The sequence below is a fragment of the Takifugu flavidus genome, chromosome 15 (assembly GCF_003711565.1).
Source record: "Takifugu flavidus isolate HTHZ2018 chromosome 15, ASM371156v2, whole genome shotgun sequence".
NCBI lineage: Eukaryota > Metazoa > Chordata > Actinopteri > Tetraodontiformes > Tetraodontidae > Takifugu > Takifugu flavidus.
Genome location: NC_079534.1, coordinates 822,461 through 1,032,901, shown reverse-complemented (window position 1 = coordinate 1,032,901; position 210,441 = coordinate 822,461). Strand labels below are relative to the sequence as shown.

The window sequence follows — 210,441 nt, the reverse complement described above, 5'->3', positions numbered from 1 at the left end:
TGCAGGCTTTTACAGATATTAATGAGACGACAGAGCTGATCTAAAATACGTCGCCATCAGCCATTCTGAAGAAAGAAGCTAATTGTAGCGTTAAGTCGTGGTGTAGTAGCGGTGAAATTGCAACGTCTAAACATGGATCCTGTTGATCCAGAGTGTGAATAATCAGAATGAGGTCAACTGGAAATGAGGGGAGGATGCAAGCGCACCGTGCATGGTTCTAAGTTAATCAGTTTTAAATCAATTACCCAATTACACTTGTGAAACGCTGACCTGCGTCCAGAGAATTAAAGACAAGTGGGAGATGAATGGGAGGAAAACGTGCAGCTTTCATTAGCATGAGTCCATTAGTCTGTTATTGAACATGTGAAAATACCTAATAGCCAATAATTAGCTGTTTGTATAATCTCACCCACAGGGAACTGCAATAAATGAGCAGCCAGCATGGCTTCAGGAACCAGAGGCTGGGCTTTTTTCTTTATTTTTTCTGAAAATGTTTGGCTAATTGTGTCCCACATGTTACAAAAACCATTTTATTATATGCAAATGCATAACAATTTGTGGATGTGTAAGTTTTGATATTATGAAATGGGAGTGAAGAATTTATTATCTACGATTTATTAGGTCGTATAATCGTAGTACCATAACTGACCATCAGGGGTCGGTAGCGTCAATCATCATTGTAAAGTATCAGTATCAGTGGACACAAAGTTGGATAGTTGGGGACAAACAAAGAGAGCCACGTACATTCTAAAACAGTTTTTATTGGTCGATATACAGAAAGTAGAGGGACAACCACTAGGGAGAGAGGAATCCCAACCTTTATTTACAAAAAGGAAAAAAAAGGAACATATAAAATAACCATCTTGAACATTTTTATAGAGTTTGCATTTATTTGTAAAAGAATATCTGATATATCAGATGAATAGTGTGATGATGATGGGGGGGGGGGGGGATCACAATCACAGGAGCTTCAAGGCTGAAGAAATGTTACTGATGTTCTCCTGTTCTCGGAGCACACACGGTGACATAAAACACGTTTGGAGTTCATCTGACATCACCTTAATGTGGTTAAAGTACAGCAGGTAACTATGACAACGGGAAGAATGAACAAGGTCGAGTTGTGCTGACTTGATTTATCTTACAAGGTATGTTTTTAATCTGATTTGTATTTTGCCCTCAGATAACAGCAAAGCTTCGGTTGGTGGCTTGTCCAGGCGACGGCATGTGTGCAATAGGGGAAAATAAGTCCACAAATGTTTGATTTTTGCTCAATTTCCCACTGACTCTAGATCAGGAAATAAAACCCCCAACCCAGATTCTAATATGAGAGAAAATAAAGACTTAATTCCTTAAATCACCAGTACAAAACACATTTCAAAATTTGGAAACACACAGATGAGCTCCATGGGAGAAATGCAGTGTGGGAAACAGAGGAGACACAGTTTTGAGCATTAAATCCATTCTAGGCACAGAAGTCAGGAGATGGTGGACTGTAATGATTCATGCAGAACTACTGGGTTAATCCTGTTCCTGGTCCTTGGCCCTGGGGCCACCGTTGCATAGAGCACTCTAAATCTTTTATTGAACATTGCACGAATTTGTCAGGAAATGGAAGGTTTTGAAAACAGTAAAACAGGCTTAAACTCTACCATATAAATGTAGCTGACATAATATGAGGTTTCTCTACACTGTCCAGGCCACAGGAGCACAGCGGTGCGAATTATTCTGAGAAACACAGGACTACACAGGCAGGCTTTAGATGGAAAACAGAGAACAGACACATTTGCATTGTATATGTATGAGCACGTCTCCCTGCTAAGACCTACGGGGGGTTCATAATATTGCAGAAAAACTGTCAGAGAAATTAATCTGTGAGCGTGTGTGACCGCACATGGGAAATCATGCGGTTAAAGCAAACCAACAAACCAAAAAAACACATTACTTTTGAGTCAGAAACTACTGTAGTTATTAGTTGATTCAAAAGAAAATCTTGAAAAAAGTGACAGTTGATTGTGCACATACAGTAAGAGGACTGTGCTTGCATGATTTTAACTCCATTTATTATTAGTCTCAATTGAATGTGAATGTTTTTACACGGTTTCCATCTTTCTTGAATGGCAGCAGAATTTGTAGTTCCACACTTGTCCAATAGAGGGAAGTGTTTTACAAAAAATGAAAATGAGTATTTTTCTGTTGACTTTTCAGTAGTTTCGCCATTTGTGTGTGTGTGTGTGTGTGTGTGTGTGTGTGTGTGTGTGTGTGTGTGTGGTGTGTGTGTGTGTGTGTGTTGTGTGTGTGTGTGTTTGGGTGGGTGGGTGGGTGGGTGTGTGTGGGAGGGTGTGTGTGTATATGAGAGAGAGAGAGAGAGCGAGAGAGAGAGACAGAGAGAGAGAGAAGAATTACAGGGAGACATTGTACAATATCTGCAGGTTACCCATCAGTATTTCATGGAAGAACTGTCCCACTCTAGTTTTCCCTCACGATTTCTCTCTTTCACCTCCATCCGATCCTCTTCTTCCACCTCATCATCGCTGTAATCTGACTCAGCACTTGACATTCCTCCCACCTGTTCCTCGTCTTCTTCTTCCTCCTCCTCTGTGCGTCCTTCTTCTTTTACCACCTTACTAAGAGCCTGAAGTCCTTTCAAATTCTACAAAATAACAACATTGCAGGTCATTTCACATCACTGAGCCAGGTCACATAGGCAATCAAACCTTCTACCCTCCGCTCTGATCTTTCGGTATCTCCATAATAAAACACAAACCTCCATGGGATTGACGGTGATGCTGAGTGCAGAGTTGTCCCAGTCTTCCTCTGGTTCTTTGGCCTCATCATCGTCATCTCTGGTCTCCTCTTGATGTGTGGCGTGGATCCTGTAAACTCCAATCACCACTATAACCACCAGGGCGGCGATGCAAACCACAATGACAACAGTGGCAGCTGGTGGAGCTGCTTCTGGAGGACACAGAAAATAGATGATGTCACTCAATTTATAATCATGTGGTACTTGTCATGTAAATTACAGGAACTGGAGACAGTCTCGTGGCATTTGGATGCATTTGACGTACCTGACATGTGTGAATTGAAGGTGTGTATCATGAGTGGGTGATGGACGGGCCTCATGTACTGAGGGTTTGCAGCCATGTGATTGACGTGTTCGACGGGCGCCGATTGGTGAAGAAGGCTGACCTGCAGAACCAAAAAAGACAGATGAAGTAAAAAAAAAAAACAAGCTAAGATCGGGAGCCAGCAAGGCTAGCCTAACCTCCATGTTGAACTCGTTGCTGGTGTAGCGTCCATTGAGCTCGGAGCAGGTGAGTCGGAACCTTCTCTCGCTCAGGCTCGCAGGTCGCCAGTTCCTGTAACGCACCTGCCTCAGAGCCTGCTCATAGTGGGAAATGGAGTCCACGCCTGGAGGAAACACGTCTCACAGTCTGACATGTAACATAAATTAAATAATTGAGATTTAGAATGTGACCTCCCCCACCGTATATCGATATTCCAGAGGTGGAGTTGGTGGCGTCCAGGTGTTTTCCCAGCAAAGCGCTGTGACGAAGCTCCAGGCTCTCTTTCCTAGGGTTCAGCTCTTCCCCAATGACCAGCACGTCGCAGTAATCCAGGTTGTGCATCGTCTCCATGATGCCCGCTCTTTGATCTGGCGACGGGCAACACATGACAAAACAAGTGAGTGGCCTGTGGCTCAGCAGGAGTTGATTAACACCTTTAGCAGCTTATTTACGGGGTTACTGTGGCAGGAAAGCACTCACGTCCGCTGAAGCTGTCCCCCTTCATTATTGTGCTGGTGATGTGAAGCTCTTTGAAGGGCGCCACCCCCAGCGGAGCCCGCAGGTCCCCAGCTGGCCTGACCAGTCGGTTCGAGCCCGTGATGGTGATTCTGGGTTCGCTGGGTTGCAGCACCATCACCACCGCTTTCATGTCTGGGATGGAGAGGCACGAGTCCTCGCCAAAGCACCTGGCGCACACAAAAGGGCCAACGTTAACGCACCAGTGCTGATTTGTCTGGACTTTCCCACCCGGGTGTCCTGGTGCTCATGAAATAATAAACACAGAAGACACCAAAACAACCTCTCATTACATCATCGATGCCCAACAAAGAGACAATGATGATAAAACACTAGCTTCTAATTTACCTTTAAAAAACTGCAAAACCTGCATTCTTAATTCTATTCTGATATTAACACATATTAAAACAGCTTGCGGGGGGGGGGGGGGGGGGGGGGCTTGTTTTAACTAAATGGGGGGGGGGGGGGGAGCTTGTTTTAACTAAATAAATAAATTAAACTGAAAATAACTAGTACCAAAGAGGCCAGAGTGTTTTACATTCTTCTTCTATGGATTCTGTAAGTGCTAAAGAGCCAGACATCAGTAAACAATGTGTGATCAATATGCATCGGTCATGCAAAGGTGGAGCTCTGGAGACAGAGGGAGGCCCGCTCGTTCATCCCGCTGGACCAACGTGCCCGTACTGGTCAGGTGTGGAGACGGCGGAGACGCAAGGACGGGCGCATCGTTGCACAGATGCTGCCTGCAGCTAAACACACATTCATGCTCACGGTCGCAGGAGGAGGAGTATCAATATTTTATAAGTGAAAGAGATTCAATAAATGTCACATTCAGGGTGATGCGGGTCGCAACAACATCTGGAGGGGGAACAAGGAAGGATTAAAAATGTAACAGGGTTATAAAATGTACTTATTTCAGGACAAACAGAGTTGCTATCATACTGCAGCAGCAAACCAAAAAATCTATCTTGTAATTAGATTTATACGAATAATCACTATTTGTGCAGCTATTTTTGCAAAGTAAGGGTGACTCAAACCCATTTACACCTGGAGGTCGAAGCACTTCAGACATCTGCTGGCCTGTTTAATGGCTCAGACTAACAGGTTTTTACGCCGTTGATTCAATCTGCGCTTGAAAAACAAACACACATGTCTAACAAAATTACCTTTATCTGTCCTAATCTCCCCCCTCTGGTTGTGTAACTTTAGTTTAGCCTCACATGCAGACACTAGCAAAGAATGCTTTGATGTGATGAAAGAACAAAGGGAATTTCCTCAGATGTGAGAGATGTGCTCTGTGACGGCTTGTAGTGAACCTACTGTACTGATGTGGTGATGCGTAGCCGGCGCAGGCCCGGTGTTGGAAACTGGCGAGAGTTGATGTAGGAGACCTTGGTCATAGCCGTGTTGACGCTGTCCACATCTTCTCCTTCCACCACCAGAACAGACTGGGCTGGATTAAAATGGAACTGGAGGCGCAGATAAACCCGGTTATTAATGTCAACCATGAAACTGTCTGTTTCTAAAGCGGCCCTACCTTTATGTCCTTCGCCAGGCTTTCCAGGGAGTTAATATCAAGACCTTCTTTGCAGGCTTGCAAGCAGGAGATGACCTTCTGGGTCTCGATTCGGCCGGGACGGATTGTCAGACCGGAGAGGCTGCCGCGGAAATACTGCGTGAACCTCGGGGGCGTGACCTCGCCACCTGATCAGAGAGCAGAATCGCAGGGTGGGTGACGTACGAGAGCGGCGGCAGGAAAAAAATAACAGGCAAACAAACACCAAGAAGAACAGGTCCATTTCCAGCCCGTGATAAGCTGGCGGGTACTTTCAGTCAATGGTGACATTGGTTGTTCTCTTTTCCACCCTAAAACTCCATTAACACTGTGGCGAATGAATAGGGGAATAACAAACACTTCAAAAGGAGAGAGGAAAGCCTGGAATAATTTTACGGAATAAAAAATTTCGTTTTTTGAGGCGACCTGGATCAACTGACAGCCTTCACGGGGCGGTGACAACCCTCAGATGGTGCTCCTGCTCAGACAGGAAGTCCATGTGACATGAACAGAAGTCTGCTGCTGCATGTTTGATAAAAAAAAAACCCTCATCATTATTGCATGGGTTCCTTTTCCCCTAGCAGGATTATTTATGCAACAAACCTGACAGCAAACAGGTGTTACACCCGGCCTACGAATCATTTCTGATTCCTCACAGGTGACGTCTCAAAAGGTCACACCTCCAGGCACTCTCCACATGCTTAATGGAGAACATCACATCTGGAGCCCAGCCAGACCAGACTGTGCTGCCGTGATGTAGAAACACAACGTGCAGAGTTTATTGTTGAGCTTTTACACAATTCTCTACATGAAATGGAGCCGCCGTATTAAGTGGGTTACTAATTGCTGATACTTGATGGTTTTGGCATTACACTGGAATCATAAACACGCTCCTATTGCTAATTAGCACAGCGGTGCATCGTAACGATAAATGTCTTCATCATGGAGACTTTCCACACGGTCTGTGATGTCCTAATAAACTATCAGCCTGCACAATGACGACGCTCCTCTCTTCTTCCAAGCTGAGGACCAGCGACGCCCACTCAGCCCGCTCCCGTGGCGTCCATGCTTTTCCCTTTCTCGCCTTAGCCCGATTAGAGCCATCCGGATCGTGTGTGTCAGGCTGATTACGAGGGTAAAACAACGCGGTCTCTGACCGCCTCCCCTTCCACGCGTCTCATCGCCCTCTTGTTGATTGTGGGTGAAAAAGGGGGTGGGCTGCGGAGATGAGAAGCTGAAGCAATCTTGCTTACTAATGACCTGCAAAGTTATCAGTTGCGGCTTAGTGAAGCTTAAAGCGGCTTCATTGGGATGTAATAGCTGGTGGAGTCGCCCTCCATTCACCAGGCCTAATCCTTCCTTGGGGGCTTTCTCTCAGAGATTCATGGAAAGAGGCAGAGGGGGTGATGACAAAAACATGGCAATGTGCCACGAGATGAAAAGAAATTTAGCTGCCAAATGAAACAGAAATGATGCTTATGAGCATTATGAGAATTAGTCAGATGAAGCACGCGTCTTCCCTGCTGAAAGTGTATCATTTTTCAAGCCATAAACAGATTCGTTCTCATATGATCACAACTCAGTCTGTGGACTTATAAATAATGCAGACGTTCTCGTTTGGTACTGCATAAAACAGTGCTCCTCCATTTCAAAAACAAACTCTCCATTTATCTTACAAATAAGGCTCATTTTTCTCTCTTCGTTCCATATTTTAGAAGGATTTTTTTCTTTTTTAGCCATGCAAGGAGAAGGTGGCACCTCCTTGTTCAGGTTACCACGGTGGAGATCATGCGGTGCCAGTGTCAAAGCCTCAAGCTGCTCCTGCACCCATTAACATATAATTTGTGATGCAAATGCTTCTAAAAGTGTTCAACCGGTTCCTCCTGTGCAGCAGCAATGGCACGTCCATCCCTCCTCGGTCAGGGATGACTGTAGTGTGGCTCTTTTTTCAAGGGAGAGCTGTTTTCGTGGCCACATATTCTCCATTATTGACCTAAAAAAGCCTTGACTTACACATAATATACACACATGAGCAGATCATGTAAAGCATTTTAGCTTTTGTGTTATTGGAAACGCTGGATAATACAGCTCAAAAACAAATCTGATGCATCATATCATGAGCTAACAGCCTATATTTAGACACACACACACACACACACACACACACACACACACCCACACACACACACACCCACACACACACACACACTGACCTTGCCAGCAGGCACCCACAGTGAGCTGCGTATCAATCTTGGAGGTGTGAATTGGCCAGTCGTCCGTCACCAGATAGGGCTCATAGGTCACGCCGTCCACGAAGAGTGTGACTGCAGGAAACTCCACATTGATCACGTAATAGTGCCACTCCTTGTCACAGATCTGCACAGGGGACAGACGATTCCAGGGAGAGTTTTCATGTCATCGCCAGCGCCTCGCACCTCCGCATTAGGAATTCAGCTAAGAAAATATTCAGGGTTTGCACGTACAAGAAAATAGGGCAGCTTGCTAACTCTGGTAACTCCACTTTTTGGAGCCTAATTTAGGTTGGAAGCCTTTTTAAGGCTGAGGTTTTTAGGTGTTTACAGGGATGTTGTTGGGAACATGGTTACGGCTAAAAGGCAGACCCAGAACATTCTGGCCCTCATTGCCCTCTTCAGTTGCTTGTCGCCTTTAGATACCTCCACCAGCAAAGCCGCTTTGGCTGTGTTTACATAAGAACAGTCCTATCTCTCATTCTATAACGTGCACTCGTGCGGGAACCCCACACAGACCGCAGCAGCATATTAACATATTTTGTTGTAACGTTCCAGCTCACTGGGGAGGGGAGGCAACGCTACATAAAATGTAACAGTGAGGCTGAAGTTAATTAAAGAGATCAAGTTGGAGGGAAAATAATCCTCCGATATAATTAACTCCCGACGTTCCCGAGGACGAAGATAAACAAATCGTTTTTGATCTATGTCGTAATAAGTTTAACTAACCCGTGAGATACGGTATTTTCTTGTAATATTCATGCAGATTTTACTTTATGAAATGCTTGGATGTGCAGTATGATGGGCAGTGGTCCCAGCTTGGAGCCCTGAGGTACACAACACATCACCTTCTGCTGTTATTTTGCTTCAAATGCTAAATTGTGTGGCTATGAGCTGACTCTCATCCGTCTCTGAACTAAATGCATTCTTTTCTGTTGACCTTGTTATTTCCTCCTCGGCAAATCGTCGCTTACTTTAAATTTCTTCTCCAACTCTTTCCGGTCGCTGTCAGATTTGAATGCAGACTTGTATTGTTGAAATGCATAATTGATAGTTATACATCGCCTTTAAGGCCTCGACAGTTTGATTCTTCAGCATAACGTGCACAATGGCGCCACGTCTAACAGCCTCTTTTGAAATCATCTGCATCCTTCAGTGTGACAAAACGGCTAAATAATAGTAATCACCAAAACTGTCCCCTCCACATTCGCCGGTGTTTGTATGTCACCATAACAACAACAAAAGTACTAGAAGGAAGTAATAAGTATCGAAAGGAAAATGCAAAACAATGCCTGTGAAGTTCATGCAAACAAAAGAGAAAACCTTAATAAAATATAGCTAACATGTCGCTGTGATTCTGTCTAAGTCAAACAGTTTGTTAAACATAAAAAAACCCAAATCAAGTATTTATTCTGGATCCGTCCGGGTCAGAATCCTTTGGAAAGTTAGAACTGAGTTGCCATGGTTACGGCGCAGCGCTTTCACACGCTAAAACACACACAAAGGTCTGCTCAATAAAACCAAACATGAGCCAGTCAGCACTCTGCATTTCAAACACTTGAACTGCGAGTGCACTTCCTCAGTGCCGCGTTACCTCCGGCGACGTGTTCAAGTTCATCTCCCGCCGCTGTTCCTCATCGTGTCGATGAGAAATCTGCTCTTTTGTAATTAGGCAAGTGACAGACTCGGAGTGCAGCAGCAAGTGATTCATACCCACACGGGGAAAGAACCTTAGCAAAAGGTCGCGGGTACACTCGCTAAAAGAGGAACTGATTATGCTCAAACATCTACATGAACTGTCAGTTTTACCAGTGTTAAAAAACCTTCCTACCGGCCCAAGATGCAGATACTAAAGAGAAAATTGGAACACACATTTCACTTCTACGTCTGGTGTTTTTCCTTCTTTTCTAGCTGTAACAGCTACATAGAAAGCGCGTCAAATGTTACACTCAACCTTGAAGGACATAGAAGAACCCCTTAAATACACTCGTGCAACATTCTGAAGCTGCAAACTGTTGAATAAGATTAAGAAAGATTCCTGGTTCTCTTTTCTGACAAACCTGTATAAATAGTATGAGAAATAACTTGAACACGTCCTGTAAGATGACAAAAAAAGATTGTGAAAAAAGAAATCAGACTTATATTCTGCCAAAGGCCTAAAAAGGCAGCTGACTCGTGATTATTTATTCATGAAAACTGTCGCGATAAGAGAAAAGATTCACCTCTGAGACACTTTCCTCCAGAACTGCTGAGGTTGAAAACAGCAGGCTGTAAATTTCACTTACTGTCAGGAGAACAGTTCAGAAACAGCTCGTCCAAACCTGATTTTGGACGTGTTGTGTTGGTGCAAATAGGTTGTCAGAAAGGTGATGGACACAATTAGCTTCCTTTAAATTGTCTAAGAGGACACAAACCAAACAACTTTAAATCAGCTGACAGAAGATGTGAGGAGGAGAATCTCAACCACTACCCCTTAAACGCGAAGTAAGCCCGCATCATCACCGCCCGGTTGGAAAGATATAGCAACACTGGGATAAAAATGCACGCAGGGAAACACACAGGCTGGAAGGGGGATAGGGGGGCTCCATGATTTCTTGATGGCATTTTCACTCTTTTGGAGCAGATTTTTCCCTGCATGTCTCTCAGTGTTTGCTCTTTCGTGGAGCTGGCACCACGCTGGGTCCTTGAAGTATCATGACTTGCAGAATCAGAGTGATTCAAAGCAGATAACATTCATCTCCATCTCCAACCCTAACGTGAGCTGAACTTTACACTCCCATCTTGATTTTGCAAACTTTCCTACCAGCGAGGTGTAAGAACCTCTGGACCTTTAGAGGCATCAAGAAGGACCCAAAACCATGATATGCAAATAGAGAGACGGCAGGAAATGAATCTGAGACTCCCAGGTGGGGTGGTCCGCTTCTGTGGCAGCCGTGGTCAGGGAGCGTGGCCGTCGGGGTCCCCAGGTCGCAACCAGCTGCAGCTTCCTGTTAAAGCTTCTCTGCAAGAATACAAATTACTGAAGACCTGCGAGTCGCTCGGTCAGTTTCTGCTCAAAGATGAATCTGAATTATTAATCGAGCAAGACTAGACCACTGCTGCCCTCAGCATTCTGTAAAATCTGGATAAGACGGGCGGTTTTTAATCTGAGGAAGGCGGAGAACAAGCAAAAATGATCAATGGGGGGGTGTCGGGGGGGTTTCTGATGCCGCTTCATGCAGCGCCAGTCTGTTCACAACATGCAGCGTCCGGTTTATGCATTTATTTAAGATTAATGAGGCTGTCTGACCCATTATTATCTTTAAACATCTCAGGCTTCAGACGAGAGAAAAATCTGTGTAAAATACTGATAATTGCGTATTTGTCCCAAACCTTACCTTTCTCTGCTAACATTGATTTTTTCCTAATCGGCCGAGCTCTGTTGCGAGGGAGAAAAACCTCTCTGTGAGGTTATAAATCGATACCAAATCACAATCACACACTGCTTCTTTATCTGGCAAAGTTGGTCAAACTTGACCCTGAGGTCCAAAGCTCCTTGTAAAGTGCAGCTAATGGGGAGTTTAATGATTTCTCCAGTCGTAGGTCTGCCGCAGTGCTGGATTTGACTGGTTTTGTGTTCCAGGGTGGAGTAAATAACTATTTTCTTTCTTACTTTCTCACAGTCTGAGAGAAACCCACATGTTCAGCATCAGCAGAGGCATCTGATTTCCATTCACAACCACAGATAATAGACGTCCATCCCAGAATCAGCACAGATTGGAGCACTAACAGCTGACAGAGCGTCTGTATAGATAAAATAATATGACACAAAAGGTTCATGTGGATGGATGGATGGGTGGATGGGTGGATGGATGGATGGATGGATGGATGGATGGATGGATGGAGGGATGGGTGGATGGGTGGATGGGTGGATGGTGGATGGGTGGATGGGTGGGTGGTGGATGGATGGATGGATGGATGGGTGGGTGGTGGATGGATGGATGGTGGATGGATGGGTGGGTGGTGGATGGATGGATGGTGGATGGGTGGGTGGATGGGTGGATGGATGGGTGGTGGATGGATGGATGGTGGATGGGTGGGTGGGTGGGTGGGTGGGTGATGGATGGATGGATGGATGGGTGGGTGGGTGGATGATGGATGGGTGGGTGGAAGAACGGACTGTTTCCTGTTTCCTTGTCTGCCTGAGTTCCTGTTTGCCTGTGTACTAATAAAGGGTCACTACCAACGGTTCCAGCTTTCCAGAGTGCTGCTTTTGGGTCCAAATTCCACCCGTCACAACGGAGGGTCGCTTGTTCCATTAACGAGCACAAGGAAACGTTGGTGGGCAAACCGGCGAGGTTCAAATAAAATGCACATAGAAAGAAGGGTAGTGAGATAATTGGACGGTGAAGGTTCCTGAGACATGGCATTCCTTCAGTGGCTTTGACTAACAATGGAAATTTAAGTGTTCTCTCTCTCACTCTCCCAGCTGCTCCTCTCTGGGGGCAAAGATTGTAAAATCAATAGCACTAAATAGAGTTTCCATGGAAGCTGCTGAGTGTCCTCTCTAAGTGCTGGAGGAACAAGGACAGTACACACGTAGCCGAGACGCCCTGGAGCCGGATCCAGTTGGGCTCGCTCTTAACTCACCCGTCTCTGCTCTCACTGAGACATTAACAGATTCGTATATTAGGCCAAACACGATGGATTTGTAGTGACTGAGAAAGGAAGATAATGGTTCACTGTGTTATTAAAGACTCAGGATACACACACACACACACACACACACACACACACACACACACACACACACACACACACACACACCATGCACTCAATGGGAATGGGATTTTAATGGGATTTTCACTTCAAGATTAAAAAGTACGATAACGACATTATGACGATATCAACAAAACTTCCAATAACAGATGCAATCAATAAAAATCATCTTTAACTTCATGTTGGGTTGTTCTCTTTATTTTGGCAGATAAATTGCACTCAGAATCCCAACAGAAAGTGCGATTGCGCTCAAGAACGTCTCGTTAAACGGTAACCAGATGAACTGATGCTATCGCTACTGTATTAACAGAACTAAAATCAGTGGTGGTTATCAGGACACTGAATTTGTGTGCAACTGAAGAACGACAGCCAATAACTTTGGAATAATCCACTTTCTACTGGCATATTTCTCTTTTTCCATTCTCTGTCTAGAGACGCTGTCACTTCTGCGAGGTTACCAAACAAATTAGGAGAGAAAAGTCAATAAACATCCATGCTATCATAACTTAATCAACTTACCATCCGATTGCAACATTAACCCTCCTTTTTCACAGTTTAATCTCTCTGTTGTAGCAAAAACTGCCACACCAGAAAGTTCACTCTTTTATTGTTAACATACAATGAGTCACCGGCGGCGGTGGCAGTCGATGAAGTCTACATTAACTTCGTCATGCTAATTCCCCAGGAGCGCGCTAGCTAGGTGCCGGTGTAGGCGTATTGTCAGTGTTTGTGAGAAGGAAGGAAGGAAGACGGGGATTGGAGCAGAGCAGCAGAAATCAGGGGTAAATGTAAAACACACAGGGTTTAAGTGGCACAGGATCATCACACAACATTATCATTGCTAACACAATTCTGATGTTTCATTTTGTGACGCCACAATTATCGTCAATCACCGCGAGAGAATTTAAGGAGACATCGTCTGATTAAAAAGGCCTGTCAGGTTTGATGAACCTGCCTCTCAAAAGCCACCAAAAGAATAGAGCAAAGCTGCTTTTCTTCGTTTTAAGTAACCTCTCTTTGACATTAATACGCAGCATTACTTCAGGGCACGCACTACCTTTTCATGTTCTTTGGAGCGAGGGGGGGCGGAACAACAACACAGGCCTCAACTCAGGGAACAAAGAAAAGCCTTCAACTGCAGTCCAATATTTCAAAATCCATCTTTGAAGTTAGAGTACAGTATCACAGCTCCTCTTCAGTGCAGGACAGAGAAGTAAATTACAGGCCTTCATCATTTCTTTTCCATCAGGTTCCATTTATATTTAATGAGACTTTGCAGACGTGTTCTGAACTGGAGAGTAACTCCTCACAAACTGTTTGACAACAGTACACGCTCCCTCCTGACTCTGCCTTCACATCAATCCACAGGAGCAAACGGGCTCCCTGGTGTCAGTGCGTGTGTGTGGGAGTCAGAGCGGAGGGGTAATTAGAGACAGAAGAGAATAAAGAAGCAATTCTAAAATAAAACTCAGGTTCTTTCTAAAGAGAGCCAGCCAGGCTGATGGGTCAGCACACCTACGTGCATCTACAGGCTGCCTTCTGGATAAAAGAACAGAAACAGAACTTTCAAACATTCCTTTAGGCTGGAACAAGAAGCCCCCAGCTGGGGACTCCTGACTGCCAAGACAACACAGAGACACACTCAGAATAAACAAAGAAGAGATTCCTTTAAGAAAAAGGACAGGTATAAAACGGTGGATTATAGACTTTACTGTAAAAGATGGACGAAGCTAACGCAGAAGTCATGTGATGTGCAAAACCACCGAGATCCAAAAAGCCATTTATAATAGTGTCAACAGCTAAATTCCATAAAATATGATCCACTTATTTAACTTATCTCTGTAATTAATTAAAAATGAATCCTTTAAAACCAGGGTTGTTTATTTGATTGACATGTCTGATGTACAATACAGCCTGTGGGTGGGCTGCATAGACTGATGTCAAAGGTTACACCTGCCCCGTACCCCTCCCCTGGCTCCGCCCTCTTCCCCCCATATATGGTTACTTTTGGCTCCAAATACTGAAGATAACGACGCCCCTCAAGCCAAACTGCTTTTCTTAGACAGCCTTTCATGAACCAGCGGGTGACAGCAGGATGGGCTGTAACAGAGGGTTGGCTCATATTACCTCAAAAATACCCTTGAAGCTTGAGCCCTGCTGTGAGCTCGATCACTAACCAGGCTTCATATTTGGGTGTATGTGCAAGTGTACAGGCGTGTGTGTGTATATGTGTGTGTGTGTGTGTGTGTGTGTGTGTGTAGTGAGCTAAAGAAAGTGATGGAGGGCCTTTTATAATTAGAATGGAGAGCCTCTATCTTCTCTATATGAATAATTATAAACCCTCACCTGCTGCAGAGAATTAGCTGGAGTCTGCAATGCGCACACACACACACACACACACAACACACACACACACACACACACCACACACACACACACACACACACACACACACACACACACACACACACACACAGAGCTCACCTGCTCCAGTTTCCAGTGGAACTCGGCAGGTCTGAAAGCGTCGACCTGGATGAAATCTCTCCTAAGCAGGAACACCAGGCGGCAGTTGTGAACGTAGAGCGAGTAATGGTGGCGGTTCATCTCTGGAACAGGAGGACCACATAAAATCATAAGTGAACGTGAACGGGCATTAATGAGCACGCCTTTTCAGAAAGTAATAGTATGCAATCTATGGAAATGTCCAGTTAGCATTCTATTATGATGCGATTGTGACTGAAAGCGCTGCAGTCAGCCACATTATTTTTACTGTCAGTCTTTCTATCTACTTTATGCTATTAAAAATGCGTCATTATATGAAATTAAATATAAGTTAATAGTCTCCAGACCGTCATGGAGTTACAACACGCGTTCTTTGGTTGAACAGGTTGCGTTAGAGTAAACCCAATTAGCTCTAACCCTGAAGACATCTTTTAAATGTATTTGCAAGCTAATGTGACAGAGACTTTAATTATAAATGTAAGTGAAGGGGAAGCAGGAGTGACATAAGAAAAAAAAACAAAAGGTCAAACGCGAGACATTAACATCACTGTGATTTAACTTTAGTCGAAACGGTTTCCGTACCGGTCTTATCAGAGTTACACAGTATGGTTTCCTTCTCGGCCCGCAGGCCCGGACTGGGCCCGTGTTTCATCCACGTCGCCACGGTGAACTGGTCCGTCAGGTTTTGGGGGACCACGTGATCCGGGACGTTGGCCGCCTGACGCCCGGCGAACCTGTAGATGAGGTCGCTGTCTCGGCCGCTGTCGCTGAGGAGCGACGCCGTCCAGTTTGCAGAAGGGCTGGGTGCAGGGAGGAGGTCGGTGCTGCCCGACGCGGCGCCTGCTCCGTTTCAGAGACACAACAGCCGAGACGGAGCCTTAAAATAGCTATTTCCCTTCCTGCGTGACACGTGTTAAGTAACCCTGCTTATCCTCTCATGCCATAGTATGTTCTAAGCATCTTAATGTATATTAGCCTGACAGGATAATTAACAGCTTGACAGCTTCATTTGGGCTCATCTCTCATTAGCAGTCCTGCCCTTTGATCCTTCGTCCTCCTCATCTGACAGAAAGAGCTCAGAATAACATCTTTGAACAAAGCACATCTTTCCTCTGCTTCTGTCTTCCCACGTCGCCTCTTTGTCGTCTCCACTTACCGCAGAGCTTCTGCAGAGACTTCTCCGAGTACGTCTCCCGGTCGCAGCCCTTCCCGATGTGACTGGTCTGCAGCTCCACTAAGACCTTCACGCCCGACAGGGGACCCTCGCATGTTTCCAAGCGCATTTTGGGAAACAGCGGCCTGCTTCCTGTCCCTGGCTCATAGTCCACCCGCTTGTTCCAACCTTTGAGGGCATAAGATCGGGATGGAGTTTATGTTTTTTCTAATGCTGCAACAGAAATTCGGCACATATGAAGCTGCTTGAGAGGCTATGGCACCATTAACGCTATTTTCGGCGCATCCCTGAGAGTTTCACAGGATAATTCGTACGATTCTGACGTCATACTTTGTTGCACTGTATATTTAACGTTCCTTTAGATGTACACTCTGGGATGAAAAAGCTTGTTGGGATCAAAGTGCGCAGGAAATGCTCTGTTTTCCTTAAATGCGTGCATTATCTAAGGCAGGATCTCAAAGTTTGCATGATCGACGTCGACATTATTGAGCCAGATGAAACCATGATGGTCGAAAAACCAAAAGTCCCAAAAGCGTTAGCAGGTAAAAAATAACCACATGGCCGTGCCTGAAGTCACCCCTGATGGATCCATCAGATATTTCTGTGCCAGGCTGTCAACAGTCCAGGATGTTCAGTATGTGGGCGTACGGACACTCCCCATAGGAAATCTGTGTTATTCAGAAATCTTGTTCATTCTAGATACAATAATTGATTTATTTCCCCTCCTCATAGACGGATGGAAAATATCCCAGAGCGGAGAGACTGACAGCAAACCACACAAGGCTGACAACTTAGGGGAACTTAAGTTGCGCAGACAAAAGGAGACTGGAGGATTCCGATTTAGCTGACAAGCTCCGTAGAAAGGTGTTAAAGTTGTTGTAGCTGTCAGTCACGGCGCCAGGTTTCCAGATTTTACATTTTTATTACCCAGGCGCTACATGAATGAGCAGTTCTCGAGAATCTCTCTCTGCGTTACATAGAAGGGTAGCTGAGGTAGAAGTGAGGAGGAGTGAGAAGGGAAGAGGAGCTCTGGGAACGTCAAGGAGGCACCTCAACAAAACAGCCGCAGAAACGCGGTTGACCTCCGCGTGCCAAAACACTTTCAAACACTTTTTTCCTTTTGATTCAAATTTCATCCTCCTCATGCAGTGTGTTTGCACATCACGACCCCCCCCCCCACGAGTAGAATTACGAGGAACGCCGCGACAGCTGTGGAGATGACGGCGGATGTGCCGGCAGATGCTTCTTTTAGTCATTCTGTCATTGTTTTGTCGGCTGACTCCCCTGCATTGTTTCTTTATTTTAGTCATTTAAACAGCCTCAAACTGCCTTTGTTCCTTCAGGCTGACAGTGTTAAACACAACTGGCATTTTGGAGCTGCGGAGTACACACGGGTGACATTCACACAAAGTTCTAAAGCCATTTCTGCCCTCTCCTGACTGTATCTCCCTCTGTGATACGCGCTGACATTTGTCTGATTGAGAGTCCCAAACCCCCAACAGCTGACATTTATGCCACATTCGGCACTTGCTCCCTTTGCAGCCACGCATCTGAAAGTCTGGCTGCCATCTGAATTTAAAGTGACCTCTTTTTTTACAATTAGGTGTCATACTGTGAGATATCCCAGTTTAAACTCACAAAAAATGGGGAAAATGGCTCCCAGAAGCTAAAAATGGGCATTCTAATACAGGCAGAAGGAGTTCTCTGCTCGCGCTTGCTGTGAAATAAAGAGTGTTCCTCATGCTGGAGATTTTAATGACAATATTCCGTCTTTTGTTTTATTCCCTCCTCCTCCGGGCCGTCGCGTCCCCCGTCTCTCCTTCCTCCACCTCCCTCGTTCCTGTGTGATTTTGACTTCTGAGCTGCTGTCAGTGCTGAGAAGTGCAGCGGCGGGGGAGACGGACTGGATCGAATGCCAAGCTGCTCACATGTTAAGGAAAAACACTCCAGTCGACTCTGGAGAGCTTTGGCAGGCCTCCTTGAGAGAACATTGTTCTAAAATCACGATTCCCCCGGGGGCCAGCATATGTTCAAAACCGGTTGGTTTTCGGTTTTAATGATGCCGTTTCTGACTTGTTTTTAAAGGAGGCTTAATCCTCATAAGAATAGCGCCTTTGCTCAACGTAGATGGACGTATCCTGAGGACATTTCTGCTGCTCTGACCTTGCCACCCAGGTTTGCAGACGGGCTTGACGTCAATGTGCACGGCCACGTCCTTCTTTGCTCTCTTCTGACCGCAGTCGAACGCCGTCACCGTGATCTGGTAGCTCTGCTGCTTCTCGAAGCTCAGCCGCTCCGTGTTTCTGATGTTACCTGAGGGAAGGGAAACCCAATTATTCACCCACTTAGAGCGAAACAAACAAAAGTTCCTACAACTTCTACATTCAAGTGTTGGCAACATTTTTTTTAAAGTGATCATTAAAAGCTAAGATCTATCTTTGTGTAAAGGTTTTTTTCTTTTATTGACAACTCAAGGTCTCATGACCATTGTGGTTCACCTGAATGTCTGAATCATTCAATGCAAAGATTGCAAAAGTGAACTGTAACCATGGTAACCAAGAAAGACAGTTGATTTTTTTTTAATGGAGCTCTTTTTCAGCAAATAAAAAAACAGAGGAATATTATTAAATTGTGCTTCATCAACAGATTAAATTACCATAATAAAATGTATTATTTAGATATATATTCACTTATCTGCTTTGTACTATGGTATAATACAATGTTACAAAGTTTTACATTCATGCAGAGGTGAAAAATCTCTTCAGAATGATGTGTAAGAGCTGCAGTGTGTAATAAGACTCATCAGTCAGGTCAGAGCTCTTTATCAGTGTTAACGCTGTTAATAATCCGTCAAGTATTTTAGGTTAATGATAAATGTGAGACTTTCATACACATACTCTCTCAGATGGTGCCACCAACATATTCATTTCCATTTCATCACCCCCCCCCCCCCCCCCCACACACACACCGACTTCATGCCTGAAGGCATGACTTAAGCTGTTTACTTGTGATTTGCATCTGATGGCTTAGCTGCGCGAAAGGTTGTCACTCTGATTGCTGTCAGAGTGGCGGAGAAGAAAAGAGGGGAAAAGAGCGGTAAGACGAGGGGAAGAAGGCGCCGTGGAGGCAGGAGGAACCCCTTCAAGACACAGACGCTCAGAGAAGAGCTGTCAGAGGGTGATAAAGGTTGGGAGGTCAGAGTGGGACTGAAGTCTCCAATCTTTGATCCAAAGCTAGCGTGGGCGGCAAAATGCCAGGCTCTCCAGAGATGTGAGAAAAAGGAGCTCGATACAGGACCAAGCGGATCCAACTGAGACCCAATTTAGCATCTCGGACCCGCTGTGTGATATTAATCAAACTCAAGGTCAAAGCCATTCAGGGTGCGATTAGAGCCAGACCCACCCATCAGATTACCGTCCCTGTCCAGGTACGCACACACAGAAGGAAATCCATTTATTGAACGAGGCACGTCCAGCTCCACTAGGTGGCGATAACACTTAGACTTAATTAGTATCGGACCCTTTCCTTTTGATCGAGTACATTGCTGGCCAGCAATCGATAGACAAGGGCTCCTTCCGTTCTTACACATTTATCTTGGTTTTCTGAAACTCCGCTCACATCAACGCACGTTCCCCAACAGATAACAGCAGATTTCCTGCCTTTTATTCTTTATCAAAGTATATTTTTACTACACTGTAAGTCTTTCAGTGAGTGCATCGCTGCATCTATTTGACATTCCCTGCAGGTTCACACAGAAAGTTTCTGCGGTCCTGAGATCAGCGATGAGAGAGTCTAAAAGAGAGACAGGGCAGTTCTAATTGGTGATTTGATGAGGAGTGAGTTATGGGTCCGGCAGAAATGGCACAGCGAGCCTATTTTAGCCTTTCATTCCGAGCCTGTCGGGAAGTTTTATTTATCCGAAGCTTGTATCGGCGGCTTCGAGTGCAGCACAGCTATGGAAGAACGTACAGCAAAGTGAGGGGTTGGCGCTTCAATTTTACATCAAACAAAACTAAATCACAATTAATCTGCTTTTTAAATTGAATTAAGGTGAATTAAGCCTTGAGGCGTCCTAGGATAATAGGTTTTGGATATCCTTGTTGTACCTTCTTGCAGACAGACTTCACTCTTCATCATGTCTGCAATTATAATGACTACCCCATCTCTGATCCAATCCACACACACGTACATACACACACACACACACACACACACACGCACACACTCACCATTGCGGTCTATGGCAAATGGAGTCCCCGCAGTGACGATTTCATAGTTGCAGATTTGGCTGTACTGAGGCGAGCAGTCCTGGTCCCAGGCCTCCACCTGCAACATTTATGGAGATTCTTATCATATCCAGTCCAAAAGATAATCACGGATGGTTTAAAACAGCAAATACCTGCAGAATGCTGTCGTAAATCTTGCCCTCTGTTAACGATGCTTTGTAGAGGGGCTCCCGAAACACAGGGCTGAACTCGTTGACATCGTTGACCTGGATATGAACCACCGCCCTTTAATGAGGGAATAAAAGACAGGTTGGGGTGTGAAGAAAGAGGTGGGAAGGCAGAGAAGTTAAAACCGCCATTTTCTTTCACTCTTCACTGCATTATTTACTTTTTTGAGCGAACTGTTAGGAACCTTTTTATCTGTATTTTCGTCCATACAATACTGTCCCACTGATAGAGCGTCTCCACGGAAGGGCAGAAGAAGTGGGACACAGATAACGCGATGGAGACTCTTTAGCCATGGACCAACATTATCTCACTTCAGAGTGTTGAATTAGTGAAAAGGCAGCGAGTGAATGACGTTGAACTCAAGTGGCGCATCGATCCGAACCTCTGATCTTCCCTGGATGATCTTCTGCCTTTGTCAGGAGGACTCTGCTCACCGTGCTAAAATGGCCCTTCAACTGCAGAACAGAGCTCAGTGTGCAGAGATCTCCTGACGGAGGCAGAGCTCAATCAATATCTCTCCCTCGCACGTAAAACGCGCAATCTCATCTGAAGGATATCAGCTAGGGCCACTGCCCACTGCTATCAGGAATATAAATGAAGTCGTAATTCAGATTTATTACCGGGTTTTGTCCATCTCTGACCTCGTGTGACAACAACACTTGGTGTATCTGGCAAAGCACATCTGGATAATTAATGACATTAGTTTAATGAGGCCTGTTTGGAGTGGCCTACAGTGATAATGTCTCTCTCTCTACCACACACACACACACACTGTGCAGCAGTGAAATTCTTCACAGAACTCTGAGCTGATAAATTCCTCTCTGTCTTGCTTCACTTCAGCGCAGAGCCTGCAGAATCTTATTTTAGCGTCTCCGCGCCCGAGAGCGAAGGACCAGAGGATTTGATTTGCTGCTGTCCGAGCCAATCCGCCTGCCTGCCAGTCTATTTCACGTACGGCTGCCACACACAAGAAAGGACACACATGATGGATCATTAGGGAGATTTATCCTAAATCTGCCGCTGCAGATGCGAGATAGAAGGACGAAAATGGGGCGGGGAAGAGCTTAGCTGAGACAAATGTCTTAAAGTAAAAATGTCATTTGCATCAGAGGTTATGTGGTCAGAAAAGCAACTGTTTTGTTACAGTGGGGAGATTTGAATTTTTAATATTGGATAGTTCTGACCTTCAGCACTGAGTGAGTCATCTGTGCTGCTAGCATTTGTTCCCTCTGCCCACTTTGCACAAGAGGTGCTTTGACTGCAACCCGTGAATTATTAAAGATAAATAACAATTATCTCTGTGTGACAGCTTTAATATGCATTTTGACAGTTTCCATCTCCATAAGTGCCGCTTGAGGCAACATAAGCCACATGGTGAATATCATTCACCCTTATTTTCTCTTCTCACTGACAAGCCATGAATAGCCGTTGATGGAAACAATCGGGGCTGACCTCTCGAAAGCGCCGCTAAACATCGAAATCGCCGGGTCCACTCACTTGTGGGATTTCTTCCAGTCGGCCCCGCCCGGACCAGCTCCGCAGTCGTAAGCCTGGATTATGAAGGTGTATTCCTTCTGGCTCTCGCAGTCGACAGGGCTGCTGGCTCTCAGGACGCCCTCTCCAGATGTGCGATTCAGCACCACCGCTTCAAACGGGGCGTCCTGGCCGTAGATCTTAAAAGCACAGATCTCCCCTGAAGGAAGCAGAAAGAGAATAACGAATCAATGCAAGAGAACTGCCGCAAAGCACCGAAACTGTGGCCATCAGGCGCTTCAAGTTTCTGCAGAAATGGAAAGTTTGCAATGCCAACAAGAAAGAAAGAAAGAAAGAAAGAAAGAAAGAAAGAAAGAAAGAAAGAAAGAAAGAAAGAAAGAAGAAAGAAAGAAAGAAAGAAAGAAAGAAAGAAAGAAAGAAGAAGAAAGAAAGAAAGAAAGAAAGAAGAAAGAAAGAAAGAAAGAAGAAAGAAGAAAGAAAGAAAGAAAGAAGAAAGAAAGAAAGAAAGAAAGAAACATCCCTCCATCAGGGAGAGACAGAGGCTTGCATGCACTGCTTAAAACAAACAAAATGCTGTCATCAGTTCCACACAAGACAAGATTGTAGGTAAGAGAAGAAAAGGGATGTGAATGGGATGAATGGGGGGGGAAAAGCCGAGATATAATGGACTGTAATTTGTTTACAAAGAGAGGAAGAAAAGCTTTCTCAGCATGGGCTCAAGATGGAAGGACAGATGCTGACAGCTCTCTTTAGCTTTAAAAAGGCAACTAATTCAACTATTAGAGCGCGAAAATGGGTCTGAGATTGCTGTTAATTGAAGAGAGCTATCAAACATGATCAACAACTGCACCAGTCACCAAATGGCTGGCAATATTTACCAAACTATGAATCTGATCCCTCATAAGCTTCTATTTCTGGCCCCGTTGAGGGCAAACACGGCAAGTCCCTGCAGCTACGGCGGGGTATTACCCAGAAAACTCCTTTCTGATCTGTGTCAAAGCACGCCGGCTCCGTTGTGCTCAGGGACCTCATCTGTGCAGCCAAGTGCCTGCCGATCCGCTCATAAGCCTCGGAATATGAGTGGAGTTCATCCCTTGCACAAGTGTTGAGTTCAGGGATTTTGGGAAACCTCACGCGTGCAGCAACAACACAAGGAGAAAACCAGCTGCAGCGCCGTGACCCCTGTGTTGGATGATACCCCAGAAGACATGGAGAGGAGACTACCTCTCAGTAGTTATTCTCGCCTGGGAGCTCGAACCCCACCGTCAGACACAAAGGCAGCGCTCCCTCTCTCTGCTGGCCTCTTTCCACGTCTCTTTTGTCTCTTCGTATCCCGACATCGTGCCCACAGTCTTGATGCCACTCGGTTTCACTCAGTTTCCTCTGAACTTGATCCAGCTATATGAAAAAAACCCTTCTTGTTGAAATAATGATGCTGCCAAGCAAAGAGGGCTTAAAAGTTTGATACTGAACCAATTTTTAAAATACCCCCTTTTTTTGCACCTTTAGATAGGAAGCTTCCGGTAGATTTTAAAGTGTTCTTTTTTCCCATTTTTCATAATCAGGGAGCAAAACATTAATGCCCCCCCCCCACACACACACACACACCTCCCGTTTCCCCTCTTCCTGCCAGTGAGTAAATCTGGATGTATTATCGCAAACTTGAGACAAAACTCTTGAATCAAACCCGGGTTAGAAATCCAGACTTTATGATAAAGTCCTGCGGCATTTAGGCATGAACTGAACCCTGCTTGGATTGGACGTGAACTATTTTATGAGTAGTATAAACCAATTTATCTTATATGGATTTTACAGGGGAAAAAAGGCGAAAAAGGTGGCACCGGTGTGTGTGTATATAGAAATGGTAATCACAGAGATTCAGACAGAATCTCGCTGTGTCAGCAAATAGGAACTTTATGCAGACGCAAACATGTTTAAATTCTTTCCACTTATGCTTTAATTTCACAGAGCTGTGGCATCTGAATCTGCTAAAATATAATGAGTTCAAATGAATGATTCTGTTCTGGGCTGCTGTAAAAACACAGAAACATAACACCCGGAGGGGGTCCCGCTTCAATATTTATACATATATTTTTTGGAAAATTAATGAAAACATGGTGATTAGTGATGTGGCCTTTATTATAAGTGATAAAAATCTCTCATCAATATTCAAAATTTGAGACCGTGATTTGACTTTCTGTCTCTAAGTCAATAATTGAGTCTGCTTAAAAAATGAATAAAAAACCATCTATCGACAGATGATACTGCACCCTGCATATTCTAACGGTAACTTTTGGGGATTGATTAACAAAGACCTGGGAGGCCTGAAGTGAACCGTGTTTCGCAGTCACATCTCAAAGGAGACAGAGAAAATTCAATCATGTTACTTCCTCTTCTTAATCAAATACCGTCGTGACTCCATCTGCGCTTGTCTCTCTCCGCGAAGAGCATTAGACATAAAAGCTTCAGTATCAAGATTTGACGTGTGTGTTTGTGTGCATGTGTGTGTGTGTGTGTGTGTGTTGGTGGGGTCCAGATTGTGATTAAAGTGAGTTTCTGCACTGAGCGTGTGTTTCTGGCAGATTTAAGCCCTGATTCCTTCATTCTACTGTCATCAGTATCGAGCTTGGCACCCTCATTCCCCCGCTTTAATTAATGACATCAATCCACTGTAAATGCACACGCTCAGATGCACACAAACGGCTGCGAACAACAATACGCGCCGGAAAATACACACCCTGGATGTGGAGTTCAGCATTTCCATCAAATCCTGCCTGGTTTTGGTGTTATTTTAGGTTACTTCTGGTGCGCACAACTGAACAAGCATGACAAGTTTTTCAAAATTCTCTTCTGCTCTGCGGCTTCAGTCGCATCCAGCCGTCCCAGATAACTTCTCTGTGTAAACTCTCGCCACCTCAAGTCCATTTGGGGCTTGAATAAGTGTAATTCCAATACCCATAAGCCTCAGACTGGGTTCTGGCTGCTGGTGCTGCATGTGCACGTTGCCAGGGAGGAAGAAATATGGTTAATTCCTTTTGTTTGGAGCTGCTGAACATGCTGACAGATGCGGTGATGATGACAATAACCCTCGTTAGATCAGCGGTGCAGCTGCTTTAATCCTTGCTTCTTGCCGTTTGGCATCAGACAGTAGATTTTGGATGCATGGGCACAAACAGAGGCAACGGGACTGTGGCTTGAATGTGCAACAGCTGACACTTTTATGGATTTGTCCACTTCATTTGCGCTCGGTGCTTCGTGTTCTAGAAGCCGTTCTGGTATGTCCCGATTCATTTCGCTGCACAAAAGAGGCATCGGCTTCCAGAATGGAATGTTCTCCACATTCAGCTGTGTCTCTTTAAAAGCACCTTGAAAAAAATGAAACATTTTAAAGGCCTTTTCTCTTTGAAAATGTGAAGCTGCAGAGCAAATGCATAGAAAACCATCAGTTTCAGCTGTTGCTGGAACATCGACGCTGCAGCTGCAGGCCGTTCTCTTCCCTTTGTCCATCCTTCATCCGGCCCAAAAGGGGATTTTGTGTGAATCCTGACTGCCAGCATGTCATTTTAGCATGAAATTTCTTCTTGGCCACATCCAGGCTCCTCAGTTTGGTTCCTGTCACAGAGGGTGCAGATGGGATGGACCATCTGTCAGGATATGTTAGTCACAGAGGTTTTGGTGATATTTAGTTTTAGTTTTATTTAGTTTGGTCCTCATCATGCCTTCATTAAAGGTTTAGGAAAACTGGTTTGAATATGTCTGTTTGGGTTCTGTTCCTGACTCCGCCGTTGTTTCTGCTTTGTTCTTTGGCACCAAAGGAAATATTCTCCCATCAGTAACAGCAAAATATCCCCTTTTGCTGAAGCTTGGCAGATGGTCCTTGACCAGAACCACCATTTTTAGAAAGTGGAAAATTTTTAGAAAGTACAAAATTTAAAAAAAGGCTTTAGAGATCTTGGCTGCCTTATACTTTTAATATTGTCCCAATGAAAAAGGTTGAATATAGATTCTTAAACAGGAATGTCAATTTTGTATGAAAACTAGCAAGAACGTGTTGGTCTTGGCACCAAACTACACACATTCACTACAGCACAAAACTGGCTTAAGAGTATATAAAACATTGAAGGTCTGAACATTAAATATAAATGATAAACCATAAATGTAACCATAAACATAAAAACAACAGCATTTTCGCCCCTCCCAGTTTACTTGGGAGGGGCGGGGGGCAGTAGGAAAAGATGGGGTTTAAGAGCAGATTTGAATGTGATGACATATTTAATATATCTGACGGGGGGTGGACAGAGCTCCGGAGGTCTGGTGCAGAGCCGCCAGAGGAGCGGAGGCCCCAAGAGGACGGGGGGGTGGAGGGTGGTAAAGGGGAGCTGGAGCATTTTGAAGGTGAGGTGACGGCTGATGGGAGGAGGGTGTGAGGAAGGGGTGGAGGCGGTTGATGCGGTTGATGCGACGGCGCGGAAGTCTCGTACCTCCTGACCAACGTTGCTGGGTGCTCTGATTCTGATTGACCTCTTCCAGTGGTCCGATTGAAGACTATTTCCTACTGCCAATCAGGCAGCAACAATCAAAGGCTGGAACCTTCACGACCCCCATCTGGAGCACAGCACCACACCCACTTTGTGTTCCTGTTTTGTCCAGGAATTAAAACGGCTCCTTTAACTGTAACTGACTGCAAATGTGAGGACTTAAAGCAACATTAATCCCCCGTTGTTCCTGAGAAGAGGGTGACCTCTTAGGCTCTTGTATTCATCTTCTTTTTCCTGAAATCCTTTGATGCCTCAAGGTCAAAGGTCATTAGGTCTGTCTGGGTTTGTGCCACACAAACTAAATTCCATTACATTGTATTACATGGATGATTTAATTGTATTTTCTGAAAGAATTGCACATAATCTTGGGTAAAACAGGTATTTTAGAGAACAGAACATTTTCTAAAGCTCTACTAAATCTTTGATGTAGCATTTAAATAAAATACATAATGATATAAGAGGTGAAACAACTGAGGAAACAAAAGCAGGTTGGTGGCCTTCTGTTAAGCCTTCTTATTGTCGGCTTCAAACCGATTTAGTCTGTGCGACGCACGTGAGCATTGAACATTGCAAAGTTCTTTCATCATGTCTGCACATGAATAATCAAAAAAAAAATTGTTGGGCCACAAAAATGCCTCCGACTATTTGGAACTGAATGTTCCTGCAACAAACGTGGGCTGAGGTCATTCAGGCAGGAGGACTTTGACCTGCTAAGCTGTGCAAACTGCATGTCTGAGTCTGGAGAAGAACTCTATCCATGCAATTTGGAAACCTCAGTGTTCCTTAAAATCTGGAATTAGCACTCAAAATGCCCTGATAGTGTCCGTGATGGGTGGGAGCGAAGGACAAGGAGAGAGACACAAAGGGAGTTTTAGAGACGAGGCCTAGGAGATGGGATAAGATGAGATAAGTAGGGGCTCCAAGATAACAATTGCAGGTATAAACAGTGTAATCAACCTCTCGAGGAGCTCCGTCCTCCTCCTACTCTTCACCTTCTCCACCCCGGACCACTTCTTCCGCCCTTGGCAACAAATTTCGCAGCGCTAAACGGTTGTTTCGCTCTTCACTCCGGTGCCGACTGCACCCGACGCACCTCACCCGCATTTGCTTCCACCTTGTCTCTCATCCTCTTCCCCTCTTTAGCTCCCCAGTCGTCTGTCGCTGAAAGTTCAGTGCTGTCGGGAAAGGGGTGGGGGTGGGGGGGGGGGGGGTCACGATTGACATTTGGACGCCTTCTTAAATGGATGGAGGTTTGCGACTCGGGGCCGCATCTGTATGCAAAATGCGCAAACACGCGAAGATAAATGGTGACATACAGGCTACCGGCCATAGTGACATTGCTTTGAAACACTGCATAAAGGAGACGAGGAGCTCCCACTGTTTAAGATGAATCGCTCTTTGGAAGTATGTTTTCAATCAGGCTGCCGCGCCCCAGCCTCTTTGGAGATAAACTGGGGACACTGGTGCTTTGGGCTACATGCTTAAACACCTGACTTACAACTGACTTTCACAGAAGCGATCACAATTCATCCTGAGGGGGACATAAATGTCGGAAGCACATTTTCCCCTCGCAAATTTAATTCAGGCGGCGTCGGGACGTCGCGGAAAGTGTGTCAACACCACAGAGCTGGATTATGATAAATGTCAATAAGTTTGAAAGCCTACGCAGAAGTTTCAAAGTGATACATCCCGACTTGACAGCAGCCATCGACTTATTCATCTATTCATCCATCTTCTTTTGAGCCTTGACTTAATTCTCAGCTTAAACGCCGGATTGTCTCACCGTCCTGTGAAGCAGCTCTGTGGTAGCAGTGCTTCTCGTCTCCTCTCGTCTCGTCTGTTTGCTCTGCTTTTGTCTCATCTCTATAGAAATGTGAAGAACTGCAGGTTATGTGCAAGAGCTCATGTGTGATTCACCCCAATTCACACAATTCCACGGCCGACAGCTCCCTGCAGGGGTATGTGGAGGGGTGGGGGGGGGGGCGCGATAATCTTTGCTTTAAAACACAACACAGAAAAATAACCTGGTGTTTGATTTTTGCATGCTTTTCTTGAATCCCTCCATTAATGTTTTGCTCCCTGATTATGAAAAATGGGACAAAAGAACACTTTAAAATCTACCGGAAGCTTCCTCCGGCCAGGTTATCATGTTGAAGACAGTAGAACAAGACACACGGATGCGTGCTCCCACTGTATATCTGTGTCGGCAATAAGAAAATATCTAAAGGTGCAAAGGTTCCTTATGACATCTTTGCTAATTAGCAGTAAGAATTTGTGAAGTATTTCCTGTGTGTTTTTCCAAAATGAAGTGTTTGTGCCAGGAAGCAGTGATACGAAGACGAAGCAAACTTAACGATAAAACAGATTTTGATAAATAATTCATCCAGGGTCTGTGACTAGAACACAGACAAAGATGTGCACACCATCTTCTGGAAATCAGATGAGCAACTGCACCGAGCGAAATCACCATTTTAATGGACTGCATTAAAATGCAACAGCACATTAGTTCATCGGGGCGACGGAGTTTTGGTGCTTGCTGAGACGTAAATTTTGATGGGAGCACCTGGCTGATAGAGTCAGGAGCGAGAACATTTGTTCCTGTGGAGTTTGTTTGCAGCTGTTTTTCCTGCACTTTGTCACTTCAGGCCTGAGTTTGCACATTCTCAACATTGCATGTTGGGGTGTAACATTAGTTACAACAAATGTGGCATTTTGGAACCACACGAGACCCTCCGGATGCTAATGCACGCTTATTAAAATGGTGGAACTAAACCATCAGTCAGTCAGGGCAGCGGGGGTGAAGACTGGCTGGCAGCCAGCAGGAATCAGCAGAAAGGTGAATTCAGAGAAAAAACGTAATGAGCGGCGTCTTGAGTTGTTCTGTGTGGAAACTGTCTTCTCTCTCGAGCTGCATGCTAGCTGCTGTTGTCATAAGGTGCCGCCGGAGACGCCTCAGAAACGTGAGGCTGTCATGTTTGATCATCTGCCAGCTTTTAAACGCGCTCGAGTGCATTGTTTGGTTTTTCAGACAGCCGAGCTTGTTTCATCAATGCATGTTTATTACTGCGAGCAACACTGCGGAACTCATTTCCCTGTTGGTTTCATTTCATTTCAATTAATTCTGCACAAAAACAGAAATGTTAAATCTGAATGAACTAAATGCTGTTAAAGGTTTTGTCCTTTTGCTTTTATGGGATTTAAGATTTCGCTGTCATAACCCCACACAGTGAAGCCGAACTTTCAAGTTCATTTAAAGAAATGGAGGCGTGACCTCTGACCTAATTATGTGTAATGATTCCCTGTTCAGACATTCATGTGCAGTCATAAAGCCCCCTCTTGAAGTGTTAATGTCAAAGAAAGAAAGCCTGTGTGTGTATGTGTGTGTGTGTGTGGGTGGGTGTATGTTGGTCCCAGAGAGGGATAAAGAGAGATATACGTAATGGAAGGCCTCAAAATACATTAAATAAACATTAAGTTAAAGTAATTAAACATCAGTAACACAACTGCATCAATACAGTTTAATAATAATGTTTTACAGTTGTGGAGACACTAATCAGAAGACAATCGATGTTTAATACCTCCAAAACTAAAAAAATTAAAAGAGAAGAAGAATCCCCAGACTGTCACTACTCGTCACGCCATTTAAATCTGAAAGCAGGAACAATAGATTTCTGAAACAAGAGCCAGAAGGGAGCGGAACAGAAATCACAATCTGAAAAAAGGGACCTTTACGATAAGAAGAGAAGCAGTTTTACTCTGAGACAGCGGGATACGATATCGAGGTGGAAGGTTTCTGACAAGCCTGAGAACTGACGGATCCTCAACCTCTGAGCAACAAGCCCGCTAGTGAGAGCGCTAAATGACCAAAAGGTCACCAAAAGGTCACCGAAAGGTCATAGAAGGGCAGGAAAGAACTGATATTTAACTTCAGATCTCGGATTTTTTGGGGGAGATGAAGAAATGCTCCTCTCACAGAAGAAATCTACCCTGTCGCTGCTGTCGACGTCTTACTTATCAAATAAACCAAATTCTAAACAATTTTATTTCTTATCCCAAACTGCCCTTGGTGTTATTTAGCCTCCCGCCCCTCCTCACGCTGCTCTCTGGCTTTACCTTATCAGCTCTTTCCTCCAGCTCTTTACCTTTAACCTAAAGGACAACTGACCTAATTGATAAGATGCATTGATCACCTTGCTGCTACTTTTTCAACATGTCCCTTACTTGTTTCATGCTCTGAGGAATAATCAGTAGCTTCGCCACAGTGGGGTTTTAATGCCGTTTTCATGCTGTTTCGCACTAATACAATGTGGAGACACACAATCAAGCATTAAAGATTAAATGCACATAAGCAATTTTTCTCCAATTCGCTTTGATTGTCCTGTTTGAAAGGATTTGTACCGAATGACACAATAAAAAAAAAACTGATAATGGGACAAAGGAAACGCACTCAGAGGAGGCGGGATTTAAGATTTGATCTCAATACTCATTTAGAACGCGTGTGAAAACTCCAAAACAAGAATCCAAATAAACGAGGGAAAGATTCAACATTCAACACACACAAATGTCAAAATTAGAAGACCAAAGTCACACTGAAAGACTGCAGCTCGATCTTATTTAGGCGTTTTAAGCGAGATCACATCCTGGCTTAACCTCATAGCTCCCTGCAGAATTTAAAACTGTATAGAAAATATTCCACCACAAAGCCGGTGCTCATTATTCCACAGCTCCCTACGAGAACATTTCATTCTCAGAATGCCAATTTTGAGCTCTTGGGTGTCTTTCCTGGGGAACCTGCAGCCAGTTTGGGAAATGTGAGCAGTTGTCTGGCATGAATCAGGACTGGGAGCACTCGTTTGCAACCCTCTGGCTGCGGTAATAAGTCACATTTGATCCCAGCTGATTATATTAGGACGGCGGATTTGAAAACATCAGTGATATGAAGCGTTTGTTTCATGTGAGAACACATTTTTACTCCTCTTTGACCTATTTGCTATAATTAGAATGTCTGTACTTGTTATCTGGACTAAAGAAATATTTAGATGGAAGCAGAAGTGCAGCCATGAACAGATTGCTGCCATATTTATCTGTGGTTACATAGAGTTTCTGAGTATATGTTGGCTGGAACTCTGACTTAGTTCTGCTCAGGGCTTGACTGATGGCCCTCAGCGCTCCCATCTATTACTCTGTCACTTTGGAATTGCCTTTCACACATTTCAGCACTTCTAAGCGTGCACTACTAATTTTTGTCTGCTGATAGCTGAAAGAAGACGTGTTAGCGGGCGGAGACGCGCGGAATCTTTACTTGCGTCACTCAAGCCGGATCCTGCGGGACCATGTTGAGGGGTTGTGTCCCCACGCTGACGGTCAAATGGAAGCCTCCTGATCCCAAACAGACGTTGGTAAAAATGGAAGAACGGTAAATTGCAGGGCCGTTTGCGGATCGAGATTCAACCCGTTTTTCTGTCTCTCTGTCTCCACGACAGCGCAAATCACCCAGATGATGGAAACTTAAATGGCAAAATGAAGTAAAGAAAAGTCTGAAAGCACGTTCCACACCAGGTGGTGGCAGGAATGCACACACCTGTAGACCAACATGTATGACCGTCTGCATGCTTACGAAGCTTAATTTAGGACTGTGAGGACGTGGGAGTGGTTCGTGGATGCCCTGCGCCGCCCTCTGATCAGTCACCACTTCTCCGATAGTTTATTGCCCATTGCGAGAGACATAAAAGATGGAATAGGCTGGTGATTAGGCTATTACCATCATTACACTGTAATAATTGACCCAAGAGGCCCATGTCTAGCAGCTCAGGCGCTACAGCGAGGCTACGCCCGTGTTTCCGCGGTTTGGCGCTTAATTAGGACTAGATTGGACCGCAAGGATGGAATCTAATTTATTAAACAGCATCAATTGGAGGACTGACCAGGAGAGCAGGGAGCGATAACTGACCTGAGGAAAGCACCGGTAGAAAAATGAACAGTAAGGAGGTGGAATGGCGCTAGATGCACGGGCTATTTTGAGATTGGCCAAACCTAACCGCTGGTCGATAAGCTATGGGATGGATGACACTCCAGAAGCTTCTGTCCAGCACGGCAGCCTCAAAGCTGCGCATCCAGGTGAGACAGAAGCAGTCAGACGAAAAACATGCTGACAACCAGCTGTTGTGATAAACAGTGAGACACGAGGTATAATGATGGTAGGCAGGGATGGGGTTGGGGTGGGGGGAGGCAGAAGTAGCATCATCTGAGCCAGAAACAATACTCCAACAAATGTGAAAACTGGTGGTGATAGCGGCATCATTAGAGAAGATGACGGTAATGAGGACAGAGCTGGCAGAAACGAGGTGGAGGGATGAGACTGTGCGCAGCAGTGAGTCGAAACCCATATCGGAAATACTGTAGGTGGGAGGGCTCGTGGATAATGGGAACAAGGTTAGCCTGTATGATTCATGGCTGATGTCACGTCCAGGTCCCAAAGCCAGATTATCCTATTTTCTGCTCACGTGAACAAGGTAAATGGACTGAGGGAGATATGCAAATTGCTGTCTAATTGGCCTGTCAGAACAGTGAAACCCTGTCAAACCAGAGAGAACAGGACTGGAGGACCATATATAATCAATGAATTAGTGCACGGCTGTATTCACTGCACATTTCATGTATTTCGGCGTATATCACAGTCATGGGTTGATGCACAAACGCATTAACACCACCTGGCCGCTGTAGCGGAAATACACATGTTCAGGTAATTCGTGCCGGTTCCCCACATCTGCACAGCAGACGGGAATTAGAATTTATGGGGTGTTGCAAGAAACTGTTCTGGTGATATAAAACAAAACAGCTATGCATTACACACAAAGAAACAGAGAACTCAAGTGGAAATCAATGCCATCTGTCAGGAAGTGACGGACCGATGAAGAACGAAAGGGGGAAAAGGCTTTTAAGCCCTCCCCCCGTGCTTGCTCAACATATATATTTAGCATTTCTAACAGAGCTGGCAATTTTGTTAGGATAGAGGACTGAAAAAGGAGGAGGGGGGGGTGAAAGGTGAACAAAAACAAGGATTATTAAGACTGAAGGAGAGGGAGAGAGTGGAACGTGTCTGCCCTGCAGGGAGCAAACACGGAGAGAGAGAAGGGGTAAGGAGGCAGAGCACTGAACTTCATGTCCTAAGGCAAGGTGGGGTGAAATCAGTGTCCGTGAAAGACACTCTCCTGTTCTGAATAGAAAACAAGAATTACAGTTGCGAGTCTATCGTCTCGTGTGTGAAGTGAAGGGGAGGGCTTCTGCGTTTGGTTTTAGGCCGCCCCAGCTGAGATATATATAGAGAAAAAGAACGCAAAGCAGAGCTGCTATTTACAAAGGATTAACGTTAATAGTTCTGAGAGAAACTAAACACGATCATGAGTTTATTGAAAATCTGAAAGGATTTATTAAAATCTGAGGGGGAGGGAGAGAGAGAGAAACAGGGAGGGAGAGAGAGAGGCCAGGCTTGCAGGTGGGTGTGAGTCCTCTGGCCATAGACAATCTTTGATGTTTTGCACATGATTCATGTTGCAGAAATACCTCACTGTTACCTCACAACAATACACCTTTACACACCTTTACACACACACCTTTACACACACACCTTTACACACACACACACACACACACACACACAAAAAGAAAAAGGGAGAGAAAGCCGGAAAGTGAGTCAGACAGGCAGCTGCACGGTTTGATCACTCATGTCTTTTCATTCTTTGATCTGTAATATCATCTACCTTCCTCACCTCTTCACTCACCCACTTGCTCGCTCACTGCACATCCTTCTTCTCTTTGCTTGGTCCTTTCTCTCTCTCCCCTATTTTCCTCTCTTCTTACAACCTTTCAAGTGTTCCAGAGTGCTAGTTTCCCTGCATTATTGGATCCTGCAGTTTTAATTAGCCTTTCTGCTTTTCTCACCTTCATGTGGTCTCACTTTCAAACAGTTGCTGCCAGTGAATTGAAGTTTATTCGATGATTTCTATTCTTTTTGTGCGGGGCTCTTTGTAATCGCTTCATTAAAATCCTTTAAAGTTGTCCTCTTGTCATCTTCAACATGGTGCATTTTCAGCAGACAGAAATAGCAAAAGAGAAGCTAATATTTTATACAAAGCTGTACAACGAGAAGGAACAATACCTCCGTAATGGTTGTTTTCTGATTATTTCGCCGGTTACATCGATATTGCACAGGCTGGCTGTAGGCCTCGGTGCTCTCGACTGTGCGGCAGCCGTATTCAAGGGCGGTCTTTCATTTTGGTTACATGACTAACTTTTATAAACACGTTCCTCGTCTCATTCCAATTCATCGCTTGCATTTGTCCTCTGAGACTGTGCGAGTGCAGCAGACCAAACAACACGCTGCCGCGCATTATTCAGGTAGCGTGATTAATGGGGAAAATCTGTTTCTGCTGACTGTTGGCTCCAGATAAAGAATAAGCAAATGAAACCGTCGTCCTCTGATCCACTGTCATCATTGCTCATGCTAAGTTGATTGAGCGCAAGCCGCACCTCTGCGCAAGTTAGGCCGACTGTAGCTAATTTACACAATGGAAAGAGAATGGGAGGACATTTCTATTTGAAATAGATGAAGTTCCTTCATAAAAAAGTGAAGATGAGCTGAATGGAAGGGAGAAGGTGCAAAAAATGGAAAAGCAGAGAGCTCAGAAAGCCTGTTTTCGTACTCGTTCTCCAGCTAATGTGGAGAAAGACGATGAAACAAAGCCAGGGCGGTGTCATCGCCTGGACAGGGGCTCAGGGTGGGGAGAGGTGAAAAAGGACAGTCGGGCAGTTAAAGAAATACCGAGTCACCGCGCTGACAAAAAGACACAAAGGGAGGAATAAATTAGAATAAAGATTTTCAGAGGAAGCAACAAAGGGACGGAGCTGTAGCAGCAGACCATTGCAAAAGAAGATAAATGGGGACAGAGCTGCTCTTTTGATGGCCATTTTTCAGCATCTCCTTGGTAGCAATTCTATGGGTCTCATTCATTAGAGTGCGTATCCTGAAAAACAAGGAGAGTCGGCAGCCAAACGATAGCTCTGCACTTTTACCCGCCAGCAATATTTCACCCTGCTTGACCTTCACGAGGCAGCCGAGCAAAGTGTTAATCACACAGAAAACAAAGAAGGAAAGAAGAAAAAACAAACATCTGATTTAAAGTTCTTCTCTTGCTTGTGCAGGCATCATTCTACCTTCTCTGCTTCACAGTTGCTGTTTTATATACTACTATCGCTTAATTAATGTATTATTATCATCAAAATATTTCACCTACAGTTAGCGAGGCTCAGTTAATCCGTCCTTTTAAAGGACATGCTTCTAACCTTGAAATCGAGCATATTTAAATACTGAGGGGGATGTGCCTCCCTATTATAAATTATAATTACTGCCTTGAAACAAATAATTCACAAAAAAGGGGGGTTCAGACAGGAGAAAAATAGCTGAGTATCCGTTTTACATGGTTGTCAGCGCTTGGATTAATAGCAGCCATTTTGCTTTAATGAGCTATTAAGTGTTAGCTGCCAAAAAGCCTCTTGGTCTCCGAACTCTTTTTTCCAATTATAGCAGCTTCCCGTCTCGGTGTCAGCACAGCTGTACCTGTGTGATGGCTGTTTTATTCCGGCTGTTGTTGGGGGAAAAACAATCAGCGTCTGAAACGTTGGCGGGCCGCTGTACGATAAGACTGTGCCTTCGTGGTTATGTAAAAGGAGCCCGTCAAAACCATTTCAGTTAAAGCTCCCAGCTCGGCGCAGACAGAATGGAATAAGACCAGACACTCTCATGAAAGGAGGATTTTGTCTGGCCTGAAAGGTTGTGAAGCGAGCGCATCAATTGTCAGTTAATAGAGGTTATATACAGCAAATTTAATTTCAGGGTCAAACAATTTGTGTTCTCGTTTCTGTGTTGTATGTGAATGTGCTGGCACGTGTCGGCATGCACTCGTTTTTCCTACCAGCGTAGGGGACCGGAGCGTCCTTATCCAGAGCGACCAGCGGCGGGTCCAGCAGGACCGTGTCCATGTTCTCTGTGATCACGCCATGGTAAGATGTCTCGATCCACGGCTTGTGCTTGTTGACTGCGGAAAGAGGAGGGACAGGAGAGGAAACGCCATTTACATCATTTGTCTTCATGCAGTAACCCAAAGGTTGCGACCGTTGCCTCTGAGCTGAGACTCTGCGAGCGTGTGGACGACGGAACGAAAAGAGGAAACTCTTCAGCTGCGTCGATGTCGTGCCTTTGTTTGTGATGAATGTGCTGGCTTTTTTTTATCCCTTCTTCAGCTGGCAGGACAGCTAATGGAAGTCTTGGGGTGACAGAAAAATGACTTTCATTTAACCTCACAAGGCTTGTTTGCCGTTGAAAAGTTTCTTTGCAAAACATCCCCGAGAGCAACGGATGACAAAACTCCTTCAAAAGGGGAAATCTTGAACATTTCTAATCCCATTTGTTGCCTCTCAACCCCCAGTGCATTTACAGATATTACTAAGACAAACATGTGCCTCATTTCTTGAAGAAAGCTGCAAATGGATGGGGAGGAAAGGGGGAGGGGCGCCGCGGCAACGCTGACGTATCTTCTGCACTTAACAACATGGAGGGCTTGAAGGAATGAATTCAGAAACCCACAAATTCTAGATTAAACTTCCTAAGTAAACTTTTGGGCTGCATACACCCACGTTCAGGCCACAAGATTAAGGTAAAATTAAGTTTACTCAATTAATTGGAGAACCTTTTTTATTTCGTGATCTTCTGTTAGCATTAAAATCCGGATACATGCAAAAGATCATACAGTTTCTGTGACATACAACTGTGAATATGCAAAAGAACTGAAACCTGCCTTTCCTTATTTTCATTCCAATCTACTTTTCTGCTCAATATCTGTGACAGAGACTGATGACTACCGAACACGGGACTCTACTGAGAGTCGAGTAGACTAGATCACAGAGAGCCAGAGAACCACGAGGGAAGACATTATTCATACTTGGAGTCTCATATCACGCTAACATAAGAGACATAAAGTACCGCAGTGAACAGCAGGATTCAGCTGGGCTGGACGAGGAGAACGAAAAGTGGAGATTTGGTAAATTTATACCTGAAATGTTTCTCATTTTAAGATGCGGGAATCCTGGAAGGACAGAAAAAGCAGAGAGGGGGGGTAAAATTATGGCAAATGAGAATGGAAATAAAAGTAAATGGCCTTTAATAGAGTCACTTACACATTAGGACATGGTAGAATCCAAATTAGAGGAAGTTTATTGCAAACTGGACATTATTCAGGTCGGTGCCCGCTTGTATTTGGCCAGTGGTTCTGTTATATCTAATAGAAGCTAGCTGCTTGTTTACTCGTGGATGGCAGATTCAATTTCTTGCTCAAGGTCCTGCGTTTATCCAAAACAAATAAGGCAGCAGTGGAGGACATCTGTGAGCCTCCAAACGGAGTTAAGCATAAGAGACGGTGGAGGGAATAAAGGTACATCCGACTACAGAAATATTCTGTTTCCAGAACAAATGCATGGAAGGAAAATTGTCTGTGGACAAGAGTGGACAGACAAACCTGATAAGACTGAGAACAACTGTTCTTTCTCCACTGATATGATTAAAGGTTTCGCTGACCCAAAGATACACGCTATAGGTCAGTCTGTGCATCATGGGAGACTAATTGAGTTGGAGAAACCAGAGCAGGCAGCAGATTACATCTGATCTGACAGCAGTAGGGAATCAGAAACCCCTGAAACGAGACAGTGCTTCCTTGTTGATGGCATTATCGCGGGAGATCTCTCCATCCAGTTCTCAGATCCAAACATCTTGACTTTATCATCCTGGAACTGACGCACTGGGAAATAGATTATTTGTGGGGACACATACTCCATTTAGTCTCCATAGTGGCTGTCTTTACTTTTTCAAATTCCTTTTCTATCCTTTTATTAAATTGTTCATTCAAATGCATCAGCAGAGCACCTATTACAACCAAAGGGAAAATCAGGACGAGGCTAATAACAGTGGTAGCCTGGTAGCCAAGGATGACAATAAAAGCATTAATGACGAAACAACAACACTTGTAAGAGCTGACAGATGAGTTTTAATTTCCTCTTAAGGAGAAAAACACACTGAAATTTATTTAAAAAATCCTAAATGTCTGTCTTGTTTGCGCTCCGGGCGGCGCAACAGCTCCGGAGAAACAGATGTAGTCTAATTTCTCAGCGACGGGAAACTCTTCCCTCTTCATTTCCGCTGACATTCCGAGGCGACAAACAGAGCCGAACGCCTGCCGCTTCGCACCTTCTTGCGAAATTGCGATTTTATAAATACAGAGGGTGTCCAAGTAAGGACGCGGGGTAGGAATGTGATGGCCTGTGGTGGTACTAAAGCTCCCTGGGAGAGTTAGATGAAACCCAGCAAGCTTCAAATTTCCAGTGTATTAGATAGAGAACGAGCAGCTTGTCGAAGCCTGGTGTGGTGACAGAATACAGCCGGGGAAAAAAACAGGGTCTGATCCAAAAAACTTGCGTAATTAGCGTTAAACACATGGTATGGGAGGCAAATACATGGTCAAACATCATATGTAGCCCACATCCACCCAGAGTTAGATAAATCTCTGGTTGTCGTCTGGCCTTGACGACAGTCCATAGTTATTCATCTGGCAGCGTCTGTAGACTCTTTGGTATTTGAATTTCTATATGTGGCAATTCAGAACATGCTGAAAAACACAATAGCTTTATAGTTTGTGTGTTCGTTACAAAGTGTGCACAGAACAAATACCGACTGTTGTTGAGGTTCTAGTGCAGCGCTTCTGGTCCCCGGAGGATGGAACTGTGGATATTCAGGAGGGTTTTTTTATTCTTTCTGTCACTGCTGAAAACAAACCAGCTTCTCTGTATTACTGGAGGTGATTAATCTGCTGCTGTGTGTGTTTTCTTGTACTTCCTATATATTGAGTACCGAAATATTCATCATTGTTTTGGAAAGTGAGGCCATTTTGGCTGGTCCTCACAGCATCAAAAGGCTATTTTACCGTTTTTGGTTGGTATTCAATATGCAATTTTAGCAATTAGAAGGCTATTGTGGGACAATCGAGGTGCCGTGGATCTCCTCAGCTTTGGTATACGATCAAGTTGGATGTGTACCGGCTGTACGATAACCGCTTTATGAATCGCAGGCTCGGACATAGGTCAATATGCGACGTCAACAGCGTGCATGAACCTTCTACACCGCAAAAGCTAAAAAAAATGAGAGATCGGGCTGGAACTCTCGTTATAGTGGCTTTCATTTGGGAATAATATCTGCAGAAGAAGAGAAGAAAGTGGCTTGGGAAAAGAGGAACAACTTGGCATATCAGTTTTGTTGGACATCAGTATTTATTATTTTATTATTCATTTATTTATTTATACTAGCGTTTAGCATTTAATGCTCCTACTGCTGCATTTCTATTGGTTGGTCTGAAGAGGTCGCGCTGCCAGATCGTCATCCTGAATGTCTTCGAACCTGTCCTGCGCTGCGGTGATTTAGACCCACCACTAAAGACACCTTTATGGTTCTCAATAGACTGTCCATAAAACGTGGTTGAAGGTTAGGGTAGAAATGGGTTAAGGTCAGGGTCAGGGTTCAGGCAAGGAGCTCATGTCTATTAAAGGCATCACAATGACAGAAGTACAAGTGTGTGTGGATGTGTATTTAAGACCTGAAGACAAAGTGAAAGCCAACCAGGTGAGTCAGAAAATGTGAACAATGGCTTTGTGACTGCGGAGAAAAACAGTGAACAGTGACAGCGGAGAAAGAGGCACAAAGAACATTGGGTAAGGACCCACCGTTGATTAGTTTCACCCAGAGGGCCGATGAGGATGCAGAACAGAGGAGTTTGAGAGGAAGGACATGAAAGTGGAGTGGAGAAAAAAGGACAGCGGGGAGAAATTTATGGAAGAGGGACTTTGAGATGTGAGATCTCCATCAAAAAAAGGGAGGAAGAAGAGCAGAGTGAAGCTGATGACACACTGCACTGAACAAAAGTGCTTTCATGTCTCTGTGCTGGGCAAAATGTGATGCAGCTGTGACCAAATTAGAACCCACTGGACTGAACAGTGGTCAGGAAGAAGTGGAACAGGAAGATGACAAGTGTTAAATGGGTTTTGGGGCATTTATTTAGCGTCAGGTAAATATGCAGAGAGAGGCCTTTGACGGCCCTTACAGGGAATATTCTAACCGAGCTGGGGCAGGTTTGTTCGCTAATTTTTTAGCACCACAAGTGTCCAACAGCAGCAGCCAGCCTGGACCATCCAGCTTTCATATCAGCTTTTTCTATCAGCTCCTTGGATGGAAATTAACAGCGCCTGAATTTTATTTTGTATCCACTTTATTGATTTTATTTCCCAGCCTAGTGGAGCAAGTGTCAAGACTAATAAGTCTGCAGCTCGCAGATGAGAGCTGATCCGTCAGTGTCGTCTCTGCCTGCTTATAAATTGCAAACATGTACAGTCAGATGGTCTGTGGTTTATATCACTGTCTATTAAAGGAGAAACACAATCGGATTGCAAGGCTGTCCTGTTACTAATGCACATATTGTAAATTCTAACTCAAAATCAATGCCTGATTGTCTATTTTCAAGGCATTTTAAGTGTAATTCAAGCTTGGCAGTGTTGCTAAGGAGGCTCCAGGGCCTTATATTAAGGGACTTTCTGCAGGACATCTTTGGAGCTCATTTGTTTTGCAGAAATTGAGAGAAAACACATCGTTTTTAGAGTTATTTTGGAAAAAGTACTGGTATTTATAGAAATCCTGGGAGGTGGCAAAGAACCTGGGGTGTTTTCAGCAGCGCCTGAGAGGAGAAATCTGGAAATAGACGTAGATGTGGGATGACGCTCCTGACACTTTTTGGGTGTGGTAAACCAACCGCTTTTGGGTTTGATGTGATGAATTTGTGCTTAAAGTGGCAACTCACCATTAGCTGAACAGCGGTTTTGTGAGAGCGATCTATTAAAGGAGTGTTCTGAGCAAAGGTCTGTGCAGAACCACAGATGTTCATTATGTTCCATGATGCTGTTTCCTCCACTGATTATTGGGAAAGAACAAAAGCCGGTTATGTAAGTATTTCATTGTTTTTCCAACTGTCAGTTTAATCCATTGGAAATAAACACAGAAAAAGTGCGCTATGCTCTTCTCTTCATTATTTTGGGGGGTATTGCAGTGACTGCCTTTATCTCTGTCCTGAGCTTCTCTCTTTTATACCTGCCGACTCTGCGCTTCCGGAATAACAAACGTGCACACACGCTCACACACCTCACCTTTGGCAATATCCTAAGCGCCATGGTAGAGAGAACCACGGGTGATTGACTATTGACTGGTGGTTTTCAAGCAGTCTCTGTAACTCGCGGTGGTTAGTCAATCATTTCAGCGGGGGCTTTGGGCAATCTGCTACTATTCACTGGCAGCAGAATCCTCACAAACAGGCCAGAGAGGAGTCTGACGGAGGTAAATGAAGAGAAAGTTGTGTTTGCGGCCAACTTTACCGAACTGGAACTGAGGAGATTTGTATTTGCTGTGGAAAATAAGGATGTCTAGCTCGGTCGATGAGAAGATTGGAATCATCACTCAAAAAAAGAAACTTGTCATGATGCTGATAGGGGAGAGAATTAACCCGCCATTAGAGCTGCATGTGCTGTGAATCTGACAGCGGGGAGACCTGGTGTCAGACTCATCACCTTATGTGATTCCAACAGCGGTTGAGTATTTTTAGACCACTCTATCAGCAAGAGTGTAGCGATTATGCGACCTGGAAAACTTGTTGGATTTCTTTATAAAACTGCTATGAAGGTCGCGGTTAAGGCAGCGCTCGGTTCGGGTGCAGAGGTCGAGCGCGCTGCTTTTTCTCTTCAACAAAAGTCAGCCTTCCCTAGACTGTGGATGCTTGTAGCTCCAGCAACTTTCCCAATAAAACTCTTTACACCAACTTCACTGTTTGCTGCATTTAAACTGCAGGAATCAATTCGGGGGAAATTATTTAGTTTGGAGTCTAAACTCACAGCACAGAATCCACCAACAGGTTTCACTGTCGACTGCCACCTTCAGACACAATAGAAGCTTGCCAGACAAAAATAAAATGGTCTTACAGGGAAAATAATCACTAGAGTTGCAGAAATTATTGACAGAAATCATTTGCCGAAAATGTGAAGCTCTTATGTCTACCTAAAAATGTTTACTAAAAGACTAAAATAAATGGCTACAGCCTCAGCAGCTTTGAGACTCGCTGTCTGAATGCCACTTTGGTACATTATTGAGCGATTGACTAAAGTAAAATGTGATTTACAGCTAGTTCAGGGCACATATCGATGAAATCTCTCTCCCTCTCTCGTTCCCTCTTGTTTCCTGTCTGTGCAGTCTGCAGGTAAGTCCGCCTTGGAGTCCAAACCCTGTAGCCAGGGGCCACGCTGAGTTTAATCTCATAACAATGTTCAGGAGACAAACAGATCCCTTTAATCAATAGTGCGACGCTGCTCCTTTGCCATATCTCGCTCTTAAGACTACAGATAGAAACAGGGATCGTGTAATCTGCGTCATGTGGCGGTGAGCCGTTTTTATCTCTCCTTTCACACTTCTGCAGGTTGTAGGTTCAGTTATTCTCTGATAAGATCCTTTGCCAGCACAGTCTTAAAGGGCTCATCTGGCTCCTCTAATAGTCACGACATGAATTCCACATTTAAAGCAGGAGACAGAAGAATAAAACTACTGTTACCTATTATTAGTCGGCAAGTTCTCACCCTCTTGGTGTAAAATTCTATGTGGGATGATACTAATAGATATCAGCTGCTTTCTTCATCTTTTAACATCAATCTCAAGCTGGAAATTTTAAGGTTTTCTGATGGAAACGTCCTGTGCACAGTAAAGTGGAACCGCTGGAGCTGCATTTGGAAGCCACTTTATTAAATATCAACATTTTAAATGTATTAAATTACCTTTGCCAGTCTGGTTTGTGCACGTCTTACAGACAAACGAAGGGCATGGGCTCGAAACGAGCCAATGGAGATCTACGAGCTGTCAGTGACAGTAATCAGGGTTTCTCCGGCAGCATCCATCTCGGGAGCAGCCTCGCTGGGCAATACCAGTAGTCGGCCAGGCCTGGCCAGCTAACCAGAGGCTGCCATGGCTACAGCGCCGCTTCAAACTGCCCACGGATAACAATGCAGACAGCAGGAACGGCTTATCAATTTTAACAGCTTTGGTCTCAGTGATGAGTTCCTCCTTCGGAAGACTGTCTGCAAATTTTGTATTTGCAGACACGTCTGGATAACTGAGATTTCAGCAGCACGATAAATAAAGACGGAGACGGGATGGGATAGACCGGCGTCGAATGTGACAAATACGGGCAGTATGATAGAGAAATTTCCTCTGAAAATACCCCCGATAACCTTGACATCGAAACGCTGTACCAACATTTGAAAACCGAACTGCTTTTGTGTTGGCGGACGTCTATTCACTCTGTCAACACTTCAAATTTCTGCACAGTTGAGTAAACATTGCACTATACCAGACGATTACAGTGTTTGCCGAAGTGATTCAAGCAGCTGTATAGGACTTATTTTCTTCCTTTTCCAATTCACATTATCCAGCTCCGACAAACCCCCCGTTGACCGCGTGTCAAATTTCATCACAAAGCAAAGATAGTGTAATCATTTCCCCGACTTCATGTTTTTATCTGGCAAAAATAATCTCGCCTCGATCCATATTTGTTGGGCTTTCAAAAACAACATTTTCGCCACAGTCAAAATTGTTTCCTGTCCCCGCTGTCTCACACAAAGGGAGGCGCGCAGCCACGATATAATGAGGTGATAGAAGAGAGCCGTTGCCTCTGTGGGGCAATGCTGATTCTTGGCTTGGGAGTAGCCGCCTTTACCTTCCCAGCAGATGGGAAACAGTCCGGAATTTGCCTTTTCTTTATATAAGGCCGCTATAAAATGTTAGCTCTCTGACTCATTTCAAACCTCCCTCTCTGCAGCTGACATCTGTTTATCCTGTGTTTTAAACGACTTCATCTAAAAACCACCCGAACAGCCTCTGACACCATCTGCACCAGTCTTATTTCTAAAGAATCCGCCACAAAGCGGCTCGTCAGGCCGATTTTCAGTTTTGAACTCCGCGCAGGTGCGTTTGAAAGAATATGTCATTGGCATACGGTTTAAAGTCAAGTGGAAGGAGGTGTGGGGGCTGAAGTAATCAAGGGAGCTGAGAAGCATGAAAGTGCAATTTCTCAAAAAGCCACATTCATGTTGGAAAGATGAATGACTCCACTCCAATCCCATAATACTGTTCCCATTTTATCAAAAAAAGAAGCCTTAATCCAAAAACTGCATTTCATGTACAATAGTGGTGGTGCATCCATCCATGCTGAGGGCAAAGGTGCCTCGTGTTATCGCCTTTGGTCGGCGCCAGTGACAAAGGACCGAACCATTCTCTCCCGAGAGGCTCAGCCGGACAATGTGGAGGTCTGCTCCATTTCGCCAGCTACGGCAGCGCTTTGAGCACAAATGCGCAGTTTTCAAGTCTTCAGCTCTCATGAGGACGCCGCACCGAGAACCAAAGCTGGCTGGGGGGGGGCGTGCAGCACTGGGTCGAAATGCCAAGTCCACTGATAATGGGCACACATATCCTAGTCTGATTATAACCCCCCCTTCAGAAGTTACTAAGCTGCTCAGAGAGCTGTGGGAGCTCTGGGTGGAGGTAACAGCTGCCAACAGCAACAAAAAGAGACACAAAGGGAGGGAAAGGGGCGTAAATGTCAAGACGAAAACAGTATAAGACACACCGGACTGAATGGATGTGAGCGTCAAGTGGAAACATGCAGGTATAGTTTCATCATTTTTCCCTCTGGTGGGGCATTGTTCAGTTTGAAACCTTTATTTAGACCGAAAAATGCCATAACCTCCGTAACAATGCTAAATAAAGGGAGCTGGCAAAAAGCTGTGGACGTTCCCAGAAAAAAATTCCAGAACGTAAAGGGTTCTTGGGTGCATCCAAATGAAACCTCAAGGAGCCATTTGGCATCACAAGTGGTTTGAGTTATTATATTTAAATGATTGAAGGCATGAATCTCTCCAGGGACACGACTGCTGATGCTGTTTTCCTTTACAGTTGAAGACGCCATTATTTCTAGACTACATGAAAAACATCCATTCAATGTTGAGTTGCTTGGAATGAAGACGTGGAAAAAATCTTAGCGTCAGCTCCTTTAAAAATGGCTCAATTATTGATTCGACAAAATAAAACGTCAGAAATTCTGAGAACCCAAGCCGGATGGCGAGTTCGAGGTGTCGGCATTAGAGCATATAGAGGCTACGGCACAGACTGAAGGGCAGCCGTAATCCAATAAGGGGCAGATAAGGCGAAGCTGCACAAAGGTGCTGCTCGTCGTTAGAGACAGCTTTATCCGACTTCCGAATGCGCCAGAGTGTGAAGTCACTTCTGTGAAGTCACTGTCATTCTGAACAGCGTTCATAATGTGGCATCAGCAAACCACTGCTTTTCTCTCCCATCTGGTCCCAAATCGTATTTGCCTCTGCAGATAGACGACCAGGCTGAATCTGATCCTCCCGCCGCTTTAACATTACTGCCTGTAACTCGTGTTTACCCACAATATTTCTCAATATTGAGCAGATCCCAACTCTGACAGCTGGGTGGGGGCATCTGCTAGATGTCTCTTTGGGTGGGGAGAGAAAAAAGGGAGGTGGAGGGAAGAGAAGGATGCGAGGAGAGGAGGAAAAGAAGCGAAATGGGAAAGCAGACACATAAAGAGACCGAGTTCTCAAGGTCAGGAGGAAGTAATAATCATAGTGAAGTCTGTGTTGGCAATTTATATATTCAACATATAGAATCATCAAAACAAATTTAGTCTGATTGACCAGTTAGCTTTAGCAGATTAGTGATATAATGAGTAGAGTGATGCTTCACAGGTAGTAATTATTACTACCATTATAACAGGAAGCAGTAGATAGTAAATAGTTACAAATAATGGCACAGAATAGTACAGTCGTAAGCATCAGCGCGTAATAATTTCTCGCAGTTCACGAGCACATCCAGCACGTAAACGGCACATTTCTGCCTTTAATTGTCTCTTCTGGGTGTGTATTTATCAGGTTGGTGCTCTGTTTTTGAGCGCACGCAGGGGCTGAGATCTGTGCTTTCTAGCTGTTAAAGCTCAGCGAGCGTAAGATAGAAGACCTGTTGCTAGCAACCATTTAGCGCTGTGACTGTGATAATGTCTTGACACTACTCACTTCTTTAGCTACGCCTCCACATGTGCTGATAATCCATTTGCTGCGTCAGTAAATCCATAAACACATTAACCAGATAATGGAATCAGACGCTGTGCCCTGGTTTCAGGTGCACTTTGGACCGTCGATGGTGTTAATGGGTGAACATTAGCTCCTGAGTACGATCTGTTTTAAGGACCAGCGTCAAATCAATGTAAATATCGTACACGTTTATTAATAGATCAGGGGTACGCACACAGCTGTTTCAAAGCTCCTGTATATTTTCCCTACAGTCAATAAGATAATTTACTTATCAAATTTATTCAAATCTGACATCTGTTTGTGCTTTAGTCTTGCTTCACGCGGGGCGTTAAACCTTCTCTGTCTGGCTTTGTTTTTCACAAAATGGCACGCTGTTCATGTAAGGAGAGGAAGATTAGTCCAACTTCTCAAACATTTAGTCTGGCTTTCCTGGCTTTGTCTGTCCACGAGCCCCCCCCCGGCCAGACTTTGATTCAGCTCGTTGCAAGGGTCAAAGGTCATCTACCGCTGCGTGCTTGCCGTTAATTGTTTGAAGGTGCTTTGGGTAATTCTTCATCAAGGCCGGAATGCGGAGGTGTTGGAGCCTTTCTGAGTTTTTAAACGAGGGACCTTCGTTCATTCAGAAGTAAAATTGAACCATCTGGAGACTTTGAGCTGCTGGGTGAACGTCTTGTACGCTCAACCCACATAGCAGAAGAGATTCACTCATGGCAACTGTTGATGTGATGTATTTAAATCATTTCCCGGCTAAATGTTTTTTAAAAAAAAAATAAATAAGACTCTTCAAAAACACAGAGCACCAACCTAGTGAAAGATTACGTTAGCAACGTTAGCAATGCGGGTCACCAGAATTGTCTTTGTTCCTGATAAAATATTAGTTTTCCTGTTATCTCTTAAAGCCTTATTGTGGATCAGGATTTCTGGGGGAACTGGAGTGTCTCCCGGTGGAGCTCCACCCGGCACGACAAATACGGTAATCTCTCGCTGTGAGGTGACGGTGTTAACCACTGCACAACAATGCCACCGCAATCCAATTCAAGGCTGAAACGAAATCCTCCCCCCCGCTCGACTCCGGCTGTACATGATTCCTTATTTTCAGCACAGCCGCTGTGACTTTCTTACGCTTTTAGGCGTAATAATCCCTGAAACACCCTCGAAAACCAGGTCCACGGGCCTACTTCTTGAGTGCGTTAAGGGTTCGGTGGATGTTTTCACGCTGGGCTGGATGAAGACAGTTTTCAAAAAGACAAATCTCTTCACTAGCATCAAATATCCGTGGAAACGCCGTCTGCATAAAAAAGGGACGTCTGCCTTTTGATTAAGAGTGAAATAGATATTTGTTTTTGAGTGCCTGGTGACAGAAGAGGACTTTAAACGGTTCTCTGACTGCAGAGATTACCAGCTATTCAGCCTCACTCAGATGCGAGCGTGGATCTTTCCAGAGATTTCTGCGTCTCTCGTGCTGCGAAACACAAAACAAACCCACGATCGAATCGTCGCTCGCAAACAGCAGAATGTTTTATCAGACTCAAATCATCTTGGATTTTTCTACCCTGAGCCGCCAGGTTGGGCCGAGTCCGTCCTCTCCGTCCGCCCGTACCTTTTTGTCTCGCACCTTTGGACATTCGTGATTTTCACACGGGCGGCGTCTGACGCAACCCCTGCTTTCGTATACTCATCTGCAGGTAATTTCCCTCGATGGAAACCCTAAACCCGCTGATTTCCCCCGAGGCGGAGGTCTAAAAAGGCTCCCTGCTCCTGAGGTTGTTGTTTTACCGCCGTCTCCTCGTCGCCACCCGACGCACCTGCTACAGCAGCACTGTTGATGGAAATCGAGCCGGATATTTGCATGGTTTATTAAAATCTAATTCCAAAATGACAGCTATAAATCCCCCCTTCATCCTGTCCTGTATCATTCTGTTAAACATCAATAGGCCTTGACATTAATTACATTTCAACCAATCAATCAGCTCAGGAAAAGATCACAAAGGTCAATGTTGCTACTATTATGCACGTTTCTGTACGCAATGTGTGTGTGTGTGTGTGTGTGTGTGTGTGTGTGTGTGTGTGTGTGTGTGTGTGTTGGGGGGGTTAGGGTTAGGGTTAGACCTTACATGTGGAGAACTGTGCTGTTCAGTTTGGTTTTGTTAAATTTGGGTGTGTTTTATTTTTTGCTTGATGTTATTATTGAGCATCCTAAATTTTTTTGACGCTCAACTTTAGCACTTCTCCCCCGGTCATTACCGCTCAACATGTGTGACTCCCACCCTCTGATTTCACACTGCTGGCGGAAGGCGAGAGCTAAAGATGGAGAGGCAGCAGAGGCGGGACAAAGTGTTGACAAAGAAGGGTCGGCAGATAGCATCAAGCTGTTCACCGCTGATGAAGATGCAAGTGTGTTTGTTTGTCTTGTTGACACATATTGAGCAAAGAATGGGCATTTTGGCTGGTCCTTACAACAAGGACTATTTGGGGGTTAAGGCTGAGGTTAGAATTGGGTGTAGCTCAGGGTTAGGGTTAGTGTTACAGTCGGAAGGTAAGCTGGGATGGTTCGGACAAGGAGCTGGCGAAGGTATTGTGCCCATGAGTCCTCACAAAGATAGCACGAGGATGTGTGTGTTTGATTTAGTTGATGTTTCAGAAAGTAGAGATGATTTTCTAGAAAGAGAAGGGATGTCAGAGAAGATGATTAGCACACTATTATCACACTGAGTTCACCCACACACACCTAAAGTTGACCAAATGTAATTATAATTCTGCACATTCTACAAGCAAATAAAAGCACGTTTGCTAACAGCCAAGTGCTGCTGCACGATTGTTGCACGTCGGTGCGCCTCTGATGCGATGCCGCTCATTAGCATTTCCAGCGAGGCATAATTCTTCTGGAACATCTGCTGTGCCCGTGTCCTGACATTCTTTTCATTTACCTTCCGTGTTTTTGTCCTCTACCCCCCTTCGGTACATTTAATGATCTATTTTCACCCTCTTGCTCATTAGCACATTTATATACTAACAGCATGGGTGGCAACCCTGCCATCTGTCCCCTTCACCTCCCCACTCTGCTGCAGGTTAACGGTGGAAATGGAGACGCAGAGCGAGTTTAAGAGCGCCTGTACTAGACGGTTTAAGGGTTACTCTAAACAGGGATGTGCAAATTTGGCATCAGTAATGCAGCAAAGGAAGGGGCCCTGTCAAAGGTCGTTAGGGTTAGAAAAATACAACTTCCATCTTATTTAAAATGAGAAACGCTGAGTTTATTATCACTTATTAAGTCTGGTTATGATAATGAATCATACATGCATACAGATGGTGTAGTTTCATATCACAAATTAATTTCTTTCCCCAGAATTCGAGCCAGGATGCAGATCGTCTGAACCGCAGACTCGGGCTGCTGGTGGAGCGACTGATTTCTAACAATAGAAGTAATCAGACGTGGTGTCTGGTCTAATGGCTGAGTTATTGTCCCCGGCTTGGCTGTGTTCTGATAACGCCTGGGTCGTCTTCCCGACCGAACTGGGAGTAATGCAACAGAGAAGGAGAGGAAATGTTATATTACCAACGCTGAGGAATGGATTCTTAAACCCGAACAGAAACGGGGAAAAGCATATTGTGAAAAGAAAAAAGACATTGCTCATCCTTTGATCTTTAAGACGCAGAAAAGAAGAGAAGAATGTGACTGTGAGACAATCTTCCCCTGCGTTGGGAGCTTTTGTCTCACCCGTATAAAGGCTTCTGCATTCCTCTTTGATAATGCCTCCGCGGTGAACACATGAGCACCTTCCTTTCTTTTTTAAAGACACATCTTCCTCATTTATATTAAGACCAAGTTTCCTCTTTGTGTCTGACAGGCTTTTTACGGTTGGGGAGGATAAACACGTTATTAGAGCCTTTTCCTTCTTCCGTATTAAAAAATTCTACATCTTGATGTTTTCAATTTCAAGTTCCCATCACAGTTGTTGAATAATATATACAGAATACTGTGTGGGAATAAGCATTTTATTCATGCAGCAGCTGCAGTCACTAATGAACAGAATATTTGTTCATAATAGGATTACGCCTGCTTATTAAGGGCTAATTGGGCCAGATAATGGCCGGATTTTCCAGCTCTGGACCTGGATTTGATGGAGAAGATGTGCGGCGTGACAGACAGCTTCCGTGCACGCTGCCGAGAGATTCTTGCTAATGCCGACAGATGGAGTAATAACTGACCTTCTGCAGTAATAGCCATGATTATCGTTCGGCTGCACCGCGGAGCCACAGTTGCTACACAGCATCCACCACGGAGGCTCAACTCAGCCTTCCATTCTGTCCAAATGCGTCTTCTCACCATCCTACTGGGGGTTTAACCTGCGAGTCTTTCCAGCAGGGTGTGAAGATAGACTCCCCACCCCTTGTGAGTGGCTATGCTAGCATTAGAAACTGGGTTTTCCCCAGTAGTGCGGGTCAACCACAGCATGACCAACAGTGGCTGATCACGCCTTTCGTGATCCCACCAGGGAATCCACACCAGATCTCATTGATAGTCCTGACAGCTCTGCGGGATGATTGATCTGGATCACGTGTGCACTGTTGACGCTCTCCAAGCAGGGAGCCGACACAGCGACATCAGTTTAGACATATTAGAATGAGTAATTGGCATCTGGGTTACTTGCTGCATCGACTGAAAGTAGAGAGTAAGCTGATTTATTCTGTTTTTACCGGATTGGCTGCTCAGCCGCATCCCTCACAGGCCTAAGAGAAGGTAGGTATTACTGCATCCATATATTAGCTCACTCCAGCAAACTGTTAATTTTATTCAATTTTTTCAAGCCATCTCAAGCCTCTCTGGGGATTTTTTTACAGTGCATTTTTCTTTCCTTCCAGGCAGTGTCTTTTTTAAATGTGTGCATGTGCGTGCGTAAACAGCTCTGCAATTTGGGCAATCTGAAAATTTGCGCCTCTTATCACCGAGCCACACGACTCTCCCAGGCTGCCGCCACTGTTCAACGTTCAAAGATGTGGGATCTGCAGAACTCTTTCATCCACACATTTATTTTAGCTGGTCTGAGTCACCGGAGGAAAGAAAGTCTCAGCATTTAAATTCATTCAACTCTTCTCATCTCGCCGGCATTTAAATGAGCAGGTCTGATGTAGATGAGACGTGCACGCTGGCTTTTACGACATCCAGCTTACTCTCCAGGCCACGTTAAACGAACGCATCTGTGTTTTTAGAAAGATGAAATGTCTTCATTGGAGCGGAGTATCTTGTTTCAACATTAAATGCCATCAAAGATTGTTGTCGAAAGGTTATTTCGCTGATGATTTTTAGCTTCTCTTCAGCCCCTTAAAGTCACTTTAAAGTCTGGTTCCTGATGATGGATCACACTTCAGTGGAGTTCAGACACGTATTGATGTGCGAAGGCTGCCAGTGTCCCCCACTGACTCCGACAGCTGAGGGGAGAAAGGAGTCAAAAAGACTGAAAGAGGACAAACCGCCCTCATCTTTTTTTAATTTCCAGAAGAATACGCAGCTTATCAGCTGCATTCCTCCACAGATGATCACACAAATGGAAATGTGCTGCTGCTGCTGCTGCTGTTGATCGCTTTCTATTTCTGGATGCCAGCGGTCTGCATTAATTAACCTGAGTGAAATATCAGTTTCAAACAGAAATCTTCGGCGATGCGACTGCGATCAAACGCAGATACACGTTCATGCAGCAATTTTCTGGCCCCCGATTGGCTCAGCAGCAGCAGCGGCTTGATGTGGGGTGTCTGATTAGCGGGCGCTCCTTCAGGCTCCTACTGGAAGAAAATTTCAGCTATTTAAGTGTCCTGAAATGGCGATTTGAAGAAACGTCCAAGACTTCCCCTGCCTTTGCCCAGATCACGGAGCAGCAGATCTCTGTGGTGCCTCCTTCAGGTGATGGGCCCTCAGGAGGCAGGACCCACGTCCCTGGTTTTGGCTGCTTAGAGCAGCTAAGAATAGAGCCGCTGCTCCTAACGTCCAGATGCTTCCTGGATGTCTCCTTGGAGACAAGTCTCAGTGAGTCTAGCAGTGAGAAGACCTGGAGGCAGATCCAGGACATGGAGGAGACCAGAAATGCACCTCCTGTTATAATTCTGGAGAATCTTTTCAGGGGAAAATTCGAATCCCTCGAACACGATGAGGTGGACGCACAGATCGGCGATTTATAGATTAGCTCGCTATTACACATAGCCGAGCACTGGGAAGATTTATGGTGGCTGAGGGTTTAATCAATAACCCAGCGCAGGTGATGTAATGTATAAATGTGGATTTTTTTTTCTTCACTTAAAGTAAAGTACTTGTTTTGTTTTAAGGAATTTTCAGCACTGTGGTGTTTTCATTCGTAATAACTGCTGTTGTTGGTCAACTGATGCCCTAACCCAAACTTTAGTCTGTCTCCTGGGCCGCCACAGCACAACACTGCATGTTTCCCCTCTGAAAAACAAAATGGAGCCGCTGGTGGGTCATTACTACCCATATAGGATACTTGCCACCGGGCTAAACAACAGTTTGGAGGAAAACTCCTGCTGCGATGACGTGAGGAGAAAGCTGGTTCCTAAAAGATGTCGAAACATTCAGCTCCCTTATAACGAATGGAGGAACACGACAGTAAATAAGTGGAAGTTTAATTTTATTCTGCAGAGCAGGGGTCTGGGGGAACATCGGAAGGGCTGCAGCAGCACGGTGCCGTGGAGCGGGATGGTTTTAATCCTGTGTCTTCCTCTCTACCAGATGCAGCGATGTTCCTTACTGCATAAAGGCTAATGTTCCAAGACATTATCTTAAAAGCTGACATATCAAATTCAAGTCTACAGCTGCCTGAGGGCCTGTGGGCCTGTGCGTGTGTGTGTGTGTGTGTGTGTGTGTGAGAGAGAGAGAGAGAGAGAGAGAGAGAGAGATTGGTATTAATTGGTGTTGATAAGCTTTATTGTTCCTGCAGGTGTCACCTATTTGGCGTTCCGAGGAAGGTGCACCTGCTGCAGAGCTCTCTTTGACAGAACACAACCCCCAATGCATTTTTTGCTCAGCAGGAGAAATAATCACGTTTTTGATGGCAGCACTCGTGATGAATTAATTTGTATCCCACGAGACACAAAGGTTGTTATACTAGATTTAAGGCTTAAAGCTTAAGCTTATTTTAAAGATGACTCAGAACAATAGGGTGTTTCCAGTTTAAACAGCAATAACTGCCCCTCCTCTTCATTCTGTGCAGAAATTAATCAATTAAACCTCACAGCTTATCTTATGCGCACACGCTCACACCTACGGGCAAGTTCAGAAGAACCAATTAGGATAAGGTGCACATCTTTGGACTGTGGGAGGAAGCTGGAATACATGGAGGGAGCACTGAAGAAACAGGCAGACCTCACAGTGAGAGGCTCTGGCCCGGAACAGAACCCTGCACCTGCTAGCTGTGGTTAACCCGCATAACCACCTCCATCATTAAAAGCTATCTAATGCGGTAATGGTTCAGTACGATGGGGGGGTTGAGTGTACATTGGGTAAACATCCCGCTGGCGATGAAGCTCCAGCCCCCAGCAGTGGTCTAGCCGAGGATGGGAACATGTTCTGCACCTGAAGGCTGAGGCACGTATGCTTCTGGCGGCTTTGGAAAAGATTCCTTTATTGAGGGCACGGCTTGTAACCCGCGTGACCCACATAGCTTATCTGTCAAACTGCAACAACAAACTGTTCCGGCAGCAGGCGAGGAAACCATTCCTCCCAGAGCTGCTCCCTGCATCGGCCAGGCGGCTGCAGGATTCTGACCCGGATTCCTCTCGCACCGTTCTCCCTGGAATTTCACTTTAGTTAAAAGCTCCCGTGAGCAGAACCTCACGGATGCAGCCTCTCGCTCATCCCGTTCATTCATTTCATTGTTTCCGTGTGCCACGACACTGACTGTGACACTGTTGCAGGCCAGATTCACTGTCCCACATAACGAAGGTGTGTGCAGCCCAAGATGCATAGCTCAGTAAAAGCTAAAGTGGAGCACTGGTTTCTGGGGGGGAATAAATTTTAATGAAGACAGAAACTTAACACTCTAATGAGCAATGGTTGCAAAACATGCCTTCCCCCCCTCCACCCATGGTAAAATGGTGAGTGATGACACCGGTTCCCAACACGAGAGGGGAGGTTGAAAGGGCCCGTTTCGCACACTGTGTTTGATTTCGAGCCTCGCATTGTTATTTTTATTCTGAAGAAAGAGCTTCCTCTGCCCTCGCATCAGTAATTATCTGCACTTTCTAAAAAGGGATTGAAGAATCACAACTGCGCGAGCGTTACAAAGTATTTAAAGATCAGCGTTTAAAGCGTCTCGTTTTGGAGGAGAAACTCTGTTTTCTGCTGGATCTGAGCATCATTTGCTTTAGTTATTTCACCAGTGTGAGAAGCAAATGTGAAAGGACGAAACAAACTGTGAAAATGATCTCTCAACTCAAGCCGTTACATTTCAGTGAAAATATGTTGGAGACGCAACTGTCCTGGTGCTCCCACTCACGTGTGGTCGTGATCAGCACAGAACCGGATCTCTCCTGCTTCTCGTCGCCAGGCGGCTGTAAAAACAGTCGAAATACCGCTTTTGCTGCTTGCAGCCTTTTGAATTTCTCGTTCTCTGTTTATTCTGCAGCCTATGGATCTGGCTGGCTTAGCCCGTCCCTCCGGAGGTATGGACATGTTTTGAGGATTCAGAACGTTCATTAATGTTGGAGATAATGAGGGAATTTACATATTTGGCCAAACTCGTCCTTTAAACACCTCAAGTGCCAGATATGTATACCGGTAGTCATTACAGTGCAGTAGTCATAACAGCAGCAGCATTTCACCCGATCAAAATAACTTTGGTGATCAAAAAAAAAGAGTTTCTTCTCCACACTACATTGGTGCAGCGAGTGAGCAGCTGTATTCAGTGTTCTGGATCAGAATCTTTGCTCGTAGAGTAGCCTGGCCGACAGCTGCGCAGCGATGGAGATAAAATAAACCCAGTTGTACGGCTTTCTGCTGCATGAATAATGCGTGCCCTGTGATGATGGATTGGCCCAAATGTATGACACGTGTACATACAGTAATGTACAGTATGGTCTCCATTAGTAATGAAACGAGGGGGGGTTGGGGGGTTGTCTGGGTGGTGCAGCAAGCTACTGCAGTTGTTAGCTCTCCAAGGCATCAGCAATCCTGCTTAAATCATACAAAATAGATGCTTATATGCTAACATGGGCCATTTATATGATTGTGGTGTGCGGAGTAAATAGAACTGGAGGGAATTTTCTTTTTTTGGGAGCATTTAATGAAATGCTACCTTGAACCCCAGACTGATGAAATGAATTTCATAAACGGCCCAGTGTGAAGGATTTCAGGCTGTCGCAATAACCACCTAAATGAGTTACAGTTCTATAACGAGCCAAATGCAGCGGATGCAAGGCCGGTGTCAACGCCACAAATGACATCAAGTCAGCCATGATTTAAACAGGAAACGCCTCGGCTGTCCCCCGGACCAAATATAAATACAGAAACCCAGAAACTTAAAAAGGAGATCCAGCGGGAGCCCCCATGGAGAAGGCTTTGGCAGGATCAGTTCTAATTTGCTGTTATGCCACTCAATGGCCCCATTTGAATAATTAACTATTTGAAGACGAACTGTGGTTGGTAAATTCGACAGGAATATGACAAGAAGAGCCCGCAGAGATCCATCGTTGAGGTGAATATATAGCTGACATCATGAGTTTTGAGACATATGTGCGGTCGTGAAACTAACACCTGAGCAGCTGTTACTGCATATAAATGATTGAAGAAAACCATTTTCATTATATTACTGACAAAAGAATGTTCTGCTTTATGCCAAAATGGTGCAGGACGGCACCCTAAATACCCTGTCTCCATCCTGAATACTCCACAAACAAACCCGACCATGGTCCTAAAAGAACAGTGATATTTACCCAACTCATTAAAATACAAATTGAATCCATTTCAAGTGGAATTGGGAAGCTGCTGAGAGCCAGGGGTCGCACGCTGTGTTCTCCACCCGTCTCATGTTGTCCAGATTGTTGTCCATGTGGGTGAAGCTTTGTTCTGTTCTGTGATGCCCCCCCCCCCCCCCCTTCACCTTTCCTGCTGGTTCTCTGCAGCAACGTGAAACACGATGGGAAAATGTAACCGTCAAGTTGAATAACAGTTACAGAAACCATCATTTTAATTAGTGTTTTGTTGTAGATATTTGGAAATATATATTTTTTAGAAACACGCAAGGTAAAAGAAATTAAATGACATATTTTCATCAAAGAATGCACGATCCTCCATCTGACTCATTATTTAATCAACTGGTGGACAGATTCCCAGAAATGTACATAAGAGCGAGTAATTATTTCTTTATCCACTGATTCCAGATAGAAGCTCCGGCTAATCTCCCATGTCACAGGGTTTATTTTATAGATTAGCTGCTGATTTACCACATTAAGCGCATTATTATCCAGATAAAATGGCTCAGTACAGGATAAAAAGAAGTTTAAACACATCTAGACTACATCTGTTCTCCCTCCAAGTCAGGGGTGTCCAGACCCGGTCCATAAGAGCTGTATCCGGCCGGGTTGTCTGACCTACCAGGTGGGTACAAGGCTTTCACCTGGAATCCTGACGTTTCTCCTTGGTAGACGGAAAACCCGGCTGGATTCAGGAACGTGAGGACCGGGTCTGGTCACCCCTGGTCTAAGTCGACTGAAAAGAGAACAGGTTGGCAGCCAACAAGGAGAAGCAACAAAGAGATGTCAAAGAGAAAACAGAAAGAGTTTGAGGATAAAAGTCAGCGCGGACAGAGACAGAGTGAGCGCTCCTTTTTTCATCCCGCCCGCTCTGCCAGGAAGCAAGAATCACATCAGAAATCATCCGCTTGTCTGGTAATGTGTTTTGCTCCCATTTGTGTCAGAAAAGAAAAAGAGCAGTTATCAGAACAGGCCCAACAGGCGTTGGAAATCATTCAGGAGCGCTCAGGCCGAGACATCCCATCATATTTGAATTTAGAGGATGAGTCATACTGACCAAATATGTACCTGTAATACTCTGTGACACTTTTGAGAGCGTGAAACCTTTAACACATCTAATGTCCACAAAAGTAGCTCTTTTTTTGACCTGGTCGGATCACCATGGCAACCATATTGGTGGGGGTGGGTGGAGGAGCGGGTTGCTGCATCTTGAATTCTGGATCGAAATCAGGCTTAGCATCAAATTTACGGGCTTTTTTCAGCCAGCTCGTGCTATAAAATCTGGCCAGATTGTTTCCTTGTAACAGATTCGCTTTAATTACCACTTTTATCAGCTCTTCTGTCATCCCGTTAATCATTTTTCTCCCACCAGTGATCAGCCCATATTTCCTCTTGGATCTGTTATTGTACTGGTCTGCCTGGTGTACTGTACACTGTCCCTGCTGTGTTGTTTTCTCCTTTCTTCAGTGAGGTAATAGCGCTTGTTTGTGAATGGTTGATGGAGCGTTTTGGAAAATTACCACTCAGAATGTGCTACAGCCGCACTTACCGAAATTCCTTTGCCTCCGATCTGCATCGGTGAAATACAGCTCGGCGTTTCAAGCTTAAACAGGGCCGAGGCACAATGAATACTTAATCAGTTTGCACGTACTTAAGGCGGGAGCGCCTCGTATATTAAAAACTGTGATAAGCTCAGGCCTTCAGAGCTCGGAGAGAAGGCCCTGGCTGACTTCCAGATGCTCTGAAGTGGTGAAATGAACTGGAAGTGTGTGGTGTCTGTGTGCGTGGGGAGGGGGTTCCCACAGGGGCAGAAATTAATATAAACGCTATTTGTTCTGCCACGTTGTTACAGCACATCATGTCAGGATGATTTATTTGTGTTTATTACGAGGCTTAACACTGCTGTTATTTAAGAAACTTCCCCGACTTCCATTCTCTTCTTCCGCTGTAGCGATTTATGTTTGTTGTCGGTATATGAGTGGAACTGATTTCACTTATGACTTGACAAAGATTTTAAATTGTTATTTTATTCAATTTAGAGTGCAAATGAACATTAAAGGACCCTGTGGTGGGTGTAAAAATAACTCTAATTTCCACCAAGCAGATTTGATTTGGATAATGTGTCTGCACAGACTTGGCTCAACACAGGCTGCAGTATTTAAAGAAGTTTCCCGTTGCCATCATTTGAATTAGCCATTTGTATACCTATTTTTTACGCACATATATTTTTCTTCTTGACTGGATCTACTCAAGTTGGCGACAAGACAAAAAAAAACCTGGCATCTCTCGTCGAGGTTAGATGTAAATTCACCATTATTGGACTCGGAAGTGGGAGCCTGTCAACCCGTTATACAAACTTAATTCAGAAATTCTTCGAGAGTGGGACTTCTTTTGGCGAAACGCCCTGCACCTCATCCGCTGTGGCACTTTTTTTAAAAATCAGCCAATGCTCATCTAAAGGAGGCTGCTTTTAATCATCATCGCTGTAATCTGGTGCCGCAGGAGGTCTCACACAAGGTCCCCCCAAACTTCCTCAGCTGAGGAGATGTGAGAGGAAAGGCTTTTCTGCTACGTCATAAACCAAAACCCACTCAATTAAACCCATTTGTGGGATAAAAATAATCACAAAATCATGTTTGTATCTAGTTTATCTATTTTAACTGACTGCCAGAACCGTTTAGCTATTCTGAGATAATCCGGGGCTACAGACATTTGCTGACAACGTAACTCCTCTGATGGGGGTGTTGACCTCAGCATGAATACCAGGGAGTTGGCAGCCATGCCGGAGTTCTGCCCCCGCCACAGTGGACAGGACTCCGATAACGTAATAACTGTCTCAATGCTACAGTAACGTCATTTATTCACAGGTTTGTGATGTAGGCTGTTTTTAATCGGCCATTTTGCTATTTTAATCATACATTTGCCACCTTAATTGGACATTTCGCCTCTTCAGCCGCACATTTTTCCTTTTTAACTGTGCGTTTGTCATTAAAGCAGCACATTATGTGACTTTAACTATAGATTTTGCCACTTCTGTGGCACGTTCTTCTGTTTCAACTGTACATTTTGACATTTTATGTTCATACGACAACTTGTAAACACCCCAGGATCAATGAATTTTAGTTCAGTCTAACAAATATTTCTGTAGTTTGGTCGTGATGTCACAGAGGGGGGGGTGGGGGGGGCACATTTAAGAGGATTTCAATTGGTCCAAAAACTGCAATGCAACATAATATACCTGATTCAGCTCATGGCCACCAAGAAAGCTGGAGATTTGATGGTGATAAAGGGGGAAGGGATGGATTAAGAAATGACTGAGGGGAGAGGCAGGAACCTGGACTTGTGCTTGAAGAAGTCCAAAACTTATCCAAATTTCATGGAGAGACAGCAAAGAGAAGGAATGACACCAGTTTTAGCAGCAGCCCTGGCAGAAGCACCACCAAGGCCACCATTAATCATTTAAACTCCCCTGCTGCCACACCGTGCATTAGCGATTTTGGTGTACAGGAAGTGCACGTGGCAGTACACTGCTCGTGGATGCAGGTGCGTGCGTGCGGTGATATTTAAAAGCACCCACCCACAGCGGAGGTGCGCGTGAAACGTTGCTCCACACATCAGGTTAATGTAGTGAACAGGTGAAAAACAGCAACAAACACGCAAATGATGCCGAAATGACGCGTAAAGGTTGCAGAAGCAGATTATACTGCGGGAAAAAAGCCCCTAAAAATCGACGTGATTGACAGCAGAGGCACATTCGGTGTCACCAATATTTATACAACTGTAAAATTGAAAATGAGTCGACTTGATTCTGATGGAACATCAGCAACAGATTCACATAGAATGAACAAAAGGTTAAAAAGAATTGAAAACACTGAATACTGATGAAGGAAATGCTAAAAGGCACCTTAGCGGGAAGCTGAAATATAATGTAAAGACTATATCATCTTTCTGGAGGATCAGGGCAGCTTTAAAACAAAAACGTCTCATCCGAGAGAGAAGAAAAGGTGTCACCAACCTCAGAAATGACTCAGCTCTGCCTACTGTGACACCGCCTCCTTTCCACTCCATGATTATGATGAATCCTGCTTCCTGTTTCCTGTTATTTTCTTGATTTTGCTATTTATCACCTCTTGGCCCTGGTATCATCGGAGCTTTTTCTCCCCAAGTTTCACGTCTCACGGCTCTGAAGGTTTCGGTACAAAGCAAAATGAACACCCTCACCCGCTGTGTTGCCGTGGAAATGAATAAATAAGTGAACATGCTCAAACTTCTGCACCTTAATGCGCACTTTTGTGCAGTTTTCCTCCTTATGTTTAAAAGCATCTTGTACTATTCAGGATTCAATCTTACATTTCTGAAGGCCAGAACACGGAGAGGAGCGTTATCGAAACACAATTCGCTTCACCTCTCAGCCTCCCGCCCACTTCAGCACCAATATGGAGCAAAGTAGATTACGACAGAATTTTAATTTTTGATTAAATATCCTCCTAATATCCAGGAAGCACTAAGTGTGGCCCGCTCTGCTGCTGAGAGAAATCATTTCTGACGAAGCTTCTTTCAGCTAATAGGCACTGCACCACACAGAAAAATGAACTCTGGAGCCGTGAAGTTATTGAAAAATCAGTCAAGTGGTCATTTATGTCACTCTACGGCAATTTAAAGAGCGTCTGGATCGCATTGTGCTTGCAAAAGCCCAGCTTGACGGTTGGGCAATAACAGCAGACGGGCTGAGCGACGCTGTGTGAGAGGATAATAGAAGCTTAAGAAGCTTTTTCAGAAGTGTGAACAGTTTCTTTTTTTGTAATCTGCAAGTTCATAATAGAAAATCATAGTTTGTCATCGCTATTCTTCTGGAATCAATATCTTTACGACAACGTGGCTTAAAAACGCATTCTGCAACAACAAAGAGGCTTTTGGTTCAAAACTGAATCACAGTTACAAAACCTTCATGATGCAAAGCCTCTAGAATACAGCAGAATGATGACGCAGGACAGGGAACCTGGGCATTTTCGAGATGGCTGAGACGTCTCACACGGCTACTAAAGCAAATATCACGGTGTTCCCTTTGCGGCGCTTCTCCTGGCTACAGTCCAGATGAGGAATTTATTCTCAAGAGGCAAATAGCACCTTGGAAGGCATGTGCACTGTATCTCATTAATAGTGTTCCACACCTACACTCAGCCCTGTTGCTGTGCCAGTTCATCAGTCCATCCAAACAACAAGGGGGGAAACGAGGGAAGAGACGAGCAGCAGGTTCAACAGTCCGGCATCCCTCGCTAATTTGGTTCATCTAAAAGAATTTGAGTCTTTGTGGAGCTGCCATCCGCAGTTCCCATACACTCGCTGCTGTTCCTCATTAATGCAGAGAGCAGCAACCTTCTTATTGAGGCTGCGTGTACGAGTCTGTGTGTGTGTGTGTGAGGAAATGAATTAGGATATAAGCAAAAGGGTCCGGCATGGGGAAAGTGTAGGAGGGGAAGGCGAGAGGAGAGCAGGCGAAGAAACAAGAGCTATAAGCTTGGAGGCTGCTGAAAGGAACTCCCCTCGTACTGATGACAACTTGGAGCCATTTTCTGGCCAATTACTTTAAATAAAGGGTGATGCTCTAGTGGCCACACAGGAGGAGGAAAAAGGGGAAGAAGGGTTTAAGGTAATATGTCCCAGACCAATACATAAGGGGTCCAGCCTCTTTCACCTTTACACCCCCCCCCCCCCCCACCCCCCACCCTTGTGGGGCTCATCTGGTGTGACGAGGAATAAAGTATAATCAAGGGTTCACAACGAGAGCCGGACCAGGAAGATGACCGATAAAACACCACCCAACCCGTTTATAAATGACACATTCATCAGCGCGGTGCGCTTGGCTTCGATCTCCTGCTCTCTAAATGTCCAATATATTTTAGTTACATGTGTTGCCAGGAGTGCATAGTCAAATTAAAGCTGTAAAACTTTTATTGCTTGCGGCGCTGAATTTACTTATCCAGTCTGTGCATCCCAGGAGAAAAGGCTGTGATGCGGTGAAAGATTTTAGTACGACAGAGCATATGTGTAGTTACAGGGCGGAGGGAGCGCGTGCTAGTGCTTTAGTTAACCTTATAACCCTGTGGAGGACTAATCAGAATAGATGGTGTCATTACAGTTCAACGCAGGCTAAATACCACAGAAACGAAGCTAATATGAAGAAATAGCTGCACAACAGAGCAAAATCCCACCTCACTTTCAATAAAAAGATTAACTATCACTGCAAATCTTCTCATACCCTGTCCTCTTGGCACCGTATCGGTGTAGTAATGTACGCCGCTGGGGGATTTTGCACATGGAAATGGCCAAATGACCCGCCAGGCTGACGCTAATATCAAACAGGATGTTTCAGTTTGCAACTGTGATAATGAATGCTAATCGATTAACGATGGCCAGCCCAGAAAACCCCGCGTAAGCGTTATTATCAGCCTGTGCTGCCACCGCAGGACTGGAAACAGTGCCGGTTGGGGGCCCGTAACAGCGGAGGAAAGCAGAGGAGGTTGTTACCAGAGTTTAAAAAAAAAAGACAACTCATCTGTTCCGACACGGGCTCCGTGGGAAATGCTGCCACGCTGACACTAAAGTTGTGAGTGGGAAACGCCGAGCAAATGACTCAGAAAGAAGCAACAAATCAGACCAAAGCGCTGCCTATGGAGGGAACAAAGGTAAAGAAAGGGCGTAAATTACAAAATGGAAACGGCGCCGCTGGTCCAATAGGTGCCTCAGAGTCGCGGCGCTTCTTTCATGGAAAAAACAGCCCCCCAAACACAGATTACAGTTTGATAAAGTGGGTTTCCTGGAGCTGTATATAAAAAAGAGGGGAGACTTTAATTCCCAGCGGAACATTGTTGTGGAAACCCGAAACCAGAGAGCAGAGAACATTTCATCTCCAAAGAGGACCCATAAAGAATGACATTGTGGTGAAGTATGTTGAGGCTGTTCTCAGAGCCGCCTCTCTTGTTCCTACCTGACTTTGTGCACCGCTTTTCATTCAACCTCAAATAATTACAGAGGACATTTTCAAAATAGCGCATTTGCGTTTGATCATTTCGCTATTCAAAAACACCCTGAGATTAATTAAGACTCCAGCGAGGAAGACACGAGGTCAGAGCAGCTCGGATTTTAATTTCGCAGGTGAAGCGCCGACTCTGCGCACGTATCTGGACGACAAACGCATGAGAGAAAGGAAAGTGGGGCTGGTGGCAGAGGGGAGGCCAGTCAGAAAAGAAAATGTTGGAGTTTTGCTAGAATAGAAAGGCCGTGGGAAAAGGCAGCGTGGTTGTAAAATCTACAAAGATGTCTTGGGATTGAAAAGCGCGGCTCCTTCACGCTTACAACTGGCGAGAAGCTAAAGCGCAGATATCAAATATAAAGCCATTTCAAAGCCCAGAGTGAGGCCCACACAAGACAACATGAAAGAGAAATGGAGATGACTCAATCAATATGTGAGTGGGAGCGCTTTTGTGCATCCGAGCATCTGTGTTTCGCATTCGAACGCGCCGTGTTGCAAACATTTTACAAATGCAGAGCCCAATAACTTCATATTGGAATCATATTCAAAGCGGCGCGCAGCGGCTCATGTCTTCATAACGGATTTAGATCAGACTGTGGAGGTCTGCGGTTTAATGGGGGGGCGCTTAGACGCAGGCAAAATCCACAGGCTCCAGCATAACGTCACAGCTTTGTTGTTGTTTTCTACAACCCAAAATAAACAGCTAAAAGGATGAGGCCTTCAGACAAATGTGTCCTTCACCACAAAAATCCCAGAGCCTGTCGTTATTTATCCGCCCTGGGACCTACTTTCATTTAAGTTTCTTTTAATAATTCATTTAGCCTGACCACGAGGGTACAGTATCTATTCTTTTAACCGAATTAAAGTAAACCGATCGGTCTTCCTGCGACCAGCTGAGCCTCAATTGTGTTCTCAGAAACAAACACTCCTTTACCCAAACCTTTGATTCTACATCGTGGGTAGATGCTGGTTTCTCCTACGCCCCCGAAGGCATCACGGCAGATCGGAGCGTCTCTTCCAAACCGCTTTTCCACAATTTTAAATGTGTCATGTCTAAAAACCAGTGAATCTCTCCATGTTATGATTCCCTCTAATCCAGTGTCACGTCATGTCAGAGCCTCCATTGCGCCAGTCTTCTTTGCTGGTTTCTCTTCGCGTCTCATACATTAGGAACATCAAAGGAGCGTAATCTCGTGCACTACTGTATGCAAATTATGAAAGACTTTTCCCATCGTCCCGCTGCGAACGGCTGCACAGCAACCGCGCCGCCAAGATTTGCAAATTAAAATAAATCACCAAAAAAATGTCTTATCGGCGCTGATGAATCGGCCCCGCGGAGGAATAGGTCAGCATTTTAATGTGCTGGTGAATTAACGCGGAGGATTTGCATCCACGCGTTAGTGAGAGGAGGAATCTGCGCGTGTGCGTGTGAGAAATGCGTGCGGAGTTTATCCACCTTATATTCAGCAGCGCTGACCGAAGAGTCCCAGAGGGGCCAATTGGCGATAATACTCTAGCGCACGCACGCACACACACACACACACGCACACACGCACGCACACAGAAAACAAACAAACTTAATAACTCATCATTGCACATGCATCTTCTTTTCCACTCCTCACCCTCAAGCCTCATCAGAGTTATTATAATTGCCAGTACAGAGTCATTAACATCCAAATTAGGGCATCTATTTGCATATTTGCGCTCATTTGCATATCACAACGCAGACCTCCCCGACCACAACGTGCGCGGTTTCTTTTTACGCGTATTGGCTGGCCCGTGCACGCGCATCGGAGGCAAACATGCAGGGATTTTTTCTTTTGTTTTGTTTGGGTTTTTTTTTTTCTTTTTGGATGGGGGCTTTACACACGAGCAGATATGTGGACTGTGAAATAGAGGCTGACATGGAAGCAGAAAAGCCTGAAAACAGGGAAAGAGTGCAAATCCCCGACAGACAGACAGACAGACGGACAGACGGACAGACAGACAGACGGACAGACGGACAGACAGACAGACAGACAGACAGACAGACAGACAGACAGACAGACAGACAGACAGACATGGCTTTGGAAATCAGGATGAATGACTTTGGAGAGAGAAGAGGAGGAATGATAAAAACTCTCCCTCTGTCCCCCACCCTCTCTGTCTCTCTCTCTCCCTCCCACCTCTGTCTCCTTCCTTCTATCTCTGTCCCTCTCTGTCTCTCTCCCTCCCGCCTCTGTCTCCTTCCTTCCATCTCTGTCTCTCTCTGTCCCCCCCCTCGCTCACTCTCTCTGACATTTGCCCTCCAAATGGCATCAGCTCAACAGAGCAGAGCAGCCAAACATGGGCAAGGAGAAGCGAGGGGAGAGAGAGAGAGAGCAGGATGGACAGGGCGAAGAAAGAGTGCAAACTGAAGCGGATGACAGTTAAAAGTAAAAAGAACCACAACCACCCCCCCCCCCCCCCGAACAGATCCCCCTGCTCACTGTCTCACCAGTCCGCTCACAGAAGAGGGAAACCTGAGCGACGCTCCTGCCCTCCGCCTCACTGTCACGATTTATGTTGCAGCGACAATAATGAAGCTCGACGGCTCTGTTGAAAAGACTCCCATAAATCTGATCATGATTTCGATTTTCTTTTTTTTCTTTCCTCCCTCCGTCTTTCTTTCTGTTCCGGCGCCCCACTAATCCTTTCAGTCGGCATCCTTTGGTTTTCATTTGCTGCATTCTATTTCCTGACTCCTTATGTAAAAAGGTATTCAGCCGCGAGCTTTTGTCTCATGTGTACTGTATTCTGCTAAGCTTGTAAAGCTTGTAAGTACAACACACACACACACACACACACACACACACACACACACTGTCCCTCACATATAAACATTCAGCTGCTGTACAGAGAACTGGTCCTTTTTTGTTTGACCTGCACGCCGCCAGGCTGTGGGGATTTACATTAAAGAGCCAATAGGCGCTTTCATGCCCAGTTCTATCAACGTGCAACCCAAAGGGATCCGCAGGGCGCCGTCTTTTCCTCAGGTCTTTGAGATGCCCGTTTGCATTCGCACGGAAACTGTGAAATGACACCGGCCGGATGCACGGCGCCGCATTCAGTGACCTCGGCAGCGGCGAAATGCTGTGCAGAAGTCAGAAAATAGGAGGCACACCGCAGCAGAGGAAGGGGAACGGGGGGAAAATAAAAAATGGAGGAGGTCTGGACGCAGGATTTTGAACTGATTGTTTGTCCTTATCCCACTGGCCACGCGCTCAGTAATCAGGAGACAGAAGCAGAGATAATGAGCTGTGCCAGGAGATGGAATGGGATGAAACAGCATTCAGTGTTTGCTGTAATCTGAATCTGTTTGACAAATGTGGTTCCATTTCCACTGTTTATCAAAGGCGGCTCATCTCCATTTCTATTGATGCAAAGCATTAAAATGTGCATCAAAACCATTTAAGGAGACATCACCGTCTTAACACAAGTTCGTACAGTTGGTTCAGGAGCTAAAATGGTCTCCTGCTAATCAAAACAGCTTCTTTACAGCAGCACTGTTGCTTTTATGGCCTTTTAGATTTTCTACCATCCCATTTTAGCTCCTTCAGCACCTCCTGGATACAACCTACCAGTGCAACCTACCTGACCGGGGACATACGGGGTTGACATCAGCATAAAGTAATACAAACACACTCCGTTGGTCATTTTGACCAATTTGTCTCCATCACCTTGAGGTACCATGAGGTTAATGATAAATACACATGCACCATGATGGGAACACCATCAGACATCATCTGGACAGAACCTTAACACTGGTCTGAGCCCAAACCGGGAGGGAAACATATCGCTCCAGCTAAGTTTAGAGCAGAGTTTTTGAGGTGGAAAAGCAGGGTTCCTCTCAAGGCTCTTGGTGAAAGTTCCCACATTGGGAAAGTAGTTTTGACCACCTCCTCCCTAATGGGCACGGCCATATGTTGGTCCATTATGAACGTGCACACAGACAGCCAGTCAGCCCAGCACTCTCACTCCAGAGACCCAATTAATCCAACTGTAAACCAGCATCGCTCTGCAGGCAACGCAAGCCTGTGTGTGTGTGTGTGTGTGTGTGTGTGTGTGTGTGTGTGTGTGTGTGTGTGTGAGTGTGAAGAGACATCAAAAACAGGCCACCATATTGACAAAGGTGCGTTTTGATTAGTCACAATTGTAAATTCATTTTAAAACGATATCACAGCGTGACGATATTTCTCCATCAACCGTTTCTCAGGTATTCTGATGATATCTCACAATTAATGTGGCTGTATTTGCATACAAGCACAACGTGACAATAATACGTACAATATATTCCTAACAGACAAGTTTACATGTGGATCAGACAGATCATATAAGGAAATTAAAGGATTTTTAAAAACAGGTAAATATATACATATATAGTCCGATGTGAGCTCTAATTGGTCACTGAGGTGGACAAGAGGGAACTGTGTTCAACAAACAACGACTTTATCCATATATAGTATCAGAGTAACATACAGAGATGCATTAAATATGCATCTCTCTATGAGGAATGTTGAGAAATGTTCACCAAAAAAAAAAAAAAGAGGTGGTGCAGAGTTTGAACGTTTATTGTTTTATTGGCTCCCTTAATTTCTCCGCATTAACCCCACTGATGTCAGTTCGTTCTGCAATAATCTCCCACCACCTGTCCTGTCAATGGTTCTGCCTGGCACCGTGTGAAACTCACAACATTTAAAAATAAATAAGAAAATAACAACAGACGACGCAAAATTCAAAAAGTACATTTAAAAATACATAAATAAAGCAAAGTTATTGGCAAAACTCGAGCGGGAAAAGTAACTAAACCGCTTGAAACCAAGTTCGTTTTCTTCTACGTAATTTGATCTCATACATCATCTTAATTTCCTACCTTTTCCTCCGATAGCAGAAGAGTGGGACCAGAAGAGCCAAAACAGCCCGAACGGGAGCCCGAGGAGCTGCATGGTTATCGAGCCGTGCGGGTGATGCTTCTCCGTCCTTTTCCTCCTGTCAAATCCTGAATCACCTCCGGAGGGCGAGGATGTTTAAAACTGGGGAGGCTCATCCGTGGGTAGAGAGACCCTGGGAGAGACAGAGAGAGCGAGCGAGAGCGGAAAAGAGAAAGAGAGAATTGCCATCAGTAAATGCCTCTTGCGTTATATGCTTTAAAAATAAAACATCACAGTGGAGTAGAAAAATGCAAAAAGAGGATCAAAGCCCTGGCGTCATTTCAGTTAAGTAGTATATTCTATATGTTTACATGAACGTTATGATCGTTAGTTTTTCATCAAGTTTGCAGGAGTTTTGAATTGTATATACTTTTATCTTGAAACAAACAAATATCCGTTTCCGGCAAATCCCTGCTTCAACCCACCAACTTTACAAACCATCTAAAAAAAGAGCTAATGTGAGTTGTGGGATGGCGATTATCTACAACAATGTGTTAATTTTTATTCTAATGGCAACGTGAAGTAGTCATGGTAATAAAATTACGAATAGTATTAATAACAACAACAATCCTAATGTGATCGTGATCATGTAAATATTAATAACTTTCAATAATTTACAGATGTTTTTTGATTGTGGTACTAATTTGTTAAGTTAACTAGAGCAGCTTACGTGTGGTTTCCCAGCTGTGTCTTTTCCAGAACACGCAGAACAGCACTGTTACACTCCCCCTCACAGATTTTAGTCTTTAGGATTTTTCTTTTTTTTACCCTGTGGCACAATCGCTCCTTTTCTCAAGCGGCCTTGTGTTCTTCAATAATTCCCCGATGCTTCTATTTCTATTGGATGACGGTGTGTGTTCGAGGATTACATAGAGAGAGACAGACAGAGACCACTGAGTATGTTATAATCAAGATGGTACACACGCAGGCAGACAAGCAAGTATCACATTTTGCTTGCACATAAAGTCACAAAAATTTTATTTTCTATGAACGTGGACGTTTACATGACAAGCGGCGGTGAGTTGCAACACGCCAGTAACACGAGAGTCCGTAAAATTTTGGCTCTGGTCTGAAATTTCAAGCATATATTTCAGTACCATGGACAGCTATGCCATTGTTCCAAAATAAATTCAACCTCTATCCAGTAGGGGTCGTAGTTGAGTTAATTTCATCCACTTCGGTTGGCGGAACCATCGAGCGACAGAGTCTGTAGTAGGGGAGTACAAACAGAGTGACACATCATCTACACCACAACAATGGGGGAAAAGGTAATCAAATGCGGTATATGTATCATGTTTATCTAGGTTTGCTGCACAATTGCGCTATATATAGCATCGATATACCCAGTTTGATGTATTTTTAATATGTCTTTACTCCCCCGGGCTAATGGGCTAATCTTGGTTAATCTTAATTAGCTGCACGTTCAATGTCAACTGTTAAGGCGTCGTTGAGGAGGTGATTGCCCAATATTGTAACATTAAAATTAATGAATATACACAAACACGCTATCATAATGTTTTGTGAATTTATGGGTTAAAAAGTCAAGGTGTGTTTAAGTGTGTGAATACATCATGCATCATGTTTCCAGATATAATACACACTTAATTTAGTTGATGAAAATTTACTCATTTATATCTATGCTGTTTGCACACAGGGGTGGATAAAATATAAGCACTATTTAGTTCTGTCCTGCACATTAGAATGAAGTTGCCGGCACAGCAGCACTGTGGGGAAAATGATACATTCTGGCAAAAAGGCAACCGTTTGCAGCTGTTGTGCATCACATTGTACAGCAAATCTTAACATTTCTGAAGTGTCCTTGTAGATTTTTTGCCTGCCTAATTCCATTTCCTTTCTTCTATTTCCTCATAGATTCTTTGACAGTGACAGTGGGGAGTAAACCTTGATGGCCTCCCACCGCATTCCCCTGGTCTTGCTGGCCTGTGGCTCCTTTAATCCAATCACCAACCAGCACATGAGGCTGTTTGAGTTGGCCAGAGACCACATGCACAGAACAGGTGATGAGCGAAAGTTAGAGGCCCAATATCTTCTGTTTCATATTCCACATAAGTGTCTTTTTTATATATATTTTCAGAAGCAGCAAATGGTGCATAAACAATGGTGGTTTTCATTTCTAAAATACTGCAATATTCTGTGCTATCCTGAACAGTAAACACACCAAAAAGACAAATTAAAAACAGAATTTTAGCTGGTGCAAATTCATTTCAAAACAAGTAAACTATTGCATTGACATGAGTCTTCAGACCCTTTGCATCGCTCAGGTTTCCCTTTAACTCCCGCTCTGAGAGTCATCCAGTTTCACCTTTGAGATGTCTCTACACCTTGATTGGAGTCGACATGCATTAAATTCAAAGTACCTGCAGGACTGTCAGATAGTGCTTAGGCCTCTAAGAAATAAGATTTTCAGACCTGAATGGAGTAAAGTGCTTAATGAAAATCTGATTCGGACCTCACAACCTCCAGCAGGGCTGAAGGTTTGCCTTCCAACATGACGTTGACCCTAATAAGCCAAGACAACACCAGAGTGGCTTAAGGACTACTCTGGTGTCCTGAAGTGGCCCAGCCTGCTGAGACGTGAAAATAGTCATTTGTCTGTTCCTCTCCAGCCTGATGGAGCTTCAGAGAAGATTAGCAGAATATCTTATAGTCCAGCCATCCAAAGCCTGTGGCATTTGATCCAGGAAGGCCAGAGGCTGTGGCACTGCCAAATAGGCTTCAACCAAGTACCAAGTAAAGAGTCTGAACTTACGTCAATGCATACAAAATTTAACGTAGCAAAAAAATACATCAGAAACACACATCAAACCCATTGTGTTGAAGTAAAAACCACGTATACAGCCCAGTAGCCGGCTGGGATCTGCATCATGTGCTGCCACAGAGGCCTCCTCTAACGCTTCTGTCAGCACATTTGGTCTCCTTGAATGAGCCTTGACCATTTATTTCCAGAGCAGCTCTAAATCAGAGCGCTGGCCTGATCACATGGTCCCAATGACGTCATAATAGCTTCAGCGCTGCTCCTCAGCCCACTCTCTCTAAGATGCTTTGTTGATGTAAGCGTAGTACCTTATAAGGAGGTTGGAACTTAAATAATGCTCTTACAGATTCCATTTGATCCCTCACCTACAACATATCAGCTGACCAACTTGATTATTGGCGTAGGTTGTTGTTTAAAGGTGTATGCCTCTTTTGTCAATGCATTTTTTAAAATATATTTTGAATGAAATAAATTAATCTATATTAAAAAATATATATAATTCTAACGGCTAGCTTTTAGCTTTTTATTTCACAAATTGGTACCAAATTTCTAAAGGGCGCTTGTGATGATGTAGGAAGATAGTGTTAATCCTCTCTCCCTTCAGGTCAGTACCAAGTAGTGAGCGGCATCGTGTCCCCTGTGAGCGATAACTATGGGAAGCAAGGCCTGGTACTGGCTAAGCACCGAACTGCCATGGCAAAGCTGGCGCTCCAGAGCTCCAACTGGGTCACAGTTGATGAATGGGAGAGCCAGCAGCCAGACTGGACAGAGACTGCGGTCACCATGAGGTAGAAACCCGCAGCTGCTCCATAACAGGAGAAATACTGCAGCGCATCTCCAGGATTCTACAGCCTGACTTATAGGTTCTGTTCAGTTAAAAGCCCTTTGACTCCCATTTAGGAGGACAAACCAAGACAGAGGATGTCTAAATAAGCCTCTGGGGTTGTGAAGTTCTTTCACACGAATGGCAGAGAGGCACCAAAAACTGATGGCATCATTATTGAAACTGTATCCCACCACCTACTTCATGTCATGCATGACAGGCTGTTTGCGCCTGCGCTGCGCACTGAAATGCATCTTGAATCCTTTCATTTTCCTTCTTCCCTTCTTCAAAATGCAGCACGTAAAACTGAAACTTTAGGTTTAGGTCGACAACCTGCTGTTACAGTTTTTTGAATTTCAGATTCATGGCAATAAAGGCCGACTCCCTCCTTTAATCACGTTGCCTTCAGGGAACATGAGCCATATGGCACATGGAACTCAACGCACACTATCTGTCATTTTGATGAGACTTGCTGCCCCAAATGCCAGAACACATATTTAACACTGAAATATATATATATATTGACATTTGAAAGCTCCACTAAAAGAAAATCCGACCCACACATTGGTGCTCGTAGGTTGACCCAGCTGAGCAGAGGCCATGATGGTGTGCTGCGTTGCCTTCACAGCAGCGCAGGGGCGTTGGGAACGCCATCACCGTCAGTCTGGGTGGTAAACTGCACAATCTGCCTTAACGTGTCCACCAAATATTGGAATTTGTGCCAGTTTTGAAGCATCTGCAACTTTTCTAGTGGTGTGGGTGTTTTTGTGGCCAGATGAAAGATAGCGTGCGTTGACGTGCCATTTAACCTACGTTCCCTGAAGGCAACACGAGGAAGGTGCAGTCTCTGCCTTCTTTGCCCTGCTGTCACTCATCATTCTACACCATTCATCTGTTACCATGCTCCCTAGATCAGGGCCATAAATATGGAAAAGGTATAACCTGAAACCTGGAATATAAGATGCAGAACTGTAAAAAAAAAAAAAAAAAATCGCTTTTGAATCTGCATATTAAAGAAATTCTAACAGGTTGTGTTTAAACCTCAAAACCTAAAATCTCCGTTTCAAATATTAGCTTTTGATTTCAATTTATTTCTTTGAAATGACAAAACCCGTTGGCCCTGACTCAGCTCCATACTTTCCCCACTAATCTCCTCTTGAGCTAAAACCCTCCAACCTTCACCAGCGCCGAGCACTGTTTGCTCAACACGTGTCCTGATCAGGGCATGAACTGGCCTGTTGTCCAGAGCTGCACATGTCGCACATTCTTTTACTCCCGGACGTACACACACATACATTATTACCTTAAAGATTCTGTATTTGGAAAAAGGAACGTTTGTCAGTCATCATTTTTACAAATTTCTCACAAACAGCCCTTTTGTTGCATTGGTTCTCATTAACAAGGCTGTGTTTTTTAGTTCTCTGTCACGTGTTTGGTGTTGGCAGATATCATCATGAGCAAATACTGAAGCGGTATGAGCAGAGCAAGCCAACCTTCACCAGCTCCGATAAGAACATCGCTTCCCTTTCAGGTGAGAACAGAACAATTATCCGGTATTCTGTTTAGGACTGACAGTCAGCTCTGGTTGCCAGCAGTGATGTTGGGTTTGAAATCACATCTTTGCCTTTGAAATCCTTTTGAAATTGGATGAATGACGATGGGTGGTCGGTCAGCACTTTGGTCCAAATATATTTGCTGATCAATTATCACAGTAATCATATTCCTATCCTAATTAGCACGATAGCATGACAGACTCAACACTGATGCTAGCCTCACAGGCCCAATTAGCATAATTGCCAATTAGTATTACATTTGTATATACATTTTAATGAGTGATTTCATGGCTTTCTGTTCACGCCTCCGGCTGACTAACTACCTCGCCCCCCACAGATGTCCCCCCACAGCTGAAGCTCCTGTGCGGTGCAGACTTCCTAGACACATTCAAAATTCCCGGCATGTGGCGAGATGACCACGTGGAGGAGGTGGTCGGCCGCTTCGGCCTCATCTGCGTCAGCCGGGGGGCGCTGCAGCCCGAGAGGGCGGTGCACGAGTCGGACGCGCTCACACGCCACTCCGGGAACATCCACCTGGTGAGGGAGTGGGTGAGGAACGAGACCAGCGCCACCGAGGTGCGCCGGGCTCTGAGACGAGGGATGAGCGTCAAATACCTGATCCCAGACTCGGTGATAGAATACATTCACCAGCACCACCTCTACACGGAAGACAGCGAGAGGAGGAATGCAGATGCGGTCCTGCGACCGCTCGCCAAACAGGCACGGCGCCCTGTGAGGAGCCTCGGCGACTGACTCTCAGACATCAGCACTTCTCATCAGAAGCGGTTCACTTCTACTCATTTGTACCACCTGCACACATCTGAAGTGGAGACCTGCTGGCTCTGGATTTACTTTCCGGACCTCAGTATTTAAGCCAGTACCTTTTCACACACACACACACACACACACACACACACACACACACACACACACACACACCACACACACACACACAGAAAGGCCACAGTGTTATTCATTCATTCAAGGACTTCATTACACTTTGCACCTGGCTGCACATATTGAAATAAAACTATAGATTTTATTAATCACTGCTGTCTGAATTAGTGTATTTTAAAATGCAATATATGAGGATAAAATGACACCACCATGTCGATTATTCTACTATAGACTTTTGTGCTGTGGAGTTTTATTATTTTATAAAGCAGACAAGGTCAGAAGTGTTGAAAAATTCAGCCAAAGGTCTCAAAGTTGTATTTTCCAGTGAACATCCTAATGCAATTTACAATCTTCGTGGTTATTTTATAGCTCTGGCCAAACATTCTCCCATGAAACTGTGAATTTATACATAAGTAATATTTGTTTTGAGGCTATCAAACGTGCCTCCAGGTGACTTTTTTAATTCTGAGCTGTGATCCACTGGTCTGTTGTGTCTGTAGCGGAGTTCTAGGAAGGATTGATTTAGGATCTTTTCACACAGGGTGTCAGCCAATCTGTATTTTTCCCTATCAAAGGATTTGAAGTAATCCTGGCAGAGGCTCAGCCACAGGAGATGTTTACTGGCTGAGGCCAGTGGCTGAAAATACCACTGTGAGTGATGCAGACAGCCATTCTTCCTGTGTCTTTGTGTTCCGCCTGTGCAGGATTGAAGCAGTGGGCTGGTTGCAGTTGGGCCAAAGGGGAGATTAGCAAATTAATTAAGTTATTTAAAAGAGGGCGAGAATAGATGCAGCCTCCATTGTGTTGGATTAAACCGTTCAGTTCGGATAATTTGATGTGGTTCTGCTTCATCCTCTATTTCGTGCGCCGTAATTGTTCATTCGACATTTCTCTTCATTATCTGATGGCTGTTAGCCGGGCAGCGTGATCAGAATCTAAATATCACGTTATTCAACACTAACACGGGAAATCTGCCACACGTGGAATTCCTAAACCCGTGTCCGTTGAAGGGAAGGTGCGTTCTGGGTTTAATCCCACACAGGCGGAGTAAGCGTTCTCCATACAGCGCAACACAGTCCACTTTACATTATGTGTACATGCCTTGTGTTCCCGGGGCCATGGTGGGGATTGAGGGGTTTACGTCGTCGGAAGGGGTGAAGTGGGAGGCGCACCTGAGAAAAATGAAATGCGCGTAATCGGATTAAATCGAGTTTGGTTCAAATTGAGGCGTTTGGGGGGTGAGTTTTCCGTACTCGGTGAGATTCAGCCGACCGCAACAGGCCTCCTGCTTCACTGGACGTCCGCACAGCACCTGAGAAACAGCCAACATGCCAGTCGACCTGAACGGATATTGGAAAATGATTTCCAATGATAATTTCGAGGAGTACATGAAGGCTCTAGGTGAGTAACGGGAGAGCGCGCCAGCATTGCGCACGACAGGGCGCGCAAATTCGAGACACCTATTGACACAAACGTAAATGCACTTTCTTGCATCTGACAGTGCTTCCCTTCTGTTTCTTGTTGCTTTTTCATACTTTTCGGGGGCCGTCACAGATGTGAACGTCGCCATCAGGAAAATCGCCAATTTGCTTAAACCCGACAAGGACATCACTCACGACGGGGATCATATTGTCATCAAAACCCTCAGCACCTTCAAAAACTACAACATGGACTTCTATGTCGGCCAGGAGTTTGAGGAGGATCTGTCGGGGGTGGATGACAGAAAATGCATGGTTGGTTCAAGGAGATGAAAGGTTTTTAGGTGGATTTTAAATTTGTCTGATAGAGGAAATAGACCAGATATTTGTCACTATCTCTCTGTTGAGGACAAAAAGTACATTGTCACCTTTGCTCTTCTCTGCCCAACGTAAAAGAAAGCCTGCCTTGTTGTGGAGGGATTTAACTAGATTAAAATCAGCATATTTGATGAGATTTGGCCACATTATGCAAAACTTTAGTCAAGTTCCTGCAACTGATGAAGCCCGGCAGCTAATCCTGCAGGAAAAACTGATTATTAACGGTACAAAGGGATCAAAGATTATTAAAAACCCCTGTTTTTCCTCATGCTGATTATAGATGACATAAAATCTGTTTAGGGTAATTTACCAGACGGTCACGTGGATTTCTCTGTGCATTATTTCTGAGTAATTGATATAACGTGGTAGAGCCGGAGCCTCACTCCCACCATCTAAACGTTTAATATAGGAATAGCATTTCAACCACGTCGTTAAATGTATGTTCCCGTTTTTCTCCCTGACACATGCAGACGACTATCACCTGGGAGGGAGATAAGCTGGTGTGTGTGCAGAAGGGAGAGATCGAAGGACGCGGTTGGACCCACTGGGTGGAGGGAGATGAGCTTCATCTGGTGAGAAAAACAGCAGCCCCTGCAGTGAATATTAATGACGGAGCAATTTGGATCTTATTGCCAACTCAACATACCTCTCAGCGCTGTGTGTGTGCAGGGGAAATATTTTATGTCTGGCTGTAACATAACATTCGTAGCATAGGATTAGGAGAAAAATATCAAGGGAAGCAAACATCTTATTTTTGAGGGAGTTCTTTTAAAGCTCTGTGGTTAACAAGTCATGGAAGGGCTCATGTCGGTGTGGAAACAGGCCATGAATATCACATAACTATTGCAACAATATAGCTTAGCAATTTATATCATTGAGTCCTCCACAAACAATGATTTAACAAAATTATGTGGTGTCATTGTCGGATGTCGGATGTTGTCAACCAGCAGCGAAAAACTTGGTAAGTAGCGTCTAGAGCTGAAAAGAATTTGGAGCAACCGTGACCTCTAGTGGTCAAAATACAAAGTTCATTAGTCAAGCGGAGAGTCCCTTCTAAAAGCTTATCTATGAGTAATATAACGACACAATAGGTGGCTAATATAGGTTCATACACACTAATACAATTATTAGAAATGTACAGAGATACTTCTGAGGCTGATGTGATTTGAAAACAGTAAATTACCATTTGTCCTCTGCAGGAGTTGAGAGCTGGAGGAGCTGTTTGCCAGCAGGTGTTCAAGAAGACATAAGGTGGCTGTTATTAACATCCGCTGACACAGGCACAGACCCGCCAGACCCAGTTCAGACACGATAGCCTATTCTCTCTTGGATGTGTACCACGCTTTATACAAGCTTTAAAATTTTCTGTTATCAAAACTATTATTGCCAACTGTCACATTTTTCTTTTTGTCTCTACAAGATCATGAATTTAATGGACAGATCGCAGGTTTTAGGACATGCAATGTCTGGTGACTCCAGTTTTAGATTCCGTGGATGGAAAATAGATAGATGTGTGTGATATAGATTTAAATGTCCAGTTATATCAAATAAGACGCTTGTGTATTTATAACTCCCACTTCTGGGAATGCATCTTTAATAGCAACAATCAATCAATAAAGTGAACTGAATTAAAAACTGTCTTTTCCCTCCCATATTTGTCTATTCAAAATACATTTGCAGCTGCTGGAATTGTAGTGGGGAATATTTTCAAGCTTCAGTCATACAGCTGGCGGAATCAGCTCTTTAGTCTTCCTCCTCATAACAAAATGCCTCTTTCTATTAACAAATGTCACCACTTTCCCACTGATGCCACCTCACTTGACAGTGGAATGACTCCTTTCCCTGCACCATTCCCTGACTAACATCAACATCAGGACTGTCACTATTCTGGAAGGCATCAGTGAAAAATAGTTTGTGGAAACCAGTGAGAAGTATGAGGCTTATCTGAAAGCACTCAGTGAGAAACTTTGAGTGGATTCCATTTTGGTCAAAGGTGTCTTTTTTTGTTCAGGCAGTGGCTCATAACAGGGTGACTTGAAAGCGTGGACTAGTTCCATCCGCGACAAAATTGTCCAATTTCATGCTTCCAATGCTCCCCTGATTTGTTCTGTGATGCAGTTTCTGCCTCAGTGTTGGTGTTTTGTTTAGAACAGTCACTGCACAAATGGTTTGAACTTTGAAGTTATTTCAAGTGATTTTTCATTAGTTTTTTAAAATCATGACTTAAAACTGCAGATAACCTTTTGTCTTGGCAATTTTACAAAAATAAATATATAAAGAAATTTCACTCCAGGGAGGTGGGTGAGACAGCAACCAGTTCATAAATATTGCATAATGTATGTGAGCTTCATTTAAATTCTATAATCAAATCACCTATGAAATCAAGTTTTCAATGCAATGACATTGACTCTATAACTGCACAATGCAAACTTGTGATCAATTCCAATAACCACCTAAAAAGAATTTTGCACTAAAGGGATCCATGACATCTGGTGACATGGAAGGGGTAAAAGTTGGAGTTAAGGGAGAAAAGGTCAATTGTTCCTGGATGTTTGTCGGTATGACAGAAAAAAATAATATTGACAAGGTTACTGGTAATACGGTTATAATGATCCATGCAAGATAATGAGAACATAATTTCATCACACTAAAAATAAACGTTTCAAATTAGTTTGAAAAACATTAACTGTAATTTTCATGGTACGATATCTCCTCTTCACTCTGTGCAAGATATTTAAAAAAATCATTAAGTAATTGAGCCAATAATCTGCATGTCTTTTCTGTCTTCGTGGCGTTTCGTCATCTGTCTGATCACACGTCGCCTTATTCTGACGTCATCCTGCCGTACATCAATTCACGCGAGATTTTCTTTCAGGAACTTCCACGTCAGTACCCAGAGCTCCGTTCGCTCAAGTCCGAACATTTGGATCGGAATTGCAGCTGTTCAACATACATTTTTCTGATTTTATTCTGACAGCACGAGGATAAAATATGGTGAGAGACAACGAAATACCCTTAATCCACTATTAGTGCCTTAAATGCGACCGAGTCTTCCTTTCTAACCCTTAAATGTTTCATTATTAGTGCACCTTTGAAATAGCTTAGTTGCTAACTGTGTTCATTAGCTTTTAGCTAACTTCTTGAGCATACATTTTCACAAATGTTTGCAGTTGAGTGTAATGTAATTTCTTGTCTTGTTTTGAGTTTCATAGTACATGTAAATGTAGGACTATCAGGAAGATTTAAATGCTTTAGCCTTCATGTTAGCATGCTAACAATTACGCAGGCTTTACCATCTGACATTATGGGTTTTGCCATTGATTAACAAAGTGCAGTTCTTGTATATAGTATTACATTGCCATGCAAAGCAACTCATATTGAGTTTATATTTCTCAGCCTCTGAGGCTGGACATTAAACGGAGGCTGACAGCCAGGTCTGACCGAGTGAAGAGTGTGGATCTTCACCCAACAGAACCATGGATGCTGGCTAGTCTTTACAACGGCAGCGTCTGTGTGTGGAACCACGAAACACAGGTATGGCCATAAAAAATACATAGAAACACAGATTCGCACACATGCCTTGTGACATTGTAATAAAAGGCTGATTTTACTTTCGTCAAGAGACGGGATCCAGTCACAATTATCACAAAGCAAGTTTTTTTTGTTGTTGCTTCAGACTCTTGTCAAGACATTTGAAGTGTGCGACCTCCCTGTCAGAGCTGCTAAGTTTGTGGCAAGGAAGAACTGGGTCATCACAGGAGCGGTGAGGCTTTCTTGTTGGCATTTGTGTTGGGACATTGACAATGGTTAGCTTTACAATCCACATTTATAAAGATAGAACAAGCTTAAATGTGTTTACCTTTGGAGGTCCATGATGAGCTTTTGGCTGTGTTATAGTTAATGACATCTGTTTCAAGCAGTATTTAAACAAAATATCTTCCTTTTTCCCCTGTGGGCAGGATGATATGCAAATCCGTGTGTTCAACTATAATACCCTGGAACGCGTGCACATGTTTGAGGCCCACTCTGACTACATTCGTTGCATTGCTGTCCATCCAACGCAGCCCTACATCCTTACTAGCAGTGGTATGCTACCAAAAGTACTTTTGATTGCTAATGCACTAGACTTCAACTTTATTATAACAAATGTGCCTTCATAACATCATCTTCAAGTGCATTTGGTTGGACATATACATGAAAGATTATCTTTGTTTCTACACAGATGATATGTTGATCAAATTGTGGGACTGGGAGAAGAAGTGGTCATGTAGCCAGGTGTTTGAGGGTCACACTCACTATGTCATGCAGATAGTAATCAACCCCAAGGACAACAACCAGTTTGCCAGTGCTTCTCTGGACAGAACAATTAAGGTGCACATTTTTATCATCCTGAACATGTTGTATTTTCTTCTTATTGGTTGAGTATTGCACGACATTGCATCAGATTTTATAGATCAGGGTCATTTTTACATAACTCTTATGAAATTTCAGGTTTGGCAGTTGGGCTCTTCATCCCCCAATTTCACTTTGGAGGGACATGAGAAAGGAGTCAATTGTATCGACTATTATAGTGGTGGAGATAAGCCTTACCTCATCTCAGGAGCTGATGACCGCCAAGTCAAGATCTGGGACTACCAGGTTTGAAGTCATTCATCTTTTCATAAAACAACTTATCACGTAATAGAAAATAGGCTAAATTCACTCCGAATATATACTGTATTTTTTAACATTTCTTCTATGGTCAGCAGTTTAGAAACGTCATATACAGTAATGTGCATCTATCTTACTGTCTGTGTTGTAGAATAAGACCTGTGTTCAGACTCTGGAGGGTCATGCCCAGAATGTCTCTTGCGTTAGCTTCCACCCTGAGCTGCCCATCATCATCACTGGATCAGAGGACGGTAAGAACGTAACTCAACCTCTCTGCTATGGACAAATTACTGCATTTCTGCAACACATACCGTCCCTGGCCTTGTTCATCACTGGTTTAAAATTCTCTGCAGGCACGGTGCGCATCTGGCATTCGAGCACATACCGCCTGGAAAGCACTTTGAACTATGGCATGGAGAGAGTTTGGTGTGTGTGCGGTCTCAGAGGTTCCAATAATGTGGCTCTGGGTTACGATGAAGGCAGTATCATCATCAAGGTAAGTAAGAGAGTAAATATTAAATATCTTTGAAGTGCACCAAGAGCCAGTTAACTCACATCTGTTTTTGTCTGTTTGTTTCTCCCTATGTTGTAGGTTGGTCGTGAGGAGCCAGCCATGTCCATGGACACCAATGGGAAGATCATTTGGGCTAAACACAGTGAGGTACAGCAAGCCAATCTGAAAGCTATGGGAGATGCTGAAATCAAGGATGGGGAGAGGTTGCCTTTGGCTGTTAAAGACATGGGCAGCTGTGAAATTTACCCCCAAACCATTCAGCATAACCCCAATGGAAGGTATGTATATTCATATTTTGCCCAAAAAACATGCAGATATCCTAAAAACTAAAGGTCGCTCATTTGTACATTTATGTGCCCAGGTTTGTCGTGGTGTGTGGAGATGGAGAGTATATCATCTACACTGCAATGGCTTTGAGAAATAAGAGTTTTGGATCAGCTCAGGAGTTTGTCTGGGCGCATGATTCCTCTGAGTAAGTCCTGTGTTGAGGAAAAAATAAACTTCTGACTCTCTCCTCTGATCGGAATGTTAATTTCAGCCCTCTTTCATTTTTAACAACAGGTATGCCATTAGAGAGAGCAACAGTCTGGTCAAGCTATTTAAAAATTTCAAGGAAAAGAAATCTTTCAAGCCTGATTTTGGAGCTGAGGGTACTTGATCTCCTTTGTATTATTATTTTTTTGGCTATGGACATGAGTTGTTTTTCCTTTAATTTATCTGTTCTCATTTTTTGTATACAGGCATTTATGGAGGTTTCTTGCTTGGTGTAAGATCTGTGAATGGCCTGGCATTTTATGACTGGGAGAACACTGAATTGATCCGTCGCGTAGAGATCCAGCCTAAACATGTACAATGACCAATCTGACTGTAGTTCAATTCAACCCCCCAAAAATCTACATTCTTTATTGATAATTTTTGTTATGTGTTCAGATCTTCTGGTCAGACTCTGGTGAGCTGGTCTGCATTGCTACAGAGGAGTCCTTCTTCATCCTGCGTTACATGTCAGAGAAAGTAGCTGCCTCACAGGAGAACAATGAAGGAGTCACTGAAGATGGTATTGAAGATGCCTTTGAGGTTGGTTCTTTAATTCAGTTTCTAGTTTTCCATATCAAAGTCTCAAGTCATTGTTAAATTTAGACTAAAGCTATGACAGCTGTATTTAGTCTTCCTACTTCCTTTTGTCTTTCAGGTGCAGGGAGAGATTCAGGAGATTGTGAAGACGGGGCTCTGGGTTGGTGACTGTTTCATCTATACCAGCTCCGTGAACAGGCTCAACTACTACGTAGGAGGAGAGATTGTCACTATTGCTCATCTTGACAGGTAAAACACAGACTCTTTTAGCTTAAAGTCACCTTGTGTTATAATAACCAACTGTGTGTCTCAGAACACTGAAAGCTTTATAAAATGAGAATATTTAACAATTAAACTCCGATCGCTGTGTCTTTTCCACCTTTGTAGAACCATGTATCTTCTGGGTTACATACCCAAAGATGACCGCCTGTACCTGGGTGACAAAGAGCTCAACATAGTTAGTTACTCCCTTCTGGTGTCTGTCCTGGAGTACCAGACTGCTGTAATGAGAAGGGACTTTGGAATGGCTGACAAGGTACTCCCCACAATTCCCAAAGAACAGAGGACCAGGGTGGCACATTTCCTGGAAAAGCAGGTAAGGGAAATAAAGTTTATTCCAATTTATTAAAATGGGGGGGGGGGGGGGGGGGTTCAGTTTAAAATGACAACCTAGTGCTTGAAAATGCTGATGCTTTATTTTTCTTTTTTCCTTTTCAGGGTTTCAAGCAGCAGGCACTGGCTGTGTCCACAGACCCAGAGCATCGGTTTGAGTTGGCACTGCAGCTGGGAGAGTTGAAGATTGCCTACCAGCTCGCTACTGAGGCTGAGGTACGAGAATCCTAGCTAGATTTTAAGGTAGGATCTAAGGTAAGCTGCTGCCTGTGTTTCTTAGATTTCTCTTTCTAATGTCTGCAGTCGGAGCAGAAGTGGAAGCAGCTGGCTGAGCTGGCTATCAGTAAATGCCAGTTTGGCCTGGCCCAGGAGTGCCTTCACCACGCCCAGGATTACGGCGGCCTGCTCCTCCTCGCCACAGCCTCTGGAAACACCACAATGGTGGGCAAATTGGCTGAGGGGGCAGAGAGGGATGGCAAGAACAACGTTGCCTTCATGACCTACTTCTTGCAGGGGAAGTGAGTATCAGATGCGGGGCTGTGTATTAAACACGATTTGCCAACTGGTGTAATTTGTTTTTGGCACGTTTCCTCTTTTCCCACTAGACTTGATCAGTGTCTGGAGCTCCTGATCAAAACAAACCGACTACCTGAAGCTGCCTTTCTGGCTCGAACCTACCTTCCCAGTCAGGTGTCACGTGTGGTAAAATTATGGCGAGAGAATCTGGCTAAGGTCAACCAGAAGGTAAGTTCAGTTTTAAAGATTTTTCCTAGTATATAGATAAGTTTAAACATGCTCGTTTGCGTCAGTTTAGGTGACCATGGTTCTCTTTTATAGGCTGCCGAGTCTTTAGCAGACCCTACAGAGTATGAGAACCTATTTCCAGGCCTAAAGGAGGCATTCGCAGCAGAGTCTTACCTCAAAGAGACCTGCTCGGGCACCAGTAGGCCTGCCAGAGATTACCCTCTCGTCACAGTGAGTTTTAAATAGACACAATTGTGTTGGGTGCACAACAGTTACAGCTGTCTCAGAATTGTCTCTGTTTTGTCTTCACAATGTCCATTCTTTTTTTAGCTCAATGAGGACAGAAATATTCTGGAGGAGGCTCAAGGCTACGAGCCAAAGGGAAGCGTCTTTCCCCCCGTGTCCAAGGTTCGTCTGCAGCGCCCAGTGATCTTTTTTTGTAGACAGTTTGATGTGATCGGTTTTCATCAAGGATTTTTAAAATTGATGATTTTCCTGGCTGACACAGGATGGTGATGAATCAGAGGCAGCGGTTTCCCCCACCTCTCCAGCAGCTGTAATATCTGCACCGCCTGAACCGACTGCTCTTACAACAATGGAGAGAAAAGAGGAAGAGGAGGAAATCCTCATAGATTCAGAAAACAAGAAGGTTAAACCATTTATTTCTGCTAATTTCATTGTATGTGCTAACATGACACAATTGTCAGGGCTATATGTTAATTATTTGATCTGGTCTTGATTTGTTTAGAGTCTGGATGAGCTGGACGTGGATTTGGACAACATGGACCTGGATGACATTGACACCTCTGATGTTAACCTGGATGATGACTTCCTGGATGATTAAAATCTCCCCGGCACACTTCAGAAGCTATTTAAATAAAAAGAGAGACCAAACCCCCCCCATTCCCCTTTTTTGTATTTGTATGAAAAATGTTATATTGTTTGTCTCCTGGAGTGATGGGATGAAAGAAGATGGTAATGATGATATCAGTCATGTTTTATTCTCAAATAAAATAGACAAGTTGGTCTATCAGAGTCCATTTTGTACACCATAACTGATTGCAAAACTTTGTCGAGTGATTGAAGCTGTGTTTCTCTGTACCTGCAAAGCAAAATTCCTTCAGTCTAATAAACTGCAATTGCTGTACATACTCACAGTTGACTTCAGTATTTCATTGTCAAGATATAACAAAATCATTCAAAGTGCTAAAATTAAACCAAACATTTCACCTCTGCAGAAAATGTTACTAACATGCAGAACAACATCCAACATTTGAGGCTTCACTGTTTTAATCACCGTATGTATACTTTTCACGTTCCATTAAGTTAAATGGCCTAATTTATCCTTTTTTTAATTAAGAACTCCCAAGTGTTTAGTAGCAAAACCAAACTCATGGGACCACAATGTTGCCATGCGCTGCCTGTCGCAGCGCCGTCTTCCGTTGCTATTCCCCTCCTCTCCTGTAGGCGTCGCCCCTCAGAGGCTGCCACAGATGGGGTTATTTTTTCAGTTCCGTGAGCGAGTCAGCTCAGAAGAGCAGCGATTGCTCGGCAGCTAAGAGGAAATCGACCTTTCGGAGCTTGGTTACCATTCCTGCGTTTTGACGCTGTTACTGGGATATTCGTCAGCTTCCAGAGTCATATTGCAAGCTTGAAGCAAACGGGAACTATAGCAATTCGATGTTCGGTCGGTGGACAGACGCTTGCGTGAAAATTAAGGTGCGTTTTGAATAGAGGGGGTGATACTGGCGTAGAATAGAAGGAACCGGAATTTTGCTGCGCGTCAGTCACCCAGGGAGAACCGGGAGGACCACGGCACAGCCGCCGCCAGCGCCACGGGGAGTCGGGGCCCGAGAGGGAGCCTGCGAGGCCCTCGGCTTGATGCACCCTGCCTGCCCCGTCGTCATAGCCGCTGTCCGAGATGGGGGAGACCAAAATTATCTACCACCTCGACGACCAGGAGACCCCGTATCTGGTGAAGCTGCCGGTGCCAGCGGACAAAGTCACACTGGCGGACTTCAAAAATGTCCTCAAGAAGCCAAATTGCAAATTCTTCTTCAAATCTATGGACGATGACTTCGGGTAACTGAAATGTGTTTAACATGGCGTCAGCGTAGCACTTTATGGGTTTCCAAATAACACAATGGTGCTAACATGAGCAGTTCTCTTGGCTCAGCTGTCTTGTCATCAGTTTGTCGGTGCCCGGTTCTCGATTATTTGCTAGCCCGTCAGTTGGGCTCCTTTGTTAGCATAGCTGCTAGCCAGGCGACCCGCATCTGGTCTGTTCAGCGTCCCGGTGCCGTTTGTTTACATTGCTTTAGTGGCCAGCTATTTCGCCGTGTCTTCGCGTCGTCTGGCCAAGTTTGGTATTTGTCAGCTTTGCAAACACCTCCGACAGCTTTGGGGGCCATTAAAAACTATAGTGCATTGAGTGGGAAGCGCCGTCATTGACTGCATAGAAGTTAAGCAGCGGTGTTGCGTCGTTCTCGGTAATGTACGGGATATTTATGCAAAAGAAAGTCGGTCTCAGTCAGGGAAAGGGCCAGCTTTAGTAATTCCAACAGGGCCTGTTGTTGTTGTCTATTAGCCCCAGGAATGCAGAGTTGGACACTGGAATGCCCTGTTCATCACTATGGCAGCTTTACGAGTGTTCTTTTGTGCTAAAACATGACTGCGAAAGTCAACGTTTTATATTACTCCAGACAGAACAGTTTAAATTATGTTTTCAAAGTTGGTTTATGATTTATTTTTTTTTAAAACAACTCATGTACAGGTCATGGTCTTGCAGGTTCTTCTAATATGCATTGGGGGGAAAGGATCTACAGCTCTTCATGTAAATAAACAAGATTAACTTTTACCCCCACAGTGTGGTATAGATCTATAGCTGAAGCAACCCGTCAGACAGGAATAGTTGCTGCCTATATTGACAAAGAAGCTCAGTGTCAACAGCCACTCTCCCCTGGGTGAAAGGCACAGTTACTCATGGCTTGATTTGCCTCCAGGGACTGTTTAACAAGGTGTTGTCAAGGTACCAGCTGACATCCCATTCTTGCAACCACACATTGAAGATTCACACATCTGTATTTGTAAAAATAAACAGGAAAGCCTTCTAGACCAGTTTATTTTGGGTGGTTGTTGATATTCTGGGATTTGGCTTGGTAGCAGTAAACTTTGAAGAAGTAAGATCTTTTCAGATGAACCCACGGTGTAATGGGTACATTTTTAAAGCGGCACTAGTCGTCCTAGTTGTCGGGGTTTGCCCTGGTCGGTGTGAACACTTCCTATAAGAATGGCCTCTAAATGCAGCCTCATGTTTTATTGCCTTGAGCGTGCCTTTGTTTTGGTAATGGTTTACTGAACTGGAACATTGTTCTTTTTACAGGGTGGTAAAGGAGGAAATATCTGACGACAATGCAAAGCTGCCCTGTTTTAACGGACGAGTGGTGTCGTGGGTAGGTTCAAAGTGAATCCTAGACGCATTTTTCCGATTTGTAAATGTCATGCTGTTGTCATCGTGTCTGTATGGAGTGGTAGCACACGTACATGTGATTCCCATCCCTTCAATTTCCAGAATCTGTGTGATTGCCTAATATGTCTTAATATATCGCGATAATGACCTGATCTACAAGCAGGCTTTACTCATTTTGTGATTACCGCACTTCTACTGGCTGGTAAATCTTTAAGGATTTTCACATGCTAGCCACCCCATATACACACACACACACACACACACACACGAAGATAGTTTTACATTATGTAGGTTCTGAGAAAAACAGAGCAATACCATACTTGCCACCACCAGCACTTGGCCTCCCCCTGTCCTTTTCTTAGCATCAAAATTGAATTTTGAGCAAATGGAATCACAGGATAGGTGGAAAACACAACAAAGCTTCACTCCACGTCGTCTAACACTGAGCTTGACTTTCCCTGGCAGGTGGGAGGAATAAATTAAGCGCTATGTGTCGTGATGTAAAAGGCAATTGGGTAATTCATTGCAGCGAGGTAACAATTATAGGCCCACTGTAGAGTCGGTGGGGTTTTTTCCCTCATTAGATTTGCATGAGTGTAATTTACTGCGCTCATCCTGGTGCGTCGCTGTTGTGGTCATTTAAATTATAAGCAGTTTAAGGTTCTTTGCGAGCATGTTGTTCTTTGCAGAGGCCATGGAAATATTCCATGCAAATGGAAATGTTATCTGTGTCACACCGTGTCCATTTGTTTGTCTCCACTGAGCAACTGTTGGTTCAGTGACCTGTGACTGTCCTGTTTAAGGGGCTGCTCAACTGTCATCACAACCCAACAGTTCTGTTTAATTGTCGGCTAACAACCTAACCCCTGCCTCACCTCATCGTAGAGTATGTATTTTTGGGGTTTTCCAGTTACATTTTCCTCAGGTTACTAGTGAGGCCTTATTTCTGTCAGTCTTTATCACACACAGACACTTAGACTGCAAATGTTCAGACTCTCTGTAACCACAGGTATTGTACTTTGACTACCACAACCTTGCCGACCGCAGGAAGGTCGAGGGTAGATTCGCTAACCTTTGTGCAGTGGAGCTAAAACAAACAGTTTTTGGAAAGATTTCTGCTCCGGAGTCTCATCTGAGCATTTGTTGGTTTTGTTCTCCAGTAAACAGAATGTTTTTAAGTGTTTTGGAGAGGATTAAGTAAAAAAATGCACAAATACAAAGCTCATTAAATGCACAAAAGTCATTTAAGAATATACAGTGTGTTATTTATTATTTAATGGCCTGAGTAGATGCGTCAATCCTGCTAACATGATGTGATAAAACAGGGGTTTTTCTAAAGCGTTTGTGGAAAATGTGTACAATTATAGCCACAAGTGGCAGGGGTATGGCATAAATAGTTATTAGTTATTTGATTCTTTCCGCCAGTCATTGGCTGTGCACAATGGAGATTATTCGTGCTTATTTCTTGCAAACCTTTCTTCTGTTTACAGAATAACAGAACAGAATAATGAGCCATTCCTCAAAGGTCCTTTCTTTCAGAAATGCATTTCCAGCTTTGGTCCATAAATGCTGGGTTGTTCTCTCCACACATCGTGACGCAGTGCCTTGGCCAAATGTGGCAGCGCTTTTATTCAGTGACATTAAAATGGGACGTTCCATCCAGCCCACAACTGTGGTGTAACGTAAACGCGCTGGTGCTCTGCCGGGGCTGTGCTGCCCACTTGTTAAGCATCTGCAGTATAATCTTCCCCGCTGAATATTTGTCTCATTCCTCTGGCCGACCTTCTGTCTTTTTGTCTCAGTTGGTCTCAGGAGACGGCGTCCACGCCGACGCAGGCTCTGTGGCAGGTAGCCTCGAGGCAGCACCTCCTCTGGAGAGGACCGGGGGCATCGGAGAGTCAAGACCGCCTTCTTATCAGTCAGTACCTACAGGAAATACTTTCTGATTATATTTTTTACAGTGAACTGTGTAGTTTAAATAGTACTTGAAAACGTTAAAAGCTCTGCGAGCCAATTAACTGTAAAACCCCGCAAATCTGATCATTTTGTGTCAATTTTGTAACTGAGTAATTCATGTAGGTAGCTAATTATTAGATCACCTGCTCAGCTGTAAAGTCCTGTCCGGGTCTCTAATCAGAGTGTCCTCCTCTGCAGTGGGAAAGCAGCGAGTGGACGGGACAGTTTGGACAATGACACCGAGACGGGTTCCATGGTGTCTCAGAGGAGAGAGAGGGAGAGGCCGAGACGAAAACACAGCCACGATCACGGTCAGAAGAGAGCAATCACGCAGCATCTTTCATTTTTATCGATTTGTTATCTGCAAAAACGTTCAGTTTCAGTCTGATTTTTTTAATTTTCTTTATTTCTCTTAAATATTTTTTTTCCTGGCTTTACCTGTAAACCTTCTGCTAACGCTACTGTCTCTAGGCGGACGGCAGAATGGGTATTCGGCCTCTCGGGCGCTGGGACGCGGGGCTGCTGACTACGACAGCTGCTCGTCCTTCATGAGCAGCGAGCTGGAATCCACGTCCTGCTTCGATTCAGAGGATGACGATGCAACCAGCAGGTCAGATGTCTTGTTCTCAGTCTGTGTGGTTGGAGGAATGCATCAGAAAAGGGCTCTGGCAGAGATTTTGCAGAATAAAAGTGGTTTTAGTGGTTGCCTCAGATTTTCCAGGAACGTATCACCACTCTGCTGTTGTCAACTCGCTCTTCCTCCTTATTCCTGCGACTTTGATTTCTTTACTCTTCATACAGATAATCTCAACTTTACCTGGATCTCAGTGTCAGAAATCTCATAACACCTTCATAAAGTTTATTATAAAATATGAAATAATGCTATGGAGCTAAAAGGAACGCTTGAATTGGATATTCAGACCGAAGATGTGGAGCTTTTTTTGTTCCGTCCGATGTTTTTCCCTGAACACAGCAAAATAGAAAAATACAGGCAGCGGACAGGGTCTGTAACCAATCGCATAACTCATGGTTTGGATGGTTATATGGTTTGGAGTCACGGGTTCTATTCTTTTCCAGAAACCATTTGGGGTTGCAGATGTTGTATTCTGTCTTGTTTTCCTGTTCGTCTTTTTCAAAAATGAACAATACAGGAGCAACTTAAACAGGCCGCACGTCCACCAGTTCACGGTTTTCTAACAGATCGAGTGATCTTGTCTGAGGCGGCAGGAAAATGAAGTTGGTTTTATGGATTCGGGAGGATTTTTACAGTGATTCTTTTGCTGTTTCTAAGACATGTTGTTCTTTATAGATTCAGCAGCTCTACTGAGCAGAGCTCTACTCGATTAATGAGACGCCATCGGCGTCGCCGACGGAAGCCCAAAGCCTCCAATATGGACAGGGTGAGCAAGCAAACCAGCAGCATAAACTTTCATCTAGTTGTCTAAATGTCTCACATTTCACTACTTTTCTGTCAAACATTATTTCCAGTCGTCATCATTCAGCAGCATTACAGACTCCACCATGTCTCTGAACATCATCACTGTCACCCTCAACATGGGTAAGTAACCCAAACACCTGGCACCTGGTGCTCAAAGCTATTTCACTAGCCGACTGCAGCCTGTTTGACATGCTTGTGCACTGACAGAGAAATACAACTTCCTGGGCATCAGTATTGTGGGTCAGAGCAACGAGAGAGGGGACGGGGGAATCTACATCGGCTCCATCATGAAGGGAGGAGCGGTGGCTGCCGATGGACGCATAGAGCCTGGAGACATGCTGTTGCAGGTGTGTGTTGTGGGATTCACTGGCACAGTTGTGGGAATTTCTAAACCTTGCTACATACAATAGTTATGATTTTTGTTTCCTTAGGTGAACGACATTAACTTTGAGAACATGAGCAACGATGACGCGGTGCGAGTTCTCAGAGACATTGTGCACAAGCCAGGGTGAGCTGCACGTCTAGCAGAAGTATTATTTTCTTCGAACTCGAATAAAATCGCATCTTTCCATCTCTCACCTCAGGCCGATTACACTGACCGTTGCTAAGTGCTGGGATCCGAACCCTCGGAGCTGCTTCGCTCTTCCCAGAAGTGAGTTGAAGCCTGTTTATTTTCACCCCAACTGTAATTCCTGCGTTGACATCTTTACCTACATAACACGTGCTCCTGTACGACCGAGCAGGTGAGCCGATCCGGCCTATCGACCCAGCAGCGTGGGTTTCCCACACGGCAGCCATGACCGGGGTCTACCCCCCATATGGCATGAGCCCGTCTATGAGCACCGTCACCTCCACCAGCTCCTCCATCAGCAGCTCTATCCCTGAGACCGAACGTGAGTGCCATCGCCCCCCCGCCCCCCCGCGTTATTAACACATATCTGTCTATCTTCTGGTCAACTGCTGGGTGAAGCTTTTAAGTGTATCTGACAGTGAACGGCAAACTGTTGACACAAGACGACAAAGCTGGCAGTTTTAGATCCAGACAGGTTTTAGTTGCTGAACATTTATGCTTGGAGTCCTCAGACTCTCTGGAAAGGCAGAAAAAAATCCATTTCCCTCTTTCAAGTGTGGTTCCACCCTCTCCCTGCATTCCATTGAGAACTTTCTGCTCCTGCTTTTACTGCCTTTAAGCTCACAATGTCCATCTGCTCAATAAATCAGGTCAAAACTCGGCCGTAACTCACAACTACCTCTCCTCGGTAATCTATGGCAGAACTTTGAGGTGTTTTTCCCCCTCTTAATATAATTTCATAATCAAAACATAGTGTCGGGTGAATAAGCTTTTTATGCATTTGTGATTGAAAAAGGACATTTTTAAAAGTATACTTTGGCTTCTGGGGAATATTTGCATTCCTGTCCAATTGTTAAATTTATAAAGGAAAAGTAGAATTGCAATAAATGATGCTTTTGAGGAGCAATAAGTCACTCACTTATCATTGACATTATAAGGCACATTTTAGGATCTGAAATTATTATTAGGCATAAAATGAAACAAGTTTTATTTTGCTGGATTATCACAAAGCTTTCTGGGAAATAAAGCAAATCAAGAACGGTGGAAAGTTTTGTCTTTACCAGCACAGTAAACCAAAACAAAGACTACAGGAAGCACTATTTCCCAAGAGAAATAGTGTCTGGTTCGAATCTTCTGGTTACAACAGTGCATTTGATTGCGGCCTAAAGTCACAAAAGCGTGTCTTGATGGTTTTGATTTTTAGGTGAGCCTTGATTTCCTTGTCCTTGGAGCTGGTTCCCTTGCATTTAAAACTGTGGTGGATCTGTTTGGCAGCATTTCTGCACGTCCTCTTATCTCCCTCTCCTCCTCCTCAGGATTTGATGACTTCCACCTCTCCATCCACACTGACATGGCAACAGTTGCTAAGGCTATGGCCTGCCCAGAGTCAGGTCTGGAGGTGCGGGACAGGATGTGGCTGAAGATAACCATCGCTAATGCCTTTATTGGTACATCTGGATTTCTTCATTTTGTACATTATTAATTTTATTAGCTTAATTTATTGACAGTTTCATCTGTCAGAACAAAGGAGGTAAAACGCAAGTACTTGCCTTACAAATTTCCCCTCTACTCTCAGGTTCTGACGTGGTTGACTGGTTGTTCCACCACGTCGAAGGGTTTTCCGATCGCCGAGAAGCCCGTAAATATGCCAGCAACCTGTTGAAGGCCGGCTACATCAGACACACCGTCAACAAGATCACCTTCTCGGAACAGTGCTATTACATCTTTGGAGACCTGTGCGGCAGTAAGTGAACACAAAGATCTCCTTTAGACGTTCCCGCGGGACAAATTGGAGCCTCCTGTCCTGGCTGTGCCATCAGCTGTTCCAGAGCAGAGCAAACGTTGGATTCTAAATCCGGTCTTGCTCTCCCTCAGATATGACCCACCTGTCTCTTCACGACCATGACGGTTCCAGCGGGGGTGCCTCAGATCAGGATACCCTGCCCCCGCTTCCCCATCCCGGGGCAGCTCCTTGGCCCATGGCTCTACCTTACCAGTTCCCCATTCCACATCCCTATGACCTGCCGCAGCCCTTCCACGGTGGACCAGGAGCTGGAAGTGCAGGGAGCCAGCACAGTGGTGAGTAGCCCACCTGAATGTTATTAATATTCATGTTTTAACTTGTACAGTGTGCAGTACGAAGGTTTAGCACATATTTACTCAGATGAAATCACTGAATGTATGTATGCCTGAGCTCCTGTTCTCTTTGAGGACAAAATCACAAGCTGTAAACATTTGTTCAGTCTACAACTTTATTTATGCAGATTGTCTTTAAACTGTACAAAGCAGAAAAAAATTTGCTGTGTTTCACATCTCATTTAATTACTAAAAACCCACAAAATGACATGTCATGTAATAGTGTCAACAGCTACACTTCCCAGCTAAGTCTGGTAAAATATCCCCTCCAGGCTCCCTCCTCCTTTGCATCTCATTTTGTGTGTTTAAAAGGTAGAAATAGAACTGCAGTCCAGTGGTTTTAGGAGTTATTTGCACATCCTGGGGGGATATTTACTGGACTCACTGACTGTACATTACTTCATAGGTTGTTTTTGCTCTTTACCATCATGGTGTAAAGAGTTTGTACATTTAAAAGATGATCTTTCATCTTGATGTCATAAAATGAGCTTCATTTGTCATATAAAAGATCCTGATACTGTGGACTGATTTCATTTGATTTAGAGGGAATTGATATTTTTTTATTATAGAAATGTTATAAATCCTAGATGTCTGTGGCAATAAAAATGAACCCATTTAATGTCTAATACTGCCTACGCTGTCACGTCCTTGTAAGGCAGCGAATGCTCGGTGACCATATCTGCATTAGTCATGCAGCTCTCCCGCAGTCTCCCATAAACTGGGTCACTGCTCTGCTTCACTTGCTTGCTGCTTTTCCGTACCTCTAGTGAAAAATAAAAAATGATTCCAGTGCTGCATCTGAGTGTAATCATCGTTTCATCCTCTGTCTGCAGGAAGCAGCGGATCCAACTGCAGCAAGAACGAGGGCCCCAAGTCTGGCGGCAGCGGCAGTGAAACCGAGATCCGGAGCCACCGAGCTCCAAGCGAGCGCTCAGTGGCCCCCCCTAGTGAGCGAAGCATCCGCAGCTCCGTCAGCCACCGCAGCGCCAACTCCCACTCCTTAGCGTACGGCCCCGGCCTGGTCTACGGTCCCCCTGGGCTGCCACCCCAGCCACCACATCTGTCGACATCTGCACCTGGCGCCCCGCCAGGCAGAGAACTCGCCTCCGTGCCACCGGAGCTAACCGCATCACGCCAATCCCTGCGCCTGGCTGTGGGCAATGCTGGAGAGTTTTTCGTTGATGTGATGTAACACAGTTCATAGGCGAGTACCTAAGTAACGGTTTGTTTCCGGCGTCGGTCTGAGACGAGGAAAGATGGGGGGGCCACTTCATGAGCTGTAAACCAAGACCCAAATTCTGTTCTTCCTCGAGCAAATATGGAAGCAACTCTGTGTGGATAAAATGCTCCTCTTGTGCTTTTGCTTCTTAGTAATAGCGGCTATACTTTCTTCAATGAAGAAACCTACGCTGCTGCTGGAAATGGAACCAAAGCGCCTCTCTGATTTTCCACTCTTGGGCAAGGCCGTGTTTGCATAAGGACAAAGAGCGAAAGAGGAAGGCGGGCAGTGGAAACGGCTGCGGAAGATGACTGTGCGCTTTTCTACATGGATGTCTTTTTTTTATTTGTACTCCTTTATTCTTCTCTGCCTTCCTTATCTGCTGTTTGTCCCCCCCCCCACCCCTGTTCACATATCGGAGCCTCCTCTCTCCCTCTGGTGCTTCAATACTTTTAGACCTCTAACGAAAAAAGAAATGCTGAACAAACACTAACCCTTAACTTTATTGAGACTTTTAAAATGTCTGCACGACCTAAGAAAGAAATGGATAAATGTGTACGTAGTGCAAGAAAAGCTGTCCTTGCTGTAAGAAGACATTTGTTCTATTATGTATGTAGTTGCAAGTTTCATTTTTTTTAATGTTAAACACAAGCATCTAACTCCATGAGTCATTTTTACATTACACGTCTGTAATTTCATCTGTTAACCAGAGTGTGTTCAAACTCTATTGTGATAATGTATAACGGTAAACAAATTTCTTACGTCTTTCACACTACTCTTTTTATTGAGGAAAAAAATGTCTTTTTATTTATAAATATAGTTTTATGACTTATGGCGGCCTTGGGTTTTCATTTGCATGTTTGAATGCTACGGTCGTGGGGTTTATAGAAGGTGAGGTCATTGGAATTTAAAGGCAGGAGATACCAGGCAAGATTAGGAATGTGAAGGCTGTGCAATCTGGTGCACAGATGTCTGCGGGTGTTTGGGGTGGGGGCACAAGGGATCAAGTTTGTGCATATTTCAAACGAATTAGGCGAACTCTCGCATGAATCCTGCACAGAAGTGGTTTCTCATCTTACAATAAATAAATGTCATGCTAAGAATGTGGGGGAAACGGACAATATTAAAGCAATCACTGTACCTAATTTAACGGGAGTTTATTCCGTCGCCTGGTTGGAGCAGTAAAGAACAATGGTGCTGTAAGTGAGGAAGTACTTTTAAAACCTTTTAAAAGGCAACACGTTTACAATGAATCGACTATTAAAGTTATTCGTGAGCGGTAAGCAACACAGCTTATCACAACCAGGCCTGGGTGCGGCTTAGACACGGTTCCAGCCGCGCCTTTTCCTGTCACAGCGGAACTGTCCTACGTAAAGAACGGCGAGTCAGCTGACAGCGGCCGGAGGAAGGAGCGCTATTAGCGGTTGTGAGAGCCGGGAGCCCACTGGATCGGAGGACCGGTGGCGTTCGTTAGAGAACAAGGGTAAGCTCAGCTGATAGTTAGGTGTCTCGTCAAAAATGTATATAGGTTTGAACTAGTCGCCGGTTTGGACTTCTCACCCGAGTGGCTTCAATCGGTGCGATGCTAATGTTAGCGGTGCTAGCTACCGCTCCGTTAGCTGGCGTCAAGGTAGCAATAACCTTCGCGGTGTAACGGGAAGTTAGCTTTTGTTCCTACAAAATAAAAGCATACGCATTTGACGCGTCTATTACAAGTGAGCGACCTCTTGAAAGCTGTGAGCAACGCCTTTATAAACGTTTTGAATGCGAGTGGTACTGTTATAGTTGTAGTTATTATATATAGTCACTGGATAATGACTGGGCACGAATTGGTCTGATTTTCTTCCCTCCCCCGGGGATTTATTTTGAAAAGTGTTCAAGGGTCCACCTCTGCAGAATAGCGCTAGCTAGCCTGTTATCTTAAGCTACATTAGCTAGCTACCTCTCAATCCGTCCATTCTACATCACCTTTCATCTTAGCCGAGAGCCCGACGTCCACCTATATCCAAGTCATTCTGGTATGTCTATAACAGCGCTTTCTTATGCCACCCGTTCCTCAAATGTCACCGAAAAATCGAGAAACTATGAAAAATGTATGAACGAGAGGAAATGGCCCGAGTGAGCAGACATCTTGACTTCGGCCAGTAAAAGGCAGATAAAAACCCGCTAACGTTTGTTGCACGGTGGATTCGGCCACGACTTTGCAACATTTGCTATGGAAATTTTTATTCGATATTGTTTAAAATGATTATATATTTGGACCCCCCCCCCCCCCTTTCGGCACGTTTTTTTTTTCGGTGGCCACAATCGTCGAGGAATTTCAGGCATGTCCTTCATCCCCTGGTTTCCAGAATCTTCATTTTTGAACCGGGGGTTCAATTTTACGATCTATAAGAAACCTTTCCGGCAAATCTTTAAATGTCCCTTTTCATCATCACCGTCTTTCCGTCAGCTAGATTGATCAAATTCTATCCTTTAGCCTGATTGTTTAAAAAAAAAAAAAATCCAGTAAGGATTTTCCCACCCAGTTACTCGGTAACATCCTGCTTTGAAGGAGTGTGATTTAATCTGCTGTTAATCTCACCTGAGGAGTAAACAAGGATTGAGTGGTGGATGGAGAACTAGCAGGATTTTATGCACCATTGTAGGGATGCTTGATGTGTGTATATGAAGGCCTTTGCATGGACAAAATGAGTCACCACATTTGTGCAGCTGCAAGGTACAATCTGTGTGTGTGTGTGTGTGTGTGTGTGTGTGTGTGTGTGTGTGTGGGAGACAAAAAATGGACAAACGTGTCCCTGTATTGGCGGTTCCCTTCTCTATTCGCTGCTTTCACTTCTCTGTCGCTCCCACTTCCTTCCTCCGTTTCCGTCCTGCACCCTCTCACTGGCTTGTGTATCTTCTCAGGCGGGATTTGGTTTCACCATGGCCTGTTGGGTGTGAGAGGCAGCCACAATGATTGGAGGATTGTTCATCTACAACCACAAGGGGGAGGTCCTCATCTCCCGGGTCTACCGCGACGATATTGGGTAGGTGTGATGGGAGCCGATCTTCCTGGTGTTGACATTTGGACCTCTTCTCGAGGGAGCTGAAACACAACCATGAGTGTTGCAGGATCCTTGGCAAAGGTTTTAGGTGTTCTATGTATAAAAAAGAGTCCACTTTAAATGTAGATGCGCCAAACCACTGATTTAAAACCGAAGCATTTTGCATTCATTGGTGGGCCCTCGCCATCATCAGCCATTATCCCACGGCACCTTCCACTTTAAAGACACCGTCCAACGGTTTAAAAAGCTCTGTGGAAGCGATCTTAGTGTTAATACTGGAAACAAGCTGTTAAGTACTAGCATATGGAATTTAGGTGCAGCCAGCCAGAACAGTTGTGCTGGGTGTTGCGTAATAACCTCTTAAAGGGCTATGCCACTTTTTGGACATTTTCTCGCTGCTTTAGAATTACAGAGCTTAGCTTAGCAAATGCTGGTAGTGCTAACCATCTTAGATTGATAGGTCTAAATCCAAGAGGCCATTTTTGATAGTATTTTTGAGGGGGGGGGGTTGGGCTTTTGTCGTTGATTCATCACCTTACAAATCTAGAGGTTTTTTTCCCCAACCATTGTACCAGTTTCTGCAAACCACTGTTTCCCCTTCACATCACATGACCTCATTCAGCGCTTCCTCCAGCACGTTAATCTGAGCACGGTGGGATCAATATTTGTGGTGTCCTAGTGTATGTGCGCACATATTTACAGTAAAAGAGGGTTTAAGACGGACGAGCTAAACGTGCTTTTTCCTGTCGGTAGACTGAGGCAATAAGCAAAAACAACGTAGCTCTCTGCGGTCTGCCCACATTGGAACCATGGCTTGTGGGTTGCTAATTAACAGATTAGTTAAGTACATCTTTATGGGTTTCAACTTTAAATACCTCTATATGTCAGTACGCAGTAGTACTGACAGACACACACTGTGCTGCTTCTCATATACATAAATCATGGTTATTTTTAGCATCAATAGGAAAAGCTTTATCCAACAGACAACATGGTCTGGCTGTTAAATGGAATCTACCGAATCAGCAAGCTGGTTCCTGTTCAAATGAAATTACAGCACTGCAGAATCAGCGCACGTCCTCGGAGATCTTGCAGGATCTCCTGCGTCCCTGCCCTGGCGGGTGGGCCGAAGCCACTGGTGCAGCTGATTTCATGATCGCTCGTCATCGCTCCTCTTTTGTCCAACAGCAGTCCAAATACACCAGAGCATCCTGCCTCTGTCCTCGCACAAAGCAAAGAAAAAACGGCACAGAGTACGAAGCCGTGAGCACCGTACGAACCTGGAAAATCCATCTGCATCATCCGTTCCTTCAGTCTTTATCACATCTTCAAGTGTAGCTGAAACTAAGGTGACTGAGTTGAGCCTCTTGAGAGTCACATGACCCACGTGAAGGAGCACCCTAACATCCCCTTTTGTGTATGGCAATGAGTCCGTGTCACTCACCTTGTGTGTGTACGTGATACACAAAAATGTCTCCATGTTGCCATTTTTCATCTTTTTTTCCCCTCTGTATCACCCTTTCCTCCATCTGTCCACCTCGGCCCCTGTAGGAATAGGTAAGAGATGCTCGAGACTATCAAGCATGACCTCTGCCCTCTCGTGGCCACAGTGCTCTGCCCCCCCCCCCAGACCCTTAAACTGCATGCCCATCAAATCCACATTCAACATCCCGATACCTCCTCCAAGCATGAATCATTAGTTTGTGGTGGCAAAAAGCTGCCAGATACAACAGCTGATCACCAAATTAGCATTTTTCTAGTTTGATCCACTTTTAATTTAATGAATTAATTTATTTTCTAAAATAAGGCTATCTGGACTGGCACGTTGCACCTTTTGCCTTTTGGTCACATTTTGTAGCTTGAAATCATGTCTTGATTTTAGAGAAGGAGCTCTCTGACTATAAAGGGATTGTGTTGAATATCAGTAAGAAGGGGTGTTCTCAGTAGGATTTAGTATTCTTGTAAGGACATGCCGCATCCTGTACACTAAGCCCTGTTATTTATTTCTGCACTCATCGAGCGCTGCATTCCCTCAAATTGCACAAAGGCTCAGGAACTTTAAACAGACGACTTCTGGGTTTTATTTTCACCAGACTGTGTGGTTAATATTTTCCCATGGAGTCCACTAATGGTGCTGCCCCTCCCCCTCCTTCCTGGTAATGATCGATTTACATTAAACACCTTATATCCGTCTAGACCACCAGCCTGAGGCTCCTCCTCACCGCTGGTTAAAACCATGGCTGGATTCTGGATTGAACCACCTTCCTGAGGAGCTAAATGTCCCTCGCCCTTTCTGTTCCAGGCGCAACGCGGTCGACGCCTTCCGCGTAAACGTGATTCACGCCCGGCAGCAGGTGCGATCCCCGGTGACCAACATCGCCCGCACCAGCTTCTTCCATGTCAAACGCTCCAATATCTGGTTGGCGGCCGTCACCAAGCAGAACGTCAACGCCGCCATGGTCTTCGAGTTCCTCTACAAGATGTGCGACGTCATGACCGCCTACTTCGGCAAAATCAGCGAGGAGAACATCAAGAACAACTTTGTGCTCATCTACGAGCTGCTGGACGGTGGGTGCCGACGGCGCGGACGTGTCCAACGCGTCCCAGTTTCTGGCTCATCTTATCTGCTCGTGTTTGTGCAGAGATCCTGGACTTTGGGTACCCACAGAATTCAGAGACCGGCGCTCTGAAGACCTTCATCACCCAGCAGGGCATTAAGGGACAGGTCAGCAGGACAAAGCTCATCTTTAACTCATTACATGTGATGTTCTGCTCTCAGAACATTCATATGGTTCAGCATAAGTTGAATCCATGTATTGATGGCTCCTGAAGTGTATGTTCATGTTCTAAACTTTGTTTTCTGCTGTTGTGCTTCCTTCACCGGGACCTCCTGACACCAGCACCAGGTAATGAACGCCACACCTGAGCCCGAGGAAGCACTTTGTTTTCCTTCCTGCTGGGGGCTCCTCTTCATGTGTGTTTTGGCTCTTTAATCAGCCTCTGTGCGTTGTTCTTGATGAAAACCTTCTCTTCTGACCGTCCCAGACAAAAGAGGAGCAGTCTCAGATCACCAGCCAGGTGACGGGGCAGATCGGCTGGCGCCGCGAGGGCATCAAGTATCGGCGCAACGAGCTTTTCCTGGACGTACTGGAGAGCGTCAACCTACTCATGTCGCCTCAAGGTCTGTTTAGAAGGCCGCTGGTAACTGGGGAGGGGGTTCTGACATGAATGATTCATTGAAATGCTGTCATGGAGAGCGAGCAGGGCCGGCTGATGGCTCCCAGCTCTTCAGACGCGTGGAGAGAAAGCGTTCCTGCCGGGTTTTAGAGTGAAAAATTCCCACTTTTCCCCCCACAGGCCAGGTCCTGAGCGCCCACGTGTCTGGCCGGGTCGTGATGAAGAGCTACCTAAGCGGAATGCCAGAGTGCAAATTCGGCATGAACGACAAGATTGTCATCGACAAGCAGGGCAAGGGAGGAGCGTCGGATGAAGGGAAGAGGTGAGGGAGGCAACAAGGAATGCCGGACGCTACATTTCTAGGACAATTGAAGCCACAGTACGGTCCAGACTGTAGTGTTTTAATCTGCTAAATGTTTTGGATTTCTCTTCTTTTTTTTGCCTGTTGGCCCCGTGTCTATTCAGTGTCGTCCTGCTGCTTTATACAAGACCTTACGTTTTATTTTTCCTTCCTTTGGATGCATCTCTCCTTTCTTTCCCTCTCTTTCTTTTTTCCATATGCTGTACCTCAGTGATTTAGGGGGAGGAAGGTACTGTACTGACAAAGCGTCCTCACCCTTTGCCATTTCCACACTTTCACTCAAGGACACTGACCTGTCTTGTCTAAGCCTTTAATCTCATTAAGAGTCAGTGGCGCCTGCTCACCACGCACTCCAAACAAATCAAACACGCCTCCGTAACTCCTCCATGTATTGCCCCGTGGTTGTTTAGCCTATTTTGTGGAATGGTTGGACCGACTCCTAGCCACCTGCTTTATTTCTAACTCATTAACATGAACCTTGATTTGTTGTGTCGCATTAGTATCATATTTCTGTTTAGCGCTCATTTCCCTGTGTGTATTCCTCCCTTTGCTAAGAGTAGCCGTGGGGGAAGGTCTAGCTGACTAGCTATTGTATTCAAATAAAGCATAACAATAAGGAAGTTAACTCGTCCCCCCCATCCCCTGCGTGTGTCTGATGCTCTTGTTTTCGAGCAGTGGGAAGCAGTCCATCGCCATCGACGACTGCACGTTCCACCAGTGCGTGCGCCTCAGTAAGTTCGACCTGGAGCGAAGCATCAGTTTCATTCCGCCTGATGGAGAGTACGAGCTCATGAGGTCAGTGGGGTCGCTTTGAGAGGCGAACTCGGTTTGATGAGCGTAGGAAGTTGCGGAGGTCCGCAGTAATGTTATTTTGCCTCCTGGCAGGTACCGCACCACTAAAGACATCATCCTGCCTTTCCGCGTCATTCCCCTGGTCAGGGAGGTTGGCCGCACTAAGCTAGAGGTTAAGGTGGTCATCAAGTCCAACTTCAAACCGTCGCTGCTGGCCCAGAAGATCGAGGTGAGCCGCGTTGGGAGAAAGACGCTCCCGACATGCTAGTGGAGCCGCATTGGTTTGTAACACGGCTTCAATTCACGACTCCGCAGGTACGCATCCCAACACCCCTCAACACCAGCGGCGTGCAGGTGATCTGTATGAAGGGAAAGGCCAAGTATAAGGCCAGCGAGAACGCCATTGTCTGGAAGTGAGTCGTGGTTCTTCCATATTGATGCCATTTGCTTGTCTCGGCTAGATTCCGCTCTGCTGTATTTGGCCAGTTTGAGAAACAAAGTAAATATAAAGTTAGCTTTATATTGACTGTGTTGTGTGTCAGGTTAATGATACACAGCTTCCCTGTGGGGCCTATTTATTTAACCTTTGAAACAGTTGTGTTAAATCCTCTTTGATATATATTCTGATTGGTTGTTTTTTTAAACGCCCCCTTCACTGTCATCGGTAGGATCAAACGCATGGCCGGGATGAAGGAATCTCAAATCAGCGCTGAGATCGAGCTGCTGCCGACCAACGATAAGAAGAAATGGGCCAGACCTCCCATCTCCATGAACTTTGAGGTCAGAGCACATTCTCACACACACACACACACACACCCACACACACCCTGTAACCCGTGCGGAGCACCAGGGCATCCTTTAAACCTCCCCATCCTCGTCCCTGCAGGTTCCCTTCGCTCCTTCCGGCCTCAAGGTGCGCTACTTGAAGGTGTTTGAGTCCAAGCTCAACTACAGTGACCACGACGTCATCAAATGGGTGCGGTACATCGGCCGCTCCGGCATCTACGAGACTCGCTGCTAGAGTTCAGCCCTGCCGCGCAGCAAACTGACCACTTTTCCTCCCATCTCTATCTTGTTGATATATTTTCTTTTCTCTCCTCCTGTCAGTCCTTATAGCTCTCTACTACCCCCGCCCTGCCACCTGTAACCCTTCCTAACTAGTTGTTGGAGATAAAAATTTACAACATTTAAGAAAAAAAAGAAGAAAAAAGATGCTCAGATATATGCAAAATGTGAACTGTATCGTATATTTCTGGTAGTGATGAGTAAATCCTGTAAACCAACTGGTGTCTGAAAGAAAGACGAGTGATGCAGACGGGACCCAGGGGGAGAGGGCAGCCCTTTTGGGCTTTATTCCGTGTAAATGTTCCACCCATGTTTCTTTAGAGCTGATCACCAGTGAGATGAATTGTAGCCGTTGTGGTTTTGAGTGGTTCCTGACCCTCGGTGGAGGCTACACCTCACGTGGAACTATTCTGTGCCGTGGACCAAGTTGATGGTTGATCTGTCATTTTGTTCTTAACGGTCATTTGGGTCTTAAGTGTCATTTCAGTATCAGTGTCTCCTACAGGCCAGTTAGGGAATAGAAGGAATTCATAGTAACCAGTCTGTCCTCTGAAAAGTGTATCGTTTCGTTTTCTTATTTTTTTTTTTTTTCCATTTTAACCATCAAATCAATGTGTTGAAATAAATCCAGGACACAGAATTGTTTTTCGGACAGTTTGAGCATTGTCTCGCTAAGCCAGGAGGTGGTTTGGAGCTTCTTTTCCATGTTGTTAAGCACTACTTTTGTGGCACTCTTGATTGAAAGCTGCTTTTTGGGAATCTGGCAGTTGGAAGCGCATCAGCAGCGAAGTGAGGGCTCCCCCTGGTGTTTGCCTCGTCACTGTCTGCTTCTTCATGTTTGTAGCTCTGGTGACCTTGTTCTGTCCAATAAAATCTGACTATGTAACAAACCCTGCCTGTTTTCTGCCCTAATTTTACCTCTACAAGCCTGGAATAAGTCGAAATACAAATATCAGGAAAACTGGAGTCACGCTGGTGATGAGTGCTTTGGCCAACGAGTTTTAATACATCTTTCCGTCTTAATCGTCACATTCAACAAGTAACACCATAGTTGTTGAAACATGTTTCCAGTGGATGAAGCTGTTGCACCCACCCAGGATTACCTTCCAGCTCCCAGAAGTTCCAGGGAGTGATTTCACAAGAACTGATGCAAGCATTTCCAAAGTAGCTTTTCTCTGTTAGACTTATTTTGTAGTGATTCAATACTAAAACCAGGCATAGAAGCACATCATGGTTCCAAACCCTTGGAACTCTTAAATCTGCCCACAGAAGCAGCAGAATTTGAAACATTGTGTTTTCTGGGGGATAATGGACAGCGTGACGTTCAGAGTGGGGCAGCTTCTACAAAAATAAGTGCTTCCACATCCCCGTTTAAAATGCTTCATCTTTGATTTCAAAAACCAGTTCAGACTGAGACCCTCCAGCAGGAGGAACCATTGAAATGGGTCCGTCGGCGGGTGGAGAACACAGACCGAAGACGCTTCGAGTCTACATCAAACCGTCACACGAAAAAGTCACATGCACGTACGCGCTGACGAGCACAGCCCCAAACAGGCAGACATATTAGAAAAAGCTCCTTTCACAGCCAACTCCGTTTTCCCTGCGATTAAAAAAAAAAAAAAAGAAGAGCCGTCATCTGACGTGAGAAGACATCCGACAGTTTCCCTCTGCAAGGCCAGACTACATCTAGCCACGAGACGCCGGCTGTTCTGCTACGATCAGTGTCAAAAACCAAGAGTTAATAATAAAACCTTGCTGCTAGTGGAAACCCCTGCTTATTAATCCTAACGTGAGTAACAAGAACATCATCAAATGACAGGAAAAAGTGGTGAATACTGACGGTTACACACAGAAAATAAAAGAAGTGGAAGGAAACAAAGGATTTGTGTTATCAGGTGACATGGTAGTGCTAGAGGAAACTGCTAAATCAGAACGGATAAGTGGAAGCGGGAGCTCCGAACACCACATTACTGGTCGGCTCGGGACTGAACGCCGAGACTGCTGACGAGGAACTCGGGCCAGGCTCTAGCTTTCATCATCTTCGTCGTCCTCCTCTTCCTCCTCGTCGTCGTCCTCGCTGATGAGATATCCCCGGGCTCCGCTGTGGTGCGGAGGAGAGGGGGGTGGGGAGGTCTTGGTGAAGAAGGGGAGGCGGAAGGTGGGAGAGGGGGAGCGCTCCTCGCGGGTGGGGCTGCTGCTGGGGCTCTGTCTGGGGCTGATGGCCTGCAGCATGCGGCCCTTGCCCTCCTTCAGCATGTGCTTCTGTGGAGGCCAGATGGAAAGGTCAGAAGGTCATGTGACAGGAACACGTGTGCAGATTATAGATCAGATTCATCTCCTCTCCAAACCAACACCCTCACCAGAGCTCCCTCGGGACCAAACATCTGCAAGAAGTTCCCGATGAACTCCCTGGATTTCTCCTCCCATTTCTGGATGAGGTCGATGCTCTTCTCCTCCACCTTCTGCACAAACTCTTTGCTCTTCTCCTCCACATCCCGAACTTTCCTCTTCACCTTGTCCACGCGCTCCTGCAGATGGTACTTCTTCTCCTAGAGTGACGATGAGATTTCTGTCAATGTCACCGTTTCCTTCTGTCTGAACCTCGCCGAGCTGAACGGACCAAAGCCGCGTTTCGTACGTTAATGAAGCTGACGTTGAGTTCCTTCGCCGTGTAGCCCCTCTGCAGGTTCCGCCTGACGTAGACGTCGTAGTCGCGAACGATGCGCGTGATGATGTCAGAGGTGGAGATGCCCTCCGTCCGCTGAGTCGGGGCAAACATGCCTTTTGAAGGGACGACGTTTTAGCGGGTTGTACCAAAATACTTAGCATTAGCATCTAGCGACATGCAATGTTAGCACATGGTCACACTCACCAGCTGCTTTAATGTGCTTGTACACATCATCACTTCCAGCTGAGGAGTATGGGATATCGTCATGGGCCACAAAGTCGATCTACAACATATAGTAGAGTGGAATCAAATATAAAACAAAACATAAACCCAGAACAGACGCACGGCTGGTACCGAGGGTAAAAGTGGGTTTTCTTTTTTGTTCTTTGGACGTAAATTATGGCTCTTCTCATGGAACTCACGCGGTGCTTTGTGAGGAACTCGGGCGTTAGCGTCCAGGGCGCGTCCCTCACAACCTCGTCGACGTAGCGGCAGTGTCTGATGGCGTCGTAGCGCTCGTCCTCGTTCATCACCGTGAAGCCCTTGTATTTGTGGGTCATGTCATCACTGCACACTTGGAACAGAGGAGAACACACAGCGTCACCAATGTGATTCCTCAGAACCGGTCTTATCTTTTTTTCGTGTAATCTCCATCGTCTCCTTTACGCTTACCTCCGACGATCAGGTGTGTATTGGGGAAAAGGCACTTAGCCTGCATCAGCGCTCTGGCGTGGCCCGAGTGGAAAACGTCAAAGATGCCATCTGCATACACCCGCACCGGTCGGTCAGCTGAGAGGAGACATAGCAGACGGTATTAAACGGGAAAAGAGGGGCCCACTTGAGTGAGATAAAAAGTCGTTGTGATCTTTTTCCCCATCCAAAAATGAGAGCAAAACATGAGGAAACCTACTGAGTTGATATTGGCCTCCGCTCCTCCACCGGTCTGTATTATGTAAAGGAAGCCCTGAAAACACCAGACGTGTGCGTGTGGGGACGCAGGAAACTGACCCGTTCGTTATCTTTCCTCACTGTTTGTTCTGCTCTTGTTGTGAAGAAGCCTTAAGGCGCAGACGAGGAGCCTAAATAAGGTCCAGCTGTCTTCAGCTTAAGCTTCTTCCTCCTCTACACTGACTGATGCGTCACTTAAAAGGGAACAGGACTTTTTAATATTTCGTTTCCTAAATTTTGGGATTTCGGCTCTTGTTTGTTGCAATTTCAGTTTTGGTTTTGCCGATTTCTTAACTGTAATCCGTGAAAAGCTGCATAAATCCCGCGCTGTGCAAGTTCACGAGCATGTGCTGGAAGACACGCCAGGGTTTCTCACAAACAACCAGATCCGCCCGCAGCGGAGACGGCGTCTCATGCTATCGGCAGAACTGGCAACAAAGGATAAGAAGCTATCTTTTCCCTCTTGGTCTCTTTAATATGCAGCCAAACAAGTGAAATTGCTTCGATTCTGGTAACTTTAAAAATGCAACCATGGAAACGTAAGAATTATCTTTAAAAAAAAAAACCACACAATCGGTTCAGGAAGGGGGGGGGGGATCAGGGTGAGTCTTGTGCTGGGGGAACTTTTTTGGAAATCCCACTCACGTGACGTCCCCCGCTTTGCTTCGTCCATGCTGACTCGTTTATAGGGTTTATCCGTAGGTTCGAGGTCGTCTGAGAAAGGTGCGGGGTGCCTCAGTCCCTGAAAGACCATCGTCATCATCAACCTTGACCATGGTCAACGCATTAAACAGCATAAACACTTGATGTGGTGAAACAGGTGACGTTTGTTCCTGGCCTTCACGTCGGCCCATCACATTTCCACATATACGTCCGTGTGTGTATTCATAGCCAGAGTGGCTCGGACACATGTGGACTCTAAAGAATCTGCCGCTCCGTGACAGCTGACTCACCACGGTGCATCTGGGGATTTTCCCACTCCTCTCTCCCTCTTCCATCTCGCCATTGGAACCATCTCTCTTTCGTTTTCTGGACAGCAGCAGCTCGCTGGAGCTCTGGGCCTGCATCTGCGTCAGAGGCGAGGGAAAACACAATCAGAGCGCCGCATGCCACAGCGCTCGGACACCCGAGCTGGGAGGGAAACACAGATGCCCCCGATCGGGAGGCGACCTCTGCCCTATATAATTACGGGAAGCGTTACACAGCAGAAACGAGAGAATAAATCCGGAGGGATGAGGTGACAGCGATGACACGTCCGGAGTGAAGGGTTGACCCGGTGACAGAGGGCGGATTGCATAAGTGCGTCTTATCTCAATAAACTTGTGATACACTTGGAGAGATCACATGGAAACTAAACAAGCACCACCTGTTTCAACATTTAGTTCCGTCTAAGCCTTCAAAACTTATCGTGTTCAGTATTTCAATAACACATTTCACACCTTCGAACAGCCAGGCCAGAAAGATGATAAACCCAGGGATATTAATATAAGTCAACATTGTATTTGTGGATCATATTACAAGTATTGCTGTTATGGGTAAGGCTACTCCCCATTTCTCACATTCCATCCCTCAAGCACAGATGGCAGAATCCCTATGTTAAAAAGTCCTGCGTCACCACTTCTTTAACTCCGAATTAGTTCCGATCGAGTCGTCTGGTATGCGGGTTATTAAAGGTGTGACTCAGCCGCAGGCGCACACATTTGTCTGTGCTCCGCTTTCAGCACCGTTGTGGACATTAAAAGTTGATAACTGGCAATAAAATAAACAAATGGCATCATGGGTTTGCAGGCTTGATATTTGGGAAATGCAAATCTTATCAGTTGCATTCCCATGTCTTTCTTTGGGCATTTGCACGAAGGAATCGCCCTTGTTTTGGCGCAGCTGAGGGCAGATCGCTGTTGCCGAGGGCAGATCCCTGTTGCCGAGGGCAGATCCCTGCAGAGCTCCGGTGCGCTGGCATTTACATGAACAGCACATGTTGTTCCAACTGTAAAAGGCTGCTAAAATAAGCAGACAATAAGGGCAGTGCCGCCTTCAGATCTGGTTTGGCCTGGTTTGAAAAAACAAAATTAGAGTTAAATAGTCTTTAAACAGCATAAAGCGTGGATATTAATAAGTAACACGTTAATTCTTTTACAAACATTATTCTTATTAGTTACACTTTAACTGTGAACTTTGTTTCAACTCATTTAGGTCAACAGACAGCCCAAGGCTAAAATCTGTCTGGATTGATTTGAACATGCAAATCTACATAAAAAGTTCCCACATTTCAGAGCATGAATCCAGGGGAACTAATCAATTATCGACGGTCAATCGGTCAGCCAAGGTGAATCGATGGTGCAACGTTAATTAACCTCTCACTGACAAATAATGGAATAAACTGTTTTTCTTCAGCTCAGAGTAACTTTTACTTAAAGCTGGTCATGGAGAATGCTCGGAGAGTCAACAGTTTGAACCTGTAACACAGGATGAATTTAAAAAATCTAAAATGGAAATTTAAATCAAACCTGGTATCCGAACCGCAATCTGACAAGCCTCTTACACAAGCTTGCAAATATATTATTTTCACATGTTTTAAAATGCCATTAGAGAAACCGATAAATATTGTTATATCAGTATATATTCGACAACTAATCCGTTTCAGGATAGATACTGATATTCCAGTTTTAAAACAACTAAAAAGAAAATGCGGCTTAAGTCAACAATAGTTAATCTTAACTTCTCTAACTCGCATTTACAAACGAATTTGCTTTGGTGGCATAAGTCCTCAAGTCACCGTGATTCGCACCGTTATAATGGCTACTTTTAAAAGCTACATTAAATTTTTTACTTACTGTTCCTTCTTTTTAGGGGCTGCTGCTTCAGACAAGTGGGTGGCTTCAACGCTTCGTCTTAGTAGCAAACAGCATAGAGCTAGCTAACGATGCTAACCCTCTGTCCAATGCTAAAGCTGGTTTGGCAGCTAGCTTATAGCTTGCAAATTAGCCGATGCAAACTACAACGGTATATTAAAGGAATCCTGTGGGTCGGATAAAAGAAAGGTGCGACTAACAGACGGACATGCAAATAACCAGCAGTGACAGCTGGTACTACAGTGCTGACAGGTCAATTAAACGGGGACTACAAAACTTCGATAATCTTGGAGGAACTGACATTTCTTTCCGGTGCAGGGGCGCGCCCGGTGATGACGTAGAGCGTTTTGATTGGTCGCAATGATGTACTGCATTCTTATTGGCTAGATGTTTACGGGCTGGGATTAAAATTATTACTGGAATGACTACAGTACTTTTTTTTCTTAGTACGGTGAATGTAAACGAGATTTAAGAGCAGCGTGATAGTGTGGCGAATAATAACGAATCTACAGGCTTTTACATCAACATTTTCTAATAAACATACACAGAAAGTTCCCATTATTTGTAAAATGAAAAATAATTCTATAAAGAATTGTATGTAGCAATACATTTATCATTATATTGTCTGATATTGTTTGATTTAAATGTTGGTTTTATCTAAAAGTCTGAAACAAGTGAAGGACTTTGAAACATATTAAAAAAAACAAAAAAAAACATTAAGGGTAAAGATGTGAAAAGAATTTTTTTTTAAAGCAAAAAAAAGGACTTTTTAATGCTCAGATAAATACACAAATACCCGAGCATCAAAAATTGAATGCCATTTTATTAATCTTGATTTCATGTTTCATCTTTATTAGGTAAACCTGTGTAAATGAGTGTTGTCCATTTCTTTTCTTTTTTTTAATTTCAAATTTAACTGGCTATTCCACCTATAAGTAAATAAACTGCACGAGTCGCTGGCTCATTAGCCATTTCCTCTTCCTGTACTAAGAATAAATTAACAAATAAAAGTTGGGTGAAATTATGTATTTCCTTCTGTTTGTGCTGAGGAAAAGAAAGCACCAGAGCTGGGGTGATAAGATGGGAATATTAGTGCTGAGCTGAACTTGTGTCCTACAGAGAGCTTCAGGACAAGGTCTAATTGCATGTGTGAAGCTGAGGGGCACGTCTACAATAATGGATACCTTGAAGATGGTAGTAAAACTGTACAAGAAACGCAGCTGGACGTGTCAGTATGAAGCATGTTCATGGTCCAGGGTCCCATTCATTAGTGGTTTTACACTCACAAATGAAAGCAATGAATCAGACTACTTGTTTATACTTTTATCTGCAACATTATTATTTCCTCAGGGCATTTTTGATTTATTTAGCTTGTGAGGCAGCTGCTGTTAGTGTAAATGTCATTTTGGCACAGCCCGTTCCCTAACCTCTCTATTGTTTTGGTGTACTCTGAGAAATTACAGTATGATGATCACTATTATCCACCTGGGAGAACCACCCCAGACCTTCTGTCTCCTTTGTACGCTTTGATCACAAACCTACCGGCTGTTTAAAGGATGCCATTTTCCCCAGTGCTGACAAAGAAACTACAGAGGAGACAAAGGCACAAAGAATGTCACGGAGCTAACGTCACTCTCCAAAAACATGCTTGTTGGTAAAGTCGGTACAACTCAGGTGTAAACTTGACTATTGCTTATTGAAATCGGGATCTTTTTTTACATGAATTAGTCATTACATTGTATCGTGGACAAATCTTTTCAAAGTTACTATAGTGCAACAAGGGTGCAACATTTCCCGTGTGGTTTATTCCTAAAAGAGAACAATAAGTTCAGTTTTTTTTATTGCTTGTGGTAAATCAAATTGTAACAATTAGAAATATATTGAATGAAAGTTTATTTGGATTAAAAAAGTGAGGTTGACCAGGATCAAAGGTCGGAATGATCTTAATTAGAGTAATTGAGTCTATATCTTTGGTATCCTAAATGACACTTGTTTGGAAATAAAAGAAGAAGCCCAGCTAGGGGATATTTACATTTACATTTTCAGAGGTTAAAAAAAAACCCAGTAAGCTTCACGTGACATATTGCACTTTTGAAGAAATCTGAAGATTAATCTAATTCCTGCATATGAGTCATTTTGTCAAGACTGTCAATTGAAAATGAAGGAATCTCCATCAACCCTTAGAAAAATCAACAAAAACAGCAACTTCTTTGCAGTCAGGGGCCTCAAAAACATCACCCTCCACTTAAATTTTGGCAGTCAGCATCCAGTGAACTTATTTAATACCTGATCAAAGCGGTGAGGGAGGATAATGCTCCCAAAAATCCTTTGCTTAAGCCTAATTTAACCTTAAGGGGGCTACTAGGAAGCTTTCTGGTTTTCTAATATTTATCCAAAATGCACAGAACCAAAAACCCTGTCTTAGCTTTTATGTCAGAGGACAAAGCAATAATGTCCAAGAATTCACAACTTTTAGCCATTTTGCATTTAAAAACCAGAATTCCCAGGTTGTTACATCAGGTTGGTGTTTAGACAGCCTGGCCCATCACTCCTGCATATTTCTCGGGGACTTAAACAGCAGTTGACACATCTGCTCCTCTATTTTTTGACAACCAGAGATCAAAGCCGAAAGCTGATCCAGCTGTTTTGGGACAAAGGGTTCATTTTTACCTGCCAGGCATGTTTCTTCAAGAATCAGGCCGCAGAAGCACAACAGACAGCTGCTGTCAGGCTGACAGCAGCTTTTTGGATTGGATGGACTCTTGCATTCATGGTTTGTCAGTGCTGAACCTCCTGCACACCCAGTAAACGTCAGGTCCCTGCAGCTCGACAGGAAGTGGCACCTTGTTTGAAGTTTGTCTTTTACTGCTGTGTCATGTGCTCGCTGTTCTAATGAGGTCGTCCAGCAGAAAGAGAAATGGGGCGGAGTCAGGCCTGCTCACTTCCAGGTGTCCAATGGAAAGGCTGCAGCGATGAGAGCAGTATTTATGAACACTTATGTGCAGCCGATTAGACGGGACAGAGGAGATGCCACAGCAGGTGAGGAGCCTCCATTTCACTCAAAAGCCAAATTTAGAGTTTCTGCCCTATAGTTTTTTAATTAATTCTTATCAGCCCACTAGCTGTAATGCAGAATTGTTATCAGATGGCAACTTTTATATATTGAACCCTTTTTTATTTGTTGATTTTGCCATAAATTAAATCAAATCTGTAGGTCAGAACGTGGGAAAAAATTGGTTGATTTTACCTTTCCCAGGTATTCGGGATGGTTTTCCAGGTGTCTTTTCTGAGGGTTGTGTGCCATCTTCTCTTAGCATCAGGTTTGTTTGAATTAAATTTGTCAAAGGATCTACCTGCTTCTGTTGCAACTGTGGGCAGAATGTGTGTCTGACATGTTCCCTGCCTCCTCTCAGCTCTGCTGGAAGCAACTCCTCTGATGGACGCTAAAAATCGTGAAGGTGAGATGTAACCAGAGATAAATCATTTGAAATCCAGCCGTTAGAGCAGCATGCTGTTGATCCAGTGTGCTTTTACGGATGTGAAAATTTGAAAACCCAATCTATGACTATACTCTGGACACATATGCATCTGATAACTGTGTGCCCATCTGTAGAGCGGCACATAAACATCGGCTCTGATCGGGCACATCATTTCCTGACTAATTCCCGACCAAAGAGAAACCCTGACCCAAAATGGTACAGAGCCAATCCTGACTTTCAGTCCTACTACCGCTTCTATAACAGCATTGGACACACTGAAGGAGTAGGTTTGATTTAATTGGATATTACATGTATGCTATTTGAACTAAGATGGCGTGCGCAGTCATGCATTCCTGTGTTTCTCGTGCAGCTCTATGAGATCGATAAGATCAGGATGTTGTATCAGATGATGCGTTCCTACGAGCTGGTGTATGGCCCAGATGCTTCCAGTTACCAAAATGTTCTTGGTGTGCAAACGACCGCGGCACCGTCTCCCACTACCACGCTGCCTCCCACCATCCCTGCTCCCACCCCAGACCCTCTGGAGAAGGCTGAGAAGATATACCTCTGCCACCTCAAAGATCCTCTCTGCAAACCCAAGATCGTCTACCTGCCGACGGGGGCCGTTCCAGTGCTCTGTGACCCACGTCACAACCCTGCGTGTGCGCCCAAATCAGAGGAGGAGCTAAAAACTGCTGCACCACCACCCAACGCCCCAGCAGCTCCCAACGCTCCCAAAAGGTCTGCTGATCCTCCCCCACCTGTTGTGACCATCAAAGGCGTGGAGTATGACTGTGACCCATTCTGGGATCCAGACTGCCTCATCGATCACCCTCCTCGTCCCATCCTGGAAAAACCTGCACCGGTGGGCCCTGCGGAAGAGACGGAAGGGGAGGAGAAAGCAAAGGAGGTGGAGGAAAGCATTCCTGCAGCAGACACCCAGCAAAGCCCCTACCCTCACTTTGACCCCTATGATTTCAAGCGTGACCTTTATGATCCCTTCCTTTATCCCAATCCCGCTCCTGAAGAGTAGTGAGTGTTAGCATTGTGAACGAAATCACAGTTTTGATGGACAGACTTCAATAGTGAAACTTTAATGCAAACAAACTAACAAATAAACAACAAAAAGGCAGGACTTTAAATCACTCCATGGGAGAAAACCTGTCAAACATGTGAAAGTAAACAATTGTAAATCATGCTCACTCACCACCAAGCCTCGTTTTGAGTTCATTGTTTTCATTTGTGTTCATAAGAATTTACAACTTTTTCTATGGAAGTAAAATAACAATTGAAATAAATGCTGAGTCTGTCTGGTTGGTTTCTGCTTTTGCATTAGCACCAGTAGCTGTGTAGCATTAGTAGTGCTGAAAGTACCAGTCTTTTGACCCAACAGCGCAAGGTTGTTGCAGAGTTGACCGCCATCTTTGGGGCATGAAGTTGTTATATGTCCACAGAATTTGCTTTAAGAAATGCAGATAATTTCATAAAAGACCAGCAAGAAGAAAATTGCGACATTTAAAAAAAAATAGTAATGCACATAGCCAAATTTCTGCTAAGGGTGGAATAAATGTTACTTTTATGAATCATTGCTTTGTGTTTGTTTTTTTACACATGAACACATCATTTTGACGTACGAATCCATACATTTGCACTCACATCGGTGTATTTATTTGCGTTTAATTTAATTCATTCATCTAAAAATGGCAGCGCTTTCACAACTGGGAAAGTTTTCCCGATGCAAGCATATACTTCGCCTGCAGGGGGCGGTAATAGGTCGCATCTTAATTGTGAGGACAATAATCGAGGAAGAGCAGCGCCCAGAACAACAGTCCCACTTCCAGCATCATCAGCCGCCTCCGTCACCATCACCGATTCAGCCTACATCCACTCAATCTGGAGATTTTTGGCATCTCTCCGTCCCAACCCAACTACTGATATCAGGTATTTTATACGACCTTTATCACCATGCCATACCTTCAACTGTCGCCGCTGCGGTGTGGAGCAGACGGGATCGGGCGTTGGTTTGGGACGCTCCCGTTAGACGCTTATTGTAGTGGGAGGCCCGCCGGTGTCGCTTCCATGCTAACGTTGCTAGCCTAGCTGCTAATGGAGTCGTTAAGAAGATTATAAAAGTGATCATCGTACCCTTAGCAAAAAAAGCTGCATGGCGTGAAACCTTATTCTTCTCAACGTAATAAAAATTACAACTGGACCTGAATAGCTTTGTGTTATCTTCCTCACCTTATTAGGTAGAGGCGTTGTAGAGCATCTAGGTTGTCCCACTGTTATAGACACACATTTAACCTGCACAAATAACCTAATTTCAATGTTCTAAGCTTTTACTTTTCGGTTTGAGCTTCTAAAAAAATTAGATTTCAGATTATATTTAATGGGCGTTATAATGGTCACTGTCTCATAGAGGCAATGGCAGCATAAATTCATAAATATCAAAGAGACCTAAATATGTATTTTCAATGCAAACGATGAAAGTTCCAAATTGACTCAGATTTAGATCCGAATGTGTTTAATAATGGACTCATCAGTTGATATCAGCCCATGATGCTGAGGAATCAACAAAGAGGGGATTGTTAGGAGCAGTTCATTGGCATCCACATGTTAGCAGGATGACAGGCCCAGGGCGACTGGGAAATGTTGCAAACATCCCAGTCTGCCCTTTAAATAGGTACAACAGAAGATATTTACTGTTTACAACGTTACTTTTTATTATCAGCTGTCTATACATCTAAAATGTATTCTAACAGTGTCACTTTTTATGTTTTGATAGCAATTAATATTCAAGAAAACAGTAATTATTGATTTAAACAGTTCAACACTTTCATTTTTTTCCATATTTTCCCCCAAAACACCCATTTCTGAAGTTAGTTGGTGGGATACACATATTTGTTTCTGACCTTTGACTTCAATTGTTCATTTATACTCTTTTAGCATCACAGTCAATGATTGTGAATATGAATACATCTGAAAACAAATCCCATATTGTCTTTGAAAATGTTCCGTGTTCTGTAGTATGTCTGACAAGAGCGAGCTGAAGGCTGAGCTGGAGAGGAAGAAACAGCGAATCGCTCAGATTCGAGAGGAAAAAAAGAGGAAAGAAGAGGAGAAGAAAAAGAAGGACGTAAGTACAGTTTTTTGTTTTACACTGTAATAAAATCTGTCTTATACACTGTAAATTCCACACTATAGAGCACACCTGACTATAAGCCGCAGGTGGCCACGTTGAAACATGAGATCTTTATGGTACACAGAAAGATCATTTTACATGTTTAATTACTAAACACGGCAGTAACACAGCAGTAAAATGACATTACAGTAACACGCATTAAAGAAATAATGAGCCGACCAGCTGTTGATAGTTAGTCTTTAACCTTAATCATAATCATTTCTTCGTATATTATCCATGACGAGGGTGTGTACATAAAGTGCAAAAAACCTGTTATAAACACAATTAAACTAGCATCTCCCTTGGTGCTGATGGAGCGCCCTCTGGTGGCCTTAAATATCCATTTAAATTCAGAAAACTATTTATCCCGGTGGGGCGACTGAGAAAATCATAAAAATAAATAGATAAGCCGCATCAATCTATAAGCCACAGGGATCAAAACATGGGGGAATAAGCGTCTTATAGTGTGGAATTTAAAATGGTTGTTTTCAGTGATGGCATATTGAAAATCTTACACACTGGTCATTTTAAAGCGCGGCGCAGATACTGGCGGCGCGTCTTCTGCCGGTCATGAAGATTCTGACCTGGAGAGGAAGAGGAGGGAGGCAGAGGCTCTGCTGCAGAGTGTTGGCATCAACCCCGACATCCCCCACGGTAAAGCCACAATACCAGCATGTTTAAGACATCACCCTTTACTGCCCCAACCCTGAATCTACTCTCTGGTGGTATAATGGATTTGTCCTCACCTCTAACGTTCCTGTCTGGCTTGGTTTCCGTCACCGCCATCTCCTCCACCACGCCTCACACACACCACCTGAACATTGTGTAAAACTGTTATGCATGCCACCTAAATCTGCCTGCCATTTATGTCCGTTCTCTCTTCTCTCCCCTGTTCTGCTTTTCCCTTTATTGATGCATGCTCACTCACTCACTCACTCACTCACTCACTCACTCACTCACTCACTCACTCACTCACACTCACTCACTCACTCACTCACTCACTCACTCACACACACTCTCTCCCCTCGACCCGCTTGCTGATTTGCCTGCTCACTCATCCACTGACCCACTGACACACACACATGCACTCACAGCTCAACCCCTCAGGGTAGTAACAGAAGATACGTGTCTGTTTCACTACCTAGTCCCCGCCCCCATGTCCCCTTCCAACAAATCAGTGGGCAGCGATGCAGGAAGTCAAGATTCCGGAGACGGGAACGCTGGACCGAGGTCTGTGAACGCGCCGCGTCTTCCATGTGATGTTGGGTCGTGCCGGCATGTCCGTGTGTGTATTTCGGCTGATTTTTCCAGCCTCATTGAAAGAGAGGGCTGGTTCTCCAATGTGCAAGGAAGGAAACTTTCATGACAACCAAAAGTCGTGCGTACGCGCTAGTAATTCTGCTAAGTTGTCGATTAATCAATAATTGGAGTTCTGCATCAGCAACTTTGAACCAGATTCTTCCGGATCAGCGCCTCTCTGCTGTCTTGTCAATTGGGAATATTCCAAAATGTCTCCTTTGCTTTTTTTTGCGCCAGCATGCCTCTCGATTAACACGCACTCAGTATTGATTCTCCCCTCTCTCTGTCTTCTCCTTCCATCTTTTACATCCGTGGTGTGGCTCACTGTTTGGTTCCATCCTCTCGGTTTCCTCTTCCTCTCTGCCTGTCCCGTCTCTCTCTCACTAACACCGACTGGTGGTTTGGCTGTATCAGGACATTGCACTGGGATCCTGACCCCTCTACTCTGCAACTCCACTCCGACTCTGAGCTCATAGGGTACTGCTTCTCCTCTCTCTGGTTTAGCTTGTTCTCAGTTCTTGTGGTTTCATCTAAGATCTGTGTAATATTATTTATGTATATCATTATTTATGTATCTATGTGTACGGGAAGCCTGCCTTATTTCCACCTGTGAGAGCTGTGCATACACTGCCTGTAAATTTCACACAACGGGTTTGTCTGTGTGTAGACGTGGAGCTGTGAGGCTGGGTATGTCCAAAGTGACCCAGGTGGACTTTGTCCCAAAGGAAATGGTGTCCTACTCCAAGGAAACTCAGACCCCCACGGAGGCTGTTGCTCACACGGACCAAAAAGCAGGTAACTCTCAGTGAGGCACACCTCTTTCACCTCTTTCACCTCTGCTGAATCTCAGTTGAGTCAGACCTGCCGTGTGGACGTTTCAGATGAGGAAGAGGATGAAGAGGTTAGCGCCCCTCTGCCAGTAGAGGGCGCTCAAGAAGAGAAGGAAGAACAGGGGGAACAGCAGGTGGACGGTAAGGACACAAACACGGGAACTACAAAATGGAGAAAATTCTTTTCACACTATTGGACCGATCATCTGTGTATAGATACTCCAAAGGAGCTGACCGAAGAAGAGAAGCTGCAGGTCCTGCACTCAGAAGACTTCCTGACCTTCTTCGAACGGGGCAGCAGGATCGTGGAGAGGGCTCTAGCTGAGCAGGTGGACGTCTGCTTTGACTACAGCGGCAGAGACCTGGAGGATAAGGAAGGGTGAGGCACCATGACCTGTACCGCTGCTATCGCTCATGTGCAAATGGCTGATTTCCATTCTCCCGAATGTCCACAGCGATCTGCAGGCAGGAGCAAAGCTGGTTCTGAACCGCCAGTTTGCAGACGAGCACTGGACTAAGAACAGAGTGGTCACCTGTCTGGACTGGTCACCTCAGGTCTGCGGCAGCTTTGTGTTTGCAGAGTTGGACGGGGTCAAGGGTCAGACCTGAATCTAACGGCTGCCATCTTTCCCCGCAGTATCCTGAGCTGCTGGTGGCCTCCTACAACAACAACGAGGATGCTCCGCATGAACCCGATGGAGTGGCTCTGGTCTGGAACATGAAGTACAAGAAAAACACCCCCGAGTACATCTTCCATTGCCAAGTAAGGAAATAAAACACATGCGCCACAGATACAAAAGGCGATCTCTTAACTTGATCTTCGTCCTCCAGTCAGAGGTGATGTCAGCTGGTTTTGCAAAGTTTCACCCCAACCTGGTGGTGGGTGGGACATACTCCGGGCAGATTGTCCTGTGGGACAATAGAAGCAACAAGCGCACCCCTGTTCAGAGAACCCCCCTGTCGGCAGCTGCACACACGGTAATAAAGCTCATATTACATTTGTTCAGTGAAAAGCTGCTGTTTTAAGGGATTTGAAAATGAACTTGTGCATCTTTTTATCTTCTGTGCTCAGCATCCAGTCTACTGCGTCAGCGTGGTCGGAACGCAAAATGCCAACAACCTGATCAGCATTTCCACTGACGGCAAAATGTGCTCCTGGAGTCTGGACATGCTGTCGCAGCCACAGGTACGTTGGGCTTTGAAAACAAGTTTTGACAGACGTCAGCAGCTTTGTCAGACCATGAGTGTGTGTGTGCGTGTGTGTTTCCACCTGCAGGACAGCCTGGAGTTGGTGTTCAAACAGAGCAAAGCGGTCGCCGTCACCTCCATGGCTTTTCCTCTGGGGGACGTGAACAACTTTGTGGTGGGGAGTGAGGATGGATCTGTGTACACTGCCTGTCGCCATGGGAGGTGGGAGCTCTTGGGGCTCGTTAGATCATTTTCCACAGCGCAGGGTTTTTAAGAGCCAAGTGAGAGACTGAATTTGTCTGTCCTCACGACAAGCTGTCAGTTTAAGGCCAGAAGCAGTCAGAGTCGAGCCAAAAGCTCTGGTGACCTCGAAGGAATGTCTGAGAAGCACTTTGTGGACACGACATCTTCAGTTATTTCCCTGCATGTGTTACAGTAAGGCGGGCATCACCGAGGTCTTCGAGGGTCATCACGGCCCAGTGACCGGGCTCAGCTGCCACAGCGCCGGAGGACCCATCGACTTCTCCCACCTCTTCATCTCCTCCTCTTTTGATTGGACCGTCAAACTCTGGAGCACTAAAGTGAGACTTTTCAGATTAAATCAATTGAGCACGCAGTAACTAACCCCCCCCCCCCCCTTCATTTCTGCAGAGCACCCGTCCATTGTACTCGTTCGAGGACAGTTGTGATTATGTGTATGACGCAATGTGGTCTCCAACACACCCGGCTCTGTTCGCTTGTGTGGACCTGGCAGGACGTCTGGACCTGTGGAACCTCAACAATGATACAGAAGTACACACACTCACACACACATTGTACAGACGTCTAGTGAAAACGTAGGTGCGGAAACCCCATCTTTTTTTCTTTCAGGTCCCGACCGCCAGCGTGTACGTGGAGGGCGGGACGGCGCTCAACCGTGTGAGATGGGCTCACTCTGGGAAAGAGATCGCCACCGGGGACTCTGAGGGACAGGTGCAGGTGTACGACGTGGGAGAGGTAAGACGAGCGCCGAGGCCGTCGTCGTGGTCGCCTTTTGGTTTCTCTTGCCGACCTCACCCATCCTCGTCCCTCCACAGCAAATCTGCGTGCCCAAGGCGGACGAGTGGACGCGCTTCGTCAGGACTCTGGCGGAGATCAACGAGAATCGAGACGAGGCTGAAGAGCTGGCGAACGTTTGATGCGCCAGTCTTAAGTGCAGACCGCCCAACTCTGGCTTTCAGCTTTTCCATCTTCTGTTACCTCAAGTTGGCCTGAGGAGACTTGCAGGGTCGAAAGGGACCAAGATGGGTTTAGTGTTTTTAAGTGTCTTGAAGAGTTTTAACCATTCGTGGAACACTTTGACGTAGCACTAGTGGCACACACGCCATGTTTGACTGACTGGAGATGTGGCTGAACATTGGAAACATCCTCAGGGCTCAAAGAAACTGCTTTTCTCCTGAGGCCGCAGCCCAACTCGCTTCTTTTCTCTTCTATCCGCAGACCTTTGCATTTGCACCTTTTTATTACCATTGGAGTGTTTTAACTTGTAACCTTGGACACACTTGTGCACACAGCTAACAAAGCAGGTGTTGGGAATATGGAAGGAAAAAAGCTGACATCTTTATGAGATACTCTAACTTCAACAGCCTCTATGCTTACTTACACACGCTCACTCAGGCCTGCATAGGAGTGAGTCATTCATGCATTTTAACCACAATATTTAATATTTATTCCAGTGGTTGCACTTATTTAAATATTTTGTCTATTGTAAAAAAAAAAAAAAAATCTTTTGTATGACAGGCTTTAGTCCAGTAGAATTAGCATTACAGTTTTAACAGGCTAAATCTGGTTCTATCTTGTCTTCATTTTGACTTTACTAGTTACAGAATGACATTTTTCTGTACCAAAGGTTATTATTTTGTACTCTGGACCTGTTAATACCATTCCTGACTTATCCTCTGAAAGAGGATCCAAAAGTAGATGTAAATAAATTGTAAAGGCTGAACTGGAAACATTTTTTGAATAGATCACAGGTTATTTCTTTATTCCGTCCAGAAATATCAAAAATCTTCAAATGATTCCTGTAAAATGGCACCGTAGCAGGCAATTTAGTAACATTCTGCATATACTGCTTGTTTCAACTGTTTCCCCCCCCCATTCAAATAAAAAACACATTAAAACATATGGATGATTTATTTCAATAAAATACAATGACGTAATTCAGATATTTAATTTATTAATACCTAATTTTCTGCTCATTCTTGTTTTACCAAGAAAACACTTCATTGAACTGTTTTGTACATCAGTAAGATTTTCAGAACCCTGGATCCAAAGGTTCCGCTGTTGAACGTACGTTGCAGCTACCTAACTTTGGACTGCAACGCTTCCTTTCTCACTTCTGTCAGCGTACTTTATCAATACACTTATACAATATATACAGTACCGTGTGTGAGGTCCACATCAAGGACCCACACCAATCTGTTATCTATGCCTGCCGTTCGATAAGTCCTACTCGCAGTGAGTATCATACAGAATTCAAAATAAAAATCATTTTCAGCTACTGACAGAAAGTTGCAGCTTTGCTTAAACCGAATGTTAACGTAAAGAACGAATAGAGATGCCGAGAGCGTACAGATACTGAAGATACAACATAGCTCTGCTCGGACACGTCCGCGGCTGCAGCCGGAGCTCCGCCTGGGCTGGTGTCGTCTGTCCCCAAGGCCTCGGTTTTAGGAGTGTATTTATCCAAGTGTCTGGCTCTGGTGAAGAAAGAAAGGGATGGCAACGTGATGGGATATGGAGACGCGGCCGTCTACGGGGCCTGCGGCGGCTTGGCGGCCGGCTCGGGGTGATGTATAGAAGTCACGCCAGAGGACTTGAATTTGGGGAGGTGGAGCCCGAACTTGTTTTCCACTCCAGCGAAGGTGGCCGCGGCTAGGCGGTAGCCACCAATGTGGTCCGAGTTGATGGGAGGAAGCTCTGAGATGTGAGACATCGGAGTGGGCTGAGAGCCAGTGGGGCGACTGTGGATGAGAGCGGAAGACCAGCGATTGTTACCCAAACTAGAATAAAGCCATTTTGAAGAGGTTCTGGTTTTCTCCCCAGAGGAATCCTAACTGGGGCTGCCTGATGCATAGAAAAGACTGAATATGCTGTCCACAAGAAATGTAAATAATTCCATAAATCGACATACTGTCCTCCGAAGTCGATGTAGAACCACCGCTGTAAGAGCTCGTAAGTCACCAGAGTGACACCGAACTGAGGAGACGACCGGCACATACGAGCTGGTAAGAGGGAGGAAAAAAATAAAAACGTAATTCAAAACATGAGTGCCAACAACCGTCTACACACAGAAAGTATCAGGGACCAAGACGCACCTCCAGCTCCCTTCCACAGCGCTCTGAAGCCTTCCTCTCTCAGAATCTTTCGGAAACAGTCAATGACTCCTGTGTAAGTGGTCTGTCCGGCCCTGGCTGCGACCTGCAGACGTGTCTTGACAACATCAGCGGGCGTCACCAGGGAGGCTGCAGGGATGCCTGAGGGCAAGAATGTAGACCATGAAGGTTATGACTGCTGTAACTGGTGGAGGCGAGCAGGCTGCCTGCTGCTCTGTAGGTCTGTTTACCTGCTATGGCTCCAGCTGTCAGGAGCTGCAGAGGTCCCACTCTGCCTTGTTCGTCCGCGAAGCTAGACTTGAGGTGGGCATACGCGGGAAAATAGATGGCCGAGAAGGGGATGTCTCTCAGAAAACAGGCTTTGGCACCCTGCATCGCCACGCGGGAAGGAGACAGGCGTGATTCCTCATAGAACCATTACAGGCAGGCTGCCATGGCGACCGTTCTGGACACATTACCTTATACAGCCCGAAGAAACCGAGGTCACGGACCACATTGAGCGCGCTGACTCGCGGCCCTGTGGTGATCTCACCTGCCACCTGCAAGCGGATCTTTACAATCTCCAGAGGGTTGGTAAAGATGACCTGAGAGCCTCCAGCCTGGTTAGGAGGAGGATTTGGATAAAAATCTGATGTTAAAATAACGTTTATTACCCCAAACCAGGTTACAAGATTAAATTCTTTCTACTTACACAGCCGCCAGCCATGATCTCGGCTAATAAAGGGATTGTGTCGTCCTTCGTGGTGAACTTGTCTCTAACAAAGTCATTCACCTGTGAACCAAGAACACAACATTGGTGGCAAACACTTTATCTGTCTACTGGCTGAACTAAGATTATTAAGGTTCCATATTTCTGGTGGGGTGGGCGAAGGCACTTACTGTGAGTTTGATAGCTTTCTCAGGAGCAACACCTATAAGCTGAGGAACCAAACCTGCAGAACACGATTAGCGTTAATATGCAACAACTGGCAGCAAATGCAGAGAAACCAGGCGAAGCAACTTAAAAGAATGCCCGCATCCCTCCCGAGCACGGCCTACCTCTGTAGAATCCAAAGAAGCCCTCGTAGCGAAGCACCTTCTTGGCACAATCAAAGCTGTTCTTATACATCAGCTCTCCAACAAAGGATCCGGTGGACCTCTGATTCTGCATACGGGTCTTCACCAGATCGATGGGGTACACAGCTGTTGCTCCCGTGGCTGCGTAATCACACACATGCAACATGGGAGGTAAGACAAACCCACGCAGAAAATGCAGTTCCCTCCCAGGATGCCTCACCTCCAGCAATAGAGCCCAGGAAGAACCTGTAGGCCGACTCTGCGGCCTGGAGCCACACAGGCCGGGAGGCATCACCGTGGGTCTGGTGGAATAAACTTTGGGTCAATACAGCTTTACTGACAAAAATCATGTTTCAAGAAAGGCAGACTGTCCTTGAACACATGTCGGGAGGAGAAATATCAGCTTATTCCACTGACTGGGCTACCTGCTTTTGGAGTTCAGCCAGATGGTATGGAAGGCAGCCCTCCTCCAGTGGAGCGATCCTCTCTATGTCAGCAAGGTTCAGGCGCCTGCCCACAGACATTTACATCGCTGTCAAACATCAGAATGCCCTCACATCAGACGCTGCCTGAGTAGCAGTGAGTGTTTACCCGGAGGGGGAGTGGAGGCCTGACATCTGGTAGAGGATGTCAACCTCCATGGGAGTGATCTGACCAAACTTGTTGGCAGCATGAACAAATTCCTCTGAAAGCAAAAGATAAAAACCAAAAAAATTTGTAGTAAAAAAAAAAAGGATTGACTCAGAGACAGACAAAACACAAACGCTGTAACGTGCACACCTTTGGTCACCAGTGTGTCCTTCCGTGTGCCGGCCATTGTGCTGTAGATCTTTCGGATCAGCTCCATGTTGTTCAAAAGGGAGTTGAAGGCATTAAAATATGAGAAGCTGACCATGTGAGAGGTGCTGCCCCCTGCAGCCTGGTAGAAGAAAGAACCCAGAATATCAGATCCATGCGTCTTCAACTAGAACTGTGCTGGTCCTTGTCTGGCAGTTAGTTATAAAGGCTGTCAAACGTAACGCGTTTTACACCGTTAACACAATGTTTGATTAACGCTGCTAATTATTTCAATGCGTGTTAATCACAAGTTTTTGCAAGCTGCCTTGTTTCTCAGTCTGAAAACCTCAGAAACAGTATTGCTCATTTTTAAGTGGTTGAGATAAGCGTTTGTATAGGCTGGACCTGTAAACCACGCCTGAGGACCTGCTGGGGAAACGCATAGAAGCAGTTAAATGTGGATTTCCAGCACTTTGTGGGATTGTGTTAAAGGGTGTAGCGGCTTAGACCTACAAAAGAATGTTTGTTTTGTCTGTAAGACGTTCTGAAGCGGCGTTACAGCGATTTATTCGGCAATGTTTTAAAGCATTTTGCCTTGTTAAGAACAAAAGAAAAAAACATTTATTCTGAAATGCGCCTGCCCACCTTTGGATTTTGGTTCAACTATAAATAAAAAGAAAAACACATGGATTTTGCGATTAATCGGCATCAACTCGGAAAATAATTCTGAGATTAAATGTTATGCATTAAACAGCCCCATTGGTTATTAAAGTCATTTTAGATTTTGGTGGTCTCGCAGTCTAACGAGTTTTCTGCCCGATTAATAGATTACAACACATAATATGACCATTCTTCCATTAACTACTCACCATCAGACTGATGAGGGGAGGGGATGTTTGAGTCCTCAAACAGCTTTAGTACTTCAGGACTAAACAGCCTTGCAGCCAAATGCAACATAGCTGAAGTAAACAGAGACCACGTCTTCACACTAAAAAGTAGGATACATCCAAGCTGCTCTTGTATTGAAAAAAATAAACACAACGCAGTGTTCTACTCCGTCTTCAAATTTGCTTCTTTTTCACAAAGTTTCCAGCATACGTGTCCAATCATGGGTTCTATAGGTGAAACGTAACGGAAACGCCCTAGCCTAGAGGTCCTTTTTCTTAACATATGAAGAAGTAGTCATTGTTTACTTCCGCCATAGGGCTGTTTACCCCTGAAACTCTAAAAATGTCTTGAAAAATGACTCCTGCACCCGTGACGGTGTAACAATTAAATAGCAAATTTTGTTGAGCTCCACTTTTAATAACTATTTTTCACCAGGTTGGTTTGTATTACACAAATTTCAAAGTGTGAGTGAAATTCCAGGACTACTATTTACCAGATCCTCCCTGCCTGCGCTGACCTTTTTAATCACAGTCAGAGACATTTCTACTGGAGGTGCCAGGACTAAGAAAAGACTTACAGAGACAAGGTTTTCTTCCACAAAAGGTGTGAGCATGTGGTGCCTGATGGTGGACATGATGTCACTGAAGTCCATGGCAGAAATGACGCCATTCTTCTCTTTATCCTTCTGAGCAAATGCCTGCCGTGCGTGCTCCAGCTGCAGCTCCTGAGCGATAAAACACGACACAGCTGAGCGAAAACACAAGCCGATGAAGGGCAACGCGTGAAACTCCACACCGGCGGAGGCTGCAGCTATATGAAAGCACAGCGTACCTGCAAGAACTGGGTGAACTCGAGGTAGCTGAGGTCTTTCTTATAGTCTTGCCCGAAGTGCAAACGGATGAACTCGCAGTCCCATTTGAAGGGGATGTGGTGATGCACCGTGGTCTGACTGAAGATGTCTCGCACATTTTCTGCCGCACAAATGAAAATAGCAACATTCAAGGACAAAAAGAGGGATTTTCCAGATGAATGTCGTAACGCGGAGCTTTGCGCGACGTAGCAAAGAAGGAAAAGTTATGCAGCAAAGAAGTGCGTGAGGATGATTACGTAATTTATCCACACCTAATGCCGTAGATTAGGAGTAATCTGGTTAGAGTCACATTAGGATATTCCCTGGATGTTGTACAGCAGCGAAGAAAAAGCTCTTTAAAAAATAATCCAAAATGCTGCGACCAAACTACGGGATTTCCACGTCACTGACAAATGCACACTTTACTCAAACTACGTGAACACAACAAAAAAAAGCTGATGTTCCTTACCAAAGGAAATGGTTCCGGTTCCAGTCTTGTCAAAGAGCTGAAAGGCGACGACGAAGAGGCCATCAGGAGCACACAACACTGATTCAAATGCCAGGAACTCTTGGAACGAGATCAGCCTGTCTCCAACAGTGTTTTTAGTAGAAGGGGGAAAGAACACAACCAATAAAACCATGTTAAACATTTACTTTAATACAGTTATTGCTGAATTCATGCCTCTAATTCAAACAAATCAGCCTGAGCTTTCCCCTCACATAGACAGCCACCAATGGCATGTTGAGATCACAGAGATCTGATTTGACCCCACAGAAATTATGCCAAAAAGGTTTTGAAGAGAAAATGAAAACGCAGCCATAGTAACTGCTGCAATTGCAATTAAATCTTCCATTTTTAAAAAGCTTCAATTCAGATCATTACGCATATGTAGTATGCACGTATTACGCAACCCCCACCCTGTGGGGGTGAGTAGAGCCACTGGGAGCATTATCTTATCTACAAGTAGCAACGATCTGTAGTATTGATCAGCTGGAACGCTGTAAACTGTCAAAGAGTCAAGATAAACTGGTTTGTGTTTACACATATGCAGTCAGTACGTACCCATCCTTTGTGGTGTCGGCCACAGCAGCAATGAGCTGCACAGTTTTGGGGTTGTGGTGAATCTGAGTGTGCAGTCCGAGATACTTCTGGACAAAGTCGTTTGGCGTCATGAACTTCTCGCCATCCTTGTCCACCACGCTGGCATACTGGGAAGGAGGCAGACAGCAAAAGCTTTTGCAAATCTCACAATTCCCAGGGGGCGATCAGAGGAGGAAAGGTCTGCGTCACAGCTTAGGTTACACACGACTCCTGCGTCTCATTAATGCAATACGTCCACTTTGTAATTAGCGCCAAAGTGGTGCACCTAAAGAGGATCTTTGGAATGGAGACGTATAACGGGCCAGATTTGAGCAGCATACAACATAAACTCTTCATCCGAATGTTCAAGGCTTCAGTCTGTCGCTGATTGATATGTCAAAAATTGACGTCACACTCTAACAATGCCAGAAATAAAACATGGCTGACAACGACTGTGACCGGAGTCACTCGTGCACATCTCACGGTCTCAAGCAGAGTACCTTGGGTTTAATGTGTGGTTACTGAGCAGTGTGACACCACGCCTGTTGACCAGCATTCCAGGCAAAACAAAGACAGGAAGTACGTACTGAATAAGAACAAATAAATGAACCAAACAAATCACGTGCGACTTTGCAGCGCAGTTCAAAAGCAAAATGGAGAGAGCTGCAGATCTTAGACATCTCCTGCAGTACTAAACCAAAATAACCTCTCTAATAACAACAGCTGTTGTCACTCAACAAAAATAAAGGTCACACTCCAGCCTCAACTTTCTCAGTCAACAATCAGGAAAAATGGCGGATGTTGCGTGTTCAATGACAGTCTTGAAGGAAAGTTGCAGCCCAGTAGCCTGTGCTGGATCTTAAACTGTAGCTAATACTATAATGTAAACCACATGATAATTTACCAGCCCTTTCAGGAAACAGGAGGACGCCCTAATGGAGCTTCGCTCCACTGAAAAGTGTTCGTCCAATACATCTCTCTTATCTCTTAAACAGACAGATAAGTTAAGCACACAAAGGCGTACAAACGTGACATAAACAATGCATGCATAAATAATGGAAATCTTACTCTCTTACCTTCTGGAAAATTGCTTTCAGCTCACTTGGGTCGCCGCGTTTGGTAGATTGGACCTAAGACGCGCAAAGAAACAAGGTTATGGCATCAACTGGCGGTGCTAATAATCTCTTTTACACGAACAATACACAACAGGTTTTGGAGGCAGATCGGTTCACATAACATAAGGAAACACGAACGACTGATGCGTCTCCTTCAAACGTCCCAGCAGCTCTACACGATGGAAAACTGTTCTGAACGCGATGCAAGCAGACAGTTACACTTTAGGCAGCTGCCTGTGCAAGATTAGGAACTAATGCACGATCAAAATAAAGAAGAAACCAAGCAGCCGCAAGCTAGCAGGCACAAACGGCTCGATAGGAAGGACACACAGCCTTGGTAATTTCCCCAAATACGAGACGGTTAAACGCGGGAAGAAACACGTGGAAACACGCCGTAACTACTCGTATCGATGGTTTTATCGCGGCAACATTGGACTCGATAGTAGTTTAGCTTTATCTCGGTAGATAGGAGGTTGTGGACGTCTCATCAAGGCCAGTCGGGCGGCGGCTAGCCCCGGTGATGCTACAGCCTCCGAGCAGCCAAAAGCAGACACCCCCCGCCGAGACAGACTAGTCCTCGCTGAATCCGCAGGAGAAAACGGGCAGAAAACATGAGAACAAGGCAAATTAAAGGTATAATAATCTCATAGAGCGATGCCGAAGTCACCTTGGCCGCCATGCTGGTTTGACGTCACGTACTGTGAGCGAGCAGCTGGGAGGGCAGCGCACGCGACGTGTCGCGGCAGGAACCCCGAGAGAATCTGCGTCTCCAATCAAAAGCGACACAAATAAGACAGAACAAACCAAAAAGTTGCCAAATCATACATTAACATCAATACGTCAAAGTCCTGACATAAGATATTTTGTAGTTTTGACACCGCACATCCCCAACTTTATCCACGCATCTGTTTGATCTATACCGATGGGTGGGATTTAAGGTATTATTTTACGTCCATGAACGTAAAACCAGTACTACTAGCTCTCCAATTACATGGGAGGGAGAGCCAGAGTTAAATACTGCATGTGTAGATGAACAGGTGAGGAACACAGGAGAAGGGGTTGGAGAATTAGGCCAGCCACACCTAGTCTGCACATATGGGGGAAACAAGGCAGAATAGAAAATAAAAAGCGTCACTGGGATTTTAGTTTGTGTGCCTCTGCATGAAATGTGCTGCATAAGGATGGGAGTTCCACAGGTTAAATTTTGTTATTTTATACAATAGACATACTACAACCTTGATTGAACAATTTGAGTAGTCTGCAAGGATATTTGTGGTCTGGACGTATCTTTCTGAATCCATCTAATTGCATTTAGAGTTATTTTCCCTTATAGCCTGTATTTTTGTCAAACATTGCAATATTTTTTGACAAACATCAATTTTGTTTACCTCTCAGTTCAAGCTTCAAGAAAAAATATATTAATAGATTATGATAGAAATACTAATTATTGTAACTATTGTATTGAGATTTTACTTTATTATAGTTAAGATGACATTTGATACCCTCAGGGGCATGCTTTATTGTCAAAAGAACAAGATTTTATATCTATTTGCTCAGAAAAACTAACTGCCAAAGCACACTCCAACAATGTAAAGAGGAGGTAAAGGGCCTACAGGAATGCTAACAGCCTACACACCATTTGACGCCTCATGTCCCTGATTAGAGAAAAGCAGCAGTTAACTGGATGCATGAAACAAAGAAATAAATTACAGTATATTGGGAAAAACTCAATAAGTGTAAAGAAAAAAGTTGTAAAAGCCTAAATATTGTTTTAAAAAGGGATCAGGGTAAGACGTAAGAGGAAAATTTGCAGCTTTAGCTCGCTGTCTTTGCTTGCAAAGGCATAAAATACCGCAATAGGAGCTTGTATTGAATCATGAGTTTTACGACAATTAACTCGGGCGGCAGCAACAGCACCACGTGACCACAATTCAAGATGGCGGCGCACAACTGTGCAGGACTTGTGACAGGTATTTGGTCAGTGAGACTTTAAATCAGAGGTTAGACGCTTAAAGTCTAATTATCAGGACGGTAGTGTGAATACCGCGGCTCATGCGTCGCCAGGATGTACAGGTTAATAGCTTTTTAAAAATACGTGAAAAACGGTACTGTGAATTCTTCAATTCGGGCATTTTTTGTTTTTATCTGTCGGGTTATAACGCAGTACAAATCATACCATTCTATTTGTACATAATGCACGATATTTGATTTAGAGCATGCAATTAAACCAGTACAAAATATAATAGGGCTGCAGAGTCTCGTCCATCCTTATAAACATCTATTGTGTCTGACAAATACAAATATTTCATTATAATCTGTGCTGTGTGCAGTAATTCCTTTGTAAATAAGACGTAAGATTTGTCTTGTGTGAGTACTAGACAAAAATAGGTTCAAGTGTAAACCTTCTTTAACCAGTGCTCGCTAACATTGGAATTCTTGCAAACATCTGCAATGATCAATATAATGTAGACGTTAAAATTAATACACTAATCTTGTTAGTGAATTCGCTTGTTACATTGTTACAATCCCAGCGTCCCTGCCATAGTTGATATAGTTTTCATGAGATTGATGGAACAGAAAACTAAATCATTGGACAACAAAGTAAGGTGAAAGCATTGAAATGCAGTCTAAGACAATGTTGCAATAATGACAGCGATATTCATACATGTAGTGTCTAGTCATGCATTCTGAGCAGTAGAACAATTGTCAAAGTACTTCCTCTTTCTCTGACTTCTTCAGGACTGTCTCGTTTCCTGCGGAGAGTTTGTTTTCTAAAAACCTGTGGTCCACCCACAGCACTACTGTGTCAACAACATCGCCGCTTTTTCTGGAGGAAGTGGAAACATTCTCATAGTGTAGTTCGCCCGGCTACTGTTCGACCTGCCTATGGAGTGCCCAAGGTGAGGGATATCATGTCCCAAAACAGTACCAGGAACTACTGTATGACACAGTTGTTGTATTTCCTGACTAGGCCTAAGTACGAGGCCTAAGTACGAGGCCAAAGTAGTAATAAAATACATGCCAAGTGTCCTTTAGGCTTTAAAATGTGATCAAATATATGTTTTATTATAGAGACTGCTGTCTGGTAATTTTATGTGGAACATTAGCTAAATTAATCACTCATCATAACTCCCTCTCCTGTCTGCCTGTAGCACATTGTGCAGCCCGACTATGTGGGAAGCAGACTGGTGCCAGAATGGCCCGATTACATAGAAATTAAATCGCAAGAGCAGATCGATGACCTTGCGAGAGCATGCCAAGTGGCCAGACATGTGCTTTTACTCGCTGGACAGAGTCTGAAGGTAATATTACACTTGAAAAGTGTGGTGATCAATAAATAAATAAATAAAGACCCAGTTCTGACCTGTGCTTTTCAGGTTGGCATGACAACGGATGAAATTGACTATCTTGTGCACCAGGAGATAATCAAGTACAATGCCTACCCATCCCCCCTCAGATACGGGGGTTTTCCCAAATCAGTGTGCACGTCTGTCAACAATGTTGTGTGTCACGGCATACCTGACAGGTAAAACGTCATTTACATCTTTTCTATCACCATAGGTGAGAATATCCTGGTAGTGGGAACGCGATTTATAGATGAACTTTTTTTTATCACCTGTACTGACACCTATCGGCCGTAATGGAAACTGCACCTGTGTGCCATTGTATTTTTCACTTTTTTTTTTTAGAAATGTGCAACAACTGTGGAGATATCACGCACACAACTCATGTCCTATAAAAGATACTATAAAGATTTAAAATCATAAAATATGAAGTCACCAAACAGTTGGTTTGTGTGTTGCAGTCGGCCACTTCAAAATGGCGACATGATCAACATTGATGTTACTGTAAGTATACATATCTTTAAATGTCATTGAAAGCAGTCAGAACATTCACTAACAACCCTGGATGGTTGCCAATTCTTGTAAGGTCTATTTGGATGGTTACCACGGTGACACCTCTGAAACTTTTTTGGTTGGCGAGGTCGATGAGGTTGGCCAGCGCTTGGTGGAGACTGCCCGGCGCTGCCGCGATGAGGCCATCGCTGCCTGCAAGCCGGGGACAAAACTGTGCGTTATCGGGAACACAATCAGGTACACGCTTATTAAAAAAAACAGCCCAGATTCAACAAATGTAGGAACCATTCCATCATGCCTACTGATATTTCCTTGCGCACCATCAGTGAAATAGCTCACGCTAGTGGTTTCCAAGTGTGTCCTTATTTCATTGGACATGGAATCGGCTCCCACTTTCACTGCCATCCTGAGATCTGGCACCATGGTATGTTAATAGGTGCTAATGCTCTGGTCTAGGTTCCTTCATTTATTACTTATTTATTAAATACTCTTGCCCACTTTGCCGGAAATTTTGTTTTTCAGCTAATGACAATGACATGACCATGGAGGAAGGGATGGCATTTACAATAGGTGAGTTAGCTTTTGAACTGTTTGCTGTAAATTGCTGCTATGTTTCTGTAAGATATTAAACATTTCCTTTGTTTTGAAGAACCCATAGTGATGGAGGGTTCCGTGGAGTATAAAATCCTGAAGGACAAGTGGACGGCTGTGTCTGCGGATGATAAAAGGTAGGTTTGACAGTCAAGCTTTGCAAGGTTGCAGCATGAACCATGAAGATGGAGAAAACTTGGTACACTGCTCTTGTTATTCCTGCAGGTCGGCGCAGTTTGAGCACACCGTGGTCGTCACAGCTGATGGCGTGGATATTCTTACCAAACTCCCAGAGGAGGACACCCTTTGACCTGCTGACTTTCAGAAAATAAAAAGGGATCTACACTAGTATTTCTTTATTATTATTATTATGAAGTGTTGAAGGCTACATACTGTAAAGCCACTCACCACCAGCAGATGGCAGTAGTCAACAGGTTGCAAGCAACTGTCTTGTTTTATTTATTTATTCAAATCTCTGCAGAATTGTTAATAACCCATCACTGTTCTGTATCTCCCTAACTAGTAATTTGTTAAATTAAGTGGCAATAATTACCGAGAGTACTGAGTGATGGAGCTAAATGTTGCTCAGGGTTTTGTTAAATTCCAGGCATAGCAGCATGTTTTTCATTTCTTTTCCCCACTTTCCCTCTGTATCATTCCAATTCCACGTGGATTTGATAAAGGATCAAGTGATCAGGTGTCACTCACATTCGCCTGCCCTTAAGCTTTTTGCAGAAACACTGTTAACAGCATTTCTGATGTCTTTCTTGCTAGGTAATACCGGTGTATTAGTGATTAAAACTGCCTGCAGTCGTGTGGATAGTTCAGTCAACTGTAGGCATGAGCAGTGCACAATCTCGATGCCTTGGACACAAAGGGGAAAAAAATTGGATTCAAGCTGAGTGGGTGTGTTTTCACTTCCTGCCAATGCACTCCACAGTGTGTGTGTGTGTGTGTGTGCCAGTGCCAGTGCCAGGGGTGGAACAGGAAGGATTACACAAATAAAGGTGGGTCAGCTAATCAGCAGTCTGCTCAAATCCAGCCAGGAAGTGATTCACAATTTTTCTTTTTTTTTTTTGAATGCATCACATGTGCTGGCCATGTATAAACCCGTAAAAGTCCTATATTGTTCTTAAAAAGTTCACATTTTTCATTGTTGTAGACATTCTTTGCCGTGCTCTAATTTGGTCACGTGTGTGTAGGGTTTATTGGGGCCTCCCTTCAGTTTGATGAACTGCAATCAAAATATCAGAAAATTCCAACTCGACACGAGTCAGAAAGTGAAGGCAGAGAGCCAGAGGTGTGTAAAAGGCAAAGATTTAGGGAGGAGCAGGGAGTGGTGGGGGTGAGGTCCTGGGTGGTGAATGTTCTGGGCTGCGTCTCATTCTTCTCCTGCGTGTCGGGACTCATTCTGCAGGTCCTCAGACATTACTCAACCTCGCATGCAGGAACATTTTGCTCCTTGAGCTTGAAGCTCATGGTAAAATATTTTTGGGTTGAGGATGTTGGGGGTATAAAGAAGTTGTTTCTATCAAATCTGGTCTTTTCTATTAAAATCCAGCCAATAGCTGCATAGCAAACTTCTCTTTCGGACTTCAATCGGATCTTTTTGCCTGAATTTCAACCCACTTAGTGTTTGTATGTAGTCTGCATGTTCCAGCGAGCAAAATGGTGACGTTTCACCCCTTCACTTGCTGTAGTTGTGCTCTCCTGTTACATTGTTCAGTCAGAATAAGATGAATAATGTGTAATTTCCTTCCCCACACACTCAAATTTCAGGTGAGCGCCCGTGTGTGATATATCGCACTTAGCTGAGATCCTGCTGAGGAGCAGCACCGGATCATCACAGTGAAACTGGAACCAGGAGTGCGAAGCCTCTTTTTTTCTTTGTTTTCTCTTTGACTGAGGGTGGTAAATTAGGTGTTAGGGTTAGGGGGAAACTTTTTCGGTTGCCCTCATGAATCTTTCACTGGAACGCTTTTGTCTCTTCACGATGGAAATCTTTACGGAGAGTGACTCTGCACTGCTATCACCTTACCTAGAGCAGATACGGTTGCTCAGCCCACTGATGAATGTCCCTATTAGAATCTCTGGGGTATTTTTTGTCAATCGTGGTCACACTAACACACAATGGCCTCTTACTGCGAGTCAGGGGAAAACTGGTTGTACAGCATGTGTGTGTGTGTGTATTTAGTTTTTAATGATTGGTTGGGGAACAATTGTCAAGGTACCTTTCCTACATGGAGGAAGCAAACTGGTGCTAAATACATGTTCAGGGGCGTCTTCAGCTTGAATGCAGCAGGAAGCGTCTGGGGTTCTCTGTAAGTCCACCAACATGCACAACAGTCTCTAATCTGCCCCCCCAGGCGTGAGTGTGTGTGTCACTTAAGGGTGAAGGACCGGTGAGCTGTTTGGGAAATACTCCAGTAACCACTGGGAGTTCAACAGAAAGTAGAGAGCTAGACTTGTTAACCTGCGACGCTCCCCCATCGCGTGTTGCCACGCAGCTTTTCTTTTTACATAAAGGTGAAGAACATGTTGCTATAGCGACCGCAGTGTAGCTGTTTTCTACTGAACCACTTCACTGAGGCAATATGTTGACAGCAATATCAGCATGGCATGCTAATGGTTACAGGTGCACGCTGCACATTTCTGTGTGCACATAATCACAGGCTGTGTTTATAACGAGGTGAGAGTGTTCACGTCGGTGTGATTGTGAACTTTTTCCTCACTTTGCACCTCCCTCAGGTTAAATACCTGGTTTTTTTTAAACACACCTGCACCCATAAACACTGGGACTCCTGCTGCAGCATCCACCATCTCAGGTTACACACACACACACATGTGTACGGAGCTCATGATGAGGTAAAGGTGCTTAGTGAGGCTGTCCCGTGGGGTTTACAGCACTGCTGGACAGGAGAAGACATCAATTACTGCTTATTGAGGGTAATCAATACACTGATCAGCAGGAGTAAAGGATATGTTTAAAGCCTCTCTGTGTGTTTATGCTTTCACCGTAAGTGTAAGTTTTATTGAGAAATGGAGTGAAGACACCACAAAGGGGAATGCAACTTAGATGTTACGATGTCATCGGCGCGCTGACTGACAGCTCGGCTTTGGTTCTGTTTTTCCACCTCAGCAACGTCAAGTCAGAGCATTAAGTTGCACCTCAGCCTGGCTGCAAATGTGTCAGCTCCTGAGCAATCGGGGATGTCACATGTGTAAAACAGGGGCAGAGACAGGCAAGAAAAGGTCAAATCAGCCACCTAAACTCTGGCTAATGTGTCCAACCTGCTAAAACTGAGACTGACTGCTTCCCCTGTTTCCTGCTGAGCTTACCTAACTGCGTGTGGGTGTCTGTGCATGCAGGTATTTATCAGTAACCTGCGGCTATGTCTGTCATAATCACACACACACACACACACATATACACACACACACACCCTTCCACTCAGCTCGCTATGACACACCCTCGCATGAGTGTGCCTTACGCAGAGCTGCACCTTTAAGAGCCGTTGTAGGGCCGTGGTCAGGATTGCTGATGAATGAGTGTGCCCTCATGTGTACCCATGTCATGTTGACTTTGGTTTTTTGGCCCCCCGCCATCCTGCAAGCCTTGAGATTAATTACCTGCTTTAATCTTCTGTGATAAACACACCCATTTAGGCCTTTTTTTTGTATTTTGGTCATTATTACTGCCTGTTGAAGGTGCTTCTGCTGCCTGACAACCGTTCTCTTAATGGACTCGGCCCAACTGTTATTGTGCGTACGGAGCCTTGACCTCCATTTCCCCAAAGGACATCGTGGGAATGCAAGGAGGTGATGCTGATGGGCTGTGTGTGGTGTTCTCTGATGTTTGAACCCGAAGTGTAGGAAATGTCTGGTTTATCAGTTGTATTCAGCTTTAGTCACGCATTAAAATAATAAATTCGATGCCAACACATTTTCTGACCTGTTGATTGAACCTCTGGCAGCTGAATGGACATTTCTTGTTGTTGTTCTGGTCTTCACTGGCGTTTATGAGGCACATTCCTCCTCTGCCCTTTTCAAAGTCCAGCCATATTTCTGCCTTTTCTACTGTACGTGGGCAGCGTCTGTCGCCCTCTCTGAGCACCCTGTTTCTCAGTCGTGCACACAAAGCCCGCGTTGTCTGCTGAGCTGCCGGGTTGCGAGGACAGTCTTTGGGGTCAGTCTCATGGAATGCCTTTAAAATGTTGTGAACGAGCGTGCATGTGTGTGTGTGTCCCTCGTCTTCTGGCTCCATCTGACTCATCTAAGAAGTTGGGACGGAGCCCAAATTGCATGGTGATGGTGCACAGGAGATCACCAGCCTGAACTCTGACTCATTTATGGTCCAATTACTGCAAAAAAACGAAAAACAACTATTTATCAGATTCCCTTATAATCTCTGAAGCTAAATTCTGTAAGAAACTAGTGCACGTTATGCTTTATATCAAGCAGTATCCTTAAATGTTCTTTTGAAAACAGAAGATATTGGTAGTTTGGATAAAATTCCTTTCCAAATTGAACTATACAAACGTAGAATGCTTAGAGAATAGATCTTTTTTGTCGAACCACGACTCTAAATGAATGCTTCCAAGCTTAAACCTGAAATTTTCAAAAGCACTCCGCTTAATTTACAAAGACAACAGTAATATCCAGCGCCTCCAGTCATATCTGAGGTGTGGTAGCGTGGTGTGCCAACTGGGAGGCCACTGGGAGGAGCAGCTGCACCAAAGTGGTCCACCGTGCGCCCTCCCGCAGACAGTCCGGGACATTTAGCAGCTCTCAGGGAAGCTCCAGAGTTTTTGTTTCTTTCTTTTGGACTTGATCTGGAGCCACGGAAGTCAGGATGGTCCCCGGACTCCCGCTACTGGCCGTCTTGGTCTCGACGTGTTGCGCCTTTAACCTGGACACCGAGAATGTGGTGCGCAAGACGAGCGGCGATCCCGACAGCCTGTTCGGCTTCTCCATGGCCATGCACCGGCAGCTCCAACCGGAGGACAAAACCATGTGAGAGCCGAGCTTTCTTGTTGTCACATGATACGACAGCGGTCGCCATTTAAATGTGATCAGATGTCGGGAGATTGTGGGAGCGGGGAGCTCAGGTGTGTCGCAGGTATTTGAAATCTGAGCCAAGCGTTATTTCTGCGCCGATGGGGCTGTTAATCTTTCTTTACCACAGGGTTACTCATTTGAGAGCCTGTGTTGGAAGGCAGAACTTTTCCGGGTGTGTTTTTGTGGAAAATAGGAGTTTTGGGGATTAAAAGCGCGACAGTGAATAATCGCTGACGTTTTTATGGCCAATTCTTCAGCTGAGGTTTGTCCTCTGGTAAAAGGGTAGCTGCCATCCAGTGGAGACTGGTTTAAAGCCCCTTGTTATTAACTGACTTAGGGTCAGCGGAGCAGCTATAAATGCAAATTTACCGGTAGGGAAAGAGCGTTTGTAAGCAAAGGGCAGGGAAAACCTCTTCTTACCATTTCTGAGGGATTTATTCCTTCAGATCCAGATTTCTCCTGGGTCCCCGTGTATTGAGTGTCTCATAAATGATCCAGTCAAAATGAGATATGGTTTTATTCTGGTTTTATGATCCTCTCTTTCCCACCAGTAAAATGATCAAAAATGTGTCATAGCACTGATGAGAACTTACGATTCCATTAAACATGGGGTGATGCGCGCTTAAATAAACTGTCCCGTTGCCTTCAAATGACGATAAAGCGCTTTCCCTGCGGGCGGAGGGCAGATTGGAGCAGGACTCCAAACCAGTGGTGTGTTGTTCTGTAGGTAGAACCTGATCCACACCCACAGCAAGATCTTTTACAGTTTTATGGCCCAGTTATCAAACAACTGTTGGTCCGTAACCTTCCGCGCGGAGGTTAAACACTGCTGGTAAAGGTTGTTTACTACTGCGCGCACACCTTTGTAATTTTGTCTTTGTGAGCATTTTCTTAGACCTAATGCATTCCCCAGCTCCTAACCCTCACTAACCCCCGAGTAGAACGAGCACTTTGGTGCTCAATATGTAGCACACACACACACACACACACACACACACACACACACACACACACACACACACACCACACACACACACACACACACACACACACACACACACACATACAGTTTGTGTCCTGCTAGGCTCTGCAGCGCCCGTGGTGCAAGTATGAATGTGTGCGTGTATGTTTGATCAGAGCACCGTGTTTGTTCTGCGAGGGACTGCGCGCACGCAGTCGCTGCAGAGGAGGAATGTCGCTCTCGGTGTTGAGCGCGCACGCTCGCGTGTCTGGTGTGTTTTCAGTGGTGCCGATGCGCGTCGTACGTGCACACTGAGGCACCGCCGGGCTGTCAGTCACCTGGAAGTGGGATACATTCAGAACCCCGAGGCGCAGCCGAGAGTGAATAGATAAAAAGTTATTCATTCGTCGCTTGTGTTGCCTTCTTCTCCTCCCCGATGGGCGTGCACGGTGACTCACTGCCACTTTGCGGGCATGCACTGCCAACCTTTATCCGCTTCAATGTTTTTCAGCACTTTTCGTGCCCTCTGGGGTTAAGAGGTGCATGTACCTACAGGAGAAGGCTGAGCTGATGTGAGCCGGCGTGTGCGTGCCGGCGTGTGCGCAGCATTCCAGGAGTGACCGTGATGGAGGAAGGTGCCTGCCTGCGGATCTGAAGGAGGAAAATTTTGTGTTTATTGCTAAAGAATAAAGTGGGGGTGTAGGAATAGATCACTGAAATACCAATAGAATACGTTAGATAAGGGCGTTAAATGGTGTCTTCTGTGCAGAAAGTATGAAGGAGAGAAGCAGACTGTAGTTTATGGCAGACAGACTCCCCACCTCCATTCCTTTCAGGTGAGCTGAGGTTATCCAACATCAAACAGGAGCAACGGGAACCCCTCCAAAGAAACAGATGAAAGTAAAAGGAACGGGGAGAGGAGCATAAATTGGTGGAACATCTGGGCGCGGAACAGAAACAGTTATATTTAGCGAGCAGATGGAAGGAGAATATCTCTGATAGGACACAAACACACTCCTCCACACACACACGCTCTACCGAGCATGAACTCCTCCTGTCAGCACGTGCCCGTTATCACAGCCTCTGCTTTTTAGTCTCCTCCGTCACTTGTGCTCTTGATGAAGTTCCCTTCTCTGCCCGCACCGGGATTAACCTCAACTCTGCATCCTGAATGTTTGTGTGGATCTGCAGAGGCTTTGTGCTCCAGCTGAAACTAGGTTTGCCTGATCCCGTCTGGTGAACGCGGTGCTTCGTTAACTTTGTAGGTCATCATACGGAGACAAAACTGCTTTGGGAGCACGCAGACAGACAGGAAGCCTGTCACAAATGTCCAACGTGGCAAAACGGCAGGTTCAAGGACGGCAGGGAGTGGCATTCCTGTTTGTCCCTGCAACACAAAGGCTACCTCTGTGTGCATGTGGAAAGAGGAGAGAAAACCACCTCCAGACGACCAGAACAGCAATTTTAAAAGGGTCTTTGAGTGAGTCCAACAATGAGGACATGGAACATCAGTTTTGGGGTGAACGCGCATCTTTGTGGATGAATGCGGCCCCTTTGTTTCGAAGTACAAATGTCAGGCTGGTCCACAGCTGCAGCGTGCACATGCTCATCCTTCGCTTGGGTCTCTGTTGCAGACTGCTGGTCGGTGCCCCGAGAGCCAAGGCTTTGAGGGGACAAAAATCTGCTGTGACCGGAGGGTTGTACCGCTGTGACATGAACAGGAACGACTGCTCCAGGATTGACTTTGACAACTCAGGTGAGGTTCCCGCCAACACCTGTGCATTTTTTCCAGCAGATGTTGGGGTCCTAACTCCTGGATTTTTGTGTAGAGGACCAAACCATTGAAAGCAAAGAAAGGCAGTGGATGGGAGTGTCAGTCAGCAGCCAGGGGCCAGGAGGCAAGGTTATGGTAAGACAGACGTCAGAAATCTGGCTCTCTTTCAAGCTCATTAGCTTCATATCTCATTAATGTTTTATATTTTAAAGACAAATACCATCTTCTCAGTGATATCATAAGGCTGTAATTGTAATACCATGTTGTCCCGTTGCTTTCTGCACCAGACCTGCGCCCATCGCTACCAGCGCCGGAGCAACGTGAACACCGGCATCGAATCACGGGATATTACCGGCCGCTGCTACGTGTTCAGTCAGGACCTGACCATCAATCCGGACTCCAGTGAAGACGGAGGCGAATGGCACTTCTGCGAGAGTCGGCCCCGCGGCCACGAGATGTTCGGATCCTGCCAGCAGGGCCTCGCCGCCATCTTCGACAAGGATTACCACTACTTCATCTTTGGAGCTCCTGGAGCCTACGATTGGAAGGGTTAGATGGGGCGTAGACGCACAGTGCATGATAGAATTACATCAGCTTGAACCACCACTTGCTCTCCCTCAGGTTTGGTACGTTTGGAACAGAACAATGACACTTTGTTAGAGATGGGCATCTTTGATGATGGTCCTTTTGAAGTGGGAGATGAGAGGAAAAAGGACCCCACTTTGGTCCCTACTCCTCCCAACAGCTACCTGGGTAAGCCATAAAAAGCCAGTTTGCTCCCATTGCAGGCCACCCTGTGCTGACTTTTCCTTTAATTTCCAGGCTTCTCACTGGACACAGGGAAGCGTCTAGTCAAGCAGAACCAGTTGACGGTGGTGGCGGGAGCCCCCAGGGCGCACCACAGTGGTGAGGTGGTGTTATTGAGAAAAGGCGGGGACACGAGCTCCATTCTGGAAAAAGACTACATCCTTGAAGGGGAAGGCCTGGCCTCCTCTTTTGGCTATGCTCTGGCAGTGCTGGACCTGAACGGCGACAGGTGAGAGACGCATGGTGCATGGAGTTGCCCCCCTCTGTCGTACTGTCCTTAATACGGCCATGCTTTTGTTTGTCAGGTGGGAGGATCTAGTGGTGGGAGCGCCTCAGTACTTTGAGAAAGAGGGACAGATCGGGGGAGCTGTTTACGTTTACGTCAACAACGAGGGAAAGTGGGACAAAGTGACTCCCGTTAGAATAGACGGACCACAGGACTCCATGTTTGGCCTGGCCGTGGCAAACCTGGGCGACATCAATCAGGATGGTTTCCATGGTAAAGCTGGAAAGCTTGTGCTACTCTTGGTTGATCTTTATGGAGGTTTTTAAAATGCTTCTATTTTTGGCTGTCAGATTTTGCTGTGGGAGCCCCAAATGACAATCAGGGTTCAGGAAAAGTTTTCATCTATCATGGATCCAAGACTGGACTCAAGTCTAAGAAAGCTGGACAGGTATGGTGGAAAAACCGTAGAATATTCGGCTTTATTGGATCGAAATCTGGTCAGTTCAGAAGGGCTCTCCGTCTCACTCCAGGTTCTGCCCGCAATGCCTGGTGTCAAAATGTTTGGCTACTCTTTGGCAAGCAACATGGACTTGGACGAGAACTCCTACCCTGACCTTGCCGTCGGATCCCTCTCCGACGCCGTGTTTGTGTACAGGTGAGAGAACAGGTGTGTTTTTCCCAATGCTCATCTCCGATCAGAAAAGGCCGCTCACCAGGCCTCTTTCCTCCCAGGGCCCGTCCTGTCATTAATATCAAGAAGGATATCCAGCTCTCGACGAGGGAAATCGACCTCACCAAAAAGAACTGCGGCAACACATTCTGGTACAATCGCTCATCACCTTTGCCTTTATTTTCTTCCGCCGGTGTTGCGTCTGACTTTTGACCTTTCGCAGTCTCAACGTGAAGGCATGCTTCAGCTACTCTGCCAACCCCAAGAGCTACTCTCCACGTCTAAGTAAGATGCCGTGCCTCTTCGTTCCAATTGTATCCATTATGGGGAGTGTAATGCCGTGTGATTCTCCCTGCTCTGTGTAGCGGTTGCGTACTCCCTAGAGGCCGATGCTGAAAACAGGAAGAAGGGCCTGAAGTCCAGAGCGGTCTTTACTGGGGGTTCTACAAACAGCTACGGCTCCAAGGGGACCATCGTATTGGCCAGCCAAGGAAAAGAAGAATGCATCAATCGTCAGCTCTCCATACAGGTAGCAACTCTGAAGAGGTATTTCCCCGGTCATGGGTCGCTACAGGTGCAACACAATGCTGTGTGATGCAGGAAAACATCAAGGACAAGCTGAGCGGGATCCCCATCGACGTGTCCGTGGAAATCCAGGAAGCCAAGCGCAAACGCAGACAGAGCTCGTTTCCTCAGCTGCCGCCGGTGCTGGACGCCAACGAGAAAAACACGGTTCGATCCATGGTGAGCGCACGTGCAGATGACCAAAACCCCAATATTCAGATGCGGATGTTTGCAGATGACCACAATGTTTACATTTAAAAAGAGGAACAAGGAATTAAATGATAGCAATAAATATGATTAGCTAAAATTAATAAATAGAAATAAACATCATAATCATGGTTTGAATGAATATAAAACAGTTAAAATATTTAATTGTGTGCCTGTGTATTTTTCCTCTTAGGTGCCTTTCCGAAAAGAGGGCTGTGGCAACGACAACATATGTCAGAGCAATTTAAAGCTGACCTATCGCTATGGTTACAGGACAGCTGACGACAAAACTTTCGTTCCACTCGAACTGTAAAAAAACCCTTGTTATTCCTATTATTTCTTTTCTGGCAGTTCTTGTGAAAATCGTGGTTTATTGTTACATTCCACTGTTGCTGTTAAAGAGAGAATAACATGCCCGTGATCAAGCTGAGCGACCAGAAGGACCTCGCCTTGGAGGTCAGGGCCACCAACTTGAATGGCGACGACGCGTACGAAGCCTCCGTGGTGGCCTTCTTCCAGCAGTCTCTCACCTACTCCACTTTCACCGTCTCTCCGGATGTGAGCCCTGCGTCCCCCTTGACGTTTTCTCCTGCTCGTGTCCCAGATTGTCCTGACTGGAGTTTGTTTGTGATTCCAGAAGCACCCGGTAACTTGTACAGCTAATAAGAACGGTTCCTTTGTCAACTGTGAGCTTGGAAATCCCTTTAAACGAAACTCAGAGGTGAGACCACGCAGCACTCATCCGTTCACACCCACCAGCTCTGTCTGAACACCCGTCTTCTTCTGTCTATCTAGGCGATTTTCTATATCATAATGGGCACAGCTGGGATTTCTCTCGACACCTCAGAAGTGGAGGTTGAACTCAAGCTCGAGACGTACGCCTTTTATTCCACGTTACATGAAATATCTCTTAACGCTTATGAAATGTTTAATACGTGTCCTGAACTCCTCCCTCTCAGAACGAGCGATCAGAAGGCATTAGAGCCCGTTAAAGCCAAGGCGACGGTGGCCATTTTGCTGCAGCTCTCTGTCTCGGGGTGAGTAGAAAAGAAACACATGTGTGACAACACAAACGCCCAGATTCCTGCTAACAAATCTCTGCTGGTTTCCCCAGACAAGCTGTTCCATCTCAGGCCTACTTCTATGGAAAGGTCAAAGGTGAGGAGGCCATTAAGACGGAGAGTGAAATTGGGAGTGCCATCACGCATCAGTTCAGAGTGAGTACAGGGAAGGCTCTTGTTCGCCTTTGTGTTAGTGAACCCTCTCAGGTGTCAAATGAATACCAGTTCCATCAAGCTGGTCTTATCTCAATCTGTAGATAATAAATCTGGGAAAGCGCCTGACAGAAGGCGCTACCCTGGAGATCGACTGGCCAAAGGAGACGGCGAATGAGAAGTGGCTGCTCTACCTGATGAAGATCAGCTCTTCGGGAGTGGAACACATAAATTGCTCTCCGAAAGGGGAGGTCAACCCTCGTAACAAGGTCGGGGAGACGCCTTTGCTGTCTGCACATTCACTTTTTCCGAGGAAACGGGTGCACTTAAATACACTGACATAAAAGGCTGACGTAAATGCTTCAATTCTTCCTAAAGGAACCAAAGAGGAGTAAAAGAGCAGCAAGAAACAACCAGGAACGTGACAAAGGCATCATTTCCCGCTTCACCGATGAGAAATCTAAAACTTTGGTATGTACGATGCTGCCGCTTTGACTGTCATGTCTGATCTGACCTTGTTGAGTAACTGAGCTGTTCACAACAGTCCTGCGACCAGGGGGCAAAATGCGTGAAGATAAAGTGCCCCCTGCGGGGCATGGACAGTAATGCAGTCATCACCTTCCACTCTCGTATATGGAACAGCACCTTCATCGAGGTAAAGGAGAAAAAGAGTGTTTCCTTAAAGAAGGGCTCGAATTAGTCGGCTTTTCTCTTTCTAAACAGGACTATTCCAAATTACATCATGTGGTGGTGATCGTGAAGGCCTCTCTGAACGTGAACACGTCCAGGAACACTGTGCTGAACAAAGCAGAGACACAAGTGAGCGCTCAGCATCTGCCACCAATCCCATGTCAAGTTCTTGGTTCTGAAGCCCCGCGGCTGCGTGTATTCCCGTAGGTGAGGCTGACGGTGTTCCCAGAGAGGCGTGAAGCCCAGTACGGGGGGGTGCCGTGGTGGATCATCGTTCTGACCATCCTCCTGGTCCTGCTATTGTTGGCCCTGCTGGCGTTCCTTCTCTGGAAGGTAAGAACGCAGAGGAACCCTTGCTCTGCTAATTAAACCACAAGCAACCCGTGTCTGACATCACTGAGGGAACAGCTGCAGATGTACGTTAACGGCGATGACGCGCCTTCTCACGGTTTGCCTCTCCTCAGTGTGGCGTCTTTGAGAAAAAGAATAACGAGGATACGACAGATAAAGAGAGACTGACAACCAATGCCTAAACAAACAGGGTAAACTTAACTGACCTGCTTTGAGTGGGTGAAACCTTTTTTTGTCTGGTGCTGCTTTCTGGCATTCACTGACCAGTTCTCGCGCTGGTCTGAAGGCCGACTGATCCTTTCTGAAGAGCTTACGACTAAAGTGGTCATCACAGATGGTTCTGTGCAGAACCTTTTGAGTTTAACTGCATGGCCGGCGGAGGTGATGGCTGAACCTGTAGTACCTGCTTCCAGTATCCATGAAAGTTAGTCCAACTGCTCAGCTTTTCCAGTTTCTTTCACTCATACTGTACCTGTGGGTTTCTCCGTTTTGCATCCACGGCAGCAGCTCCTGGATTGTCTTGTATTTACTATTAAACTCATCTTCGTCCTGTCTTTCGCTCCAGACTGACAAACTTCCCACATTTCCTTTTCCTCCAGATATCTTTAAAGCAGCGTTTTCCTCCTCTCCCTCTGCAGGGTGGCTTTTTCAAGCGAGCCAGACACGAAGACACGGTTCCCAGTTACAGCGCCGTCCGCATCAGGAGGGAAAAGCGAGGAATGCTGCCTGGGAATGACAATTGGAAAAACCAGCAAAAGAAGAACTGGATGGCAACCTGGCACGACAAAGATTACTACTCTTAACTGCCACCTTTACTTGGACGTTCCATAACCCGTTTTGTTCCGACCCGACTTCATCAAACCTTCTGCTCGACGTTCTGAGCTTAAATCTACAGACATCTGGAGAAGGTGCGTTCCAATGTGGGAGGTGTTCCCGCACGACACTTGTCAGCTTTTCTTTGTACCACTGATTGGTGCGTTTTTGTACTATTTTTGTATTTATTCTTCATGAAGACTTCTTTTTTACATGCTCAACAGGCCAAAGATGCAGGCTGTGCAAACACTGCCATGTTTTTAGCAAACTGAAACAAGAATTCACTAATTTGTCAGCATTTTACCGCCCAAGGTGCCTCTGGATGTATATTTAAAGAGAAATGGACAGAATTTGAGCATTTGTTTTGTAAATATATCCTCACACCAATGCGGAATTTCCATTATTCTCCATCTGTAAAATAAAGTGTGAAGGTGAATAAAGGGTTCTCATTTTTACATGTTTCTTGTGGTTGTTCAAGGAGGCGTTTAAAACAGTTTAAAGATTAAAACATTTATTAACACATAAAAAGCATTTACAGCAAAAGCCAGGGTGCATTCTTAAATAATGTTATTGCAAATACATTTTAAAAAAAAACACATTAAAAGAACAGCCGTTCACCGACATGTACTGTGATATGATTGCTTTGGGGCTGCAGTCAAACGCTTCTTTTCGTTTAAAAAACCAAAACAGTACTGTGGCCTACATGATAACTATTGAACTGGGTCTGTTTGGAGACGATTCAGTCAAATATTAAATTACTTTAAGTGCATTATGTGTGTTGAAACAAACGCGCGTCGCTGCTGGTGGTTCGCCCTGACATCACCTCTACAGGATGGACTCGGTCCTTACGGTTTTACCGCTCCGTCGGGCCTCTCTTACGCACTTCCCCTCCAGCATCATCTTCGCCTTGTTCTTATCTTCACCTTCCAAAACCACAAAGATCTTGTCCTTCTCCTGTTCCTGTTTGAGCCTCTTCTCCTCCATTTTCTTTATCTCCTTCAGCTTCTTTTTGAGGACCGACCGGTCGCTGTGGCTGCACACCCCCAGAGCCTGATGGCACAAGTTTAAATCTGACATTGTTCATTTAAAGTATTTAATTCATGTAATTATCAATAGCAGTATCTTTAACATCCATCCAAGTATAATCAATGGGAAATACAGTGTGAAACATATCGGTGATTCTATTAACCATACCGGGAATGCTACTCTGCATTTAGCAACATGCAGTTTCAATTCTAATCAGCATTAAAGCTTCCTAAGATAGGTGTCATTTGAGTTTGAGGCAATAATTAGTCTTGAAATACATCTTTTAATGGTCTAAAGTGAGAAGAAAGTACGGTAAGCTTGTACATTTTATTGACCGACCTTGAGTTTTTCACCGTCCAAGCTGAGCAGCTGCGTCCCATCCACCCCTCTGGCAGTGAATTCTGTGGCGTACTGGTCCATGTTCATGGAGACCAACCAAAGACACACCTGCTGGATGTCCCACTCCAAGATGGGTCGGCTCTGCCATAGGTTGTTGTTGACAGTGGGAACTGGGTCACTGTCCAATGTCTGAGAGGACACAGGAGAAATTAGAGGAAACCTCTAAAGATGAGAGCAGGGAGGCAGCAGGTGGAGAGCACAGAGACAGAGACAGGTCCAGCAGGTTAAAAAAAGAGGAGGGACAAGGGAAGGAAAGGACAGACTCACCTCAGAGGAGGAGAAAGTAAAAGTGTGAGAGTGTCCAGAGAGGGAGGGATCAGAGGCATGACCCGCCATGCTGGAGCTGCACACAGGCGAGCCAATACTCTGAAAGTAAGGGAAAAATAGGCTGCCTACACGCTGCTGTACTGTAGGTGACAGCAAACACAGCAAGTGTTTCTCTCAGCTGTGATTTTGGCATCATCTCGGTGTCATTATAGTTGCGGTATTTATATTCAAATCTGGGGTTGGCAGTAGTCCCACTTCTTTGGGGAGAAGTATATCCCCACCTTCTTACCTGATCTCTTCTCCCTGTGGTGGTCAAGTAGGGCAAACTGCTGCTGGACACAGAGCGAAGTCTTTCCCTGCCGCCCTCCGCTACTTTCTCCCTCCCCCGTTCACTGAACCAAGGAAACGGCAGGCAGGACGGCATTGAGGAGACCGAACCCGACGGAGAAATCCCAGCAGGCAGATCTAGGAGTTCACCGCTGGTAGACACCCTGAGAAGTAGTGGTTTAAAAAGTAAACGGTGAAAATACACAAAAAGTGGACACCACTGGATGATTGGCAGGCTATCACACCTCTTGTTCATGGAGTATTTGCGAAGCTTCTCACTTCTCTTTTTGCTGAGAGACTTGCGAAGACCACTGGGGGGGAAAAAAAAAAAAAATCATCATCAAGATCAGGAAAAGTACACAAAACTGTTGATTTCAAAAGTTAATGTGTATGTTTAACTGTCGGGAGAGATGACCACAAATTTGCTTTGAAATTTAGGCAAAATGTGTAAAAGTAGTATGTCTCGCCATCCTTGAACCCATCCTAAATAGCTGGAGATGGATGATTAATGCTGTTCTCATTAGGGATTTCAAAATTAAATCCATTGATAGAAAATCTGGGTCGTTCCGTCTGATGACCTAATTTATGTACAATATATGGCTGAATCTGGACATGAAGTGAAATAACCTCAGATCAAAAATCCTTCAGCAGGTACCAGATGTGACGATTCTTTCAGGCAATTCCAAGAAGCAACAGCAAAAATTTGTTCACCTGAAATCTGGAAATTTCCTTTTGGACTTCCTGGATTCGGAAGATTTACAGGATGAGGGAGCCGTTTCCGTAATGTAGACGGGCGGGGTAACGAAGGAGCTGGCGGGAGGTTGTGGGCTGAGGGCTGAAACAGATGAGGTGCTCGACATCTCGCCTCTGCTGCTTGTATGGGCCGGTGCTGAAGCCGACACTAACGGGCTCTCCTGACTGTCATTTTCCTTAAGAGCGCCAGGAGGACACATGACAGCAAGAGGTACAGTGTGGAACTGTAAATTTGTCCTCAGCAGCGCCACTTCCTACCTGCTTTCTAAAGCTCTCTCTCAGTTTGTCTCGGGACGGTGGGTGGCGCTTGGATTTCTGGGCCAGCTGAGCTCTGGCTATTTGAGCACTGGAGTCTAGACGCCCCGTATCAGGGACTGGAATATACCAATCTGGACCTGAGGACAAACATTTTACATCTGTGCATTTGCACATTAGCATTTCAGCCACAGTCAAAGGGACACAGGGAGAACACTCTAGATTACCTGTAACCAACTGGTCGGCAGAATGGTTCCTTCTTCCTGGCTCCCCCTTCTCCAGCTGTGCTAACTAAGATAAATGGTGTAAAGCAGTGAATACCTGAAACATGGCAGCCTCGGTAAAGCAAACCCACACAGGGTTGAGAAGCCTCCTCTCACCTGGGTTTGCAGCCGTTCGACAGTTTCTCTGTGCAGTTTCTCCCTCTCCTCCATCTCTTGCCTTAGATCAGCTTCTCTTTTACTCCTCTCCTCCTCTCTTGACGAATAAAATCATTTATATAAAGTATGATGGTGGACTCACAGTTGCAGAACTTGAGAAATGATCAGGTAAATACCTGCCCTGGTATTCTCTAACCAGTCTCTTAGCTTTGCTGTATTTGATCTCCAGGCTCTCCGTTTGGCTCTGGGCATCAGACAATCTCTGGCTTACAACCCTGCACAGAGTCTGGGCCTCCTGCCAGTACCTGATGTTAAGAGTGAGGGGTGGAAATGCCCTTTCAGCCATTTTAATTCCTCAGCACTGTTAGAATTCCATCTTGCCGATCTTTCAGTGAGATAAGCTCACATACTTCCGAGTGTGTGTGGTTTACGTGTTTCTGATATACAAGACGGGTGCCATACTTCTCTATTTTGTCAACTTTTTCTGCTTCATCCTCCACTCTTTGAACCAGCTCGTTCCTCTGGCTCTCCCAGCAGGCCTGCTGCTCCTCCCATGCCTTCAACTTTGCAGGCACACAGAAGAAAATAGATTAAATGTCTATAAAAAGCTCTTAGATAAGCTGTTGTTTGTCACGTTCAAACCACTGAACTTCCAACGCTTTCTTAAGAAAAAAAAAAAGCAAAAAAAAAAAGCACCAACCCAGTTATGTCACAGTAGTGACCACTTGGAGGCATAAAAATATACATATATGAATAATCCTGGAATGTGTCCGTGTCCCAGTAATGCTCCATTCCAAGTCCTCACACATGCAGTTAAATGGGTCGAATGGGTCTGAATGTGGATGCAAAGGTGAAGAGAGCACACTTCTGGGTTTGTGTGTAGGAGAGAGAGCTCCATCTTGGCGGAGTGACCTACCTTTCCTCTTGCCTGGTGAAGCTGGGACGCTGCGCTGCGTAGTTTTAACTGAAGCTGGAGAGACAAGAGACAGAAATGCGATGGAATACAGAATCAATGCAATTTCCATACTCTATATGCTGCCTGGATGTCCAAGACTATCAAATACCTGCTGGTATTTCTGGCAGAGCTGGTAGTTCTCAAGGCTGGACAGAGCAGCAACGTCCTCATCTTCATCATCTTCCTCAACCGCCTCTGACATGTTACAGACGAAATTGTTTCTGTTCTCCTCTCCCATCTTCATGCACACACAGAAAGCAGCGCGATCACACCAGGTGGAACTGTCAAAGCTGCCGATACTTCACCGTCGCGACAGACGCTGCACCTTTCTGGACGTTTTATCCAACTCCAGGCTTTCGTTGATCAGCCGCGCCACCTCACTCTCCACCCCCTCCTTCTCTCGGCCAATCAAAAACCTGCACAAACAAGCAGGATCAAAACTAAACATTATAGTCCCATTTTTAGAAAATTGCTCACATCCAAAGTCAATTTTTTTGTGAATTTATTTATTAGAAAGCATGAATACAATGTTATAAAATTGCTAAACTAAAGGAAGAAGACGGCTTACTTCACCAGGCCTGACGTGTTCTTCAGCACAGTGGCTGCAAAAATCTGGGAGACTCCCACCAGACTCACCCCATCCACCTCCACTATCTGGTCATTCACCTGAATCCTGAGACACGCACAGAGCATAGGAAAGCAATCTCCATCATTAGAACCACACTGACCTCTGACCTGCTAGGGAACAAGGGGGGGGGGGGCTGTAAAGCACCTTCCATCTATGTCTGTTGCTCCTCCTTTAGTAACCGTTTTGACAAAGATCCCCAGTTTTTCCAGGCCCTGATCGGCTCCGACCCCCATTCCTATGATACTGATGCCCAGACCCTGATCGCCCTTTATTATCTCCACTGGAAACACGTCCATCCGCTCCACCCTCTTTTCCAGCTCAAATTCTGCCGAGGCCGACACGGGGTCAATGTCCTCATTGTGGCGTTCGTAGTCTGTGTTGGAATAAGTGCAATACACCTGAAAGACAATATTTTAATAAATAAAGCACAAAGATAATAATACATGCTAAAATTATTTTATTTACCTTAATTGGGGCTGTTGAGAACTTGACCTTTCTCCCAGAAATCAATGCTGGATCCTCATCAACCTCTTCAGGCACACCGGGAATTTCCTCATATTCCAGTGAAAGGTGACGCTCTGCATGCACGCAGCTTTCACCCTCCTGTCTGGGTGGTGTTGAAGGCTCTGGATGAAGGCTGTGGGAGTCCTGCTCATTCTCTGCCCCGTCGCCGCCTGACAATCCTGTCAGGTCATCTTCTCGAGCCACTTCCTCACCCGAATGCCCGTCTTCCTGCTCACTGGCCTCATCTTGCGTCACTTCTCTCTCACTCGCACTTTCTCCTGCCCCACTTTCGTTCTCTCTGCTTTCTCCTGCTTCTGTCGCCGTTTCTGTCCCTTCAGTGGACCCTTTGCTCCATCCCATCCATTCCTCACTGACATGCCAATACTCGCCTCCATCGTGTTCCCCATCGGACTCCGTTTCACGTGACGACTCCTGGTGCTCTTCAAAGTGAACCATCGGGTTACTCTCACCTGCCCTTAGCTCTTCGCCATTTTCCATGCTTGACTCTTCAAAAACATCATCCACTAGGTCCTGTTCGCCTTCTCCAGCGACTGTGTTTGCACTCTTTCCACGCTTGGCTTCAGGCATGTTTTCAGTCTCCTGCACCTTTTCTTCTTCATTTTCATCACTTTCCGAAGACTCATTCTTCACATCAACTAGTTCCGCTCTCAGTGGGTCCTCCGGGGCCAAGCACAAGTCCAGACTTATGCTTCCTCTATCTTCATGCGCTCCTTGACTGCCTTCATTGAGATTGTAAGATGCATCGGGACCGTCCATTGTAGAGGTTTTGTGGTGACCCGTCAATGAGGCCTGAACATCAACCTTTGGTAAAGAAATATTTTTGCTGGATTGATCGTGGCTATGAGACGTTGCCTGACCAACAGCTCCTCTCCACTCTTTCTCCTCCGCTTTTCCGTCTGTCATCTCTTTGCTCCCCCGACCTGTAGTGCCTTTGGAAACACTCCCGCCACCATCTTCCCACTCCATCACCCTAGTCTCAAACAATTTCCGCGTTACGGAAAATTTCTGAGCCAGGGCAGCTCTGTCGACGTCCACTTTCTCCTCCGATCTGGATGATCTGTCTGGAAGACATGATTCTGCTGAAATATTTGCCACGGCGGAGCTGACAAATGGACGTATGGAGCCACAGAAAGGTGATGCATGGGCCCGTTGGCTAAGATTATAGGGAGAAATAATGGGCGTGGAGCCAGAACTCAGTGCTAGACCGCCATCTTGTTTCATCTGCTGGCTGTCCATTTGCAGGAAGATGTTCTCTCTGATTTTGGTCCCCCTGGTGCTGGGAACCCTCCCTCTGCTGGAGGGACTGCTGGTGTGAGACAGGGGATCAGACAGGCTGGTTAGCAGATTGTTGGAATGGGCACACGTGGTCTTGGTCCCAGTGTGTAGACTGATCCCAGTATCAAATGAACATTTTATAGCATGGAAGTCAGATTTGTAGGTAATCCGGTGAGGAGAGGCACTTCGGCCTTTGCTCTCTGTTCGCATCATTTGGGACTCCACGTTTATCTGTAAAGAGAAAAGGAAGGAAGAATGTCACGATAAAAGCACTTTGGCAAACGTACATGGGCAAAGTTTGACATGATAAATGATTTACATACCTTTGTCAATGGCACCAATAAAGCAATAATATGTAGATTGTAGAGCTGGTGCTTTAAGAGGTTTGATGACAGCAGGTGGCAAACTTCATTGTCAAAAGGACTTTTTCATTCTGAATCACCAAATAAAGAAAAGGTCAAGTATTTGACAAAATACAAATTCAACGATGTAATCTTGCAAACAACAGAGGTGGGGTTAATTAGAAATCAATACAGAATCAATCTAAAAAGTGGCATAACAGGAGGTTCAGCGAAGAAAATATAGTTAAAATCAGCAAATGCCAGTCTCAGTACTCACAGAGATGAGGAGAGATTCGCAAAACTGGGGGAATTACTGGAAGAACACGACCAATCGGGCGTTTTCACCCACATCTAATTGCAATCAGCGCGTTTCTGAGAGAACTCCTTCCTTTAGGGACAATGATGCCTTCACTGACTGACGGAAACGAACCAATAATAGCGCGACTAAATTCTACTTTGGATAACGCGCAGATAATTTTTGTTTGTCTCAGTTATTTTCCTTTTAAACAAACACATATAAAAATTTCGTAGGTTTACGACATTTCCTTTTCTTCTTAATATAACAAGAATAATTATTTGACAATTACAACGTTCTTGGCTTTAATTTTACTTTAATTTTAACTATAGCCTGTGGTACACTATACTGAAGCCCTGTGTATATTTTTAAACCTTTGTTTCTATGAATATTATATTTAGCAGGACTACTTGCGACTCTGCTGGTTATTTAAAAAAGAGTTTTACGACAGTTACTGAACACAACACGTCTAAACCAACCATGCCCCCAGTGCGCGCGCAGTTTAAAGGTCGCGAGAACTGTAGGACGCCATTATAGTGCTTTAAAAACTACAAACCGGAGAAATTCTGATAAATACGCAATAACATTTCACTCTACGGCTTCATCTTACCACAGTGCCGCTTGTGTTCTGTCAGGCAGTGCTGACGGCTCCCTCGCTGTGATAAATAGAAACAGATGGCGACTCATGTCTCTAAATTCTGTAAGTGGATTATCTTACAATAATCCTGTGTAAACTAACTCTATAACCATGAAACACTGGCGGCGAGCAGGTAGCAGCACAGGGTCGTGCTAGCCTAGAACACTGATGCTACGTATATTAATAATTCCAAAAATATGGATCACTATTTTCCATTTAATGCTTTTACAGTGAATGACCGTGAAAACACCTGAAATAGTTGAGGACATTTATCATAACAGGCAGCTATTATAATCATGAACTTATTCACAAATCTGCTGTGGACCATTACAATATCTTGTAATACAATTAAAGCTACCTACCTTTACCTGTCTTCCAGCTTTCTTCTCACTGTTGCCTCTGCAACAGTGGTATTCCTACATTTAAAGGTAAGCTTTGTGTTAATATTCATCTCTATGTGTGATGCAGTCATGCAGACATCCCACTTTACCTGTCCGTGTGTGTTAAAAGACACCAGCGAAGCATCACCTGCTGGTGCTCATATGTGCGCCTACCTACCCATGGGTGATGATGCCAGCGGGTCAGTCTGCAGTCTGTCTGTGATGCTGGCTTTGAATGGCAGAAGGACTGGACTGAATCGGAGCGGACCGATTCATGCAGAGCCGAAGAATGGTTCTGGCTACCGTGACCTGGATCTGACGCCGTCGTCCCAGGTGGCACTGGGACCTAGTTGATATAAATACTAACCAATCACAAAAGCCACGTTCTGAATGAGGCTAGGCAAATTGAGAGTGGAGGAGAGGGGATGACAGGAGGGAGGGAAAGGGAATAGAAGTAGAGGTGAAAAATGACAGCGATGCCAAAGTGGGTGGCACAGATTAGTTGGGGGAGACAAAGAAGAGAGAAGGAGATTTTGATCTGGAATGGCAAAAGTGAGAAGATTGTTGCTGTCATCATAGTGATAGACAAGCAAAACATTAATAGTTAGGGGGGAAGTACCTACTCTGATTTAGCAATATAAGACACATGGTCATGTTTTCATTTGCTCAGATTAATTGGGCATTAGCAGAAGTACCCGTATTCACAACAGTGACTTACTCTTTTTGCGTGGATGCGTATAATTCTCAGCAACAATGTTGCTGCGCGAGTCATGAAATTGCAGTCTCTTGATAATATAACGACTTATTTCTTATTTCATTCTGCTAAATTGTCTCTGTTTTAAGTGTTTGCATGCACCATATGTGCTGTTAAACCAGAGAGCAAACATCAGATGCTTCTTTTTCGATGCAGATCATTAGTTGACTCTGGATTTGGGAGTTACGTAGGCTGCAGTTGGCAGGCAGCTATGCCCCATATGGGTATGAGCTCAGTCAACCCACATTGGGGGGTTTTCAGCATTCATGGGGGAATTGCTTCAATCCTCTGAACATCTGAATGCAGGCACACACAGAGCCCGGAAGAGACGCTGATGTACAAAAAGTTCAGCCCAGAGTAGCAGTTCTGCCTTCTGCACATTTTAAATGGGTCTGTGAATCAATTTGGCATGGCCTCCCATCTTGATTATCGGTAACACTGCCGCCTGGTGTTTAAATAAGTGTACTGCACACACATTTCCAGCATCCATGAAATGCTGAACGTGTCTCTATTTTGATAGATTTGATGTCACTTTTTCCTGACATGTTGACATCTGCTCTTTCTTTCCTCTCTTGTGCTCTCTGTCTCCCTCAGTCTCTGTCAGACAAATGCCCACAAACACACACACACACACACACACACACACTCATCATTTTAACAACATAAAAACTAGTACGGTCGCCCTCCAGTGAGTCAGTCATGCATGAATGCTGAAGTGCAGTTTTAGTGATCTAGTAAAGCAATCATAAGAACTCGTGCATCCTCCTGTGGTCACGCGCATCTCCAACAGGTACAGAAAGCAACGTATTATAAGTGACTTAATGTGACTGGACCCTCACCTTTAATGATATAACGGGTGAAAATGAATAAAAGGTTAAACTGATTACGTAAGATGGCAGTCCTGAAGGCTCCAAACGTCCCGGCTCCTCGCCGCCTGCCTCCCTCCCTCCCTCCCTCCCCTCCACCCCTCGTCCCTTTGCTGCTGTTGCTGCTGCGGTCATCCTGCTGACAGGCTGCATATCCGCATCCTCTGCTTTCCCCTCATCACCTGCACTAAAAACAAGTGAAACTAATGCCACACTGTCACATTAGGTGCCCTTGATGCTGCATTGATCTTTATTTAGGAACCTCGAATCCTGTGAGACGATGCGTCTCCTCTCATTTCGTATTTCTGGATTTGATTTTTATCGATAAATATATAAAAATGTGTCTCTTCTTGTACAAAAATAAAGCGGAACAAGGGTCAATGTGAAGAGTTTTCCTGTCTTCTTTGGGAAGACAATTGATGCTGCAAATAGTCCCTATTTTCATAAAGAAAAGGTAATGTTACATCTATTAATTCTCAACCCTATTTACTGTATTTCATACGTTTAAAGGTCACCCATTTATGTGCATATGGTGATTGGGTTATAATTCCTGGGGTATAGCAGTAATGAGTAAACATTAAATTACTTTAAGTTACTTCCAGTTTTTTATGAAGCCGATCTCACCCTTATGTTGGTGCCACTGATCTGTGTTCCATTGAGACTAATCAATAGGCCTTAATGTACTAATTTGATGGATTTCTGATCCCATTACTGACATTTGAGTGGAACAGAGATTACTGCTCCCTCAGCTGTCATTTTAAAGGTTATTCTCTCAGTTCAAAATCAGATCACATTTTTTTTTGCACATTTTAAAAACCGTTTACTTATGTTAACACTTAAAGTGCAGAATATTACACATGTAACCACAATAAGCCAGCAAGCGACTGATCCAATTATTCGATTTATCATTTAAAATGAGTTGAATGTCGTTTAGGCACTCTGTTTGGATGATCTCCGCTCAAATCCAGATAAACCCATTAGGCAGCCAGGCACTAGTCATCCTCATGCCCAGATGAAGACAGCAGCAGCAGCAGTGGGGAGGGGAGGAAGCGCAGCCGGAGCTCACATTCATTAACGACCACCGACAGCCGGGAAGCCTCCTCCGGTATCTTCCACCGTCACACGGCCGCGGAAGATGGTCGCGGTGCGGGCGTCGCCCAACGCGTCTCCGTCGGCGGAGTGGATCTGCTGCCTGGATAAAAGGTGTGTGCATGCGAGACCTCCGAGCCGCGGTGGTTATTCCCCCGACCCTCCGTGTCATTCAGCCGCTTCAGCGTGATTCGGTCGCAGCCGGCGGTCGCTGCGTGTGCGGCGCGCAATCACGACGCCGACGCGCTTTTGTTGCCGCGCATAAAGAGGCTTTGCAATTATATCGATCAGGCATCGTTAACAGCTGTTTGGTGCGTCTTACAGGGGTTCTACCGAACCCCCACCCTGCCTGGTCTGAAAGGCGTTGGTGGCGTCAGGTTCATTGTGGTGTCCCCGCACCGCAGGAGCTGTGATAGGTGGATGATGAAATGCACATGGCTTATGGTTGACTGCTTAAATCAGCCATCCATTTTTAAAATACTACTCTGATGTGCTCGTAAGTAGTTCCCTGGAAAGAGGAAACGATGCACGTCCGCGCCTTTTTGAATGTACTTTGTTGTAAATGCTACACGTGACGTTGTTGCAAATGCCAAATCCCCTGGAAAAGTCTGCGCTGTATCAGTTGGCATTAAAGCCCCATTGATGCAGGAAGACTCTGCTAATAGAAGGCATGGCATCAATAATTAAGTCCAAATGGCACCCTGTGAGCTCATCACTGATGGACCTCCAACTTAAATGTAGGCCCACACCCCGCATCTCACACGCCCACACACACTACATTTGCTTCACTGTGACACATCCTCATGTTACTATTGACAACCTGAGCCATCCTGTACTAAAGAAACCTGATACAAGATGCATTCCATGCGAGAGATGTACGAAAACAGTAGGAATGTGTTGGTTTCACATTCCAGTCAGAATTCCAAAGCTTAATGACCAGTGATCAAAAAGACCTCCAGCTGTGATTGACATTCTGGACAGTGTTGATCTTGTTTAGTGCAAAAGTGCTGAGCCTGGTGTTGACACGACACTCCAGGGTATCTTGAACTAAATGAAGGTGTATGCAGCGGTAGGTGGACGTCAATAAGGGCAGCCTGAGTAGCGTTATTAGACTGGACAGGATCTTATTGTAGCACAGTCAACACTCCTTCAATCAATATTTTGGTATTATAGGTGTGTGTGTGTGAGTAAATGAAATAAATGTGAAGGTGAGTGGGGTAGTGGAGCATAAAAATGGTTGTTAAGATGGAACTTTTACAAAAATAATTGCTTGGAGACAATTCTGGACAGTAAGTGTGAAGTATATTAGATAAGATCAGATGTGTCTGCTGTGTCTCTGGGCAAAATGGAGATGGCCTGTTTAAAAATAAACACCTATCCAGATGTCACAGCAGGTCTGATCAGAACATTTCAGGTCCTTTTAGACTTTCTGGGGAGAGATCAAGATGAAGCTGGCTGCAACACAACATATAGGCTTTGTGGCTTGTTTGAATGATTAATTTTCAGCGTTATGACAGTTTCTCAGGTTGTGTTGTGGCGATGCAGCGGGGTGTCAGGAGAGCTGTGTAATCACAGCTCAGTAATGTCTCCGATACTCTGACACATCAATCTGCCATGGAGAGAAGCCTGTTTGACATTCTGACGTGCTGCCAATAATCAACTTGTGATTTAATATTTTGTCCAGAAATTCTTTCCCCCCCCAGATGGATGTTTCCTAAAACAATCTGCTGGACCTTCTGTTGTTTTCTCAATTTTCTATTCGGCGTGTGAGACGACTGGGAGCCTTAATCTTGCACGTTTCTGTGTGTGAGAGAGGGATGTGAGGAGAGAACGATCAGGTGACTAGCTCTAAGGTCACTGCCATCTTTGCATTATGGAGATTTCTCTGCACAGGAAGGAAGGGTGAAGGGTGGTGCTAGTAGAACCTATCCAGGGTTACCCTCCCTGTCTGTCCTTGGTGTTGTGTGTGGGAGTCCACTTGTTTTAACCATTAACCTAGACTAGACTGGGATATGATGCGCTGTTGGAGCCGTGAAGGCTAATGTACTGGCAGCGATGAGTCAGAGGCACAAAAGGGATTAAAAGACTAGCAGAGAAAGAAAAGACCTGGCGTCCTCTAATGGTCTTGAGCTTGTGGCAAATGCAGAGGGGATGGAAAGATGTGCAGTGGAGTCCTTCAGGCTAAATGTGTCTATCTAAAAGTGTTGAAAGGAATGCAAATATGCGTGTTTATGTGTGTGCAGGCCAATTATTGCTGCCGGTGAGCCTGAAAACCAGACATGAAGGAACTGGGTACATGTGTGTGACCGCGTTAGTGGTGGGATTTAATGGACGGTGTGCAGGGAAAGAAAGAAAGGAGCCACGTGTCCTCTTAATAATCTCACTTATTAAGTCAGAAACGTGCTCTATGATGAGGAGGGATGAATGGAGGCAGACAAAGAGGAGAAACCTGAAAGGGGGGGAAAGGATCGACTGGCTGTCATCTGTGGAAGAAGCCCAACACATTAACTATTCACATGTGCAGTGATGAGTCACCAAAGGAAAAGAAGTGAATGAATGCAGCAACTGCAGCAGACAACGGCTTTGCACTTTGTTTACTGCCGTGTCCTACTCCAGAATGTTTACGCTGTCTGATCCAGCTTCCCTGGTTCCCTCCGTCCCCACGCTTGTGTGAATGTCCAGCAGTGCTTGTGTGTGTGTGTGTGTGTGTGTGAGCATGCAGACCGCATGTATTTGAAAGATGGCACAAATGACATTTTGCATCGAGACCCCGTGGGAGGTCTGAGCCAGGAGGAGTAACGCCTGGCCTGTGACTTTCCTCTCCCAAAGGGTAGCGTGCGCTCTAAGATGCACACTCATCATACATGTGCATAAATGGAGAGCAAGGCATTATTTTGACTATACCTTTAAAATGTCAGTGATGCAAATGTTGGATATTAACTACAATTGATACCAAATTCTACATGTTTCCTGTGGATATTTGACTGATTTCAACAAGTTATCCAAGTAATTTATGAACGCTCACCTCATTAAAGATGCCATTACGTCTCTAATGTTTGGTTCTCTTTGTGCACAGGCCCTCGGAGCGCTCGGGAGAGGATGTTGACATAATATTGACCAGACTGAGAGAAGTCAAAGCGTTCCATCGGTTCCCACCTCCGCTGCTGCTGCAGATCTGTGCCTGTGCCTTCTACGAATGCCTGGAGAAAGGCATTACATGTATGTACCGGAATATAACGGCTGTGGAGTTGGGTGCTACAGATGACTCAGCTCCTGCTGCACCCAGACAACCCAGTGCAGTTCTTTAAAGCATGGTCGCATGTTCTTATTTAAGGCACACATTTCTTTCTGTTTGATGTGTGAAAAATCAGTCTATGATGATATTATTGTTGTCATTATGGACAGTGTTTCGACAGGGAGACATTGGCACCAGCTGGTATGCAGTTCTGTCTGGCTCTCTGGATGTTAAAGTATCCGAAACAGCAAACCACCAGGTAAAATCCGGTTCAAGATTCTGGCTTTCTCATTTAAATCACGTGCATATTTAGGAGTCGGCTATTAGTTTTCAAACCCAGATGACGTTGGCTCCTTTCAGTTCTGCCAGTCAAACCTGCATGTTACAGAAAGCAGGTCCTCTGAAAATGGTGCTCTCTGCTGCTGCTGCTTATTTTATGCAGCCGAGTGTGGAAATGGGATTGCACTGTGCACACAGAGAAGAATGAAGGGAAGAAGCAAAGATAAGAGAGAGAAGAAGGACAGGATTTATTCCAGGTTGAAGACAGAGATAAGCAGCATTTCCACAATGCTTTCTTTCTCCGCATCGAGCCCTAAAGGGCCATCGGCAGCCTAATTTCTGTGGCTGTGTTTGTAAAGTCAGTGTGGACAGCTGCAAAGGTTTCCAAGTTTACTTGGATGTGTTCCTTCTACAAGTCTTTGCAGTTATATCCAGCATCCGGAGATCCGCTTTATACAGGAACGTGTTTACTAGTTCATTTTTGAATTGATTTGCATTCATTACCCTAAATCATTGTTTGCTCTTTGTGCCGATCCCTATTAATAAAACAAACCTTTATGTTTAGAATTGTAACCATGCTGTTGCTGTGAGACGTCAATGGATGTTGATCACGAAGCAAACTACACAATAGATGCGGGAATTTGCAATTAAAATTCCACATCCTTTGCACAATTTCTTGCCTAAAGCCCTGTAATTGTGCACCAAGGATATTACGGATCAATTATCTTTCCTTATTTTCAGTGCATTTATTCTGTGAATAAATTATTAAAAACACAACGTACAAACTGTGGCGAGTATAAAATGTAACTGTGTTCTGGAGATGCTGATTTGTGATGAATTGAGGTCTTTAGAATGTGTTGCTTCTTTGGTTTACCCTCCATCGAGCTTGTTGGATGTTGTGCTGCTAAACGAATGCGCTTGCCTGCAGGATGCAGTCACCATTTGCACTCTGGGAATTGGGACGGCGTTCGGGGAGTCCATCCTGGACAACACGCCTCGGCACGCTACCATCGTCAGCCGGGAGACCAGTGAGCTGCTTCGTATCGAACAGAGGGAGTTCAAGAGCCTCTGGGAGGTGAGGAGGGAAACTGGACCAGTTCGACACATTCACGGTTTAGCGGGAAGGGAATCCTAATAGCGCAGCTAAAGCTTTTTAATATGGAGCTGTTTTGTATAGAGAAACTGTCAGATGTAATTGGTGCGATGCATTTTCTCTGCTGCACCTATTGGACACACTCCCTCAGGGAACAGCCAGCCGAGGCTACAGAGGAAGAGCGAGGAAGGGCGCTGCGTCTTCCTATATGTCACACCGGTCATTTACCGGTCACAGCCTGTGTTCAGACACCTCCGAATCACCTCCTGTCCATTATAGCCCATGCCAAAACCATCTTATTAAGATGTGCACACGCTGTCTGGTGCCAGAGTGTGTTATGTTTAAGCAAGTGCTCTCTGTCCGCCTCCAGTCTGGCTGGTTTTGAGGGTGACACTCAAAGCCCAGACCGTAGCCTGAAGTTGTCTGCTATTGAGTCTTATTCAGGTCATAGTAAAAGCATCTTTGTGCTTGTGCGCTCGTAAATTACTATTTTTTGTGCATCTGCTTGTCTGGCTGAGACTAGCAGGCTGCAGAGTGAATGCAATTGTGTGCCTGATGAAAAGATAAAAGGGAGAAAAGGGGCCGCTCCTCCATAATTCTTGAGCTAAATGAAAGTGAGGCGGAAAACAGCTTGTTGTTTCAGGCAGATGTACATAAGCATCCAGCTCCACAACACAGCTTGTAGTCTTTTTCTTCCTCATTTACTTCTTTCACCTGCTCCCCTTCAGCCCACTTCCTCTCTCCTCTTTTGACCGTGCGGAGACTTTTGGCCAGCCTCCTCCCTCAGAGCGGCGCAGTCGTCCGGAGGCTCGGATCTCTGTGGTAACCTGCGAGAGAAAGCAGCTCCGTCCTTGGCTCAATTACGGTGCAAGAGGAGGAGTGAGGGACTGGGAAAGACACTGGCTTCACTGTGTGTGAAAGGGAGAGCGCGTGAGGGGGGGAGGCAGCGGAGCAGCTTGAATTGAGCAGGATGCTGTTTGGTGGCTCGTTTCAGTTGTAAAGTAGCAGAGGGCGGCTCTCATAAGGTTTTAATCCCTTTAATCGGCGGCAGCCGTCCTCAGGTGAGTGTCAGCTCTGACGCTTCCATATGTTTCTTTGTTGTTTCAGTCACACTAAATGTGATTTACAATAGTTTTGCTGAGTCTCCTGGTCGTGATTGTGATGAAGATGGTGACAGTCAGGGATGTCTTTGTGCGTTGTCATCCAGAGGGACGCTTTCTCTCTGTCTCCTTCTGGTTTGTGTGTGGCCTAAGCGTCTCATAGATCATAGCTTTATTGATAGTGGTCCTCAGTGCAGTATGCTGCCTTCAGAAATATTTACAGCTGTGAAAGCTGCATCTGGACAGTCTCATTAACCCAGACTTGAATGATACTGCTGCTGTGTATGTGTGTTATATAATGTCATTTGTTCTGCATATAAATGATCTAGGTTGCACAAAGAGCTTTGTTTTGCAGGGTGCTTGCACTGCGTCTGATTAAAAATAAGGTTTGTGTGTGTGTGTGTGTGCTCCTGTGTGTACATCTGGGACAGATGCAAAATGCCTTGAAACATTTTATAAAATTGTTATAACGATACAGTAATATTTTTTAGAGATGCATCTTAAAACATTTTCCGATGTCTGTATTTTATAGAAATATCGTCAGAGCTTGGCTGGACTTTTGGCTCCTCCTTATGGAGCGATGGAGAGCGGCTCCAACAATGACAGTACGTCAGAAGATTTAGTTGCACTTAAAGCAATAATCTAATAGTATAGATCTGTTTACGAATATATTCTCTTGTCCCTCTGTCTTTCAGGAAATCTTTGCTTTAGCAGTTAGCTTTCAAATGATGACCATCATTGTTTTGGATTAACGCAAAATGGCGATGTGATAGTTAGCTTTTCTATAATTCCCAGTTTGGGGAAAAAGTGTAGCATTTGTGTCATTTTGCATTCAAGCACCTTAACGGCTTTGTTTCCTCCCAAGGACTCTCGGACAAAGATAATATGAACTCGGATTCTTCAAACAAAGCTCACAACAAGGTGAGAACTGTCCCCACTCCCCTGCAACACTAAAAGCACCATTAAGACTCACAAGAGCTATATGGCCAGAGGCTATATGGATGGGGCCTGAGTTTTGTTTAGAAAAGGTGTCAGTCAAATTGGTCATAGAATGCTTAAAAACAACAACCCACAACCAGTCTTGACTGATCAAATGAATAAAAACAAATAATTTAGGGAAGCTGGGAGGAGGGTAATTAACACTGGACCACCGTGTACTTTAATGTATATGAATGAATGCCAGGTTAGATTTTGGAGGCGTGTGTGTGTGCGCGTGTGTGTACTGGAGAGTGACGAGCGATGACTCACGGCTGTGATCCTCTGTAGATATGCTAATGCTAGCTAATGCATGCACACAGAAGAAAGATGCCATCTGCCCAATTAGCCTGCTTTGTTGGTTTCTGCATCAGCTGTGCTGTTAGCGTCCACATCTGCCTTTTTCTTCTGTCTTTAAAGCTCAGGTGCGGTCTGTACGTTTGTTTTAATATATACATACATTTATCTTGGAGTGGTTCAAACAGAATCAAGGTTGTGGCTCAAAATTAGCATTTTACGGTATTTGAAATCTACTGATGAAGGCCGACTGAATAAGCTGCTGAACCTGTGGCTTGGATGCTACAATCAGTGCAAACATTCTCTTCAGTTTGCAGTGTAAATATTTGCACAACTAGTTCATGGGGGCAACTGTTAATGTGGTGTATTTACTTTTTATTTCTTCAGGAGTCTGTACACAACAAGCATTGACTCAATATCAGTTCGTGAGCAGTTCACCAAAGAACCTTGTTTTGGTGCGCAGGTCCCTTCAGAGAAGCTACAGCGAGCCGGCAAGGTTCTCCGCAATGCCATCCTGTCCAGAGCCCCACACATGATCCGAGACAGGAAGTACCACCTGAAGACATACAGGTAAGATTAGGTTTGTTTCCAATGACACCGCTGTCCCGAGTGTAGTGTAATAATTCAGATGTGCAGCGTTATGTGATTCTTCATTCTATGTGATTCTTCAGACAATGTTGTGTAGGCACGGAGCTGGTGGACTGGCTGGTGTTGCAGAGCGCATGTGTTCTCACTCGTTCTCACGCCGTGGGCATGTGGCAGGCCCTGCTCGAAGAGAGGGTGCTCAACCATGGTAAATTCTCCGGTGTTTTATATATAGCGATAGCTAGATATTATTCAACTGTCCAACTCGGACCGCAGCCTGTTAATAAAGCAGTTAACAGACATTGTATTTGTGTGCTCTTTAGTGGACCAGGATCTGGGATTCCAAGACAAGTACTTGTTCTACCGTTTCCTTGACGATGAGGAGGAGGACACGCCGTTACCTAGCGAGGAGGAGAAACGGGAGAGTGAAGAGGAGCTGCCGGAGACCATCCTCTTCCTCGCTCAGATTGGCCCTGACGCACTGCTGCGCATGATCCTCAAGAAATCGTCAGTAACAGTCAGCAATAACATTATTTAGTGTTTCCCCTCCTCCTTGGAATATATTGGCGCATACGTGGGCCTAGTAGCGTAAACATACGATTATCCTGACTCATCATTTGGAACACAAAGTGCCGTCACGCCAACAAATCATCTGTCATGGCTGCTTTCCCACGAGCCGACTCTCGCTTCTCATTAGAACGTGACATTTCTCATTTGTGAGCAGTGAATTCAGAAGCGACGCACGTAGGAACTCGCGAGTGGCACGTTCTCTCTGACACCTCTGTGCTCGTCTGCAGGCCTGGTCAGAGGACGGGGGACGACCTAGAGATCATATATGACGAGCTGCTTCACATCAAGGCCTTAGCTCATCTCTCCAACACTGTGAGTCGGCTCGCCTGTTTCCCATTAAAGCAACGGTACAAAGACGCCCGCACGGGCCTCAGAGGAGCGGCCCATCTGATACTTCAATGCCAAATTCAGATGACTGTTTATGTGGAAACTCCATAAATCCAGAAAAAAGAGACCACTAAGAAATCCTATGTTGCGATAGCATGATTTTATCATCCCAAAATAAGCAGATAATTGAACACACCTGGTGTGATGTGAGTGAGACTGATATGTAAAAGGCATTTCTCATTTAGGATTAAGTGTATTACCTCAGGGAGGCTCTATAGTCTCTGCCAATACTGTATATCCCACCAGTATAATTGGATGCATTCGGTTGTGTGTTGGCAAGCGTTTTAACAAAAATTCTTTTGTTGCTCTCAGCAGAATAAAGTTCAGTAGGAGGTTTAAATAAAAACACTGGGCTGTAATCCAGCTATTCAAAAGCCTCATTCTTTCATTTTCTGCAGTTTAATAACCCGCTCTCATATCTGCGTTGTGCCGGCACTTTATGTTTTAAGCCGCACTCTCTGATCTGTAGGTGAAGAGGGAACTGGCAAGTGTGGTGATCTTCGAGTCGCACGCAAAAGCCGGGACCGTGTGTGAGTCTTCCTCCCTGCAATTTGATTGATTTAATCTATAATCGTGTTTTCATTGGGAATTGTTTCGGTTATAGACATTTTGAAATGGAACAGCAAGATCACGCACACACACACACATGCATCAACCTCCAAACACCCACAAAGAGCTCTGTTTTATATATATATCTATTTTAGTCACATGTGGGGGCTAATATGCACTTTTCATCTTTGTTTTTTTTCCCAGTGTTCAACCAAGGAGAGGAAGGCACATCGTGGTACATCATCCAGAAAGGGTCTGTCAACGTGGTCATCTATGGCAAGGTGTGTATTTCAGCCGCTTCAGTCGGAAGGGGGGAATCATCTGTAACAAACGGGTGAAAGACTGGTATTATCCACCCTGGAGGCACCAGTAATGTCTAAACCTGATCTGCTCACCATGACTCCGAAATGTGATTAAAAGGCTTAAGAGGGTTTAACTGGTATACGGTGCCACACACACACGGATCTACAGCTGCTGCACAGGCAAATGCCGCACAGCACGGGTCCTCCTGCGTGCTCGTGAACACGTCGCACGCTTTGATTAAGGTGCTGCTGCTCCTGCTTTTGTCATTTCTGAGTACGTGTAACCAGAGTTGTGCATCGGCCTCAGGGTGTGGTGTGTACGCTCCATGAGGGTGACGACTTTGGGAAGTTGGCCCTGGTAACAGACTCGCCTCGGGCGGCCTCCATTGTTCTCAGAGAGGACAATTGCCACTTCCTTCGTGTGGACAAGGAGGACTTCAACAGGATACTCAGGGTACACAGTTTAAAATGTCTGTAATCTCTTTAATCATATAAGCTGCTCCAGATTATTATTATTTTTTTCAAATGCATGAACTTTGTTGCTTCTGTCAGCGCATCTTTTACCTTTTCTAGGATGTGGAAGCCAACACGGTGCGTTTAAAAGAGCACGAGCAGCCAGTGCTGGTGTTAGAAAAGAGTCCTCGTGCCTCCACCCTCGGAAGCATCAAGTGGGTGTTTATTAGGAGTCTCACATTGTGTCTGTTGTGTTCGGGAAGCAAAAAACATTGCATGTTCTCCTGCTTTCTGCAGGTACACTGTGATTTCAGGGACACCAGAGAAGATTCTTGAGCATTTCCTGGAGTCCATGAGAGTAGACATACATCCCAGTGAACCAGGTACCAGTTGAATGAAGAATGCTGGAGATTCTGAACACTCCAGTATTTTGCTCTACACATTTGAAACCTTATAACTCTTCCCTTCTCTGCTTTCTTCCCTTCTCTTTTCCTGTCGTTTTCCTTTATTCTGTCAGATCCAGCAGTGGATGATTTTGTCCTCATGCACTGTGTCTTCATGCCCAACACACAGCTGTGCCCTCTCCTCATGGCACAATATCCTTTCTGCCTTTTCTTTCCAATTATCGCCTTATAATTCAGATTGTCTGACATCTGTACATTAATCCTGGTGGTCAGTCAACCCCTCGAGCATCACCCCTGCACACTGATTTATCACTATATCATCTTTAGCTAGCTATTTTAAGGTTCTACCTTTGTAAAATGTTAAAATATTTAATTTACTGCTCTGAGTATAAAACATTTTAGTTTTTTCCTCTGCTTGGACATATGAAATCTCTGTTTCTCTTTAACCTTGTGCACTTACCATACAGCGTCTCCTCCTGGCTCCGAACAGGAGAAGTTTGAGTTTGCCGTCAACTGTAAGAGGAGGGCTCTCACTCTGACCCTGCGCTGGGCTAACACACACTCCTACCTGCTCCAGGAGGAGCCCGCCTCAATCGCTTTCCTCGAGGTAACGGAGAGCAACAATCTGGAAATAAAGAGATCAGGCATGGACTGAGTTTGTCTCTTGTCCTCCACATCTCCAGGAGCTTTACGGCAGTTTGTCAAATGATTCTCGGATGTCAAGGGCTTTGAAAGACTACCTTACTGACCTGGAAAAAATAGTTCAATTACAGTATGGTTCCTCCCTTTTCATGCATATCTTTCACCATCATATTCCCTTTATTGCATGTGTTCATTTTTTGTTTCTGCACCTTTTTGTAGTTCAGAAGAAGCCAAAGCTAATAAAAAGGTACGCGCACACTCCTGTTTAAGCATTCATGAGTTGCATGCTAGCAATAATTCATGAGGAGACACAAGGCAGGTGAATGCTGACTATTGTATTTTTGTTCAGAAAACACTTATACGACAGTTTAGCAACGGAGAAGAAAGGCTGCAGAAGAAACAGCCAATCAGAAATCAAGACGACAGTAAGTTTTTTTCCGTTTTATTCAAGTTACAAAGCTTAACTGTTAGCCTCCTCCTCATTTTTTGGTATTCTCTGTTGTATCTAGTCTTATTAAAGGTGTACTGCAGTGACCACACATACACAACCATCCGGGTCGCTGTGGCAGCAACGGGAAGAGAGGTGATCAACGCAGTGGCCGACAAGCTGGGCTCCACCGACGAGCTCCTCCTGGTCCACCACAGCTCTGCTGGAGGTAAGAACGGAGTCAAAGATCAGCGGACTCCTGCCTTCTGCCGGCAATCATTCCTACTTCCTACTCTTTGCTCCGGGGTCGGAGCAACTGTCCACGTGGAATCTGAGCGAGCGCTGAAAGACTGTGTGTATCCTCCTTTTGACAGAAAAACAGGTCCTAAAGCCCAACGACGTGTCGGTGTTTTCTGCTCTGAGCATCAATGGCAGATTGTTTGCATGCCCCAGAGAGCAGCTCAGCAGCCTGGTAGGAGATGTTTCCTTGTAGAATTAGGGCTCTTTGAATAAGAACCGGCTTGCAGTATTATGTTCCCATCGTGCACTGTCAGCAGCAGGTCCACACCTCTGTTAGACTTTATTTCCATCCCTTTTTCCAACATTTACCCACAGTGACTATTTTGTGCATTAGACTCATCTTCCAGACCAAGAGGGCCCCTCTGCAGGCTCCATGTCCACGTTTGAGCTGATGAGCTCTAAGGATCTGGCCTACCAGATGACCATGTTTGACTGGGAACTCTTCAGCTGCATGCATGAGGTCGCACCCCCCCCCAGGCTGAACATTAACATGAGAAAAATCAGCGACGGGTCATTATGCAGCAGAAGCCGCTGCACGATCCAGTGCCGACAATAATCGTTGCGCCTTTTCCTCCCCAGCACGAGCTGCTGTATCACACGTTCGGCCGGCAGAACTTCAGGAGAACCACGGCCAACCTGGACCTGTTCCTGCGCCGGTTCAACCAGGTCCAGCTGTGGGTGGTGACCGAGGTCTGCCTGTGCAGCCAGCTCAGTAAGAGAGTGCAGCTCCTCAAGAAGTTCATCAAGATCGCCGCACAGTGAGTGGCCAAGGCGCCGTCGGCCGTCACGCACCAGTGCATGCTGGGCCGCACGCACCCGATCACATGATGAGGTCGGTCTGGCTTGTGTGTTTGCCCACAGCTGTCGGGAGTTTAAGAATCTGAATTCATTCTTCGCCATCATCATGGGGATGAGCAACCCTGCTGTGAGCAGACTGAGCCAGACGTGGGAGGTAAACTCTGCCTAGAACTGCATCCTCGGGGGGGGATTCCGCTGCTTCTGAAGAGCTACACTGAGATCTCTGTTTTCACTCCCCCGCAGAAGCTCCCCACCAAGTTTAAGAAGTTTTACGCTGAATTTGAGAATATGATGGTAGGTTGCATCATCTTTGAGGTGAGCGCGTATTCATTCTAGTTGCTATTTAAGCATTAGTGATTATACTGGATGGTTCTGCTGCGGAGATCCCAAATAAGAGGGAACAAAAACACCTTTTAGAGATAAACTGTGTGTTTTTGCTGACAGGACCCATCAAGAAACCACCGATCTTACAGACTGACCGTCACCAAACTGGAACCACCCATCATCCCCTTCATGCCGCTCCTCCTTAAAGGTGCAGCTCCATTCAAGAACTATCATCATTGCCATTTGATTCTCTTTTAAATGTTTTTTCCCCCTCCAGATATGACTTTTACACACGAGGGTAACAAAACCTTCATTGACACTATGGTGAATTTTGAGAAAATGGTGAGTTCGTTTACCCCCGAGGGGGCGAGCTATGTATCATGATGCACTTCCCCTCGTGTAAGATGGACGGAATAACCGTGGCGCCCTTCTCTGCTCCCCATCAGCGGATTATCGCCAACGCCATTCGGCAAGTGCGACACTGTCGAAGTCAGCCCTTCAGTGAGTCTGCCTCTTTGTCCTCTCGGCCTCACACGCGGCTTTCCATCCCTCCCTCCTAATCACATTTCTTCATTGCAACAGATCCCGACATATGCCAACCCAACAAAAACCAAGCGGAGGTGCGGGGTTACGTCCGGAAGCTCTGCGTGATCGACAACCAGAGGGCGCTGACTCAGCTCTCTTATAGGCTGGAGCCCCGGAGGACGTGAGCTCCCAATCTTCCACCGCCATCGCCTTCTGTGACGTTAGCGTTAAAACCAACCTCACACTCTCACACACACACACGTGGACTTCAGCTCTTGTGGACCAATATGGGTCCGAGGTTTCTACTGTGCCGTTAAAAGCTTCTTCTTCCCGGACAGACGATGTTTAGCTGCTTTCCCGTCGCTCCGTCTTCGAGGGTTTGAAACTGTGCTCATCCTCCATGTTTAGGACCTGTTAGATAGAACTGTAATGTATAGAACTGGAATCAATACCCCGCATGAGTTGACCGTTCTAGGCTTTGTGTTCTATACAGTGGATTTCTATCGGAGCGTCCTGTGATGTTGTGCTGCCCCGATTGAGCCCCAGCTCCAGTATCTTTTCTCCGTCAGTCATAATGGTGTAAACAGAAAAAAAGCCCTCATAGTGATGTAGACGCGGATGTCTCTGTTGTCCAGTAGAAAGATGAAAGTGAAAAGAATCGGGAGCGTCCCTTGACGACCCAACAGTATTAGTGGGTTTAAACCACCACAGTATTCCATTAGTTTGCTTTGATGACGCTCGCTTTGATTCAGACAGGCCGACTCATCCCGCCACCGGCTTCTACTCTAAGGGGAAACTTTGATCCGCCGGTTGTGATCAGTCCGTGCGGTTAGATTTTATTTGTATGTTGGTTTAGATGTTAATTATTTTCCTTTGATCTCAGGAGCTATTGTGTGTCCAACTGCTGTGAAGCTGCCTTTCCCCAGAGCGGCCTGTTACTGTGCTGTACGTGTGGTTTGCCTGAATAAAAAAAAACCCAAAATGGCTGATTCAACCTCCGCCTCGCTCTTCTGGATGGTTTGCACGGGTGCCCCTTGTGCCGTTTTACGCGCTTTATTTTTGCTTTCTTGTTTACAATCCCCCTCATTTCCCAACGCTTCCCGTTTTATTCATCCAGTGAATCGTAACGACGTCTCCCGTCCCCACGATCGCTGCCAGGCGTGCGTCGGAAGCGTCTAAACATCTCTGAGCTGATCTCAACTGTCGTGACACCCCCCCCCCCCCCCACACACACACACACACACCACCACCACTGTGATGTCAGCGCCGCTATCTTAGTTGATGATGTCACTGGGTCCTTCCTGTACTGCTGACCCACGCTGTTGGGCTTCTCTGCTGTTTCGGGATGCATAATGTGCGAGACGTGGATTTATTTATCTGTGGCGCTCGGCTTCGTTGTGGACTGATTTATAGTGTGTGACCCACCGCGGACCAGAGGTATGTAACTCTTTCTGTGTGTGTGTGTGTTGGGGGGAGCTTTTTATAGTCACAGTTATCCAGGAAAGAATGCCCTGAATGCCAGTGACCATATTTGAACAGTGTGTTTGCTACAGGCCGGCTGCGCACACGCTCCTCCGCTCGACTTGCGTTGTAGTTCCAGGCGATGGCCACTACGAGGCGCTGTAACCCCTTCTCTAGGAGCACCCTGGCGGGGCTCTGACTTTTCCCTGACTCACAGGGCGCAAACGGCTGGCTCCTTCCAGCACTTTCTTCTTCCCCCTCTGCTGACTGACAACACTGGCCGACCCCCGTGGAGGAACCCACTCTGCCTCTCCTTCTCACCCTTCACTCGCCCTGTGCTGATTTGTGGCTTGTATACTTTTGAGCCGGCTCCACCAGTTGAGCCTGCACACTTTTTTTGGGGGGGACCGTGTGTGTGTGTGCTTCTGTGCGTGTATGCGTGTGTTTGTGTGCGCGTGAGTCAGTATGCCATGTCGTCCCCTGGCTCGTCGTTTGTGCAGATAAAGCATGAGGACCTGCTTTTCTACGAGAACTGTGGAGGAGGCAGCTTCGGCAGCGTCTACAGAGCCCTCTGGATATCCAGGGACAAGGAAGTGGCTGTGAAGAAGCTTCTGAAGATTGATAAAGAGGTAAGGACACACACACACACACACACACACAGCAGCCAATCACTAGGCAGCAGAGATGCAGCCTGACACATTTGTGTCCCCAATCATCTGTGGCTGCAGCGCGTTTCACCATGAATCCGTTATCTCTCCACATATCTCTCTGGACGCGTCCACCCAAATCCTCCTCCCCTGCTGTCTGCCACTGAACGTCTTTATCTCAAACCCCCCCACCACACACACACCACCACCACCTCATTATAGATGGAGCACTTTTGCTCTGGCTTCTTCGAGGCGTGCCATCATTGTGGGGAACGAGGATCAGGCCCGGGTGCTTCTCTTCGACCTTGACAATGGCCCAAACGGCATTTCCTCCCATGTTATGTTCCATGTTTCATTACCACCGAGCTGGCCCGCTGTCAGGAAGCTTCCACGAATCAGGGCATCCGTCCCGAGTGGGGAAATGGGCAGGGTCTCATTGTTGTCGCAGCATATTTTTTTACCAGCACAAAAAGAATATCTATAGACGGCGGCGGCTCCAGGAGGGGTTTGATTTATAGTCAGTTTGGCTCACACCCGCATGCAAAGGTGGGAATACTCAGCGCAGAAGTATGTGTGCACAATACAGCCTCAGCCACGCGCTCCGCAGCACTAAACCGCACAAATAGTTGGATATTTACAGCTCCTGAGTGCCTTTATTTTGTCTCCACTTGTTAACGCGCGCACGTGCAGGAGCATTAACCTCAAGTGTTTATTTTAACCAGTCTTTAGAAGATGAACTTGTTTAATTTCAAATGGATGGGCCTCACTCTGTTGCTTGGCGACGGTTCTATATTCTGCACACGCTAACGGGACGATCCATACGTCTGCTGAGATTAACGGCATGTTTATCACTCCGGTGTGGAAGGTTTGGGAATTCAAGCCCAAGTATGAAGGAGGTTAAGCCCGCTGCAGACGTCCTGCACACTGGCTCTGTGCGAAGGGGACCACTGCGTTTTAAGGATTACAGTTTCTCGGAATTTACATTAAACTTTCTTAAGGCTCATATTTCCCCGCTGAAGTCATGAGCAGAGTAACTCGAGTCTTTTCCTTCTCATCTAGGCTGAGATTCTTAGCGTCCTGAGTCATAAGAACATCATTCAGTTTTATGGAGCCGTGCTGGAATCTCCCAACTATGGAATTGTCACAGGTCAGACCCTAATGTGTTTGTGTGTATGTCATATCCATGTGGGGGAAAAAATGATTTAATATTACTGACAGTTCAGTGTCAAGATGTGGCCTTAGCAGGCTAATAGAATTAGCATGTGTGTGTGTTTGTAAATTAGCTGCATGAGTACTCTTGGCTGACTTGGCACGTGTTGCGATGATGATTCCACACGTGTGTTAAAGCATCATGTGTACTCCGTGTGCTGCTGCGCTCTGGCAGGACTTTTGTAACCGAGACCAGGATGTTACTGTAACCCTGGAAGGGGTCAGAGGGTTAAGGCGAAGCAAAAAAAGACATTTGCTAGAGCTAACAGAGGGCAGCAGTTTTGAATTTGGCCAACACATCAGAGTGCTTTAGACCTCTGCTAAAATGTGCACGATAACATGGATTATTAGATATTATTATTAGATTTCTACATCAGTAAGATGCTTATTTTTTACAATTATTTTCCTTTAGAAAAAGGTTGAAGCGTCCACCCAGGTTTTCTAAAACCTGGTAAAACTCTTCAGATGTAGACTGATTCATGTTTGTTGTAAAAGCAATGAAACATCCATCTTGTTCTGGCTCCTGCACCATCAAAAACATATCTGCACTATTTAGGCCCATTTTCACACTTTCTATTCTTTTCTAAAGTTAGGACGGCTTTTTAGAGCGAATTAGCTGTTCACTAATCTCTCTTCCTGTTTCCCTTCAAAGACAGCTGCTTGTGTGTCTGTTTTTCCATCCAGAATATGCCAGTGGGGGGTCTCTCTACGAGTACCTCTCCAGTGAGCAGAGTGAGGAGATGGACATGGAGCAGATCATGACCTGGGCCATACAGATCGCTAAAGGTACCCCTGTAATAAAAATAGGGCTTTTTTAATTATTATGGAATGGAGCTCTGAAAATGGATACCTCCAATTATTCCTGAAGATCACACACACGTGTGTGTTTGGCTTTTTCAGCAGAAAACAAACACTTATTAAAATGCAAATCAAATGTTAGAAATTTTTCCACAGCAATGGAGGAACAAACGTGACGCCTTCAGCACCATGAACGGATGATGTCTTAGCATGGAAATGAACCTTTTTATAAGTTCTGTTTCGTTAGGTGGCGTCAAATGTTTAACGGCAACATTTAGAACCTTGGTGGAGTTTGTGAGGCACCAATAGTTGCTTATCTTCCAGGAATGCATTACCTCCATGCAGAGGCCCCAGTCAAGGTCATCCACCGGGACCTGAAGTCACGCAACGGTTCGTTCCTCAAATCGCCTCTTGATTGTGGATAAATCCGCGAGCGTGCCCATATTTACCCCCTCTTTTCTGCCCCGCAGTCGTCATGACAGCCGACAAAGTCCTGAAGGTTTGTGCTTTGCTTCCCATGTGTGGAAAAGTGAATTGCACCACTGGCGGGATTGAGCTTGCTTTCATCCTCAATGTCGGGATTTCAGATCTGTGACTTCGGTGCGTCCAAGTTCCTGTCTCACACCACTCACATGACGGTGGTGGGGACGTTCCCCTGGATGGCCCCCGAGGTCATCCAGAGTCTGCCCGTCTCCGAGACCTGTGACACCTACTCCTACGGCGTGGTGAGCTGCGCAGCCATGCGGTCACGTGATGGATGGCGTGCGCGGCCGCGGCCTCTGACGCCTCTTCTGTGTCCAGGTTCTGTGGGAGATGCTGACGCGGGAGGTTCCTTTTAAGGGATTCGAGGGGCTGCAGGTTGCGTGGCTGGTGGTGGAGAAGCAAGAGGTGAGCGAATGCACGCACGTGCGCGCACCTTCCTGAGCGCGCTGGCACCGGCAGGGTTGAAGGGGGGCTGGAGGAACAATGTGATGCTCTCATGGTTTCCACTGAGCTGCTGAGGCCGGGCGCGGGTATTTTTAGGCCTGATGTCAGTTCTCTGCTCTTGTAAGGCCTGGATACACAGCAGTGGAGCTGGGGCCAGACCCCCCCCCCCCCCACCATCAACACCACCGAGCAAAAGACTTTACGAGAGAGGGAGAGGGAGGGAAGTGTGTGTGGGGGGTGCACCTCTCCCTAAATAACCCCCTCCGTCTCTGAGTTTTCCTCCACTGCGCTACCCCTCTTGCCGACCCTCTTAGTTGCCCCCGCTCCACTCGGAGGTGGTGATATTTTAGGATTAATCCCCCCGAGGAAACAGTTTCCATTTACCGAGGTCTCGGCTGCTTTTTCAGACCGCCGATGACTCCAAAGGATATTTAAACTGGGCTGCACAGTCTCTTATTTCTTTTGTAGGTTTACACGATTCAGATAAATAATTATAAACACTCCCCCGCCCCCCCCCACTGTAACGCAAACACCACATTACTTAACGTATTAGCTAAACATACACGCGATGGCCATTGTCTGCTGCAGTTTTGCTGCCCAGTGTGGCCACGGCTGCAACGCTGGCTTGGATTTTTGGTGCTGCGGCTCTTCTGTCGCCATTTTGACACCAGGTAGCAGAGAGTGATGGTGACATCATCGTTGAATCGATACCGTCACCTGTAATCATGCTCTTTGGTTTAAATTAGACTAGGAAAAACAATGAAGACTTCCATTTTGAGCACTGAGTGGCTGCTTTTTGCGGCGCCGGTCTCTTAACTCCTCGCTGTTGCGTCTCCAGAGGTTGACCGTCCCCACCAGCTGTCCAGCAAGTTTTGCAGAGCTGATGAAAAAGTGTTGGCAAGCCGACCCGAAGGTAAGACGTTCGATACGGGAGGATTCACCCGCACCTTTCCAGACACACTCTGCTCCCATGTGCCTTCATGCACTTGTAGGAGCGGCCGCAGTTCAAACAGGTGCTGGTAACCTTGGAGACCATGGCTAATGACAGCAGGCTACCGGACCAATGCAACTCCTTCTTGCATAACAAGGACCAGTGGAGGTACAAACACGTGCGCACGCACACATGCACACAGGCAAATACTGAGGATACCTGCGATCTTTCAGACGGGATGACAAATGCAGTTTGTGGTTTCCAGCACCACACATAAAGACTGTGTGCACTCGCCCAGAGAAGGAAGCGAGGAGCTCTGTGGGCTCCAATGCTCAGGAGAGAAGCTGAATGTGTGACCCTACACTCCACTTCAGTCTATAATAAGCCATCCTGGAAATTGTCCATGGATGAGATTCCTCCGCTCTTAATCGTTCCATCACAGAGAAGGCAAAGTGTGTGTGTACGTGTGTGTTGAAATCAAACCAAACAAGATGATGTAGAAAAAGCAGAGAGAAAAGAGTTCTGGGGGTTAGCCATCAAATTGGAGGGAAGTTGAGGGGAATCTGGGAAGAGAGAAAGGGAGGTAGAGAGGAAGGAGGAGGAGGGGATGAAGGGGTGGGATGAATGAATAGGGAGGTATGGGAGGAACACAGGAGGAGGTATGCTTGTGCGTCATGACCGTCTATATTTAGACGCTGTGGGAGTTGATTGTAATGCAGATCTGTGGATATTCAATAACTGTCACACTGCCCTCTTGTGGCAAATCTCAGTACAGCAGATAATTATTTTCCAGTCTCAACTCTTTTTGGGTTCTTGCAATAATTAAACATAATGTTAAATAACTATATTAATGCTGCCAAACGGTTGCCAGAGGAGGAGTTTTACAATCTCGTGCTTGTACCTCAGGTGTGAAATCGAATCGACGTTGGAACGCCTACGCAAGCTGGAGAGGGAGCTTTACTCCAAAGAGAAAGAGCTGGAGGAGAGGGAGCGGAGGCTCAAACTGTGGGAGGAAAGGCTGATCGAGAGGTCCAGCATGTCTCCCAGTCCCACCTCCCTCCTCATGGAGCGCACAAGCATTTCACCAGTACGCACCAGTGCAGCCAGTGTGTTAAATGCTCGAGCCCTTGGAATGACCTGTCCTCTTTCTCCGCCCCCCTTAGTTTTTCCCATCGATGTCCATCGGTTCCTCCAGCTCCTTCTTTCGGTCACACTCCCAGGACTCCAACAGCGCGGGGGTCAGCAGTGCGGGGGTCAGCTGCCTCTTCCGCACCCTCAGCAACGGAGACACGGAGAGGGGGAGCAGCAGCGGTAGCAATGAGCTGATGGAGAGGGGGGTGGGCTCCCTCGAGGGCGGAAGGCTGCACGCGATGCTCAGAGGGCTGCACGGCAGGTTTGGGGACGGGGACGGAGACGAAGAAGGGACCCTGGAGGAGAAAGCCTGGAGGTCGAGGGAGAAAGATGAGAGCGGAAACGTGGGGGGCAGGGTGCAGGTGACGCTCAGGAGCTTCCCCGGGGGGATGGTGGAAAGGGAGGAGAGGACGTGGGAGGAGGGGGACAGGGAGAAACCTGGGAGGCAGAGGAGCAGGGTGACCACTATAGTCAGGGGCTATTCTGGTGGGTTTGGAGAGGCCGAAGGAGAGAAGGAGGAGGAGGAGGAGGAAGAGGAAGCATGGGAAATAGACAAGTTGGGGGACAGGCTGGATGAAGGGCCCACCATGTTCAAGGGTCTCCACGGGGGGTTTAGCGACATGCTGTCCATGGACATGGACAAACTGGGAGACATGGACAGACTAGGTGAAATGGAGATGGGCGACCTGGGAGTGATGAAGATGGTAGGCCGCAACGTGAGGAGCGAGGTGGGGGTGGGGGTGGGGGTGAGGAGCTGCATGAGCGACATGGGGGTCATGATGCAGGAAGTGAGGGGCGACCTCAGCGAGGCCATCAGCCAAAAGATAAGCGAAGTGGGAGTCATCGGCCATTCGGGGATGCAGGTGAGCATGCGGGCCTCGTCCAATCAAAACTCTGTGAAGAGCTGCAGCGTGCGACAGGGAACCAAGATCAACGTGGCGTCTGCAGCCATGGACATGATGGAGCTGGACTGGTCCGACGGGGACTAGAACAGACTCCGGGAGAACACACGCAGAGGCCAAAGGAGCGAGATTTCTATGTGCGGAAGGATCTTTTGAAACCCAGCTGTTATACACACATTGTTCTTGTTACTTTTTTAATGAGTGGATGAAAACTACACCCATGTGTACTGTGAAGGAGCAAAAACAAGAGAAGAGGAAGTAGAGTATGTTCTGCTACGCTGTCAGAGGATTTGACCCATGTGATTTAACGTGCTAGAAGAGGTACAAGTGTTAACGACCTGAGCGCTAACAGGCGGCTCCTGGCTTATTAAGTATTTTGTGGTTTGGATTTGTTCAAAATAAGCTGACTCCTAACTGTGACCCAGAGTGTGAATTTTGGACAAGTCTTTCTGTATATTATCATTTTTCAATAAAAAATAATGGAATAGGATCCTCAATTATGGTATTATTATTGGTCCTGACAGCATTAGACAACCGTGATGGGAGAGATCGATGGAAAAAACAGCAGCTTTAAAAGTACTAGATGGCTAAGCTTCAAACATTAAGGCTCTATTGTAGATGATTCATGAAGGACGCATCTCACGCACCTTCCTCACCAAACGTGGACCCGCTCACACGCTGAGCAGCAGCGCCACTCCAGCCAGCACCCACTTGGCGGGCCTTTCCCTGGTCTTCAGACTGAAGGTCCAGACGTACGTTGGTCCTCGGATCTTGGTTTTGTAGAGAGGGCACTCGTAGATGTTCCGGGTCTCCTGGCGGTCGTTGGGAACGGCTCGCACCGAGATGACCGGCATGGCCGGGGTCAGTTCCTTTAGACGGGCCTCGCAGATCACCCCGGTCTGCGTGTCCCACCTGGCACCTGCGGAGGGGGGGGGGCAAAGGTGATTAAAAATCACTGTCCTCCAACATGGATGAAAGAAAGGCTTCATTCAGGACACGGAGAGCAGCGGCCGTCTACCTTCCATGTAGAGTCCGTACACGTACGCGCCCTCTCTGGCCGGTTGATTGAACTCCTCCTTGAACTTCTTGGTCACGTCCACCGTCAGGTTCACTTTGTCCAGGGGCCACTCGTTCTTCCGCGCCAGAGTCTGCATCACCGCTGAAACGTTGACGTAAATGGAGTCAAGCCGTAGCTGGGCCCTAGCGGCGCTCTCTCACATCGGCGTTACCAGTCAGGAAGGACTGCGGGTTGAAAAGTCCAGACAGCCAGACGACGCTGGGCAGAGACAGGTCCTGCGTCCAGGTGTCCAGCTCTTTGCAGCGCTGCAACACGTCGTTGTACCTGAACCGCGGAGACGTCACAAGATTCATATTCGTCAGACGGTTTGGGGTTTTTACGCTGCTCAAAGCGACACCCACCAAACAGCCAGGCTGTACGTGGAGGGGTAGGCCAGCTTGGTCCAGGATTCTGGGACATTGTCGAAGAACAAGGCCGACTGCAGCCTCTCCATCTCGGAGGAGATGGCCAGTTCCCCCTTTGGAATATGACATCACTGTGGATGTTGAGGAAAAGGAAAGGAACCTCCCCCAACCCCCCCCGATGTAGCGGCAAACCTTCAGGCCCAGGTCCAGCTCTTTGAGTGAGCGCCGCATCTCGGAGACGAGCTGGTTCATGCGCTCGCACTCCTGGAAACACACCAAGGTGTACGGAGACCGTTCCGCAGTCTTGGAGGTGATGTCAGACATGTTGTACTCCTCTGGCAGCTTCTCCAGCACCTCGTCTAAAATGGTCTTCACCTGCCCAATGAGGAGTGATTGGAAAGACGTGAGAAAAAGAAGAGAGGGAATTTGTAGCAGTACCTACCTTTTCCTCCAGGGTCTGCGAGGCTCCCTCCCCCATCACGGCATCTGGGGACTGCAGCTCCAGCAGCGTGTGGAAAAGATTGTCCGACGTTACCGTCAGGAACTCGATCTCGGCGTTTGGGTGCAACCCATAATGCACTGGGCTCTCGTGGGGCAGCATCTCATCAATGAACTTATGGAAACCCTGAGGATGTGAAACAGGAAATGGTAACCCCAGAAAGAGCGGAGAAATGTGCATGACTAAGGACATCAGAGCCCATGTGAACGAATAACTTGTCTTTTACCTTGTAGTCCAAGTTAGAGGGAACAATAAAACCGGGGGCCAGTGCCAGCTTTTGGTCAAACTGGGGGGGGGGGGAAGCCCACAAACGTCACAAACTCAGGCCCAGCGTGCCGAGATAAGCGGTCGGGATCATTTTCCCTGGAGGACAAACCTGGTTGGGCTGCATGTATTCCTCCAGATACGTCCTGCAGAGGCGTCTGTCCCAGTCGTCCGTGACGTGTCCTCCATACATGATCTCGCCAAACAGGTACCTCAGGTCCTCCCATGGCACCTTCGAGGTCACATGCGTGTTAAAAGTCAGCGCACCAATCATCCTCCCGCCCCGGAGCGTCCCCACCCCCCTCGGCCCACCTGCGCGTTAGCCTCCAGGTAGTTGTACAGAATGTTAACGGAGATGGTCAGGTCTCCGGTGTTGAAGGGGTATTTTCTGTTCCACCCTTGCGGCCCAAACTTCCTCCTCTCTGCCACACAGGCGTGAAAGTAACACAGCGAGAACAGGATGGTCTTGAACTCCTGCTCCCGGCTGCACTGATCCAGGATGTCCTACACACAGAGGGGAACGTAGAACTAAGTAAGGAAGGCAAACGATGCAACGGCTGCATTTACCTGGTCAAAGTTATCCAGAGCTGCGTGCAGGTTGGCATGCATGCCAGTGGGAGGCTCGTTAGTGATCTTGATGGCATTTTCTAGGATCCCCTGAGGAAGAACATCCACATTCCCTTTACTCCAAGACTCGTCTGTTATAGCAACCATCATTTAAATCAGAATGGTCCTGCACGTCTACCTGAGGAATGATGTGTTCCTGGGGTGCTGGTGCCGGCTCGGCACTCATAAACACTCTGTAGTCTACGTGGCTGCCTTCACAGCAGCGCTCCAGGAGCTTCTCCAGGGAGCCGAGCCACCGGCCAACCAAGTGGATGTTCTGAAAGAGCGTTGAGACACAACAGCATCAGAATTTCCATTAAGAAGATGTGCGTCCGTCTGGCTTTCAGTCGGACCTGCAATATCACCCAGTGACCCTCCTTGGCAGCCTTTTCCATGGCGACCTCGGCCACGGCTTCCTGGCCCTGACCCAAAGAGACGTTGTGGAGCTTCCCAAGGTCAATGGTGAATCCCAACTTCCTTCCTGAGAACACATGAACTCAAATCACAGACATTCTACACATTTATGTGTCAGAAAAATCCCATAATCCCTTAATTTCATGCACGCTCACGCTACCGAGTGCTTCCACGTCTTTAAGCGGGTCCACTCCTGGGGACAGGATGAAGAACACAGGTGTGGCCGGACCACTTTCCCTGTAGGACTTTGCAAATTCGGTCTTTCGGCCTTCGGTGTACTTCGTCCCGAGTTTCTCCTCCACAAAATTCCTACCGCAGAAACCCAATCATCTTTTCAGACACTTCCCAAACATCTGGCGCCACGTTCTCCAAAGCCTCTCCTCACCTGAGAGCGTAGGTCATGCGGTCAGGCCTCAGCGCTCTCATCAGGATGAGCTTCTGCAGGGAGCTCTTGCCTTTCCACTCCTGAGGGAACTTTTCTTTCTCTGGACATTCAGACTCCACCAGCTTCTTCCAGCGCTTGGGGGAGCCTTCGATGTCCCGGTCTAGACCTCGAAAGTCATCTGTGAAGCTCATGACCTGGATGGAAACAAAGGGTGAGCGGTGACGGTACGAGCGATGGATGTGGGGAGGAACCGCACCTTGATGGCGCTCCAGGCGGAGTTGGAGAGAAAATCAACGGGGCTGCTGTAGCTGTGGTCGATGTTGAAGCGCAGCAGGAAATCCAGCTCCCTCACATCTATCTCCTTACTCATCAGCAGCAGCTAAAAGCAGGAGGCCAGACATCAAAGCCAGTCTTGCTCCCTCTAAAGTGATCCCAGGCTCAAACGTACCTGGAAGGCCAGCTGTGCAGTAAAGGTGAGTTTGTCTCTTTCAAACAGCCCCCTGCTGATGAAATTGAAGGTTGAGAAGGTAACGCAGTCGATGAGAGTGTTTACTCTGCTCCTCACGTCCTCGGAGGCCTCCGCCATCTCCACGGCCTTGTGGAAAACCACATTAAAAGCCTGCAATCAAAAGAGGGATGATATATTTCAGTATAAGCAGAAAGACAAACCCAGCCTCAACGAGGAGCAGCTCCGAGTGGGAGTGATTCCTGGTTACCTTCAGACTGAACTGATACATGGGGTTGATCTTGTTCAGATCATTCATGATGAAGTAAAGCAGGGACGCCCTGACAGCTACGGGACGATAGTGCTCCCTGGCTTCGTTTATCTTCACCTCATTAACTTTAGCTTCCAGCACCTGCGGATGGAGGACCCAAGGTTAAAGATCAAAAGGAAGGAAATGAGCGACGGTTCCTCCGGTTACCTTCAGCTCAATCTCAGCTGCTGTGTGTTTGGTGGTCTCCAGTTTCTCCACCAGCAGGTTGTCACCCAGGAAGTTGCTCTCAGCCGCAGAGAGCCTGGTCAGGAGCTCATCTTCCAGAAGCTTGAGCTCAATCTTGAACATGTTCTGCTGTTTGGTCAGCTCGCTCTGCATATATTTAAATCTGTGTTATTGGAAAAAGAGAACAGAAAACTGCCGTATCATGGAGAGAAAGAGGATCTGAACTACTCGCCTTGAGATGCTCAAGATCTGGCCGCTCCTGGTTCACCACCTGGGCCAGGAGCTGGTCCTCCAGACCGTCCCTGGTCACTGTGAAGTTGATGAGGGTGGTCTGGGCCTGAATCTCGGGCTTATAGTGAGGATTGGCCAACTTGGTGTGGAGGATGAGTCGGAACCCCGAGTGGAAGAAACACTCTTTGTCCCCGACTTTGATGCAGCTGTGAGACAGCGGTCACGCTTGAGATGAGAGCAGAAGACCAGGTGAGACGAGCGGTTGCTAGTTTGGCTGAGTGTGGCTTACCTGCCCTTCTTAATGGTGTGTCGACCTAGCAGGGGGTCCAGGACTGGGTCAATGGTCTCCTCGAGGTTCTCTATGAGGACAGTGTCCCCTGACACCACAGCCTGTTCTATCACATCTACATACCTGCAACAACAATCAGCTATAAAAGCAGTGTAAAGTCCCTAAAGGGACTCAAATAATGCACCTTTATGAAAAGAATAAAGGCTCATCACTCACCCTTTCTGCCCTAGACTGACAACTTTGAGGCCACCACCATATCGGTTCTTGATCCACTTGATTCCTTGCAGCTGAGGGTCAATGAGGAGTGGCCAGCGCTCGCCTAACCGATGAGGAAAGTTTAAAAACATGGAGGTTGGAGGAATAAACCAGAGGTTGTTAGATGCCACAGCTTACAGTTGGTGAGGATGGTGGCATTCTGTGTGGACATTTTGTCTCCCGGAAGGCCTTCGTTGTTCCACTGGGCCACCGTCGCGTCATCGGTCAGCATGGACGCTGGGTCCAAGCCCTCTGTCATAGGGATCGGTATCTGGTGAAGGGAAAATGAGTTTTACATCAGGAATGTGTGACAATGACTATTAATAGAGTACTGCTTCTTAAATATTAAAGGATGAACAGAAGTGAGACCATTTGACTGCGTAAAAAGGGCATCCAGAGGTTTTCCAGCAGCTCCCTCCTGTACTTTTTGGAGAAGGAGCCAGCGTAGGAGATGAAAGCTGCTGTCAGGAGGACATCTCCACTCAGAGTTTCCTCCTGCTCGTGGAACTGAGCCAGAGAATTGGCCCAACGCACGTTCTCGCTCTGAAACACACACATACCATAAGCAAAGAAAGAAAGAAATTCTGCAGTTAAGTAACAAACCCAAGGGTCTCCAACTCGTTGATCACCTCCAGTCCTTTGACCAGACGATTGGCCAGTTCTATGGTATTGTTGGTGCGGTTGACCTCTTCTTGAAAGCGTAGTTTCTCGGATGTGGCCTTCTCAAACGATGTTGTCAAAATTTCAAGGCTGCCATCTAATTCCTAAGACCACCACAGCAAGAACAAGTGAAAGCCCAGGATAACTTGGATGACAACTTGAGTTATAACTTGATTTTCCACAGTCTTACGGCCAGTTTCTTCCTAATTGCCTCCAGTTTCTCAGCAGCTTCTGCAAGATCAGCGTTAGCCTGAGACAGACACATCCTCTTCATCTCCACCTCGCAGAATACCTGAGAATCCCACGCAGACGGGTTCGTTAACAAAGACTGTGAAAGTCATCACAATTACATGTGGAACACATGATGACGCTGCGAGTGAAGCTGGTGTGTACTCACAAAAATCTGCCGACGGGAGCAAACGGACAAATGAATGAAGACAAGAGTCAAGGATAAGGGAGCAGAAACAGTGCCGTGCGGCATTAAACATGACAGGAGCTAAGCCAACACCGACAGGGCGTGACAGCTGGCGTACCTCTTGGAAGCGGATGATGTTGATGACCCAGGCGCACAGCCCCGCAGCGGCTGATGACTTCTGACGTACGAACTCGGGGTTGAACTCCGGGTCCCTCAGGTACTCCTCTTTCACACACTTCACCGTGACTTCAGGGATGTGCTCCTTGTCGAAGTTCACCAGAGCCTGCAGGAAGTCGTCCACCTGCATTTGTGCGTGAAAACAGAACAATGCATCTCCGTACTGAGCGACAGTAACAGAAATAAATAGAAAATTAATAAACATTTAAAGCACCCTACGAGTTTTCATCAGATCTATGGTGCGCCTTTAAGAACAGACAGAGGGAAAAGTTGCCATTTGAAACATGATGGATTGTTTTTTGCCCGGCTTTTTATTGTATCGGCGATGCGGTCTGTATCGCCCTGTGGTCGGCAGCCATTAATCTGAGACAGTGCGAGGCTTCGTGGTGAAATATCACCTTGCTCATGACCATTTTGGAAGCCTTCCAGCTGCGATCTTTGGGGATTCGACCCTGAGGAGACAGCAGCACCAGAACAGCTGCGGAGACGTTGGTGACAATAGCTGGGGGGTTGGGGAACGTCCTCAGCTCTGTCAAGTTCAACTGGGTGATCAGGCACACACAAAATAACTGAGATTTACTATTTATTTGCCAGCATGGATACACTGTTGCAGCTGATAGCAAGTTTGCTTGTAACATGCAAGGCGCTAATTCGGCGTATGCGTGTAATTACCCTGTTGAGTGTATTGAGGGCTGCGTTGGCTGCCTGTAGGGCAGGTTCTGCTTTGGACAGGTCCTCCTCGGTCTCGCGCTGCTGCTTGGTCACTTCAGTCTGAATTGCCGCCACCTGAAATAAGGTCAAATCCATGAGAAGCAGAAGGGATTAATTCTGTCCAGTATTAAAATGTCTTTTCTGTACAACATGTTTGAAAATGAGGCCTCACCTTTTGCTCCTCAGCGTCTGCCACAGCCCTCTCTTGGTTAAGCTTATCTGTCTGCTGTCCTATTTTAGCTATGAGAGCTTCAATGTCTGCGTTCTTCTGCCACAGCTCAACCTCTTGCAGAGCCAGTTTGGCTTTCAGATCTTCCACCTGAGCACAGGAGAGGATCTCCAATATACAGCATGCATATAAGCATGTAGACACTAAAATAGGTCACGGAGATATGACCCGTTAGACCTGTGAGGCTGTCGTCAGGAGTTTTTGCAGGCCGTTCTCAAGCCGCTCCATCTTCTGGGCCAAATCTGTGCGTTTCTTCCTCAGCAGGTTCCCATACAGCTTCATAAACTCCAGGAAACTCTTTGGGGTGGTGTAGTTGAAGTGTTTCTCATTCTGCTGGTACCTGACACTCACCTGGTATATGTGGTTAAACAATCTCTAAGCATGTTGTCACAGGAGCTGCTGGTCATTAATGCAAAACACAACCTACCTCGTTGACACTGGTATGGGCAAAAGAAATGAAGTCACTGATCGACAGGCGCACTTTGGGCTGCAGGAGATTAGAAAAGGAGATGCAGGAGAGTAAGTTGTTTGCATTTAGAGACAAAATTGAATCTTTGGCACGGATGTGGGACAAAATAGGCAGGTGAACACAGCGAACCGCCACCTCCAGTCCAGGGATCTTCTCTATGAAAGTAGTGCTGACGGACTGCAGGGCGTGCTGAGGCCAGGGGTGGAACCAGTCGATAGCTGTGCAGTTCACCAGAGCGGGAAACTTCCTCGCACGTGTTCGCAATGTGAACCCAACTGGAGAGAAACACAGGACAACCTGCAGGCCAGAGTGGTACCAGACAGCTTCATGAATAAAGAAAGAATGTTGCCACAGCATTGACAAAATTTGATATTAGACAAATAATGATTTAGACCTTAAGCTGTCGCCTTATTCTCTCAATAAAGAAGCTCCAGCAGTTGTCTCTGGTATCTATGAGTCCTAATCCTCTGAGCTCCATTCGGATTGAATTCACAATTATGTCCATATCTTCATCACTGAAAAGGTCTGGAATGTCTCCTGCAGCAGGAGTCAGCAGGCAATTTGGTTGGCTTTTTTTTAGAATTTCATTTACGCTGCCTGACCAGTAATTAATAAATGAAATTGTAATCAGAAAAAGACAAACCTGACGCCAGCATATCGTTGATGAGCACCAGGAAACGTTCATCGGGAATCTGAGCATCTGTATGAAGAAACACTGTGCCGATGTTCTTCAGCCCCACCTTTATATACAGTGCTGCTATGTCACTCTGGATAAAGAACACATACAATATAAATAAAGAAAAAACAACAGATACTACACATAAATCTGGTCTGCACAGAAAAAATGTTATTCCGATTCAACTGCATTCATGTGTAAATATGCATTTACCTTGAGGTCACTGATGCTGTAGCCTTTACGCAGAGTAATCTGGAAAACCTCCAGCGTACTGAGGAAGGCAGCCAGCCGACATAAACTCTGCTTCCCGCTGCCCCCGACCCCCACCAGCAGAGCGTTCCCGTAGGGGGCCTCCAGGATACGGCTGATGCGACACCTGCATGCAAACGCCATAATGACGGGTCTGGGTCTGAAGTTTGTGGACGCGCTCTGCGCACATATGTGAACATATGGCGTGTATCGACCGGCTTACACGTGTTGGATGGCTTCTTCAAACAACACCAGATCCATGACAGCATGCAGCTCGTTATAATGCTCCAGAGCATCAGCTAGTGTCTTCTGGAGTTTCTCCCAGTCTGAAACCTGACAAGGCAACTATGTGGTGGTAAATCATACCATCTTATTAAGACTCTGGTGAATTAACTCTCATGTCAAACCCCTCCGCAGAAGAGAAGGGTAATTATTTTGACTAACAAACCTGCAACTCTCCTGGCTCCTTTTCAGACAAATTAAACATGACAGCATCATTTCATCTCTGAATATTCAAGCTCAGGCTAGAGTGTATGCTAAATAGATTTGAGTCAAAACCAATTAAACTCACTTATTTCATTACCACAGTTAATAAAGAATAAACCGATGACTGAAAATGAGCGACATGGGCTTTGGCTAACAGGCACAACAGCTCTGACGAAAGTATGGGAACCTGGTGATAACGAGGCTCTCCGACTCCCTGGGCAAAGTGACAGTACACCAACGGCTGGTGGATAAACATGGACTCATCAACTCCCTGCAGGAAGAGATAGGGAAAAGGGCAGATGTGTATTAACAAACACAGTAAACAGCTCTGCATTCATAAAAGTCCTGAAAACGGGCTTCGGGAACTTATCACGCTCCTCACCTCAAAGTACCTCTTCCCAGTATCAAGCAGAATTTTGTTAAACAGTTCTACATCTTTCTCTTCCATCAGTTTGTCAGAGTAAACCCTTGAGCTCTCATGCAGCCACAGGTGAACCAGGTCAGAGGGGTAGCGGATTGTCTCAGGTAAGGCAAACAGGATGCCCTCCACACCGAAAAAACATGGAGGAACTTATTATTGTCTAATGAAAACAACTATTTACCTATAAAGTCCAGATGATGATATTTTAACTATTTAATTTTAATTTATACAGCTTATCTCACAAAAAAATTGGATTTCATTAATTTCTTTAACTTCAGATGTGTGTTATAATTATTATTCCACTGAAAGGAAATGTCAACAATAAACCTCATAATGATGACATTCAGAAGAAGTCACATGTGAGTGAATGCCTGTGTGTTACCTGGAAAATGTTAGCAAGGTCTCGCAAGTTGAAGATATAGTGAAACCGAATTGCAGTGGGGAAGAAGTTCTGGCTGATTTTTTGATGCAGACAGATAGCCGCCTGGGTATGAAGTGCAACAAAGATAAATAAAGAGGCGCATAAAACATGATCAGGGGAGATATATGAACTGGTACACAAACCTTTTCATATTACAACTGAGTGAAAACGCTCGCTTTACTGTGCTGCCATAGGGATACCTGTATGAGGGTTCCAACCGAGCGGGAAACTCCATAACTGAAACCACCCTGGAGAAAGTGTGCCGACAGGATACTGGAGAAGATGGTGGCCAAAGCATCAGCACTTGGGAAATGCACTGAAAACACGGAGAAATGCCTCTAAAAGAAACAAAAGCAGATGTTATACAGTATTTCAGAAGAATCTCTAACCCTATTCACTATTCCATTAATTGTTAGTGTTAAAATTCTTCACTTTAGGGGGCTTTTTTTATCATTTATCAGACTCCTAACTGATACCTGAAGTCTTGGGTTAATGGAGAAACTCCCAGCTGTTGGATTCATACAGGTGATGTACTGGCAGTTATGGATTTCCTTTAGTACCAGCCGCTGTCTGTCATACCTGGAAATATTCAGGTTAATCACTCAATTTAATATGACCTCTAACCACTGAGAGTACATATGCTTGCATAAATAATATTGTAAATGTACACAGCTATGTTAGGGTTATTAGTCGTCTTTACCAGTGATTGTAGTCGAGGTGCTGACGGATGAGTGTGTGTGGCTGGACGGTCCCATAAACGTCCACTTCAGGCATGTTGAGGTCATCTATGAAGTAGATGAGCCTTTTGGCAGTAGGAGGGGCAAATTTACGACCAGCCTTCTTCTCTAGGGGTTTCTCCAGAACACCTGAGGTCAAGGTCATTCAGGTCATTCAAAAACTAGTTATTTAATATTTCGTAATCATGTGGTACCGAAAAGTGGAATTTTCTCTTCATAGCAATGAGCAACATACAGAAACTCTGAAATATAAACTTTTACTGTTGATAAACAGTGCTGCATTAAAAAAAAAAAGATTCTTACGTTGCAGCATTGCTGATGTGGTGTAATAGTTAAAGGGGACTTTGGCCACCATATAGTCTTCTTTCAGCTTGGACACCTTATCAGTCACGAGGATGGTCTTGCCGACTCCAGCGTTGCCCACTAACATGATGGGTTTGCCCCTCTGGAGCAGCAGGTCAATGAAGTAGGTCAGACAGATGGTCTCTGGGTTGTGGACCAGCACAGTCTGAAACACAGGTCACAGCTAATAAACTGTCCACAAGTCCTTCTACAAACATAGATAGTGATATTTCACACATACCTGTAAGGGCACATCAGGTTCCAGCTCAAATGGGACCATCTTTTCGCTCCAAGGGGTAAACTTTCTAGTCTCAGAGTCAATGAAGTAGTCAAAGATTGTGCCCTGAGAGGGAAATTTTACTGCTCTCATTTCTTTAGACCACCAGCGGCTGAACTCTGCACGGTAGTCATTCAGCTGCAAGAGTGAGTAAAAGAAAAATAATACACAAATCACCTGAATAATCAAATAATGCCTGGAAAAGCAGTGTGTTCTCAAATTGTTACATACGTGATCCTGGAACAGAGCCCCTCCAAACGCCCACACACAGGCGAAGACAAAGTAAATCTCATAAAGTTCCCGAGGAGAGTCAGCGGGAGTGTTGTGGTCTGTCAGCAGGCATTCCAACAAGGAACACAACGTCTGATTGGCCGCAAACACAGAAACAAGTCAACATGTCAGAATAACACAGAGAAATGCAATAATGGGGAAAGGATTCATTTGTAAATGAGGTGCGTAATACTTCTACCTGCACCATGCTGTTTTCTGGTATAGGAGTGATGGTTTTGAGATTGCAGCGAACCTGTTCTAGGCAGTATGGTACATATTTATCAAACAAAATGGTGAGATTGGCTCGTTCTGACTGGACCTTCCTGGTGTCAATCCAGCTTGCCACAGATCTCAAGAAAGCATACAAGACAAGTCAAAACACAGATGTCGAGGAGTGTTTTAATTGTGTGTAGTTGGCTTACGAGCTCCAGCCGAGGTCCTGAGGGTTGACGTAAAGTATTCCGGCCCGGGATACGGTGGCTGGAGTAGCAGCTTTCAGATGAGAGATCTCAAAAAGAAGACGCATAGAGGTGGATAAACTGATCCTCTCGTTACTGGCCAGAGTCAGAACCTGCGCAGAAGAGAAGGAAAATGATGGATGCATGGCTGACATGGACGATGTATGCTCACTAATGTGGACTAAAGTCAGAATAGGAACAAGAGATAATCTGAGAATAAACACTGACCTTATTATCATCCATAACTGTATTGAGTGACTCAATCCACATGGGGTCAATATCCCCGTCTAGAACAATCCATTTGGGTCCATCGTGGCTTAATGAAGTCAGCTCTCTCATTGTAGATGAGAACAAACCTAGAGTGAAGCAGTGCATAATAATAATTAGATTTGCTCCATAAAGACTTTAATTGGCTAAGCAAAAATGTCATTATGTCATGTAAACTCTACTAATGCAAAGTCAAGTGACACATGAATTTAGCCCTCAAAATCTATAACAAAGGTTCATTTTTAACTATAAAAAACTGAATTAATATCAAGACTGAGCAGTTGTGAGAATCAATTTCCAACGACGACCCTCACCATCTTTCCACTCTCTAGTAGCAGGATGCAGGTATCCAAACAGCTCATCTGTGGTCACGGCTTTGGGGTTTATGTCCGTCCATACAGGTTTGAGCTTCATGTTAGTGTACGTTCTATGCAGAGTCTTTAAGATCTGGTAGAATAGCATCAACAAATTAACACACTGCTGACCCTATCTTCTAAACAACAGTAATGAGAAGCCTAGAAACACCAAACTTGACAGTAAAATTGCAGCTTGGGTAGGTACGTCTTGGTGTTAGTTAAACAGTAGATCACCTGGCTCTTTCCAGTTCCTGGTCCACCAACTACAAACACAGAGTGTCTGACTGCCAAAAGCTCCTCCAGCTGACTCACCTGGATGCATAAAAAAGCCCTGTAACTGCAATGTACATCATGTAAATATGTACACAGACAGAAAGACATCATGTATAGCCCGCAGACAGTATTTTTCTTGGTTTCATTGAAGTAAAAAATAAATAAAAAACATCTGATGGTTTCTTGACTGCTGAATCAAGCACCTTGAGTATAAAGTTCTCTTCAGGCTGCAGGTGCAGTTCGCTGACAGACTGGCGAACACTGTCCTCCAGCCGAGGGTCTCTCTTCCTGGGCACATCCAGCTGAGGAAATAGGTCACTTATAAGCCCGAGGAATATGGGCACATCACTGGTAACTATCTTAGGCAGGTTGAAGTCTCTCAGCGCACGCATCAGCACCTAGGGTAGATATGATGATTGAAATGTCGCCATAAAACGTAAATAAATCACAGGCGGCAAGTGACTGATGCCTACCTGAGCCTCAGGTCTGCTCCGGTCCTCTCGCTTAAGAGATCCAGCTACAACCAGGACTGATTTGATGGCTCTTAAACCCCAATCGTAATGATCCTAACGAAAAGAGATTTGCGAATAAGTGAGACGATGCTGCAAAGAGACCAAAAGAAGCTCCTACTCAAATTCCCTTTTAAGCAGATTAAGTATAAAGGTCTTGCATGTACCTGTTTGGACAGCAGTTCCTTACAAAGAGTGTAGAGGCAGATAAACTTGCGTGCCAGGAGACGAGCATCTATGAAGCCTTCTGCCACCAGCATGATTTCGCAGATGAGCTCAAAGTCTGGGATCACCATGGCGCAAGGTCTGAATGGTTAGTCAGTGAGGTATTAATCTCTATTTAAACATGTGTACATTAAGAGCTGAAAACGTTCTCTCTTCATACCAGACCTGAATAGAGCCTTAAGGTTCTCTGGGAGCTCAGCTCTGCCAGCATAACCTGGGTTCAGAGTGATAAAAATTCCCACTGTTGGCTTCAGGTCAATCTCCTCTCCAAGGAAATGAAACCTAAACAAACACAGACCCAATTACAGATCAGTAATGAGGTCCATAAAGCCTTGAGTGCATTGTTACAGAAAGAAACCTTAACAAAACATAATATCCCCACATTAGTTCCTCGTTAATTATGCACAGTTAAACCATTTCACTAACAGTAGTGCTGTGAAAGTCTAACAATACAAATAAAGGTGAATTGCCTATAAAATGGAAAACAACAATCAGGGAACAGGAGTAGAGAAAACACACCCATGCACAACTAATGGGTGATTTGAGGATTTACCTTTGCTTCTTGTTTCGTATGGCATCCTGAATTGTCTTGACCTGCACAGCTACCACAGACAGAACCTCCACGGAGATCCTGTTGAACTCATCAAAGCATCCCCACACTCCTGTCTGGGCCAGTCCTTTATAAATGTTTCCTATGGACTGTTAAAAGAGACAGAGAGAACGGCCAGAATCGTGGAATGAATATGCAGTAAATGAAAAGATTGTAAAGAACGGCTTGTGGACAGTTTGCTCGACCTTGTAGTCCATTTGTTCCGAGCAGTTAAACACATATACCATGATGCCCAAGGACCGCCCGAGGTCTTTGGTAGTCTCGGTTTTACCGGTGCCAGCTGGACCCGATGGGGCGCCACTCATAGTCAGATGGAGAGACTGGGTCAGAGTTATGTAACACCTATTTGAGATGCAAATTTTTTATTAAAGGGTTTTACAAAGCTGGGTGATCTTTTCTGTCGTGCAAATGGACCTGTCAGTAAGCGGAGTGATCACCAGTCTGTTTGTGTTCCCCAAGTACTCATAGCTAAACTGGAACTGGGCGTCACAGATGTTAACGTAGCAATGTCTGGTTGCATCATCCCAGCAATGACGTAACTGGGAGAGCCACGCAAAGGCCTGTCCTGTTGTCACCTACAAATCACACACAGTGACACCAACAGGAAGCCTTAACTACAACAACGCACACTCACTTACTTTCTGACTTATGAGATTGGCAACCACGTCTCGTGCGTGAACATCGATGGTGCAGATGGTCATTATTTTCTGCCGATCTCCAGGGGATAAATCTCCAAGCAGCATGTGGATTAGAGAGTTCAGCTGTATGATCTGTTGAACAGAATTCAGAAGCCGCTAAATAAAAAAACCCACTGTGCAGTCACGCCACATTTAACATTACATGCCTCCAAATTGAGCATGACCTGCTTTTTGTTGTAGTCTCTAAGTGCCGTCTCAAATCCTTCCTCCACCCTTTCAAAAGCAATGCTGACATCGGTGGCCCACCACACCTGACTGCCCGTCAGCCCTACCTGTAAACACACCATGGGAGACGACATCTGTGTTTAGGCCATTACCACCACCCCCACACACACATTATACACAATTATAAAACCTGTGCTGGATAGTCAAACAGCCACTGGTCTCGCGGTTTGTCTTCATAGGCAGCGACAGCCTCCTGGATCTCCTTTCGGACAGTGCGCCGCATGGTGCTCTCCAATGCACTTAACCAACACTCAGCCTGGAACAAGATTAGCAATGCAAAAAACCAGGACAGCAAAGTCTGACCTTTATCAGAGAAGCAGCTTTTCGTTTTTCCGCTACCTGTCCTTCACAGATGCATGGTTCAGAGAACTGAACGTATTCTCCCTCCCGACTGTACATCCCAAAGGCAACAACCTCAGTGTTTGCCTCCTCTTTTTCTGCTACGCCTGAGTCCTTGAAGCGAAGGTCTGCTATGTTGTCGAACAGCTTCAACAAATGCCGCGTCACCTGGAAAACATACAGAAAGGAAAACCCAATAAAAAAAAATAAAAAAAAACACTGGAAGGAAATAAAAATTTTAATCAGCAATGCCAATGAATGAGTAGCAATGTCAAATTAGGACTGCAATTCAATCTGCAATAACTCATTTGATCAAGCTGAAAGACAGGCTCAATAATTGAGTGCATGAAATAAATAATGACTAAGATGGTTTTGTCTTTCTGTATTCTCAGAGTTCAGCTGTAACTTGTCACCTCTTTGGGCTGTGTTCCCTTGGAGACTATGTCCAGCAGATCTGAGGCAGAGACAAAGTAAAACCTGGGGAATGTAAGTCTCTTGGTCTCCAGGTACTCAGCCAGGGCCTTCTCACACACAGTCAGCCTCTGCTGTAAGGTCTCAAGATTTTCCAAGAAACCCAGCTTGTTAGTGACCTCCACCACGTTATTGTTCTGCACCATCTCAGCCATCAAGCTCTGGGGAGGAGTGTTATTGTTGCAGCACAAACAGAAAGAGAAAATGCAACATGATGACATGACGGGCTTGACTGGACTTACCTGGAAATCATTGTGAATTCCTTGGAAACGTTCTGCGTCATTGGCCAGCTGGCAGCGAATATCGTGGCTGTTTGTGAAGATGCTGTTGAGGTGTGCCCAGGTCCTCTGGACAGACATCCAAGAGGAGATGACGAGGTCAGCTACCATCAGTCTCCTTTGCCAGCTGCTCACCTCTGCTTGGAAGTACTCCACGTACTTGCTCATCAAGATGTTCTGAAGCTGCACCTAAAGGAGGAAAAAGTCTTGCCACTTGAACATATAAACCATTAAATATAGCAAATATTTCTATGTTGCCTAACGAAGTTCAGCTCTAAATGGTGTCAAAATGTCATTTTTTCCCCCTCAAGCTCACCTGATTGTCCTCCAGTGTTTCTATCAGATTTTCATCTGCCCTAAGCAGAGGGATTCCTGTTATGTTATGGTGTTCATACGACAATGACATGACGCTCCACGTCTGACTGATCTCTGCCAGAACCTAATTTCAGATAATTGGCAGAAAATGTGCACAAATATCACAAATCAGTGCACAAATTCATCCCTTTTCTTTACTGCATGTCTGCTTCGTGATTCTGTGAAAGGTCTTCTATTAAGGGATGCTGGGACGTTATTGGGAACAGTAATGATTGCAGACCAGTTTCTGGTTCTTACTTTCTCTATGGACATTTCTTTCACAGCCTTGTCCACAATGTTTTTGACCTCATCCTCCACACGGTGAAGCTGCAATTCCAAAAGGTCCCCTAACGTGGTGCCCTCTCCCATCACAAACCTGACCTGAGGGCCACAACAATACAACGCCACCATGAGTGTGATCAGATTTCACATGGAGGTAATTGGGTTCACTGACCTGCGCTTGTTATTACAGGGTTGAACATGAGATGGCAGGATAGTTAAATGAAAGAACATGAGATCACAGAGGGGCAGAAAGAAAATCAATATGATTGGTATATAGCGTATCACATAGGCTATAGAATACTGGTCCTTTTAGATAGAGTCTAAGATGCTGTAATACAGCAGCATAACATGCCCTGTACCCCTGTGGTGTTCATAAGCTGTTGCCAATGTCGTTCTCTGACAGCTGAGTTTTGCAGCTCGTTGACGGCTCTCAAAGACGTTAACAAGTTCTTGACCATTGACTCCAAACCAGTATAGACATCCCACACCCGCACCTCCTTATCCAGCACTTTCATCTCCTTAAAATAAAAAAAAACAAACACACACAATCAATAGACATTAATTAACATGCCACTTCTCAAAATCAGATAGAGAATATGATGCTTAATGTGTGTAAAGATATACTTTAGCAAATCGCCTAAGTTCCATGTCCATCTGCTCAACATTGATCTCCTTCCATGGAGTCTTGGTCCAATCCTCTATACTTGACTGTCGCAGAAACAGCACAAAGCAGCTAAGTTGCTTTTATGAAAACGCAACGCCCAGAAGCTCAGATGGCTCGAGGAATGTATATGTAACAAAAAAATACCATTGGAAACTTTTGTGATTTGTCACATGTACCTTCACAAAGATGACCATGTCCCAAACTGCTTTGACCAGTATGATGTCAGAACGACACTGGCGCAGCTGCTTGTACTCGGGGAAACTGACCTCAAAGAGATCAGCAGTGTCCTGCAGCTTCTTCATGTCTGCCTCCATCACCGCCACAGCTTGATTAGACTGAAAAGATGCATCAGTTAGTTGTTTCTAAAAATTTGACCATTATGAAGAAGATTGGAAAAAAAGAACAAATTTCCAGCATTGCTCACCTTATCAAGTAGTTTATATGGCTCTGTAACATTTATCTTAAAGATGTGTTCCGTACGAAACCGCTCTCTGAATTCATGCTGCTTCACCTAAAGACAGAGGGAGAATACAGTGTCCTTCAACGTTTCAAATGCTGGATAGGGGTCTCCTTCATATATAAGGTAGGATAAAAAGTCAGGAGGTCTATATGTCAGATATTGAACTAGTTGTATGGGGCTTTGACATCCCACACAGCTCACCTCAAACCAAACACACTTCCTGCGTATAACTGAAACCTCATTCGACTGCAGCGGAGCGACTTCATGTTTAACTGTGAATGCAATCTTTTTTAGACTTTTCCACTTCTCCGGCAGTTCCTGCAGTTTGGATAAATAAAGGCACGCGTTGAACGTAGTCGTGAGTTATTTTACAGTGTGTGCATCAGTACATTGATACACACTTCAAGCTGTGTGTAGATGCACTCAGGTAGCTGCTGTCCGTAAGTCTTGAGGAGCTCGACGGTAGACTTAAGTGGTTTGAAGTGTTTTTCGTTGCTGATCTGTCTGTCACGTATAGCCATGAGGTGTCCCATTATGGTCACAAGGCCTGCATAATCACCATCTACCACCTTGTCAGAAAGGCCGAGAGTTGTGTCCTGGACAAATGCAGACAGTTCTCTGACGCTGCAGAGAAAAGAAGAGATGGTGAGAATGAAAAAACATGACTTTTGATGTTTGGCGTAGAACATTACACAAAGTAGTGTTTAAGTACACAGGAGACTAACCTTTCATTCACATGGTTCAGCAGGTGCTCCTTGAACATCCAACTCCATTTCTTGATGACGTTCATCAGCGTATGCTTGAAGGGTTTGATATCTAGCTGTAGCCAGCCACAGAACACCCGCCGGTCCTCCATCTTGCTCACCCGTACATACAGCGTTTCGAACAAGTTGATCTTATGTACAGAATAATACAAACATTGAGCTAACAGCGACTGAATCTTTACATGGCACATGACGTCCGGCTCACAGTGGACGCAGAAGCGCCGTGAAGCGCAACAAAAACTGAGCTATCCGCAGTCCTCTCGTTCACACCAGTCGCCAATTTCTCCGTGCGTCGACAAGCGACCTGCTCCTCAGCTGTTGTCTACTCTACTACCAGTGTTGTTTAGTTGTAGCCTGTAGAGCTGAAATATTAAAATTGTAAATAAATGTTAAAGTAATGTTTAGTTTATTATCTATTTATCTTCCAGTTTCCCAGTGCAGTCACCCATAAATGGCTCCGTGTGTGTTTGAATACTGACAACCACTGTATATAAATCCACTGTTTAGATCGTGCTTTTTTACTTTGAAACTTGTTTTATTATGAAAATTGCCAGGATTCCTTTGTCTTTTCTTTGATTGACTTCCTGCCAGGTGACGAGATCGCTCGCGCACAAAATAGGCCAGATGCCGAAATGATCGCTGCTAGGTGCGCGCCGATCGCAGCCATTCACGGCGCTTCGTGTCTGGTGCGAACGACACAATCTGTTAACATGGCTGCCAAAACAAAAAGCCTCCCCGCTCGCAGCTATTCGCATCGCTTCTGCGTCCAGTGTGGACCCGGCGTGCGCACACCTGTTCTTTAAAGTTGTCCAGCGTGGGTGGGTTCTTCTTCAGTTCATAGTCGGCGTAGAGCTCAGCTTCCTCTGTGCTCAGAACATGGCCGTAAAGCAGAAACTGCCTCATGAATTCCGATCTGTGAAATGTGAACATTGTGTTTATGGTCAAAATTGGTACGTTTCACATTTACTTTTCTTTTATACCTGTCGTCGGTCCAGAGGTAGCGGTAGCTGGAAAATGATGCCTGGTATTCTCTGATCTGAAAATGAAAATCATTGTTAGGGTTGGAAAATCAGACGTGACGGCTCTGAGTACGGAACAGATGCTCGCCTTAGCAACAGCCATGCGTGCTCTGGAGCGAATGGTGTGGCACAACTCGGATAAGTCCCCCATTTCATTAATGTTGCTCTACAAGTGGAAGCAGAGGGGGCTGTCTTTAGACAATCACAGTTCTCCAGCAGTGTGTTTGTGTATCTGTAAAGTGCGTACTGCACCTGGTAGTTGTCCAGCTGCATGTGTTTTGCCAGACGGGGAATGACGGACGCCATGTGCGTGATACTGGCAACCATTTTATCCACAATTTCATAGAAATGACCATGATAACTGAAGTCTAGTGGAGGGTCAAAGGTCATCTCACTTCTGCTGAGTAACAGCTGGACCTCAAACAGAGGTGTGCAGCGTTGGGATGCGTCCGTGTTATCCAGTAAGTATTGCAGGGAGCAACGTATCGCACTACAGAAGCCCTTCAGCACAATGTTGTCCACGTAGCTCGTGTAGGCCTTCCATTCACTGCTGTCCAGGTCAGTGACCCCTAGCAGAGACTGGTTCTCCTGAGAGAAAGCAAGGATTAAAAATTAAAAATACAAAGAATAAGTGGGGGATTCTGTGCTTTGTCTTTTAACGATCTAAAGTACCTGCAGAAGATTGTGGATTTGTTCGCCAGCACTGCGAACTAAAGTGTGCTGTTTTGTTACACCTTCTTCAATGTCAGATAAAATCTGAAAAACAGAGCCGTCACTCCTTCTGGTGATAAAGGGACGCTGGCTAAACCTCCCCATTAGGGCTTGAATGGCTTCCACATTAGCTTTACTCTTCTGGACTCGACTGGAAATACCCTAATGGCCACAAAAATCGAAGAACCTGTTAACAGCAGTGATTAAGTCTTGATCTGTTCTTCTGTGAGAGACTCGCCTCCATCAGGTCTCGTGTGCTCCGTATATAGTCCGATAAATCCTCCTGAGACCAAACGAGCTCTTGGAGGGCCGGCTCAAGCTGTTGCCTCATCATGTCCATCTCATCTTTAACCAGTCCCATCTCCACGTCTAGCATAGTGTTGTGCAGCTGGTTGTACCACTGAGTCACCAGAGTTAGTGTCTGTGTGTACTGCATGAAGCAAAAAACGCTTAAGCTCCCCCCCAAATACTTATCTGACTATGTGACAATGTTTACAGAGATGCTAGAAGCTCAGAAACTCACCACATACAGTCTCCCTTGTTGAGAGTGGAGTTGGACAGCCACTTTAGGAATGTTGAGGGTCTTCAACGTGTCCAAATACTTCACCTCCCTCAGGACTGATGCCAGCTGATTACAGGACAGTTGTGTTTGTTCCACAGTTGTTGCTGTTGTTTTTTAAAATTTGCCTGCTTTTTCGGTGTGCTTACTGCAGGACTGAAGTTGACATAGAACCGGCCCGTGTCGGAGTCTAGCATGAGTAGGGGCTCATTTAAGTGGCTCTGGCAGATTTCCTCCAAGCCTACGGTCCACTCCGAGAACAACTGTTCATCAAGCTGGTCCAAGGACTCCAGCACATGCTCGCATTTTTGGAGAACATCATCTGCTTCTACACCACCCAGAGGACTAACAGAAGGCACGAAAAGACTGAAATGCAACTTTGTAAAGCAAAGGATTAAAAGGATTATCCTGAAATATTCTGGAGTCACATACACATGATATAAACATGTTTGCATCTGATAACCATGGTTTGTACATACACATGGGCCAGCTGACAGAGGTTGCTCCTGTTGGAGAGGATACGGCTACGAAGCTCCTGAGACCATTTGAGGTTGCCGGCCACCGACGGCATATTCTTCCCTACAGCAGTGCTGCCTGACCGCAGCTGGAAAACAAATACGGCACGAATAACCTGTTAATGCCATAATGCTACACAAAGGGTACAGGAGATTACATTCTGATTCGTGATTTCGTTTAAATGTTCTCACCCCCGCTCTGTGATGATCAAATATAACCTGACAATAGTCAATTTCCTGACTGAACATTGCCAACAGCAAATTGTAGTTGGGAGCAAACTGCTGATGGATTCTGGGTCTCTCAAGCAGGGTGCTGAAAATCTTCAATAACTAGAACAGAAATCAAAAACGTACTTTCAAAGCTGCTCCTTTAAAAAGCCAGTATCATTGACGCCTCCGATATACACTGGAGATTCCCTCATTCCAGCTTCAGCAAGCAGTAAGTTCAACATGAAATCAACATGAAATGCTTGGCTGCTGAGCTCAGATTTAATATGCAAACATCAGATGCTGCTTTTTAAATCGGATGATTAAAAAAATGCACACGAGCAGCAGCTGGTGCCTTTGAGGACGCTATTTTTCATGAATACACATACCTTGAATGTCGAATCGAGGTTTTTGGAGTCCTGAAAGGCCTGATTGAGGACAGTTGCGAGCCTCTGGTCAAAATCTCTGCTCTGCTCCATGAAACGCATGTAGTGACGCTCAAAATCCTGAGCACAAGAGGGCAATAGACAGAAAATCAATCAATCTCATTTCTGCATGCTGATACTGTGAAGTCATTTGCTTTGCTTCACTTTGCTGAGTTCAACAGTGCTACCTGGGAGGAAAAAAATACTTGAAAAATTCAATTTCTGACTGAATCACAAAAGAAACTGTTGTAAATTGGCTGTGAAATATCAGTTAATTAAATATTGACGCACTGACTAATGATGCCTGCCATCACTAATTCTTGAGTGTTGCTTAGCGACTGCTTGCAACTTTTCAATTACTCTACTGCTGGGCAGAAAAAATGATGTCTAATTACTAATTTTTTTTAAGAAAATGATTTGGCCCTGGGTGTCAGTGCTATTCATAAATGGTACTCAGTCACAAACCCCCGGGGTTTTTATAATTCATATCAGTGTGATATTAACATCAACAAATATTGCCGGGCCTCACATCATTGGTGTAGTCCAATGGATCGTATTTACTCTCGCGGATCGCACGCCAATGGTCATGGAACTCCTCGCTCATGCTGTGGACCATCTGACTGAGAACTTTTCCTCTGGATCCACCCAGTTCAATCTTCTCCAGTTTCAGAAAGTCCAGAGCAGTTCCAAAAAGTTCCTTTGAAATAGGAGGAAATAAAGCAGAGTTCCAAAATAAAAAGTGAGGTAAAGGCTATAGAGAAAATAAAAACAGCCTGATGATTGATTTAAAAAAAAAGCTATAAAGTGCTTGGGGAATGAACCTCGATCATACAAAGCCGCTCCATGACGCAGTCTGAGCGCTGGAACACAAGCCTAGCGGGGAAGTCCCACAGTCTGATGGCCGCCGTGACTCTGAAGTACGAAGGGATCTGCTGACGGTACGCGTGAAACAGCTGCTTGAAAGTCTGCAGAACCGCGATGGTAATTTGAACTCTCTCGACTCCCTCCTCCAGCTCCATCTTAAACAGCTCTTCAGGAATAAGGTAGGCAAAAGCCTGGAAAATTACAGATTCATCAGTTGTTTCACTGTGCTTATTTGTTAGTTTCCTTCCTTCTGAATAGATAGAATAGGTTAGTAATACCTTTTCAATGATCAGGTTGCAGAACTCTTGCAGGAGAACAACCATGCGATGTGCCGCGCAGTAGTACCTCGAATGGCTCCAGATGAGACAAAGCGTGTGGAACAGAGCTGGCAGAACATCGGCCACTTTTGGAAAAACCGTCTCTTCTAAATTGCTGATCACTCTTCTCAGTGGGCGAAGATAAAGATCAATGTCCTCGGCTTCCAGCACCGCTGATATAATCCCATAAAGAAACTTTATGTGTAACACACAATCTCATTAAGGGAGATGCTGTGAAAAATGTTTCCTGCATTAGCGGGCAGCCACAGAAATGGTGCCTGGAGACAAACTCCAGACTCAATCTAAATCAGAGCTGGATATTAAATACAAAAGCATCGATTTTCTGTATCGTAAATCAGGGGAAGACAGATGTATTTATAAATAAAGACAGGGTAGGATAGGTTTTATAATAGTGTGAGATCTCTCACTTTACGTGAGGAGTTATTCACTGAGTTTGAGTGACTGTGACGGAAACTAGAAAAAGCAATAATACATTTCGAGCCATGCAGCTTTACCCTCATCGACTTTGAGACAGACGTCTTTGAAAGAGGAGTAGTAACTGCTCTTGACTTGTCTCAGGATCTCCATGATGCGTTCCACTTTGGGACTCTGGAGCTGGATGAAAATGACAGTATTAGGCCTAAAGCAGAGCGGCAGATATATCGATTAACTTGACTCATACTGTCGTCTTGAGGTCACAGCTAAATGCGTGCATGCATTACACAGAGGTATTATTTTTAACCTTCTTGTCTACTTTCAGGAGATAGTCTACTCTGACCAATCAGCATCAGGTCTCTCCATCGGTGGCTACTTAAATTTCAGTGTATAGCTGCACTTATGTGGACTATCACAGAGCGAATGTCATACTTGAGACTGGATGCCCAGGAGGTTTTCTCTGTGAGCACTCCAGAACTGGATCTCCACAGAGGGGCCAGGGTGGTCTCCCTGGAGCAGCAGTGCACTGGAGTCTTTCTTCAGGACGTCCCATATCTGAAGAGACCACTGTACTGTCAGGGTTTCTATGGAGTACAACAGACCACGGTCCAGGGGCCACCCAATGGGACTGAGGAGGACAGAGACGAGGCCATCAGCATTACATGTGCTTTAGTGGTAGAGTATGCAAAAGAAACAAAGACTACATGTTTTGTTTTCTGCCAGGTTGTGCGCTCTTTGAAAGTAGGACACACAGGACAGGACAAATAAACCACGAACGGGAGAAAATGAGAAAACAAGCCGGTCTGAAGTCTGTCTTAGCTTTGTTCAAACGCCATCTGCTTCCGGAATTTTTCTTTGTCACTTTATAGAGTCACTTCACAAACGACAACACTCATGGAACGCTCTGTCTTTGTAGCTTCTTCCGGCCCTGCTAGCTCTCCTCTCCCCAGGAACGCACCTGTTGGCTCCGCGCCCACCTGTTCTACACTGTTCCGGAGGTTTATTCTACATTTTTAAACGTCTGTAGGCACTTGCCGCGATAGCTGACTTAGCTACAAATGACAGCTCTATAATACCGGAGGCTAGTTAAAGCACGTTAAAAGTAGAAAGCAGGTTAAAAAAGTTAATTGAAGACAGCATCCCGGAAACGTCGTCATCTTCTTCTTCTTCTTCGTCCTGGTCTTCTTCTTCTTCGATGACAATAAATGTGTTTTGTGCAATCTATTACAAAATATTTAGTTTTTTAAAAAAAAATGAGGTTCTTTTGATTTAATATTTAGATTTTATTTAACCTCTGACGTGTTATACAATGCATTTTGTTTATTATATGGAACACTAAAAAAGGGATAAAAATTAGCTTGATGTGACCAGGTTACCATGGTAATCAGACGCTAACCTGAGGACAATATCTTGAGTTTGTGCCCTTTCCAGGCACAGGGGCAGTGGCAACAGTGTGCGCCCCTCTGCATGACCTTTCAAGGTCACCACCCTGCTCCTCAACCTCTCCAGGTGGCTCTGAATGTCATCCGAGACCACCTGTGGCCAGTCCTCATGATTCAGGCCATTTGAGAGCACGTGTAACAGCACCTATGAAAAACATGCAAGCTGTTTAAAAGCATTTGGATACATAGTTGCAGTTAGACATTCACACACAAGGCTCACCTCAGAAATAACAACAGGAAGGTGTTCCATGGGGTAATAGGGGACTTCTCCAAGCTGCAGTTGGTGTCTGAATCCTTCTCTCTTTATTCTTTTTACACCTTTCTTTAGCACACAAAGCACCTTGGACCTCCATTGCGGAGTTGTCTTCATGGACGCAAACACATTACAACAAATTGAAATGGAAATAAAAGTCCGGGATATTTGGTTTAATAAAAAATTGCTCGTCTAGTTGTCTTGTTAATCCAAAACATGCAAATTTTTATTTATTTATTTATTTATTTTTTAAAAACCCAGAGCTGGAAGAAAATGTTTCTGGGGTTTAAAACTAGCAAAATTGCCTATATGGACTTCATACCTGTGCATTTCCTGCATGCAGTGTTCCTCCAGGCCCAGAGTATAGCAACAATTTATCAGTCCAAATGTGGTCCAGAAAATCCAGCATCATCTTTTGGTTTTCTTCTGTTCCTATGAAGCGGTTCCATTTATCTGTCTTCACCCGCAGCACACAGAAGGCCTGCTCCCGCAGGAAGTCCACTCTCTCATCTGACAGCACAACCCCAACTTTGAGCGAGGGCTCCTGAGACACATGCACTCCTCCATTCCCTCCACTGTTTAGATTGCTTCGACTTGTTTTGGCAGGCTCCTCCATGGAGACTCAGGAAAAAGAATTAAGGATACCGCTGGATTTACTGCACTGTTGATATGGAATACAACACAAAATAGCTGCTATAATAAACCCAATGAAGCCCTTCTTTTTGAGATCAAAAGCAGTAAATGGATCCCAGTCATCACAATGATGCACTCTTTTCCCATCCAAAGCTAATATGCCTTCTGTGCATCAGCTGGGAAAATGATACGCTCCGTGATGGAAAGGTGAGCTGACTCTTTGCCAACACAGCATTGGGTGCTTTCATTATCCTGCTCGTTGGATGTTCTACGGCCTGTGTGACTGCAACCCAATCTAGTAACCTGACTCTCAATATGCGACCGCGTTACAGCGCCGCTTATTGGACACGTGATGATATTGCACTCATCAGAGGGAAAGGATTTCTGAGCGAAATCCCGCATAAGTTAATAGACGTTTTTACAGTTACTTTTGACATTAGTGATGTATCGATGACAGGTTGATGGGAAAAAAACACGTTATGTTCGTTCAGCTCTTTCATTTGTAATGTGTTTTATCGCCACACGAAGGCAGTAAAGTACAATGTTTCTCACGGGTCTGTTTCAACTGTAATCCAATGTGACCCGAGCCATGACATCCTATTACACATGTTACAGAGTTGATGAAAAAAAAAGACATTCATCTCATTGTGTTACTTAAAATACCACAGCAGCGATTAGCCTTCAACCTCATCCACTTTCTGAGTAAATATTAAATACATTCCAATCTACACGGCCATATAATGACTGTATAACACTGCAAGACTTTCTTACCTTTCGCTTGTGAACGGAGGCTTTAAATCTATGACTTGTTTTGTTTGCATATATTAATGACTGTACTTTATGTTGTGTATGCATATTATTTTGGCATAACTCATCGCATGTGTTTATATTTGCGTAATGTGCTTTAATTTGCATTTTTAAAGCATGGGTGTAAAAATTCCACTTTTAAAACTGCTCCCTGTGATTGCAGAGGTGTGTGATTGGATATGTAAAGCATTAGCATTTGTGAATAGAGCCCAAAGTGGGTGAGGGAGTCCCACAGGCGCCTCTGCATTCACTGTATCTAAGCCCATTTGAGCCCACTGACAGTACGAGCATGGCTGCCCATCTCTCTGACCTCGTGCCCAATGTCAGCTCTCCTCTGCAGGGATGGAGAACAGAAAAAAGAGATCTCAGGACAGAGGAACAAGAGGAGCGGGTAAGGGAGCCAATGGAGGGACAAAGAGGGGAAAAGTGAGTGATATGCTGGCATGGAGAATGACGAGGGCAGCGAGCTTATGGAATACAGATGAGACAGAACAGAGTGATGGAGGAGCAGAGGAGCTGCAGCAAAGTGGAGATATGCACTTGGCTGGCTATTGGTGATAAATATGCAAAGAGGAGTTCTGAACAGAGCCATTGCTGAGCAGTGTAAACAGACAAATCAAGAGGCCAAATGGAAAAATATATCGTGGGGCTATATTTAATCTCCGAGCTTTAGGCTGTATCTGAAATAACAGCAGTGTGTGTTGATCTAATATTCTGCTCCAGTGTGGCATATAACAGAGCGTAAGCTAAACTCTCATTTCATGACAGCGATGTAGTTTTAACCTGAAGCATCTCCCTTATTTTTCCCTCTCTCCTCCTCGGTCTCTTCTCCTCTCACTCTCCATTTGCCGTTGCCATGACGACACGTTGCTTGACAATCAGACTGCCGCTCTTGACTCAAAGCTTCACCCTGGCTTACTCCCTGTTTCTCCTCTAAACCACTGGCCCTCCCCTCTCCTCACCACCCTTTCCCTTTCCTCAAACAGGGGAGCAAAATTAAATGTGGTTCTACACTACATGCACACACAGACCCACACTGAGACGCCTCCAGTTCTACTCACTATGGCCTTTTTCTATCTATGTCTTGTAGTCTTCCTGGAAAATGATGCATTTGTGTGTCACAGAATGAGCTGGACTCAGGGGATGCACAGGGATGGATGAAAAGGGAGTATATGATAGAGGGGGTGCAAGACATGAAGAGACAAAAATGTCACCAGGGAAAAAGAGAAGGAACTCATACGCACGTGATGACGTGCACGTGATGGTCATTTGAGAGCTCCCCTCCTGTTGCAAGGCCCTCGCGCCTCGTGGTGACCACGGGTGTGCTCGCATGCATGTGTCCAGATGGCGCTGACCAGCCATCCCTTCCAGGGAGGATGAGGTAAATGGAGCGTTTACAGTAATGGCAGACGTGCACATCTGTCCCGCTACTCCGCAGGGCCGCCAGCTCGTTTGCACACGCGTTTGCAGAGCCTCTATTTGCAGAAATCATTAGTGGTGGTCAACCCAAGCGCGCCCCCATTCAAACAGCAGTCAATTGAACAAAATTTAGTGTTTTGTGTGTGTAAAGGTTAGCTCGGTAAAGTCAAAATAGCCCAATACAAGTAAAACCTCCATCATGTTACTGAATGTTGCCCCAACTATATGGTGGTATCAGCCAGGAGTTGCATGTTTGAGTAGATCATGCACTCTTTTTTCATCTCTTCTTTTGTGCGTTCTCCTGCCAGCCTTCTGATTCTAAAACCTTCTTTTTTTCTCTGTGTAACTGTCGTTGAGGTTTTTCCTCCACTAAGAAGTGATCTGAGGATGTGGCCACAGCTGCTGTGAGCCACACCACCATTCCTGTGAAGGTTCCCCCACCATCTATTATAGACCCATTTTAGACCTGTAGATGGGGCTGTTTTCCTATCTAGATGCTTGAAAAGTCCTGCGGAAGCGCTAAACCAGAGAAATTCCCACGATATACCCTCTTGTTATCTATGAGAAGCTACAGAAACCCGTCTTTACATCTCCATCAATGACGTGAAAATGGAAAGAAAAAATAAAACTGAGTGAATAATTATTCTAACAAATGATCGTGTGTCTCTTAGGTGATTGCAGAGGCACCTTCAGGAACCTGTTCCCCAATGCCATCACTTACAGGGTAATCCCACGCTAGTTTGGCCAAATGAGGTGAAAGGTGAAAATCTTCCTGAGAATAAAGCCAGGAATTAGAAGCACAGACACATTCACTACCCCACCCACCTCCCCAAAATGGCCTCTACACTGCTTTTATCTGATTGGCCGCCGCCACCGTTTTCATTTAAAGACGTGCTAATGAAGGTGGACAGAAGGGAGATGATTGAATGAGGTTTCACTCTGTTGAGTAAGATTGCAGAGCACCGAGGATGATGGCCTGTCATTCCGCGACCATTCAATCGCCATTATTGCTGCGGCCAGCAATTAGTTCACTGTTGCATATAGGTGAACCCTGCTGCTGTCTGAGGCTCTCGCAGGCAGGACCACATTTGTTCTTCTGCTGTTATTGTGCCGAGAAGACGGACTGCTTTGGGGTAAAATGCTCCGGGAAGATTAGGGTAATTGCTGGCAGACGGGGTCGGGTGGTCAGGACGCCGCGTCTTTGAGATGCTGACCATGCGAAGTTAGAGGCCCGGGTACCGGCGGATTGTTTGAAGCGTCACAAAGAGAGTGTCGCCACATCAAGCCGTGACCTCATGGGCACACATATATCTGACGTGCTTCAGATCATTGGAGAACCTTAAAACACACATTTATTCCTACAGTTTTATAGTTTCTCCGAGGACCATCGTGTTAACTTGACAAGATAATATATTCAAGCAATCACGTTTGGGAATGAAACAGCGGAGAAGACATAAAATAGTCAATAATAATCAAATCTTAGTTCCACGCTGACATCTTACTTCATTTGCCGTGAAGCTTCCAAGGTCTCAGGTGCGTGTGTGCAGCCGTGGAGTGCACAAATCTGAAGCTGAAGCCCCAGTGTGGTTTGTCACCTCAAATGACATTTAATTAAATTACTGCTCAAATTCCAAACTGTGCATCAAAACAGCTGCTAGACAGGCACAGCACCAAGGGTCGGTCCAGGTTGAGGCCGAGCTAAAGCTTCCTCTGGAAGAGATTTGTCCTGCAGAGTCGATTTATCTTTGCGTTTTGGTTTTTGGATCGTTCGACCGCCACAACATGATTGACAGCCGAGCTCCGGCTACACGTGATGTCACCGCTGGGAGATGGCAGCCTCCCGTTGGTACCTTGCTGGGGCAGGAGGGCACAGAGCTGCTGTCGTTCCAGCTCCATTCACCCCACAGAGGGGACCTATTTTTTTGCTTTTGTCATAGCGTGTTTCATTTCTTTTTTTCCAGGACGATAGTGAAACATTTTCTATAAAGCTGACACAGTTGTCCCGAAATGGAACTCACAACCCTGGTGTTGAGTCTAAAAACAAAACAAAGCCAAAGCAAAAAACAGAAAGCAGCCACTGAAGGTTATTGAGAGATTCCTGAGAGGCGCAAATTGAGATGATGCATAAAAACCCACGAGCACACAAACAAACAAACGTTATTGGGGTTAAGCTTTGCTCTCTGTGTAAGATCATGCCACGATCGATCGATAACTTTAATTTGGCCTCCGGTGTGTGTTTGCACGAACCTGCCCCACCCTCCTATCCCTCAGCCTTCTACCTTCTACGATACACACACACACACACACACGCGGTCTTATTCTATCATTTCTCAAACACTTGCGGGCAGAATTACACATGAGCAGAGAGGGAGAGAGAGGGAGAGAGAGGGAGAGAGAGGGAGAGAGAGACACAGAAAGAGGGAGAGAGAGACAGGGAGAAACCTGATTAGGTGAGCCGCAGGGGTGACGCCTAATGACAAACAAACTCAGCATGTGCACAAACACCTCAGCTCTTCAGATGAAATATAGATTTTCCACTGGCTC

The 210,441-nt window shown here is 45.3% G+C and overlaps 17 protein-coding genes across 30 annotated transcripts; 11 read left to right on the top strand and 6 right to left on the bottom strand.

Annotated features, from left to right (window-relative positions):
• Nucleotides 1-2,293: 2,293 nt before the first annotated feature.
• Nucleotides 2,294-68,884, bottom strand: clstn2a (calsyntenin 2a). 2 transcript variants are annotated; one of them, XM_057056131.1, is made up of 18 exons: nt 68,719-68,884; nt 36,499-36,621; nt 21,993-22,188; nt 20,441-20,552; nt 20,271-20,367; nt 18,205-18,354; nt 16,024-16,209; nt 15,450-15,707; nt 14,850-14,971; nt 7,572-7,734; nt 5,341-5,507; nt 5,124-5,272; nt 3,768-3,973; nt 3,488-3,655; nt 3,266-3,411; nt 3,069-3,189; nt 2,765-2,952; nt 2,294-2,650 (listed from the first exon to the last, which is right to left on the bottom strand). In XM_057056131.1, exons 1-18 carry the CDS (start codon nt 68,789-68,791, stop codon nt 2,438-2,440), a joined length of 2,838 nt encoding a protein of 945 aa, XP_056912111.1. In that variant the 5' UTR covers nt 68,792-68,884; the 3' UTR covers nt 2,294-2,437. The 2 variants fall into 2 exon arrangements, with proteins under 2 accessions (XP_056912111.1, XP_056912110.1); XM_057056130.1 differs by having other exon boundaries at nt 2,765-2,955; nt 68,719-68,883.
• A 1,008-nt stretch (nt 68,885-69,892) lies between these two features.
• On the top strand, nt 69,893-74,977 carry nmnat3 (nicotinamide nucleotide adenylyltransferase 3). The gene is made up of 5 exons (XM_057057148.1): nt 69,893-70,044; nt 70,649-70,794; nt 72,157-72,340; nt 73,821-73,906; nt 74,266-74,977. Exons 2-5 carry the CDS (start codon nt 70,683-70,685, stop codon nt 74,679-74,681), a joined length of 798 nt encoding a protein of 265 aa, XP_056913128.1. The 5' UTR covers nt 69,893-70,044; nt 70,649-70,682; the 3' UTR covers nt 74,682-74,977.
• A 141-nt stretch (nt 74,978-75,118) lies between these two features.
• LOC130539064 (retinol-binding protein 1-like) lies at nt 75,119-78,273 on the top strand. The gene is made up of 4 exons (XM_057057150.1): nt 75,119-76,226; nt 76,380-76,558; nt 77,092-77,193; nt 77,821-78,273. The coding sequence occupies exons 1-4, from the start codon at nt 76,154-76,156 to the stop codon at nt 77,869-77,871; spliced, it is 405 nt and encodes a 134-aa protein (XP_056913130.1). The 5' UTR covers nt 75,119-76,153; the 3' UTR covers nt 77,872-78,273.
• Nucleotides 78,274-79,461: 1,188 nt separating this feature from the next.
• copb2 (COPI coat complex subunit beta 2) lies at nt 79,462-85,369 on the top strand. The gene is made up of 22 exons (XM_057055805.1): nt 79,462-79,615; nt 80,018-80,155; nt 80,298-80,384; nt 80,581-80,707; nt 80,844-80,992; nt 81,113-81,259; nt 81,423-81,522; nt 81,625-81,767; nt 81,864-82,063; nt 82,147-82,257; nt 82,347-82,435; nt 82,526-82,632; nt 82,716-82,859; nt 82,975-83,105; nt 83,244-83,451; nt 83,574-83,684; nt 83,772-83,986; nt 84,074-84,212; nt 84,306-84,443; nt 84,543-84,620; nt 84,721-84,861; nt 84,961-85,369. Exons 1-22 carry the CDS (start codon nt 79,613-79,615, stop codon nt 85,054-85,056), a joined length of 2,802 nt encoding a protein of 933 aa, XP_056911785.1. The 5' UTR covers nt 79,462-79,612; the 3' UTR covers nt 85,057-85,369.
• A 366-nt stretch (nt 85,370-85,735) lies between these two features.
• On the top strand, nt 85,736-95,833 carry LOC130538352 (segment polarity protein dishevelled homolog DVL-3-like). The gene is made up of 15 exons (XM_057055806.1): nt 85,736-86,294; nt 87,595-87,664; nt 89,484-89,599; nt 89,836-89,948; nt 90,109-90,247; nt 90,947-91,037; nt 91,126-91,195; nt 91,283-91,422; nt 91,507-91,583; nt 91,660-91,727; nt 91,819-91,968; nt 92,963-93,094; nt 93,223-93,390; nt 93,522-93,725; nt 94,616-95,833. The coding sequence occupies exons 1-15, from the start codon at nt 86,134-86,136 to the stop codon at nt 94,972-94,974; spliced, it is 2,058 nt and encodes a 685-aa protein (XP_056911786.1). The 5' UTR covers nt 85,736-86,133; the 3' UTR covers nt 94,975-95,833.
• A 490-nt stretch (nt 95,834-96,323) lies between these two features.
• LOC130538354 (AP-2 complex subunit mu-A-like) lies at nt 96,324-104,330 on the top strand. Its single transcript, XM_057055808.1, has 13 exons — nt 96,324-96,484; nt 97,909-98,030; nt 100,348-100,613; nt 100,688-100,770; nt 100,946-100,951; nt 101,091-101,226; nt 101,403-101,544; nt 101,795-101,812; nt 102,259-102,378; nt 102,469-102,604; nt 102,691-102,788; nt 103,044-103,155; nt 103,262-104,330. The coding sequence occupies exons 2-13, from the start codon at nt 97,957-97,959 to the stop codon at nt 103,394-103,396; spliced, it is 1,326 nt and encodes a 441-aa protein (XP_056911788.1). The 5' UTR covers nt 96,324-96,484; nt 97,909-97,956; the 3' UTR covers nt 103,397-104,330.
• Nucleotides 104,331-104,423: 93 nt separating this feature from the next.
• On the bottom strand, nt 104,424-110,215 carry pcyt1aa (phosphate cytidylyltransferase 1A, choline a). The gene is made up of 9 exons (XM_057055807.1): nt 109,891-110,215; nt 108,010-108,123; nt 107,702-107,798; nt 106,781-106,897; nt 106,531-106,682; nt 106,313-106,391; nt 106,079-106,221; nt 105,801-105,989; nt 104,424-105,702 (listed from the first exon to the last, which is right to left on the bottom strand). Exons 2-9 carry the CDS (start codon nt 108,121-108,123, stop codon nt 105,466-105,468), a joined length of 1,128 nt encoding a protein of 375 aa, XP_056911787.1. The 5' UTR covers nt 109,891-110,215; the 3' UTR covers nt 104,424-105,465.
• A 2,662-nt stretch (nt 110,216-112,877) lies between these two features.
• LOC130538591 (uncharacterized) lies at nt 112,878-114,973 on the top strand. The gene is made up of 5 exons (XM_057056330.1): nt 112,878-112,947; nt 113,165-113,228; nt 113,322-113,366; nt 113,522-113,670; nt 113,758-114,973. The coding sequence occupies exons 1-5, from the start codon at nt 112,906-112,908 to the stop codon at nt 114,418-114,420; spliced, it is 963 nt and encodes a 320-aa protein (XP_056912310.1). The 5' UTR covers nt 112,878-112,905; the 3' UTR covers nt 114,421-114,973.
• A 214-nt stretch (nt 114,974-115,187) lies between these two features.
• Nucleotides 115,188-122,046, top strand: LOC130538580 (dynein, cytoplasmic 1, intermediate chain 2a-like). Of its 4 annotated transcripts, none has more exons than XM_057056306.1 (17): nt 115,188-115,328; nt 116,415-116,523; nt 117,102-117,222; nt 117,714-117,798; nt 118,282-118,344; nt 118,535-118,662; nt 118,749-118,838; nt 118,914-119,076; nt 119,153-119,252; nt 119,335-119,460; nt 119,529-119,675; nt 119,770-119,883; nt 119,974-120,107; nt 120,322-120,466; nt 120,537-120,677; nt 120,756-120,881; nt 120,962-122,046. In XM_057056306.1, the coding sequence occupies exons 2-17, from the start codon at nt 116,416-116,418 to the stop codon at nt 121,061-121,063; spliced, it is 1,893 nt and encodes a 630-aa protein (XP_056912286.1). In that variant the 5' UTR covers nt 115,188-115,328; nt 116,415; the 3' UTR covers nt 121,064-122,046. The 4 variants fall into 4 exon arrangements, with proteins under 4 accessions (XP_056912286.1, XP_056912285.1, XP_056912289.1 ...); XM_057056305.1 differs by having other exon boundaries at nt 117,663-117,798; XM_057056309.1 differs by lacking the exon at nt 118,282-118,344.
• LOC130538579 (electrogenic aspartate/glutamate antiporter SLC25A12, mitochondrial-like) lies at nt 122,039-129,940 on the bottom strand. The gene is made up of 18 exons (XM_057056304.1): nt 129,694-129,940; nt 128,988-129,041; nt 127,894-128,039; nt 127,300-127,415; nt 126,812-126,951; nt 126,558-126,704; nt 125,096-125,234; nt 124,907-125,000; nt 124,741-124,825; nt 124,536-124,617; nt 124,298-124,456; nt 124,139-124,191; nt 123,951-124,031; nt 123,718-123,858; nt 123,490-123,628; nt 123,242-123,400; nt 123,058-123,148; nt 122,039-122,887 (listed from the first exon to the last, which is right to left on the bottom strand). The coding sequence occupies exons 1-18, from the start codon at nt 129,703-129,705 to the stop codon at nt 122,677-122,679; spliced, it is 2,049 nt and encodes a 682-aa protein (XP_056912284.1). The 5' UTR covers nt 129,706-129,940; the 3' UTR covers nt 122,039-122,676.
• A 971-nt stretch (nt 129,941-130,911) lies between these two features.
• On the top strand, nt 130,912-134,183 carry metap1d (methionyl aminopeptidase type 1D (mitochondrial)). The gene is made up of 10 exons (XM_057056310.1): nt 130,912-130,996; nt 131,766-131,926; nt 132,179-132,328; nt 132,404-132,552; nt 132,832-132,874; nt 132,957-133,120; nt 133,210-133,307; nt 133,406-133,453; nt 133,533-133,611; nt 133,700-134,183. Exons 1-10 carry the CDS (start codon nt 130,963-130,965, stop codon nt 133,782-133,784), a joined length of 1,011 nt encoding a protein of 336 aa, XP_056912290.1. The 5' UTR covers nt 130,912-130,962; the 3' UTR covers nt 133,785-134,183.
• A 4,005-nt stretch (nt 134,184-138,188) lies between these two features.
• LOC130538421 (integrin alpha-6-like) lies at nt 138,189-147,264 on the top strand. 2 transcript variants are annotated; one of them, XM_057055971.1, is made up of 26 exons: nt 138,189-138,487; nt 141,128-141,249; nt 141,323-141,402; nt 141,555-141,816; nt 141,889-142,020; nt 142,090-142,303; nt 142,380-142,573; nt 142,651-142,748; nt 142,831-142,955; nt 143,033-143,122; nt 143,194-143,255; nt 143,336-143,499; nt 143,571-143,714; nt 143,935-144,050; nt 144,143-144,299; nt 144,379-144,462; nt 144,537-144,616; nt 144,701-144,778; nt 144,856-144,958; nt 145,060-145,224; nt 145,334-145,426; nt 145,500-145,610; nt 145,679-145,774; nt 145,853-145,978; nt 146,110-146,187; nt 146,635-147,264. In XM_057055971.1, exons 1-25 carry the CDS (start codon nt 138,327-138,329, stop codon nt 146,176-146,178), a joined length of 3,126 nt encoding a protein of 1,041 aa, XP_056911951.1. In that variant the 5' UTR covers nt 138,189-138,326; the 3' UTR covers nt 146,179-146,187; nt 146,635-147,264. The 2 variants fall into 2 exon arrangements, with proteins under 2 accessions (XP_056911951.1, XP_056911949.1); XM_057055969.1 differs by lacking the exon at nt 146,110-146,187.
• Nucleotides 147,265-147,303: 39 nt separating this feature from the next.
• Nucleotides 147,304-157,566, bottom strand: LOC130538420 (neurabin-1-like). Of its 7 annotated transcripts, none has more exons than XM_057055965.1 (21): nt 155,363-157,566; nt 155,235-155,288; nt 154,846-154,891; nt 153,923-154,032; nt 152,265-153,830; nt 151,944-152,197; nt 151,740-151,844; nt 151,497-151,587; nt 151,281-151,409; nt 151,133-151,186; nt 150,679-150,779; nt 150,393-150,521; nt 150,217-150,313; nt 150,064-150,127; nt 149,840-149,976; nt 149,540-149,757; nt 149,074-149,139; nt 148,791-148,992; nt 148,502-148,600; nt 148,175-148,363; nt 147,304-147,859 (listed from the first exon to the last, which is right to left on the bottom strand). In XM_057055965.1, the coding sequence occupies exons 5-21, from the start codon at nt 153,810-153,812 to the stop codon at nt 147,635-147,637; spliced, it is 3,708 nt and encodes a 1,235-aa protein (XP_056911945.1). In that variant the 5' UTR covers nt 153,813-153,830; nt 153,923-154,032; nt 154,846-154,891; nt 155,235-155,288; nt 155,363-157,566; the 3' UTR covers nt 147,304-147,634. The 7 variants fall into 7 exon arrangements, with proteins under 7 accessions (XP_056911945.1, XP_056911947.1, XP_056911942.1 ...); XM_057055967.1 differs by having other exon boundaries at nt 155,431-157,566; XM_057055962.1 differs by having other exon boundaries at nt 155,235-157,566.
• A 252-nt stretch (nt 157,567-157,818) lies between these two features.
• On the top strand, nt 157,819-172,188 carry LOC130538422 (rap guanine nucleotide exchange factor 4-like). 3 transcript variants are annotated; one of them, XM_057055972.1, is made up of 30 exons: nt 157,819-158,075; nt 161,038-161,180; nt 161,367-161,455; nt 162,404-162,550; nt 164,201-164,273; nt 164,534-164,589; nt 165,404-165,510; nt 165,612-165,733; nt 165,849-166,032; nt 166,323-166,407; nt 166,952-167,012; nt 167,236-167,312; nt 167,641-167,787; nt 167,907-168,001; nt 168,084-168,169; nt 168,304-168,382; nt 168,647-168,797; nt 168,874-168,962; nt 169,052-169,079; nt 169,182-169,257; nt 169,342-169,488; nt 169,634-169,731; nt 169,894-170,019; nt 170,139-170,317; nt 170,421-170,511; nt 170,601-170,651; nt 170,802-170,889; nt 170,959-171,023; nt 171,128-171,182; nt 171,264-172,188. In XM_057055972.1, the coding sequence occupies exons 1-30, from the start codon at nt 158,008-158,010 to the stop codon at nt 171,389-171,391; spliced, it is 2,991 nt and encodes a 996-aa protein (XP_056911952.1). In that variant the 5' UTR covers nt 157,819-158,007; the 3' UTR covers nt 171,392-172,188. The 3 variants fall into 3 exon arrangements, with proteins under 3 accessions (XP_056911952.1, XP_056911953.1, XP_056911954.1); XM_057055973.1 differs by lacking the exon at nt 168,304-168,382 and having other exon boundaries at nt 168,658-168,797; XM_057055974.1 differs by lacking the exons at nt 157,819-158,075; nt 161,038-161,180; nt 161,367-161,455; nt 162,404-162,550 and adding an exon at nt 163,410-163,629.
• On the bottom strand, nt 165,299-199,342 carry dnah9l (dynein, axonemal, heavy polypeptide 9 like). The gene is made up of 77 exons (XM_057055961.1): nt 199,272-199,342; nt 199,084-199,204; nt 198,253-198,422; nt 197,929-198,151; nt 197,729-197,845; nt 197,492-197,578; nt 197,244-197,402; nt 197,028-197,111; nt 196,763-196,921; nt 196,380-196,502; nt 196,084-196,206; nt 195,732-195,956; nt 195,432-195,650; nt 195,019-195,186; nt 194,810-194,935; nt 194,619-194,726; nt 194,395-194,526; nt 194,171-194,331; nt 193,942-194,098; nt 193,700-193,845; nt 193,312-193,428; nt 193,089-193,227; nt 192,886-192,978; nt 192,616-192,810; nt 192,374-192,451; nt 192,098-192,230; nt 191,745-191,872; nt 191,481-191,629; nt 191,258-191,408; nt 191,020-191,151; nt 190,753-190,926; nt 190,473-190,677; nt 190,133-190,298; nt 189,909-190,011; nt 189,633-189,770; nt 189,394-189,495; nt 188,973-189,134; nt 188,778-188,861; nt 188,328-188,437; nt 188,069-188,231; nt 187,823-187,946; nt 187,574-187,716; nt 187,315-187,476; nt 187,138-187,197; nt 186,888-187,061; nt 186,654-186,800; nt 186,443-186,556; nt 186,169-186,312; nt 185,712-185,894; nt 185,369-185,470; nt 185,148-185,282; nt 184,888-185,061; nt 184,657-184,789; nt 184,480-184,582; nt 184,264-184,386; nt 183,976-184,180; nt 183,726-183,890; nt 183,519-183,659; nt 183,251-183,421; nt 183,059-183,181; nt 182,803-182,996; nt 182,578-182,726; nt 182,357-182,484; nt 182,143-182,280; nt 181,965-182,054; nt 181,710-181,901; nt 181,510-181,629; nt 181,360-181,419; nt 181,077-181,259; nt 180,827-181,009; nt 180,632-180,747; nt 180,442-180,554; nt 180,231-180,371; nt 179,860-180,131; nt 168,651-168,815; nt 167,211-167,352; nt 165,299-165,496 (listed from the first exon to the last, which is right to left on the bottom strand). The coding sequence occupies exons 2-74, from the start codon at nt 199,192-199,194 to the stop codon at nt 179,884-179,886; spliced, it is 10,401 nt and encodes a 3,466-aa protein (XP_056911941.1). The 5' UTR covers nt 199,195-199,204; nt 199,272-199,342; the 3' UTR covers nt 165,299-165,496; nt 167,211-167,352; nt 168,651-168,815; nt 179,860-179,883.
• Nucleotides 172,746-179,709, top strand: LOC130538423 (mitogen-activated protein kinase kinase kinase 20). Its single transcript, XM_057055975.1, has 11 exons — nt 172,746-173,296; nt 174,374-174,461; nt 175,208-175,309; nt 175,646-175,711; nt 175,792-175,820; nt 175,909-176,046; nt 176,123-176,209; nt 177,087-177,161; nt 177,241-177,347; nt 178,086-178,266; nt 178,343-179,709. The coding sequence occupies exons 1-11, from the start codon at nt 173,138-173,140 to the stop codon at nt 179,297-179,299; spliced, it is 1,989 nt and encodes a 662-aa protein (XP_056911955.1). The 5' UTR covers nt 172,746-173,137; the 3' UTR covers nt 179,300-179,709.
• Nucleotides 199,343-199,386: 44 nt separating the features above from the next.
• Nucleotides 199,387-204,492, bottom strand: dnah9 (dynein, axonemal, heavy chain 9). The gene is made up of 14 exons (XM_057055976.1): nt 204,302-204,492; nt 203,776-203,971; nt 203,424-203,523; nt 202,870-203,081; nt 202,549-202,782; nt 202,257-202,424; nt 201,692-201,808; nt 201,288-201,425; nt 201,060-201,184; nt 200,730-200,925; nt 200,545-200,649; nt 199,983-200,451; nt 199,563-199,898; nt 199,387-199,476 (listed from the first exon to the last, which is right to left on the bottom strand). Exons 3-12 carry the CDS (start codon nt 203,494-203,496, stop codon nt 200,212-200,214), a joined length of 1,608 nt encoding a protein of 535 aa, XP_056911956.1. The 5' UTR covers nt 203,497-203,523; nt 203,776-203,971; nt 204,302-204,492; the 3' UTR covers nt 199,387-199,476; nt 199,563-199,898; nt 199,983-200,211.
• Between the last annotated feature and the right edge of the window lie 5,949 nt (nt 204,493-210,441).

Bases quoted from the DNA above. Each gene is read 5' to 3' on its own strand.
- LOC130538420 (XM_057055962.1), bottom strand. From the start codon at position 153,812: ATGATGCGAACAGAGAGCAAAGGCCGAAGTGCCTCTCCTCACCGGATT. The intron at 151,187-151,280 runs GTATTTGATAGT...TTGTCTCTCCAG, and splicing joins TCTGCCAGAAATACCAGCAG to CTTCAGTTAAAACTACGCAG. The intron at 150,522-150,678 runs GTATGGCACCCG...TCTTAACATCAG, and splicing joins AAAGTTGACAAAATAGAGAA to GTACTGGCAGGAGGCCCAGA.
- dnah9 (XM_057055976.1), bottom strand. From the start codon at position 203,496: ATGGAGATCCTGAGACAAGTCAAGAGCAGTTACTACTCCTCTTTCAAA. The intron at 202,783-202,869 runs GTATTACTAACC...GTAATTTTCCAG, and splicing joins GCAACCTGATCATTGAAAAG to GCTTTTGCCTACCTTATTCC. The intron at 200,650-200,729 runs GTAAGCACACCG...TCCTGTAATCAG, and splicing joins ATGTCAACTTCAGTCCTGCA to CTGGCATCAGTCCTGAGGGA.
- LOC130538579 (XM_057056304.1), bottom strand. The intron at 127,416-127,893 runs GTACGTACTGAC...TGTTGGAGACAG, and splicing joins GCCGACACCACAAAGGATGG to GCTGATCTCGTTCCAAGAGT. The intron at 122,888-123,057 runs GTATGTCGATTT...TCTCATCCACAG, and splicing joins TACATCGACTTCGGAGGACA to TCGCCCCACTGGCTCTCAGC.
- copb2 (XM_057055805.1), top strand. The intron at 80,708-80,843 runs GTATGCTACCAA...GTTTCTACACAG, and splicing joins CTACATCCTTACTAGCAGTG to ATGATATGTTGATCAAATTG. The intron at 84,213-84,305 runs GTAAGTTCAGTT...TCTCTTTTATAG, and splicing joins TGGCTAAGGTCAACCAGAAG to GCTGCCGAGTCTTTAGCAGA.
- metap1d (XM_057056310.1), top strand. From the start codon at position 130,963: ATGGCGGCGCACAACTGTGCAGGACTTGTGACAG. The intron at 132,553-132,831 runs GTAAAACGTCAT...TGTGTGTTGCAG, and splicing joins TGTCACGGCATACCTGACAG to TCGGCCACTTCAAAATGGCG. The intron at 133,612-133,699 runs GTAGGTTTGACA...TTATTCCTGCAG, and splicing joins GTGTCTGCGGATGATAAAAG to GTCGGCGCAGTTTGAGCACA.
- dnah9l (XM_057055961.1), bottom strand. From the start codon at position 199,194: ATGAGGCAGTTTCTGCTTTACGGCCATGTTCTGAGCACAGAGGAAGCT. The intron at 187,198-187,314 runs GTGGCGGTTCGC...AATCTCCTGCAG, and splicing joins AGAAGATCCCTGGACTGGAG to CCCAAAGTGCGCCTGTCGAT. The intron at 186,801-186,887 runs GTCTAACGGGTC...TCCTGTGCTCAG, and splicing joins TCCTGACGACAGCCTCACAG to GTGGAAGATCTGAAAGCCAA.
- LOC130538352 (XM_057055806.1), top strand. From the start codon at position 86,134: ATGGGGGAGACCAAAATTATCTACCACCTCGACGACCAGGAGACCCCG. The intron at 86,295-87,594 runs GTAACTGAAATG...TTCTTTTTACAG, and splicing joins TCTATGGACGATGACTTCGG to GGTGGTAAAGGAGGAAATAT. The intron at 91,423-91,506 runs GTGTGTGTTGTG...TTGTTTCCTTAG, and splicing joins CTGGAGACATGCTGTTGCAG to GTGAACGACATTAACTTTGA.
- nmnat3 (XM_057057148.1), top strand. From the start codon at position 70,683: ATGGCCTCCCACCGCATTCCCCTGGTCTTGCTGGCCTGTGGCTCCTTT. The intron at 70,795-72,156 runs GTGATGAGCGAA...CTCTCCCTTCAG, and splicing joins AGACCACATGCACAGAACAG to GTCAGTACCAAGTAGTGAGC. The intron at 72,341-73,820 runs GTAGAAACCCGC...TGGTGTTGGCAG, and splicing joins GAGACTGCGGTCACCATGAG to ATATCATCATGAGCAAATAC.
- LOC130538580 (XM_057056305.1), top strand. From the start codon at position 116,416: ATGTCTGACAAGAGCGAGCTGAAGGCTGAGCTGGAGAGGAAGAAACAG. The intron at 118,839-118,913 runs GTAAGGACACAA...ATCTGTGTATAG, and splicing joins GGGGGAACAGCAGGTGGACG to ATACTCCAAAGGAGCTGACC. The intron at 119,253-119,334 runs GTCTGCGGCAGC...CTTTCCCCGCAG, and splicing joins GTCTGGACTGGTCACCTCAG to TATCCTGAGCTGCTGGTGGC.
- LOC130538591 (XM_057056330.1), top strand. From the start codon at position 112,906: ATGTGCAGCCGATTAGACGGGACAGAGGAGATGCCACAGCAG. The intron at 113,367-113,521 runs GTGAGATGTAAC...GCCCATCTGTAG, and splicing joins GGACGCTAAAAATCGTGAAG to AGCGGCACATAAACATCGGC. The intron at 113,671-113,757 runs GTAGGTTTGATT...TTTCTCGTGCAG, and splicing joins GCATTGGACACACTGAAGGA to CTCTATGAGATCGATAAGAT.
- LOC130538354 (XM_057055808.1), top strand. From the start codon at position 97,957: ATGATTGGAGGATTGTTCATCTACAACCACAAGGGGGAGGTCCTCATC. The intron at 102,605-102,690 runs GTGAGCCGCGTT...ACGACTCCGCAG, and splicing joins TGCTGGCCCAGAAGATCGAG to GTACGCATCCCAACACCCCT. The intron at 103,156-103,261 runs GTCAGAGCACAT...TCGTCCCTGCAG, and splicing joins CCATCTCCATGAACTTTGAG to GTTCCCTTCGCTCCTTCCGG.
- LOC130538422 (XM_057055972.1), top strand. From the start codon at position 158,008: ATGGTCGCGGTGCGGGCGTCGCCCAACGCGTCTCCGTCGGCGGAGTGG. The intron at 170,652-170,801 runs GTAGGTTGCATC...TTTTGCTGACAG, and splicing joins CTGAATTTGAGAATATGATG to GACCCATCAAGAAACCACCG. The intron at 171,183-171,263 runs GTGAGTCTGCCT...TCATTGCAACAG, and splicing joins CTGTCGAAGTCAGCCCTTCA to ATCCCGACATATGCCAACCC.
- LOC130539064 (XM_057057150.1), top strand. From the start codon at position 76,154: ATGCCAGTCGACCTGAACGGATATTGGAAAATGATTTCCAATGATAAT. The intron at 76,559-77,091 runs GTTGGTTCAAGG...TGACACATGCAG, and splicing joins TGGATGACAGAAAATGCATG to ACGACTATCACCTGGGAGGG. The intron at 77,194-77,820 runs GTGAGAAAAACA...TGTCCTCTGCAG, and splicing joins AGGGAGATGAGCTTCATCTG to GAGTTGAGAGCTGGAGGAGC.
- clstn2a (XM_057056130.1), bottom strand. From the start codon at position 68,791: ATGCAGCTCCTCGGGCTCCCGTTCGGGCTGTTTTGGCTCTTCTGGTCC. The intron at 5,273-5,340 runs GTAGGGCCGCTT...CTGCGCCTCCAG, and splicing joins GCCTGGCGAAGGACATAAAG to TTCCATTTTAATCCAGCCCA. The intron at 2,651-2,764 runs GTTTGTGTTTTA...GTTATTTTGTAG, and splicing joins TCACCGTCAATCCCATGGAG to AATTTGAAAGGACTTCAGGC.
- pcyt1aa (XM_057055807.1), bottom strand. From the start codon at position 108,123: ATGCAGGCCCAGAGCTCCAGCGAGCTGCTGCTGTCCAGAAAACGAAAG. The intron at 107,799-108,009 runs GTGAGTCAGCTG...ATGGTCTTTCAG, and splicing joins AAATCCCCAGATGCACCGTG to GGACTGAGGCACCCCGCACC. The intron at 106,392-106,530 runs GTGAGTTCCATG...TATATGTTGTAG, and splicing joins AGTTCCTCACAAAGCACCGC to ATCGACTTTGTGGCCCATGA.
- LOC130538421 (XM_057055969.1), top strand. From the start codon at position 138,327: ATGGTCCCCGGACTCCCGCTACTGGCCGTCTTGGTCTCGACGTGTTGC. The intron at 144,463-144,536 runs GTGAGACCACGC...CTGTCTATCTAG, and splicing joins CCTTTAAACGAAACTCAGAG to GCGATTTTCTATATCATAAT. The intron at 145,427-145,499 runs GTATGTACGATG...TGTTCACAACAG, and splicing joins ATGAGAAATCTAAAACTTTG to TCCTGCGACCAGGGGGCAAA.
- LOC130538423 (XM_057055975.1), top strand. From the start codon at position 173,138: ATGTCGTCCCCTGGCTCGTCGTTTGTGCAGATAAAGCATGAGGACCTG. The intron at 173,297-174,373 runs GTAAGGACACAC...CTTCTCATCTAG, and splicing joins TTCTGAAGATTGATAAAGAG to GCTGAGATTCTTAGCGTCCT. The intron at 176,047-176,122 runs GTGAGCTGCGCA...TTCTGTGTCCAG, and splicing joins ACACCTACTCCTACGGCGTG to GTTCTGTGGGAGATGCTGAC.